This window comes from Schistocerca americana, chromosome 1 (assembly GCF_021461395.2).
Source record: "Schistocerca americana isolate TAMUIC-IGC-003095 chromosome 1, iqSchAmer2.1, whole genome shotgun sequence".
NCBI lineage: Eukaryota > Metazoa > Arthropoda > Insecta > Orthoptera > Acrididae > Schistocerca > Schistocerca americana.
Genome location: NC_060119.1, coordinates 1040716567 through 1041004924, shown reverse-complemented (window position 1 = coordinate 1041004924; position 288358 = coordinate 1040716567). Strand labels below are relative to the sequence as shown.

General features: G+C 42.1%; 2 protein-coding genes across 2 annotated transcripts; both read right to left on the bottom strand.

The window, feature by feature from the left end:
• Window positions 1-33261: 33261 nt before the first annotated feature.
• Window positions 33262-99098, bottom strand: LOC124596161 (phospholipase B1, membrane-associated-like). The gene is made up of 7 exons (XM_047135199.1): window positions 98793-99098; window positions 93894-94122; window positions 80649-80875; window positions 60338-60500; window positions 43903-44057; window positions 38858-39023; window positions 33262-33881 (listed from the first exon to the last, which is right to left on the bottom strand). Exons 1-7 carry the CDS (start codon window positions 99096-99098, stop codon window positions 33724-33726), a joined length of 1404 nt encoding a protein of 467 aa, XP_046991155.1. The 3' UTR covers window positions 33262-33723.
• Window positions 99099-160800: 61702 nt separating this feature from the next.
• On the bottom strand, window positions 160801-287541 carry LOC124549418 (phospholipase B1, membrane-associated-like). The gene is made up of 8 exons (XM_047125243.1): window positions 287507-287541; window positions 239851-240073; window positions 220638-220851; window positions 204796-205022; window positions 197023-197185; window positions 192239-192393; window positions 176422-176587; window positions 160801-161773 (listed from the first exon to the last, which is right to left on the bottom strand). Exons 2-8 carry the CDS (start codon window positions 240070-240072, stop codon window positions 161637-161639), a joined length of 1284 nt encoding a protein of 427 aa, XP_046981199.1. The 5' UTR covers window position 240073; window positions 287507-287541; the 3' UTR covers window positions 160801-161636.
• Window positions 287542-288358: the final 817 nt, after the last annotated feature.

Here is a 288358-nt window from a genome sequence, read left to right as displayed (position 1 = left end):
GTCCTGTTCACCGGTTCCTACCCCAAACTCTGGAAAATCTCCCATTTCCTCATGTTCCTTAAACCTGGCAAACCGCCGTCTGCCGTCTCCTCCTACCGTCCCATCAGCCTTACCTCAGTCTTTAGCAAGGTCCTGGAATCTATCCTCACCCGACGCATCCACCAGCATCTCCGCCAGCACCGCCTCCTTCCCGTTACCCAGTGTGGCTTTCGGCCGTCTTTCTCTTCCGACGACTTTCTCCTTCACCTCACTAATCTCCTTTCCGAACAGCTTAATTCCCGTCGCTCCGCAATCTTCCTCTCCCTGGACCTCGAACGTGCATATGACCGCGTATGGCATTCCGGTCTCCTCTTCAAGCTCCAAACCTTCGCCCTTCCCATTAACTACGTCCGTCTGATCGGCTCCTTTCTCTCCCGCCGTCCTTCCTATGTCACCATCCATAACACCGATTCCTACACCTTTTTCCCCTCTGCCAGTGTGCCCCAAGGCTCCGTCCTCTCCCCCCTTCTGTACCTTTTATACACGGCGGACATGCCGCTGCCGTCAGCCCCCGTCCACCTTCTCCAGTTTGCCGATGACACCGCCTTCCTTGCCCTTGCCCCCACCCTACAGGGCTCCCAACACCTTCTCCAATCCCATCTTGACCGGCTCACCACTTGGTGCAACCAGTGGTTGCTCAAGGTCAATCCCTCCAAAACCCAGGCGATCATTGTAGGCAAAACCACCCCTTCCTTCGGCCTCCTTGATTTATACCTCACCATCTATGGCCGTCCTGTCACCCTCACTCCCACCCTTTCGTACCTTGGCGTCACCCTCGACCGTCGCCTCTCCTGGACTCTCCACCTCTGGACAATCCAAGGCAAGGCACGCTCCCGACTGTCTCCTCAAGCTCCTCTCCGGCCGTACGTGGGGTCTGGACCCCTCCACCATCCTCCACATCTATAAGTCCCTCATCCACCCTATCCTTTGTTATGCCCATCCGGCTTGGATCTCCGCCCCCCCTACCTTTTATAAATCCCTCCAAATCCTTGAACGTCATGCTCTCCACCTCGCCTATCGCATCCTTCTCCCCTCCCCCACGTGGCTCTTGTACGATCTCATCCCCTTCCCCCATCTCCTCCTGTTCCTTGAAAGGATACGGCTCCTGTACACCTCCCGCAAACTCGATCCTCCTCACCCGCTCGTCTCCCCGATTCTCTCCCACCCCCGCCCGCTGCTGCACCTGTATTTGCACGTCCCACCTGGTCTCCATCTCTCCACCCTCCTTACCCTCTCCCATGGTGGCTTCTGCCAGCTACCCCTCCCTGATGATGCCCTCCTCCCCTCCATCTACCCCTCCTACCAACTTTGATCCTCCCGCCCTCCTCCTGTGCTTGCTCCTCTGGGCACCCTCCCTCCCTTCTCTCCCTTTTCCCTCCCTCCTCCTTTTCTCCCCCCTCCTCCCCCGGGCCTCCCCTCCCCTGTCCCTCTCCTCCTGCTCCCGTCTCCTCAGCCATTGCATCCTTTTTCTCCCCTCTCCCCCACCTCACCCCTGTTCCCCTCTTGGCAGGTCCCCGGACTCGCATACGCTAAGTGGACATTCGCCCGCCGTAGATCACCGCCATCAGTGTTTCGTGTGTGCCGCCGTGTTTAGTGTTCAGTGTTCACCGTCACACTCCATCGTTCACCAGTGCCATCGTCATCTTCAGTGTTTGTGCGTCGTCTCATCAGTTAGCAATGTGGATTATCGACGAGTGTGAACGGCTCCGTGTTTGTCTCTCTGCGTCTCCTGTTTTATTGCCCACCGTTCTGTAACTTATGTGTCTTCTCACTGTTTTTGCTCCTTGTATATTCTATGGCTGAAGAGCAGCGTAGTGTGCTGCTGACAGCCTGCTGTTGTACAGGTTTTAAAATAACAATAAAGTAAAAAAAAACGATGATCCAACCTCCTTTCGCCCTCTTCCTCTCTTCCCCAATTAGCATTTGCGTTTCAGTATTTGGAGGTTCTTCATCACAGTGTCACCTTTTACAGTTTTCGTTCATGTCAGCTGTCAACTTAATACCTCAAGTATTGGGCCTCTTATGCATTGATAACATTTCCTTGCAGCATTATCGTTCCGACACTCAGCCTTGTTACAGTTGTGCATCTACGTACAAGTGCATCTCATGCATTTTTATGATACTCTAAAGAATTCGTTGTTTACCTTAACCTGTGGTCTCTTTATGAGCCATATGACTTTAATGACACACTTTTGTACCACCCCCCTCCCCCTCCCGGCTGACCCTTTCAACTTTTTAGTTTATATATTAATTATAAGGACGCACAGGAGGCCACCTGCCAGAGGCGACCCAGACGGTCGCCGCGCGGGATAGCCTTGCGGTCTCAGGCGCCTTGCCTCGGTTCGCGCGGCTCCCCCTGTCGGAGGTTCGAGTCCTCCCTCGGGCATGGGTCTTTCTGTGTTGTCCTTAGTGTAAGTTAGTTTAAGTTAGATTATGTAGTGTGTTGGCCAAGGGACCGATGACCTTAGCAGTTTGGTCCCATAGGAACTTACCACAAATTTCCAATTTCAGACAGTCGGAGCGTGTCACTGGCTCTGTAAGTTGCATATTTACGCTCTGTAGGATCCGATGCCTGTTTCATATTTGAATGTCATCAGACAGTTCAGTGACTTGGTGATGTGGCCTTTTGAGCCGGCGTGCAACGTAGGATCCCTGCAGGTCCTTCCATTTCTACGGATCTTCAACTTTCGGTTACCAGTTTAGTCCGGCTGTCTTTTTAAGTCTCTGTCCAAAATGTCCGGTGATCTTCCCCTTGATTTTTCTGGTTCGCTCCAGTCTAGTACATGTTTTGACCACTTGCCATCTTTCCTTCAAGTGACATGATCAGACCACTGCCATTTCAAGGTACTGTCTCTTTCCATTACGTCACTGATCTTTGTTGTCTGGCTGATATCGATTGCTTTATTTCTGTCTCTCTTTGTGTAGCCCACTATTGATCTTTACATTCCTCTTTGGGCTATTACTAGTTTTATGACAGTGAATTCATTTGAGGTCCATGTCTCACAGTCATAACTTATTACTGGCAGTACACATTGCTCGAAAACGGCTTACTGCAGCTCGGCCGACATTTTAGATTTGAAAACTGAGGAGTCACCTTCTTTCATATCACTTTCTATAGTAAGTTCATTGGTTTCTTCAACTACATTCACAAACGCTGTGGAGTTCTTGTGTGTGCAGAATAAAACTTTAATATAGGCCTGTTCAATGTCTTTCTGTTAGAAACTGTGACTGATCGAATCAAATGCCTTTTAAAAAACAATGAACGCGTGATAAAGAGGTAGGCCATACACATTTGTTCTGTTAATTGTGTCGCGTAGAGTAAGGATATGATCGTTTGTACTAAACCCAGCACGAAACACAGGTTGCTCAATGTTCTGGGCCAATCCATGTGCAATGCTCAAAATAGTAGTCAAAACGCTAGTAAATACTTTGTGCAGTGTGGACGGGAGGCTGAATGGGCGGTAATTCTTCATGTTTAGTACTACATTTCTCATGTATTAGGATTATTTTCGCTTTATTCTAATTTCTTGGTAATTTTTCACTGTGCAAACAATACTAAATTATTTTAGCCGAATACTATATAGATTCGTAGTCCATTAGCTTCAAACTTTCGACTGAAAGATCATTACAACCTGCAAAGGTTCCTTTTTCGTCTTGTCGATTGCATATTTGAGTTATGAGGGGAAAACTTCTGTAATTAGGCAAACAGAGGCATCGAATTCGCACGGAATTAAGGTATCCCCATTGACTTTATTGTACAGGTTACTATAAAAATTCTCAGTATATTCGAATATATCTTTCTTGTCTGTAGCGTAGCCTTAGTTTGTATATAACGCTATTAGCTGATTCTTTCCAATCGTAAGCTTCCGCTAGGCTATCTTTAAACTAGATTTATTTTCAAGGCTGGCTTTTAGCGTACACCTTGATGTCATCTAACAGGCTCTTTCTCAAAGACTTGTACAGTTCTGTATATTCTATATTAGCTTTCCCTCTTTCTACTTTTATTTTTTTGCTCTTGTCCATCAAACTTATCTGTTTGCCAGTTTCTGTGGTTGATTTTGAGCTTTGCAAAGAACACCAACTTATTCAGCTGTTGTGATACTCTATACGTATACTATTGGCCATTAAAATTGCTACACCAAGAAGAAATGCAGATGATAAATGGGTATTCATTGGATAAATATGTTATGCTAGAACTGACATGTGATTACATTTTCACTCAATTTGGGTGCATAGATCCTGAGAAATCAGTACCCAGAACGAACACCTCTGGCCGTAAAAACGGCCTTGATACGCCTGGGCTTGCATGGAGTGTACAGGTACAGCTGCCCATGCAGCTTCAACACGATACCAGTGTTCACCAAGAGTAGTGACTGGCTTACTGTGACGAGCCAGTTGCTCGGCCACCATTGACCAAATTTCAATTGGTGAGAGATCTGGAGAATCTACTGGCCAGGGCAGCAGTCGAACATCTTCTGTATCCAGAAAGACCAGTACAGGACCTACAACATGCGGTCGTGCCTTATCCTGCTGAAATGTAGGGTTTCGCAGGGATAGAATGAATAATAGTGCCACAGGTCGTAACACATCTGAAATGTAACGTCCACTGTTCAAAGTGCCGTCAATGCGAACAAGAGGTGACCGAGACGTGTAACCAATGGCACCCCTACCATCACACCGGGTGATACGCCAGTATGGCGATGGCGAATACACGCTTAAAATGTGCGCTCGCTGCGATGTCGCCAAACACGGATGTGACCATCATGATGCTGTAAACACAACCTGGATTCATCCGAAAAAATGACGTTTTACCATTCGTGCACCCAGGTTCGTCGGTGAGTACACCATCGCAGGCGCTCCTGTATGTGATGCATCGTCAAGAGTAACCGCAGCCATGGTCTCCGAGCTGATAGTCCATGCTGCTGCAAACGTCGTCGGACTGTTCGTTCAGGTGGTTGTTGTCTTGCAAACGTCCCCATCTGTTGACTCAGGGATCGAAACGTGGCTGCACGATCAGTTACAGTCATGCGGAAAAGATTCCTGTCATCTCGACTGCTAGTGATACGAGGCCGTTGGGATACAGCACGGCGTTCCGTATTACCCTCCTGAACCCACCGATTCCATATTCTGCTAACAGTCATTGGATCTCGATCAACGCGAGCAGCAATGTCGCGATACGATTAACCGCAATCGCGATAGGCTAAAATCCGATCTTTATCAAAGTCGGAAACGTAATGGTACGAATTTCTCCTCCTTACACGAGGCATCACAACAACGTTTCACCAGGCAACGCCGGTCAACTGCTGTTTGTGTATGAGAAATCGGTTGTAAACTTTCCTCGTGTCAGCAAGTTGTAGTTGTTGCCACCGGCGCCAACCTTGTGTGAATGCTCTGAAAAGCTAATCATTTGCATATCACAGTATCTTCTTCCTGTCGGTTACATTCCGTGTCTGTAGTACGTCATCTTCGTGGTGTAGCAATTTTAGTGGCCAGTAGTATATATAGGGTGGTCCATTGATACTGACCGGGCCAAATATCTCACGAAATAAGCATCAAACGGAAAAACTACAAAGAACGGAACTTGTCGAGCCTGAAGGAGGAAACCAGATTGTTGGCCTGCTAGATGTCGCTGCCACAGGTAAAACGGATATCAACTGCGTTTTTTTTTTAAATAGGAACCCTCATGTTTATTACATATTCGTGTAGTACGTAAGGAAATATGAATGTTTTAATTGGACCACTTTTTTCGCTTTGTGATAGATGGCGCTGTAATAGTCACAAACGTTTAAGTACGCGGTATCACGTAACATTCCGCCAGTGCGGACGCTATTTGCTTCGTGATACATTACCCGTGTTAAAATGGACCGTTTACCAATTGCGGAAAAGGTCATATCGTGTTGATGTATGGCTATTGTGATCAAAATGCCCAACGGGCGTGTGCTATGTATGCTGCTCAGCATACTGGACGACATCACCCAAGTGTCCGGACCGTTCGCCGGATAGTTACATTATTTAAGTATCCACGAAGTGTTCAGCCACATGTGAAACGTCAACAACCACCTGCAACAAATTATGGTGCCCAAGTAGGTGTTTTAGCTGCTTTCTGGGCTAATCCGCACATTAGTAGCACACATATTGCGCGAGAATCGGGAATCTCGAAAACGTCGGTGTTGAGAATGCTACATCAACATCGATTGCACCCATACCATATTTCTATGCACCAGGAATTGCATGGCGACGACTCTGAACGTCGTGTACAGTTCTGCCCCTGAGCACAGGAGAAATTACGGGACGATAACAGATTTTTTGCATACGTTCTATTTAGCGACGAAGCGTCATTCACCAACAGGGGTAACGTAAACCGGCATAATATGCACTATTAGGCAACGGAAAATCTACAATGGCTGCGACAAGTGTAACATCAGCGACCTTGGCGGGATAATATATGGTGCGGCATTATGGGAAGAAGGATAATTGGCCCCCATTTTATCGATGGCAGTGTAAATGGTGCAATGTATGCTGATTTCCTATGTAACGTTCTACCGATGTTGCTACAAGATGTTTCACTGCATGACAGAATGGTGATGTACTTCCAACATGATGGATGTCCGGCGCATAGCTCGCGTGGGGTTGATGCGGTATTGAATAGCATATTTCATGGTCCGCACGTTCACCGGATCTGACGTCCCCGGATATCTTTCTGTTGAGAAAGTTGAAGGGTATTTGCTATCGTGATCCACCGACAACGCCTGACAACATGCGTTTGACCTATCGCAGCGCCATCTAGCGGGCCAACCATAGCGCTATTTGGTTTCTCCCTTCAGGCTAGAGAAGTTTCGTTCTTTGTACTTTTTTCTTTTTTCGTGTGATATTTATTCCGGTCACGATCTATGGACCACCCTGTATAACGTTCAGTCCACATTTTGTATAAATGTGGAGTAGGTAGTGCTGTCCTTCATGCGGCAGAAGTGATAGGTTATGATGGTGAATATTATCTTGGCCAGGGGCAGTATTTTTACTAGAGAAGTTAGCTCTCTGCATTTCGACGACAGTGAACTGCTGTAGGTGTGGGTGAATGTAATCGGGATTTGGATCCTCTGTGTTTTTCGGGTGTTTCACGAAGGCAGTTATTCAGTCTCGTAACATCTGATCCAATCACAAATCGGGGGTAGCGAATTGTAGTGGATAAATATCAAGTGCTTCTTTAAGATTTCGCCTTCTTACGCACATTGTAATCTCCTTCACTATGCAGTTTAAAATTTTGAACTGTGCTGATAAGGACGGTGGATAAGCATTTAATACTCACTAGATGTAAGGCAACTGCTTTAATGACGCGTTTCGAGCACACTCTCATCTTCAGAATATATGGACAACGTTACAAAATCAAGAGTAGTGCAGTGATGGTAGCTAAAGGACAAAGAAGAAAGTACAGTGAAAAACACCTACCAATTTACTGATAAGAACTTCATACGTATAGAATAGGGTGAAGTGAATACGACGCATTCCAAAAAGTAGCTGAGCCCACAAGCCATGACATATCTCCTAAGATAAAAAAGTGGCCAACAGGTGGCGTTAGTGATACCATTCGTAGAGTTGAACGTATGAGAAAAAAATAATTTAAAATACAGGAAAAAATGGAAGTGGTCGTATATATGATAACCCACAGCAACTCAAATACAGTGTAGAAATACAAGAAAAATACCGTTACTAATATAATATTGTAAAGTAACAAATTATATTTAACTAAATGTAGGGACAGGCACTAAAAATAATGTCACATAATTTTGTTTTTTAAACAGATATTCCGAAGGTGAGTGTGTTTTAAATGCGTTAGTAAAGTAGTTGACAGTCATCTAGTGACTACTACATATTTATTGAGCGTCCGTTTCAGCACTGTTCATCATTTTAAGTTTTGTAAAATGGGCGCCTGCCTGTTGCGTGACTACATGTCACATCTAGATTTCTTGCAGATGGAGTTTCAGAGCTTTCTCCATCTCGTGCTCTTCTTATTTTGCAAAACTCTGTTGGTTTGTGCTTGTAGTTTTTACAGGATTGTGCAGTTTTGCTGCACACTATCTCTGTTATGTTTTCTCAGTGCTTCCTCGCGTTCTTTGATGGCTCTCTGGAATTTGTTGTCTCATTACAAAGGACCACATAATGAATGGGTCCCATAGAGAAACTGCGTCTACGGCATCTGCATTAATGCACTTCGTTAGCGTGGGATAGTTGAAAACTACAGTTTCGGATGTATCTAATGTTGGAGGCTCACATTTAAACTGTCAGCATACTTATGCCAATCATCTTTCTCCTATTTTCCATCTCTGCGCAGGATAGATAGAGTATGGTTCTTCCTGAATAGCAAGGAATTTCGGAACAATTGTCAGGTTATCGGTACACAAAGGATCTATTTGTGTCGCCCAGTTGGTTACTAGTGCCGCAAGTGGCTATGCAAAGCTGAGGCCTATCGCTCATCTTGTCTTTAACGGTTGGGCTGCTATTGTGACTGTTCCACCATTCAGCAGCACTTGGTCCTCGTCTTCCCGGATTGTCATTAATAGATCGCCATCGCCTTCGTCGTACTCAGATCCAAATAATTTTTATTGTGTGTCAAATTCCCCCACCAAAAGCAACTTGCTGTAAAAACAGTGTAATACCGGCGCTTGAAAGAAGTGTGTTAGTTAGCCGGGATGTAGCCTATATATTCAGGTCTTATTCTGAGGTACGTGTGGATATTGCTACAGCTTGTATGTCTGGGTTGTCGCAGTTCAGGAACATCCAAAGAAGTATTTTTCTCCCGAGTTAAACTGCCCTTCCGTATTCGTCATTTCTGTCTCTAAGGGAAGTGAAAAATCGTCCATCAGCCCTAACCATGTTACAGAAATGGCACAGACTAAGTATTTGTATATTCTGTTGTAGTGGGTGAGACTCTCTATGAGTGGAGTACCTTGTTATAGAGCAAAATATAATTTTTTTCCTCCTAAACATTCCTTGGAGTGTATTTTACTAGAGAAATATGCTTTCTAGGGCATTTTAGCCATTACAGGCTTTAAATATTCGTTTACTTTAAGGGCAACACATGTTCCCATGCCCCCACCCCCTTTTTGCCTTCTGTCAACTTCTTGAATTTTGGAAACCTAATTTGCTGATTTGTGAAAATATTTCGTGCTCACAGTTGGCTGCCCTGTTCGCGCTACATTCACTTGTTCCTCGTCCTTCCAGAACCCAAATGAATCATTTAACAGTGTCATATGGTCTTGCATTCCTCAAACAGTATTTGTAGGTAAAGATACCTTGAATTTGGGTGTTTATGATGCAGTTCTTAAATTTAATGATGGCAGTGTGGGGAGAGACAGGCTGCTCAGAAAGTTAAGCATGCAACCTGGGGAAAATATGGTGATGGCATGTTCCGAATTGGTTGCCATCTGTGTGACGAAAGCAGATTATGAAGTGACTATCATATCTAGGAAGGCAAGGATTGCTTAGAGAGCCAGGGAGGATGAAGAAAATGCAGATGACCTAGGATATGGTGCTGGGGTGTTCTAATGTCATTAACAAACTGTGTTCATCTTTAAAGCCGGATTCCTGAGATTTTATTTTTTTAATGATTAGGTACATTTTTTCAGGAACTTCTCATCTTAGAACAGTGACACTTACTTTACAGAAACTGGGCTGTACACCAATGATGCATTTTTAGTAGAAGTACATTTATAAATTAATAAAGCTTAAGGATGTGGAAAAATTTTACAATTTGCAAAAAAGTCTACAAACAATTAATTATGCAAGTGACTTATCTACAGAAATAAGTCAATGGAGAGAGACTCTTCTTCCACCATCCATTAAAATTTTATAACATTATCATGAAGCGTTCACGAGATAAATGTACCTATTATTGATAAATTTAACGTTGTATGTTGTTGTTGTTGTGGTCTTCAGTCCTGAGACTGGTTTGATGCAGCTCTCCATGCTACTCTATCCTGTACAAGCTTCTTCATCTCCCAGTACCTACTGCAACCTACATCCTTTCGAATCTGCTCAGTGTATTCATCTCATGGTCTCCCTCTACGATTCTTACCTTCCACGCTGCCCTGCAATACTAAATTGGTGATCCCTTGATGCCTCAGAACATGTCCTACCAACCGGTCCCTTCTTCCAGTCAAGTTGTGCCACAAACTTCTCTTCTCCCCAATCCTATTCAATACTTCCTCATTACTTATGTGATCTACCCATCTAATCTTCAGCATTCTTCTGTAGCACCACATTTCGAAAGCTTCTATTCTCTTCTTGTCCAAACTATTTATCAACCATGTTTCACTTCCATACATGGCCACACTCCATACAAATACTTTCACAAATGACTTCCTGACACTTAAATCTATATTCGATGTTAACAAGTTTCTCTTCTTCAGAAACGCTTTCCTTTCCATTGCCAGTCTACATTTTATATCCTCTCTACTTCGACCATCATCAGTTATTTTGCTCCCCAAATAGCTAAACTCCTTTACTACTTTAAGTGTCTCATTTCCTAATCTAATTCCCTCAGCATCACCCGACTTAATTCGACTACATTCCATTATCCTCGTTTTGCTTCTGTTGATGTTCATCTTATATCCTCCTTTCAAAACACTGTCCAATCCGTTCAACTGCTCTTCCAAGTCCTTTGCTGTCTCTGACAGAATTTCAGTGTCATCGGCAAACCTCAGAGTTTTTGTTACTTCTCCATGGATTTTAATACCTACTCCGAACTTTTCATTTGTTTCCTTCACTGCTTGCTCAATACAAAGATTGAATAACATCGGGGATAGGCTAAAACCCTGTCTCACTCCCTTCCCAACCACTGCTTCCCTTTCATGTCCCTCGACTCTTATAACTGCCATCTGGTTTCTGTACAAATTGTAAATAGCCTTTCGCTCCCTGTATTTTACCCCTGCCACCTTCAGAATTTGAAAGAGACTATTCCAGTCAACATTGTCAAAAGCTTTCTCTAAGTCTACAAATGCTAGAAACGTAGGTTTGCCTTTCCTTAATCTAGTTTCTAAGATAAGTCGTAGGGTCAAAATAGCCTCACGTGTTCCAATATTTCTACGGAATCCAAACTGATTTTCCCCGAGGTCGGCTTCTACTAGTTTTTCCATTCGCCTGTAAAGAATTCGTGTTAGTATTTTGCAGCTGTGCCTTATTAAAATGAGTTGCAGATCTTCAAACATTTTTCCCTGAAGGATGGCCTCATATCAAATTAACAGTCACATAATATAAAATACTTCAGTGGCTAAAAGCCGCTACTAAATGATGTTTGACAGCTAAAGTTGCTTATCCGTTTCCTTGTAAGATCTTAAATACTGGCCGGCCGAAGTGGCCGTGCGGTTAAAGGCGCTGCAGTCTGGAACCGCAAGACCGCTACGGTCGCAGGTTCGAATCCTGCCTCGGGCATGGATGTTTGTGATGTCCTTAGGTTAGTTAGGTTTAACTAGTTCTAAGTTCTAGGGGACTAATGACCTCAGTAGTTGAGTCCCATAGTGCTCAGAGCCATTTTTTCTTAAATACTGTTTTCCTCTCCCTTGCTTGTATAATTCACATCTTATTAATCTGTTAATCACTATTATATTAATTTCGTGTAGATGTTGTTAAGCTCTTATAAATTCTTCTACCAGATGGCGCGATCTGTATCATATTCACGTCGTTATTTGGCACGGCCTGCTCGCACAATTGCTGTTACTTACTCGTGGCCAACAGCACTGTAGTGCCATTAGAGGCATGTTTACACATTGCTTCTAAATTTTGACTATATCTGTTATGAATCCAGATGGAAAATGTTTTAGTGGTGGTTTTAACGCCTTGACTAAAGCGATGTCGCTCATATTTTCCTTTTAACCGCATGTGAGATTTTTTTATATTTTTTTCTTTTTTTTTGCAATTTAACTTGTAAAAATTAAGTATTTGTTCTGTGCCTACCTGCTATTAATGTACATTCCTGTGATATTGTTAGGTAAGGTAACAGTTTCTTCTGAAGAAGGTGCCCCTAGCTGGCGTTGAAAACTAGTTAAAGAATTTTAAATTCTGTTTGTAACCGGTTGGCTGGAAGTTTGTAACATTGTAATTAATTGCGGTTGCTGAGCACAGGCATGTTCAAAACATACATGTAGAATTTACATAAGTAGTTATGCCAGCACCCCGTCTTGTCTATTCAGAACGTCATATTAGAGTACTGTTTTGCAATGTGCTCAGTGTTTTAAATTAATGTCTGTTGGAGGATGGGGAATAGGGGAGGGGGGGGGGGGGGGAGGGGGGACGGGGAAGTGGTAAATGGAGTCATTGGGGATGAGGAAGGAAAAAGGGATGGGGTGATGGGATGTTATGAGTTTAACAAGAGGGATCTTGCTTAAATTAAAAGACAAATAATCATTTAAAAGTTCTCATGAAAATACATGTGGTGTAGAACAATGAATGTGTAACATGTAAATCGCATAAAGTGGTAAAATTACCATAAAATAGACCGAGGGGGATTGAGAGTGGTGAAATACGGCAAGGTCGGGTGAGGGAGGGTAAATGGCAGGGATGGTAAGAGTTTATAAAGAGTCTTTACTAAAATTTCAAAAAGACAGTTACTAAAATTCCAAAAAGGCAGTTCTACATCTACATTTACATCTTCATTTATACTCCGCAAGCCACCCAACGGTGTGTGGCGGAGGGCACTTTACGTGTCACTCTCATTACCTCCCTTTCCTGTTCCAGTCGCGTATGGTTCGCGGGAAGAACGACTGTCTGAAAGCCTCCGTGCGCGCTCGAATCTCTCTCATTTTACATTCGTGAACTCCTCGGGAGGTATAAGTAGGGGGAAGCAATATATTCGATACCTCATCCAGAAACGCACCCTCTCGAAACCTGGCGAGCAAGCTACACCGCGATGCAGAGCGCCACTCTTGCAGAGTCTGCCACTTGAGTTTATTAAACATCTCCGTAACGCTATCACGGTTACCAAATAACCCTGTGACGAAACGCGCCGCTCTTCTTTGGATCTTCTCTATCTCCTCCGTCAAACCGATCTGGTACGGATCCCACACTGATGAGCAATACTCAAGTATAGGTCGAACGAGTGTTTTGTAAGCCACCTCCTTTGTTGATGGACTACATTTTCTAAGCACTCTCCCAATGAATCTCAACCTGGTACCCGCCTTACCAACAATTAATTTTATATGATCATTCCACTTCAAATCGTTCCGCACGCATACTCCCAGATATTTTACAGAAGTAACTGCTACCAGTGTTTGCTCCGCTATCATATAATCATACGATAAAGGATCCTTCTTTCTATGTATTCGCAATACATTACATTTGTCTATGTTAAGGGACAGTTGCCACTCCCTGCACCAAGTGCCTATCCGCTGCAGATCTTCCTGCATTTCGCTGCAATTTTCTAATGCTGCAACTTCTCTGTATACTACAGCATCATCCCCGAAAAGCGGCATGGAACTTCCGACACCATCTACTAGGTCATTTGTATATATTGTGAAAAGCAATGGTCCCATAACACTCCCCTGTGGCACGCCAGAGGTTACTTTAACGTCTGTAGACGTCTCTCCATTGATAACAACATGCTGTGTTCTGTTTGCTAAAAACTCTTCAATCCAGCCACACAGCTGGTCTGATATTCCGTAGGCTCTTACTTTATCAGGCGACAGTGCGGAACTGTATCGAAAGCCTTCCGGAAGTCAAGAAAAATAGCATCTACCTGGGAGCCTGTATCTAATATTTTCTGTGTCTCATGAACAAATAAAGCGAGTTGGGTCTCACACGATCGCTGTTTCCGGAATCCATGTTGATTCCTACATAGTAGATTCTGGGTTTCCAAAAACGACATGATACTAGAGCAAAAAACATGTTCTAAAATTCTACAACAGATCGACGTCAGAGATATAGGTCTATAGTTTTGCGCATCTGCTCGACGACCCTTCTTGAAGACTGGGACTACCTGTGCTCTTTTCCAATCATTTGGAACCCTCCGTTCCTCTAGAGACTTGCGGTACACGGCTGTTAGAAGGGGGGCAAGTTCTTTCGCGTACTCTGTGTAGAATCGAATTGGTATCCCGTCAGGTCCAGTGGACTTTCCTCTATTGAGTGATTCCAGTTGCTTTTCTATTCCTTGGACACTTATTTCGATGTCAGCCATTTTTTCGTTTGTGCGAGGATTTAGAGAAGGAACTGCAGTGCGGTCTTCCTCTGTGAAACAGCTTTGGAAAAAGGTGTTTAGTATTTCAGCTTTACGCGTGTCATCCTCTGTTTCAATGCCATCTTCATCCCGGAGTGTCTGGATATGCTGTTTCGAGCCACTTACTGATTTAACGTAAGACCAGAACTTCCTAGGATTTTCTGTCAAGTCGGTACACAGAATTTTACTTTCGAATTCACTGAACGCTTCACGCATAGCCCTCCTTACGCTAACTTTGACATCGTTTAGCTTCTGTTTGTCTGAGAGGTTTTGGCTGCGTTTAAACTTGGAGTGAAGCTCTCTTTGCTTTCGCAGTAGTTTCCTAACTTTGTTGTTGTACCACGGTGGGTTTTTCCCGTCCCTCACAGTTTTACTCGGCACGTACCTGTCTAAAACGCATTTTACGATTGCCTTGAACTTTTTCCATAAACACTCAACATTGTCAGTGTCGGAACAGAAATTTTCGTTTAGATCTGTTAGGTAGTCTGAAATCTGTCTTCTATTACTCTTGCTAAACAGATAAACCTTCCTCCCTTTTTTTATATTCCTATTAACTTCCATATTCAGGGATGCTGCAACGGCCTTATGATCACTGATTCCCTGTTCTGCACTTACAGAGTCGAAAAGTTCGGGCCTGTTTGTTATCAGTAGGTCCAAGATGTTATCTCCACGAGTCGGTTCTCTGTTTAATTGCTCGAGGTAATTTTCGGATAGTGCACTCAGTATAATGTCACTCGATGCTCTGTCCCTACCACCCGTCCTAAACATCTGAGTGTCCCAGTCTGTATCTGGTAAATTGAAATCTCCGCCTAAGACTATAACATGCTGAGAAAATTTATGTGAAATGTATTCCAAATTTTCTCTCAGTTGTTCTGCCACTAATGCTGCTGAGTCGGGAGGTCGGTAAAAGGAGCCAATTATTAACCTAGCTCGGTTGTTGAGTGTAACCTCCACCCATGATAATTCACAGGAACTATCCACTTCTACTTCACTACAGGATAAACTACTACTAACAGCGACGAACACTCCACCACCGGTTGCATGCAATCTATCCTTTCTAAACACCGTCTGTACCTTTGTAAAAATTTCGGCAGAATTTATCTCTGGCCTAAGCCAGCTTTCTGTACCTATAACGATTTCAGCTTCGGTGCTTTCTATCAGCGCTTGAAGTTCTGGTACTTTACCAACGCAGCTTCGACAGTTGACAATTACAATACCGATTGCTGCTTGGTCCCCGCATGTCCTGACTTTGCCCCGCACCCGTTGAGGCTGTTGAGGCAGTTATGTAAAAGCCTTCTGTTTCAACACCAGAAGACTAATGAATGTGTAAAGTGTAAAAGGGGAGAAAATGGTAGATTACAAAAGTGGAAATAAAGTAACTAAAACCGAAGTGGAGTCTTAAGGCATTAAAACAGAAGGCTTTTTCATAACTGACTTGCTGCAATTTTAATATAAGACCCTCTCTTTTTAAACCCTTGGTATCTTTGCCACTACGTCACCCGCACCCTCACTCTACTTTGCCTCATTTCCCTGTTATGTCTCCTTCTCTCCATTTTGTAATTTTACTATTTTCTGCCGTTTACATTTTCATACTTATTGTTCTAAACTGTTGCTACTCGCACGAGAATTTTTACAGAATTATATTTCTTTTAATTTAAGCAAGACCCCTCTTATTAAACTCATAATACATCCATCACCCCATCGCTGCTTCACTTCCGTTCCTCATTCACTACATTTTCCATTTCCTACTCTCCCTCCCACTCTCCACAACCTCCAACAGATACCAAATTAAAACAAAGGCTCCAGCTGCAAAACACAGTACTCTGAATAGACAAGAGGGGTTGCTGATACAACGGCTTAGGTAAATTCTACATTTATGTACCTTTTTCTTCTTCTGCCAACTTATTGTAAAATATTAGACGGCACAAATTTAGTTCTACGTTTTGTTAGATGTGAGTATTATGCTGAGTAATTGAAACATGTCATTTAATTGAAAATGTGCAACTGAGATTGAACAATAAATTAAAATTATCTTAAATAACAATATAATTGCTGATTCTCAAGAGGCGAGTAAGTTGGTTGTACCACTCTCATAATTAGTGTGCCATAAAGTCTAAATCTCAGCGAGTAAGACATTATCATTCTCCTACCCTTTCTATGCGCAACGGATAGACGCTGGTAGATAATCCTTATTATTCTTTCTACGGCAGTAACCCATTAGACAGAAGTGGGGAATGAAACAAAAATAAGTGGCGTCCGTAATTATTAGTTATGTACACAACAGTTCGAAGTAAAGGAAGGAACAAAGATTAGGCTTTAACGCTCAGTCGACGTCGAGGTCATTAGAGACATAGCACAAGCCCCGAATGTTTCAAGGACGGAGAAGGATTCTGCTGTGTCCTTTCAAAGGAATCCTTTCTTGCATCTGCCTTTAACCATTTATGGAAATCGCGAAAAACCTAAATCAGAATTGTCGAACGCGGGTTTGAAGCTTTATCCTCCAGAATGCGAGTCCAGCTTGCTAAGGACTGCGCCACCTCGCTCGGTCTAAGGCAAGGTAACATAACATCTTTTAAAAGAAGTGGTCGAAGTGCTTCATTATACCTACGCTGCAATATGATAATTTCCTGGTAGGATAGATGATATCGACTAGACATTTTGGCTTTTGGATTGTTAGCATGGTGGTGTTACTAATGATTCTCTTGGTTAACGAATGGTAAGGCTGCCTTTTCCTAATTCAGTCTAACATCTCCCAGAAATTTTCTTACCTTTCGCTTCACAACACGTTTATATCACTAGAATGGTACATTCACCTTTCCTACGACTGGAGCCACACAGTTTTATTTATTTCACAGCTTTGAGTATAACCTTATTAGTAATATAAAAAACGGTTCAGATGGCTCTGAGCACTATGGGACTTAACTTCTGAGGTCATCAGTCCCCTAGAACGTAGAACTACTTAAACCTAACTAACCTAAGTACATCACACACATGCAAGCCCGAGGCAGGATTCGAACAAGCGCCCGTAGCAGTCGCGCGGTTCGGGAGTGAAGCACCGAGAGCCGCTCGGCCACCGGGTCGGCCATTAATAATATAAGAGACACCTTTCGACAGTACGTTAAGAACAGAAAAGGGCAATCTTTAGTCCAGTTTTGGTTCTTAGTTACTGGCAGCAGTGCTTTCCATAAGGCGGATATCAGGCGATCAGCCAGTGGCAAAAATCGGTCATGAATGCAGAAGGGAAAACGGCAGCCGGTCCCCAAAAGCTGTGAGGCTGAATGCGATTGGACAGGGCAGAGCGGACTCGTTATGCGACAGTGAAACCAAAGCAGATACGTATACTCAGGCCATTGGACTGAGCCACCCATCTAGCACTTTTCATCGGAAGCTATTGCCTTTCCAAGCTTGCCAATGTTAAACAAGCAAAATAACTATAACATAAATGTCACATCTGCATCAGAGTATAAATTCTGCAATCCACTCTTCAGTTCATGGCGCAGTGTCCTTCGCACGGGCATAAGCAATTTTCTGCCCTATTCCCTTCGCATAAGGAGCGAGGGAAAAATGACTGTATGCCTCCGTACGCGGCGTCGACTCTCTTACCTTATTCTTGCGTTCCTTATCCGAGATACACGATAGTGGCATCAAAATAGTGGCGCTGTTCTTCGAATAGAAGTCCTCTAAATTTACCCAACAGTTTTTCACGAGAAATACGTTACCCTTCCTCCAAGGATTACCACTTAAGTCCCGAGGATTTCTGTTACACTTTCTTAAGAACAATAACGTCCTGCTACGGTCAGAGTGCCTTTGAACTCGTTCGTTATATGTTATGACACCTACTTAATAAAGATAGCAAACCCTGGAACAATAAAATTGGTCACACTGTTTTGTATGCGATTTCCCTTACAAATGCACCGAGTTTTACAAGTAGCCTTCTTACAAATATACGCTCATGTCCAGAATTAAAGCAACACACGGAAATTTTGCAAGGTTGCGTTTATTTTTCCACAGAACAGAGTTAATGGGTAGTGAAGTAGGAACAATGTAGAGAGTCCAGAACGTAAACAACTACAAATGCATAAAGGTAGCCAAAAATATTCCTTGCTTTGTCCAACGACAGATGTGGTCGCACGCCATAATGAGCACATAACCAGTTGTCGAAAAGTGTGTGTACATCTGTTAGAGAACTGGGTCTGTTGAAGATTTACACACACTTTTCGCCAACCGGTTATGTTGTTTTTTAGGGCGGGCAACCACAACCAAACTTCGACATTTTTTCAAAGAAAATTCCGCACAGGCTGTAGGAATGATTTTTATTAAATCTGCGACCGGTTTCACACCACCTATCGGTGCATCCTCAGGCAATCTGTTCAAAAAATGGTATAATAAGAGCTCATATAAAATATTCGATCCCCCAATTCTGAGGTGTAAATTAAACTTTTAAATAGCCCGTTTTTTGAATGAAACAAGAAAGTGCAATTTTGTCATATGATGACATGGTTGGAGACCGTGGCTGTTATTTGAGGACAGCCGGCCGCGGTGGTCTAGCGGTTCTAGGCGCGCAGTCCGGAACCGCGCGACTGCTACGGTCGCAGGTTCGAATCCTGCCTCGGGCATGGATGTGTGTGATGTCCTTAGGTTAGTTAGGTTTAAGTAGTTCTAAGTTCTAGGGGACTGCTGACCACAGATGTTAAGTCCCATAGCGCTCAGAGCCATTTGAACCATTTATTTGAGGACAAATGTTGATTGTGTGGTAGGACAGCAACCAGCCACAAATTTACTTTCAGTTCCTTTATTCAAAGGGTACCGTTATCGGTTTCGAATCGTTGTGATTCATCTTCAGACGGTTTAGCACAGCAAAACTAGACACATGTGAGAAAAATGCACTTGCATACAAGAAAAATAAACTGATAATGAAACAACTACAAAAAAATAATACCCACAAAACACTGAACTGAACGATTTGAAAAACATTAACAGCAAACTGTCTGAAAGCAAAGCACTCATAGTAAAAGCTGACAAAGGAAATTCTGTAATCGTAGTGCATGAAAGAAGACACGTAGAGAAAACCTTGCAATTTTTCCATAGCAACAATATTACTGAAATAAAGTCAGATCCTACAATAAAATTCCAAACTAAACTCCGAAAGCTACTACAAAACTGCAACTTTTTACTGAACAAATATGAAATACGTAACTGCATAGCAGTGAATCCGTCAGCACCAAAACTCGGTGCACAGCCAAAGGTTCATAAAGAAAATTGTTAACTCAAGAAACACCCCTGCATACTTCATAAGCCGTAAACTAAAAGACCTCATTAGCAAATACTACACATTTGAAAATAGCTACACCATGCATAACACACATGAACTCATAAGCTTAATTAAAGACATCCACATCCCACCAACAACTAAATTAGCATCACTAGACATAGTGAACCTATACACGAACATCCCTGTCAAAGAGACTGTTAACATTATAAGAAACAATCTGCTTAAATATAAAAAAATTAGTATTGCAGAGATCTGTGAACTCACAGAAATACTTTCACTCATTCTAGAGCATAATTACTTTAGCTGCAACAGCAAACTGCACCAACAACATGATGGTTTGGCAATGGGAAGCAGCTCAGCTGGAATATTGGCTGATGTTTACATCAATCAAATAGAACAAAAATTCTCCTAAACCAACCAGCACATCTCAAACAAAATAATCTACTGCAGAAGATATGTTGGTGATACAATCTTGCTTTTTGTTGGTACAAGCAATGAAATGGATACATTAGCAGCAGATCTAAGCAAAATGGACAAAAATATTAAATTCACAGTTGAACATGAAACTAATACACTACTGGCCATTAAAATTGCTGCACTACGAAGATGACGTGCTACAGACGCGAAATTTAACAGAGAGGAGAAAGATACTGTGATATGCAAATGATTAGCTTTTCAGAGCATTCACACAAAGTTGACGCTGCTGGTGACACCTGCAACGTGCTGACATGAGGAAAGTTTCCAACCGATTTCTCATACACAGACAGCAGTTGACCGGCGTTGCCTGGTGAAACGTTGTTCTGATGCCTCGTGTAAGGAGGAGAAATGCGTGCCATCACGTTTCCGACTTTGATAAAGGTCGGATTTTAGCCTATCGCGATTGCGGTTTATCGTATCGCGACATTGCGGCTTGCGTTGGTCGAGATCCAATGACTGTTAGCAGAATATGGAATCGGTAGGTTCAGGAGGGTAATACGGAACGCCGTGCTGGATCCGAACGGCCTCGCATCACTAGCAGTCGAGATGACACGCATCTTGTCAGCAAGCCTGTAACGGATCGTGCAGCCACGTCTCAATCCCTGAGTCAACAGATGGGGACGTTTGCAAGACAACAACCATCTGCACGAACAGTTCGACGATGTTTGGAGCAGCATGGACTATCAGCTCGGAGACCATGGCTTCGGTTACCCTTGACGCTGCATCACAGACAGGGGCGCCTGCGATGGTGTTGTCAACGACGAACCTGGGTGCACGAATGGCAAAACGTCATTTTTCGGATGAATCCAGGTTCTGTTTACAGCATCATGATGGTCGCATCCGTGTTTGGTGACATCGTGGTGAACGCACATTGGAAGCGTGTATTCGTCATCGCCATACTGGCGTATCACCCGGCGTGATGGTATGGGATGCCATTGGTTACACGTCTCGGTCACCTCTTGTTCGCATTGACGGCACTTTGAACTGTGGACGTTACATTTCAGATATGCTACGACCCGTGGCTCTACCCTTCATTCTATCGCTGCGAAGCCCCACATTTCAGCAGGATAATGCACGACCGCATGTTGCAGTTCCTGGACGGACCTTCCTGGATACAGAAAATGTTCGACTGCTGCCCTGGCCAGTACATTCTCCAAATCTCTCACCAATTGAAAACGTCTGGTCAATGGTGGCCGAGCAACTTTCTCGTCACAATACGCCAGTCACTACTCTAGATGAACTGTGGTATCGTGCTGAAGCGGCATGGGCAGCTGTACCTGTACACGCCATTCAAGCTCTGTTTGCCTCGATGCCCAGGCGTATCAAGGCCGTTATTACGGTCAGAGGTGGTTGTTCTGGGTACTGATTTCTCAGGGTCTATGCACCCAAACTGCGTGAAAATGTAATCATATGTCAGTTCTAGTATAATATATTTTTCCATTTATCATCTGGATTTCTTCTTGGTGTAGCAATTTTAATGGCCAGTAGTGTAAAAGCATTAACTTTCTTGACCTGAAGATTTGCAATAGTAACAATAAATCTCAATTTAGTATTTACAGAAAACCTACCAGCACACATGTCAGTATTGACAACTCATCTTGCCAACCCCCGCAAAAAAAGGCGTATTTTAGAACAATGCTACACCGAATTAAAAAAAGTACCAATGAGTGACAGTGACCAACAAAATGAAATCAATATAATTAAAACAGTTGCTCATAATAATGTATATAAACCCATAATAATAGAGAACCTCCGCAACAAAATGCAGACAAAACCACAGATCCAATTTACAGCAGTCACTTCAAGCCAAATCAGTGTGCCACCGAAGCCAAACCTAAATATTCTACTCTGCCATACATAGGCCCACTATCATACCAAACAGCAAACTTATTTAAAAAGAAAAATATCAAAATCAGATTTTCCACAAATAATAAATTACAACAAAAAATAATCCATTATGTAAATACCTCCAAGAGTCCCACCATAAGTCAGGAATAACAGACTCAAATGCGACACATGCCCAAAATTCGACATTGGACAGACAGGCACAAGTTTTGAAATTAGGCACAAAGAACACATTGATGCCTTAGGACTTGCTTACTTGAACAAATCTGCATTTGCAGCCAATATTGCCGAAGAAAACGATTCAGTGTGAAACATTGAGAACAACTTAAAAATTTTACACCTAGCATAAAAAGGAGCCACTATGAATATATTAGAAGAAATAGAAATACACACACAGAAAAACAGCAACCATATCCTTAATAAACAAACAGAGTTACTCAAAACCCCTTTCGTGAAAAATTTCCAAAAATTATTTTCCAACGTCCAAAGAAAATAATATTACTACACCTATCTGCAGATCAAGTAGCAAATTTATATGTTACTATAATTCTCAATGATGGTAAATTTAATTAAATAATGTACTATTTTACCTAAAAAAGGAACAAGTTTGTAATTAATGAACAGTATCAAGTCAAATAATAAATGTCTCTGTACTAGTGTAAAAGGCATTTAAGTTGCATAAGTGAATATATGATTCTTTCCAAGCATAGGACATCTTCAAATGTTAACGATATATCATAGCATCTTTGATACTCACATGTTTGTAAGCTCTTTGTATGTATCAAAACATGTGCTGCATGGTAGAAATCTTCTAAGTGACAAATATAAAGTGTTCAGTGGGAAAAATTTACATGAGCAACAATAAGAATGCAGTGGGAATGTATTCACATCTGTTGGACGAATGTTATGAAAACAAACACTCCAAACCGACATTTCACATAAGTCACATGCAACGAAAATCTGTAACGCAACCATCTGTGTGTGGCGTGTTTGTAATTATGCATTACCTATATTTTAGAAAAATTAATCTGTAAAAATCACACCACATGTCATAAGGAAAGCGTGTAAACCGTATGGAGATAAATCACAACGATTCGAAACCGGCAACGGTACCCTTTGAATAAAGGAACTGAAAGTAAATTTGTGGCTGGTTGCTGTCCTAACACAATCAAACAAGGAAATACTCACACACGTTATTTATAACATAGTAACGTTGAACATTGTCCTGTAGCGACTCCCCACCATTCACGTCCACTATACCATCATCTGGTAAGAGCGGCAGTTAAAATTTAAAATCTTTTTTAAAAGTTTTTTAAATGATGGGAGCGGCAGTGACCTAGAAAATAAAAATAAAATACGATGCTGATAAAACTCCCCTAAACAGGAACGACGAAGAGCGGAACATTAGCATGAACAATCTTCATTACTTAAACAGGTAGCCTGACCCCTATAGCTTATTTGTAAGTAGGTTCTGTCCAATATATTCTTATGCGTACTCCGATCCTTATGCATTCAGAACCACCACATTTATTATTGTGAGGTTTTTAACTAACTGCCCATTTTTTATATCGGCAACCTAGTATGGTATTAGACTTTTTTAAAAAAATAGACTTGGGAAATTGTTTATCAAACGTTCAGCACCCTCCACTCTTCACACCTTGTACACGTCATCCGGTCTCTGGCGATTCTCGCGCCACTGCGGGAGCGCTTTCCGGGTTTCGCCCAGTCAGTGAGGCCGTGCCCGCTGCCACGCGGCTCCTCTTCACTTGCACGGTATGTTTCTGATATGTTTACATGGCCCTAATTCCGCTGGCTGTTTGTTCATGCTAATGTGCCGCTCTTCGTCGTTCGTGTTTAGGGGAGTTTTATCAGCATCGTATTTTATTTTTGTATTCTGGGTCATTGCCGATCCCATCATTTAAAAATTTTTAAAAAAGATTTTAAATTTTAACTACCGCTTTCACCAGATGAAGGTGTATTAGACGTGAATGTTGGAGAGTGGTTACAGGGCAATGTTCAACGTTACTATGTTATAAATAGCGTATGTGAGTACTTCCTTGTTTCATTCAAAAAACTGGTTACGTGCTCAGTATGGCGTGCGACCACCTCTGCCAGCAGTTCAGGTCTGACAACGACGGGCCATGCTGTGAACATTGTCATCACTCTCATTTTCAGGTAATAACGACCATTCTTCGTGCACAACCGCTCGGAAGTCTTGGAGAACGGTTTGTGAACGCTGACGGGATATAACCCGTCTGCCTAATGCTTCCCGGACATGCTCAGTGGGATTCAAATCGGGAGGACGAACAGGCCACACCATACGTGCAATATCTTCCGTTTCCAAGAAAACTTCAACCGCCTGTGCTGTATGAGGTCGAGCATTATCGTCCATCAGCACGAACTCTGCGTCCACAGCATCTCGCAACCACCACACATGAGGTCCCAAGATCTCGTCACGACACCTGACACAATTAAACCATGCCAATTAATCATTACAATTTAATGAAAAGGTGTTAGTGTTCAACATAATCCCCGCCCAAACATTAGGGATGATCCTCGATACAGGTCTCTTTCCAGAGTGTTTGGGTCCCGAAATCGTGTTCCATGTTCCTTCCAGACGCGAATCCTTCGAGAATCACTCTCCAGACCAAATCAGGACTCATCTGTGAAAACAACATTGGCTCCCAGTTTTGTTTGTTTGCTAATGACCGGTTTTAGTCTAAATTTTGTTGTCTCGGTAACTGTTCATTCTTGTATTGCTTAACGGAGGATTAACTAATTTGCAATTTTGAGTATTAACTTCACTCAAGGCGAGTGGCTTCTGGTGGATTGATACTTGTTTTATTGTTCTTATGCTAAAAGTAAATTATTTGCTCATTTGCGACAGTAAATTCAATTCAATCTTTCAATAATTAAAAGTAAATTGCTTTGATGTCTCTAAATTTTACATCACATTACGTTGAGGTTACTGAAAGTTCATTTTTACGTAACGAAGCTTCAGTTACAGTCAGTCATTTATGTAACCAGCAACTTCATTTAACTTTGCTTTAAAAATTTAGTATTTCAGAATAAGTAACTGCGAGTTCAGTACTCTCATTAATTTTCTCGTGAACTGTTGTGCTGTGGAAAAGCATGACAACTTTCTGTCGCCATGACAGTGATTACTTGCTTGATTATCTTCGCCATTACCTTTCTTAGGATTTTGGATATTCATTGCCCTAGTGGTCTGGTGACCATTTAATTATCCCTTTCGGGGTAGTCATTACTTTTTGTATTAAATATTACGTGTTATCCTTTTTCCCCCCTGTACGATTCACGACCGATGCACTATATTCCACCCATTTCAAAATTATTATCAGTATTTAGATTATATTTAGACTAGATTTTTCCTTCAGAAGGGTCCGTTGTGTACTTTCCTCCTACTATATTCCTTCGGTAACGATAGCCTCATTTATTGTAAAATTTCATTAGGCATACGTGACAACGGTCATTTGTATCGCAACCCAATAGGCCGATTGCGAAGGGGAAGGTTATAATCTGAATGGGCTCCTTTTAAACTGTGTTCTAAGCCTGTGCTTATATTTCTTTCAAGTGTCCAAGTAGCTTAATAACTGTACTCGTAAGTACTAGAGTATGTACTGATGGGTGACGAGCGTTATGTATGTCATGGCTTGTGATAGCTTGTTACTGCTACGTGTAATTATTCCATCAACTGATGCCAGTAGCTACGCCTGCTGGTTCTGGGAGTGACGTATAAGTTCGTTATTACTGTTAAACTGTGCAGTCTTACTGATGCGTGACATTTCTTTAAGTGGTTCAGAAAGTAATTTTCTTATTAGAATTCTGTGTAAGCTTTTAACTGATATTAAACTCTATTAGTGTCTTTCACTTTTACCTCGGTCAGTAGAAAATTTTGTCACTGTTAGGTGTCTTTGGTTTTTAGCCGTAGCAATATTGTGGAGTTTACTGTTACCTGAACTTTTCAGGGTTAAATCAGAAGTTACGATTGAGTTTTCTTCTTTAATGATAGCTTGTTTAAGTCCATTGTGGAAGTGGTCAGTTAAAGGTGTCGTTAAGATTCTACTTACCTTTTGGGAAATTTCATCTGTAACAAATGTGTTTTGCAGTATTATGTGTTTATTAGCTGATTCGGCCCCTCAGTATTCTACCACCAAGTTCCTGACTACCGATCCATTACAAGGATATTGTACAAGTGCTGTTCGTGGTCACATACAACAATGCAACTTGCAGGCTTGACTGGCATCTAGATTTAAAACCAAGCACGTGTTTCTTGCAGTGTCTCCATACTACTGCCCAACCTATCTAGATGGTAATTGGTTCAGTAATACCTTTATATATACTGTATTAAGTTTAGTTTTTAGTCGAGGTTTTGTGGACCACAAAAGGGAGTTCAATTTTGATATTTCTCTCCTTCCTGAGCTGAAACTATTTCTCATCTTGTAACACCAAAATTAATACTGCTAATGATTTTGTACTGATTAATTCTGCTCAATGTTAAGTATGTATTTTTCACTATATGATGTCTTTGACCTGTTGTAAGGAAGTGTAAAGTTGTGTAAATTGTTTTCTCTTTACTATTTAAATTCTTTGTATTAATTGGAGGAAAATGATAATCATTTATGTGACTTTTGTGTTGACGTGTTAATATATTCAAATATTAAGATTTGTTAAAAGATTTTTGTTTACAACTATGTATATACTGGTACATACCTAGACACTTGCATTGTATAAAGTGAAAAGCAATACTACTTCCCACCAGCAACAGAAGTGAGTTGGCGTGCTAGGAAAAGGTGGATATGGCGCTCAATCTGGGCGCCAAGTGAAAGAGCACAGTCAGTCGGCAGTTAGCTACTGAACAGTCTGGTCTGAGCAGCAAGTGAGGGAACAGCGTAAGTGCCAAGGGTGGCATTCAGTACCTGGATTAATATGGAAGGGCTTCGGCTGTGTGTACGGCCCTAAAATGGTGCTCTATTAATTAAAAAGGCTTTAAAGTCGGTAGTATCGCCACTAAGAAGAAAGTAATAGAGCAAATTACGTCCACAGGAAAGACCAGGTAGCCACTATGTACTCGCCACCAATATTGCGCCATCACTTCAACTAATCTAAGAGGTCAGATATATGTCAAAGTATGGACCAGTACTTTTAAGTGTTGATTAATTTGCAATAATAAGGCAAAATAAGTTAAACTGTGTGTCTGACCCTTGAATTGTTTCCTCTCACCATACCTCTTAGGATACATTCCACTTAATTACTAACATCCGAGTATCTGTTATGTGAAAAACGATTGAAAATAAGTGATAATTGGTGTTGCTTAATACTGAATGCAACAAGATATATAGAAATACTGTGGGTTTCACTGAAATCAAGGAAGGTAGTTAGTATTGCATTTATGAAAACCTCCATAGTGTTTGATTTGTTTTAATTCAAAGTATTTGTGCTTCAAAGATTAACTGCATTTAATTCTGTCAGTGAAGATTACTGGTTGTGCTAATGACAAAAGGATGCACATTGTTTTGAGGTTAGTTAGAGTAAAATGCATTTAAAGTCATACTTAAGAACCTGTATCAAAGATCATCGGCATTAACTGTTTTAAAAGTCCTGCAAGGTGAGTAAAATTAATGAAAGAATAATACCAAAATTTGCACCTCACAATTTGTCTCAGAAAGTGTATTTAGTTTGCTTTATGGTAATGTGTTGCTTAATATGAAGAAATATTCTTGAACAATGAGTTTACTAATTGCATTTTGAAGAAATTCTATAATTTTGGGTGCTTTGTATAGCAAAAATTGGGAAGACAGTTTGAGGGACTCATCTAAGGCTTTGCCTATGAAAGATAAAGTTATTGTTATTGCTTTTATTCATAGAACAGAAACTACCTTACTTACTTGTGAGTGTAAAAATCCAATTGCAAGTGACTTTTAATTACATTTGTACTACATGACAAGTAACTAACTAGTGAAACATGACTATTTCCACGTCCATTTTGGGTTTAGTAGTGTATTTCATACCACTTGACAATAAAATAATTTACATATGACAAAATGTTTACTGTTGAGAAGAGATAAAGTGTTAATTGTTCCTGTGACAGCTGGCTCATACTGTTTATAACTGCCAGCATTGACTGCATCTCTCGTCTAGTTATGGTAGACTTCATGGCACTTCTCTGAGAAAGAAGTAATGAAAGCTTTCCCTTACTAAATTTCTGTACAGATTTTTTTAATGTAATGTTTCACATTACTAATTAGGCTTGCGACCGTATTTTATTTCAGTGTAAGTAAACTTGATTATTTAAAACACTTTCCAAATTTTAATCTTTAGCTTTCTGGTTTCTTCTGTTATATTAAATACAGGTTCGATAATCCAAATCCGTTAGGTAACTCATGGTCAGTTTACTTAAATCCTTCCAGAGGATAACATTTACTGCAACGTAATGCCATATTTGGTAATACACGTTGTGCCAGTGTAACAAACGTTGTAGGAGTGTTATAAAGTCATATTCACATTTTCCATATTTATTAATTATATTACTTAGGTATTCACAACTTTGACAATTAGCATTGGTTACACTGTCTGATATTCTAACATCTACCGACTGCGTTTCCGTGTTTAACTTTTGTAACTTCTTGAGCAGTATCAGTTCCCGTTTGCTATATTGTGCTATTAATTTTGTCACTGTATAGGAGATATTTAGTATTGCTCTTAATACTGATGGTGTGTGGCGTCCTTAACACATTCATCGCTTATCTTGTAATCGAATGCTATCCGATTCCTTGTCTCTGATGCAGACATTGTGTTGCGTTTATTTGCATTTAAAGGGAACTTCCTTTCATTAGATCATGTGTAAATTTGATAAAATCTTTCAACCTTTCTTTACGATCGCCAACGACAATACTTTCCAATAAACATTCCATTCGTCAGCGAACAGTCTTATTGTGCTCTGATAAAAGTAGTAACGTATTAAACAAAATATATTAGATTTTATTTCCAGTAGCATCGTGCATGCTGATGAAAAGAGAGGAAGCATCATTTGGGTGCTGTCTTCTAATTAATAAAGGCATAGCAAGTACTTGTGACTGTTATTGCAACGGACGTTTTGTAGAAAGTACAATTAGTGCAAGGTGTCATGCTGCTGACGACAGTAGATTCGTTTGCCGACAACAACAGCAGACTTATCAGTGTTCCTGTCACCCAGTTTTAAGTAGAAATACGTCAGTGCAGTAGAAATTGTCCATGAGAATTGAATTTAAGCTAGATTTTCAACTTGATTTACTACCTGTCAGAAATTTACGTTACTGGCCAGACTGTCAAAGAATTTTGTTTACTGCATATTGATCTCGTTTCTGAGCGACTGACGGCTTCAATAATGGGTAATAAAAGTCAATTTTCCTTCTAGTGTTTTAGGTGTAGTCTTCACAGTTATTCTCAATTCGTCATGGATTTATGACAAATTTCATTAGCGAATATGTATATATATTCTGTTGACGCAGTTGAAATTCCTAGATCCATTGAAGAAGTACCTACATGTCGTCCGTGGTTTAACACTACATGTCATTTCTGCTGATCGCTTTCGTACTATCAGCACTTCCTTTCTAAGTGATGCGTTATTCCAGAAAATCATTCCGTAACACATTACTGAGTGAAAATATGCAAAACATGTTAAGAGTTTTATTCGCTTGTTTCCAAGATAAGCAATTTTACGAATAGCAGAAGTTGCTGAACTTAACTGTTTGAGAAGCTGTTTCCTGTTCAGGTTTTCATTAATATGTACACCCAAAAATTTGGAACACTCTACTCTGTTTACTGAATTCTGGTCATGCGCTACGTCAGTTGCTGGTGCGACTCTATTTCTTGTACAGAATTGAATATAGTGTGTTTTTCAAAATTTAGGACTCGTCCATTTTCTCAGAAACTCTTCATTATTATTTGGAAAATACCATTTACCATTTCGTCTGCTACCTTCTCTCTAGTTGGATTTAATATAACCCCACTATTTCCTGCAAAAGGTACTAATTCTGCTTATTGAATGTTAAGTGGAAAGTCATTGACGTTTATAGGGAATAGGAGTAGACCAGAAATTTGACCCTCTGGGACTCCCTATGTGATTTCTCAGCAGTTACAATAATTTTCTAACCTTCCGACATTATTTGCATTCTGTTTGTAAGGTATGATTCAAATAAGGTGTGTGTAAAGCTATCTATTCAATAGAACTTGATTTTTCTAAGAGAGTAACATGATATACACAATCAAACACCTTGGAAAGATTACAGAAAATGCAAACTGGCGACATTTTATTATGTGAGGCTTGTGCTGTTTGATGAGTGAACGTTTTAAGAGCATTGCCTGTAGAGCAACCCTTCTGGAATTCAAACTGTGATATACTCAGTAAATTGTTTCCACTTCAGTTTAGACTACCCGTGAGCATATTACTTTTTCGAATATTACAGGAAAATATGTCAGTAAGATTTTCGGTAACAGTACTCTTAAGTCTTTTTCGCTACCTTTCTTTTGAAGAGGTTTAACAGTTGCTTATTTTAAACTAACTGGAAAATTCCCTGTGCTCTTGACGCATTGCATACATCACTGAGGGCACTAATTATGAAAGTAGAAGTACTTTTCATCATTCTATCTGAAATTTCATCAACACCAGATGAGGTTTCGTTTTTTAGAATTTTTATGACTCTGTTAATTTCAGTAAAGGGTGTTGGCGTTGCTTATAGCTGCTTAAAGTTTTATGGAATGACGTTTTTAATATGTGTCTTGCTTCTTCATCTGAATTCTACTTATATTACTGCATGCACTGTGTGGAAAGATGCCAATGGTACGAAGGAAGAAAGCACTTTACGATTAGGCCAGCTACGTCACACGACTCTTTACTGTACTGCCTATACGTCGCCCTGATAGGTGCGAGGTGCAGCATCGTCTAGTGTGGCTTTCGATATACTCTTAGCCCACTATTCGGCGAGTACCTGTACGTACCATGAGGTACATCTCGAGCTTCCAATGACGTTTTTCCATCAGTAATACTGATATTTACGTTCTCTGAGGTGAGATGAAATGTGTGTGCTTGTGGGGAGACCCTTGGTCTAGAGATAACGTCTTTGACTACTAATCTCAACGTCGTGAGTACTGGGTTGGATCCCAGCAATTACTTTAATATTGAATAAGACTTATCATCAGCGAAAGTCGAAGATTTACGGCATCAGCATTCACCCTCACTCTGCATGTCAAAGAGGCTAGAGAAGTCGACAGAGGTTCAGCCTACCCTCGTACATTTGGGATGAGAAACTGCCGTTAAGAAAGAAGAATCAGCATTGCGACGACATGAACATGCAGAAGGCAATGAATTAAAACAACATATGTATTCATGTAAAAGCACTGTATCATTTTGAAGCGTAGAAGGTCTTGAGTATAAATGCGATTGAACATCCTCAAATTTGAAAAATATATATATATACAAAGGTTCTGTATAGTCATAGTGAGTATCAGTGAAGTGACTTTGAAGATTTCTGGTCAGATGAAAATAGGGTAATATCAACAACAGTAGAAAATTTATGACTAATAAGATGTCAGCCCACAAAGTGAGTTACTCTTCAGTGACGGTATAAGCTCATTAGAATCTATCCCAAACCAGCACAAACATCAATCGAGTACACAAGAGTTCTATTGTATATGTCGGCGTCACAAGCCCAATATCAAGAGATAGAAGAAATATATGAGGCTGTAATTCAGTATGTAAAGGAAGATGAAGAGCTAATGATCGTGGGACACTGGAACGCCATACTAGGGGTAGGAACGGACGACAAAATTACGGGCGAATAGAAAACAGGTAGAAGGAATGATAGAGGAGAGAAACCCTTTGCGTTCTGCAATAAATTTCACCCATTAACAGTGAACATGATTTTCAATATAGAAAATAGGAGGAGGCATCCTTACAAAAGCTCTAGAGAGAAGGAAAAATACCAGCTGGATTACACCAAGGTGAAACAGAGATTTTGAAATAACACCGGATTGTAATGCGTTAACAACAGCAGATAGATCATAATTTAGTGGTGATGAAAAGTAAGTGGTGCTTTAAGAGAATCATTAGGAAGAATCAATGTGTAAAGAAGCGAGGTACTTAGTCATTTGGAATGGTTATGTAGATAGACATAGCAAGTAAGTAACTCTGCAGATTACAGCTCTTAGCTGGGCTACTGGCCTGAATAAATAAGCCTTTATTCACCGTAGCACTCGGAGAAGAGATTGGTGGGCCCATCGATTACGCCTCCTTTTACTCCAATGAAGGGTGATCAGTACTCAATTTGATAGAAGGATTTGTCAATCTTCGGCCATCTCGGACGGACTGGAAAGTGGAAAAATTCCTGCCCCTATCCGGGAGTGAACCCGGTATATCGAAGGCCGTAGCCTAATGCTGTACACGCTTTTTTTTTATTAATCTCATTTTGTCCGTTTTTGTTCGTTGTATCTGCTCGGGGCGGACGTCGCAAGACACCTGTTTCAGTTTGTCGTTGATCCAATAACTCAGTTTTTTTCAATTACAGAGGGCAGCTAACCCTCTGACCGAACACGCTGAGTTACCGTGCCGGCAGATTCATCTCACGACAAATGGACATCTAAAAAAATGGCAGTCACATTAGATGGACAGTCAAGGAATGTAGCTGCCAAGAAACAGTGGGTAACAGAAGAAATGTTTCTACTGTTCGACGAAGGACGAAAGTAAAAAAATTTTCTAGAAAGGACATTAACACAGCGGTACAGGTCACATATAAATGAAAAAAAGTAATAGCGGGTAAGATAAAACCAAATCCGAGAAGAAAAGTGTAGAGAAATCCATAATAATATGAACCGTAAAATAAGACTGTGCCGTAAAATATGTCATGTGCTTTAAGATAGGTAAAACAACTAACAACTAACGTCATCCACTCTGGACGTGGGTGAAGAACGTTATTTCTTAAGGCACATGAAATATTTCCCGTGTCAGTTTCATTTTTCCCGTTCTATATAAAATGTTACTACATAGTTCTATTATTTAATGATGTGATAAATAAAATGAAGAGGTCAGTTCATTAAGACATAGAAGCCTATTTATAAACATAACCGTAAATAATTATATTAAAAACCAATATGTTCATCTACACGCAAAAATCAAAATTTCAGTTACAAAAATTACATTCTGCACTCATATATATATATATATTCGTGAGGTATAGTTATTACAACCAAAACAACAATCTTAATAAAAATTCTTTCGTATTTTTTAACAAAAAACGCGTTTGTTTTAACTCAATCTCATTTGGCATGCGAAATGAATCAATCCGTGTAACAGATCTCATTAACTTCCGAGCTTGATCTTCCGGCAACAATGAATCTGATAGAATCAGGTTTCGATAAAGAGGAATAGAAAAGAACAGATAGTTAATTGTGGTTCAAATGGAGTGCCTTACAACAAGTTTTAAGAGTGAAGGTTGTGAAAATGGTATTAAGAAATACAGAGTAAAATAACGATCCTTTTTTAAATGAGCTGACGCCTGCACGGACTGCCCAATAAAAATCAGAAACTGGTAGCCTTTGTGTCGTTACATACATAGTGGATAATATGTCTGCAATGATCATCTGTTGGTTTACCATTCTTTACCTGCAGCCTTGATTGCAGAATAAATTATGCTGGTTTCCCCCTGTTGTGTCAGCCACAATTACGTCCTTTGTTCGCTAGAAGAATGTTGTGGTTAGCATCAACAGGTGAAAGTGATTTCCACTAGATGTCTGCAGCTGGCAGTAGTAAGAGAGGCAGCCCTATAAATCTCAGTTAAACCTCTAAGTGCTTGACCTTTTCCCTCCCTAAGTGATATATGGCATTTACAAGGTGCTACTGCCGCCCGGTATCAAAGAACTTGTTGGAGTTGTTGCGGGTGAAGAAATAGGGCGCCTCCGCAGAGGGGCACAGGAAGCGCTGCATCAGAGGCCGCCATCCCTCTGTCTTGTTGCCTACGGGCTCCAGCACGTTGTTCCACAGCGCGTTGGCGACTGCAAACAAAGGATAAACACATCACTACCGGCAGTCCACCTCCAGACAGTGTGAACAATTGAAAGGCACCAATACGTATCATGGTCTGCCAAAAATAGGCGGCATGGCCACCATGCACGAAGCACTGGAAAACTAGCTGACATCACACACACACACGTAGGCATTTTGGTAGTAGCTAAACACCAACAAATGTTAAAAACCAAATTGTTATCCATAACTAGTCATAAATGATTTTCTTCATTCTGTCGACTGTATTCAATTTTTTAAAGAGGATAACATCTTTTCTTATCTTGAATTACTATTCGCATTCGCTTGAAAGTGTGGAAAACATTAAATTGAAATTTGGTGCAAAAATAAAAAACATCAAAACGAAAGTACAAATTTTTATACATATTTCGATAGACAGAACAGTATTTATTCGTGTACATAGATGTATTTAACAAGAACGCTCTTCGCACGCCCGTTGAAATTTTAATTTATTTTCGTGTGTCCTGTAATGAAAAATAATCTGACTTTTATTAAAAACTAAAATTCTGTGTTTGTCAATTAATATTTCCCATTTTTGATAAATGTAGAATTTACATAAAACTAAAGTAAATATTTCTGCTAGAGACATTGACATCAGTGATTTCACCATCAGAAAACCTATTATAACACGTACTGGGTTACTGACATATACGCTAATAAGCTAGAAATCTTCCGCACATAAGAGCGCTCGGAAATCTTCTAATCTTCAAAGGTGATTTTTTGTTTTTAGTTTTGTTGTGAATTGTATAGTACTGGCTTTAATATCAGTGCAAATGCAGTGTGTGAAGACATTCACATCATCCCAAACATTTTTGATCGAGTGCGGCAGTCCACTGGATGCAGTTGATAGGTATTCTGTAATGCTGGAGGCAGTCGTTTGGAATATACGATTAGTTTTGTTCGTTTACGTTTAGCGTTAGATTCGGTAATAGTGTCAATTTTTGAAACTTATTTTCCAGGCTTTACGGAATGTAGTAGATATCTTTTAGTTCCTTTTATTTGATGTTCATTTTTATGATTCATGCCCTATATATTCAGGACAATTTTAAATGTGAACATTTTTAGCTAAGTTTTGCGATGACTGCTAGGGATATCAGCCACATGTTTCGGAGGTTTCGCCCTCCATCATCAGGTGAATATACGACAATTAATAGGACAAATACGTGTTGGTTTTATAAATACAAAAATACATAACATAAAACTCTATTACCCAATAGAAGTTAAAGACAACTGCTGGACCTAGAAACATGTATCAGCTGACTTGATATATGAGTGACTAACAGAACGCAGTAAGTTTATGCTTGTCGGGGAACTTTCAACATAAATCAAAGAAACAACATGGTTGTCCCAATGAGCATGATAGGATTTCTAATGTTCTCACTGAACATGCAGATAAGATCAACAATGTTATCCGATTGTTCGTTAACCACGCTGCTTTCTGCAGGACATTATCGACATTGGACGGTCCCAGTGAAATGCAGAAAGATCTGGACAAAATTTCCACTTGATTTAATGAATGGCTGTGCTTCGCGACCTTATCAAATAGACATGACAGTACAACAGCAGACTTGGAAGGATTTAAGAGATGCACTGATGGTGTAGCCAATATGAAAATAAACTGCAATGACTGGAAAAAACTGCATTGTACTCGAGACACCTTGTATTAGAGAAAGAATGTGCGACATTTTTTGCCACTGTGGTCGTATATTTCACAGTGACCTTGAGAATAATATAAGAGAGACTACGGAGCGTACAGTAATGTAGACATTTGTCAGTATACGAATGAAATACAACAGCAAACTACTAACACTGAAACTAATTGAGTACGTTGAGGTAGATTCAAAAAACTCAAGTATTAACTATATAACATCAGCAACAGAGCATAGAGCTCCAGTGCTCAAGCAATGTATGCTCAATGAAACTGGGTGCACTACCGAAGCGCCTGCGTGCTTTTGCATAGGGGAGCTCAGAGCACTGTTGCCGGAATACACCTGAAGATGGCAGAAGACTGCGCCGAAATGCCGTGGCATCAAGTTGCTTGACATCTGGCAGTTCACCAGGAATTTCAAGGAAAGATCTAACATCAGTTACTCTCCAACACGACTTACGCCATCAGATCAAAAGTGTCTGGACACGCTTATGTACGGAAGAACTGGCCATTAGATGACACGAGAAGCGGGCCAGTCAGTATAAAAGGGGGCAATAGCAGCAAAACGGATCGGGCAGTCGGGCTCGGTGTCTTCAAACGCGCACAAGTCACTGGCTGTCACTTAAGTAACAAATTCGCCAAGGACATTTCAACCCTTCTGAAGCAGCCCAAGTCGACTGTTGTAATTGTGAAAGTGGAACGTGTAGGAACAACCAAAAGTAAATCAAGACCAGGCGTACCTAATGAGCTAATGATCAGGGATCGTCGAGCATTGTGGAGGGTCGTTGTAAAAAAGCGTATGAAATCAGGGGAAAGAATTACCATTGAGCTCCAAAGTGCTACGAACAGTCCAGCTAGCACAGTGGCTGTGTGTATCGAGTTAAAAGAATGGGTTACAATACTCCTGCAGCTTCTTACAAACCACACATTTCTGGTGTCACTGCGAAGCGATGCTCGAGGTGGTCTAAAGAGCGATGGCACTGGACAGAGGATGACTGGAAACGGGTGATCTGGAGTGATGAATCACGCTGTACCTTGTGGCAATCCGATGGAAGGGTCTGGGTTTGGCGTAGGCCTGGAGAACTTTACCTGACATCAGGTGGAAGGGCGAAAGTGAAGTGCGGACGAGGTGGTGTTGCCTAATGGGGTGTTTTGCTTGGTTAGGGTGTACTCCCCTTATTGTGATAACAAAATGCTCTGTACAGGATATGAACACATTTGTTTACCGTACAGCAGTGGTTCCCAGCCTGTGTATCATTACACCCTAAGGGGTAAAACGAAAATTTCTGAGGGATAAAAACAGAATTGTTCATTTTAGTTTCGGTAAAGCTATTTCTGTTATCGCTAATTCCTGAGGCTGTAATACTTATTACATAAGTCGACAAAAGTACATCTTTAAATATTAGCATTAACGTGTGACACAATGTGGTGAAACGAACTTATCAACGAAAATCTCCTCACATAGTCCACCGACTACATACATACTTCTTACTATGCATCTACAACAGCAAAATGGAGACTTATACATCATATATACTTAAATATCTCATTGAAATGCCTTTTCTGAGTTGTTGATAGGTCCCGCAATAGACCAGAAATTGCTTCATTGTTCACTTCGAAGCAATAAACGAACTGACTGACAGTGCGACAACAATAATTACGTAATGGCTACTCCACTACTGCAAGGCCTACACTTTATTATTACTATATTATTATTAGCGGCAGTCTTCAGACACAAAGCATTCACAATCTGAAGTTGTCCGATATTTGCCAATTCAGAAGTAAGGAGTTCAGCAATCAAGTGATTTTCAAGCATTATTTTCGTGCACGTATTTTAATTTGGTTTATTTTGAACGAGGGTGCATGATGTGGGTGAAGCAAGTGCACAGCAAGCATGTTTTGTAACAATTATCTACTGCCAATGAGGATAGTTAGCTTTCTTTTCCGAGATGGAATTTTAGGTAGCAATCGCGACGCACTGAAAATTGTTTCATTGTTCTATAAAAAAGCGGTGTTAGAAATAACAGTACCAATTGCCTAAAAATGTTAAAATGTGGGTTAATTCCTAAGGGACCAAACTGCCGAAGTCATCGGTCCCTAGACTTAGACACTACTTAAACTAACTTATGGTAAGAACAACACACACACCAATGCCCGAGGGAGGACTCGAACCTCCGGCGGGAGGGGCAACCCAGTCCGTGTCATGGCGCCTCGGACTGCGCGGCCATTCCGCGCGGCAGCAGTTGTCTCATTGACTCATTAGTTCATGTTTTAATGCAACTACAAGCATTAAATAACGTTTATCTTTCGTCATTTCGAAATGGAATTGCTCAAAGGAAGATATGTTACGCGCTTATGTTGGTGGTTGATAGTGGTGGTGGTATGGGGGCAGGGGTAGGGTGATGAGGATACTAGCTAATATCTGATTGCATTAAGGTTGGGGACCACGCCTTAGAGTAACAGTATGTCAAGAACACCGTAACGTAAAGCATCATTTGTCAGCCAGTTCCTTGGGGAAAATAGCATTCCTGTAATGGACTGGTCTGGCCAGAGCCCTGAGTTGAAGAACCCAATGGAACTCTTTTTGGATCGATTAGAACGTCACCTGCCCTCCAAACCACAGTGTTCAACACCACTACCTTCTCTGGTTCCGGATGTTGAGGAAGAATGGACTGCCAATCCTTCCACAGGCATATAGATCCACCATTGAAAGCGTCTGCAGCAGAGTTCAAGCCGCCATGAAGGTGAAGCGTGGTCGCACATCATATTAATATTCCCTAACACGTGTTCGAATACTTTGATCAGATAATGTATGTCTAACTACTAACGTCCAGTAGTGTCCAATGCAGAAAATCAGATTGGAAGTGTCGCTCGAGTAGGAACCAGCAGAAGTTAGATACCTCATTTTCGTTCCACTCCATTTGTTGCGCTATTCGGACGTGAGTCCTTATTCTTGATGTTTACCTACAGACACCCTTAAGAAATACCTCCAAGTTTTATGGCACCTGTTTGAAATACCGCGTATGTGAGGTAATAGAGAAGGTGCACTTCAGAGACAAGATTCCATTGCATACCAAACCATCGTGCAAAGACGACGTGCATCAGGAAAGGAACACTGCCTTTCTACGATAGCTTTTTGTTACCACTGATATGGTTCCTGAATTAATACATCACAAAATACTTTGGAGACAAGATTAACCCGTGAGTACTAAGAGGTAAGATCCCATGTTAGTTCGAGAGTATTCAAGTGTACAGATGAAAGGACTTAACTCCTTAAGACTAGTACTCTTAAGTACTCACTGAGGGCGTGAGCTTTCTGGCTAAAGTGGAAGCAGTCAGGCGCGAAGTAGCTGAGGTCTGGCGCCGCGCCGAACCACGTGTTCACGTCAGCGGGACTCTCCACGCCCAGGAAGAACGGCTGCAGCACCACCGCGAACTCTTCGTTCTCGAAGCGATCATCCAGCGCCTGTTGAGAACGACGCAATTGCTGAGTCTCGTGTGCCCGCTTCAACGCTCTCTCTCTCTCTCTCTCTCTCTCTCTCTCTCTCTCTCACACACACACACACACACACACACACACACACACACAGTACCAGTACATATTATATTAAATATGGTACAACACTGAATAAATCCTATTACATGATTCGCAAGTGGTATATAAATTTAACGGAAATGGATATTGTTATAAACCTTACATTCAATACAGTTTTCGTAGTCGTAAGTCGATAAATTTGTGTGATTATCATACAAAGAGGTAAGCAGTCGTTGTCTATGGAAAATTTGCGGAAGAGGTGCATTATAAATACATCAAAATACAAATAAAATATGTTAGTTTTTGTCGTGATTCTATCATTCAGCTGCCAAGTCGAAATAATGCTTATTACACAACCACTGTGTGTTTGAATCGACTATCACAAAATAAACAAACGCGCACAATGATATTAAAACAGCTTACATGAAACAGAATACCGAAACATTGGCACAAATATCGTTACATACACATTCGACATACTTAAACAAATTCTGCAATTTGTATGAGTTGACATGTCCAAATGATAGTTTCATAAAATCTACGTCTAATAAATTCAACATTGGTGTGTCATAACTAGACCAAAGAAAGGTTTTCTTGGGAAGACACATTCGGAATTATCAATGAATAGTCAGTTTGGTAGTGGTACGAGTAAAGATATTAAGGAAGATTATAGCTTAACGTCCCGTCGACAGTGAGGTTATTAGAGAGAGAGCACAAGCAAGGAGTAAGGATATATGGGGAAGGAAGTCTTCCACTCCCTTTTAAAGGAGCCGTCACGATATTTGCCTTAAGCGATTTAGGGAAATGACGGAATGTCTAAATGTGGGTGGCCGGATGGGGAACTGAACCACCGTCTTTGAAAATTGAAGTCCAGTGTGCCAACCACTGCACCACCTCGTTCGGTTTGATAGTGGGAGGGAAGTTTGGGGGGAGAGGTTAAAATTGTTAAGAAAGCGTCCAAAGCTCGACTGTAGTCAGCAGCTTAAAGTGGACGCAGGTTGCAGTAGCTGTGCAGAGATGACGAGGTTTGCGCAGGACATGTAAGAACGGAGTGTCGCACCAGAGCAGTCGCCCGACTGAAGACCACAACAAAAACAAAAACGACATTAAACAGGTATGTGCAGGTGGCAAGCCTACAATTTATTGTTTTCAACGTCATAGCTCTGGCCATATATTTGAGGCTGTTGTTGACACTCAGCTGCACGGATACAGTTACAATTGCAGGCTTGTTATCACACTGAGAATACAATGACGTTAAATTCAAAACATATAGCTTTTATTTGTCAATTCTTGGGACTTTTCGGCTTATATTAAGAGTAATATTAAACCGGTAGAACTAAATTAAGTTTGTTGGATCTTCATGTAAGGACACAAGCATGTATTTGTTGTCCATTAATTACGTGTCTCCTTTCCTTTATTTTATTTTGTAAAATTGTACCGGTAATCTGATGATCTGCAATATTGCCAGTGCTTTCAACAGGTGCGGTGTACTCAGTATCTCTTGTACTTCTATAGTCTTGGACTGGAACCGGATTATAATTGAGTTCAGTTACTTTCACGACGTTCGTGTGATCATTCACTGTTTGTTATGACGACATGGGGCATGTGCTGCCACACATCTATGCCTGTTTGTGGTAAATGTCTTATAGACAGTTCACGTGACATAACGACACATGCCAGTGTCGTGCTGAAGATGGAATTTGGCTCCATACATGCCCGGAATTAAAAAAAAAAAAAAAAAAGAAATTCAAGCAGCCGATTTTTGCACTTAGACAACAACAGTGAAGCCCTTGAATTTCATGCGAGCTGCAGAGCACCATGTGTGTAAAACCAAGAAGTAATCGAGTAACGCTGGCCGTAGTGGCCGAGCGGTTCTAGGTGCTACAGTCTGGAACCGCGCGACTGCTACGGTCGCAGGTTCGAATCCTGCCTCGGACATGGATGTGTGTGATGTCCTTAGGTTAGTTAGGTATAAGTAGTTCAAAGTTCTAGATGACTGATGACCTCAGAAGTTAAGTCCTATAGTGCTCAGAGTCATTTGAACCATTTTTTAAATCGTGTACCTCCAGGACGTCTGCCAGAAACTTCTGACGGATTACCGTTGACGAACGTTTTATCTAAAGGTGAACATTAAATATGATCGAAACTACACTTCCGTCACATTTGTCTCACAATTTAAAACCCTCAGCTGCTACAGTCTGACTGAATGACTGCTTTCATGAGGCTCCTGCTGATGCCCTGCCTCGTCCTGGTCGTATCGAAGTTTGCATCTCTCTCTAATGGATTTGTCTTTAATAGGACGTAACATGCTATTCCTCCTTCGATGACGTTCATGACGATTCGACGGAAACAATATGTCTTACTTCAGTTTCTTTTTTGGCATAAAAGACAAGACATAATCTTTTATTTGTACATTTTCATCATTAGCTGGCCATTAGGTCTTAGGTGTCCGCAGCTCGTGGTCATGAGGTAGCATCTCGCTTCCAGCGTACGTTTGTCTCAGGTTCGATACCTGACGGGGTCAGGGGTTTTCTCTGCCTTGTGATGACTGGGTGCTGTGTGTCTTTCATGATCATTTCATCATCATTGACTCGCAAGTCGCAGAAGTGGCGTCAACTGAATACTTGCAATACGGCGGCCGAACTTCCCCGCATGGGGCCTCCCGGCCAGCAATGCCATTAGATTATTTCATTTCAGGTCTTAGGTCTTATGCTGTTCATTTGCACCGTTTCTCCTGAGATGTAAAGCGTTGTCGAACTGGAAAAACACTACTAACCGTCGGAAATATCTATCTTATGTAAGTGAACTACCATGCCCGCACTGAAACGTCACAGTGACCTATTAACTTCAGATGGTACATCCGTAGAATGCTATGATCTGCATGATTTTGGCCACTGAATACGTATGGCATTTTCGGAGTTGCATATAAATTGAATTAGAGAACGAAATGAATAGACTGTGCGAACAATTCGTATTTCAGCATGAGCACCACGTCATACGAATATCCTGTGGACCACAATCGTAAGGGACGGCCAGTAAGTTTCATTTAGGAGAAGATAGCCGTGTACTATAGTGTGATTGGTTTAATAATCATTTTACTTAAGTTTATCAATTTCATCAGATGAGTCAAAATTTTGTGTTTGGTTTTCTTTCCAGTATTTATACTTAACATAGGTTTCACTGTATGTCCAGTGCACTCCTTAATCATAGTAGCATAATAAGTATCGCAGGTGGTAGCTTCCTTGAACTAGTGTCATCAAACATGATACTAGAAGGATGTTCAGGTTTTTTTATATTTTTCTTCAAACAAGAAGCCTTATGACATAAATGAGATTTCTGTGTAGAAGCAGAAGGTCGAATTACGCCAATTCTGATTAGTAGTTTAAACGATTTTAATTAGTTAAATATGGATAAAAATACATCGATAACTTCCGAAATATTTTGCCTTCACACTATTCGATTTCAGAGCTGTAATCAAACTTAGTTATTGACACGTATACCGATAACACTCTATTTTTATTTTGGAATTTTTATAGTGATATACTTTTTGTACATTTTAGCTATACCACCATCACGCCCATCCGGTTCAGTCAACGTAGTATAAACTCTATTTACATATGAACAGAACCGGCAATCTGTCTCGAACGTTCATTTTTATTATGCTCTACTGAATACTGCTTGAAATTAGCGTTCATCTCAATTTAAAATTATGTGAATGTTATGAACTTTTGCGGCAAGTTAAAAGTGTGGGCCAGAGCAAGCTTCGAACCTGGGACTTCGTATTTTTCGAGCAGTTGCTCTATCCCATTTTTTTTTAAATCTCGTTCTGTCCGTTACTGTTCGTTCCATTTGTTCGGGGAGGACGTCCAATGTCACCACTTGAAGTTCATTGTTTATCCATTTACTCAGTCTTTTTGTTACAAAGGACGACTAACCCTTTGACCGAACACGCTGGCGTCCCACTGAGTTAGGCAAGCATGAGACAGGAGTGGCCCTCAGAGGTTCATTTGCAGCATCACCTACGTAGCTGCCTGGTTAGCGAGGTCGAAAGTTCAGCATGGTTGGCAGTCATATGAAGTCCCCATGCTCGTTTCCCAATACTACCAGGCATTTTTCCTCGGTGGAAAATGGATACATTCAATCTTGTGATGACAATTGAGGCTCTGCTTGATCGAGTACTAGCGGTTTCATGTCTGCTAACGCGATAACAGTCCAGGGAGCAGTGTGTTTGTCCCACGCCTTTCCACACCTCATCTCGATGAGACAATTGGTTGAGGATTAAGCGGCTGTCGGTCGTAACCGAATAGGGGATTCTATGGCCGGAACAGCAACTTGCCTTTCCTTCTGTTTTCTAGTATCTTTAAAACTTCACAGAAATCCTGCTGCATATGCGGAAGAAAGAGTATTGTAAAGAAATGACTTAGCTACAGGCTAGGATAAGCTGTGATGGGAAGTCGTGACTCGTGCTTGGATAGCTCAGTCCATTGAACACTTTCCCGCTTGACATAAGGGCCCGAAGACTGAATGCTAGTTCAGCACGCAATATGCCAGGATGTTCCAAATCAGTGAAAATAAAGGATAATTTTAATTAAAGTAAAATTAAAAAGATGATAATTTAAATTCGGATGTAAAAGCTATAATTAGGACGTGTGGCTTGGTTGTTGTCAAAACAAGTCACAAGCCAAAAGTACAACATCCTCAGCTGAAGGTAGGCAGTGACAAGCGGTGAGTGATCTGACAGCAGCAGGTGATCCAGCACATGCAGTACGACGGAGACAGGAGAGGAACCTTGTGGGCTAGCGGGACGGACCAGTTGTCGCTCGGCGTCCCAGTAGCCCTGCAGCAGCGCCGCGACGGACGTCGCCTTGACGCGCTCGGCGCCACCGAACAGGCAGGAGCACAGCACCAGCTGCTTCACGTGGCACACGACCGGCACGTTCTGCATGTCGCGCAGCTGCAGCAGGTCTGCGGGCACCAGAGTGACGTACAGGCGTGAAAGCGGACCGGCCACACCACAGCGCGTAGGCTGTCAACAGTCGCAGTGAATCACACCTCTACTACCGCTTTGTACTAGCACTAAACATGAAAGCCTTAGATACACTGGTAAAATGAAACATTATGACAACTTGCTTAACGTTGAATTCATCAAATGAACTCGCAATTGCGACTAAGGACTACCAGTCAGCTGTTGAATGGAATGACGATAGTGCAAATTTGTGTCGGACCGGGACTCGAACCCGGATTTACCGCTTATCGCGAGTGGTCGCCTTACCATGCATGCATGACCGCTGCATCGTAATCAGATTAACATAGGCACTGCAATATCGTATTTATCTACTGATACCCGGCAAGCGACTTTGAAGTACAAAGTCGGACTTGTACGGGAACGTGCATAATGTATGTACGAGTACAGGTCGTAGACGCATGGTTGACGCCTTATGGGACTTTGAGTCCGGTCGCGAGTCTTGCACGGATAGCCAAAATGGTAAGGCGACTGCTCGCGATAAGCGGGAAATCCGGCTTCGAGTCCCGGTCCGGCACAAATTTTCATTGTCGTCATTTCATTTTACAGCTGATGGTACTTCGTATTCGCCATTGAGAATTCATTTGATGTCTTTCGAAACGGCTGTGACTCTTCCTTTGGGCGCGCAAGCATGTCCAAAGGAACTTTGCGTCGTAATCAGAGTAGCACAGGCAGTGCAATACGGTGGTCTAGCGGTTCTGACGCTGCAGTCCGGCACAGCGGGACTGCTACGGTCGCAGGTTCGAATCCTGCCTCGGGCATGGGTGTGTGTGATGTCCTTAGGTTAGTTAGGTTTAAGTAGTTCTAAGCCCTAGGGGACTTATGACCTAAGATGTTGAGTCCCATAGTGCTCAGAGCCATTTTTTTGCAGTGCAATATCGTGCTTAACAGTGTGTTGTTCCGCATTTGGAGAGCGATACAGCAGAGATTCTGCATTGTACAGATTCGACAAGATCTTCGTGGTCTTCTAGAGATGTATGGTACCAGAATTCGTTACAAGTGCCAAGCAATTCCGGCAAAATACTGGCCGGAGGTTTATGACCGCCGAGCCGGAGCCTGATAGCGTCCGAGACGTGTTCTGTTGTTCAGATCAGGCTATTTTCGTGGCCAGGAGACATGAGACTTCATCATGTGTGAGTTCACTACCCTCCCTTTCAAACCACAGTAGCAAAGGTATGGCACTGTGAAATGGACTGTTGTCCTACTGGAAGATGCTACCGCCAACGGGGTAGATGACGAGCATGAAGGGACGGAGGTAGCCTACAGCTATCATCATGGTGACTCAGATTAGTACCAGAGGTCTCATGGAAGCCTTGGTGAATGTTCTCCATAACACAATATAGCCCTCCCCCTCCCCCCTCTCCACCCCACACACCAACCTATCACCATCCCACCTTCTCCTTGACTAAGTGCGGCTCGTGTTTCGAGCAGCGGTTTGCTCGGATTATAGCGTATCCAGAGACTATAATCGCCCTGATGTAACAAGAAATGGAACTCATCCGACCAAGCAACACTTTCCATTAAACCATGGCCCAGACGCCATGATTCCGAGTGCACTGCAGTTGGGAATGACGATGTCGTTCAGTCAAAACGGGACACTTAGGGACCGTATGCTGCACTGCTTTAAATAACTTGAACTGAATGGTACCGTCGGAAACACTCGTGCTTGAAACAGCTTTGCATGCTGGCGTCCGATCTGCCAATAATCGCCACCTACTCCGCTTTACAGATGGGACAAGCCTCCGACCTCTAAGTTTTGTAATGAGACGTGGATATCCAACAACTTGTCACCTACTCGTGGTTTCATCGTTCTTCAGCTACCCTGGATATACACTCCTGGAAATGGAAAAAAGAACACGTTGACACCGGTGTGTCAGACCCACCATACTTGCTCCGGACACTGCGAGAGGGCTGTACAAGCAATGATCACACGCACGGGACAGCGGACACACCAGGAACTGCGGTGTTGGCCGTCGAATGGCGCTAGCTGCGCAGCATTTGTGCACCGCCGCCGTCAGTGTCAGCCAGTTTGCCGTGGCATACGGAGCTCCATCGCAGTCTTTAACACTGGTAGCATGCCGCGACAGCGTGGACGTGAACCGTATGTGCAGTTGACGGACTTTGAGCGAGGGCGTATAGTGGGCATGCGGGAGGCCGGGTGGAAGTACCGCCGAATTGCTCAACACGTGGGGCGTGAGGTCTCCACAGTACATCGATGTTGTCGCCAGTGGTCGGCGGAAGGTGCACGTGCCCGTCGACCTGGGACCGGACCGCAGCGACGCACGGATGCACGCCAAGACCGTAGGATCCTACGCAGTGCCGTAGGGAACCGCACCGCCACTTCCCAGCAAATTAGGGACACTGTTGCTCCTGGGGTATCGGCGAGGACCATTCGCAACCGTCTCCATGAAGCTGGGCTACGGTCCCGCACACCGTTAGGCCGTCTTCCGCTCACGCCCCAACATCGTGCAGCCCGCCTCCAGTGGTGTCGCGACAGGCGTGAATGGAGGGACGAATGGAGACGTGTCGTCTTCAGCGATGAGAGTCGCTTCTGCCTTGGTGCCAATGATGGTCGTATGCGTGTTTGGCGCCGTGCAGGTGAGCGCCACAATCAGGACTGCATACAACCGAGGCACACAGGGCCAACACCCGGCATCATGGTGTGGGGAGCGATCTCCTACACTGGCCGTACACCACTGGTGATCGTCGAGGGGACACTGAATAGTGCACGGTACATCCAAACCGTCATCGAACCCATCGTTCTATCATTCCTAGACCGGCAAGGGAACTTGCTGTTCCAACAGGACAATGTACGTCCGCATGTATCCCGTGCCACCCAACGTGCTCTAGAAGGTGTAAGTCAACTACCCCGGCCAGCAAGATCTCCGGATCTGTCCCCCATTGAGCATGTTTGGGACTGGATGAAGCGTCGTCTCACGCGGTCTGCACGTCCAGCACGAACGCTGGTCCAACTGAGGCGCCAGGTGGAAATGGCATGGCAAGCCGTTCCACAGGACTACATCCAGCATCTCTACGATCGTCTCCATGGGAGAATAGCAGCCTGCATTGCTGCGAAAGGTGGATATACGCTGTACTAGTGCCGACATTGTGCATGCTCTGTTGCCTGTGTCTATGTGCCTGTGGTTCTGTCAGTGTGATCATGTGATGTATCTGACCCCAGGAATGTGTCAATAAAGTTTCCCCTTCCTGGGACAATGAATTCACGGTGTTCTTATTTCAATTTCCAGGAGTGTATTTTCTCGATAGTAGCACACGGATAGCCAGACAGCTTTGCCGTGTCCCACATGCTTGTTTCCAGGCCCTGAGCTATAAAAATTTGGACTCTTATATCAGTGGGTTTTCCATTTTACGGCTTGTATTGCTACAACGATTCCCCATTCGTCTCGGCTTTGCTTGTATACCGGGTTAACCACAAGTACCTCCGGTGACACAAGTACCTCCGTAGTTTCAGAGGACGACTGCGTGAAAACTACTATGAGGCACATAGGAAATAGACGCTTATAAGTGGGTATAGTATCTCTGCATGTTTTAACTCACTATCGTCAAAAACAATAGAATCGATTGTGAAAGACGGATTAATGAATTACCTGAATAAAAACACCCTTTCAAGTGAATCACAGCTTTGTTTCCGAAATGGTAGCCATAGTGGAGTTAAAAAAAGTGGTACTTGATGCTCTTGACAAAGATGAGTGTATCACAGGCATACCTTGAACACTAAGGCTTTTGGTATTGTTGTCCAGAAAATTCTATTACATAACCTAGAAATATTAGGAATAAAAGGGAAGCTAATGACTGGTTCCTATCGTACCTAGCAAACAGGGTACAAAGAGCAGAGATAGCAACTACCTCAAGGTAGCACATTAGGAACAGTACTGTTCCTAATACTATGACTTTCCCAGTAGTGTCAGTCAGGGAGGAAAATTATCTCCACTGATAACGGCAAATCATAGTCACTGATAAAACAACATAACCACTTTCAGAAAAAGCATATGAAATCCTGAAAGAAGTTTACAACTGGTCTATAAGCAGTAAAATGACACTGAACATTAGGAACACTAATATGATGAATTTGAAGAGGGAAAATTTCACTTTTACATAGTACATGATACATCTCTAGTCTGTGTAAGAAATGCAAAATTTCTGAGAACGAATGTTGATTCTTAGTTTAAACGGTGTGAACACACAAAGACACCTGTAGACAGAATGTCATCAGGATGTTATGCACTTAGAGTCACCAGTGCGTAACGGCCACTGTCTTTTAGTTACAATTCATATGTACTCTCAGTGCTTAGCTGTGGCACTCTCATCCGGGGAGCAAATGCACAAAACATGACTTTTTCAAATTCCAGAAAGCGGCCTTACGAACATTAACCGAAAATAGTACTGGAGCTCACTGTAAGGATCGATTCACAGCACTGGGGATTTTAACTGCACCGTGTGAGAATATTTACCAGTTAGCTGTACACATGAAAAATAGCATTAATAACTACTACAGAAAGAACTATGTACATGACTATGAAACAAGATCTGGTATGAATTTAATTTTATCCTGAAAGAACAAGACATAAAACAAAATTTTAAATCAAGAATAAAACTGTACAATTATTGCCAAAAGGAGATTAAAGAAATTCCTAAAGCAATCTTAGTTAAAAATTCCGTTAAAAAGTAGCTGTTAAGCAATAACTTCTATAAATTGAAGGATTACTTAGATAACACAGAGTATGGGTTTGGGAAAAAATGTAACACAAATAAATAATAATAACGTTATGATACTTATTGCCAGATAAAGTATTTCATTTATTCTACATAATGCATGGATTATGTGCTAGCAAATGATGCATTTCAGCTGTTACCTTTTTGAAATTAAAAAAACTGAAGAGAAATATTTTCGGACAAAATGTTTTATTGTTTTTAAAAGTCATTTCTTCTTTTGCTTGGGCATTTATTCCGCAGTGGTAGCATGGTCACAATCGGATTTGGCATGGTTAGTTTGCAGTGGTGCCGCCACCCCCCCAACCGCCCCCCCCCCCCACCCCCAGGACAGAAACAGTTCACCCCAGCTGAAGTCATTTCTTTTTTTGCTTAGGCATTTATTCCGCAGTGTTAGCATGGTCACAATCGGATTTGGCATGGTTAGTTTGCAGTGGTGCCGTCACCCCCCCCCCCCCCCCCCCCCAGGACAGAAACAGTTCACCCCAGCTGTCTGCTTCTAGTGTAGTGTAAATCATGAAATAGTGCGAACGTGTTTCAAAAGTCTGCGAGTAGCGTAACTGAGACGAGACATGCGGACGTGCCCGGTAATCACCTAGTAGGATCTGGAAAACAGCCCAAAAACCGCATCCAGGCCGGCCAGCACACCGGCCCTCGTCGTTAATCCGCCGGACGCGCCTATTCATATCCAGGAAGCAGAGCATTAGCGCTCTCGGCTAACCTGGCGAGTTTTATTGTTTTAAAAAATATTCGACATTTAAATTTCACTCTCTCAACAGTTAAAACCAATTCCAGAAACATTACATGGGTTTTTAACGATTCAGCAGCTCCTTGAGATGATTCAAATCGGTGTATACACGTTTTATGGTTGACATGAGGAAACAAAGATAAATCCTTAGGTAATAAATCAGATATTTATGGGCAATGAGAAATAAATTCCTTGGTTTTTTTTCGTCAATTAATATTTGGCGTGTCATGTGACAGCTGGCAAAAACAGGCTAGCGGTAAACCAACTCTGGAGATCTGCCTGCCGGAGACTGATCTCTGATCATTCTTCCGCCGCAAAGTTTTCGCGGTCTGTGATAAAGAATGGCGCACCCTCAGTACCCAAAACGAACTCCGTGTTATCTAAGAGAGAAGGAATGTGTGTCTGTCATCCATGCAAGCCACTCACAACGACTCTATTCTCCTTTGCCGGCTCCGCATCGGCCATACTTTGCTAACACATGGTCACCTCCTCCGTCGCGAGGACCCACCTCGGTGTCGCTGTGGCTCCCGTATTACTGCCGTCCGCCTGTTGTTGGACCGCCCAATTTTAGCCGCTCTGCGGAGGACTTCTAACCTTCCTAGCCCTCTACCTACGGCGTTGGGTGACAATGCCTCAATGGCCGATTTGGTTTTACTTTTTATTCGTGAGGAGTGTTTTTATCGGACCATGCGCGTCTGGCCTTTTCTCCCAGGCCTCCACTCTCCCTCCCTTTTATCTCTTCATCACTCTTTCTTTGTTTTTTGTTTGCCTTGGTGTTCGTCATTCCCTGTGTGTGTTCTTCTCGCCTTGTCATTTAGGATGACGATTTTAGTATGTTGCAGAGTGGCTGGCTCATCCTTTTTTATCCTTGTGATCAGCCAGCCCAAGCCATCTGCTATATGATTTTAATACCTTCCTCTACCTTTCCTTTTAGTGTACGTTTCCCCCTTTGGTTCCCTCCTCTCGTCGCATCAAGAATGATGCGACATTTTCCGCTTTTATCCTAGTTTAATCGGTGACTTGCGGCAAAGAAATAGCTATATACAATTTGAGCCGTAGTAAAGTTAGCTTTGAAAAGCGCACCGCAGCGCGTAGCGTGAAGCAGTCGCCCTCCGTTTTCTGGCGGTGGCGCCGTTGTCGCAATTGAAGGCTTCCCCTCTAGCGGGAAAGGGGAAACGTTCGGTTCGCATGGGTTTAAGAAGTGTCTGTATGGGCTCTCATGGAGAGCTGGCAGTCGGCGCATCAGGAAGCGACTTCTCTGCCGGTGCTGGACGGCAGCACGCAGACCGCAGCATCAGCGTAAGCGACGCGAGCAGCGGCTTCGTGGTGTGGGGCGTTATCTGCTCGTCGCGAAAGGAATCTTCCTGAGCGTGGGTCCGCAGTGGGCCCAATCTGCAGTTCGGCCATATGCGGTAGACCGGCAAGGAGGTTCTGAAAATCGGCGCGCCTTCCTGCGTCCGTTGAAACGGCTGGCAGCGGGCGGCTCGGCAGAGCATTTGGAGGTGCTGTGTTGGTTCAGTCCTGGGACTCTTAACACACCAGAAGTTGAGTATTGATTGTTAACAGGTTTTATGAAGTTTAATTGAATTCAATTTAATTATTCTTGTTAATTATACCAGCGGTTCTTTTTGCGGGGGGGGGGGGGGGGGGGGGTTCCCGCCATTCTTCTCGTCTGCCCACCCGCAGGAAGGTGGTAATATTAGAAAGGGTGGTCCGTTTGTCCCCTTTTGAGGACGAAAGGGAGTCAGAGTAAATCTGTGGTTCGGATTGCTTCTTTCCCCTCCCAGGTTACCTACGGGTTTATTCGACCGTTAGCCTCTGCCATGTCTGTGAAAGTCTAAGGCACCAATGACTGTACTGTTTAAAATGCAAGGCACTAAGACCTGATCCATTCTCTCGCCTGACATAACTAGTATTACTGGACTCACGTGTAAAAGGTACTCTAAGAAAGAAGAAAAATTCCTTTTGCCTCGTGGTAAGAACTAGTCAATTGCATAACAATTCCTGCTCATCTGGAAGCTGTAACTTAAGTAAATTGGTGTTTATGTATATTTGGCTATAATCAAGCAAGGTTAATGTACGACGTAGTAGATTTTTTATATTGTTTCTAGTCAGCAAAAACCGTTGTGTGTTTTTCCAATTCAATACCTTTTAAGGCCTCAACGTGCTTATGTGTTTTCAAAATGGTTCAAGTAGCTCTGAGCACTATGCGACTTAACTTCTCCGCTCATCAGTCGCCTAGAACTTAGAACTAATTAAACCTAACCAACCTAAGGACATCACACACATCCATGCCTGAGGCAGGCTTCGAACCTGCGACCGTAGCGGTCGCTCGGTTCCAGACTGTAGCGCCTACAACCGCGCGGCCACTTCGGCCGGCCTTATGTGTTTTATACAGGTAGTTGGTTATTAGTGTGTTTTCTTGCTATTCAAAAGTTTGCCATTTCATTAAGGGTAGAAATTGTTGCCTTGAAAGGAGAATGTTGTAAAAGTTCGCAAGGCCCACCTGGCGAGCGTGTGTGTTTGCCGTAAGTTAACTGGCAGAAATTTGTCAAATTTGTTTTTTTTATATATTTTGGAAATGTTAACGTTATTAACTGTGAATGTCCCCCCCGTGGCCGGCCAGAGTGGCCGAGCGGTTCTAGACGCTACAGTCTGGAGCTGCGCGTCCGCTACGGTCGCACGTTCGAATCCTGCCTCGGGCATGGTTGTGTGTGATGTCCTTAGGTTAGTTAGGTTTAAGTAGTTCTAAGTTCTAGGGGACTGATGACCTCTGAAGTTAAGTCCCATAGTGCTCAGAGCCATTTGAACCATTTGTTTTGTCCCCCGTGTCCATGACCCATGCGTTTTGGTTTTTCTGTTTTGAGAACTTTTGTAAACAGGATTGTCTTTATATGTTGCACACAAGTTAGATTCAGCGCCATTTAATGAATGGAGTGAAATTCACATGTAATTTAGCTGATCTTGAAAATATTATACAGCGTATCGTTATATACGTTAAATTGCTTTCCTGTACTTGCCTTTTACTGGCGTGAAATTTTTTGTAATGATTTAATAATTTAAAAGTCCTTTCCTAACTTAAATTGTGACTTATTTGTTAAATGATTGTTGCTTTTTTTAAAAAAAATATCGTAAAGTTTTGCACCAAATTTGAATAAAGAGTGTTACTGGAAATTGTGTGTAATTTCTCCAGTTATTCCTTAATACCTACTTCCAGTTTACATTTTGTGTGCTGATTGAGATTAATAACATTTGGTGAACCAGTAGTAATTTTACGCTTCATGATTCAGTAATAATTGCCCTTCGATCCTCGAAAGTGCGCTGATCCTACTCGCGTGTCTGGCAACGGACAGCCTTGCGTCCACGGGCTCTGATGGGTAGGGATGAGGAAACACGAAACACGAGCAGTGTGTCAGGTGGCACTAGCCAACGGCATCCTACTGCACAGAGCCAGAGCACGCTGGCAGGGGCAGCCAGTTACCCCGTGCGTGCGCATAGGCCGTGCAACTGAGCTGCTTGGCAGGTAGCGTCTACTAGCGGCGCCTGCCTGTGGAGGAGCTGATGGTCGCCCAGGACTGCCTGTGCCCTGTGAGGCAACGTTGGAGCAGCTTGCAGTAAAGCAGTGGTTGCGATATGCACACTGAAACTAAGCAAACAAGCAATCATTTTCGTGGATTGCTTCTCAGATTACTTTACTAGGTTTCAGTTCGTAAGAATATATCAAAGTTTATCAGCCTTCTACCACGTTGTATACACATTTCCTATTTTCTCGGTCGAATTTTTTGAGCATTTCCTTACACCAGTCGAAACAAACTCTATTTTGAGCTTCAGACAAATTGTACAGAGCCTGTCACGAATATACAGAGTCTAACTGGTATAAGGTCAGATATTTTTGTATGTGGCACCTTAACATGTACATACACCAGTGCGTTGGTTGTTTCTTCTCTGCGTCGTACAGTGTTCCCACAATCTTTACAAACTGATGTTTTCTGCACGGTCGTAACTGCACCTTTAAGTAAACTCCGCCTGCCAATGTAGATTAACCGTATTGCGTCCATGTGTTTACACGTCAACACCTGACTTGCCGGCCAGGGGAAAGTAAGTATTAATGGCTTGCTCTTGCCATATACAGGGTGGTCCATTGATCGTGACCGGGCCAAATATCTCACGAAAAAGGCGTCAAACGAAAAAACTACAAAGAACGAAACTCGTCTAGCTTGAAGGGGGAAACCAGATGGCGCGCTATGGTTGGCCTACTAGATAGCGCTGCCATTGGTCAATCGGATGTCGACTGCGTTTTTTTAAATGGGAACCCCCATTTTTAATTACATATTCGTGTAATACGCTAAGAAATATTAACGTTTTAGTTGGACCACTTTTTTCGCTTTGTGATAGATGGCGCTCTAATAGTCACAAACATACGGCTCACAATTTTAGACGAACAGTTGGTAACAGGTAGGTTTTTTAAATTAAGATACAGAACGTAGGTACGTTTGAACAATTTATTTCGGTTGTTCCAATGTGATACATGTACTTTTGTGAACTTATCATTTCTGAGAACGCATGCTGTTATAGCGTGATTACCTGTAAATACATTAATGCAATAAATGCTCAAAATGAAGTCCGTCAACCTCAATGCATTTGGCAATACGTGTAACGACATTCCTCTCAACAGCGAGTAGTTCGCCTTCCGTAAAGTTCGCACATGCATTGACAATGCGTTGTCAGGCGTTGTCGGTCGATCACGATAGCAAATATCCTTCAACTTTCCCCACAGAAAGAAATCCGGGGACGTCAGATCCGGTGAAAGTGTGGGCCATCGTATGGTGCTTCGACGACCAGTCCACCTGTCATGAAATATGCTATTCAATACCGCTTCAACCGCACGCGAGTTATGTGCCGGACACCCATCATGTTGGATGTACATCGCCATTCTGTCACGAAGTGAAACATCTTGTTGTAACATCGGTAGAAAATTACGTAGGGAATCAGCATACATTGCACCATTTATTTTGCCATCGATAAAGTGGGGGCCAGTTGTCCTTCCTCCCATAATATCGCACAGTACATTAACCCGCCGAGGTCGCTGATGTTCCACTTGTCGCAGCCATCGTGGATTTTCCGTTGCCCAATAGCACATATTATGCCGATTTATGTTACCGCTGTTGGTGAATGACGCTTCGTCGCTAAATAGAACGCGTGCAAAAAATCTGTCATCGTCCTGTAATATCTGTTGTGTCTAATGACAGAACTGTGCACGACGTTCAAAGTCGTCGTCATTCAGTTCCTGGTGAGTAGAAATATGGTACGGGTGTAATCGATGTTGATGCAACATTCACAACACCGACGCTTTAGAGATTCCCGATTCTCGCGCAGTTTGTCTGCTACTGATGTGCGGAAATTATTGGTATATCTGAACACTTCTTAAATAAGGAGATAATTCAGAGGCTTCCTTCACCAGGATACAGGTTGGCTGGCAGCTTTTCGAGGAGCTCTTTGCGGTGTGGGGGAGTAGCCATGTATGTGAAAGACGGCATCCCAGAGTCAATTGGTGTTTCAAAGTACTGCACTGAAAAGGTGTTTGAATGTTGTGCAGGTGTGGTTAAATTTAACGGAGCTAAACTTCTAACTGTTGTTATTTATAGATCCCCAGACTCGGATTTCACAACATTTTTGCTAAAGCTAGAGGAGGTTCTTGGTTCACTTTACAGGAAATACAAAAAGTTAGTTATATGTGGTGACTTCAATATTAATTAATTGTATAAGTGATTGTGCAAGGAAGAGGATGCTGGTGGACCTCTTTAATTCATATAATCTTATGCAAACCGTATTCTTTCCCACGAGAGTGCAAGGGAACAGTAGAACAACCTTGACAACATTTTTGTTCATTCCTCATTACTAGAAGGGCATTCTGTTAGCAAAAAGGTGAATGGCCTTTCAGATCATGATGCACAAATTTTAAGTCTAAAAGATTTTTGTGCTGCAACACATGTTAAATATAGTTACAAACTTTTTAGGAAAGCTGATCCAGTTGCTGTAGAGACTTTTGTAAACCTTATCAAGGAACAAGAGTGGCAAGATGTTTATAGTGCTGATACAGTAGACGATAAATATAATGCTTTCCTCAAGACTTTTCTCGTGCTCTTTGAAAGTTGCTTTCCGTTAGAACGTTCAAAACAGGGTACTAGCACAAACAGGCAGCCTGGGTGGCTGACTAAAGGGATAAGAATATCTTGTAGAACAAAGTGGCAATTATATCAAAACGTTAGAAACAGTCAAAATCTAAATGCAGCAGCCCATTACAAACAGTATTGTAAGGTGCTTAAAAATGTTATTAGGAAGGCAAAAGTATGTGGCATGCAGATAGAATAGCAAGTCTCAGGATAAAATTAAAACCATATGGTCAGTCGTAAAGGAAGTTGCTGGTCTGCAGAGACAGGTCGAGGATATAGAATCAGTGCGCAGTGGGAATGTCCGTGTTACTGATAAGTCGCATATATGTACAGTATTTAATAATCACTTTCTGAATATAGCAGGTGAACTAAATAGAAACCTAGTCCCAACAGGGAATCATATAGCGCTCTTAGAAAAAAGTGTTCCGAGACTGTTACCTGAAATGCTCCTCCATGATACTGACAAGAGGGAGATTGAGTTAATAATTAAATCACTAAAGACCAAGAACTCTCATGGATTTGACGTGGTATCTAGCAGAATACTGAAGTATTGTTCTATGTATGTTAGACCAGTTCTTAGCCATATCTGTAACTTTTCCTTTAGGAGTTGTCGGTTTCCTGACCGATTGAAGTACTCGGTAGTGAAGCCACTTTATAAAAAGGGAGACATTGATAATGTTGACAATTATAGACCTATTTCTATGCCATCTGTGTTTGCTAAAGTTATCGAGTAGGTTGTATATACAAGGTTACTGGAGCATTTAAATTCACATAATTTGCTGTCAAATGTTCAGTTTGGTTTTAGAAATGGTTTGACAACTGAAAATGCTATATTCTCTTTTCTCTGTGAGGTTTTGGACGGATTAAATAGAAGGTTGCGAACGCTAGGTGTTTTCTTTGATTTAACGAAGGCTTTTGACTGTGTTGACCACAAAATATTACTGCAGAAGTTGGACCATTATGGAGTAAGGGAAGTAGCTTATAATTTGTTCGCCTCTTACTTTAAGAACAGAAAGCAGAGGGTAATTCTCCGCAATATTGAGAGTGGTAGTGATGTTCAGTCCCAATGGGGCACTGTTAAGTGGGGCGTTCCCCAAGGGTCGGTGCTGGGGCCACTACTGTTTCTTATTTATATAAATGATATGCCTTCTAGTATTACAGGTGATTCAAAAATATTTCTGTTTGCTGATGACACCAGCTTGATAGTGAAGGATCTTGTGTGTAATATTGAAACAGTAACAAATAATGTAGTTCATGAAATAAGTTCGTGGCTTGTGGAAAATAATTTGATGCTAAGTCACAGTAAGACTCAGTTTTACAGTTTCTAACTCACAATTCAATAAGAACCGATATTTTGATCAAACAGAATAGGCATATTATAAGCGAGACGGAACAGTTCAAGTTCCTAGGCGTTCGGATAGATGGTAAGCTGTTGCAGAAAGCCCATGTCCAGGATCTTGTTCAGAAGCTAAATGCTGCTTTATTTACCATTAGAACAGTATATGAAATAAGTGACACTTCAACACGAAAAGTAGTCTACTTCGCATATTTTCATACGCTTATGTCGTATGGTATTATTTTTTGGGGTAATTCTTCTGATTCAAAAAGGGTATTTTTGGCTCAAAAACGGGCTGTTCGAGCTATATGTGGTGTAAGTTCGAGAACTTCTTGTCGACCCCTATTCAAAAATCTGGAAATTCTGACATTGCCCTCACAGTATATATTTTCTTTAATGTCGTTTGTTGTTAGCAATATTAGCCTATTCCCAAGAGTTAGCAGCCTTCACTCAGTTAATACTAGGCAGAAATCAAATCTGCGTGTAGAATGCACTTCCTTGACTCTTGTGCAGAAAGGAGTGCAGTGTTCTGCTGCATCCATTTTCAATAAGCAACCACAAGAACTCAAAAATCTTAGCAGTAGCCCAAACTCTTTTAAGTCTAAACTGAAGAGTTTCCTCATGGCTCACTCCTTCTATTCTGTCGAGGAGCTCCTGGAAGAGCTAAAGAATTAAGCAAATTCCAGTGTTACATTGTTGATTTTCTTCATTTAAACTCACGCCTTGTCACCTGAATATGGTTTTTTATATTTCATTTTATCTGTTTCTAATATCGTGTTATAATTTCATGTATTGACTCGTTCCATGACCATGGAGACTTCTCCTTAATTTGGTCCCACGGAACAATAAATAAATAAATAAATAGATAAATAAAATTAGTCGCGACAGCAGCTGAAACACCTACTTGGGCATCGTCATTTGTTGCAGGTCGTGGTTGACGCTTCACATGTGGCTGAACATATCCTGTTTCCTTAAATGACGTAACTATCTGGCGAACGGTCCGGACACTTGCATGATGTCGTCCAGGATACCGAGCAGCATAGATAGTACACGCCCGTTGGGCATTTTGATCACAATAGCCATACATCAACACAATTCGAGCTTTTCCGCAATTAGGAAATAGTCCATTTTAACACGGGTAATGTATCACGAAGCAAATACCGTCCGTACTGGCGGAATGTTACGTGATACCACGTACTTATTCGTTTGTGACTATTACAGCGCCATCTATCACAAAGCGAAAAAAGTGGTCCAACTAAAACATTCATATTTCTTTACGTACTACACGAATATGTAATAAAAAATGGGGGTTCCTATTTAAAAAAACGCAGTTGATATTCCGTTTGACCTATGGCAGCGCTATCTAGTAGGCCAATCATAGCGCCATCTGGTTTTCCCCTTCAAGCTAGACAAGTTTCGTTCTTTGTAGTTTTTTCGATTGATGCTTATCCCGTGAGATATTTGGCCCGGTCACTATCAATTGACCACTCTGTACACTTGGAGGCATTACCCAACCTAAGAACATGGGAATTGTAATATTTATATTTATGAATCTGAAAATGAAGTAAACACTGCTGTAATGTTGTTTAGTACACTCTGCTCAATCAACAATAAAATGTCTGCACTTATACCCAGTGCTCCTAGTATCTTTCACGTAGATAAATGGCCATGCATAATCGCCTCTACTGAAGTTTTCCTCCTCAAGTCACGTTGGGCATAGTACTGACAGTTTTTATTCTTTTTGTTACAAATACACACTACCGGCCATTACAATTGCTACAAGAAGAAATGGAGATGATAAATGGGTATTCATTGGACAAATATATTATACTAAAACTGACATGTGATTACATTTTCACACAATTTGGGTGCATAGATCCTGAAAAATCAGTATCCGGAAAAACCGCCTCTGGCCGTAATAACGGCCTTGATACGCATGGGGGTTGAGTCAAACAGAGCTTGGATGGCGTGTACAGGTACAGCTGCCCATGCAGCTTCAAAACGACACTGCAGTTCATCAAGAGTAGTGACTGGCGTATTGTGACGAGCCAGTTGCTCGAGCCACCATTGACCAGACGTTTCCAATTGGTGAGAGATCTGGAGAATGTGGTGGCCAGGGCAACAGTCCAACATTTTCTGTATCCTGAAAGGCCCGTACAGGGCCTGCAACATGCAGTCGTGCATTATCCTGCTCAAACGTAGGGTTTCGCAGGAATCGAATGAAAGGTAGAGCCACGGGTCGTAACACATCTGAAATGTAACGTCCTCTGTTCAAAGTGCCGTCAATGCGAACAAGAGGTGACCGAGACGTGTAACCAATGGCACCCCATAACATCACGCCGGGTGATACGCCAGTATGGCGATTACGAATGCACGTTTCCAATGTGCGTTCACCATGATGTTGCCAAACACGGATGCGACCATCATGATGCTGTAAACAGAACCTGGATTCATCCGAAAAAATGACGTTTTGCCATTCGTGCACCCAGTTTCATCGTTGAGAACACCATCGCAGGCGCTCCTGTCTGTGATGCAGCGTCAAGGGTAACCGCAGCCATGGTCTCCGGCCAGATAGTCCATACTGCTGCAAAAGTCGTCGAACTGTTCGTGCAGATGGTTGTTGTCTTGCAAACGTCCCCATGTGTTGACTCAGGGATCGAGACGTGGCTGCACGATCCGTTACAGCCATGCGGATAAGATGCCTGTCATCTCGACTGATAGTGATACGAGGCCGTTGGGATCCAGCACGGCGTTCCGTATTACGCTCCTGAACCCACCGATTCCATATTCTGCTAACAGTCATTGGATCTCGGCCAACGCGATAAACCGAAATCGCGATACGCTACAATCCGACCTTTATCAAAGTCGGAAACGTGATGGTACACATTTCTTCTTCTTTCACAAGGCATCACAACAACGTTTCACCAGGCAACGCCCGTCACCTGCTGTTTATGTATGAGAAATCGGTTGGAAACTTTCCTCGTGCCAGCACGTTGTAGGAGTCGCCACCGGCGCCAACCTTGTGTGAATGCTCTGAAGAGCTAATCATTTGCATAACACAGTATCTTCTTCCTGTCGGTTAAATTTCGGTCTGTAGCAAGTCATCTTCGTGGTGTAGCAATTTTAATGGCCAGTAGTGTATAAATATAGTTTTTCTACCTTCTGTAAATTTATTCAGTTGCAAACCATCAAACAGGCTAACAAGTTGTGGAATGCAGTGACTGAGACGCTTACTGGGGATGTGTATGATGTTGACGAGGGTGCGCGGCAGGTGGCGCTTGAGGTAGAGCAGGGCCGCCTCCAGCTGCTGCCGGTGCCCGTCGGCCGAGTCCTTGCCGTCGTCCACGTGGCAGTACTCGTTGCACAGGTCGTTGCCGCCGATCAGGATGTTCACAAGCTGCCAAAGAGCGAAACATATCTTCCAAACCAAGACAGCGACAGTTTACAAGTAACAACAATAGTTTAACACAAAATATGTTCCAGCAGTTCAGGCCTCATGACCTGATTTTGTGACCGAGCGAGATGGCACAGAGGTTAGCACATCAGGCTCGCATTGTGAAGGACAACAGTTCAAATCCCCTTACGACCATCGAGATTGTGATTTTCCTAAATCGCTCCAGGTAAACGATAGTTCCTTTCAAAAGGGCACTGTCGATTTCCTTTGCCATCGTATCATAATCCGACCATGTACACCTTCTTTAACGACTACACCGTCTACAGGGTGTTAAATTCTAATCTTCCTTCCGTCTAATATGGTGGTGCAGAAAGACGTCTAGGGAACTTCTTTAATTAATATACATGGTACGATATTGCATGATATGAAAATAAAAAAAGACCAAGTCAAATTTCTTTTTCGAAGTCTCCTCACTGGATTGATGGAGGTCACCACGAATTCCTCTCCTGAGCCATCCCCTTAATCTCCGAGAAGCATCTGCACCCAACACGCTGAACTACTCCAGTCTTTGTCTGCCACTGCAGTCTTTTATCCATACAACTCCCACAAGTATCATGTAATCACTCTTTCATGTCTCAACACCTGACCTATCAACCTGCCCTATAAAAGCTTTGAACACACTCTCCTCGACGATTCTATGAACAACCTCCTTATTTATTATCTTACCAACCCATCAAATTTTCAAGAATGTTCTACAGCACTCCATCTCAAACGGATCGGTTTTCCTCTTTTTCAGTTATCTAACAACTCTTGAATCGCTTGGATGCAATGCTGTGCTCCAAATGTACCTTCTCAGAAATTTCTTGTTCAGATTAAGTCCTATGTTTAGTACCAGTCGACTTATTTTGACCAGGAACTTCCTGTTTATTTCATTCGTGACTTACATCACTGTAATTCCATCTTTGCCCGAAAATTTTTACTTCCTTGCTTCATCGATTTGTTGAAATACATTTTCTCGCACCAAAAACTTCTTTATAGTTAACCTTATCTGTCCAACTTCGGTAACTTTCCTCTTTAGAGATGTCAATTTGTCTTCAACTGAACCGACTGTCATGGTATTCATTATCGCATTAACTATAACCTTAGAAAACTTCAAACGATTGTCTTCATTCCTCAGTATTTCATTACTTCACTCCTTTCAACATACAATCTCCCAGGCGATTCTCTTGGACTTCAGTCTACTCTTCATTAGGACTAAATTCTGATATGAGCCTATATCTGCTCTTCGGTCAGGGTTATTACCATGTATCTGACTTCGCAATCTCTGTCTCACAATGGTGTCACCCAGTAGTAATATTCCGAACAATAACTCCTCCTCTGGTGATTTTTGAAAAATGTGGAAGTTGGCTGTCCATTCATCACTTCACATTACATTTTGATATTAGTAAATCACATCATTTATCTTCGCAATAATTTATGTGAGTCTTCTATGATCAGTTTCGATTAATCGATACAAGAACTACATCAAAATTACTGCATGGTCACTGAAGAAATTATGTATATTTTGTTTTCGACCAAAGTAACTCGTGCCTAGACTGCAGGCCACTAGGTCTTTGTTTGAAAGAGTGTTCGCCACTCTACTTTCTATCTCTCGTTGGGTACTAGTTTCTGGTGCTGTGGCTGGAGGATGTCTGTGCTGTTGTAGGGAGATCCGAGTTTTGTTTGATTGAGGTCCATGATGTTATGAAGATTCTTCATTGAATAAAGAACTAGATGGTACCATTTCAGTTTGCTTGCTGTGGGGGAGCTTAGTTAAGATGCTGAGGTTGTATTACCATTGCTTGGTTGTCATTATTCCGTGAGCGGGAATGGGACTACGTGCTTGCGTGTAGTAAAATGGAAGCTCATAGGTCGCTGTAACTTCGTTGAATGGAATCCTTCATTTCACTGTACTGTAAATTCAAAGTTTTTACCCTCTCCTGAAGCATAAAGTAGTTTTGCTGTAATCAGAACCGTAAGTTGAGACCGTATCCTCCGGCGGTCGGATGGTCCCGGTAGACCGCTCGTGGCCTGAAGACGGTGCTTTATATATATATGCAATGTTATCGATCCTAACTGTCTTATATGATCTTAAGTCTTTTAAAGCCGGTCTCTAATACTGGACCACCTGTCTCTTTCCTGTTAACTCCGGTTTATTCTTTTATCACTTCATCAGACGAATCCTCCCCCTCAGCGAGTCCTTCACTGTACTATTTCCACCTATCCGCTCTGTTTTCTGCGTTCAACAATGGAATTCCCATTGCACTCTTAGTTTCACCGCCCTTGCTTTTAATTTTACAGAAGGTTGTTTTGACTGTTATGTATGATAAGTCAGTCCTTTGGACACTCATCTCTTTTTTGATTTCTATATATATATATATATATATATATATATATATATATATATATATAAGTATAAGCTATCATATGGTAAATGAACACATGGACCCACGTGGTTATTCAAACCTACAAGTATTAGATTCATATTAACGACAAGCAATCGAAACATCACGTTCTCAACTTACGGTTCTGATTAAAGCAAAACTACTTTATGCTTATATATATATATATATATATATATATATATATATATATATATATAATTCTTGGTTATTAAGATACAAGATCATGGCACATTGCAAGGTAGACATCTTATTACATGTTGTGGGCTAGCCTCAAGACCCATGAATATTCTGATGTATCGACAGTCACATACTGACTTGTGGTCGTGTGACATTAGTAATATGTAGTTCTTCTTTCCATGCTGTCAAGTTAAAGGTGCTGATAACGTAGGTCAACTGGTGCTGTTCAGCGATTGCTGTTTATCAGATCTAGTGCAAAGTAATCTCTCACACGGTCTTGATCTTATGTGTAAATGATATTTATGAATTAAATTTTCAGATGGTGTACTTCAAGTCAACAGTTATAAAACTGGGGAGATATCCTCATTGCACAGTTAGATGCTACAATCAAGAAGCTAAAACATGTACAGTTTCGGAGCAATCTTTAAGGAATCACTGTTCAGGTACTCAGATACTAACTATGGAAGCACGTTTCTCTCAGTCATGCTGTATTATGAAACGGCGTGTGTATGTGATTATTTCTACTAAATTTTAAGAGTCTTACAGCGTATCCAAATTATGATCTGGGTGTAAGATTTATACGCTTTGAATCACGTGGTAACAGGACTTAATTATTACTACTTATGAATCTAGTCATTGCTTTTTATCATAACACCCTGCCAGAATTTTTCGTTCCTATGAATTTGCTGGTCATTTACTAGCTACAGTTTTTTTCATTTAATGTGTTTCTTACCATATCTGCCCATATTTTTCAATACCGGGTATCCTGCCAGCATCTTTTGCCAGTATGAATTTTTTCTGATTAGTTACACGGTACACATCTTAACTGTGATGTTTATTACTGCTTTAAGTCTTTCACTGCATGGTTGTGTTACTTGTGATGACAACGTACAACTTCACATTTACATTCATGTTTTGAAATCAAATTACTGAGTATTTCCATTTTATCTGTTCTTTTGGGTATGAGATTTATGTGGTTAAATGTTTTGTGTTGACGAAGTAGAAGTGAAGAGGAAAAATAGCTGTAAGTTGTTTAGAAAAAGAGTGAAGACCATATCAAATTATTTATTGCTGTTACACTGATGATAAAGCAACACAAGGTGGTGATTTTGTGGAATGTGGTGGACTTGGGTTGTAATTAAAATTTTGTTGAATTTTATGCTCTGAAGACTTGTCATTTATTTTTAAAATACAGGGAAGTTCACTTTGTAATGAGTATGAGATTTCTGTTTGTTTCTCCTTCAACTACCTAGCTGTTTGTGAGGTCTCCTTTCGCAGATTGATGTTGACTAATTACAACGATATTTTTTACCTGAGGAAAATGTTGGAATTTATTTATTCATGATTCAGGTATTAGTAAGAGGATCCACGTGTCGAACTGTATGGGCGTCATGCAGAATTTAATAGTACTGTGAGTCAGTGTTGGAATCTTTCTTTAAGAATCAGTTTCTATGACTTGAGGTGTTGGTTTGAGAAATTCATCTTCCCCCTCCCCACCCCATGAATTTTCTTTTAAAGGAATTGACATACAGACTCCATTGAGGAGGCATTTCTAGTTGATTAAGAGATGTTAAAGACATTGAACTTACTGTAGTTTACCTGTATTTATTTACTTGTCTGCTAGATAAGTTTTCGGGACTTTAAAATTTTTTGTACGTGAATCAGGATCTGCTTTTATGTGGAGGAGATAGGTAGAGGCTTAAGACTATTTGGGGCTCTTGTGGATGTTCAGGTAACACTCTTGTGGAATAAATTGCAAAGTTTTTTTGATATTTCATTGCTACAGTAGTATTTTGTTGAGTATTAAGTCATTTTCATATTATGAATCCCTAAATGAATTTCTGATGTTGATTCTGGTCTATGGTACTGAGGAGAAATTTTGAGCAGTTATATTCCTTGTCTTAATAATTAGGCACTTTGTGAAGAATTGTTTGAGGCTTCCTGGATGATTTGTTTTCTGAGAATTTTTTATGGAATATACCCCGTTTGATGTGTCAAACTTTGATGTGTGTCTTTGAAGATGTTGGTTGCTCCTTGGTGGTGACATTATTCAGTGCATAATGGAGATGCCTACATTTAGCCAGAGTGAGGCAACAAGGGTGCATTTTGGGAAACATCAACAAAGATGTGATGAATCTTAGTTGATGGAAATTTCTGATTGAGTTATTTTCCATACTGGTGCTATACCAGAATGTGCCAGTTGTTCTCACAGTGGCTCAGTTAAGATGTCAGTTAATCAAGAAGGAAGTTTTTGTACCCAAAAAGTTAGTTTTGTGAATCAAGGGGTTAATATCATAATCTTGGATTGATGGAACACTTGAATCTGTTGTGGTTCTGTCAACTGAATCTACTAGTTATGGTACATCAGTAGGAGCCTATGGAACCTCTGCAGCTTATCCTGTTCAGACTGAACAGCAGAGTAACACTTCAGTTCCTACACTTACGATTCATCAGTCTGTTCCCATAATTTTTTGCTGCCATCCTTAAGGAAGTTAGAGACCAATACAAAAAGACTTGATGAAAAACTAGATGCAAGCAAACAAATGAATTCAGAGCTGATGTGAAGTGACTTAATTAGAGAGTGGAGATTAGTCTGAAGATAAGCAAGGATAATAATAAGGAATTGGGTGAGAAAGCAGGAGAAAAAGTACAAATTAATACAAGGGAATTAACAGAAAAAATAGAAGCTAATGTCATTACATTGCAGAGACAGGTGCATACTTCAGACAAAATATGTAAACCTTGCAGTGAAGATGGTGCAAGGAAATGTAATGCGTTTAGCGCACAGTTACAGGTATGGAGCCATTCTTACGTTGATGAGATAATTTCTAACGTTGAAAGTAAACCTGCCACTGTTGATTATGGTGAGAATATATTTCAGGAGATTATTAATGAACAGACTAAATAGCTGCAAGCAGAATTACAAAATTGAAGGAAGGAATGTGTAAAGAATATAACAGGCATGTCAGAGTTTTGAAATGATATCTACCCAGGAAGTTGTTACTCAAATTCAAGAACAAATTTTATGTCATGCTGTATTACAGCTGGGTTTATAAATGAATTTTCAGAAGTTGAAGGTGGTCTCTGAAAGTCATACATCAGAGAGTAGAGGAGGGATTAAACAAACAGTTATGAAAATCGTTGATTTAGTACTACTGTTGCACAAATAGTCGTTAATCCTGAGTGTCTTTCCAGGGGTGCTATACGAGTAGATGTCTGTGAGTCTGAAGAGGCAATGTCCTTGTTAGGGTTTAAAGAATGTCAGATGGGAATTAGCATGAGAAGAGGGGAATCAGGGTGAGTAATAGAGAGTGTCTAAGACTGACGAAAAGTTAAGTGAAGTTTGTGTTTAAAGTCGCTGTTGTGAAATAGGTCATGTACCTGCCGATGATTTGGATTCAGGTCATGAAGATGCCTCAGACACTGCATCTCATTATCAGACGAGAAGTGCTCATTTCGATCATGAAAATACACACCGTGAAGCCATTACAAGGGATTACGATGGTTTGTTATCTATTAAAGGGTTTTAGGTTCCAGAAATACATCAATGAATAATCATACTCCTGCTTCGTTTCAGTATTTTGATTTTTCACTGCCTTCAACATGGCCACTGGTCATAACATTGAATTTGTGTGTTGTTATTTGGAACGTGAGTCTGTTGTGCACGTACATATGTTAATTATTATGAGTTGTGAATCGTATGATTAGTTTAGGCACATCTTTTTGTCTGCATATTGGTCTGAGGTACCCCAAGACAGAGTCAAACTGCACTGCTGAGTACATTCACATTGATCTTAATTCTTTCACATTTATATCAAAATAAACTTGTAGGTCACGTTAAGGGTGATTTATCAGTGTCCAAAGGTTACAAATAGAGTTGGAATGTGATAGTAGTGGTGTAAAGAGTCATGGTAGGAACGACAATTAGTTTTATTACCCTGATCTGAGGCCACAAAGAAGCTGGAATTATGATCCTGGATGATTTGATTCATGTCGACTGGTATGGGCATGTTATATGGAGGAATCCGGAAGAGGAATGCGAATGCAGTGAAACTATTTTTTTATATGAGGCAGATATGTTGGAATAGCAGACGTTTTAGTCATAATTGACGAAATGGGAGAAAAGATCGAGATGGTCATTGAGAAAACAGAGGTTCTGAAGCTCACATTGTGGAGGTGCAATCCGCTGATCCATGGAACAGTGTGTGTAAGTGTGTGTGAAGCCCACAGCCACGTGATAAACAGTTGCTGTCAGCAGCCAATTCAGGTGGTCCAGGGGTGACGTCTTTGACAATTGATCAGAATGTTCTGGGTCCTGAATTCGAACTTCAGCTTAAATTTTGCATAAAAATCACTAGCAATGGCGGCTGAAGACTTCTGGCATGAGAAGACTCCCTTGTTCTGCCAAAGGCCTTGTCAAAGAGGACGGAGAAGTGGACAGATGTTCAGGCCACACTCTTTCCTTTGGAACTGCAAACCGCCCCTAAAAGGTGGAAGAACCACCTACGATTAACGGCATGAGCATGCAGAAGGCAGTGGAAGCCATTGCATTAAAGACATGTAATGTACATCCAGAGGGCATCTGGCTTGCTGTCGAGAAGCATTGTGATGGTTTCTCCATTGGCAAAAGCTTCTGGACTAGTCTTCTATTCCAATCTTCGTGAGGATACCGCTAAGGGACGGGTAGGGTACTGACCATGAGAAAAAGATTGACGAAACAACGAAAGGGTAGGATTCTACGAGTCGAGGCGTGGAATGAAAGAAGTTTGAGCGTGGCAAGGAAGCCAGAAAATCTGACAAGGAAATGCTAATTCTCAGTCTAGATATAGTAAGGGTCACTGACGTGAAATGGAAAGAAGACAAGAATTTATGGTAAGAAGAGTATAGGGCAGAAAATGATGTAACCGTAGTAGAAAGCGTTATGAATAGGAATGTAGGATACAGAGTGAATTACTGTGAACAGTTCGGCGGTAAGTGTGTTCTCATCGGAATCGACAGCAAACCAATGATGACAACGACAGTTCAGGTGACTGCCGATGTCAAGCACAATATGAAGGGACAGGAGTAGTGTATCAGGATACTGAAAGTCAGTAAATAAAAGGAAATGAAAATCTAATAGTCGTGGGCGATTGCAGTGCGGTTGTAGGCGGAGGAGTAGAATAAAGGGTTACGGCAGACCATGAGCTTGGCTATAGGAATGAGAGAGGAGAAAGACTGACTGAGTTTCGCAGTAAATTTCAGATAATAACAGCAAATACTCCGTTCAAGAAACACAAGAGGAGGAGGTGTAATTGGAAAAGGTCGGGAGTATGGTTCGGCAAAGATTCTGAAGTCAGATGGCAGATTGTAAGGCGCACTCAGTTACGACTGATGAAGAGTAGGCTGAAGTTTAAGAGACTAGTCACGAAGAATCAGTGCGCAAAGAAGTGGGATATCGAAGTACTAACGAATGAAGAGATATAGTTGAAGCTCTATAGGGCTATAGATACGGCATTAATGTATAGCTCAGCTGGAAATTCAGTCGAAAGTGGATGAAGATCTCTAAAAAGGGCAGTTACAGAAGTTGGAAAGTAGGTACTAGGACAGTAACTGCGAAGAAACAATGGGTAACACAAGAAGTACTTTAGCTGATCGACGAAAGGAGGAAGTACAAAAATGTTCAGGGAGATTCAAGAACACAGAAATGCAAGTCACCTAGGAATGAAATAAATAATAAATGTAGAGGAGATAAGACGAAATGCCTACATGAAAAATGTGTAGAAATCGAAAAAGAGATGAGTGTCCGAAGGACTGACCTATCATACATAATAGTCAAAACAACCTTCTGTAAAATTAAAAGCAAGGGCGGTGAAACTAAGAGTGCAATGGGAATTCCATTGTTGAACGCAGAAAACAGAGCGGATAGGTGGAAATAGTACAGTGAAGGACTCGCTGAGGGGGAGGATTCGTCTGATGAAGTGATAAAAGAATAAACAAGAGTTGACAGGAAAGAGGCAGGTGGTCCAGTATTAGAGCCAGACTTTAAAAAACTTAAGATCAGATAAGAGAGTTGGGATCGATAACATTGCATCACAATTTCTGAAATAAAGGGGAAAGTGGCACCAGAACTATTATTCACGTTGGTGCGAGAATCTGTCAGACAGGCGATATACCATCAAATTTTTGCAAAAAATCATCAACACAATGCAGATGATATCAAGAGCCGACAAATACGATAATTATTACGCAATCAGCTTGATAAGTCACGCATCCAATTTGCTGACAAGAATAAAATATAGAAGAACGGAAAAGAAATCTGGGAATTGTTTGATGACGACCATTTTGGCTGTAGGTAAGGTAAAGAGAAGAAATTACGACATTGAAGTTGATAACGGAATCAAGAGTAAGAAAAAGCAAGACACGTTCATAGGATTTATCGATCTGGAAAAAGCGTTCGACTATGTAAACTAATACAAGATGTTCAAAATTCTGACAAAAATAGGTGTAAGTTATGGGGAAAGAAGGATAATATACAATATGCACAAGAAGCAAGAGGGAATAATAAGACTGAAAGACCAAGAATGAAGTGATCCTATTAAAAAGGGTGGAAGATATGGATGTAGTCTTTCGCCCCTATTCTTCAGTCCACACATAGAAGAAACAATGACGGCAGTAAAGAAAAGATTAAAGAATGGAATTAAAATTTAGGGCGAAAAGATTTCAACGATAAGTTTCGCTGATGACATTGCTAACCCCAGTGAAAGTGAATAAAAATTACCGGAATGGAATGAAAAGCTTAATCATTAGACTTCAGTGAGTATAGAATGTGTATTGAGAGTAAATCGAAGAAAGACGAAAGCAATGAGAATAGCGAGAAACTTAACATCAGTACTGGCGATCATGAAGCAGACGAATTTAAGAAATTCTGCTACCCAGGCAGCAAAATAACCCACGACGGACAGAGAAAGAAGGACATAAAAAGCGGACTAGACTGGCAAAAAGTGCTTTTCTGGCTAAGAGAAGCCTGATAGTACCAGACACTGGCCTTAATTTGACGAAGAAATTTCTGAGAATGTACGTTTGGAGAACAGTATTGTATGTTACCGAAACATGAACTGTGCGAGAATCGGAGAGGAAGAGAATGGTGCTACAGAAGAATGTTGAGCACCTGGTGGCCTGATACGGTAAGAAATGAAGAGGTTCTCGGCAGACATTGCGAGGAAAGGAATCTGTAGGAAACACTGACAAGAAGAAGGGACAAGAATAAGACATCTTTTAAGATATCAGGGAGTAACTTCTATTGTACAATAGGGATCTGTAGAACGTAAAAGCTGTAGAAGAAAACAGAGACCAGATTACGTCCAGTAAATAATTGAATGTGTAGGTTGCAAGTGATATTCTGGGATGAAAAGGACAGCGCAGATGAGGAATTCTTGGCGGACCGCATCAAACCAGTCAAAAGATAGATAACTCAAAAAAAAAAATCAATAGCTATGAAGAAGTGAATATGAGAGAGAACTTTTGCTTAGTGAGAGATATGTATTGAATGATCAGGTATTTTAAAAGTGTAAAGTTGTGGGTTTATGGCCTATTCTTCAATTACAATGGACTATGGTGAAAGGGACAATTGATGGAAAAAGTAAAGTGGTGAAGAGACAACAGGGTGCTGAATTTCTTCACCTAGTTAATAGGTTTTCCTGCAAGTTTTGTGAGTGTTAAGCTACGATTCGGGTTGAATGTCAGTTCAATTGCTTTTATCAGAGGCTTTAATAGAACGTTTCAGCAAATTTGAGAAAGAAAGTGACCATCTACGTTGACGAGGTATTGATTGCAGTGATCAGTAGGGTTGCACATAAGTGGAATAAACAAAACGAGGTTCTGGGTGGATTGTTGAGTATTTTAAGAGAGATGGTGCCATTATGACTCTGGGAAAATAAGAGTCAGTTAGGAGTCAGGAAGGAGTCAGGTGAGATTTCTTGGACACAGTGTGACTGCATTAGGAATTTTATCTGATCCAAAGAAAATTGTGGTGATTGGACTTCGTGTTCCTAAGAAAAAGGAAACTGATATACGCATTCTTGGGATTAACTAACTTTTATAAAAAATTTATGAAATAGAATATTTTGGCTATGCCATGACTATGTCAATTGACAGATAAGGAAACTACACGTAACTGGGATTCCCAAGCACAGCCAGGATCTGAGGGTGCGAAACAGGCTGTTTTGTAGAGCCCCTCTCCTGTAACATTCTAATTTCAGTAAAGATTTTAGTTTAAGATGAAACTGTTTTAAGATGTAGACATGTTCTGACCTCTTCTACGCGTTTAGTATTGATGACGTGATGGAGCGTCATACCATTATTTTTGTGAAGCGAGTGTTAACTATTTGGTTTTTAAACTTGAAGCTCTATCTGTCGTTTGAAATTTTGTGAAATTCAGACACTTTTTGCTTGGACGGGTAACAAAATACTATACAGATTATCGAGCATTGCAATTTTTGATGAGGGCAGGGTTGACTCATGGTCGTTTAGCCAGATGGTCGTTTTATCTCCAACAGTCAAATTTGAGGATTCTGTATATTCCTGGTGAAGATAACGTCTTCGCTCATGCTCTTTCAAGATATCATCCAGGGTTGAATCATGTGACTGAGGATTGTTTTGGGGAAAATAATTTCAGTGTCATGTATTTCATCATTTCATTTGATGATATTGTTAAGGAGCAGAGTAAAGATCCATCATGGTATGAGGCAGAGGAGAAGAGGATAAATCAAAACAACGTTGACGTTATGTAGTTTTATTTGTAAAAGATGATATTTTGTTTGGAAAAAGAGGTGGAGATACTTTGCACTGGGACGTTTGCATTCCTGACGAACTAGTCAACAAATTGGCTTGGCCCACTCTCTTGAATTATGCGCACTCTGAGGCAAGGAAATGTTTTCACAATCTTTATGAGATGTGCTGTTTCCTGAATATGGAGAAATGCATCTACAAGGTTTTGGCTGTATGCAAGCGTTGTCAAAAGCTAAAACTACAGACACTGTCGAATCATGCGCCTTCATTTTCGATCATTCCATCGGCACTGAGAGAAGCTGCGGCAGATGATTTATTTGGTCCTCTTCCGAGAACTTTGTTGCTGTTTAGTTGACTTTCAAATTTGTATCACTCACACTAGTAGGAAGAGCTACTGGTCAGGCTATCGTACACACATTTCTAAATCAGTTTCTAAATATGGTTGGTCATGTTGACAAATTAATATCGGATAATTGTCCACAGGCCACGTCAGTAGTTTGGACATGCGCTTTATATAATGGAAGGATAAAGACAATTTACATGTCATCATACCATGCAGCATCCAGTACCTCTGACAATGAGTGAGTCGTGAAAGTGCTTGTTCAGCTGTGTAGACCATAGTTCCAACTTTGTTATAGATCTTGACATTAATATATGTATTTGTTTGAAAAAGTCATGAATAAACTGCCAAACGATTTGAAATCTTTGCTACCAGTTTTAGTATTAAACAATCAGCTTCAACGAGCAACTTACAGGAAAATCCATCACCGCCAGCTTCCAAGGAAGTGAGGCATGGTAATGTAGTGAGGTTAGCATTGGGAAATATCAGCAAGACATCAGGAGACATGCAAAAAAGTCGTAAGAAAAAAGTTCTAGTGAAATCTTTCAGAGTGAGAGAGAGTGTGTTACTGAGATCAAACAAAGAATTGGGCAAAGGGCACTCATTCATGTACAAGTGTTATTGCTGCATACCTTGGACCATATGGAGTGAAGTGAAACGTGTTGTGCACCTAAACGCAATGGAGGTCTAAAACCTTTGGTATAAGAATTGTCAAGGAATAAGTAAAACACACACACACACACACACACACACACACACACACACACATACATACATACATACATACAAACAGAATGATAATTTTTCTGAAAAGAAATGGTTTTGGAATCACAGTTATTGTTATATGAACTGTTGATTAATGCATCTTGATATTTGCAGATCAGTAAATCTACGTTCATGTTTTAAACTCCATATCTGAATAAGTGAAGGAGAAATTGTGGAAAACTTGCGGGAGATGGAATTAGGAGGAAGGAAAGGATGAAAAAGAGGTAGAGTAGGATGTTAAGAGGAGGAACTTGGACAAGACTGTGAGGAAATTAAATGGTCATATAAGCTAAAAAAAAATCACAAATCAGTGAGAAAGAACACTAACGAATCTGACCATTATTAAAATGCTAACTTGTGTAACTTTTTTCATATGTTGTTTGGAACATATGTATGTATGTGGCATTTTAAGTGATATTGTATGTAAAGTTTAGGTTGTTTCAGTATCAAATGTATCACGAGTTCTGTATTTTTCAGTATATTGCAGATAATATGCTTGATCCTCTTATTAAAGGTTCCAGAAGCAGAGGAAAGTTTCAGGATAGAAAGAATGATGAACCTAAAAATGTGTTTCAACTCAATTTTTGTTGCAGAGAGAGTTCTGCTGAGAAGAATTTTCTACCTTAACAATAAGCGAAGAGTCTGTGCTATTCTTGCTAGAAACTTAAACATTTCGTGATTATGTATTGTTTTATTAATACTGTCCAATGTTTCTACAGGCAATAACTGATGCAAGGCACCCAGCAAAGTGGCTTAGTTAAAGAGGGGAGGCTATATCGGCAATGATTGGTCACGTTTAATCCGCGAGCAGAGGTGATGACCCGTGCTTGCAGACAGTAAAGTCGAAGCTCATAGGATGCTCATACTACGTTGAGTGGAAGCTGATTATAGCGCTGTACATTATCTTTCCGCTTCGTCATGCTGTAAATCAAAGTTGTCACCCTTCCCTGTAGTATCAAATAGTTCTTGCTTTATTCAAAAATGGGAGATGAGACCTTATGTTGCGACTGATTGTCATGAATCTGAATCTTGTAGGTTTGTGCAGCCGTGAAAACTTGTAAAATCATGTCCTTATATTCATTTACAATATAATTGTTTATCAATACACTTGTTTCGTACCTATCTCGATATACACCTCATCATTCTCTGATTTTAAGACACTGTATCGTGCCACGCTGCACAGCTGCACGGCAAGCATCTGTTATATGTTGTGAGTTATCCTCACGATCCATAAAAACTGTGATGCATTGACAGTCACACACATACTGGGTTGCAGCCACGAGACATTAGTAATAAGTAGTTCCTGTTTGCATACTATCAGGTTATAGGTGCTGATTCGGTAGGTGGACACGTTCTGTTTCACCGTTGCTGTTATCGGATAACATTCAGCATAATCTCGCACACTACTGTAGTCTTATGTAAAAATGATTTTCATGAATTACATTTTGGTTGAGGTAGTTCAAATAGCCTTTAGTATTCAAAAAGCACCAAGGAAGTCCATCTTTCTCAGTTCTGCTGTATTATGAATGTGTGTGTGTGTGTGTGTGTGTGTGTGTGTGTGTGTGTGTGTGTGAGTGAGTGACTATTTGTATTAAATTTTATGTGTCAGGCAGCGTTTTCAGGTCATTTTCTGACATGAGAGTTCTACTTTTTGTGTAGCTTGGAGGTTGCAGGTCTCAATTATTACTACGTATGGGGTAGTCATACACGTCTTTCGAATGTATTAACTTACAAATGCTGAAATTTTGAGAGAATTCCATTAACCTTTCTTACTACTGTTGTTGAGCCCATATACTCCCGTAACTCTCTCTTAATTCATTTTCCAATTACAGCGATTCTTTCACATGATTATTACATTTTAATTTCCCTTTGCATCCTAAATTATTCCCACACCTGCAATCTCTCAGTCTTTTGCTTCTCACGTTGGCAATTATACGTGACGTATTGTTGTGGCGATGGTTAGCTGTCGATTTCAATGAGAATAATCCTATTCCTATTACTGAACCATACACACTACCCCCCCCCCCTCCTATTCGTTACGTACCATACTTTGTGGTAAAGACATGAAAATTTGGAATTTGAAAAGATAAATGCAAAAACTCGGACTGGATATAGTGGGGGTTAGTGAAATGAAATGGAAAGAAGGCAAGGATTCCTGATCAGACAAATATGGGGTAACATCAACAGCTACAGAAAATGATGTAACGGAGTAGGATTCGCCATGAATAGCGACTTAGGGCAAAGAGTGAGTTCCTATAAATAGTTCAATTATAGGATTGTTCTCATCAGAATCGACATCAAAGCAACACTGAAAAAATAGTTTGGGTCACAACTATAATGAGGAAAGGAAAATAAATTATTTGAGAATATTGATTGTGTAGCAGTATGTAAGAGGAGATGAAAACATTCTTATGGGTGAATGGAATCCATTACTAGGAGTTGAAACGGAAGATAGCGCCAAGAGTAATATGCGTTAGAAAGCAGGAATAAGCAGCTAATTGAACTCAGCAAGCATTTTAGCGACTAATAGTAAATACATTATTCAGAAGTTACAAGAAGAGGAGGAATACTTGGAAAAAGTCTGGCGACAAGAGAACATTCCAGCTGGATTACGGCACTATGACACAGGGACATTCTGGATTGCAGTGTACCCAGAAACAGGTATTGACTCTGATTACAATTTGATAATCGTATGAGAATAAATAGGAAGTATCAATGTGGAAGGAAGTGGGATACTGTATTACTGATATATGATCGGATTCTGAAGGTTTGTTTGGCTGTAGAGATTGCGTTAGTGAATACTCTGTAGGCAGTTCAGTTGATGAGAAATCGATATCTCTATAAAGGACAATAGGTCAAATTGAGCAGACTTAATAGGTACAAGAAAGATAATGCGAAGAAAGGTTGAATAAAAGAATACATACTTCACTTATCTAAGAAAGAAGGAAGTACAAAATCGTTTAGGAAAAAAAAGGAGTGAAAAAATGTAAGCCAATTGCGTATGAAATAAAAAGGAAGCACAGCGAAGCTAAGGTAAAATGACTGCAATAAAAATGTGAAGATGTCGAAAAGGAAACTTTCATCGGAAGAACTAAGCCATCATGCAGAACAGTCAAAACAACGTTCGGTGAAACTGAAACCGAAGCCGTCCACATTAAGACTACGTGAACAATTCCACTGTTAAAGGCATAGGAGAGAGCGAGTAGGTGGAAAGAATACATGGAAGACCCTTGGGAGTGAGAGGCACTGTCTGTTGACATGACAGAAGAATAGATGATACTTGATTTGGAAGATATAGGTAAGCTAGTACAGGCGATAAAACACGGCAGAATGCATTGACACCTTCAGAATTTCTAAAATCAATGACGAAAGTGTCAACGAAACGACTATTTAAGTCGGTATGTAAACAGGCTGGAAACATAGCGCCAGATGATCTAAATGATATCATCCACAAGATGGAAAGGGAAGGTAAAAGTTTGAGAGATTTTGTACAATCAGTTTATGTGAGTCAGATTTGTGGCAAAATAATATACAGAAAAATTGAAAAGGTAATATGCCACACTAATCGCTTACCTACCTGTTGGTGCTTTTATACCCGCATTGGAGCCTCACTATGTTGCAAATACTCTGCAGCAACGCCTTCAAACGGAATCTTATAAGAGAGAAGAGGAGCCTCCACACAGAATAGCCGAGGAGAAGAGCTTGTAGAAAACTTTGACAAGAAAATGGAACAGGCTGATTGATGTTTTGAGACACCAGTGAGTAACTTCCCTGTTACGTAAGAGAGTTGTAGCGGATAAAATCTGTAGGGGAGGACAGATATTGTAAGATACCGTCGGAAAAAAGCAACATCCTCAAGGACAGTGTACAGCTTCATCAGAGTGTTATACGCACTGTAGAGTTGTAGTGTTAGTTATTTATCTTTCATGGTCATTGGCAATGAGGCGAAACTGATAGGAATGTCTATGCATCCTCTGTTTTAACTCTACAGGCAGTAACTGTGCTGAGCTTACAAGTGAACTGTGTTTACAACGTTCATTTTATCGTACAACCATGCCACAACGACGAGTACATATTACTACTGAATAGCTTCAGGCATTTGAAAGAGGTCGTGCTGTGGGCCTGTGAAAAGCTGAATGGTCGTATCGACGGATTGCTGTACATGTTGGGCACAGTGTATCGGTGGTGTGTCACTGCTTTCAACAGTGGTCCGTTGAACAGTCCCATATCTGTAGAACAGGTTCTGCAGTCCGTGTCGTGCAGACACACGCCAAGATCGGTGCAATGTACGAACAGCGTTAGTCGATAGAACAACATCCAGGGATGAAATCTGGTCACATGTCGCGCCTCCTGTGTCATCATGGACCACTGGGAACTGTTTGCATTAGGACGAGGAACACACGTGAGTCTGGCCAGGCTATCACAGAAACAATGAAAAAGTTGAATGGAGAGTGAAATGGCGCCCTGTGGCCTTCAGTGATAAGAATATTTTCTGTGGCCGAGCGGTTCTAGGCGCTACAGTCTGCAACCGCGCGACTGCTACGGTCGCAGGTTCGAATCCTTCCTCGGGGATGGATGTGTGTGATGTCCTTTGGTTAGTTAGGTTTAAGTAGTTCTAAGTTCTAGGGGACTGATGACCTCAGAAGTTAAGTCCCATAGGCTCAGAGCCATTTGAACCAATACGTTCCGTTTGTAAGCGTGTGATGAATACATAACGGCGTGGACGTAACGAGCTGCCTATTCCAGAGTACATTGGACACGACACAGAGGTGTCATGCAGAGTCTTCATGGCTGATGGTGGGAGAGGATCACCAGTTACGTCTCGCGGTCACTGTTGGTGTTTCTTCGGAGTGAAGTAACCAGTGCCCGGTAGAATGCAAGGCGCCACTATTACTTTTTCGACAGGAAGGTGATATGCTTTTCAAGCAAGACAATGCACGTCAAAATAGCGCTACTATGACGCAATTTGCTTTTCGTGGTGCACAACATCCGCCCTGGCCACCAGGGTTAACAGCTCTCTCCTCAATTGAACAGGTATGGGACATTACTTATCTAGGCCTTGGAAGAGCCAATGCCAAACTGCAACAAAAGGCGGAAGATGCGTGGGAAGATCTATCGCAGGGTACCGTTCGGCACTTTTATGATCGTTTGCGTGGGTTGCTGCCAGAGGGGGATACACTGTGTAATGATGACACGGTTTGGTAACCCTTTACGGTGACTTGTGTTTCTCATTTTGTCTGAATTTATTACCAATACCCCTACAATGATGAGGCAACGGCCTTGCCGCAGTGGATACACGGGTTCCCGTGAGATCACCAAAGTTAAGCGCTGTGGGGAGTGGCCGGCACTGGATGGGTGACCATCCAGCCGCCATGCGCTGTTGCCATTTTTCGGCGTGCACTCAGCCTCCTGATGCCAATTGAGGAGCTACTCGACCGAATAGTAGCGGCTCCAGTCAAAGAAAACCATCATAACGACCGGGAGAGCGGTGTGCTGACCACACGCACCTCCCATCCGCATCCTCAACTGAGGATGACATGGCGGTCGAATGGTACCGATGGGCCATTTGTGGTCTGAAGACGGAGTGCTACGATGATGAACTACCTGTCACTTCACTTGCCAATGAAATGACCTTGGCCTTGAGGCTGCTGCATTTTCTTTTTTCGCTGGCAGTTTATATGAAACAAATACAGGGTGACACACGGGAGACGGACGGTTTTGAACTGCGTAGTACTGAGGGTGCGGTGATGGGAGGTGGTCGTGGTGGGTATAGTTCTGATCCACACAAGACACCATTTCAATTACTCAGTCACTATGGAGCAGTGGTACTTGTGACGTCGAGTGTTTGTCTATGACAGTTTCGTGAAAAGTGGTGAGTCTATTATTGCTACGCAGCGATTGTTTCGTGTGCGGTTTAATGGCGGTCAACATGGAGCTGTTCCGAGCAATAACACAATCCTCAGATGGTTGGAAAACTTCAGATCAACTGGAAACATACTGCATAAGAAGCACCCTGGCCCAAGACGCAGAGTAACGACACCAGAAAATGTTGAAAGGGTAAGGCAAGCGGCAGTCAGAAGCCCAGGCCGGTCAGCTAGACGTCATGCTAATGAGTTACGAATTAATCGTGAATCGGTTAGACGAATTTTGCATAAAGAATTAAAATTCCGTCCCTACAAAATGCTCATTGTCCAACAACTTACGGAAACTGATTTTGCTGTACGAGAAGACTTCGCTTACAGAATGCAAGTGATTTTGGTATCGAATGAAAGTGAAATTTTATTGATGAGCGATGAAGCTCATTTTCATTTAAACGGGGCCGTGAATAAGCAAAAACTACGTTACTGGGCTCCAGAGTATCCACACCTTATCCACCAGCGTCCTCTACACTCAGAAAAAGTAACAGTCTGGTGTGCTCTTGGCTCTGTTGGCATTATTTGACCTTATTTTTTTATTTTTTTTAAGAGAACGGAGCCAAAGTTACTGTTAATTCGGTTCGTTACGTTCGTATGCTTGAAACATTCTTGAAACCAGAACTAAGAAGACGACGAATCCCTTTAAAACGCGTTTGGTTCCAGCAGGATGGGGCAACATCGCACACCGCAAACACCTCAATACAGTTCTTAGACGCATGTTTTCTGGCCGGATTATCTCACGTTTTGCTAATGTTCCTCGGCCTCCCATGTCTCCCGACTTGTCAGTATGTGACATTTCTCTGTGGAGGTATCTTAAGAACTGTCTATAACCACAAACCACTAAATTTGGACGAGCTTAAGAATGCAATCATTCAAGAAATTGCTGCCATCCCCGCAGAGATTTTAGTCCGTGTGATGGAGGATTTTGAGAAGAGACTTCAGTCCTGCATTCTAAATGATGGACATCACCTTGACGACATTATTTTTCACAAATAATTTTGTTAGCTAAAATGGCAAATAATGAGCTTTGATTTTGTGTAAATAAACATGCATTAATTTTAAAGTTGTCTGAGTATTATCTCATTAAAAACCGTCCATCTCCCGTGTGTCACCCTGTAATTGTGAAGATTTAGTGAAGCTGATAATTCAGGTGGATAGGCTGACACAGGACCCTACCCGAAGACTGGCAGGTTAAAAAAATTAATTGTGTGGCCTCTGACTGATTTGGTTTAAAAAACTGAAAGCATAAAGTGCCTTAATGCACTTACGCACGTAATTTATCAGTGCTAAAACGATGTGACCAATTTTTCTCGTAACACGAATTGAAACTGGTCTGGCAACAATAACTCTCAACCTCTGATTCAGTGAGCAGAATCACTTATCGAAGCTTGACACCGACCAGTTGAACAGAAAGAGGAGCAGCTGTTGCATTCGCTCTACCTTATTAAAAGCCTCCACTCGTATACATTCTTATCAAAAAGACAGCAAATATGAGTATTCAGGACAGTAAAAGATTCTCATATCAGTCCAACTAAAGACATTGGTCGCCAGAAAATATACTAAAGAGCCCATTCTACGTAGTAGTATGAGGTCACCATGCAAACCGCCACTGTAGACATAGACCCTAAATCAGTTTCGTGTAGAGAAAAACATTGTGTCTACTAGTATTTATAAAGGGCTGCAGAGATACTCAGTCGTTTCGCTGCGGCGCGCAGCAAGTGCCTCACTGCGGTGTTGGAGGTACCTTCCAGTGCTTGCCCACATCGACGAAGGGGTCCCTGCGCAGCATGAGCACGAGCCGGCGCGCCTGGTGGATCAGCGAGTCGTCCAGAGCGCCGTTCTCGGCCAGGTTGAGCCCCGCCAGCAGGGTGCCCGTCTCGGCCGGCCGCAGCGCGAAGCCCCTCAGTCGCGGATTGAACTCGCGCAGGATGTTGGCCAGCGTCAGGTAGCGCCTCCAAGTGCCGCGACCTCCTGAACACGACAGCAGCAGGTGTCAAAAAACCGAGCAGAAATCTTCTCCCACAAGTATTTACAGATAGAGGCGTATTAAGAATTTTTATCAGCTTGTTGTTGCTTGAGTTATTGAAATAAAAATAGCACAAATCGCAATTTATTTACGTTTCTACTGAAGGGTAGAAAGTTTCCGCTGTTCGTGACGGAAACGTTATGTCATTACGAAGTAGCTCCATTCACTGGTTCCTCATATGCTCTGTTATCTCGACCTGGCTTTAATATTATTTTACTTTTTAGCGGTTGTTACCTCTAGCAGAACAAAAATTAACTGTAACTCGGACTGTTACGTACTATTTATAAAGGAAAATTGACACGAGAGTTACAATGGGCAGCTAAATGAGTAAGCTATCTAGTATTTCAAAAGTAATTAGTCCATTGAGAGACAAGACAGTCCATCCCTTCATGTAAAAATGTTTACGGTAGCCTGCGGAACAGTGAGTGGACCCAGGCATCCATCTCTTCGAAGTAAATCGACAGCCACGAATGTCTTTATTCATGGCTCCAGTAATATGATAATCGTGTAGGGAGAAATCGCGACTGTATTAAGATATGTAAGAGCTTCCATTGAATATTAAGGAGAGCAGTCGAAAAAACCTTGGTAACTTAATACTCCATCCACATTTTGCTCAGGTTCTTTCGACCCATGAAGAAAGACATTCATGACCGTCTGGTTGCTTTTCTCCATCCATCTCGTTTTCATTTCACTGCCCCGTACATTATCCTTAAGTGCTAAGAGACGTTTGTAACCACATACGGAAAGAAATTATATTGGCCCGTCCGCATAGCCGAGCGGCTTACCACGCCGCTTCCGAGATGCCATCCTCAGATCGAATTCGCTCAGCAGAGCCGGTGTTGCGACCAGACTGGATGTGGTTTTTAGGCGAACAACACGTTGGTCACCACGTCTCCCCATAGCTGTACTGCTTAAACGTTCATACTATTTTTCATGGGATGACTCTAGAGCACACATGTGGGTACACAAGTTCCGGTCCGTTGCACGACTGGGAGGAAGAGTAGGAAAGGATAGTGACAAGAAAGGCCAAAAATGAAGATGCGCCGAATCCAAATACACATGCCATAGTGGCTGTCCACTCATATCGGCTCTCCGTGCTACTATTTTATTTCCTCTGTGTTATAAGGCCAAGGCGGTTTGGAGAAATGTTGCCGAATAACAGAATCAGGCTACAGACGGTGGGTAAAACATGTATTAATACACCGAGCAAAAAAAGTATCACCCTTTCAAAACCACGTGATTGTCTCCCATTATGACGCAAAACTTTGCAATTTGGGTCGAAGTTGCTTACAACCTCACTCTACAATGGTGCAAAAGCGTGGCGCCCTGTGACGTCACCCTCGATTTCGGCGATGCTTCAGTCAGCAAGATGCAGAAGAAAGGCCCGAGCACAGGAGGTCATGTGAGTTGTAATGTACGTTAATGATGTGTCATTGGCACTAAAGTTCCCCACAACTCTGCCCAACGCCATGGTGGACAAGTCGTACGATGGAAAGGTCGCCACACCTTCTCATACGCACATTTCACCCTTTCGTTTGACGCCTCTGCGATAGAGGCCAGAACCATGTTGTCATTGAAACTGCTCCTTTCCTTTGGGCGTTGATTTCCACATATTTCGCGCTCCAAAACGACAGTTCGCAGTGCGGTGAGCAACGCGCCGACGTTCGTGCCAACGTTCGACACTGCTGACAGCCATCCGGACGATTCAGCCCCACTCAAAGGACATCGTGGGACTGCAACCCCCATTTAACGCGATCTGTCTCCTTTGGAGCGTAGTGCGAATGCAGTTTTTCTCTGGTATTCAGGGTGGAACCGAAAGGGTTCGTTCAAAATCATTCGACGAAATTTGGATGTGATCCGAAACAGTAAAGGGACTTTATGTTCTTTAATCCCTCCCGTTTCGCTTCCCCCTGTGGCGTGATCACAGTGGGATGCAACATCGACATTTGCTTGAATAAAACGCAAAGGGTACCCAGCAGTTCGGCAGCACCCTCGGCCCACCCACGTATGTTTCTTGAACACATTAAAAATTTTCTTGTCAGAGACGTCGACTTGCATACAGCCTAGTGGTGCGTCGCTGCCGCTCTAGCGACGGAGAGCAGGTAACCACTCCGACATCCCTTATGTGATGTTGAAATGTGGGTAAGAGGGGGTGTGACGATCTTCCCGTCGCGTAACACATCCACAATAATGTGTGCAGAATTGTGGATATTTGTTGCCAATAGCCGGCCGGGGTGGCCGAGCGGTTCTAGACGCTACAGTCTGGAACCGCGTTACCGCTACGGTCGCAGGTAAATTCTGCCTCGGGCATGGATGTATCTGATGTCCTTAGGTTAGTTAGGTTTAAGTAGTTCTACGTTCTAGGGGACTGATGGCCTTAGAAGTTAAGTCCCATAGAGCTCAGAGCCATTTGAACCATTTTTTTTTTCATTTGTTGCCAATACGACATCCCCAACACACCTTAAATATCTCGTGAACATCTGCGCTATGGGCGTTTTTGCACATGTGTCGACGCCTTGCTGTTTTAAACGACGCCGAGCCCGAAGGTGACGTCACAGCACGTTACACCTATGCACCATTGCATAGGACAGTTGTAGGAGTGTTCGAGTCAAATCTCAAACTTGTACGTCCTAATGGGAGATAACGACGGGGTTTCGAAAAAGGGATACTTTTTTTGAGAACTGTATTTTTGCAAACCTATTTCAGTAAATTAACGCGTCTCCACGCAGTAATTCGACTCGCTGAGGAAAAAAGTTCCTAGCTGCGGCAGCGTTCGCGGAGACAGCAGCACGACAATGGGTCTAATGGTATGGAGCGTCCGTTAAAAGATTTGAGTTAAACTCTGTAAAACGCAGTCACTGCTTCATATACTCAACGGACTGACGTAATGATATTCCGTAATGATATTAATTGAGCCAGACTAGTTTGTTTGAATGTGCTTCATTTTAATATTCACGAAAATTTTTGAAGCATAGCTATCGAAATAATGTAGAATCAAAACGGAAGAAGCGAGATTTCGAAGAGGAGTTAAGATCTGTACGAAGTTAGGTTGACTAAGAAATGAAAACGTAAGAGTAGGGTATGGGATATGTGTTATAAACGAGAAGATGAAGTGTAGTCGACAAACCTAGCTAGGGCATCTACAAAGGTGCCATATTCAAAACTATCAAAACAAGCCTTAAATTTTAGACCTACAGGTACAAGATCAGTTCAAAAAAATGGTTTAAATGGCTTTAAGCACTATGGGACTTAACAGCTGAGGTCATCAGTCCCCTAGACTTACTACTTAAACCTAACTAACCTAAGGACATCACACACATCCATGCCGCAGGCAAGATTTGAACCTGTGACCGTTGCAACAGCGTGGTTCCGGACTGAAGCGCCTAGAACCGCTCGGCCACAACAGCCGGCCAAGATCAGTAGCAAGACCAAAAAAGATGGCTGGATACTTAGAAGACGGAACAGGCCCATGTCCAAGATCATGATGAGAGGAGAAAAAGAAGGAGACAGTGTCTGAAATGTGGAATTTAAGAATATATGTTCAAGTTTGTTCCATGGAAAGATTTATTTAATGAGTGTATTTGAGTGAAAATGTGGAAGTGTGATGATTAATTTAATCATAACTATATTATTATTCAGGTGCTCTGGGGGGCGGAGAGGGGGGGGGGATGCAGCAGGCACACGCAAGTTTCCAGCTAATTTGGGCAAATAAAACAAACGATACGCCATCAAGATTTTGGGCTAAGACCTCTAAAAGGGAGAAGACTGAAAGAAATTATAATGACAAAAAATATAAATTCTGCGTTTAAATGAATAAAAACAAATAAATAAACAGAAAACACCCTCTACAAGGTGTGTTCCGAAAACAGAACAAAAGTGCACTAATATGCATGGTGTTGAAGGTGTAAGTGCAGATATGTTTGGATGGTACACAAATCACTGTGCTGTTTGTATTTTCTCTGCATCGAACAGTCTTCCCACAAACACGTCACTCAATTTACTGCCTGATGTTTCCTGCACAGTCGTAACAGCACCACTAAGTAGACTACACCTGTCAGTATAGACTACCAGTTTTGTGACTTCATGTTCACACTTCAGAATCTCCAGTTACACGTGGCAGGGGCATGTTATTAATGTTCATCTTACCGTGGGCAGCTGGTCAGATGTTGAGGTGTCTATACTGACAGGCGTAATCCACTTACTGGTGTTGTTACTACTGTGCAGGAAACTGTGTGACGTGTTTGTGAGAAGACTGTTAGATGCAGAGAAAAAACAACCAGCACGGAAACGTTATTTACTATCCTTCCTGGCGATGTGAATAGTTTGTTCCAAAGTCTTTGCCACAAACGCCTGGGGGTGTTAGATAATGTCATGGGGAACAATTTTTATCAAAGACAAATTGTTCTGTGACACTTGCCGGCAACGGTAGGTGACCCTGTGTAATGTAATGCCCCTGAGAAGCGGCAGGGCGTAGGCACTCTGCGCTGTGCGTATACCTCGTGTGTTGCCTTTTTTCCAGTATTCTGCTCATTACGAAAGGGAGCAGGCTTAATGAAAGTATAAGGTTCCTGATTCGCTACTAAAATATCTTTTTCTTCTTAGACACAATTATTCTTAAGGTTTCCTTGTTGAAAATCACTCTATGAGTTTACAGAGGTAGATATTACGTAGCACACCTAAACATTAAACCCTGCTAGTTCGGCGAATCTCGTCGTCCCAGGCCGATGAATACCGAAGGACGCCTAGCGTTGCGGGCAGGTGTCAGCTAACATGTTTTTCTCTAACAAAAGTTGTTGCCCATGTTGAAATCCATCACTCCTAGACGTTTCATTCAAAACTTCGAAACACCCAGTATACAGGGTGGTCAGAAAAAGCCTGGAAAGTTTGTAAGGGTGCTGTAGGGTAGGTCGTGCTGAGAAATAACTGTTAAGAAAAAATATTGGTACCTTCGCCGTTTCCGAATTAATTAGCATTAAAAATCACCCACTAAGGACGCTGCGCGCTCAAGTTCAAGCGGCCCACCAGAGACGGTGTCTTCAAACGTTCCCTTCGTGTGGTTTCCGAAAACCGAGGAGGAGGAGGAGGAGGAGGAGGAGGAGGAGATTAGTGTTTAACGTCCCGTCGACAACGAGGTCATTAGAGACGGAGCGCAAGCCCGGCTGAGGGAAGGATGGGGAAGGAAATCGGCAGTGCCCTTTCAAAGGAACCATCCTGGCATTTGCCTGAAGCGATTTAGGGAAATCACGGAAAATCTAAATCAGGATGGCCGGAGACGGGATTGAACCGTCGTCCTCCTGAATGCGAGTCCAGTGTGCTAACCACTACGCCACCTCGCTCGGTCGGAAAACCGAACAAGAAAGCAATACGAAATTAGACATGGGACGGTAGTACTGACTGACCCAGAATCAAAGGCTTAACAGTCTCGTCCGTTGCCTTCTATGCTATGAGAACGACTCACACTGTATTTGGAGGGGCACTTGAATTTGTTAACTTCAGTGCTAATTAGCTCGGAAACGAATCGATGTTTTGTCTTAACAACTGTTTTTCAGTGCAACATATCCTGCATTTTCTTTACAAGCGCCGAGCGAGGTGGCGCAGTGGTTAGCCGACTGGCCTCCCATTCGGGAGGACGATGGTTCAGACCCGCGTCCGGCCATCCTGACTTAGGTTTTCCGTGATTTCCCAAAATCGCTTCAGACAAATGCCTTGGTGGTTGCTTTGTAAGGGCACGGCCGACTTCCTTCCCCATCCCTCCCTAATCCGATGGGACCGATGGCCTTGCTGTTTCGTCCCGTCCCGCAAGTCAACCAACCAACCAATCAACCTTTACAACCTTTTGAGATTTTTCTAAAATCCCTGTATGTTGGGGTTTTCCAAGCTCACTACTCGCACTTATGTCTGGGTTTCTCAGTAACGAAATACTTTAAAATATGGCCTCTGCTGAAAATGGTTCGAATGGCTCTGAGCACTATGGGACTTAACTCCTGAGGTCATCAGCCCCTAGAACTTAGAACTACTTAAACCTACCTAACCTGAGGACAACACATACATCCATGCCAGAGGCAGGATTCGAACCTGCGACCGTAGCGGTCGCGCGGGCCTCTGCTGAAGAAATTATTTTTAAATAGGTCGCATCTTTTACAGGTGTACTGATGACCATTAAAACCCCATCACTACGAAGGATAAAAATAACTTTTTTCTTGTTCTGTACACAGTATAGCAGGAAGAATCCATCACTTAATTTTGAGGTGATTTTTGGGCAAATTGACCGAAATTTAGTAGAGAGAGCAAAATGGCGGCAACCGGACTGAGCATCACGTGAAATTGAGATCGGATACTACTTTCAGCGCTGTTTCAGATCTATGAAAAAGTTTATAAGTCATACTAGCTGGTGAATGATGGCGTCTCTAAGTGTTTATAATTGCTGGGAGATCTGCGGTACAGCTGCCCACGACAGTAGTGGAACACACTCTGTATCCGTTAGTCAGGGCAGCACGGGCAACATGTGCTCTCGTGTTGCCTTGCTGAAACACGTCATCATGGAGACCCCATAGGCAACGCACAGCCTCCGTCCTTGACAAGTGAGAAACGTAACGGCTGCTGTCCACATTACCGGCTACACAAGCTCCAGTGGCACCTCTTTCATTGCGTGAAATACTGGGCTCGTATGATGAAAATTTAAACTGGAAAAATCACTTAGAAGACCTGCCAAAGTGTTTAGATTCGGATACTTCTGCCACAAGAAGAACAATTGCCAACTTTGTGGATGTAGAAGTCAGTTAACATATTTCCCATACCTTCATTCATGATGTCTTACGGAATAATATTCTGGGATAACGTTTTATTTAAGGAAAGTGTAACCATCGAACAAAAGAAAGTGATTAGAGTGTGTTACTATGGTTTTAAATAATCATTATCTTGCAGGCTCCTCCTTAAGTAGCTAGAAGAAACAGGCACAGTATTTCAGTGCATTCGTTTATGAAGTTTGCTGTCAATGATCCAGGTGAGTTAGAGGATAATACAGATATTCAAAAATACAACACCAGAAGGAAAATGATCACTTGGTCAAGTTGGTGTAAGGTGATCCCTCACAACGACAACTTCGAAGTGTAAATGGCTGGTTGAGATAGACGATCAAACCTGCTGCGTCCTACCCACTACAACTATCAGCGATCTTTTAACGCACCAGCATTAGTAGGAGAAGACGTAATACACCCACTGGCTGCTGTGCAATCTTTCTCACACAGCTGTAAAGAATTTATTCGGTAAAAAAATGATTTTTTCACACTTTATAGAGTAATTTGTCAACTTCATAGTGAACTGCCTATCTTTCCGCTAAAGGCTGTATTTATAATGATATTACGAAATTAAGTAAGTCACCGCACGAAATTCAAATAGTTTGCAATAAATAATAGGAGTCGCTCTGAGTTTATATTTCTCGCATGTTAGATTATGCACTGCTGGATATGAAATGTATCTAACATACTGATTTTTTCTTTAAACTTAGGAGACATTTCTATATACCTCCAGTCGCGAGAAAATGAATGTGGTGCTTCTGCCTCCAGGGGCATCCTATTCTGACTCAAAGAACTATTCATAACATCCACAGTATCTTATAAAGGCTCAAGATACCGAAACCAGCTGTAATGGTATATTTTATTACACGTAGCCAATTTATATCTATGATCAGACCATCATCCGATCTAAAAACCATCTCAGCTATGCATCTACGTAATTATAATACCATTATCAGACGTACAGGGTTCAATCATTACTATTAGCTGTATGACATTGTGTTCATTTTCCCTCATAGCCGTTAACTGTGAGATTAACGGCTGTGTGCGTATATGTTATACCTAATGGGGCTAACGGTAATGAAGGAATATTGTACGTCTGGTAATGCTACTATAATCACGCAGATGCATTAGTTCAGATAAGTTTTGGACTCGAAGACGCTGATCTCAGACTGAAGTCGATCGTCCGTAATAAAATATACCGTAACAGCTGTATACTGCACAGACTCTAGCGCCTAGAACCACTCGGCCACTCCGGCCGGCGGAGACTATTCAGTCACATGGTTAACTTGCGAAACTTTCGTATCTACTGCAGTATACAAGTACCTGCAGGCTTTTTCCACAGAATTCTGCAACTGTTTCTCGGTCATCGATAGCTGGTGAAATGAGAATTCGTGTTGGTTTACAATAGCAGAAGTGAAGAAATTACACATATGTTTTGTCATCAGCTGGTTTCAATAATCCACTGTTTCACGGTTGTGTCAAATTTCTAACTGTGTCAGCATGATAGTGAAGTAATAAATGGTAGCGATAAATATATCCGCGGTCTTGTACGCATCAGCGTTTGAGAGCTCAAACACCCTCCTCCTCCATCACAATGTTCCACTAAACACATCTGGTCCGCACTGGCTGGCAGAGAGATAGCCATATCGAATATCCAGATATGCTCAATAATGTTCATGTCTGGGGAATTTGGTGGCCAGCGGAAGTCTTTAAACTCAGAAGAGTGTTCCTGAGACCACTCTGTAGCAATTCTGGATGTGTGGGGTGTCGCATCGTCCTGCTGGAATCGTTCAAGTCTGTCGAAACGCACATTGGACATGAATGGATGCATGTGATCAGACAGGATGCTTACGTACGTGTCGCCTGTCAGAGTAGTATCTAGACGAATTAGGGGTCCCTTATCACTCCAACTACACACGCCTCACGCCATTGCAGAGCCTCTATCAGCTTGAACAGATCTCTGCTGACATGCAGGGTCCATGGATTCATGAGGTTGTCTCCATACCTGTACACGTCCATCCGCTCAATACAATTTGAAACTAGACTCGTACGACCAGGCAACTTCTTTCAGTCATCAACAGTCCAATGTCGTTGTTGACGGGCCTTGGCGCGGCGTAAAGCTTTGTGTCGTGCAGTCATCAAGGGTACACGAGTGGGCCTTCGGTTCCGAAAGCCCATATCGATGATGTTTGTTGAACAGTTCGCACGCTGACACTTGTATATGGCCCAACATTGAAATCTGCAGCAATTTTCGGAAGGGTTCCTCTTCTATCACGTTGAACGAATCTCTTCAGTCGTCGTTGGCCCCGTTCTTGCAGGATTTGTTTCCGGCCGCAGCGATGTCAGAGATTTGATGTTTTATCGGATTCCTGATATTCAAGGTAAACTTCTGAAATCGTCGTACGGGAAAATCCCCACTTCATCGCTACCTCGGATACGCTATTTCCCGTCGCTTGTGTTCCGACTATAAAACCACGTTCAAACTCTCTTAAATCTTGATAACCTGCCATTGTAGCAGCAGTAACCGATCTAACAACTGCTCCAGACACTTTTCGTCTTAGATAGGCGTTGCTGACCGCAGCGCCGTATTCAGCCTGTTTACATACACTATGTGATCAAAAGTATCCGTACACCTGGCTGAAAATGACTTACAAGTTCGTGGTGGCCTCCAAGGGTAATCCTCGCCCACTCTCAACCCCGATGACAGCTTCCACGCTCGCAGGCATACGTTCAATCGGGTGCTGGAAGGCTTCTTGGCGAATGGCAGCCCATTCTGCTGCACTGAGGAGAGGTATCGATGTCAGTCGGTGAGCCCTGGCACGAAGTCGGCGTTCAAAAACATCCGAAAGACATTCAATAGGATTCAGGTCAGGATTCCGTGCAGGCCAGTTCATTACAGGGATGTTATTGTCGTGTAACCACTCCGCCACAGGCCGTGCATTATGAACAGGTGCTCGATCGTGTTGAAAGATGCAATCGCCATCCCCGAACTGCATTTCAATAGTGGGATGCACGAAGGTACTTAAAACATCAATGTAGGCCTGTGCTGTGATAATGCCACGCAAAACAACAATGGGTGGAAGCCCCCTGGATGGTAAACACGACCACACCATAACACCACCACATCCGAATTTTATTGTTGGCACTACACACACTGGCAAATGACAAATGGCTCTGAGCACTATGGGACTTAACATCATAGGTCATCAGTCCCCTAGAACTTAGAACTACTTAAACCTAACTAACCTAAGGACATCACACACATCCATGCCCGAGGCAGGATTCGAACCTGCGACCGTAGGAGTCACGCGGTTCCTGGGTGAAGCGCCTAGAACCGCTCGGCCATCGTGGCTGGCCTGGCAGATGACATTCACCGGGCATTCGCCATACCCACACCTTGCCATCGGATCGCCACATTGTGTACCGTGATTCGCCACTCCACACAACGTTTTTCCACTGTTCAGTCGTCCAATGTTTACGCTTCTTACACCAAGCGAGGCGTCGTTTGGCATTTACCGACGTGATGTGTGGCTTATGAGCAGCCGCTCGGCCATGAAATCCAAGTTTTCTCACCTCCCACCTATCATAGTACTTGCAGTGGATCCTGGTGCAGTTTGGAATTCCTGTGTGATGGTCTGGATAGATTTCTGCCTATTACACATGACGACCCTTCTTCAACTGTTGGCATTCTCTGTCAGTCAACAGAAGAGGTCGGCCTGTACGCTTTTGTACTTTACGTGTCCCTTCACGTTTCCACTTCACTATTACATCGGAAAAAGTGGACCTAGGGATGTTTAGGAGTGTGGAAATCTCGCGTACAGACGTCTGACACAAGTGACACCCAATCACCTGACCACAGTCGAAGTCCTTGAGTACCGCAGAGCACCCCATTCTGCTCTCTCACAATGTCTAATGACCACTGAGGTCTGGAGTACCTGGCAGAAGGTGGCAGCACAATGCACCTAATATGAAAAACGTATGTTTTTGGGGTTGTTGGATGCTTTTGACCACATTGTGTATTTCTGAATGCGCATGCCTATACCAATTTTTTTTTTTTTTTTTTTTTTTGAAGCTTCAGTTTATGTGCCTATGGATCACTTTGATAATCTACTAATGGAAATAAAATTCCTGACAGGATAAGCGTTTCCAAATGTTGGTTAAAGATGTTTCTTCCCAACAACTTCTGTACCATTGATTCCTCAAACAGAAATAATTAGTCACTTATACTGAAAAAATCTCTAAATGGCTAGCGCTGTTTTTAATGTGTGTCCCACGTTTGTTCTGTTCATACTTCCCACTTCATGACTTGCTGTCAATACGATATGTTGAGTATGTAACTAACAAACCATTTGGAACGTTACGACCCGATCTCTCCTCCGCTTTTTTGGGCAAATACTAGTGATGAAGTCTTCCCCCACGAATATTCGAAGCGGCTACCTCAGAGCTGACTGCCACTGCAAAGATATGCATTAGCATTTTTTGGACCTCACTTTAACTGTGGTTAACAACCTCATTGAATTTAATATTTTTCGGAAAAATACATTTTCCGATAATATTATACCTGCAGACTCGGCCCATCCGTACGCCCATAAGATGGCCTTTTTTCATTCAAATATTCATCGAGTTATAGCTATCCCTCTTGCACCAGATGCGGTAGAAACTGAACTGGTTACACTTGAGAATATTGCTATAGGCCTCAGTTGGTAAGACAGATTCATAACAAGAAAATAAATAAAAATAATATTACGTCTTCCACCCTAGGGGATGCATTAGATGACAAACAGGTGGCAAAGATATCTATCCCTTACATAGGCTATATAAGCTAAAAATTTGGGCGTTCACTCAGAACCCATAATTTCAGAGTCGCCTATTCTAGTAATAATAGTTTACATAGGAATTTAATTCACAGAGTAAGAGCGATAAACTTTCCCAATCAGGAGTATATAAAATTACATGTGGGGATTGTCCAAAATTTTACATCGGGCAAACGGGGCGGGCTCAGGGTCTCAGGTATAAAGGGCATATTCCTACTAGAAGCGGTGACGGTACTAAGGGCTCTACTTATGCGGAACACCTTGTGCAAACGGCTCATGTGCCGAGCCCTCCAGTTAATATCGAGTTACTTCATGCCGAGGTTAAGGGCTTAAAATTGGATGTTTTGGAAGAAATGCAGATCTTTAAGCATCTGCAACATGTTAAAGACAATATCCTTAACGACCAACTCCTAATAAGAAATAGAAAATTTTTTGAAGGTTTCGCGCCTTTACTTTGTTCTTCATACATGTAAATCTGATGATCTGGGGATTATCATATCCGCGCGCTGATTGGCGAGCGCGGTTGGTGTAGCTGTTCATCTTCTTTCTTTTTATCCTCATTTTCCTTTTACGATGAATGTGATTTTAGCCCGTTGAACATCTCTCGTTTTATCCTTATATCTTTATTATCACGACGTCTTTAGATTACGTCCCCTCAGCCCCCCCCCCCCCCCCCCAGGCTAAATACTGGCCTTAGGTATAGTTTTTAAGAGCTCCTCCTGTTGTCATAGGTAGCTTCATATATAAGTTACTTTACTAGCATAAGCAAGCGTGTACGTTTATTTTTAGGTTTCATCTCCTGTATAGTTCGCCTCTTGTTCTATCCATTCCATTTCTTGATGCATGTTGATATACGGTTGGGGATATATGGGCTATTTAGCCCCGACCCATGTATAAACTTCCTCGTATTCGTATGCGCATACGTATTCAAGTAACTTCCCTTGTCTTGCCTATGTGCATAGGTAGTGGGTCAGGCTTGTAAATGAGCGATCATTTGTAGCTGCACTTTATGGCGGGTCACGGCCCATCTACCATAGGCCGGTGTGAGGTGGAGCGTACACCATTAAGTTAAGTAGTGGTTTTGACTTTGCACATATGGACTGTTTGTGTTTTTCTTTTCTTTTTCGTTTATAAATGTATAGCTATGGTGTTCTATTAATCATTGACAAAGGTCTTCTTAGGCACTTGTGGGTTTTATTGTTGTTCTGAAGAAGGTGTAGTTATGTACGCCGAAACCTGGGTTAACACTTAACACTAGGTGCTGTTTTTGCAATCGAGGCGGGTTTTTAGTTTTTTAGTATATGCATTAGCGGTCCCTGCTACGGAGGAGGTCCTTCCTCACTTTACAGTACCTCCCATGGCGGAGACGCCCCTGTAGTTGAGGCGCGTCTCGTCCTCGGTGTAGGCCATGGCGCCGTTGGCGGCGGTGATGCTGTCCCCCAGCGCGGCGATGACGGCGATGTCCTGCGGCCGCAGCCGGTGCACGCTGCCCGGCACGTCTCCGCCGGAGGAGTTTCTCGCCGCCGCCACCTCCCGCCAGCAGGGGAAGCGCACCAGCTCCGGAATCTCGTCCTGCTCCCTCTGCAAAAGCGCACGCTGCTGTTAAACTGAGTGGCCGGAAGTCACGTCAAGGGTCGTCCCATACGAAGATGTGCCTTGTATGACCAACGAACGAACGTTACAGCTAGATGTGGCTTTTGTGGCGGCTGGGCGGTTTGTTAGAGACAGTCGAAAGCACGACAAGAGTTAAGCGACTCTGAATGTCGTATGATACTCGGCGCAAGACGGGTCGGAGATCACAAAAAATTTCGAGTTTGCGAGAGCAACAGCTGTCCGGAAATTAAATGACGAGGAGTTGTACTCGGAGAAGACGAGGTAAATTGTAAATCTGTGGTAAGATCTTATGGGTCCGAACTGCTTAGGTCATCAGTCCTTAAGCTTACACTCTTCTTAATCTAACTTAAACTAACTTACGCTATGGACAACACACGTACCCATGCCCGAGGGAGGACTCGAACCTCCGACGGGGGGAGCCGCGTGAACCGCAACAAGATGCCCCAGACGGCGAGGCAAAAGACGGCAGATACCAACTGGATTACACGACGGTCATAGATAGAGTCCGTAATTAAAATATTGGATTGTAAAGTGCAATTGCTGTTATAAGAGGCGCGTATTGAATTTGAGCTTCGATTTCCTCGGAAACTAGGGAGCGTCGTCTGAAAAGCCGTTATCCAGGTATTCGGGACAGATCCCTCCACAACAGGGCCACACAGGACACGCCAATTCACACTCGAGCCGGCTGTATGGGCCGCGTTCGGGTGGAGGCTCGGCCTGTTTCGGCTTTGCTTGGAAGTGCACGGCATAAGATGGTAGTGCTACATTTTTCAGTCGGCACAACTCTCTTCAGTTAGGCAGAATCGTGGGTCAGCGCTGTCAAACCTTTGCTACTCGTTCGTGGGATGAAAACTGTTCACAGACCCAGTGGCTGTTTGCACAAAAAGAGGCAGTCTAACAATCCATGGTCATAAGCCTTTCAAAAGTAATGGGAATGACAGAAGGGAATGATTATAATTCTCAATACCCTCTAGGCAGTCGCATAATCGACAGGAATTGGAAGTTTTCTATTTCTGTACCATGTAAAAAGAATTTAAAGGTTTAGTTGACAATGAAAGAGCAAAATATTACAACGATCGACAGTTGGAATCCATTGTTTTGCACATCAAAAAGCACTTTGTGTTAGATTTACAGTCATGGTGCACGTGACGAAATTGGTGGTATGAATAATAAAATTTGTGAATTTGCACCCAATTTTACACTGTCACTTACAATACTTTTCGATGGAACTGAACGAAGAGCATAGAGATTATATTACTGCAAACAACGTTGGTTAAGTCAAGCGACATGTATGGAATGATTTTACGATTTAAAATTCTCGATTTTTGAATTTATGAACTAAAAAGTTGTGCAGGAACGGAAATTAGAACATCCAGGATGGACTGCAGAACTAGCATTATAAGTGGACTTGACTGCGCACTGCCCATAGTAAGGCACTGCAAGGAGAGACACAACTTACTTCTTATTTGACAGGGAAGCGTTTAAAAATAAAAAATGCATTGTTGAGGGGATGAATTATGACGAACACAGTCCATTTCCTTCAGCTCACTGTCTTAAAAAAAAGCCACGAAGTTTAAAAACAGCATAATGACCTTGAAAGAAGTACAAGAATAGATTTGTAAACATTCTGAAGACACGGTCAATCTTACACATATTTTCGAGGCTGTTCGTTATTTCAGTTGAAAACGCCCCTGCGCATCTGCAGATGTAACTGATTGATCCGCAATGTAATATCCATTTTAAAGACAAATCCGTTTACGTGAAAATGGACCAGGATCTCTTGATTCTTTTCGTCAGGGAGAGTTTCCACGTCTCCATAATGAGGTTGCAAAACTGCTGCATTATTCCGATCAATGTACATCTCTTAAAGACATTTTTTTTCCACTATGTAATTGAATAAGTTATTACATGGCAACCTGAGTGCAAAAGTCTGTGAATTTGTGTATCTCCACATGCTGACATTTTCTACCAGATAAGAATTGCATTTTGTCTTCAGCGTACAAAATGTAATTAAATAAAGCTTAAAATTTGCTTTTTGTGATTTATATTCTTGATAAAGATTAAATACGAAACCAAGTGGAATGAATTGCAATTGCATTGCCATGTAGCTACTGCATGTTCGCAATTTCTCCTTTGCCCCCCTCCTTTCACTCAGACAGCGTGGTTTGGTCCTGGGAGAACTGTGCAGCCAGGCGGAGAACTATGGTTCGCGAACCAGAGCATGGCTCGCGAGCCGCGTTCCCCTGGTCTACAACATAACAAAGAGTGAAACTTCCTGACAGATTAAAACTGTGCGCCGGACAGAGACTCGAACTCGTAACCGTTGCTTTTCCCAGGCAAGTGCTTTACCATTTGAGCTACGCAAGCACGACCCACGCCCCGTCCTCATATCTGTACTTCTGCCAATATTTCGTCTCCTAACCCCAAAATTTTACAGAAGCACTCCTGTGAACCTTCCAGAACTAGCACTCCTGAAAAAAGGACATAGCGGAGACATGACTTAGCCACCAGCCTGGAGGATGTTTCCAGAATGAAAATTTCACTCTGCAGCGCAGTGTGCGTTGATATGAAACTTCCTGGCAGATTAAAACTGTGTGCCCGACCAAGACTCGAACTCGGGACCTTTGCCTTTCGCGAGCAAGTGCTCTGCCATCTGAGCTATCCAAGAACGACTCACGCCCCGTCCTCGCAGCGTTACTTCTGCCAGGATCTCGTGAGCTTCTGTAAAGCTAGGAAGGTAGGAGACAAGACAATGGCAGAAGTAAAGCCGTGAGGACGGGGCGTGAGTCGTGCTTCGGTAGCTCAGATGGTAGAGCACTTTCCTGCGAGAGGCCAAGGTCCCGAGTTCGAGTGTCGGTCCGGCAAGCAGTTCTAATCTGCCAGGAAGTTGTAACGCCGGAAGTGCATATCCTTCTATTTCCATCTATTGTACTATAAATTTGTTTCCTTATTTTGTTACCTGAAGATATGACGTTTCTGTGTCTTTGTATATTGTAATTGTTTTACTATTTGTATATATATGCATTTATGTCGATGAATAATTGGTTTGTTTTGTGAATATTATTTGTATTTATACGCTGGGTCTGGCCTAGGGAAAACTATGCTATCGAACGAATACATCGATAGGTCGTGTGGAGAACCAAAGTGTTTAGGATCTTTGGTAGTGTTAACTCTGCCGCGTGGAGCGGCGGGCAGAGGGGGGTCTGGCTGGAGTAGGGCGGTGGAGCAGGTGTGTTGTGTGACGCTCCCGCGAGTTGCCGCGCTTTCGGGATTTGGCAGCATGTAATTGCGATCGACTTGCTATGTTAGTTTCTGACACGGTGTCACGGACAGGAAGCGATAGCTGGCACACATCAAGAGCCAGTTTCGGCTGGAGACAGTGTCAAGAAGAAGGAGCGCCAACATCCAGCTTCTGCAACAGCGACGGCCGACAATGAGTGACTGTCGCCACCTCCTCGGTCGACGACTTCAAACCTCCAATCAACCAACAAGGAAGACTGGTAGCACGTAAAGTTTTAGAACTGTATGGCAGACTTCAGCTTTTCAAACTGTTAAATTTTTCTCACTAAATTACAGCAACGTAGCATGAACCTTTGTTGCTCATTGTCCCAATTGCATTACCAAGCAGGGTCCCTTCCTTTTCCGAAATGAATCCGAGTGACGTTGAAATTCAACCGCCAGCATTAAAGTAATATCATTCGATTTCACTGCTTTAATTTCAAAGTTCAGTTAAGGTATTCATAGCTGGCTACAATACTTAGATTACACAAGCACAAATTAAGAGTGCGAGTTTTGTTACCATATTTTAGCTTACCTGTGAATGCAGCTCAGCTTGGTACGTACTAAATTTTACTATTGTTGATTGTTCAGAATCATTTAATTCAAGATCAAAGTTAAATCTCTTATTTCTAAATTGCGTAGATTCAAGTAGCTTTTGAAATGATTGTTGAGGTAGTCCAAGACTAACCGTATTTTACTGAATTTCGATGTGCTTCAGAAAGAAAGCTCATTATTAACTTCAGTCACTAAATTAACTTTCAATTTTCCGCTTTTATTAATTCTTTTGCTAAATTAAGTCAGAGTGTAGCGAAATGTATTACTTCTGACAAACATTCAGTTTTCACACAACACGTGTCAACCTTCAGTTGCCACGCTTTTAGTGCTAATTGCATGTGCAAAAACCTTTCTTTTCCAGTTACTATAGTAATTGTCCTTAGGACTGGCGACCGTAATTTTCCCAAAATCTCAAATATCTAATTACCGCTAGTTAATTGTTAACGTAACGGCCGCACATTTCCTTTCTTTTTTTAACTTGACCCCTTTTCAAAATTAATTTCCACCAGTTTCATTTGCATTATTCCTTTCATTTAGATGTAAACCTTTCGTCCCTCTTTACCGACAGATTAACTTCAGTGACGATTGCTTTTCCCAAATTTCCATTAGGTACACGCGGTTTAATTTTTCACTGTCATTTAGGTCGATAAGTGAGGGGGAGGTTACGAAGTTTCATATCAGCGGAGACTCCGCTGCAGAGTGAAAATCCCATACCAAAGACTCAATAAAGTCCGTGGTTAGGAGGTCTGATGACCCCCTTGTCAGCTTCGCCACGCGGGTGCGGTGCACCGGCGTTTACGCACCTTGAGGCCGGGGTAGTAGCCGAGCCGGATGGGCAGCAGCAGCAGCTGCCGCGGCAGTTCCAGCACGGCGTCGGCCGCGTCCTGCGCGGCGTCCGCCAGCCACGAGAGGCGCGCCGTCGCCCACTGTGCGGCGGACGCCAGCGGCGTCGGCTGGCCGCCGGGCCGGGGCGTCGCCTCTCCTGCTGGCGCGCTGGCCGGGCTGCGGGCAGGCGTCGCGGCTTCTGAGCTAGCGGCCACTGGCGAAGCTGCTGACGTCAGGATTAACACAGACGCTGCGAGGCACCTCCAGTCTGCTCGTACTGCCATCGTGGCGAACCTACGTAGGTTACAAAATTCCATAAGAGACTAAAATTTGTTAATTCGTCTGGCTATAAGGGATGTTCTACCTTGTACAGTGGTGTGGAGAACTTAAATATGAAAGTGGCCTTCGTGTGATGTCTCAATGCCAAGTAACGTAACTCGATGAAACTTGGACCATACATACACTCCTGGAAATTGAAATAAGAACACCGTGAATTCATTGTCCCAGGAAGGGGAAACTTTATTGACACATTCCTGGGGTCAGATACATCACATGATCACACTGACAGAACCGCAGGCACATAGACACAGGCAACAGAGCATGCACAATGTCGGCACTAGTACAGTGTATATTCACCTTTCGCAGCAATGCAGGCTGCTATTCTCCCATGGAGACGATCGTAGAGATGCTGGATGTAGTCCTGTGGAGCGGCTTGCCATGCCATTTCCACCTGGCGCCTCAGTTGGACCAGCGTTCGTGCTGGACGTGCAGACCGCGTGAGACGACGCTTCATCCAGTCCCAAACATGCTCAATGGGGGACAGATCCGGAGATCTTGCTGGCCAAGGTAGTTGACTTACACCTTCTAGAGCACGTTGGGTGGCACGGGATACATGCGGACGTGCATTGTCCTGTTGGAACAGCAAGTTCCCTTGCCGGTCTAGGAATGGTAGAACGATGGGTTCGATGACGGTTTGGATGTACCGTGCACTATTCAGTGTCCCCTCGACGATCACCAGTGGTGTGCGGCCAGTGTAGGAGATCGCTCCCCACACCATGATGCCGGGTGTCGGCCCTGTGTGCCTCGGTCGTATGCAGTCCTGATTGTGGCGCTCACCTGCACGGCGCCAAACACGCATACGACCATCATTGGCACCATGGCAGAAGCGATTCTCATCGCTGAAGACGACACGTCTCCACTCGTCCCTCCATTCACGTCTGTCGCGACACCACTGGAGGCGGGCTGCACGATGTTGGAGCGTGAGCGGAAGACGGCCTAACGGTGTGCGGGACCGTAGCCCAGCTTCATGGAGACGGTTGCGAATGGTCCTCGCCGACACCCCAGGAGCAACAGTGTCCCTAATTTGCTGGGAAGTGGCGGTGCGGTCCCCTACGGCACTGCGTAGGATCCTACGGTCTTGGCGTGCATCCGTGCGTCGCTGCGGTCCGGTCCCAGGTCGACGGGCACGTGCACCTTCCGCCGACCACTGGCGACAACATCGATGTGCTGTGGAGACCTCACGCCCCACGTGTTGAGCAATTCGGCGGTACGTCCACCCGGCCTCCCGCATGCCCACTATACGCCCTCGCTCAAAGTCCGTCAACTGCACATACGGTTCACGTCCACGCTGTCGCCGCATGCTACCAGTGCTAAAGACTGCGATGGAGCTCCGTATGCCACGGCAAACTGGCTGACACTGACGGCGGCGGTGCACAAATGCTGCGCAGCTAGCGCCATTCGACGGCCAACACCGCGGTTCCTGGTGTGTCCGCTGTGCCGTGCGTGTGATCATTGCTTGTACAGCCCTCTCGCAGTGTCCGGAGCAAGTATGGTGGGTCTGACACACCGGTGTCAATGTGTTCTTTTTTCCATTTCCAGGAGTGTACATCCACATTTACACTCCGCAAGCCACCCAATGTGGCGGAGGGCACTTTACGTGCCACCGTCATTACCTCCCTTTCCTGTTCCAGTCGCGTATGGTTCGCGGGAAGAATGACTGCCGGAAAGCCTCCGTGCGCACTCGAATCTCTCTCATTTTTCTTTCGTGATCTCCTCGGGAGGTATAAGTAGGCGGAAGCAATATATTCGATACTATAAATAAGCGAACTATGGTTAGTTACAGACCTTTTTCACCCCTTGCAGTATATTCAATCTTTTTTGGGAAACTTCTTTGTGATAGAATAATGACTCCTTTTTCTGTGGATGACTTTCTGTCTGCCTCCGAGTTTATATTTCGTAAGAGCTTCTGCTCCACTAAAAGTTTACAGGACTACAGAAATGAAGCCTGGTCATAACTGAATAAGTAAAATTATCCTGTTGATATGTTATGTATTCTTGACAAAGCCTTAGACAGTCGGCATCAGAACACAATTATTTCAGTTTGAAGTGTTATAACTTAATGTAGTTCTTCTTGTACAGCTGGAGTCAATCACAATATAAAGCAGTGGCCCAAATTTACTGATTGCTTCCCGTGAAAAAAACCAAATTCAGAATGAGACGTGTGGGGTTCTTCACGGTTCGATACTGCGTTCAAACGTATTCTTATCCTGCACGAACGATCTTCCTTTGACTACTTGGCAAACAGCAATGTTCGTTGAAAAATACCAAGGTATTAATATAAATAATAAACTAACAGCTGCATATAAACAACAGCTATTTAATATTATTTGTGGTGGTACACCTTGCCTGTTTACCATTTCCCTATCAATAGCAGCCTCAAGAAGATTATGCAGTACCATATAGCCTTGGAAGTTTCTGACCCTATACTGCTTATAAGCATGAAAACCGACTAATTAGACCTTAGCGTGAGGATGTGGGTCAAGAGAAAGGGCCGTACGACAGTCGTAGCAATCAGAGGAGTCCATGTTTGATAGATTAATTCAAATGAATTCTGCAATTAACGTTGACACATAAGAAAGGAAACTAAAATAGGTTTATGGAAAATAAGTTCAAAACTTTGAATATTCGTACAAATTTATTCATTCGACTTGCAGAATTGGTCTTAGTGTCATCTTGAAAGAAAACAGATCGGTATATGTATGAGGATGGTATCTGTTCTTTCGGACCGAACAGATACCATCTTCATATAGATGTATAGTTAAGGCTCACCGGCCATTTGACTATCTCCTTCTATGCGGATGCACAAACAGTGCCCGAACTCTTACGGGTATCGGCAAAAAGCCGTGAGTAATGAGTATAATGGGCAGGGGCACTATGAATATAGTGTGGGATAATAAGTTGAGAAACTGGGTCTCACGGGAGGCGTGCCAGAGTCCCAGCAGTCTCACTATCCTCTGTTTCATCGGTGGCTCGGATAGAGCGTCTGCTACGTAAGCAGGAGATCCCGGGTTCGTGGCCTGGTCGGACCACACGTTTTCAGTTGTCCCCGTTGACTTATATCAACGCCTGTATGCAGCTGTGGGTATTCATTCCATTGTAAAACAGATCGATTTTGACTGGTTGGTAAGACATGTGGGATATTCTAAATGTCCGTTTTCTCTGGCCCCGACGTGACACCTCCTGATTTTTTCTTCTTATGGGGAATCAAGGCTACCTCGTTCGTTCCGCTCTCACCAGCATCCAGAAGAAAGCTCAGATCTAGAGTCTACCTCGCAAATGAGCACATCAAACATGCTGCAACGAGTTTGGCAAGAAATCGATTTCGCATCAAGTGTGCGTCACATAACCAACGTGTATAGATATATGGTAAAAAACTTTATGTATTTTCCTACAAAAAGGCACCAAAACCATGTCCGTAGTTTAAAAGATTAAATCAACATGCTTTTTCAAAGCTGTAAAGTCCTTTTGGCTACACCCTACATTAAGCAATGAAATAAGGAGCAAGGAGAGCACTAATATTCGATATCGGGTTTCACGTACGTTAGCACCAATTAAAAATAGAAGAAAGTTATATCAAGGACGGCTGAGACGAACGTGACACAGAGGTAGTATGGTACAAGACTAGAAAATTTGTCCACTAAACATAGGCTCTAAAGTGTGTGCCTTAAAAGCTATGAACATTTGATCATCTTCACTACTGTGAAACATGTCTCTTCTAGTAAACAAGTACCAACAGCATTTTAAGGTATGTATTTTAGAACCCATATTTACTGGCTTTTTTCTTGTTTTGGACCATACCATCTCCTCCAAAAATATAGAAACCAAAGAGTTTGCGGTAGAAGATGTGTGTTTAACCTCTGCCACCTCTGAAAGTTTCCTACCATAAAATCTTAGCCGCGACAGTAGTGGTACACGTACAATTATTTCACTGTTAGAGGCGTCAGGACGATTTTTGCTTATAACATTCGACTCGGTCGTTCCTAGACCATGGTCTCATACGTCAAATTGATACATTTAACCTTCTCCATCATCCCCGAAAGCTTGTAACATCATCACGGAGTCACCTTGACTCGTTCGTCATTCCTTTGGTTCAACAAACAAAGAAGAGAGAATGATTGAATGAATGACGTCGCCAGTACTGAAGACCGTCCTTACAATCTGTTCCGCTTCATTGTCTCCAGCTCTGAAATCTTCTGTATAAAATAATGACTAAAACTCGTTATAGGCAACATGAGGTGCAGTCACTTATTTAATGTATGCCCTGGCCATCAGTAGCAGCTTGATTTTTATAATAAAACAAGATTTCTGTTTACATATAAGTAAATTTCCCGGTAAGCACAAATGAATTATTCCTTTCGCCTGCAGTTTCAAGAGACTTCTGGTCGTAGAATTTCCATCTCGTCGAAAGATATTGGGTCCGTACCTCATGAATATGACCATTTAGTCTTAGGTACCTTGTTCACAAATTTACCTACATATTTTAATATGTAAGTAATCATTCGCATGAAGTATGTTTTCTCCTTTTTGATTCCATAAAATTATCCTTCTCTAAAATTGGTCTTGTAATTCTGGGATATACTTCTTCTGTAGCTTTTTTGGATTATATCACACGTCTTAATGGTGTACTTTCAGGTGTTTAGCTGAACTGTTTCCATTTTATGTGTAACTAGAATAGCGTCCGCTGTTTCACTCCCGTCGACTGTATGGTCTAGTAAGATTTATTTTGTTTTCCGTTAATCGAATCTTTGTTGTTCAAAAATGGTTCAAATGGCTCTGAGCACTATGGGACTTAACTTCTAAGGTCATGAGTCCCCTAGAACTTAGAACTACTTAAACCTAACTAACCTAATGACATCACACACATCCATGGCCGAGGCAGGATTCGAACCTGCAACCGTAGCGGCCGCGCGGTTCCAGACTGTAGCGCCTAGAACCGCTTGGCCACCCCGACCGCCTTTATGTTGTTCACAAACGTCTTGTAAGCCTTGCGCGCTAATTAACGCCATATAAGCATTGTCTTTCCCGAATGTACACTCCTGGAAATTGAAATAAGAACACCGTGAATTCATTGTCCCAGGAAGGGGAAACTTTATTGACACATTCCTGGGGTCAGATACATCACATGATCACACTGACAGAACCACAGGCACAATGTCGGCACTAGTACAGTGTATATCCACCTTTCGCAGCAATGCAGGCTGCTATTCTCCCATGGAGACGATCGTAGAGATGCTGGATGTAGTCCTGTGGAGCGGCTTGCCATGCCATTTCCACCTGGCGCCTCAGTTGGACCAGCGTTCGTGCTGGACGTGCAGACTGCGTGAGACGACGCTTCATCCAGTCCCAAACATGCTCAATGGGGGACAGATCCGGAGATCTTGCTGGCCAGGGTAGTTGACTTACACCTTCTAGAGCACGTTGGGTGGCACGGGAAACATGCGGACGTGCATTGTCCTGTTGGAACAGCAAGTTCCCTTGCCGGTCTAGGAATGGTAGAACGATGGGTTCGATGACGGTTTGGATGTACCGTGCACTATTCAGTGTCCCCTCGACGATCACCAGTGGTGTACGGCCAGTGTAGGAGATCGCTCCCCACACCATGATGCCGGGTGTTGGCCCTGTGTGCCTCGGTCGTATGCAGTCCTGATTGTGGCTCTCACCTGCACGGCACCAAACACGCATACGACCATCATTGGCACCAAGGCAGAAGCGACTCTCATCGCTGAAGACGACACGTCTCCATTCGTCCCTACATTCACGCCTGTCGCGACACCACTGGAGGCGGGCTGCACGATGTTGGGGAGTGAGCGGAAGACGGCCTAACGGTGTGCGGGACCGTAGCCCAGCTTCATGGAGACGGTTGCGAATGGTCCTCGCCGATACCCCAGGAGCAACAGTGTCCCTAATTTGCTGGGAAGTGGCGGTGCGGTCCCCTACGGCACTGCGTAGGATCCTACGGTCTTGGCGTGCATCCGTGCGTCGCTGCGGTCCGGTCCCAGGTCGACGGGCACGTGCACCTTCCGCCGACCACTGGCGACAACATCGATGTACTGTGGAGACCTCACGCCCCACGTGTTGAGCAATTCGGCGGTACGTCCACCCGGCCTCCCGCATGCCCACTATACGCCCAGGGGCGGGGGGAGGCCAAACCGCATAACGACTGTGAACTACTGAGGGCTACGGCGGGACGAAGCCTCTACGTCGATTCTAGGTCCTTGGTTCAATACACAAAACACACCCCATTAGGGGGATGAATTTACATAAAATACTGTCACACGTATGTTTTTATTGATAATCTAGAAGCCATATAAAATTTAGTTTCAAAAATGTTTTCGTAATGAATTATTTCTATAAAACTTTCATTTCCCATTTTACCCCTCACGGTCTGAATTTCCAAAACCACTGAAATTCGTAAATCTTTTACTTTCTAACTGAGAAGCGAAATACAAATTTTCTTAGATTTAACTAGAAATATTTTCATAGCGAAAGATATTCATAGAAATTTTCATGCCCTGTTTAATCCCCTCACGGGCTGAATTTTCAAAAACATTGAAATATGTATTTCTTTATTTCTAATTGAGAAGTCAAATAATAGTTTTCATAGATTTTGCTTTAAAATTGCATTATAGGACTTAAATAATGATTTATTTTCCTAAAAAGCTTTCACGTACTACTTTACACCCTTACTGGTCGAATTTCCGACAGAAAAACCAAATACCATTTTTTCTGGTTCTAGCTTCAAAACTGCCTTAATAGCTACATATTTTCAAAAACCATTTCATCCTCTACTCCCCCGCCCCTTAGGCGTGGAATTTCGAGCAGTCCCTTACTAAACGTTGCGTACAATACAAGATCAAAGCCCTCTCCAAGTTTCATATTTCTATTCTTGGTGGTTTTGACTGGGCGATGATGAGTCACAGGATCAGTCAAGCTCTAATTCACCTCCTTAGAGGTTCAATTCATTCTTCACGAACCACTGACCTTGCCCTTGATGGGGAGACTTGCGTGCCTCAGCGATGCAGATAGCTGTAACGTAGGTGCAACCACAACAGAGGGTATCTGTTGAGAGGTCGGACAAGCATATGATTCCTGAAGAGGGGTAGCAGCCTTTTCAGTAGGTGTAGGGGTAGCAGTCTGATTAATTAACTGATGTTGCCTTGTAACATCATCCAAAACAACCTTGCTGAGTTGGTATTTCGAACGACTGAAAGCAAGGGGAAACTACAGCCATAATTTCTCCCGGGGTTAAATGACGATGCCAACGTCTTGGATAAAATATTGCGCAGGTAAAAAAGTCCCACATTTAAAACTCCGAGAGGGGACTATCCACGAGGATGTCGTCATCAGGAGAAACAAAATTGGCGTTCTACGGATCGAAGTGTGGAATGTTAGCTCCCTTAATGGCACAGGTCGGTTAGAAAATTTGAGAAGGGAAATGAATAGGTTGGAGTTACATACAGTGGGAATTAGTGAGGTTCGGTGGCAGGAGGAATAGGACTTCTGGTCAGGTGAATGCAGGACTATTAAATCCAAAATCAAACAGTAGTATTGCAGTAGTACGTTCAATAATGAGTAAAAAGAATAGGAATGCGGGTAAGGTACTATGAGCAGCATAGTGAACGCACTGTTGTACTCAAGATACACACATAGCCAGCACCTACCACAGCAGTACAAGTTTATATGCCAACTAGCTCCGCAAATGATGAAGAGATTGAAGAAATGTATGATGAGACAAAAGAAATTATTCAGATTATTAAGGGAGACGAAAATTTGACTGTGATGGAGGACTGTAATCCGATAGTAGGAAAAGGAAGAGAAGGAAAAACTGTAAGTTAAGATGGACAGGGGAAAATAAATGATAGAGGAAGCCACCTGACACAATTGTTCACAGAACGTAATTTAATCACAACTAACACTTGAATTAAGAATCATGAAAACGTTATATACTTACGAGAGACATGGAGACACCAGAAGGCTTCAGATTGATTATGTAAAGGTAAGAGAGAGATTTCAGAACCAGATTTTAAATTTTAAGACATTTTTTGAGGAAGATGTGGATTCTGACCGCAGTTTATTGGTTATGAACTGTAGATTAAAACTAAAGAAATTGCAAAAATGTAGAAAATTAAGAGGATGGGATAGGTGTAGGTTGAAAGAATCAGAGGTAGGAGAGTTTCAGGGGGAGCATTAGGCAACGATTGACTAGAACAGTTGAAAGGAGTACAATAGAAGACTAATGGATACCTTTGAGAGATAAAATATTGAAGGCCACAGAAGATCAAATTGGTAAAAAGACAAGTCCTAATAGATATCGTTGGATATCAAAGGGATATTGAATTTAATTGATAATAGGAGAAAACACAAAAATTCAGCAGATGAAGCAGGCGAAAGGAAATGCAAATGTCTAAAAATGGGATTGACAGAAAGTGCAAAATGGCTAAGTGGGAATGGCTACAGAACAACCATAAGGATTTAGAACCATGTTTCATTATGGGAAACATAAATGCCACCTACAGAAAAATTAAAGAGATTTCTGTAGAAAAGATAACCACCTGTACGAATATCAAGGGTTCATATGGAAAACCACAACTAAACAAAGAATGGAAAGCAGAAAGGTGGAAAGAGGATATAGAGGGTCTACTCAAGGGAGATGAAGGTAATATTACAGAAATGGAAGAGGACGTAAATGAAGATGACATGGGATATATAGCGAGAAGAATTTGACAAAGCACTGAAAGTTCTAAGTCAAAATAAGGGAGTAGTCGACATTCCGTTAGAACTACTGACAGCCCTGGGAAAACCAGACATGACATAAGTCTTCCATTTTGTGCAAGACGTACGAGACAGGCGAAATACCCTCAGACTTCAAGAATAATGTAGAAAATCCAATCCCAAAGTAAGCAGCTGATGACACGTGTGAAAATTACCGAAATATTAGTTTAATAAGTCATGATTCCAAATACTAACATGAAATCTTTACAGAAGAAGTGTAGGAACACGCGAGGACTGACCCTACGACTTACCTTAGAAGATAGGTTACGGAAAAGCAAACCCACTTTTATAGTATTTGTAGATTTAGAGAAAACTTCAGAGAATGTTGACTGGAATACTCTATTTGAAATTCTGATTGTAACATGGGTAAAACAAAGGGCGTGAAAGGCTATTTACGACTTGTACTGTGACCAGACGGCTGTTCAAGGAGTCGAAAGCAAAACAGTCATTGAGAAGGCCGTGAGACAAGGTTTTATCGTGTCGCTAAAGTTATACTATCTGTACATTGAGCAAGAAGTAACGGAAAAAGATGAAAAGTTTGGATTAGGAATTAAAGTTCAAGAGAAGAAATAAAACTCTGAGGTTTGTCAACGACATTGTAATTCGGACAGAGACAGCAAAAGAATTAGAGGTGCAATTGAATGAAATGTACACTGCCTTTAAAGGATGATGTGAACATCTACAAAAGCAGAACAAGGGTAACGTACACAACGGTGTGGGGAGGTGTGACAACTGCCGTCGTAAGAAAGCTGGCAGGAGCAGAAATGATTAGTGAATAAGTTAACACAACAAATGGAAGATTTACTAAACTTGTGTTACTCCAAACGTACGAAGACTCATTACAAATAAGTCTCTCTGTCCTAAAGTACAAATGATGAAAATGGAGCCGCGGCCAGGAGGCGTCTGCGTAGCATCACAATGCGAAGTGTTTCCGAGGGCGAGTGGGCGTCATACATCGCGGTGGCAGAGGGTGCTTGAAGTACAGCGTTGCTGGAGGGTAGCTCAGCGTGTGTGCCCTATTTGGTCCATCCGATCCCGCACAAGCGCTATCGGCGTTGGACAGAAGTACGAAATTCCGTTTCCAACGCTGATAGGCCATTAGGGTGATATCGGCACGTGATACCACAGAATGTCGAATTAAATCAGATGAGGCTGAGGAAATCAGATTAGGAAAATAGTAGTTGAGTTTTTTTATTTGGGCAACAGAATAACTGACAACGGCTGAAATAGCCTAGCTTGAAGGGGGAAGCCAGATGGCGCTATGGTTGGCCCGCTAGATGGCGCTGCCATAGGTCAAACGGATATAAACTGCGTTTTTTTTTTTTAAATAGGAATCCCAATTTTTATTACATATTCTTGTAGTACGTAAAGAAATATGAATGTTTTAGTTGGACCACTTTTTTCGCTTTGTGATAGATGGCGTTCCAATAGTCACAAACATATGGCTCACAATTTTAGACAAACATTTGGTAACAGGTAGGTTTTTTAAATTCAAATACAGAACGTAGGTACGTTTGAACATTTTATTTCGGTTGTTCCAGTGTGATTCATGTACCTTTGTGAACTTATCATTTATGAGAACGCATGCTGTTACAGCGTGATTAGCTGCAAATACCACATTAATGCAAAAAGTGCTCAAAATGATGCCCGTCAACCTCAATGCATTTGGCAATACGTGTAACGACATTCCTCTCAACAGCGAGTAGTTCACCGTCCGTAATGTTGGCACATGCATTGACAATGCGCTGACGCATGTTGTCAGGCGTTGTCGGTGGATCACGGTAGCAAATATCCTTCAACATTCACCACCAAATAGAAATCCAGGGACGTCAGATCCGGTGAACGTGTGGGCCATGGTATGATGCTTCGACAACCAATCCACCTGTCATGAAATACGCTATTCAATACCGCTTCAACGGCACGCGAGCTATGTGCCGGACATCCATCATGTTGGAAGTACATCGCCATTCTGTCATGCAGTGAAGCATCTTGTAGTAACATCAGTAGAACATTACGTAGGAAATCAGCATACGTTGCACCATTTAGATTGCCATCGGTAAAATGGGGGCCAATTGTCCTTCCTCCCATAAGGCCGCACCATACATTAACCCGCCAAGGTCGCTGATGTTCCACTTGTCGCAGACATTGTGGATTTTCCGTTGCCCAAGATGGATTATTATGACGGTTTACGTTACGGCTGTTGGTGAATGACGCTTCGTCACTAAATAGAACGCGTGCAAAATATCTGTCATCGTCCCGAAATTTCTCTTGTGCCCAGTGGCAGCACTGTACACGACGTTCAAAGTCATTTCCATGCAATTCCTGGTACATAGAAATATGGTACGGGTGCAATCGATGTTGATGTAGCATTCTCAACACCGACGTTTTTGAGATTCCCGATTCTCGAGCAATTAGTCTGCTACTCATCTGCGGAATTGCCGCGACAGCAGCTAAAACACCTACTTGAGCATCATCATTTGTTGCAGATCGTGGTTGACGTTTCACATGGAGCCAACACTTCCTGTTTCCTTAAAAAACCTAATTATCCGGCGAACGGTCCGGACACTTGGATGATGTAGTCCAGGATACCGAGCAACATACATAGCACGCGCCCGTTGGGCATTTTGAGCATAACAGCCATACATCAACACGATATCGACCTTTTCCGCAATTGGTAAACGGTCCATTTTAAAAAAATGGTTCAAATGGCTCTGAGCACTATGGGACTTAACATCTGAGGTCATCAGTCCCCTAGAACTTAGAACTACTTAAACCTAACTAACCTAAGGACATCACACACATCCATGCCCGAGGCAGGATTCGAACCTGCGACCGTAGCAGTCGCGCGGTTCCGGACTACAGCGCCTAGAACCGCATGGTCACCACGGACGGCGGTCCATTTTAACACGGGTAATGCATCACGAAGCAAATACCGTCCGCACTGGCGAAATGGTACGTAATACCACGTACTTATACGTTTGTTGCTGTTACAGTGGCAGCTATCACAAAGCGAAAAAAGTGGTTCAAGCTAAAACATTCATATTTCTTTACGTATTACGCGAATAGGCAATAAAAATGGGGGTTCCTACTTTAAAAAACTCACTTGATATCTGTTTGACCTATGGCAGCGCCATCTAGCGGCCCAAACATAGTTCTATCTGGTTTCCCCCTTCAAGCTAGACGAGTTTCGTTCTTTGTAGTTTTTTTCGTTTGATGCTTATTTCGTGAGATATTTGTCTCGGTCACTATCAATGGACCACCCTGTATAGAGATATTTGGAAGTGCGACCCACTCATCTTCTTCTTTAGGTGCTGCGATTTGTGCGGAAGGAAAACCTCAACAGGTAGCAAGATAACGGGTGCATTTTTAGTTAGTCTGCACTTTTAAACTGTTTTATAGCTGCTTATATTAACATGAATTTTATATTTTAGGCTTTTCTAGAGTTTAGTTGTGATGGCCACTCATTAGAGCCGAATCTGGTTAGTTGACTGCATATGCCGAATGCAATGAAGACATTGGTGAGTAAAGGAAAATATTTTAAACAGGTCGCTTGCTATTGTTAATTAATATCAAATTTCATTGATTAGAAAGTAATGGAGTTAGCCTTAGGAAGAATATACCTGAAGCAGAGGCGCTAATAATCTCGTTACATTAAATTCTTAGACTCAATTTACTCTCACCTCGATAGTGAATTACTAGACACGGAGCACCGGCTCAGCTGCGTACTGGCAGGGGAAGAAATAGACCACATTAATCCAAAGAACCACTCACGCGTTCGCCATCTGCTGTTTAAAAGAACCATGAAAAAACTGAATTAGAATATTTCCACTGATGGAAACCGCAACAGCTGCGTCGAAATTAATCAGGACTAGTTTCACGACATCATAGCTACACCTCTAGGTGCCATGTTGATTTTCCAATACATGATGCTCTTACCCGAGGATATAGCTGCAATGTCATGAAACTAGTATTGATTAATAAATCATTTTGACGCAGCTGTTGCGGTTTGTATCACAGAAAACATATCACCACAGCTGTAGTTGCCCCTCATACGGAATGATTTGTGAACAAGAATAGTTGGTTGGTTTATTTGGGGGAGTGGACCCAACAGCGAGGTCATAGGGCCCATCGGATTAGGGAAGAATGGGGAAGAAAGTCGGGCGTAGCCTTTCAAAGGAACTATCCCGCCTCGCGGAGTGGCGGCGCATTGAACGGCCCCTCGGAGTCCTCCGTCGGGCATTGGTGTGTGTGTTGTTCTTAGCATAAGTTAGTTTAAGTAATGTGTATGTGTAGGGACCGATGAACTCAGCAGGAATTCACACACGTTTTAACATTTTTGGAACCATCCAGGCATTTATCTGAAGCAATATAGGGAAATCATAGCAGAATAGTACGACCAAGATTACAAACTCGCTTCTCCTGACCGCGAGCCCAGTGTTTCGGCCACTATGATACTGTGCTAACCTCCACCTGCCCTGTCTTATAACGGGTACTGATCTACTGCCTGCGTACGTTGGACGTGGCGGGCAGCCTTTTGTTTTAACGTATATCTGTAAAGCAAACTGTGAATCGCGGAGGAAGCTTTATACTGTTTACAGCCTTGCAGGAGGAAACAAGGGTGTGTACTGGAAGAGGATCATTGTCGCTGTAGTAGGTCTGTAAGTTGCCGCGCAGTTCTGCGTTACGAAAGGTTCTCCTGGCGACGTGCCAGCTGTGATCTGTTCTGACCGCGAATGTAAGTTGTTGACATGAAGGACGCGGAAATACAGGGTGTTTCGAAAATGACCGGTATATTTGAAACGGCAATAAAAACTAAACGAGCAGCGATAGAAATACACCGTTTGTTGCAATATGCTTGGGACAACAGTACATTTTCAGGCGGACAAACTTTCGAAATTACAGTAGTTACAATTTTCAACAACAGATGGCGCTGCAAGTGATGTGAACGATATAGAAGACAACGCAGTCTGTGGGTGCGCCATTCTGTACGTCGTCTTTCTGCTGTAAGCGTGTGCTGTTCACAACGTGCAAGTGTGCTGTAGACAACATGGTTTATTCCTTAGAACAGAGGATTTTTCTGGTGTTGGAATTCCACCGCCTAGAACACAGTGTTGTTGCAACACGACGAAGTTTTCAACGGAGGTTTAATGTAACCAAAGGACCGAAAAGCGATACAATAAAGGATCTGTTTGAAAAATTTCAACGGACTGGGAACGTGACGGATGAACGTGCTGGAAAGGTAGGGCGACCGCGTACGGCAACCACAGAGGGCAACGTGCAGCTAGTGCAGCAGGTGATCCAACAGTGGCCTCGGGTTTCCGTTCGCCGTGTTGTAGCTGCGGTCCAAATGACGCCAACGTCCACGTATCGTCTCATGCGCCAGAGTTTACACCTCTGTCCATACAAAATTCAAACGCGGGAACCCCTCAGCGCCGCTACCATTGCTGCACGAGAGACATTCGCTAACGATATAGTGCACAAGATTGATGACGGCGATATGCATGTGGGCAGCATTTGGTTTACTGACGAAGCTTATTTTTACCTGGACGGCTTCGTCAATAAACAGAACTGGCGCATATGGGGAACCGAAAAGCCCCATGTTGCAGTCCCATCGTCCCTGAATCCTCAAAAAGTACTGGTCTGGGCCGCCATTTCTTCCAAAGGAATCATTGGCCCATTTTTCAGATCCGAAACGATTACTGCATCACGCTATCTGGACATTCTTCGTGAATTTGTGGCGGTACAAACTGCCTTAGACGACACTGCGAACACCTCGTGGTTTATGCAAGATGGTGCCCGGCCACATCGCACGGCCGACGTCTTTAATTTCTTGAATGAATATTTCGATGATCGTGTGATTGCTTTGGGCTATCTGAAACATACAGGAGGCGGCGTGGATTGGCCTCCCTATTCGCCAGACATGAACCCCTGTGACATCTTTCTGTGGGGACACTTGAAAGACCAGGTGTACCGCCAGAATCCAGAAACAATTGAACAGCTGAAGCAGTACATCTCATCTGCATGTGAAGCCATTCCGCCAGACACGTTGTCAAAGGTTTCGGGTAATTTCATTCAGAGAATACGCCATATTATTGCTACGCATGGTGGATATGTGGAAAATATCGTACTATAGACTTTCCCAGACCGCAGCGCCATCTGTCGTTGAAAATTGTAACTACTGTAATTTCGAAAGTTTGTCTGCCTGAAAATGTACTGTTGTCCCAAGCATATTGCAACAAACGGTGTATTTCTATCGCTGCTCGTTTAGTTTTTATTGCCGTTTCAAATATACCGGTCATTTTTGAAACACCCTGTAGATGCAAACAGTCTGGGAAAGCTGAATGAACACTTCGTTTCAGAAGAGAGCGTTAGTATAAGTATAGTGTGGGAGTTTTGAGACTTTCAGTATTCCATATCAAACAACCCCCTCAACCACACAAAATGTATTAAACACAGACCCCGTTTCAGTCAAAATATCCATCTTGAGTTGTACAGATTCTTGTAGTTACTATTTCATCACTTTATACACAATGGTGTGTAGCGTTGCTGTAAACTTTGTTCTGGGGCAGCATTGGTGTAGATTAAACGGTCGCCAATAACATTGTGCATTAGATTGGCTGTCAAATAAGACGTGAGACGTGTTGTTTCGCCAAAACTCCTTCTGTTGCTTGACTAAGACAGAGGGCACTTAAAAGACGCAAATACTGTTACTTTCACCGTTGATCGTAGACGGGGACTCCAGGATCACAAAAAGTTCTGTCCGATGTGAGGGAAAACTTCAACTGCAATACTTAAATTCTAGCAGAAGACATGGGTGTGTGTGTTGTTCTTAGCATAGTTAGTTTAAGTAATGTGTAAGTGTAGGGACCGCTGACCTCAGCAGGAATTCACATACGTTTTAAGATTTTTGGAACCATCCAGGCATTTACCTGAAGCAATATAGGGAAATCATAGCAGAATAGTACGACCAAGATTACAAACTTGCTTCTCCTGACCGCGAGCCCAGGACGTGGCAGTAGGTGGCAGCAGGTGGCAGCACAGCGCACCTAATATGAAAAACCTATGTTTTTGGGGAGTGTCTGGATACTTCCGCTCACATAGTGTATACTGACGACATTTAAAAGAAATGGAAATTGTTAGTAGATCCATGAATTAAATTATCAGACTAAGTCTATTTGCAGAAGATCGAATAATGATTCAAATAAATTAGACACGGCTACAGAAATTCATCTGTATTTTAAATAATTTATGTAAAGCTTATAACTTTAAAAGATCAGTTAATAAAAAGAAAATTAAGGCATTTAAAGGGAAGGGTACACTCACATCAAAAATTGTGCTAAAAATAGCATTTTAGTATAAGCATAGAATTTTAAATACCTCGGCTGTTTTCGTAATTCGGAGGCACTGACTAAATTTCAAGATGTATGAGACCATTCTCTGAATGGGACTTAATTTTAAAAGTTAGGGAAGAAAACGAAAATTGTTGATTTTATGTTCGTTACCTTACAGCGACGAAGCCTTTGTGGCGACCCAGTAGCATGCGAGTAAAATACAATCGCCAGTTTCTTGTCACCATGTGTGCTGTGTAGTTGCGTTTGGTGAGTTATTGTTTATGTAGCAGCTTGAACTTTTCGTTTCATAACTTTAAGTATTAATATAGCCTTCAGCGCCGTTTAAGAGACACTAGAGCTAGCCTTTATCCTCTTGCAAATATTTTCTATGTATTGTAGTTTTATTAGTGTAGATTTACGCCTGCAGCGCCGCAGTCGAGAAGTTTGAACTTTTCGAGCGCTAATTTGTGCACTCGACATGTTTGGCGGGGGTTTTCGTTGTCTTCCTGAATGCCATGCTGTTGTGTGCAGTGAGTTAGTGTTTATATGGCAGTTTAAGCTTTTCGTCTCAGAAATGCCACAATGAAATGCTAATTTCCTCTTTTTCGGACATCTGTCTGTACACTGGTGTCCAAAATTAAAGCAACAAACAAAAAAGAACGTAAACAACTGCAACATGAATTACGGTAGACAAAAATGTTCTTCGTTTTTTCCAGCTTAAGAATTTGCACACACATTGCCCCATTCTTTGACCATCCAGGTACCATGTTGACGACTCCATTCTAGACGTTCCCTTCTGAGAAGACGCGGCAGGGGTACACATAAAGCATGTCTCCGACAATATAGGCCACTCTACTGAAACATTCTGTACACCATTTGGCTCGATATAACATGTCCTGTGGATGCTGTGAGGTCAGATACCAGTTTTTGTGCAGTACTGAGACGGTACCATAGTGCCCTTACAACCAAACAAGGGTCATCTCTTTCTGATGCCACATGTTGCCGCCCTGCCCTGATCTTTGGGCGGTCTCTGTTAACTGTCACCGCATCCAAGAAACAACAGAACGATTCACATTAAGCCATAAGGCTACATCGGTTTGCGACTGGTCTGCTTCCATTCTCCCTATGGTCTTCTACCGCAGGCAGTCAGATGGGCGTCTCCTCTGTGCCATAATGCACCGTCTGTGACTGTGTACGCGGTTATCGTGAATGTAGGACTATCGGGCAAACACTACCCCATTGATTGGATGCCCTGACTTCATTGTTGACGTAGTTGTCTGTTGTTCGGAATGCCGTCTTCTGTGCAAAACACGATCGTACTGGGATCTGTTGACAGTGTGTATCTTTATTTCGTGAACTAGACACAGGACGGAGAAATAGATTTCTTTGGCTTTCCTTTTGGACACCAGTATATTTTTCCAGTTACTACTCACTGCTTTGTTTATGTTTTTTAGACATTATTCAGTTTTACACACGGTTTTTTATGTAGTTCATTACGGTCAGGGACGGTATTTGTTGTGAGCACATACAAGGAGATCTGGGCCGGCCGGCGTGGCTGTGCGATTCTAGGCGCTTCAGTCTGGAACCGCGTGACCGCTACGTCGCAGGTTCGAATCCTGCCTCGGGCATGGATGTGTGTGATGTCCTTAGGTTAGTTATGTTTAACTAGCTCTAAGTTCTAGGGGACTGATGACCACAGTCCTATAGTGCACAGAGCCATTTGAAGGAGATCTGGCTCATGTCAGCAAGCAGCTGGAGGCACTGTTGGCCACGGTCCTCTTATTTCTGTCAGCTACTCATAGCTGTGACGAGGCCTGCAACATCCTTGGTGCCGTTTAAGTCATCTGGTGACCCGACTGTCGCTGCGTCTTCTGATATTCGACATGTGACGAGTTTGTCTTCACCTGAGAGCGAGTGGCTGACAGTGGTGGATTGGCGAATCACCGGCCAGAAAACGAAAGAGGGAACGGAGTGCACGGCTGGCTCCTTACATGCACTATGTTATCAAAAGTATCCAGACAACCCCAAAACATATGTTTCTCACCTTAGGTGCATTTTGGTGCCACCTACTGCCAGGTACTCCATATCAGTGACCTCGGTAATCATTAGACGTCTTGAGAGAGCAGAATTGGGCGATTCGAGGAACTCACGGAGTTCGAACGGGGTCAGGTAATTGGGTGTCACTTGTGTCATACGCCTGTATGCGAGATTTCCACGTTCCTAAACATCCTTCGGTCCACTGTTTCCGATGTGATAGTGAAGTGGAAACGTGAAGGGACATCTACAGCACAAAATCGAACAGGCTGACCTCGTCTGTTGACTGACAGAGACCACCGACCGTTGAAGAGGGTCGTAATGTATAATAGGTAGACATCTATCCAGACTATCACACAGGAATTCCAAGCTGCATCAGGATCCACTGCAAGTATTATGGCAGTTAGGAGGGAGGTGAGAAAACTCGGATTTCATGGCCGAGCAGCTGCTCATAAGCCACACATCACGCCGGTAAATTCCGAACAACGCCTCGCCTGGTATAAGGATCATAAACACTGAACGATTGAACAGTGGAAAAACGTTGTGTGGAGTGACGAATCACGGTGCACAGTGTGGCGACCCGATAGCACGGGGTGGATATGGGGAAAATTCGGAGGAGTTGGTGTTATGGTGTGGTCGTGATTATCACGGAGTGTGCTTGCACCCCTTGTTGTTTTGAGTGGCACTATCACAACATAGGCCTACATTGATGTTTTAGCACCTTCTTGCTTCCCTCTGTTGAAGAGCAATTCGGGGATGGCGATGGCATTTTTCAACACGGTCGAACACCCGTTCATAATGCGCAGCCTGTGGCGGAGTGGTTACACGACAAGAACATCCCTATAATTGGCTGGCCTGCACAGAGTCCTGACCTGAATCCTGTAGAACACCTTTGGGATGTTTTGGAACGCCGACTTTGTGCCAGGCCTCACCGACCGATATCGATACCTCTCCTCGGTGCAGCACTCCGTGGAGAATGGGCTGCCATTCCCCAAGAAACCTTCCAGCAGCTGATTGAACGTATGCCGGCGAGTGTGTTAGCTGTCATAAAGGCTAAGAGTGGGCTAACACCTTACTGATTTCAAACATTACCGATGGAGGGCGCCACGAATTTGTAAGTCTCTTTCAGCCAGGTGTCCGGATACTTTTGATCACAAAGTGTATTAGCAACAGTTACTAGGTGGTACCTAGTGTTAATAATACTTCTGAGATAGCGGCCTATTTTCCTTCCTAGTCCGGACAAGTGCAGAGAGCACGTATGCTAGTCATCGGGAGCTCCAACGTTAGGCGGATAGCGGACACCTTCAGGGAAATAAATAGCATGCAGGACGGGAAATAATGCCAGCTTGCACTCGGTATGTTTGGCGGGGCGTTTCATCCCTGATATGGAGGAGGTTCTGCTGGTGGCTATCGAACGTACTGGGTGCTACCAGCTACAAATAGTGGCACATGTCAGCACTAACGACGCCTGCCACCGGAGTTCTGAGGCCATCCTCGGTTCCTTTCGGCGAAAGGCTGATTGGGTGAAGGCAACTAGCATCGCATTTGGGATGCAGGCTAAGCTGGCTATTTGTAGCTTTGTACCCAGTGTCAATCGTGCCCCTCTGGCTTCTAGCAGAGTGCAGTGTCTAACCCAGAGGGTCGCACGACTTTCAGACGCTATTTCTCAACCTTCGCAAGCTTGTGGAGAGCTGTAGGGCTCCTCTTAATAGGTCAGGCGTGCATTACCCGCAACGAGCAGTTTATAGGGTAGCAGAGTACGTGCAGCGTGCGCACGGGGTAAGAAGAACAATGAGAGAAGCGTTCAATGACTCTGAAGGTAAATTTTTGTCAGCCGATCCTAGAAAAAACCCTCGGAAGCTTTTGCCTTATATAAAATCAGTAAGCGCCTCATAACCATGCCGACCCCGAAACGGAAGATAACAGAAGGCCGAAATACTCAATTAGGTCTTTCGAAATTATCACACCGCGGAATGTCGAAACACAGTCCCTCCTTTCAATCACCGTACGAACGTCGAAATGGCAGGTATTGAGATAACCTACAGCGGAACAGAAAAGCAACTAATGTCGCTAAGTAGTGGAAAGGCACCGGACCAGATGAGATACCTATAAAATCCTACCAAGGTTATGCGAAAGAACTTGCTCATCTTTCAGGAGCTCTTTATCGTAGATCGCTGGAGCAACGAACTGGCCGTGGCGACTGGAGAAAAGGGTAGGTGGATCCTGTTTTCAAGAATGGCCGCAGGACAGTTGCACATAATTGTAGCCCTATATCGTTGACGTTAGTCTGTTGTAGAATTCTGGAGCATGTTTTATGCCCAAGAATTATGACGTTGTGGAGAACGAAACTTTCCGTTATAAAAATCAACATGGAGATCTTGCGAAACTCAGCTCGCTCTGTTACTCCAGGAATTCCATATTGCTTTAGACAACGGCATGCACGCTGATGCCTTGATACTGTACTTGAGGATGAAATTTAACACCATCCCGTAATGCCGTTTAGTGGGGAAAAAGATCTTATCAAGCGTTGTTCTAGATTTTCGACTGTATTCAAGACTTTCTTGCAGATAGAACTCAAGGGAGCAGAATCGACTGATGTAGAGGTAATTTCCGGGTTAGCCCAAGTAAGTGTGACAGCGCCGTTACTGTTTACAATGTATATAAATGATCTATTAGAAAGTGTCGAAAGCACCCGTGGACTGTTCGCTGATGATTTAGTTGTCTAAAAGAAAATGGAAACACCAAAAGACAGCATTGATTTGCAGAACGACTTGCAGAGGACTGATGAATGGTGCCGGCTCTGGCACTTGACTCTAAACTTGAATCAGTGTAATATATTGTGCTTACATAGGATGGGATAGCCACTGCTGTGCAACTATACTATTGAGGGCAAACTGCTGGAAACCTACGGTAAAATATCCAGGAGTAACTATCCAGAGCTACATTAAGTGGAAGAACCATGTAAAATAAATAGTAGCAATAGCAGGTGCCGGTGTGAGATTCGTAGGAAGAATCTTAAGGAAACACAATTCATCCACGAAGGAAGTCGCTCGTTCGTCCGATTTGTGAGTATTGTTCATCAGTCTGTGATATACTGGGTGATCAAAAACGCAGTATAAATTTGAAAACTGAATAACTCACGGAATAATGTAGATAGAGAGGTACAAATTGACACACATGCTTGGAATGATATGGGGTTTTATTAAAACCAAAAAAATACAAAAGTTCAAAAAATTTCCGACACATGGCCCTTCATCTGATCAGAATAGCAATAATTAGCATAACAAAGTAAGACAAAGCAGGGATGATGTTCTTTACAGGAAATGCTCAATATGTCTACCATCATTCCTCATCAATAGCTGTAGTCGAGGAATAATGTTGTGAACAGCACTGTAAAGCATGTCCGGAGTTATGGTGAGGCATTGGCGTCGGATGTTGTCTTTCAGCATTCCCTAGAGATGTCGGTCGATCACGATACACTTGCGACTTCAGGTAACCCCAAAGGCAATAATCGCACGGACTGATGTCTGGGGACCTGGGAGGCCAAGTATGACGAAAGTGGCGGCTGAGCAAACGATGATCACCAAACGACGCCCGCAAGAGATCTTTCACGCGTCTAGCAATATGGGGTGGAGCGCCATCCTGCATAAACATCGTACGTTCCAGCAGGTGTTTATCAGCCAGGCTGGGGATGATGCGATTATGTAACATATCGGCGTACCTCTCACCCGTCACGGTAGGTTACAAAACCAGAATCACGCATTTCCTCGAAGAAAAAAGGCCGACAACGGTAGATGTCGCACATCCAACCCATACCGTGACTTTCTCGTCGTGCAATGGAGTTTCCACGACAGTTCTAGGATTTTTGGTAGCCCAAATTCTGCAGTTGTAGGCGTTGACAGACCCTCGGAGCGTGAAATGAGCTTCGTCGGTCCACAACACGTTACTCAACCAATCGTCATCTTCCGCCATCTTTTGAAACGCCCACGCCGCAAATGCCCTCCGCTTCACTAAATCGCCAGGTAACAGTTCATGATGCCGATGGATTTTGTACGGATAGCATCGGAGGGTACGCCTAAGTGACAACCAAACAGTAATGTATGAAATGCCGGTGCGACGTACGACTGCATGAGCGCTGACTTCTCCGTGCGTAGACGAACCCGCTACAGTCTCTTCCTGAACTGTCTCAGCAGCATTACGCCTTGTGCTCGCTCGGCCACTACACATTCCCCATTCTGATAATACAGCTTCACTAAAACCGCGTTTTCAGGTACCGTCAATATGCTGCGACTGCTGGCGCATCTGGTTCTCTCTCTTATTACAGCTCCTTTTATACACGATTGTCAAGCGCAGTCACTGACGTTTTGCTGTCCAGCGCCATCTGTCGGACATTTTGTGAACCTTTTTTTGTTATAATAAAACCCCATGTCATTCCCAGCATGTATGTCAATTTTTATCTATCTACATGATTCCGTGGTTTATTAAGTTTTCAAATTTATACCGACTTTTTGATCACCGGTATATCAAGTAGAACTGATAAAACACATAGAGAAGATCCAAAGAAGAGCGGCGCGTTTCGTCACGGGATGGTTTGGTGGGCGCGACAGCGTTACAGAGATGCTCAACAAACTTCAGCGGTAGACGCTGCAAGAGTTACAAGAGAGACATTGTGCTTCACAGAGAGGTTTACTATCGAAATTTCGAAACAGCATTTTCCGGAAAGATTAGGACTACATATTAGTTCCTCCTACATAAATCTCGCGAAATGATCAAGACAAGAAAATTTGAGAATTTACAGCTGCCGACAACCATTCTTCCCTTGCACCATTCGCTTGTGGAACAGTGAAGGGGACATCAGTTAGTGGTAGCAAACACCGATAGATGGCATGTGGAATATGATGTAGATGTAGGTGCAGAAATGAAATGTTAATGTTAAAGCATGGACGAGGGTGGGTAGGATACGAAATGAAGAGATCAGGAAGAACTAAACATGGAATCAGTACACAAAAAACATTAAATAATCGACAAAGATGGACCGATCACTTACAAAGAAATGAAAATATCAGAATTGCCAAAGAAGGGCTGGGTTACATGTCGCGGGGAAGAAGAGACCGAGAACGACACAGGACACGCTGGAAACAACTGTGAACCTGATACAGGGAAGGATACCTAATCCATGAAGTGCTAAAGAAGAAGAAGAAGATGATGATGATAAAATGTTCACATCAGAGTTAGCTACTAGCACGAGAACATCACGGAAGTGCCGAAAAAGCTTGAGTGAGAGGTGAAACAAGCAATCTCACATCTCTCACGGAAATGTCTGCTGTTGAACTTCCAAGAGCTCGCGTTCCGAGACGACTCGGGAAACGTACTACTTTCTCTCACATAGGACTTGTGTAATGACTGCGACGATAAAATCAGAGAAACCTGGGCTGTAATTATAAGTTCTTCTCTTCGCACTTTCCGCAAAAGTTGTGTACCCTCTGATAAACACGTAATGCCTTGCAGAGTGAAAATAGATTTTTTAAAGCTATTGGATCAGTTTTTAACGTCCCTTCGACAACAAGGCTGTCAGAGATGGAACTCAACTTAGAAGTGAGGGAGAGGATGGGTGATCAGACTTGCCGTTCTCAAAGGAATCATTCCAGCGTGTGTGTTCAGTGATTTAGGGATATCAAACTAAATCTAAACCTTCGACGTCCTTGGTGCGAAAAGTGGCTAAACAAAGAAAAGTGCGAGGTAATCCACATGGGTACTAAAAGAAATCCGATAAATTTTGGGCTTACGATAAATCGCACAAATCTAAGGGCTGTCAATTCGACTAAATACCTAGGAATTACAATTACGAGCAACTTAAATTGGAAAGACCACATAGATAATATTGTGGGGAAGGCGAAACAAAGACTGCGCTTTGTTGGCGTAACACTTAGAAGATGCGACAAACCCACTAAAGAGACAGCCTACATTACGATTGTCCGTCCTCTGCAGCAATATTTGTGCGCGGTGTGGGATCCTTACCAGGTAGGATTGACGAAGGACATCGAAAAAGTGCAAAGAAAGGCAGCTCGTTTCGTGTTACCGCGCAATAGGGGTGAGAGTGTCATTGATATGATACTAGAGTTGGGGTGGCAGTCACTGAAACAAAGGCGGTTTTCTTTGCGGCGATATCTGTTTACGAAATTTCAATCACTAACTTTCTCTTCCGAATGCGAAAATATTTTGTTGACACCTACCTATGTGGGGAGGAATGATCATCATAATAACATAAGTGAAATCAGAGCTCAAACGGAAAGATTTAGGTATTCCTTTTTCCCACGCGCCATTCAAGAGTGGAATGGTAGAGAAGTAGTATGAAAATGGTTTGATGAACCCTTTGCCAGGCACGTAAGTGTTAATTGCAGAGTAACCATGTAGATGTAGATGAAGAATGGGGATTCAAGCCGCCTGCTTTCCTCCTGCCGATATCTTAATCTTCCTAATTAATTTTCAACCAGTTTAAGGCGAAACTTCGGCTTTTCCAAATATAAAATGATTTACCAGTTAAACTCGATCTATGTCCACACAAATTATTGAAATCAGTGTACGTATTTATGTGTGTATGTATCTTCCGCACCTCCTCTTAAAACATTGGACCAGTTTTAACCAAACTTGATACACATATCCTTTGTTGTCTCTAAAAGATTGCTGTGATGGTAAGAACCACCCATCCATCAAAGGAGTGGGCGTTAAAAACCAGTATAGCCCAAGACGAGAGAATATCCATGCGTTAGTTTTGAAATATTTGAGAATGAGAACACTCGCAACAAACTTTACACGTAACGTCAGACCTTTACGAAACTTTTTCTCGCTGACGACTATGACGTCCATAAAACGATGAAAGGGAAAAGGCTGTCGCTTAGTACGTTTTATCTGTTCATGCAGTACAAGTGTCACATTACATTTTAATTTATTACTGATTTACTACTGACTGCATTGGTGACACATTTTCCAGACAGTATTCGCATATACCACTGAATATCCTAGAGAAATCACGTCACTGCACGACATGTAGTTCGGGTGATACGTCGTGATAAGCACTGAATGCCTGAAAAACTACCGCGTCTCGCAAGTTGTTTACACTTATTACATCGTTGCTAGTAACGCTATTCACGACAATTTTCGCAGACAGAATCTGAATTTGCTGTTGAATGTAATCTCTCAGGAGATATGACGTCATGAACATTGAGCTCCATGAAAACCAACCTGCAGAGTGAAATTCGCTAGACATACTGGTGAAATTTGTGTGTTCGTGAAGTATGTTAAATATGTGTGAAACATATTTCACATGTGGGTAGCGAGGGAAGCCAAGGATAAAAAGCTCATTCGAAAAGCCTGGAACGTTCTCAATTTTTTTTTTTTTTACATATGAAATACAGTCTGGAAAGAAATACTGTAGGGGTGAGAACCACCAGCCTCCTGTTGGTGAGTAGACTGACGAGGAGAGAGAAGATAGCTTTAGGTGATGGATAGAGATAGGGGAGGCAGTAATGGACAGAGAGAGAGGGGAGAAGAGAAAGGAACGAGGAGACGATGGACAGCGTGAGAAGGGGAGGGAGAGACAGGCAGAGAGATGGGGAAAGGAGCAGATGAGTAGAGAGTGGGGGAGGAGGGAATGGACGGAGAAAGGGAAGAGCAGAGCAGGGAGAGGGGATAGTAGGAGGTCGACACAGAAAGGAAAGGCGAGGAGATGAACAGGGAGGGCGAGGTTCCAATGTGATGGACAAAGAGGGGGGAGGAGGAGATTGATAAAGGGACGAGCAGATGGACACAGAGGTAGGAGGGGAAGATTGACAGAAATAGGAGGAAATACACAGAGAGAGGAGCAGGAGAAGATTGTCTGAGGGTGGGGGGGAAGGTTTGAAGAGGAGGACAGAGAGAGGGGGTTAGATAAAGAAAGAAGGGAGGAGAATTTGGTGAATAGAAAGAGGATGGGTAGATGAAGGCGGAGGAGGACCTATATAGAGAGAGAGAGAGAGGGGGGGGGGGAAGAGGAGATTGACAGAGAGAGTGGACAAGATGGACAGAGAGAGGTTGAAGGAGAAGATGAACAGAGAGAAGAAAAGGGGAGGAGATTGACTAATTAGTAGACTGGAATAAATAAATATCAGGCCAACCTGGGTTTCTTAGCTAGCCTTTTATATTATGATGGCTACTACTGTGGGGTTTGTCTATAGGTTGCGTTTCTGACTTGTAATTAAAACATCTCTGTACCAGGTTCGAACCCAGCCACAAACTGATTGTTCAATAAAAATCATCAGCTATGACTTCCAAAGACTTTCAGCATAAGAAGTCACCATCGTTGTGGCAACAGTCTTGACAAAGAAGGCGGAGGAGCTGGCAGAGGAACAGGGCACTCTGTTACCCTCGGTGTGGGAAACTGCTCCTAAAAGTTGAAAGAATCGGCAGTAATCAACGGCATGAGGATGCAGAAGGAAATGGAAACCACTGAACTGAAGACTCATAATGCGTGTACAGAGGAAATTCGGCTTACAGTTGAAAAGTGTCGTGGTGATCTCTCCATTAGCAAAAGATTTCAGGTTAGATTCACATTCCGATCTCCAGGATGGAACTGCAAAGGATGAAGTGACTATGAGAAAAACATTGAATAACGAACGAAGAGATAACATTGTCGGAGCTTGGAATGTCAGAAGTCTGAACGTAGTAGGAAATCTGGTTTTGTCCATTATGAATGATTCTGGGAAAGCTTGCGACAGTGAAAATAATGGGTTTGTTCGTAAATAACTGCATGCTAGCCGTCAAAATTTTCTTTTATTCATGTATTGTGTAATGTGCTTCGGGAGATAATTCCTATTTTCAAGCGTATTTTCTCTTTCTACTACGCCACTTTTACTTAAAGTTTTCGATGTGTGATGTCCTGCTTTGTTTTTTGACTTTACTGTAATATACAAAAACGCATAAACTAACCAAAGTCAACAAAACGATGCAGAACCTCACACATCGAAAATATTACGTAACAATGGTATAGTACAAGGAGAAAACATACTTGAAAATAGGAATTATTTCACTGAGTGCGTCGTGTAAAATAAAAACAAAAGAAAATCGTGACTGGTAGCAGAAAACTTATTTACGAACCTACCGCCACGCCACGTACTTCTCTTCTGCGCCAACCTTTTCATCTCAGTGTAGCAATTGCACCCTACGTCCTCAATTATTTGCTGGATGTATTCCAGTCTCTGTCTATTTCTACAGCTTTTACCCTCTACAGCTCCTTCTAGAACCATGGAAATTATCCTCCGATGACATAACAGATGTCCCATCATCTTGTACCTTCTTCTTGACATTGTTTTTCATATGTTACTTTCCTCGACGATTCTGCGGAGAGCCTTCTCATACCTTACCTTACCAGTCCACCTAATTTTCAACATTCGTCTGAAGCACCACATCTCAAAGGCTTCGATTGTCTTCTGTTCTAGTTTTCCAGCAGTCCATGTCTCACTGCTATACAGTAAACTCCAAATGTAAATAGAATCTTAGAGTTTTCTTTCTCACGCTAACACCCTTGGTTGATACTAGCAGACTTCTCTTGGCCAGCAATGCTTTTTCGCCAGTGCTAGTCTGCTTTGATGTCCTTCTTTCTCCATCCATAGTAGGTTATTTTGATACCTTGGTAGCAGATTCCTTATCTTTGTCTACTTCCTGATCTCCAACTGTAATGTTAAGTTTTTCGCTGTACTCATTCCTCATTTCTGCAACTTCTCGTTGTCATGGTCTTTATTCGATTTACTGTCAATCCATAGTTTGTCGTTATTAGATCATTCATTTCGTTCAGCACATCCTGCAGTTGTTCTTCACTTTCAGTGAAGATACCAACGTTGTCAGCGAATATTACCATAGATATCTTTTCAAAATTAATTTTAATCTCTTTCTTGAACCCTTCTTTTATTTCTCTGATTGTTTCTTCGACGCATAGATTGAACAGTAGGGGCGAAAGACTGCACCTTTTTTAATCAGAGCACTTCTTTCCTGGTCTTCCAGACTTATTGTCCCCTCTTGGTTCTCGCACATATTGCATATTACCCACCTTCCCTAAAGCTTACCCCTGTCTTTCTCAGTATTTCGAATATCTTGCATCATTTTATAATGTCAAATGCTTTTTCCAGATCGACAAATCCAATGAATATGTCTTGATTTTTCTTCATTCTTGTTTCCATTGTCAACTGCAACCTCAGAATCGCCTCTCTGGTGCATTTACCTTTCCTAAAGCCAAACTGATCGTCATCTAACACTTCCTCGATTTTCTTTGGCGTTCTTCTGTATATTATTCTTGACAGCAACTTGGACGGACGAGCTGTTAAGCTGATTGTGCGATAATTCTCGCACTTGTCGGCTCTTGATATCTTCGGAATTGTGTGGATGATGTTTTTTCCGGAATTCTGATAGTATACCGCCAATCTCATACATTCGACACACCGACTTAAATAGTCGTTTTGTTGCAACTTCCTCCAACGACTTTAGAAATTGCGATGAAATGTTATCTATCCCTTCTGCCTCATTTAATCTGAAGTTCTCCAAAGTTCTTCTAAATTCTGACTCTAACAGTGGAACCCCTAACTCTTCCCTGTCTGCTCGTGTTTCTTCTTGTATCAAAGCATCAGATAGGTGCTCCCCCTCAAAGAGGTATTCTGTGTTCCCTTTCTACCTACCTGCTCTCTCCTCTGCATTTAACAGTGGAATTCCCACTGAACCCTTAAAGTTACCACTCTTGCGTTTAAGTTCACCGCAGGCTATTTAAACTTTATTATATGATGAATTCGTCCTTGCGGCAATCATTTCCTTTAGGATGTCTTCACATTTTGCCTTAGCTTCCTTGCACTTTTATTTCATTTCTAAGTGATTTGTATTTCTGTATTCCTGAATTTCATTGAAAATTTTCGTACTTCCCTCTTTCGGTAGTCACCTGAAGTACTTCATCTCTTATCCGAGGTTTCTTCGCATTTATCTTTCTTGTACCTACTGTCTTCGTTCCAAATTCTGTGGTTGTCCATTCCTCTTCAACTATTGAGCTATTGATCATCACAGTGTCTATAGCCTCAGAGAACTTCTAATGTACCTCTTCATTTGTGAGTCTATAATTGCTCCTGGCGGTGCCTAATAATCCAGTACCTGATTTCGGAATCTCTACCGGACCACGATGTAATCTAACTGAAATCTTCCCGAATCTCTTGGCCGTTTCCAAGTATATTTACTCCTCCTGTGATTCGTGAACAGATTATTGCTATTACTGATATTTTTTGGAGAACTCAATTAGTCTTTCTCCTCTCTCGTTTTTACTATCAAGCCCACATTGCCCTGTGACACTTTCTTCAACTCCATACCCTACAACCGCATTCCAATCCCCATAACTACAAGAGTTTCAACTCTGTTTAAGTACTGAATTAACCATTCAGTATCTTCATATACTTTCTCTATTTCTTCATCCTCTGCTTGCGACGAAATCTAGAAAGTATGTAAACGCAGATGCATAGGGTTATTCTATATATAAATGGGACAGAAAATATGGATTACAGGTCAGATGAATAGAGGGTAATATTAACAGGAGCAGAAAATGGTAGAACGGGAGTAGGATTCGTTATGAATATGAAGGTAGGACATAGAGTGAGTTACCGTGAAAGGTCAGTGATAGTTCTCATCAGTTGCGAAAGCAAACCAATACTGCCAAAAGTAATCCAAGAATAAACGCCATCTTCTTCAGCAGGAGATGAAGAGATAGGGAAAGATGTTGAGGATAGTCAACGGGTAATTCAGTATGCAAAGGTAAACTAAAACCTAATATTCCTGGGTGATTGGTATTCGGTTGTAGAGGAAGGAGTAGTAGAAAGTGTTGCGGGATAATACGGCCTTGGCAGTAGCAACGAGAGAGGAGAAAGAGTAATTGAGTTTTGTTGTAAATTTCAGTTGGTAACAGTGAATATTCTGTTCAAGAACCAAAAGAGAAGAGGTGTGGTTGCAATAGACCCGGAAATACAGGAAAAATCTAGCTGAATTACATCATGGTCAGACAGATATCCCGAAATCAGATACTAGATTTTAAGGCGTACAACTGGTAGAATCAGGGCAAAAGGATGTGGGATACTGTACTGAGAATTGTGAGTCGGATTTGAAGTTCGCTAAGGATGTGGGTACTGCGATAAGGAATATCAGAGTAGGTAGTTCAGTTGAAGATGGGTTGGCATCTCAATAGATGGCGATCACAGATGTTGCACAGATGAACATAGATAAAACAAAGGGAGCTGTGAATAATCCTTCGGTAACAGGAGAAATAAATCAGTTGATCGAAGAAAGACGTAAGTCCAAAAGTGTTCAGTAAATGACAGGAATACAGCAATTTAAAAAACCTAAGAATTAAATGAACAGGAAGTGAAGGGAGCCAAGGCGAATGTCTGCGGGAGAAATGTGAAGAAATCGAAAAATAAATTATCATCGTGAGGACTCACTCAGCATATACAAAGTCAAACAACCTTCGGTGAAATTAAAAACGACGATTGTAACATTAAGAGTGCAATGGGCATTTTACTGCTAAATGCAGAGGAGAAAGTGGATTGTTGGAAAGGATACACTGAATACCTCTATCAGAGGGAGTAATTGTGTGATAGAAGAAGAAGTTGGAGTCGATATGGAGGATAGAGGAGACCGAATAATAGATTCTTTGAAACATCTCTGGAAGACTTGAGATCAAATTAAGCAGAAGGGATAGATAACATTTTATTGGAATTACTAAAGTCATTAGGAGAAGTGGCAGCCAAATATCCGTTCAGGTTGGTCTGTATAATCTATGAGACTCTCAATGTATCGTCAGACTTCCGGGAAAATATCGCCCACACGATTCCGAAGACAGCAAGGGCAGATAAGTGCAATAATTATCTTAGAATCAGCTTAACAGCTCACACATGTGAGCGGTTGACAAAAATAGTGTACAGACGAATGGAAAAGAAAACTGAGAATCTGTTAGATGACTATCAGTTTGCCTTTTCAAAAACTTAGGACTTTCCCATTAGTAATCGAAGCAATACTAATGAACAATCGAGTAACGTTCAAAACACTTGTCCACCTACAAAAAGCTTTCGACAGTTTGCAATGGAGCAAGGTGTTATAAATTCTGAGATAAATAGGGGCAAGCTATAGGGAAAGACGGATAAGATACAATATGTACCAGAAAGAAGAGGGAACATAAGAATGAAAAATTAAGAACTAAGTGCTCGAATTAAGAAAGCTGTAGGAGATAGATGTAGTCTTGCACCCCTACTGCTCAGTCCAAACGCAGAATAAGTAATGGCGGGAAAGAACGTTGAAAAGTGGGATTGAAATTCAGGGTGAAAGGCTATCAAAGATAAATTGCGCTGATAACAAGGCTAATCTAAGTGAAACTGAAGAAGAATTTCAGGGCCTGTTAAATTTAATGAATAGGTTAGTGAGTACAGAATTGATCGAGAGTAAACCTTTTCTGTCCTGTTCTGAGTATACACAACACTGTTTTCGATTACTTGCCACGCGGTAACGCAGAGACCGGCTGATAAAAAAGGGTTCCTGAGGTCAATAACCGATGAGTTCACAAAGTGAACGAGTGGCCGAAAACAAGTACAGAACGTAACAAAGTCATCTCTAGCGTATACAAAATGTCCAGGGAGCTGCCAGAATCAGGAACGTAATACAAACAAGGTCAAAACACTACCGATTAATGGGGCTTACTTCATGCTACAGTGAACTAGAGAGAATGGCAAGTATTAGGCCGCGATATTTGAAGGCAGTCCCGCATGAGTGGACGGCTCCAAGTACATGCTTGCTGCAGCGCAGTCTCTCGCTGGAGCAAGCAGTGGCTGGAACATGTACAGCTCGCGCGGGATACGACGGCCGATGCTCAGTGTCCAGTTTTCGTCCAAAGCGCTGGACGAGTTCATTCTTTTGTTCGGTAGGAGAGCCCGATAAGTGTTTTCCACCTTACGGTCGTTCAGCGATGACATAATGGAGGTGCGCACTCTGCAGTCCTTCTCAAAAGATTATACAGAAACTATTCGGTAAAAAAATTCACTTTTGCTTTACTTATAGGTTTATATATTATTTTCATGATGATGTTCCCATCATTTCGTTAATGATCATAATTGTTGTGTTATCCACGTGAAAGTAGGGCACTGCGCGAGATCAGGAAAAGTGCGCAATGAAAAATAGAGGTCGCTATGATTTTGCGTTTGCTGCATATTACACAATATCTTGTTGCGTATGAAATTTAGCTAAAATATTGAATTTTTCTGTAGACCTGAGGTCGAGGTATCCAATCTCGAGAAAATTGATGTGATGTAGGACACTCATTTGCGATCGCGCCACGCCAGCAATAAAGCCAGAGTGAAATATTCACAACGTTCTTCGTATTTCCTAAACAGTTTCAGATATCGAAATGAGATTTTGGCAACTAATAGCATGTGAAGAGAAGAATATTTTACCATAACGGTACTATGTAAAAGTTCATTATCTACCGTTTTATTCCAAAAACTACAGACTTTTCCGGTGAAAGAATTTAATTTTTAAGGGCCTCGATAGCTAGTGAAACGAGAAATGCTATGGGTTTTGGAACAATATATGTAAAGACATTACAAGTTCTTTCTACCAAGGATGAGCTTTTTCATAAGCTTCTGACTTTACTTCTCCTCAGTTCCTCACTTAACAAACCTAATAAACCACTGTTTCAGAATTCTCTTACAATTGTGGCTTCACAATATGTTAGTGAACTGAGGCAGTGTAAGCTCCGCTGTGTTTTGGCAAAAGAAGCAACCAGAGAAATGCGTAGGTTTTACTCAGAATTCACCACTCATGACGCTTCTCTGAAATTTACAAATGGTTAACAAATCAGGCGAAAATAAATCGATTTATTTTCGGCGGAATTCTGTTTAGATACTAACGAGAGCAGAAGTGACAGTAGAGCGTTTTGAATGCTCACCATGCAAGTGTGAGCATAGGCTTCAGTTTAGAGCGGAACATCCCATATAGCGCTCTGAGCGATCCCCCACCACTGCCGCTGTCCCCTCGCTTCCCCTGCCTACTGCGCATCTAGCGGCCACGGTATTTTGCATACACTATAGCCTGAGTATGGTCGACATCTTCTCCATATCGAAACTCAAGCCTGGCGTGGAGTCCAAATCACTGTCGAGTGCTAAAAAATCGAAAAAGGCGAAAGTAATTATGAGCAGAAGAAATGATATTGGCAATAAGCCAATATCGAAAATGAGGGCCACGATGTAGGCAAAGATAAGCAATTCCCCTATCTTGGAAACCAAATAACACATAATAGCCTAAGAAAGAAGAACAGAAAAAGCAGAGCAGCTTAGTCAAAGAGGGCATTAATAGCTAAATCCATCAGCATCAGCCATCAGTCTTAACCTGTGGAAGACGTTTCTGAGAATGTAAGACAAATGCACAATTTGGATGGTAGTGAATCATGGACCGTATGAAAATTGTAAAAGAAGAGAATCGAAGCATTTGACATGTGATGCTGTGGAAGGATGTGTTGAAAACTCAGTGGACTGATACGATAGAGAATGAGGAGACTGTCCGATAAATCGGCCAAGAAAGGAATTTACGGAAAACAGCGACGAGAAAAATGACAGGAGATAGAACAAGTGTTAGGACATCAGGGAATAACGGCTATAGTACTAAAGGGAGCAGAAGGTACAAAATTTAGGGGAAGACAGATTGGAATTAATTCAAGAAATAATGGACGAGGTAGACACCTGAGAGGAATACGTGGATGCCCGCTTCAAACTAGTCAGAGGACTAATAACTCCAAAGAAAATGGATGTGAAAGATGGACAACATTAAAGACAAACAGAAAACGTCTGAAAGCGAGGTGTAATTGAACAAAACGAAAATCCCCTGAAGACTTTCAGAGATAGGTAAGTGAGCAGAGAAATCTCATAGCAAGTATCCAAGACAGGAAAACAAAAGTTTTTGGGCATTTACTTAGACACAGTAACTTTTTAACATATTAGGAACAAGGTGATACCAGGGAAAAAAATCGAAGATCTATTGATGGTATCAAAACGACAAAACTATAAAAAAAATTAAGAGGTCTGCATAAAATAGAGAAGAGAGGTTTCAGAGATGGGTCTTAGCCTTTAGAAGTTGATTATCAACTGATTTTCTTTCATAAAGCCGCGGTTATAGACGATAGGACATATTTTACACATTGATTGTTCTGTTTTTACTGTGTCGGCGCTTCATAACCATTTGAACGCCAACCAGAGTTAAAACAGTCACAAGTGTGATGAACACATCGAAGAAGTGATAAAAAAACACAACCTTTCATTCGTAACTATATAGGCACTTCTCAAGGGATGGCGTACTTTAACTGAGAACTAAGGACACTGTATAGAGTCTGCAAACAATTGTATTATTTTATAGAAAAGGAATCAAGAAAAATATGTTTCCGTGTTTTTGCAGAGAGAAAGAGATTGATTGGAAATAGATACTGAAGTGAGTGATTTACTTGTCAACAAAATTTTACCATCAGAAATGGAGAGCTTGTCATAGAGGAATCACTATGGTATTCCCTCTTGAAGGACAACATTTTTCTCGTTACTACGCCAAAACCGCAATAACAGCCTTAGCGTCATTTTCAAGTGACCAATTTCATGTCTGCGTAAGTGAAAAAGTTTATCACTCTCTCATATATACATAATCATTTAATACCACTGTGTCATTGAAATCTGCGCTCTGAGATAGCATCAGATGAGTTATTCCGTAACTTTTCGTAACTGTGAAAGTGTTACCTGGACAGAAATTCCTTTCACAGTATCAAAAAAATTGGATCTAGTGGCCGCAGGATCAACACTACAGGAATGAAGGCACAGAGAAACGTCTGCAGAAAAAGTGTTGTATGTGTGCTGAGCCAAACGTGATCCGAGCGAGCGTTCTTCTAGATCGGCTCTACGCCAGCTTTGCAGATACCGCACCTCTCGTCCCGGGAGGTCTGTCACTGCTTTCAGAATGTGAATATCTGTGGGAGAAGGCTGCCCAGTTTCCCAGTGGCAAGGCGCCGTATCTTCCTAGTAGAGTAAACTCTTAGAAATTGTACCGCTTTTTAAACTGTACTAGTAACATATCTAGCAAACTATCTGCTTGGTGGCCAAAATGAGTGTTAGGTTGTACCTATCTGTTGTCGAGGACACAATTTTCGCCTAAAGTTGTTCAAATTTATTTTTTGCTTTGGAGGAAGCAAATATTTGCTTGTGAAGCAAGCATGTAACTATAATTACTCAGTGATAATTTAGGCTAAAAATTTAAAAGCACTCTAGCATCAGTTCAGAAAATAGTTTAATAAATAGGGCGTCGTCTTATAAATTGTACCGCCCCCTTTCACATATATTGTACCAGTACAGTGAGACATAATCTTCATTATACATATTTTAATGTCTGATTTGCTGTAATAATTGATCTAATAGTTTTACTGCTGTATGTGTTGCCTGCTATAACTTAAGCTAGAGATAATGCTGTAATCATACTTTGCCGGCCTCCACACACTACTCATAAACTACAGCCACAAGACGTCCCATTTTTTTAAGTCACTTGCAGCTTATTACAACCAACTAGCTGGCAAATGCCTTCTCTGGAACGCCGATAGCAATATCAGCCACACAAGGATTATTTAGCTGTTAGGAGTGTCATTGGCAGGGCTGTGCCTGTATGAATGCTATCAGTGACTTCTACAAAACTGGAATCTGTCCACTGGGTCCACACGTTTTTCAGCATTCAGACTTCGTGGTGACTAAATTCAAATCATAATCAGAAGGTAGAAATGAGGAAGAGTAAACAGACAAGTCGAAAACTCCCAGGAAAATCAAGACACACTCCACAAAACAAACCTTTAGTATGAGTGAGTCAATAGGAACACAAGGAACCTCTCGTATTGCAGCTCTGCATATAAGAATAAGAAGCAGGGCAACGTCATCTGCTTTTGGGATCACCGGTAATCCTTACAACAGGCTCCTCCTTCACAAATAATTTGAGAAAAACTGAAGTACGCCTAACAAAACTAAAACTGGCAACGCGTCTTCAAGCTGGTCCTGCAAGACATGCGAAGTTGAGCAGGATGAAGAAATGACTGACATCCTCACAAGTTGTGTGTTGTTCCCTACCCGGCGTAAGAAACTTGAGTGCGAAGAAAAAAATATTCTATTGTGATATCTGCAAATCTGAATGAGTAGCTAATGTTGAAACCGTTCAGAGTAAGCCCAGAAATATCCAATATTTTATAGAGTAAACATGTATTGAGGATCCAAATTTGTTTGCTAATGTCTTAAAAATTAAAATAAATATTGGTAATACCAAATTTCTGTGTTTCTTGCTATAGTTGGGAATACTTTAGTGGTACGATTTATAACGCCAATAGTGCAATTTGGAAGAACTGCTTGTAGATACCATCACTTTACACCTCTCCACATCTTGCGTTGCTTCTTTTACTCTCTTAATCCCAAGCGTAGGTAATTCGCATCATACGAAAGCGACCTTTGAGCACCTCTGACAATAGGTGCAGACCCTACACGAAACTGCCAACGTCTCTGACATGTGCTTCTGGCTCCTGAGTGGTTTGGATATTTCTGTAACGACTTTCTGTTTGCGCCTTTGTTCACAACACACGCACCAAAAGTTATCGTCATTATTTGGACAATTACAGCTAGATATAGAGGTAAGTTCAGTTCTGAAAATTATTTGCTTCTTCTATACTATCTGTGAGGTGATGAAAATCACATTTTGACGTAACAAACTAGTTACCGTACAAGTTTCCAATAGTTCTTATGAACGTCTACATCTACATTTATACTCCGTAAGCCACCCAACGGTGAGTGGCGAAGGGCACTTTACGTGCCACTGTCATTACCTCCCTTTCCTGTTCAAGTCGCATATGGTTCGCGGGAAAATCGACTGCCGGAAAGCCTGCGTGCGCGCGCGAATCTCTCTAGTTTTACATTCGTGATCTCCTCGGGAGGTATAAGAAGCGGGAAGCAATATATTAGATATCTCATCCAGAAATGCACCATCTCGAAATCTGGACACAAGGCTACACCGCGATGCAGAGCGTCTCTCTTGCAGAGTCTGCCACTTGAGTTTGCTAAACATATCCGTAACGCTATCACGCTTACCAAATAACCCTGTGATGAAACGCGCCGCTCTTCTTTGGATCTTCTCTATCTCCTCTGTCAACCCGACCTGGTACGGATCCCACACTCATGAGCAGTACTCAAGTATAGGTCGAACGAGTAAGCCACCTCCTGTGTTGGTGGACTACATTTTCTAAGGACTCTCCCAATGAATCTCAACCTGGTACCCGCCTTACCAACAATTAATTTTATATGATAATTCCACTTCAAATTGTTCCGTACGCATACTCCAAGATATTTTACAGAAGTAACTGATACAATTGTTTGTTCCGTTATCATATAATCATACAATAAAGGATCCTTCTTTCTATGTATTCGCAATACATTACATTTGTCTATGTGAAGGGTCAGTTGCCACTCCCTGCACCAAGTGCCTATCCGCTGCAGATCTTCCTGCATTTCGCTGCAACTTTCTAATGCTGCAACTTCTCTGTATACTACAGCATCATCCGCGAAAAGCCAAAAGGAACTTCCGATACTATCTACTAGGTCATTTATATATATATTGTGAAAAGCAATGATCCCATAACACTCCCCTGTGGCACGCCAGAGATTACTTTAACGTCTGTAGACGTCTCTCCATTGAGAACAACATGCTGCGTTCTGTTCCGTAGGCTCTTACTTTGTTTATCAGGCGACAGTGCGGAACTGTATCGAACGCCTTCCGGAAGTCAAGGTTCAAATGGTTCAAATAGCTCTGAGCACTATGGGACTTAACATCTGAGGTTATCAGTCCCCTAGAACCTGGAACTACTTAAACCAACTAACCTAAGGACATCACACACATCCATGCCCGAGGCAGGATTCGAACCTGCGATCGTAGCGGTCGCGCGGTTGGAAGTCACGGAAAATGGCATCTTTCTGGGAGTCTGTATCTAATATTTTCTGGGTCTCATGAAAAAATAAAGCGAGTTGGGTCTCACACGATCGCTGTTTCCGGAATCCATGTTGATTCCTTCAGAGTAGATTCTGGGTTTCCAGAAATGACATGTTACGCGAGCAAAAAACATCTTCTAAAATTCTACAACAGATCGATGTCAGAATACAGGTCTATAGTTTTGCGCATCTGCTCGACGACCCTTCTTGAAGACTGGGACTACCTGTGCTCAGTTCCAATCATTTTGAACCTTCCGTTCCTCTAAAGACTTGCGGTACACGGTTGTTAAAAGGGGGGCAAGTTTTTTCGCGTATTCTGTGTAGAATCGAATTGATATCCCGTCAGGTCCAGTGGACTTTCCTCTGTTGAGTGATTTCAGTCGCTTTTCTATACCTTGGACATTTATTTCGATGTCAGCTATTTTTTCGTTTGTGCGAGGATGTAGAAAAGGAATTACAGCGCGGTCTTCCTCTGTGAAACAGCTTTGGGAAAAGGTGTTCAGTATTTCAGCTTTGCGCGTGTTATCCTCTGTTTCAATGTCGTTTTCATCACAGAGTGTCTGGGTATGCTGTTTCGAGCCACTTACTGATTTAACGTAAGACCAGAACTTCCAAGGATTTCCTGTCAAGTCGGTACACAGAATTTTACTTTCAAATTCATTGAACGCTTCACGCATAGCCCTCCTTACGCTAACTTTGATATCGTTTAGCTTTTGTTTGTCCATGAGGTTTTGGCTGCGTTTAAACTTGCAGTGAAGCTCTCTCTGCTTTCGACCTCAACACTGTTTTTGGAGATTACAGTTCACTTATATTGCGATGTAGAGATTCTTCTGAATTACTAATACTCCGAAGCTTTTATTTCATTAGCGATGTATCCCTGCAGTTTTACGCTCTACAAAATGCAAATGGAGCAGTCAAAGCTCGCATACGAACTCATTACAAAGTACGCCATAATAAACAAAATGATCTACTAGAATTGAAACCCGGAATAGCAGAACACTCTGCAAGCAAAAAAAGACATGACGAACAATGAGACAGATAGACCAGAACAGAGGCAGAACTAGTATGCAAGAAGCATCAGGGTCTAACAAAAGCCGGCTCCAGAGAAACCTACCAGTACTGTTGCCGTACATCATTGACCTCAGGTTAGAGACACAAGGCAAAGATGTAAAAGACTAAATTGTACGGACAGTATTCATATGCAGTAAGTGTAACGTACTTGAACAAGAGAATAAACTGTTTCCTAGAATTTCACGAATAAGGCTATGTTACGTTATACATACGAGGGGTGTTTGAAAGGTCCGTGCAAAGTCCGAGAGATGGCACCACCAGCGCGTATCGATGTCGTGTTTAGTTAGTAGCATCTTTGAAAAGAACGCGCACCAAGTTTCAGCCATATTGGCCTAATTCTTTGTGTTTGGCATTCGTGGGAACCAAGTAAGTCGAGTGATTGTCACAAAATGGAAGAAAAATAATTTCGTGTGGTGATTAAACATTACTTTATGAATGGCAAAACGTCTCAGGAGACTAAAGAGAAGCGTCATAAACATTACGGTGACTCTGCACCTTCGATTAGAACAGTTTATAAATGGTTTCAAAATTTTCCGAGTGGCCATATGGGCACAAGTGATGCTGAACGTTCTGGACGCCCTTTGGAGGTTACGACTCCAGAAATCATTGGTAGAAAACCACGATATGGTGATGGATGACAAAAGAGTTAAGGTGCGTGAGATTGCTAGTGCTGTGGGTATCTCGAATGAACGGGTACATAATATTTTGCATAAACATTTGGACATGAGAAAGCTATTCGCAAGATGGGTTCCGTGATTTCTCACGCTTGAGCGAAAACGGAATCGTGTGAAGTGTTGCAAGGATGATTTGCAGCTGTTCAGGAAGAATCTGCAGGACTTTAAGCGTCGTTTCGTCGCTGTGGATGAAACACGGATACATTACTATAGTCCTGAAACCAATCAACAATCTAAACATTGGGTTACCAAGGGACAATCAACACCAAAAAAGGCGAAGATCATTCTTTTGACCGGAAAGGTTATGGCGACTGCCTTTTGGGATTAGCAAGGGATAATCCTCATTAACTATCTGGAAATTGGTAATACAATTACAGGTGAATATTATTCGTGGTTATTGGACCGTTTGAAAACCGAGCTGCAAGAAAAACACCGGCTACTGGACCGCAAAAAAAGTCCATCACGAGAATGCACTAGCATAGACCTCAGCAGTTGTGGTTGCAAAATTAATGGAAATCGGATTCCAACACGTTTCACATCCCCCTTACTCTCCAGACTTGATTCCCTCGGACTATTATTTGTTCCCCAAGCTGAAGAAATGGCTGGCGGGACTAATATTTTAGTCAAACGACGAGGTGATTGCAGCAACTAATAGCTATTTTGCAGACTTGGACAATTCCTATTATTCTGAAGGGATCAACAAATTAGAACAGCGTTGGACGAAGGGTGTAAGTCTAAAAGGAGACTATGTTGAAAAATAAAAAAGGTTTACCCCAAACACGTAAGTAGTTTTTATTTTTGCACGGACTTTTCAAACGCCACTTGCAAATATTCGTAATACATGTCAACATGTACTTCTCATTTTTAATCAACTAAGTTCAATAAATATACCATAAAAATGTCAAATAAACATTTTTACTTAATCAAGTGTTGTAAGTGCTCAACTTCTCAAACGCCTGTTATCGCAGATATATGATATACTTAACCGTACCTCATTGGTGTAACGTATCTTAGTTTTGACATCATGTACTCTATAACACTTCATTATTGGTTACAAATGTAGCTTTTTGTTACTTTTTCCTTTCAAGCAGAAATTTATTCATGTTTCAAACGAGGAAATTTAGTAAATTTATTTTCGAAACTTTCGGCATATGTTTCTGATAGAGTGGGCTACGCGTTATTACAGTATCCAGTCATATTAATGTGATCACCTGTTAGAAGCCCGAAGAACCACGTTAAGCAGCGCGAGACGTGCAGAAAACAATGACCTTCTGGAAGCTACTGACATGGTTGGGAAGCCATGCCGAATCCAATGTCTAGACCAGCTGTGCTAGGTTTCTCGGTTGACGGTCCTTGGCGCAAGCAACCCGATCAACCAACCGTCGACTGGGTTTATATCCGGTGATGTTGGTGGCCAGGAGAATACGGTAAGATCATCCTGGTGCTCTTCGTAGCGCGCAAGAACACTAGGAGCGTCACCCATGTCATCTATGGCCCGTGGTGCACCACAGTTGCTCCGGCTCAGGGTTCAGCTACCGCCATTTTGCCATGTTTGGTATTCTCTAGCCGCGGCGCCAGCGAGTAATACCAGTCTGTGGCTGGATGGCTGGAAAGGTGGCGGTGTGTATGCCTGTAATTCAGTGGTATGCAAACATGTTACGTGGAAGAAAAGCATTGCTTTTCGTAATTGCAGTGATGATATATTGAGGAGACAAGGAGTGATTAGTCGCCCTCTTCGACGAGATGTATAAGACATTCACGGAGGTGTCACAAAATTCGCTACGTCTGTCAACAGTGCATCGGACTGATAATTTACGAAGAAGTTTGTTGCAAAGTGCAGTGCACCTATGATTTTGTATCATATCTTGACTTTAAAAGTAATTTCAATGAAAATGGAGTTCCTCTTCTAACATTTCTTCTCAGAACCTGTTGTGAGAAAAAAAAGTAACTGTTCCGAGGTGCTGTTTAACATGGATGTCCATTAGTTAGTCCACATAGTGTATTTTTTTCTGGCAATATCAGTAAAAGCTACTGCAATGAAACAGAAATCCTTTGCCCACTGCACAGTACCTTCCTCCGTAGCAGTAGTGTTGTGTTATACAAGATTAGTAGTGTAAAGTGAATGCTTGCGTGCATGAATTTGCTATTATTGTTATTATTATTATTATTATTTCCCATGTAATTATATTTGTCCATGTTGTTATGTTTTGTAGTACAAGATCCATTTATCACGTCAGCAAGAATCAATTTTTCTTTTTCTTTAAAAAATTCATATTTCAGAATTCTGCACACACATAAAAGTATGAGTCTACGGTCGTATATTCTTGCGGCATTTTCATTTTAATATAGCATTAGGTAGTACGGCTCTCTCGGGGCTCCAACATTGAGCTAATCAGAATTATTAAATAGTGAATTACAATGGTTGCGTTATACGTTATTCGAGAGTGGAGCGAAAGAGACATATACGTAGAGGCGGACCGAAATATTCATGGATATACAGCAAAAATCCTGAATTACTCGACACAGAAGGCGGAATTATTTATTATTTCGTGATTCCATTGACGCGTTATCTTATCTTTCAGAAACAGTGATAGTACGTAAATTATAAAGGTACTTGCGTACTGTTCAGTTTCCTGCAACAACGTTATTTTTTCTGATAGGCCCAACTATTCACACGCACTCAATGATGCAGCACTAAACGCAGTAAACGGTGGAAATGTTGACGTTTGTACCTTCAGAACTCCTCATTCATGTGTGCTGTCATTCAGTACACAAGGAACTTCAGCTACAAGTGGCCATACTCCACAGGACGGAGAGGAAAGGAGAACACCCTAGGGGAGATAACAATCATCATGCACATGCATGAACGAAATAAGACACGTCGAGGCACTGGAGAAGCTGTTCACAGAAATCCGTCCACTGTGTAGGGTTCATATAACACTATAAAACGAAGAATACCTTAGTGAATCACCGTACGACAAGTGCTCCGCCAAAATTTACTTTGAAGGACGATAGACAAATGCTGAGAATGGTGCAACACAGCCCCTGAATAAACAGTTACAGAAATTCGAGCACTTCTGGAGGAACAAAATGGTTCAAATGGCTCTGAGCACTACGGGACTCAACTGCTGGGGTCATAAGTTCCCTAGAACTTAGAACTACTTAAACCTAACTAACCTAAGGACATCACACACATCCATGCCCGAGGCAGGATTCGAACCTGCGACCGTAGCAGTATCACGGATCCGGACTGCAGCGCCTAGAACCGCACGGCCACCGCGGCCGACAGCATTATGGAGGAACATCTTGGGAAGGTCGTTAATGAAAGAATACTACTCGGTACAATTCCGAAAGACAGGGAAGAAAACCGTATGTACATAAAGTAAAGGAGGACAAGTGTTTAGTATTTTCCCGTGAGTAAATAAGAAAGAATATTGAGTTTTGGGATCGTGTATCATGGTCATATGAAAGCAAGGGCAACATACGCCGAAGTGATGGCCGATTAAAGGTGTGGAACCAGAAGAAGACTGTGTGGGATCCAGAAAATATGGAAGTTAAGGTCAAACATGGGGGCGGCAGCGTAGTGGTATGCTAGTTTATGGAGTCAACACGTGCGGGTGAGCTAGCTATTTTTGATGGCAATATGTAAAAGAATATAGTACAAGAACATTTCAACAGAAGCGCTCAAAAAACTAAATTTTGAAAATAAGTACAATTTCCAACAAGACAACGATCCTAAGCATACCTTAGAAGCTGCTGGGTTATGGATGGCCTAAACGCACTGCGTTCTGTCAAAACGCCACCTCATTCATCCGACCTGAACCCGATCGAGAACATCTGGTATGAAACGGATCAGGAAACATGACAACACAAGTAAAACATGATTGCTAAATATTATTCCGCAGGAATGCAGTAATACCGACTCGGACGTAACCAGCAGGCACGCATATTCTGTGCCAAGGCGTCTGGCCGCAATTATTCGTAGGAAAGGCTTGATATACAAATACTAGAACGTTTTTTTTTTGTTTGAATACTCACGTCCAACTGTTGGGACCACTTTTTTTTTGGTTTTCATTACGAAATTGTAGTTATGTATCATTTAAGTAAATAGAAACTAAATACAGGTGTTTTAGAAGCAGAGAAGAATTTTATTTATTTTACTGTGTATGTTTTGGTAGTTAAATATTCTATTCTAGTAGCCTACAGGTGACATTTGAGTACTTCCGTCAGCCTCTGTAGTCTGAAAGGGTCAGTGACTTACCTGTGATTACTTTTGAATACATTGTTATAAAGGGATGTGAATTAGCAATATGCAGTCTTAAAGCACTACAGATGAAAATGAAACACACAATTGGGGAATCAAATATATACCAAAAGTCTGGCGTTTACAAAATACTATGTAATGACTGTGAGAAACAGCATATTGGCCAAACTGGCCGTAACTTCCTGACACGTTTTAAGGAACATACTACTGTTACTGCAAGTACCAAATCAATATTTGGTCAACATCTTGATGGATACAAGCATTCTGACGGCTGCATTTCTCACAATTTAAAAATATTACGTACCGTGCCAAAAGGATTACTGCTAAATACTTTAGAAGAAATTGAAATCTATTCATTTCACGAAAGTAATCCATTATCTGTTTTAAACGAACAACTTGAATTCAAAGAAAAACATTTCTTTGAGCCTTTCGACGATATGTTCACTCTTCAGTCCTGCGTTTTTAAAACTATTAAGACCTTTAGGAAATTTTTATCTTTACTTTGTAATTTTATTTCGCCAAACATTATTTTATGACTGACTATCTGTTTTTAGAATGTTTGCTTATATGCTTTAATACTGCATATTGCTAATTCACATCCCTTTATTTTTGACACTACGGTTCATAGTATTATAATTTTAAATTCCTTCCATTTCCATTATTTTTGTTTGTTTATAAGACTGGCATGCCACATAAGACATAACAATGCCTTTTAAAAATTGTCACATGTAAAAAAAAAAGGAATCTGCATATGAACTTCATAGACAATATTTCATAAATATGCACAACTACTGTGCACTCTCCATTTTTTCCCTTAGTATTGATCTGTAAGAGTTATTACGTAATCTATGTACATGGAAGTCTCTTATTACACCAGTAAATCGTATCTGTGTAGCATGTACTATACGTGTCAGTTAACGATTATTGCAGCCTACTCATTGAAAATCCTTTCAATAGAGACATGTTGCTGCTCAATAGTACATCGTCTGACGTGACAGTCTTTGCCATTCCACTTTCGCAACAACTTCGTTAGAAAGAAGCCTGCTGCCACAGGTTGCACTGGCGTTTATCCACATCATGGCAACCACTAGTCTGACTGTCGACTTTACAAAAACTTCAGTGGAAAGAAGCCTGCTGCCACATCTTTGGAAAGGCGTCCAACGTCACCATGGCAACCGGTGGTTCCAAATGTTTCACTAATAGCCCTTGAGAGGGCAACCCATATATTGTCAAAACGAAGTTCATTATTCTACATGCATAAATATTTTTAACGCTTCTTAATTGACAATAGCTGTTAAATAAAAGAAGTTTAGTGTGTGTTTATTTTCCTTTCTTGACACTGTTCTTTTAACTAAGAAATTTTACATTGTTATTCGACCTATAACCCATTGGTTAGTAATGACATCATTCCGTCAGAAGTGGGCGGAGCCTCCATTATATATATTGTAAGACGTGCACTGGTTTCTCCAGTAGTGATTCTCCAGCAGAAGGAGGTCCTTACTCATTGGTAATTCATCGTTTTATAACTTTATAACTTTATGTATTTTCTTGAATGTATGTAGCCCTCTAATTAAAGCTTTGTATACGACTTGTAGGTCTGAAGATGACCACCGTAGTGGTCGAAACCGGTCACCGTAATAAATAAATTGTGATCAAGACTTAACTGTGAGCCGCGGAGTAATCACGCAGATGCAGATGTGAGCCCGCTAGGTCGTTTACAAGTTGACGCTCGCCCTATAACAGAGGTGTACCATCAGACGAAGGGCGACCGGCGGTCCTCACGAGTACAGCAGTGGTGCAGACACTCACCTGGTGGTCTGGCAGCGCTCTCGCCGGCTCCCGCGGATGCTCTGCGCCGACCGGCCGCTCCTGGCGTGCAACTGCGTCCTACTTCTCGCGCCCGGTCCCGTGTTTTCACCTTTCTCCTTCGCCGGCGAATGTGCTGTTTTTCTTGCCACTCTCTTATCCTCTGTTACTGCATCTTCGGCGTTCAAACGAGAGCCGCCTACTAATCGCAGTAGCGCCGTACACAAGAGAGCTTTTCCTTTCTGACACAAATGTTGCAGATTTCAAACTTAAGACCGCCGTCAAACACATGCGACATTCTATAACAACACTCATTAATGATGTTTCATACATGCAACCTAACTACGACGTATATGCTGAGAATAACCAGACGTTTCTAAGAACCAGCAACAGCCCGAAGTACATTCATGCTCATAAATTAAGGATAATTGCAGAATGTGGTGCCCCACAATGTGGCACTACACAAAACTAGCGCTAATAGCATAGGCACATAGGGAACACACATGACACAGATCTGAAAGTCGACGGTATTGGTGATAAGTTGAGAAAACCGTCCCTAAACACATGTGCTACAAAACGCCACTGTTTCCTGCGCATGTACCCCGACATCAATATGGGATATGATCACCATGCACACAGGCCGCACAAAGGGGTGGCATACTCTGGATCAGGTGGCCGAGCAGCTGCTGGGGTATAGCCTCCCATTCTTGCACCAGTGCCTGTCGGAGTTCCTGAAGTGTCCTAGGAGTTTGAAGACGTGCAGCGATACGTCGACCGAGAGCATCCCAGACGTGCTCGATGGGGTTTAGGTCTGTAGAACAGGCAGGCCACTCCATTCGCCTGATATCTTCTATTTTGAGGTACTCCTCAACGATGGCAGCTCGGTGGTGCAGTGCGTTATCATCCATCAAGAGGAAGGTGGGATCCACTGCACCTCTGAAAAGGCGGACATACCGGTGCAAAATGACGTCCCAATACACCTGACCTGTTACAGTTCCTCTGTCAAACACATACAGGGATGTACGTGCACCAATCATAATGCCACCCCACACCATCAAACCACGACCTCCACACAGGTCCCTTTCAAGGACATTAAGGGGTTGGTATCTGGTTCCTGGTTCCCGCCAGATAAAAACCCGGCGAGAATCACTGTTCAGACTATACCTGGACGCGACCGTGAACATAACCTGGGACCACTGTTCCAACGACCATGTACTATGTTCTTGACACCAGGGTTTACTGACTCTCCTGTCTCTAGGTGTCAGTGGAATGCACCTTGCAGGTCTCTGGGCGAAAATACCATGTCTGTTCAGTCGTCTGTAGACTGTGTGTCTGGAGCCAACTGTTCAAGTGGCTGCGGTAAGTTTCCGAGCAAGGCTACCTGCAGTACTCCGTGGCCGTCTGCGGGCACTGATTGTGAGATATCGGTCTTCTTGTGGTGTTGTACACTCTGGACGTCCCGTACTGTAGCGCCTGGACACGTTTTCTGTCTGCTGGAATCGTTGCCAAAATGTTGAGATCACACTTCGTGGGACACGGAGGGCCCGTGCTATGTATGACCCGATGTGTTTGACCAGCTTCCAGTCGCTCTAGTATTCTATCCCTCTTAACGTCATCAGTGTGTGTTCTTTGAGCCATTTTCAACACACAGTCACCATTAGCACGTCTGAAAACGTCTGCACACTTACTCGCTGCACCTTACTCTGACATGCACCACACACCTCTGCGTATGTGGACTGCTGCCAGCACCACCGTGCTACGAACGCAGGTCAAATGCACCACATGGACATACCCTGAGGTGATTTCAACCAGGAAACCGCCCTGCAGGGCATTTGTTTCACTATGTATCAGCATTATCCTTAATTTATGAACATGAGTGTATATTACTGCTGCTGTATCAGGAAAGAGCGACGACGTTTGCCCTGTATCCTGATGGACTCAAAACTAGGTATTAACCTAAACGCTAAGAAGTTACATGCCATTCTCCTGTCATACCGAAAGTTGACCAAGAGATATTTTCGTGATATGCAGGTGCCCTATCAAAAAGAGTAAAAAAATTCGGACTCTAAATTGAGAAAAAGAAATGGTTACTGCAGGCAGAAAATCTTTCTCTTGCCTACATGCAACTCAAAATTTGAGGCAAACATTTTCTCCTACTACTACACTTTGTGGATTAGCCTGTGAGCGTTTCCCGTCTTCACAAACTGTCTGTTCATCTCTCCTCAGGTCATTCAACACCTCCTCTTTCTGTTGGTTTTTAAGCTAACGTCGCTTTGAGAATCCGTTTACGGTCCAGTATTTGTGCGTGTTCGTACCGGATATTGCTGTATTTCGTTAAACTGCTTTCAACCAGATCAACTTTCAGTTCTTACAGCGTTTACTTATAGTGTGTTCGTCTGTAGCTATTTTTCTTTTTAGAAATTTCACTTATGCACTTTGTTTTATACCTGATGTTCTTATCGTAGCTACCCTGCATTCACTCCCATCACGAAGAGCTGAAAGAGACATACAGTTTTGTATAATTTTACTCTAGTTTCTTGTCAGGTTTCCTTCGTGAATAAATTTTGAATGATTTCACGTACGTTTCCAAATTTAGGCAGTTTTAAATCTAGAGGTTTGTTACTGTCTTGGGCAATCAGAAACGTCGAATTAGTGAAAGATGTCACGTTTTCTACAGTCCAGTTATCCACAACTATTTTGAAACGTACCTCACCTTTGCCCCAGAAAGTCATCATTTTAGTCTTAGTTTTAAAATCTCAACATCGTATTCTTTAGAAACGGAATTTAAGTGGTTTAATGCACGTTGAAACTAGTCTTCCTTTTCTTGCATCTGCATAAATTAAAACATTTAACGTGTTATTTTTTTATGTTTTAATGCCTTTTTGTATGTGTTCTGTCCAGTTTAGGATAATGTCATTCATATGGATATAAAAAACACTATGTGTTATTAGGAACCCTTGTCGTACTCCTTCATTTACTAAAATTTCTTTTGTTTCGCCCACATTTGTTATAATTTTTCATTTATGTGTAATCTTCTTACGACCTTTAGCAGTCTGATTTCCATTACAGTTCTGATTTTGTTTCTGTTCACATTGTCAATTGTATTAACCAAACCTATAAATGCTGCATACCTTTGTACGCTCTCGTCTTTTCTCTATTACTTGTTAGAGAGTAAGTACATTGTCTGCATTTGATCAATCTTTTCTAAATCCTGTCTGTTCTTCAGCAATGAAAATTTTTGAAATTGTTGTTAAGTCAGTTGTTCATTATTTTGCAATGAAACTGACATTTTTTGCACATAGGTATTACTTCTGCTGGTTTTCACGACTGAGGTATTTCACTTTTCTGCCAGCAGTGGTTGAATATGTTTATGAACCTTTTCTTTAGCATCATACTTCCATATTTTTATAATTCTGCTCTTATTTTATCGGTCCCAGTTGTTTTTCCATTTACAATTTCTTTTACGGACAAAAATAGTTCAACTTCAAACTAAAATTAGGCCTGTCTTCAGTTCTGCCAAATCATTCCTATTGTGATGAAGTTCAGCACGGTATAAAAAATGAAAATTGTATATGATTTGACCTAGCTATGAATAATGGGCATAGGTAAGCGTGTGGTAACATTCGCTTGTTTCACTACGTCAGTTTTCCTGTATTCAGTTAAGCTTATCTTCTGTTTACTTTATTAGGTTCTCAGTTGTTAGTGCAGTCGTTGCCTCACACCACACTTTAAATGCCTGTCATTATTCTATAATTGAAGTACTAGATATACGCAAGCCCTTTGGCCGTATCTTTGCATAACACTTTCTCCACCTCCTTTTCCATTTCATACATACGACTGTGTGGCACTTATTGCACAGGCTACGTTTTTCTTAGATCAATCATCCTACACATCTATTCTTTTCGGCACTAGGGAATAGCAAACGAATCACTTGGAACCATGTCTGATGAAATTGATGCTTGAGGAGTTTTTTTTAGAAAGGTAACTCGTGAATTTTCACCACACTATCTGATAAGAAGTATCCGGACACCTACTATTGGACATTAATAAGTGATGGGTAACATAGTGATGCTGGACGGTGTGGTCTCAATGTCGACGTTCCAACCCATCCCAAAGGTGTACCATTGGGTTCTGGTCGGGACTATGGGCGGAACCGTCCACGAACCATCGTCTTACATATGGTGCTTTGTGACACGGGCCATTCTCATGTTGATACAAATATCCGTTTTCACCGAACTGATCTTCTAATATATACCTACACAATGGCATAAAATTTGTTCATATCCTTCCTTTATTAAGCGAAATAACGGGACCACAACCTAACCATGAAAAAAAAAATCCATCCGTAACATCATCTCCTCCATACTCCACCGCTGGCATTACACCTGATAGCAGGTAACATCCTCCAGGCACTCACCAATCCGAGACACTTCCTTCGGATTCCCACAGGTGTAGTGTGAACATCCAGATCACTCGTTTTCAGTAGTCCACTGGCAAGAGATGTCACTTTCTGCACCACCTAAAGCATCTCTTGGAACTGACCACAGAAATACGTATTGTATGAGGAGTTACTTAACAATTACACCCCATTCTTTATAACTCCCTACGCACAGTCATTGTGCTACCTGTGTCGCTGGTAGAACTTTGACTTAGAAGTAATTTCTCCCACTGATTTCATTCGAATTTTTAGAGCGATCCTCCGCTATGCTAGACAGTCCCTGTCCATCAGTACACGAGGTCTGCTTGATCCTGGTTTAGATGTGGTTCCTGCTTTCGATTTCCACTTTACAGTCTTATCCCCAATATCAACTTTGGTAGCTCTAGAAAGATTGAAATCTCCGTGATGAATTTGTTGTGCATGTAACATCCAGTGTCTGGTGATAGTTCAGAGTGACTCAGCTCTCCCGAGCAACCCATTCTGCTGTTACGACTTCCCTAGTGACAACACAATACTCCCCACCAGCTTTTATATTGGCGGGCCTGCCTATCATTACCTTTAGAGGTCAGTTCCAACACTAGTTTTATTTATTTATTATTTATTTATTTATTGTTCCGTGGGACCACATTTAGGAGAAGTCTCCATGGTCATGGAACGAGTCAATACATGAAATTATAACACGATTGTAGAAACAGATAAAATGAAATATAAGAAACATATTCAGGCGACAAGTCGTTAGTTTAAATAAAGAAAATCAAAAATGTACACTGGAATTTGCTTAATTTTGTATCTCTTCCAGGAGCTCCTCGACAGAATAGAAGGAGTGAACCATGAGGAAACTCTTCAGTTTAGACTTAAAAGTGTTTGGGCTACTGCTAAGATTTTTGAGTTCTTGTGGTAGCTTATTGAAAATGGATGCAGCAGAATACTGCACTCCTTTCTGCACAAGAGTCAAGGAAGTGCATTCCACATGCAGATTTGATTTCTGCCGAGTATTAACTGAGTGAAAGCTGCTAACTCTTGGGAATAAGCTAATATTGCTAACAACAAACGACATTAAAGAAAATACATACTGTGAGGGCAATGTCAAAATTCCCAGACTATTGAATAGGGGTCGACAAGAGGTTTTCGAACTTACACCATACATAGCTCGAACAGCCCGTTTTTGAGCCAAAAATACCCTTTTTGAATCAGAAGAATTACCCCAAAAAATAATACCATATGACATAAGCGTATGAAAATATGCGAAGTATACTACTTTTCGTGTTGAAATGTCACTTATTTCAGATACTGTTCTAATGGTAAATAAAGCGGCATTTAGTTTCTGAACAAGATCCTGAACATGGGCTTTCCACAACAGCTTACTATCTATCTGTACGCCTAGGAACTTGAACTGTTCCGTCTCGCTTATAACATGCCCATCCTGTCTGATTAAAATGTCAGTTCTTGTTGAATTGTGGGTTAGAAACTGTAAAAACTGAGTCTTACTGTGATTTAGCATCAAATTATTTTCCACAAGCCACGAACTTATATCATGAACTACATTATTTGATAATGTTTCAATATTACACACAAGATCCTTCACTACCAAGGTGGTGTCATCAGCAAACAGAAATATTTTTGAATCACCTGTAATACTAGAAGGCATATCATTTACATAAATAAGGAACAGCAGTGGCCCCAGCACCGACCCTTGGGGAACGCCCCATTTAACAGTGCCCCATTGGGACTGAACATCATTACCACTCTCAATATTGCGGAGGATTACCTTCTGCTTTCTGTTCTTAAAGTAGGAGGCGAACCAATTGTAAGCTACTCCCCTTACTCCATAATGTTCCAACTTCTGCAGTAATATTTTGTGGTCAACACAGTCAAAAGCCTTCGTTAAATCAAAGAAAACACCTAACGTTCGCAACCTTTTATTTAATCCGTCCAAAACCTCACAGAGAAAAGAGACTATAGCATTTTCAGTTGTTAAACCGTTTCTAAAACCAAACTGTACATTTGACAGCAAATTATGTGAATTTAAATGCTGCAGTAACCTTGTATATACAACCCTCTCAATAACTTTAGCAAACACTGATGGCATAGAAATAGGTCTATAATTGTCAACATTATCCCTGTCTCCCTTTTTATAAAGTGGCTTCACTACCGAGTACTTTAATCGGTCAGGAAACCGACCACTCCTAAAGGAAAAGTTACAGATATGGCTAAGTACTGAGCTAACATACGTGGAACAATACTTCAGTATTCTGCTAGATACCCCGTCATATCCATGAGAGTTCTTGGTCTTTAGTGATTTAATTATTAACTCAATCTCCCTCTTGTCAGTATCATGGAGGAGCATTTCAGGTAACAGTCTCGGAACACTTTTTTCTAAGAGCGCTATATGATTCCCTGTTGGGACTAGGTTTCTATTTAGTTCACCTGCTATATTCAGAAAGTGATTATTAAGTACTGTACATATATGCGACTTATCAGTAACACGGACATCCCCACTACACACTGATTCTATATTCTCGACCTGTCTCTGCAGACCAGCCACTTCCTTTACGACTGACCATATGGTTTTAATTTTATCCTGAGACTTAGCTATTCTATCTGCATACCACATACTTTTTGCCTTCCTAATAACTTTTTTAAGCACCTTACAATACTGTTTGTAATGGGCTGCTGCATTTAGATTTTGACTGATTCTAACGTTTTGATATAATTGCCACTTTGTTCTACAAGATATTCTTATCCCTTTAGTCAGCCACCCAGGCTGCCTGTTTGTGCTAGTACCCTGTTTTGAACGTTCTAACGGAAAGCAACTTTCAAAGAGCACGAGAAAAGTCTTGAGGAAAGCATTATATTTATCGTCTACTGTATCAGCACTATAAACATCTTGCCACTCTTGTTCCTTGATAAGGTTTACAAAAGTCTGTACAGCAACTGGATCAGCTTTCCTAAAACGTTGGTAACTATATTTAACGTGTGTTGCAGCACAAAAAACTTTTAGACTTAAAATTTGTGCATCATGATCTGAAAGGCCATTCACCTTTTTGCTAACAGAATGCCCTTCTAATAATGACGAATGAACAAAAATATTGTCTATGGTTGTTCTACTGTTCCCTTGCACTCTCGTTGGAAAGAATACGGTTTGCATAAGATTATATGAATTAAGGAGGTCTACCAGCATCCTTTTCCTTGCACAATCACTTATACAATTAATATTGAAGTCACCACATATAACTAACTTTTTGTATTTCCTATAAAGTGAACCAAGAACCTCCTCTAGCTTTAGCAAAAATGTTGTGAAATCGGAGTCTGGGGATCTATAAATAACAACAGTAAGAAGTTTAGCTCCACTAAATTTAACCACACCTGCACAACATTCAAACACCTTTTCAGTGCAGTACTTTGAAACATCAATTGACTCAAATGGGATACCGTTTTTCACATACATGGCTACTCCCCCACACCGCAAAGAGCTCCTAGAAAAGCTGCCAGCCAACCTGTATCCTGGTAAAGGAAGCCTCTGAATTATCTCCTTATTTAAGAAATGTTCAGATATACCAATAATTTCAGAGTCAACATCTATAAGCAGTTCACTAACTTTATCTCTAATACCTTGTATATTTTGATGAAATATACTAATTCCCTCATTAATCGGATACCCAAGCTTTGTAGAGAGTGGTTTCTTTGTTAGAGAGACTTCCCTTAAGCAGGAATACCTATCAGCTGACTTCAATCTAAAAAAGGTACAGCTCTAACACCCACAACTACCGGAATTTTCCCATGAGTGATCCCACCACCCCCACCTATGCTGTCACCTATAAGTTTAGCCAACCTCCCCTTCCCATACCTGTTGAGGTGCAGGCCATGTCTAGTGAAACCCGTCCTACTGATAGACTCCACCGACACCACTGAAATGTGACTCATGCCTTCTGTCATCAGCGCACCCCCAAGTCTCATGTTATTACGCCTGACGGCTGTATTAAGATGAGGCCGATCGTGACGCTGAAACAGTTCCACGAAATGCACATTCGTGTTGCCAGTCTGAGTGGCTATCTTTTCCAGGTCACCATCTATGTCATACTCCCCATCCCTATCAATACTATTACCAGCCCCACCCACAATGACTACCTGATCCTCTTTAGTAAAATCCCTACATAACCCCCCTATGTTAAAAGTCACCTGAGCCAATCCTGCATTAGGCTTCACAATGCTGGTGACCTGGTACTCACTCCCCAAAACTTCCTGCAACTGCTGGCCTACACCTCTACCATGAGAACTACCTAACAGCAGAACCTTCTTCTTTCTCTTAGACTTTGCAACTGTCCTAGCCACCGTAACTGCTGAGGTCTGCTGCATACTTCCTACATCTACAGCTACTAGAGATTCCTCTCCACTAGACTCTGACAGTTGGTCATATCTATTACAAACACCAATAGTAAAACTATCTGAAAATCTCCTTCTCCTAGCAGATCTCTTGCCAACAGCCAGCTCCCATTCCCCAACCCCCTTCTCCCTCCTCATCCTATCTAGCTCCTCCTGTGCGTTTTTCAACTGCACCTGAAGGGCACAGATCTTACGCTCCTGCTCCTCTATCAACTTACTCTTGCTACATAACCTGCAGTTCCAGGAGAGGATCTCACCAGAATGCCCACTGGCTTCCCCACTGCATTCCCCCCAGTGAAAATACTTCGAACAAGTCTCACACCGCAATCCACTACTCACGAACCTACGGCAAAGCCCACACTTCTCACTCATGGTAAAATTTTACAATTATTGAAACAAGAAAACAACTTTATGTAAGTTCCGCTACTACAATAAGAAGATGTTAAAAACTGACTACAATAATGACAAACTTGCTCTACAAGGGAAGTAACTACTATTATTGACAGTATTAATCAACAACAAATGAGAATATAACAAAATACTAACACAGAAAGAAAATCAAACGTCTAATGACAGTAACGAAACTGAAAGCAGTTCGCAAAAATTTCTTCTGAAGTTATTTCACCGGAAAACACCAAGAACACCGGTTGAAGACTACTAAAGTTCCTAAATAAACTACTATACACAAACAATTAATTAGTACTTAGCTTTCGATGCGCCGCTACAGCTGCAACTGGTCAGCGCGGAATGTAAACACGGGTAAGAGGTTAAGTTGCTCGATACGAAACACTCACAAATATCAGGCCACAACACAAGAAATGCAGAGGTGAATGAAGAAACCACTAATAAGTCACTTATATAGTAAATATTATCACAAAAACAGTTAAAATATATATCTGAAACCTAAAAATAGATGAAAACTTAGAGAGCGATCTCACACGCAGTCACGCGCTTATGACGTCACACCAAAGATCCAAATAAACACCACGCTAAGATTTACTGGAAGGATACTTTTAATATACATTTTCAGGGAAAAAAAAGATGCGCCACGAAGGTATTATTAGAATCGGACGGGAATCAGTAGATGCGATGTACCTCTACAGACAGGCAAATGATTACAATTTCAGAAAAATTGGATAATTTGTTTTCTTCAAGAGAAAGACTTTCACAAACTGAGCAAATCACTAACGTGTTCGTCCAGCTCTGGCCCTTTAAAACCAGTTATTCGGTTTGACATTGATTGATAAAGTTGTTCGATGCTCTCCTGATGGATGTAGTACCAAATTCTGTCCAACTGGCGCATTAGATATTCAAAATCCCGAGAGCACTGCCCATAATGCTCACAACATTCCCAGTTGGGGGAGATGCCGAGGCCGCGCTGGCCAATGTAGAGTTTTGTAAGCACGAAGACAAGCTTTTGGAAAAAAAAAACAAAAATGGCATTTTATTTGCAGACACTGTGACTGACATATGGACAGGTGTGTATATATATATAAATACAGGGTGGTTCATTGATAGTGACTGGGCCAAATATCTCACGAAATAAGCATCAAACGAAAAAACTACTAAGAACAAAACTCGTCTAGCTTGAAAGGGGAAACCAGATGGCGCTATGGTTGGCCCGCTAGATGGCGCTGCCATAGGTCAAAGGGATATCAACTGCGTTTTTTAAAATAGGAACTCCCATTTTTATTACATATTCGTGTAGTACGTAAAGAAATATGAATGTTTTAGTTGGACCACTTTTTTCGCTTTGTGATAGACGGCGCTGTAATAGTCACAAACGTATAAGTACGTCGTATCACGTAACATTCCGCCAGTGTCGACGGCATTTGCTTCGTGATACATTACCCGTGTTAAAATGGACTATTTCCTAATTGCGGAAAAGCTCGAATTGTGTTGATGTATGGTTATTGCGATCAAAACGCCCAACGGGCGAGTGCTATGTATGCTGCCCGGTATTCTGGACGACATCAACCAAGTGTCCGGACCGTTCGCCGGATAGTTACGTTATTTAAGGAAACCGGAAGTGTTCAGCCACATGTGAAACGTCAACCACGACCTGCAACAAATGATGATGCCCAAGTAGGTGTTTTGGCTGCTGTCGCGGCTAATACACACATCAGTAGCAGACAAACTCCGTGAGAATCGGGAATCTCAAAAACGTCGGTGTTCAGAATTCCACATCAACATAGATTGCACCCGTACCATGTTTCTATGCACCAGGATATGCATGGCAACTACTTTGAACGTCGTGTACAGCTCTTCCACTGGGCACAACAGAAATTACGGGATGATGACAGATTTCTTGCACGCGTTCTATTTAGCGACGAAGCGTCATTCACCAACAGCGGTAACGTAAACCAGCATAATATGCACTATTGGGCAACGGAAAATCCACGATGGCTGCGACAAGTGGAACATCAGCGACCTTGGCGGCTTAATGTATGGTTCGGCATTATTGGGAGGAAGGTTAATTCCCCCCCCCCCCCCCCCCCCCATTTTATTGATGGCAATCTAAGTGGTGATTTCCTACGTAATGTTCTACCGGTGTTACTACAAGATGATTTACTGCATGACAGAATGGCTATATACTTCCAACATGATGGATGTCCGGCACATAACTAGCGTGCGGTTGAAGCGGTATTGAATAGCATATTTCATGACAGGTGGATTGGTCGTCGAAGCACCATACCATGGCCCGCACTTTCACCGGATCTGACATCCCCGGATTTCTTTCTGTGAGGAAAGTTGAAGGATATTTGCTATCGTGATCCACTGACAACGCCTGACAACATGCGTCAGCGCATTGCCAATGCATTGGCGAACATTACGGAAGGTGAACTACTCGCTGTTGAGAGGAATGTCGTTACACGTATTGCCAAATGCATTGAGGTCGACAGACAACATTTTGAGCATTTATTGCAGTAATGTGGTATTTACAGGTAATCACGCTGTAACAACATGTGTTCTCAGGCATAATAAGTTCACAAAGGTACATATATCACATTGGAACAACCGAAATAAAATGTTCAAACGTACCTACGTTCTGTATTTTAATTTAAAATACCTACCTGTTACCAACTGTTGGTCTAAAATTGTGAGCCATATGTTTGTGACTATTACAGCGGCATCCACCACAAAGCGAAAAAAGCGGCCCAACTAAAACATTCATATTTCTTTACGTACTAATCGAATATATAATAAAAAACGCCTTGGTACTGCGACAGTGTCTACTGCTTATCTTCGCGCTTGCCGAACCTTATCTTGTCCAGCAAGGTCGTCGAATCTCTCACCAACAGGGAAGTTTTGAAGCATTATGGGCTGCGGCCTCCAATCAGCTGCTCGAGAGTGTAACGATAAAATGCGCCAATTGGGCAGAATTTGCACTATAGATATAATGCAATGTAATATAGTCCAAATATATAGATATATTTGCACTATAGGACCTCCTACAACGCCATCATTCAGTGCCATGCGAAACAATTGCTTGCATAGGACCAGGGATGGACCAACGCGTGACTGACTTGCTCAATTTGTGAAACACTTCCTCTTGAATAAATCGTCCAATATTCCTGAAAATGTAATCATTTGATTATCTGTAAATGTACATCACATTCACGGATTTCCGTCCCATTCCAATAATTCCTGCCTGGTCTGTTCTCTAATTAATTTATTTGATTAAGTGTATAAATGCGTTACGAAAGATATTTGTTATACAGGTTGGTCAGAAACAATCTGAAAAGTTTGTAAGGCTGTTGCATGGTAGGTCGCGCTGAGAAATAACTGTTACCAAAGAAACTGATACGTTGCTCTGTTTCAGAATTAATTAGGACTCAAATTAGCTGTGAAGCCGTTGCGCCTGCAAATTCAGGCGGCCCGCCAGAGTCGGTGTCGTCAGTCTAAAACCTAACCAGAGTGCGATACAACGATTCGACATGGGGCAGTAAAAAGGATCGAACCTGAGCTAAAGGCTGAGCAGTCCCTTGTGCTAACAGGTACGCTAAAAGACCATCTGACTCTAACTGGATCTGGTGGGCCACTTGAATTTGCGTGCGCAATGGACTGATCAGCCAAATTCAATGTTAACTAACACGAAAACGGCGCAACATATCGAACTTTTTTCTCAGTTATTTCTCAGCACAGGCTTGCTTGCAACGCTCTCACAAGCTTTTCAGACTGTTTCTGACCATCCTGAATACGACTATCAAATATATTTTTCAGTATTGTTCTTCTGTCAGCGATTATTTCCAACTAAGCTTAGCAGAGGAAGATACAGGTGTTTGAAGAAACAGCAGCACTTTACGACACGTGCTTGTTTTGCTAAATTGTTGCTGTCAAAGTTATGATTATTATCAATTACGCTGAGTGAGCGGGTATGTGGAAAGAATACATTGAAAGCCACTATGAGGGGGAAGATTTGTCTGATGGGACAGAAGAAGAAACAGGAGTCGATTTAGAAGAGATAGGGATTCAGTATTAGAATCACAATTTAAAAGAGTTTTGGATAAAATAAGGCAAAAGGGATAGCTAACATTTCAACAGAATTTCTTAAATCATTGGGGGAAGTGGCAACAAAACGACTATTCACGTTGGTGTGTAGAATGTATGAGTCTGGCGACATACTATCTGACTTTCGGAAAAGCATCACCCATACAATTCCGAAGACGGCAAGAGCTGACAAGTGGGAGAATTATTGCAGAATCAGCTTAACAGCTCATGCATCCGTGTTGCTGATAATAATATACAGAAGAATGCAAAAGAAAATTGAGGATGCGTTAGATAACGACCAGTTTGGCTTTAGGAAAGGTGAAGGTACGAGAAAGGCAATTCTGACGTTGCGGTTAATAAGCGAAGCAAGACTAAAGACAAATCAAGACACGTTCATAGGATTTTTCGACCTGGAAAAACGGTCTACAACGTAAAATGGTGCTAGATGTTTGAAATTCTGAAAAAAGTAGGGGTAAGCTATAGAGAGAGATGGGTAATGTACGCCCGCATCTCGTGGTCGTGCGGTAGCGTTCTCGCTTCCCACGCCCGGGTCCCCGGGTTCGATTCCCGGCGGGGTCAGGGATTTTCTCTGCCTCGTGATGGCTGGGTGTTGTGTGCTGTCCTTAGGTTAGTTAGGTTTAAGTAGTTCTAAGTTCTAGAGGACTGATGACCATAGCTGTTAAGTCCCATAGTGCTCAGAGCCATTTGAACCATTTTGATGGGTAATGTACAAGAGTCAGGAGGGAATAATAATAGTGTACGGCCAAGAACAAAGTGCACGTACGAAAAAGGGTGTAAGACAAGGATGTAGTCTTTCACCCCTACTTTTCAATCTGTATATCGAGGAAGCAATGATGGAAATAAAAGAAAGCTTCGAGAGTGGAATTAAAATTCAAAGTGAAAGGATATCAATGAAACGATTCGCTGATGACGTTGCTATCCTCAGTGAAAGTGAGGAAGAATTACTTGATCTGCTGAACGGAATGAATAGTCTGATGAGTACGGAGTATGGATTGAGGGTAAATCGAAGAAAGATGAAGGTAATGAGAAGTCTACTAATATCAAATATCGTCCTTAATTTGAGGAAGAAATTTCTGAGACTGTACGTTTGGAGTACAGCATTGTATGGTAGGGAAACATGGACTGTTGGGAAAACCGGAACAGAAGAGAATCGAAGGATTTGAGATGTGGTGCTATAGACGAATGTTGAAAATTAGGTGGTCTGATAAGGTAAGGAATGAGGAAGTTCTGCGTAGAATCGTAGAGGAAAGGAACATGTGGAAAACACTGATAAGGAGAAGGGACAGGATGATAGGACAGCTGTTTAGACATGAGAGATTGACTTCCAGGTACTAGAGGGCGCTGTAGAGGGCAAAAACTGTAGAGGAGGACAGAGATTGTAATACATACAGCAAATAATTGAGGACGTAGGTTGCAAGTGCTACTCTGAGATGAAGAGCTTGGAACAGGAGAGGAATTCGTGGCAGGCCGCATCAGACCAGTCAGAAGACTGATGCAAAAAAAAAAAATAAAAAATAAAAAAAAAATAAAAAAATAAATAAAAAAGAAAAACGCTGTAACAATTATATTTCGCAACCAGAATTTAGAGCTTACCTCTTAGCAGAAGTCAAGGAATATTAGATCCCACAAAAGTTATTTAAATTCTAGCTTATACAGCAACCTACACACACCCCAACTCTCGCCGTTTGTAACTGTGGTTTAGTCAGTGCGAAAGCTTCGGGTGACGGTTCTATACTCCCAGTTCGAGCATAACTAGACAAAACTTTGACATTCCTTTCAAGTCAGTTCGTCATTCGCCTCCGGGTATTTCTTTCTATAAACGTTGCTCGCATTCGTATTCTGCTGATTTTCGGTGAGGCACTGAGTATCATTCTAACGTACTAATGCAGAAGCAGATTTATTAATAGTTAATCCGTGAAGATGCAAGCCGTGTTATAGCTTCACTAAATACAAAAACAAATACATATTCTTTCACAACCATGCGAAGCAGCTTTTACCTCTTATGCCAAAGATAGTCTTACTTGAGGAGTACCACTACAACCATTTCAAAATACAAACTACTAAATCGGTCATGGATGTAGAGAAAATATGATTAACACCACTATGAGCAAATAGTGAGGTACAAAGACTTTAAATTCGGGACAGCAAGGAAGTTACAAATGGGGAGGATTCAAAGCTTATCTTCATCTGTAGAAATCTGTACATAAATTGCGAAACAATATTATTAATCTAGGAAAGCAAAACAACAATGAACAGACACAATTCTGTAATCATACCAGCAACGTAATTTAAAGACAACAGTGGTCAACTTATATTTAGAGAAATTTTACAAACAACAAATTCGATCGTCGGATAGATACATTAATGTTACATTATTTTCTATTACTTCTCAAAAGCGTAAAGAGCAGATAAGTACAAAAATAACTGATTTCAGTAGACTCATATGACTAGAATGAAGTAGTTAAAAATTCACAAAAAGTGCTTATGTACATTGACCAGTACAACCAGTAGAATGAAGTTCTGGGCAAATTTTTGACGCTGCAAGAACTGCTATCTGGAAACTGATGAACAAATTTTAATCTTTGTGGACACATAATCCATTGAAACATCAACAGTTTGATTATGCTGCTAAATGTTAAACTTTTCGCTTGAAAATATTAGCTGTTTCTATGACATAGAGCTTATTAGAAATTATCGTAATTAAATTTGCGCTCATTATTTAAGTGCAACAGATAAAACCTGCACTGTTTCTAATATTGCACGTTTCGGCGTAGTAAAACGTGCCATTGTGTAGTGCTGACATTGGAAATCTCGCGCAAACGCAATGCCACTAAAGTAATAAATAATGATTTCATCGGAGATGGAAGACTACAACGCTTCCAGCGATGTGATGTAATGGTGATTTTGTTTGGAAGCCTGGTGAGAGAACATCTGTTGAGCGGTAGACACATTTACATCCGATAATACTGTTTCAAGTTGAATACATAGGTAATCTTGGGTATCTTGACTTTGTACTCGTACTTGTGGCTCCATCCTTATACAAACTAAGCAGGTAGCCGTGTGCTGTTTGTTAAACTGTCTTGAACATTTGTAGCTGTTGCACCACTGGTGAAATATTCAGACGCCGCTGTTCCCAGAGGTGTAAATATACGGCCGTTCCTCAGTGGGACACAGAAAGCGGGAGAATGTATCATCCCAGTCCTCGGATTTACGGCCAACCGGCTCCATCATGTTGTTCCACAGTGCATTGGCAGCTATTGACACAGAGAAATTACAGGAATTAATCTTCAGACTGTTACGAAATTCCAATCATAGGCTGACTTTCATTCATAAATGATCAAGTTTCTATACCAGGTAGATAACGACTAACTCCTAAGCATTGGAAAGTCGTTGGCTCATAATGTAAACTTAAAGATTATTTCAGGTACTTGTCGGCTGTACATAAGATATAGTTGAGACTTTCATGTTCATTTCTACGGTGTTTCTACCAGACAAACCAACTACATTTAGGCGTGAGGATGTCTGTGAGTGAATCCATCTCAGATATTCCGTTCTGCGTTTTGTGTACTCAGCAAATTACCCCAATACAGAGTTGTCATAACCTCTCGATCAATTTCTACGAAATAACTGATGTATTTACTTGATACACATTTATGTTTAACGCAATCCAATACAAATTTAATCGCACTTCAACATGGTGTCCATTTTAAGGCGTTGCTGTCGCCGTTGTAGAGCTGACCTGAATACATTCTGAAGCATATCTTGTTAAATGGACGGCGCTGCGTCCAGGATCAAGCTGTTAGATCCTGGAGTTCCCTTTCCTTTGTTTTGCGAACCCTTGACTCAGAGTACCGCGAAGGGAAGAAATTCTAGGGTGTCGAATGAGCTAAACATGATGGCCACAGACCTGCGTAACGTCTGCCTATCCATTTGTGCGCTAATTTTTGGTTCAGGTATCCTCTTACTGTGAGTCAAAAGTGAGGGGGTTCTGAGTGCTGTTGGAACGCGTGTCAACAATGCCTTCTTGCTCCAAAACTATGGTTCCAGGAATTGTTCCAGCGTATCAAGGTACAGGTTGCCTGCAGTTTTCGCTTTTGCAAATAAATAAAGTCTCATAAAGTGTAAACTTTGTGAATCCAACACATTTTCTTTTGGTGTGTCTCTTTGCCATTTAGTGGTAGCTTGAGGAGGCTCGTTAAGTAGCAGTAATGATCGTAAATGTGGAATGTGGCCTCATTAGTTAAAAAATGTGATTCATCAGTTGTTCGTTGTTTGCAGCGGTCTATCAAATAGTAACACGGAGACTGGCAAGTTGAGTAACCTTCGTGGTCTAATTTGTGAAGTAACTGAATGTGATACGTTCTTTTCTTGAGCACAATATCGTTGACTTTGGCACGTCTAACTCGTTGCTTAAACGACGAATTGATGTATTCGAAATTCTTTCGATTGCTTCTCTGATTCGCTGAACAGTCTCTTATGGTACAGATCTCCCGGAGCGTGATTCACGGGCAACGTTCCAGTTCTTTGGAACTTACTGACAAGGAATGCTTTTTCTTACTGGTGCTGGCTTGTGAAACTGCCTTGTGAAGTCCACTTGCACCTCTAGGTAACATCAACTGTGCGGTCGCGGGCTAACATCAGCCAAGTTGTAACAGAAATGGATTATAATTATGTATTATGTAAGTTCTTTCATTATTTCTTGGAAATGGATCGAGACTTTTTGATCATCCTGTATTTGTTGAAAGGCAGGACTACATATTGTTCAGTGCGACATAACAGGCTTCGTAGGGGACTATTCCGTTAAAGTGATCCATCGCATCTGGTATGTAGTGATTTGCTCGGGTCTTATTGCATCATGGGGTTTACACCACACATCAGAGTGACTACACTAGTGTAGACGATACAGCGTATCAGTTGATGTCAGTACAGGATATATACTTTAATTGGTACGGAATTAATCCATATAGTAACATTCAAACATCAGTTACATCATGGCCATTCACCACATAATGCAGCAGAAGACATACACCAAGAAATATTTTGATAATTTTAATCTTAATTTTCAGATGAAAAATAGTGAAAATAGTAATTCCAAACTAAAAAAAAACTGGCGTTCTGCAGTTGAAATTATTAAATACTGTAATATGTTTATTTACGTCTTATGATGACCTTCAGTTGATGCTAATTTTATTTTTAAAATGCTCTTTGATTCTTAAATGACAACACTGTTATTTGCAGAATTAATTTTAATTCTGCAGTGAAGTATGCTCAGATTTGAAGATTCCTGGTGAACTGATGCTGTGTGCCAGACCGAGACTAGAACCCAGAATGTATGTCTCTTGGGGGCAAGTGCCCTACCGGCTGAGCTACCTTTTATTCCATTTTGCCTTTCGCTCTCTAGTTATGCCTTCATCGACGAGTTTCTTCGTTATAATTTTAAAAATACTTTCACTATGTGTTATCAATTCATTTCCTTTCAGTTGTCTGTGCTCTTTTCGACACGGGAATAATAAAGACAAGGGGTACTTCGGCATTAAGTAAATAAAATGCAATATATTCTGATAAAATTGTGATCTTTCTTCTTGTTTAATTTACAAGTTTGTCCTTAGAGGGAAAAAATTAAAAATTGAAACCCAATAATTTGAGAACGAAATGAGATATCATTCTGCTCTCAGTTTTAAGTAAAATTTCGATATCTTACCTACGTTTCATTGAAAGCAATGTACAAGATAAAATCAACCATACGTAAAGTTTACGCAATGCGTTTTTACCTCTGGAAAATCCTTATAATTTCGCGCTATGTTTAACTTATTGTAAATATGACAGATAACCAAAAGAAATTCCGTTCTTTATCGAGTGAAGATATCAGACTGTAATGTGCAAAAATCAAAGTCTTTCATCTGATTATTTTCTTAAAATTAGATGACAAGTATTTCAGCGTTCTCAACCCAGGCACCAGAATTTGGCGAGCAGTGCAGCCTTAGCAAAAGTCGCCCGCAACACTGGATGCTGAAAGAACGTCTGTAGCGATTTAAAGGTTAAGACAGATACACCTTCTAAAGCGATAATAATTTAAAAGGACAGAAAATGTATAATTAACTTCCTCTTTGTTGGCTGAGCCTTGTATCTCACCTTTTTATAGATACTTCATACAATTGGTTAAAACATATGAATCATATTAATTTTATCCATATTTTGCAGCTTAAAACGTGACTGTATTCAAAACATTGCAGGTATGAATTAAACAACGGCTTCAGTCACAACTTTCTCGTCTTTTATTAATTACACGATGCATTTCGGACCCTTTGGGTCCATCGTCAGGTGCAATTTGTCTTAATACATGTTTTACTTCTTCTCGTGAATGAGGTCAAATGCTTATTCCTGCCCACGAAAAGGTTTAATGTTAGGTTATGAATTTCGTAAGTTGAACGCGGAAAATATGTGGAAAATACTGGAAAATGACCAGTATAAACTTACCACATAATCCAAGGAAAGCGTTTTCAATGTTTTAGCTCCAGCAAACATTCTTTTCTTCGTCGTTTTAGTGCATGTCACTTCATTCAGGATGTACATTTGCACAGACATGTTTATAAAAATTTCACAGATGTTTGTGTACATGGTGTTGTCAAAGATGAATAAATTCATCTTTGACAACATCATCCGTTTAGCCCCATGAAATATGCACTCCTTGGGAGGCAGTACGTTGATGATAAGGTCATTGATGTAAAAAGAAGTAGCCACTACGTCGATCAGTAAGTCAGCGCCGGACTTTGTGTCCGAGCGGTTCTAGGCGCTTCCGTCTGGAACCGCGCTGCTGCTACGGTTGCAAGTTCGAACCCTGCCTCTCGCATGGATGTGTGTGATGTCCTTAGGTTAGTTAGGTTTAAGTAGTTCTAAGTTCTAGGGGACTGATGACCTCAGATGTTAAGTCCCATAGTGCTCAGAGCCATTTGAACCATTTGAAAGTAAGGCAGCACCATGCACGCTTAGAATCCTCTCTCCTGCAGCCCCCAGTAAGCTAGCATACGTCCGTCGTACTGAACGGAGGTTACGTTCAAAATAGGGTTTTCTAGCCAAAAGAGTGGAGAGTAATATGGTGTATTAGAATCTTGAATAAAACCGAACTGCTTTTAGAAAAAAATGTTGTACTACTTATTGAACGGACTTCATACTTTGGCTATTCGACTGCAATTAAATTTGCTTTTCCGAAAGGTTTCAGACCACACTTCTTTGCTGATACCATAAACAGCGCATCTCTGATCATTTCGAGCAGCACTTTGAACGGTAAATTACAGATTTTCACTGATCGAAAGCCAAAACGTGAGTATGTTATTAACAATGTGCTAACAGACTTTCACTGATCGAAAGCCAAAACGTGAGTATGTTATTAACACTGTGCTAACAGAACCATCATTACGATTAAATTTTTTGCTACAATGAAGTGGAAAGAATGTATAGAAGGTCTATAGAAGGGAGATGAACTTACAGCCAATATTATAGAATAAAACAGGACGTGGATGAAGAGGAGATGGGAGACATAATACTGCGAGAAAAATTTGGCAGAGAACTGAAAGACCTAAGACGAAACAAGGCCCCGGAGAAGAAGACATTCCAACAGACATCTGGTAGCCTTGTGAGAGTCACCCATGACCAAACAAGATCTATGACACAGGAGAAATATCCTCAGATTTCGAGAAGAATGTAGTAACTCCAATTCCAAAGAAAGCTGGTGTTGACAGGTGTGAATATTACCGACCTAACATTTAAGAAGTCATGGGTGCAAACTATTAACACGAATTCTTCCAGAAAAATAGAAAAACTGATAGAAGTCGCCCTTCGGGAAGATTAGTTTGGATTCCGGAGAAATGCTGGTACACGCTAGGCAATACTGACCCAACGAGTTATCTTACAGGGTAGGTTTAGGAAAGGCAAACCTACGTTAGTAGCATTTGTAGACTTATGAGAAGCTTTTGACAATGTTGACTGGAATACTCTCTCTGAAATCTGAAGTTAGCAGGGATAATTACAGAAAGCGAAAGGCTGTTTACAACTTGTACAGAAAGCAGACGGCAGTTATAAGAGTAGAGAGGTATGAAAACGAGGTAGTGAGTGAGAAGTGGGTGAGGCAGTATTTTAACCTGTCCCAGACGTTTTTCAACCTGTACAATGAGCAAGCGGTAAAGAAAACCAAAGGAAAATCTGAGGAAGGAATTAGAGACACTTAAAGTAGTAATTGAGATTTTTATTTGCCCAAGCAAAACAACTGGTGATGGCTGAAGTAGAAAGAATATAAAATACAGACAGGCAATTTTAATGTTAGAAAGTATTTTCTGAATGTATTCGTATGGAATGTAGCCATGTATAGAAGTGCAACATGGACGATAAACAGTTTAGACAAGAAGAGAATAGGAGCTTTTGAAATGTTGTGTTACAGAAGAATGCTGAAGATTAGGTGGGTAGATCGCTTAATTAATGAGGAAGTACGGAAAAGAACTGTGGAGAAAAGGAATTTGTTCCACAACCTGATTAAAAGAAAGGATCGGTTGATAGGACACATTCTGAATCAAGGGATCTCCATTTTAGTATTGGAGGGAAGTGTGGTAGGTAAAAATCGTAGAGGGAGACCGAGAGATGATTATAGTAAGCAGACTCAGAAGGATGTAATTTGCTGTAGTTATTCAGAGATGAAGAGGCTTGTACAAGATAGAGTAGCATGGAGACTACATCAAAACAGTCTTCGGACTGAAGACCACAACAAAAACAAAATCCAACTAGTGTTCCCGACTATTCTCTCACAAAGAGCGCTATTTGTGGGTTTATCATGTACACAATTTGTAGCGTTGTTAATTTCAGTACCTAACACTTCCTTATCAAGCAACTTGACATCATTAATTAGCCATTTCCAAATACCGATGGGGGTAAAGCTTTCTGTATTTCTCTCAGAATCAAATTTCAGGATATCTCTCGTTGAAAGATACATGTTACTTGCAGTTCAACAAATATTTTTCTTGGGCACAAATGGGCGCTCCACTGTAAACAAGCGCATCAATGCACGCAGCCGCAGCGTAACACTTGCGCACGCCAAGGCACCAGTCATGGCCTGCTCTTAAACCTTCACTTCCGGCAGTAGACTTTTTCCTTAACTTCTAAATACTGTTTTTAGTAGGATCACTGCAAACCGAGCGACAATTAGGGCTGAACTCTCTTACGGGCAAGACTTACATCTGTTATCCCTGGATTACCTCACTTTTTTTAAATTTGGAACATGTAAATCAAGTTGTCTCCTACGCAAGCGTGATATTTGTTTCTTTCTCTGTTTAGAAAATTAACACGCTGACTATTTCTTCGAACTAATGAGTTGTCATCAAAACAGATCAATTTTTCAAAATGTGAATCTGAATACATACAGCCCCAGACTACTTAATAGAGTCCGAAGATACTTTCAGCTTTTGTGCAGTTGGAGATTCCTGCACTTCTGGAGTTTACCAGGTGTATTTAGGCTTGAACCTGAATACATGGTTGAACTGGTAAAAAAACCCTAGAGCTTATTTTCAAGTATAATTAATAACCAATCACTCATTTAGTAGGCTATTTCCCAGATATAGTCCTTATGCATAATTCTGTTCGTATTGGAACATCTCAAATTGGTGAATCGATTTCTGAACGAGAAGACAGCAAAATTCCGTAACAGGGGGTAGATGGGCGAATAACCCGAAAAGGTACTTATTCACTAACTGATCCTGAAGGTGAATGTAAATACTTTAATGTTTAGGATGCATGAAATTATTTCCACTGAATAGTTTCATTTCTTGACGTCGTTTCGTACCTAATCTTTTGGTAATTCTGTTCAAGCACAAGGAATGTTTTGAACACAAAGGCGAGCAATCTGGACTTTCGTGATGCTAATTCACGGAGTTACTTCCAAGCATGTGCTCAACAAGCTTGGGATTAGGGCTTCATGCATTGAAATAATAATAAACATAGTGTTGAGAATAAAATTTTCACTCTGCGTTGGACTGTACGCTCATTTGAAACTTCCTGCAAGATTAAAACTGTGTGCCGGACCTTTACTTCTGCCGGAAAATGCTCTACATGATTTTGAGATTTGCGGTTGAGATCATGACCTTGTCTGAGAGGAACAGCGGTATCTAATTGCGGAAATAGAGCAGTCAAGAGTGTAAATCCTACATCATAGGAGATGAAACTTTTAGCAGCGTATCGGTGTTTTTCAAACCCACGTTGAAGATTATGAAAACATAATTAATTCTTGTTTATTTTTCATTTCGAGTAACCCTTTTTGAGGATACGTTGAAACAACATTGTTTTTGCGTCTTTGTTTTCAACTATGGTCCGCCCTCGTTGTCTCGCGGTAGCGTTCTCGCTTCCCGAGCACGGGGTCCCGGGTTCGATTTCCGGCGGGGTCAGGGATTTTTCCTGCCTCGAGATGACTGGGTGTTGTTGTGTCGTCTTCATCATCATCATTCATCCCCCTTACGGTCGGAGGAAGGCAAAGGCAAACCACCTCCATTAGGACCTTGCCTAGTAAGGCAGTGCGGGTCTCCCGCATCGTTCCCCTACGCTCTGTAAAGAAGCATGGGACTTCATTTTCATTTTTCCATTTTCAACTATAGTTTCCTTTGAATCATACTTCTTCCACTCTTCGAGAATGTTGTTTCTTCTATTCTTGTGATCACTTCCTTTCAGTTCTTAATGTTTTTCTGTCGTGAAAGGCTACCTCTTCTATTGCTGCCTTTTTTTTATTGTGTCCATGTTGACTCCTCCATCTTCCATATCTCTTCCTGCTTCTCTGAGCCATATCATTTAGGATTTGTAATTGTTCAGTAGGTCCAAGATTTGTTTACTTTTTCTGTCATTATTCATGCTGCTTATGTAACCATAGAATTTTAATCTCCTCTTTCTCATTAAATCTGTTACCTTTCCAACTTTTAGATATAATTCTCTATTAGATATTAATGTGTATTCTGATTCACTGATGCTTCTAGGTCGTAGTATTTTTCTTCGAATTCTTCTTTCAGTTTTTGCTCATTTTTGAAACTCTCCCTTCCTAGCTATTTTAAGAATTTCAGCTATATAGACTACTTGTGGTCTTAGATATATTCCACAGTCTTTCAGTTTTGTGTTTCAGCATAAAGATTTTTTGGTATAGATGTTTCTTATTATTTGAAAGGCTCTCTCCATTTTAAGTATTCTAGTCTCTATTGCTGTATTTTCCTTCATGACGTCTGAAAAATATCCTCCTAGATATTTAAAATAGTCTACTTTAGATATTGTTTTGTTATTTATTTTAGGTTTTTGAGGTTCCTTACTGACATTTGTCACGAACAGTGTTTTTTTAACATATATGTACTCTTACTTTTCCTGCTTGATTATACTGTTCTGTTACTTGTTCATGTGAATTTTCAAGTGAGTCTGTTATAAGTGTCATGTAATCAGCAATTTCCAGGTAATTTTTTACTCATTATATGAGAGTTTGTTGACTCTGATCAACTTAATGAATGATACTGACTATAATCTCACGCACTTATAAAATGTTGGGGGAAAATCGCTGGTAGACTGAAGCTTTTGAGAGTGTTTAGGCGTCCACATATGGCTCAGACTTGCCCGAATATGAGAAATATGCACTATCTGTGTATTCTACCCGGCTGCAGCATTTTCAGTATGTTAGCTAAGACTGACTATAATAGAAATTAAGACACCTGATTTGAGAAATATCCATTGCCTCTCGCTGATATTACCTGGTATCAGCTAACTTATAAATATGCGAATCACGTCATATGTCTCTGTTGCTACCATATTTATGAGGCTTGTAGTACAATGGTGTGATACTTCAACGTAAAAATAAAATTTAAAGAGCACGGAAGTTTCGAACTGTGCTTACTAAATTAATATTATTGGGAGACAGCTAGCAAACAAGAGAAAATTCTAATTTTTGACATAACATACCAGGATATATAATTTACAGTGAGAAGGTCGACGAATCTAGTAAACAAAAGTGAAAAACGTACACGAATATGTGCTAATGATGATAGATTCAGTTGACCACAAATGTATGAGACTTTTCAGTGTCACCTGATTTACATCTTAAGTTCTATATTGGTACACACTACTGGCCATTAAAATTGCAATAATTGTCGAATTTGCATGAACTCAACTTCATACTTGGATATGTGCTTTATCAGTGAGTAGGAGCAACGCCATTCACAATGTATACATAAGAAGATATTATGTAGAGGGTTTCTCGTTCAGAAATCGCATCTGAATATTGATTGTGAGAAGGTCGTGGTATACCTTGTGTAACAAGGAAAACGTATACCAGCACGTGTTGGAATTCGACAAGGGCAGTATTTCGTCTTATCAAGACTGCAACTTATTGTTCCAGCATGTTGCTACTCACGTTGGTTGATATATCGCGAATGTAATGCAGGTGCGGAATCTTTGATTGCAGCAGTGCCTTATTCGAGACCACGCAGGATCTAGCGGCCTCTAATGACTACTGCCCGAGAGGACATTGTGCGTTCGGCAGTACAGCCACACCCGTAGCTTCACTCAGGAAATTATCCTGTTTGCGGAAAGACACATGCTCACAGAGGTACTTGGACGAATACGACCGCTGTTGCGGTGTCCTTTGAGGCGACGGGGGAGAGGCATCTTGACAGTGGTGCGACCAACGAGACTATGAATCTACTCTGTAGGAATCAGCATGGGTTTCGAAAAAGACGATCGTGTGAAACCCAGCTCGCGCTATTCGTCCACGAGACTCAGAGGGCCATAGACACGGGTTCCCAGGTAGATGCCGTGTTTCTTGACTTCCGCAAGGCTTTCGATACAGTTCCCCACAGTCGTTTAATGATCAAAGTAAGAGCATATGGACAATCAGACCAACTGTGTGATTGAATTGGTTCATAGATGACAGAACGCAGCATGTCATTCTCAATGGAGAGAAGTCTTCCGAAGTAAGAGTGACTTCAGGTGTGCCGCAGGGGAGTGTCGTAGGACCGTTGCTATTCACAGTATACATAAATGACCTTGTGGATAACATCTGAAGTTCACTGAGGGCTTTTTGCAGATGATGCTGTGGTGTATCGAGAGGTTGTAACAATGGAAAATTGTACTGAAATGCAGGAGGATCTGCAGCGAATTGAAGCATGGTGCAGGGAATGGCAATTGAATCTCAATGTAGACAAGTGTAATGTGCTGCGAATACATAGAAAGGTAGATCCCTTATCATTTACCTGCAATATAGCAGGTCAGCAACTGGAAGCAGTTAATTCCATAAATTGTCTGGGAGTACGCATTAGGAGTGATTTAAAATGAAATGATCATATAAAGTTGATCGTCGGTAAATCAGATGCCAGACTGAGATTCATTGGAAGAATCCTAAGGAAATGCAATCCGAAAACAAAGGAAGTAGGTTACAGTTCACTTGTTCGCCCACTGCTTGAATAATGCTCACCAGTGTGGGATCCGTACCAGATAGGGTTGATAGAAGAGATAGAGGAGATCCATCGGAGAGCAGCGCACTTCGTTACAGGATAATTAAGTAATCTACTCACTGATAAAGCACATATCCAAGTATGAAGTTGAGTTCATGCAAATTCGACAATTATTGCAATTTTAATGGCCAGTAGTGTATACCAATATAGAACTTAAGATGTAAATCAGGTGACACTGAAAAGTCTCACACATTTGTGGTCAACTGAATCTATCATCATTAGCACATATTCGTGTACGTTTTTCACTTTTGTTTACTAGATTACTTAATTTCGGAGATGATAGGTAAACTCCAGTGGAACACTCTGCAGGAGATACGCTCAGTAGCTCGGTACGGGCTTTTGTTGAAGTTTCGAGAATATACCTTCACCGAGGAGTCTAGTAGTATATTGCTCCCTCCTACGTATATCTCGCGAAGATACCATGAGGATAAAATCAGAGAGATTAGAGCCCACACAATCTTTCTTTCCACGAACAATTCGAGACTGGAATAGAAGGGAGAACCGATAGAGGTCCTCAACGTACCCTAGAGCCACACACTGTCAGGTGGCTTGCGGAGTATGGATGTAGATATAGATGTAGAATACTGAGCTAGGGAATGGCACCACTTCGCCGTTTCAACCGAATCTCTTTTCCACCTGTATTAGCGCAGTGTAAATATCCATACATGGAGGACCCGAGAACAACAAACATTGCCAGACTGCATTATTCATCATCATAGAGGACCAGCACCCGGCGTGATGGTATGGGGACTCATGAGTACGCAATACAATCAGCTCTGGTTCGCACTGTTGCTAATTTGTACAGGAGCCATTACAATTACGGCGTGGGTGTGCCCATCTTAGGTGCCTCGCATCTTAAAAGCCTGATGTTATCGTTCAAGCAAATAAAAACGCAGGTTGCCTTTGTTGTCCTGACCTGTCTTGATACAGACGCACTTCGACTGCTGCCATGGACCATACCTTCTCAAGATCTGTTATTAATTCGGTCGTGGCTTGTCGCCACTACTCGCCAGCAACTACGATTGATGAACTTTGGCAAAGGTTTGAAGTAACATGGAATGGCGTACTAGTATCTGTGACCCAATCTCAGTGTGATTCGATGCTCATCTGAGTTGAGCCTAAATTCCGCACCCTCTACACAACTCACCTATAAATTCAGTCATGTATTATTTCTGTGGTAGTGTACACACACAAAAAAGTAAAACTTCGTCAAATGATATCAGTCCTTGTGGTGCAGTTTAATGAACAGATGAATATACATCTGCACAGAAAAGAAGAGCCTGTAGAAAAAAATTAGAACTGTTTGGAAAGATTGTTTCGGACAGACCCATTTAAAGCACTACTGCCCATTAAAATTGCTACACCACGAAGATGACGTGCTACAGACACGGAATTTAACCGACAGGAAGGAGATGCTGTGATACGCAAATGATTAGCTTTTCAGAGCATTCACACAAGGTTGGCGCCGGTGGCGACACCTACAACGTGCTGAGATGGCAAAAGTTTCCAACCGATATCTGAACACAAACAGAAGTTGACCGGCGTTGCCTGGTGAAACGTTGTTGTGTTGCCTCGTGTAAGGAGGAGAAATGCGTACGATCACGTTTCCGACTTTGATAAAGGTGGGATTGTAGCACATCGCGATTGCGGTTTATCGTATCACGACACTGCTGCTTGCGTTGGTCGAGATCCAATGACTGTTAGCAGAATATGGAATCGGTGGGTTCAGGAGGGTAATACGGAACGCCGTGCTGGATCCCAACGGCGTCGTATCACTAGCAGTCGAAATGACAGGCATCTTATCCGCATGGCTGTAACGGATCGTGCAGCCACGTCTCGATCCCTGAGTCAACAGATGGGGACGTTTGCAAGACAACAACCATCTGAACTAACAGTTCGACGACATTTGCAGCAGCATGGACTATCAGCTCGGAGACCATGGCTGCGGTTACCCATGACGCTGCATCACAGACAGGAGCGCCTCCGATGGCGTACTCAACGACGAACCTGGGTGCATGAATGGCAAAACGTCATTTTTTCGGATGAATCCAGGTTCTGTTTACAGCATCATGATGGTCGCAATCGTGTTTGGCGACATCGCGGTGAACGCATATTGGAAGCGTGTATTCGTCATCGCCATACTGCCGCATCACCCGGCGTGATGTTATGGGGTGCCATTGGTTACACGTCTCGGTCACCTCTCGTTCGCATTGACGGCACTTTGAACAGTGGTCGTTACATTTCAGATGTATTACGACCCGTGGCTCTACCCTTCATTCGATCCCTGTGAAACCCTACATTTCAGCAGGATAATGCACGACCGCATATTGCAGGTCGTGTACGGGCCTTTCTGGATACAGAAAATGTTCAACTGCTGCCCTGGCCAGCACATTCTCCAGATCTCTCATCAATTGAAAACGTCTGGTCAATGATGGCCGAGCAACTGGCTCGTCACAATATGCCAGTCACTACTCTTGATGAACTGTGGTATCGTGTTGAAGCTGCATGGGCGGCTATACCTGTACACGCTATCCAAGCTCGGCCGTTATTACGGCCAGAGTTGGTTGTTCTGGGTACTGATTTCTCAGGATCTATGCACCCAAATTGCGTGAAAATGTAATCACATGTCAGTTCTAGTATAATATATTTGTCCGATCAATAACTGTTATATCATCTACATTTCTTCTTGGTGTAGGAATTTTAACGGCCAGTAGTGTAATACACTGCCAGGAAAAAAAATTCAACGCCTTCAACGGTTGTGTTTGGTGGTACCAGCGAATAATATGAAAATACTGAGGGGTTCTAGTGTTGGTGATTCATTTGGAACTGTCGCAGGCGATCTGATGGCTCTCTGGTAGCCTGGCCTCTGTACGCACTCTCTGTTTCGACTCCGCAGCCAGTAACTGTGCTAAGTTTAGAGGTGAAAACTGTGGACAACATTCGCTCTAGGGTAACAACTGTGCCCCACCGCCGAGTACATAATGCTGTCGAACATTTTCGGTAAATGTATCAGTAGCGTTTCGCTGCTCTCAGCAATGGTCTGCGGAACATTCCCACACTCGCAGATCAGGTACTGGACTTCCGTGTAATACAGGCCCACATCAAGATCCACGTATTGTGACAGCAGCGGTGGCCGCGTGAACATCATCCAAGGAAGATATCTGGTACGTGTTGCACCTGATGTGTCACCAACAATCACTGGGAACAGTCAACCTGAAGCAGGACTAAGACCACGTGTGCCTCTGGCAAGGTTGTCACTGACGCCACGACCGTGGCTGCTCTGGTGTCGTGGAAGAGTCGACTGGAGAGTGAAATAACACTGTTGTCTTCAGTGAGGAGAGCAATTTCTGTCTGTATGCGAGTGATAGACGTGCACGTGTAGGGGTGGATCTGGTAAGCGGCCTATTACAGGTGTGTTCGTCCACGACACACAGGTACCAGCCCAGCCACCATGGTGTGGGGGGCCATCAATTACAGCTTGCGCTATACGTTTGCTGTTTGTGCAGGGGTTAAGTAACCAGAGCAACTTCAGTGTACAAGTTTTTGTCCCCGTGCTACTGCCATTTTCTTCGGCAGCAAAACAATGCACGTCCACGAACGGCTGGTGCCACAAAAAGTGCTTTTCGTGCTGTACAACAACTGCTGTTACCACTAGGATCACCAGACATCTCGCCAATTAAACACCTATTGGATTTGGCGAAGCGAAAACTTATCCATTCTCCAGAGCTTACAAGAACCACTGCCTAAGTGCAAGAAAAGTGCTTGGGACAGACTGTCGCAGGATGCAATTCGGCACCTTGACGATCGTTTGCTTGAGAAAATACACTTCTGCGTTCCCGCCAGAGGAAGGTACATTGTGTATTGATGTGACTGTTTGGGTGCCCTTTACCGTGACATGTGTGTTTCCTTTTGGCCTGGATTTGTTGTCGTATACTCCAATAATGACAAACTTATCACATCATTTATCAATACCACACGGAGTAGCCGCGCGGTCTGCGCTATGTTACAGACTGCGCGGCCCCTCCCGTGGGAGGCTCGAGTCCTCCCTTGAACATGGATGTCTGTGATGTTCTTGGAATAAGTTAGTTTAAGTAGTGTGTAATTCTAGGGAGCGATGATCTCAGCAGTTTGGTCCTTTACGAATTCACCCACATTTCAACATCACGTATCAATAAAATGGCCATGTCCTTGGGGGCGTTGCATCCTTTCTGCCAGCGTTGAAAGGAAAAAAGATTTTATGGTCCCTTTTGTGTGTGTGTGTGTGTGTGTTTGTGTGTGTGTGTGTGTGTGTGTGTGTGTGTCACTATGCAGATATAAACATGGGATAGTGGAAACAGAGATCTAGACAGATATGTTAGTATCAATGAGTTTGTTTATCTTAACCTTACCTCTCGCCATACCCTTCTGACTGAAGTGGAAGCAGTCCTGCGAGAGAAAGGAGTAATCTGTACGATGGCCGGCTTCCGTCGTAATGTTAGGAAAGATGAGCGACTTGGTGAACGGCTGCGTCACCACAGCAAAATCTTTCAGACCCGCATAGCGGCTATCGGCAGACTGTGGACGAAATAAAAATCACAATTTTTAAATCAAACTATGGCAACTCCAGATATGAATATCAACAATGTACGAAAAAACACGTTGCTACTTACACGTAAAGAAGACGCGTCAAGTTGCAGATAGGCACAAATAAGAGACCCTCACATATAGTTTTCGGCCACAGCCTTCGTCAGTAAGACACACACTCACACAAAACAGGTGCGCGCGCGCACACCATTCACATACACAAGCTAGCACACCTCAGGCACACGCGACCGCCAGCTCCAGCATTTAGGGCCCGAGATGCTGGGGTTTGCGGTCGTCTTTTACTGACGAAGGCAGTGGGTGAAAGCTTTTGCCGGCCATTGAAGCCGAGCAGTTCTAGGCGCTTCAGTCTGGAACCACGCGACGCGACCGCTACGGTCACAGGTTCGAATCCTGCCTCGGGCATGGATGTGTGTGATGTCCTTAGGTTAGTTAGGTTTAAGTAGTTCTAAGTTCTAGGGGACTGATGACCTCAGATGTTAAGTCCCATAGTGCTCAGAGCCATTTGAACCATTTGGTGAAAGCTTTATTGAGTGTCTTTTAATTGAGCCTGTCTGCAAATTGACGTGTCTTTTTTATGGTAAGTAGCAGTCAGTCTTTTCCTGCAATTTTTAGTGAATTGTAGTAGTTAATTTAAACCAATTTCCTAAAAATTTCAGTTTCAGAGGATGCTATACCGATACATGTCTATTCCAATGAAATAACAAAATATCATGTGAAATTAAAGTTAGTCTCTTCGAAATACTATTGACGTTGTCAGTTAGGATAGTCGTAACGTTTCTTTTCATCCGTGCCTCGCAGCTGGCGTAACGTCGCACCAAGTCGAACTCGCACCGAGGTCAGAACCCATGCACTCTTAGCGATGTGCGGTGCTCGAAACAAATTAACGCGACGTACTGCTAAGCGGATTTTATCGGAAACGTTTACTGGCGAGCTCTGATTACTTTTTTGCACTGCTCTATCACCAATTTCCGTACGTATTATAAGAGTATCTGCATGTAGATATGCATATACCGGGTGATCAAAAAGTCAGTATAGATTTGAAAACTTAATAAACCACGGAATAATTTAGATAGAGTGGTAAAAATTGACACACATGCTTGGAATGACACGGGGTGTTATTAGAACCGAAAAAAAAGTATTGCTAGACGTGTGAAATATCTCTTGCGCGCGTCGTTTGGTGATCATCGTGTGCTCAGCCACCACTTTCGTCATGCTTGGCCTCCCAGGTCTCCAGACCTCAGTCCGTGCGATTATTGGCTTTGGGGTTACCTGAAGTCGCAAGTGTATCGTGATCGACCGACATCTCTAGGGATGCTGAAAGACAACATCCGACGCCAATCCCTCACCATAACTCCGGACATGCTTTACAGTGCTATTCACAACATTATTCCTCGACTACAGCTATTGTTGAGAAATGACGGTGGACATATTGAGCATTTCCTGTGAAGAACATCATCTTTGCTCTGTCTTACTTTGTTATGCTAATTATTGCTATTCTGATCAGATGAAGCGCCATTTGGTGCACATTTTTTGAACTTTTGTATTTTTTTGGTTCTAATAAAACCCAATGTCATTCCAAGCATGTGTGTCAATTTGTACCTCTCTGTCTACATTATTCCGTGATTTAGCAGTTTTCAAATTTGTACTGACTTTTTGATCACCCGGTATATTTGTATGTATCCATGTTCCACATCTCTCTCTAAACCACTGGACCAATTTCAACAAAACTTGCTATACATTTCACTTACTGTCTGGGAAGATTCGCTGTGGTGGTAGGAACCACCTATCGACCACAGGAATAGGAGCGGGGATGCAAATGGAGCGTAGCTCGAGACGCTCAATAGACCTTAAAGGTCGCATAGATTTGCAAGCGGCGTTGAGTTTGATTTTTAGCAGGTTGAAAAGTCGCTGTAAGTAAGAGATGTAGAGATATTACTGGAAACTGTCAAGCTTATTTGAGGAATCATGCAGCTGAAGCACTTACAAACAGTAACAGAGGCAGAGAACTGTGCATCAAAGGTCCTGGCCATTGCATGGGCACCAAACAACAGCAAATTTGCTTGTTGTATGTCAGATCGCCTCATCCATGTATTTGATGAGGGGGTGTGAAACGTGACAGGTTTTCAACAAAACTAGTTGACTCAAAGTATGAGAAAAAAAGCTATGTTGTAAAGGGCATAGCATTTTCTCCTGATTCCCAGAAGATTGCTGTTGGTCAAACTGATGACATAGTTTTTGTTTACAAGATTGGCAAAGACCGGGCAGAAAAGAAATTAATCTGTAACAAATTCCCTCAGCAATCAGCTGTAACACGTTTCATCTGGCTCACCAGTGGTCCCATCATTTATGGTCTAGGCGATGGAAAAGTACGAATAGCTAAAGCCAAAACCAATAAATCACATCCTTTGCATTCATCCAGTATTTAAAAATGAGAGCAGTTGGTAACTTTAAACCAGTTTTATACATAATTTCAAACCTTTACGAGACATGTCGCTGACAAAATGCACTGTACATACCGTAAAACTGTCGCATCAAACATTAACTTTTACTTTATTACTTCCTTACTGCTAACACTGTCTACATTTTTCGTACCGCATTTAGATAGGTCACTGAATGTACTTGTAAATATATGACATTGTAGGACGCAGGGTTCAGGAGACATGACGTCATAAACACTGAGATACGTGAAAAACTGCCGAATCAGAGATGACGTTTTAATTTATTATTTCTCTCTACCATCTCTATTCGCAACACATTTCGCAGACGCTATCCATGTATAGGGTGAGTCACTAACTATTGCCGCCAAGAATAACTCCGAAAGTGTATAGGAGTTCAAAAGTTTGTGGGACCAAAGTTGCATGGGACAACGAGGGCCATAATACAATGTTGGTTTTTTTGTTGCTAGGTGGGGTCGCTTCAGAGATATGAAGGTCAACTTTGTTTTTTTAAATGGGATGCTATAGTTTAGTACTTAATTTCTGACAGCGGCTATCGATAGGAGCCCAATGATATGCAACAGTAAGGTCTTTGAAGGTCAACGAAGATCAGAAAGGTGGCATCAACGTCCATTTACAGAAGGTGTTCCAAGTGATGACCAGTGGTATCAATGCAGTGCTGCAATCTTCTTATCATGGATTGAGTGCAATTCTCATCACATCGATACTTATGGAAGCACATGCTCTGACAATTCTCTCTCGCATATCTTCAGGTGTAGTTGGAACGTCCATGTGAACTATGTCTTTTACGAATCCCCACAAGAAAAAATCCAGAGGCGTCAAGTCTGGCTAACGAACCGGCCACGACACATCTCCTCTGCGCCCAACCCAACGATTTGGGAATTGTCTCTGCAACTCATTTCTAGCCATCAGCGAAAAATGTGCAGGACACCCACCGTGTTGATAGCACATTCTGTTCCTTGTTCTTGAGGGTATTTCTGGCAATAACAGAATTAATGTTTCTTGCAGGAATGTGGTGTACTTCCTACCATTAAAATTTCCTTCGATGAAATAGGGGCTATAATTCTGTCCTCCAGAATCCTAAACCATACATTGACCGACTACGTTTCGTGAATGTAGCCTCGTCAGAAAACAAAATCAAATTCATAAATGTGTCATCCCTCTGAATCTGAAGTTGAACCCATGGGCAGAATTCTATGCGACCTTACAACCAGTACCAGTTAATTCTTGGTGGAGACTGATATAATAAGGATGATATTTATGGCGGTACAGTACATAAACAACACTACCCTGGCTCATGTCAGATTTCCCTGCAATTTGACGCGAGCTAACAAAAGGCAAGAGTATCAATTTCCGTTTCCTCGTTAGTGACTTTCCTTTGCCGGATATGTTTCCGATGCGTTAAAGATTCAGATGTTATCAATTTATCATACACATATTTAAATGTACGACGTGTAGAATAAGTACAATGAGGATATCTTTCAGCCTGCAAGTCTCTAGCTCTCACTGTGTTTCGATGGCATCCTCCGTAAACGAGAAGCATATCGACTTGTTCTTCGAAGGAATACATCATTCACATTTGCTTGATTCGACGACACTAGTCTTACCGTTCCTATTAATGTTGTATTGCGAAACCGTCGAATGGTGCTTACATGTCAATGGCACGTTACATGGATACGCCGTATTCGGCAAATATTTACTATTTGCACGATATACGAGAGAGAATTGTCAGAGCATATGCTTCGATAAGTGCCGAAGTGATAGTAATACCACTCAATCCATGATAAGAAGATTTCAGCACTCCATTGATACCAATGGTCACCACTTGGAACATCTTCTCTAAATGGACGTTCATGGCACCTTTGTGACCTTCGTTGACCATCAAAGATCTTACTGTTACACATCAATGGATTCGTCTCGATAGCCGCTATCAGAAAATAAGTACCAAAGTATAGTATCCAATTAAAAAAAGTTGACCTTCATATCTCTGACGTGACCCCAGATATCAACAAAAAACCAACGTCATATTATGGATCCCGTTGTCCCACGCAGCATTTGCCCCACAAACTTTTCAGCTACTATCATACTTTCGAAGTTATTCTAGGTTACAATAGTTAGTCACTCACCCTGTATACTACTGGTGTAAAACGCACCATTCGAATAGTCCTTCGAAAACGCCGTGTCATCCTCAGCCGATAAGCGTCAGTGGATGTGGAGGGGAATGTGGTCAGTATACCGCTCTTCCGACCACTACATCTCAATCAAGTAGCTCCCCAATTGGCCTTACAAGGGCTAAATGCACACCACTTGCCAATAGCACTAGGCAGATCCGGCTGGTCACCCATTCAAGTGTCAGCCAAGATCGACAGCGCTTAACAGCGGTGATCTGTCGACGATCGATGTGAACACAGCGTCAAGTCTGTTGTCATTAGTGAACGTAGCTGCAAAATTACATCATTATACGACACATATTTGAGGAGATACATCATGAACAATGGGCTGCGTGAAAACAGAACTATACGGCGAAATTTCCTAGGAATGCAGTTGAAGTAGGTTACAAATATGTATGAAATATGTTCAATGTATATGACATGTACCACAATTAAAAACCTTCAAGAACCCTGGATCGTTCTTAACCAAACCTGGTAGACGTATTATTTACTATCTGGTAAGAAATACTGTGGATAAGAACCAGCAACATCCTATTGGGTTGGGGATTATAACGTGGAGAGGGAAGAATGGAGGAGGAGATGAACGGATGGAGAGGGGAAGACGAAGATGGACACAGATGGGTAGCAGTTAACCTCAGTCAAGTACATCAGTTTTATTCAGCCTATCTCCCTAAAGCTAAAAGTCGCACGCCGACATCTGAGGCTTCCGTTACCGACGACGTGTCCGCTCACTGATTCACAACACTCCCTCAGAAAAGCAGGAGGGAGCTGAAGCACATTTCGATGCCTGGATAGCCGCGAGGAGTGGCCGAGCGGTTCTAGGCGCAACAGTCTGGAACCGAGCGACCACTACGGTCGCAGGTTCGAATCCTGCCTCGGGCATGGATGTGTGTGATGTCTTTAGGTTAGTTATGTTTAAGTAGTTCTAAGTTCTAGGGGCCTGATGACCTCAGAAGTTAAGTCCCATAGTGCTCAGAGCCATTTGATGCCTGGATACAGGAACTCAATTCGAATATTTTGCACGCTTTCCGTAATGAAAATGGAAATTCATTAATCGTAGAGGATTACTAACTCCAGAACTACGTTAAAATACAAATCTCGCCCCAGAGGGCCACTGGTTGCCACTCCAAACCGCTCCACGAAATTATCTAACATTCAGACCCTTCAGTCAATCAGACTCACAGGCAGTTTCATTGGCGTTTTTCCGTTCGCGGTAATAACGCTTCTGTCAGGTTCTGCTTCCCGCGAGTATTTTTGGAGCTTCCATCTTAGTACCGGAAAACATAGGCAATCACGTGAGCTGCTGCCCTTGAGATGAGTCTAGTTGTTCCACTAGCCATTTAAGAGGATAGGGAAAAGAATCTTCCCCCAACACCCGGAAACTACCCGAGGCGACAGCAAAAGCGAACATGGCTAGCACACTTAGGCTCCAAGTAAATATGAAATAATTATTACTTATCTGCTGTAATAAGATGTATGACAAGGGTAAGGTTCTAATTTATCAGAAAATAGTAATGTGTGTCTTTGGATAATATCTTCTCGGTTTTTGTGGGATCAATGGAGCTACTACACTTAAGTTTCAAAAGTTACCAAGACGACTGACATCAAGGGCGTTTGGTAAGACGTCCCCATTTTACAATCGAAGTACGAGTGCATTTGAACTAAAAACATATGCGCGTTTTAGTGATTCAAGCAACGAGGAGCAGTCCGAATCCCCTACAGGGTAGTGTCTCCCGTTAAGATTCCATCACTCTTCGATACTACTCAGTGTCCAACTTGTGCCACTTTGTCCCGCATACTAGCTATACTCATTGTGTATTACAATAATTCAGAAATGTTAAAAGGTCGCTGTGTAAATCCAGGCAGTTTGTATTTGCCATTTGCGGCAGGTATTCCAATTATCGTGCTAATATGAAATGTATAAGTGTTTGATCCAAGAAGATTTTTTTCGTACCGTTTTATATAAAGCTGTATGCATGCACACATAGGACTCATATCGTTGTCACAAACCATCTATAACATGTCATTTTACTGTGAATCATTTTTACTGTTGGTCGAATTAGGTTCCAGGGATGTCTCTGTGCGTAATTCAGACATCGCTGTTGCAATTTCGTTCTACTCATTGACTGTTAGAAAATATAAAAGACATAGCCGCCCTTTTATATATCACTTCTGCTTTAGAGTAAACTCCTGTGAAACCTCACTTCTGCAATAGATTTCACTTAGGGCCTACTTCAGCACTGGAGCTTATTGTAACGCTCACGTAACATATATCTTGTTCTGTAAATCTGTTTGAAGTCATAGCTTAATTTATCTCTACGATGTAGCTATGCAAAATGCATCCTAAGATGGCGTAAGTTCGCTGTGAAGAAAACCATAGATAATTGTTATAAACTATATGTGTTAATCAGATACTTACGCAATCACTGACTTATTTAATAGAGAAAATTGATAATTTTTAAAAGCTATCTAATTTCCTGTACAGTTTAATGGTCTTATTTGGGAGGACAGAATTTCATAGTCGCTATTCAGATTAAATTTTATTACAATGGTGCGTGAAATCACTACACGCGTCAAATATAATCGTTCAGATTATTCGAATTAAAGACTACAATAAAGAAAATCTTATCCAAATGCCAATATTGTAGCCACATAAGACTGGTGTTACTGTAGTAGAACTCGGAAACAAAACACAGTTCTCACAATTCCCATGATAGTCGAAATTTTATGACAATGCCTGGCTAGCACTATTACAGACCACATCCGCGGTATATTATTGATAATAATGACGCGATTTACGGCACTCTATTCACTGTCTTTGGAGTCCATATTCGCCGAATGTGACCTCCAGATATCGTTTTAGTTTCCAAATAGGAACAAATGGTTGAAGAAGTGTTGTTTACATGTATATTTTTGTTACATCGGTGATAATTGTATTAAAATTAATATGTTGTTTCTTAATGCTACTTTGGATACTCATGTGGATTTTAGACGTATTCCATTAGCAACGGGCTGCAAAAAAGTATTGCTACATGTTGTATTAACTGCGCGTACTTTGCTTTTTGTCCCGCGACGTCGTTTCCTCTGTGGGAGATGATACTTTTTATTACGATGGTAGTTATCAGCTAAGTAGCGTTTTTGTCAAATACCCTTCCTGCTAACGAACATACTTTCTTTAAGTGTGTTTTGGCAGTTGGAGACTCGGATTGACAACTAGCACGTGTAAAACAAGCGAGGTATACTTGATAGCATATCGAAGAGGAAGTTACCTATCAGTGGATGACGAACGGATAATAATATTTGCTAACTTGAACATTTCCAATGCGATCATTTATGCTCCTGATTTCCCTTCCATAAGCTTGATTAAAGAAACCGCCTTCTTACAATAAGATTCCCCCTGTTTAGTGAAACTTCACTTCTCTGCAGAAGAATCCAACACAATGGCGCCAGCAGCATAATCCATTCTAGGACAAACGAAAACAGCTCATCACGAAGGAATTACCCGAATGGAGCTGAAATTGGTAGATGTGATGTAGTTAAGCAGACAAACATGTGATTACGGTACCAGAAAAATTGGACGATTTATTCAAGAGAAAGAACTACACGAATTGAGCAAGTCAATAACACGCTGTTCCACCTCTGGTCCATATGCAAGCAGTTTCTCGGCCTTGCATTGATTTACTGAGTTTATTGCATCCTCAAAATCCTGAACAGATTGGGGCCATGCCCATAATGCTCCAAATGTTCTGAACTGGGGAGAAATCCAGCGATATTGCTGGCAAATGTAGATTTTGGCAAGCATAAAGGCAAGCAGTAGGAACTCTCGCCGTGTGTGGCCGGGGATTATCCTGCTGCAATGTAAGCTCAGGCTAGCTGGCCATGAGGGGAACCAAACCGCTGTCCTGAGCGTCTCCACATACTTCTCCGCTCATCATCAGGAATCAGTTCGAAGCGACACTCGTCACAAAAGACAGTTCTACACCTCTCAAGGAGATTTCAGGGCGAAGACGTGCCTGGAGAAGTCCTGGATACGGTAGGGTACCAACTTAACTGTCGCCCCCAATACGGGCCGACAAACAAGAGTTGGTTGTCAACGGCGGTACCCTTGTAGCACAGTAGTAACTCGATATTATACGCCGCGTTTTGTTGCCCATCATGAAAAGCCATCCTAGATTTACGTTTCACAAGATAATGCACGCCCGCACACGGGAGAGTTTCTACCGCTTGTCTTTGTACTTGCCAAAATGCATCTTTACCAGCAATGTCGCCGGATCTCTCTCCAGTTGAGAACTCTGGGAGCATTATGGGCATAACACCAATCAGCTTGGGATTTTGAGGATCTAACGCTCCTGTAGGACAGAATTACGCACGATATCCATCAGGAGAACATACAGCAACTCTATCAGTCAGTGCCAAGCCGAACAACTGCTTGCATATATGCCAGAGGTGAAAGAGCGCATTATTGACTTGCTCAATTTGTGAAGCCCTTTGACTTGAATAAATCACCCATTTTTTTCTGATATTGTAATCATTTGTTTGTCTGTATACGTACATCACATCTCCGATTTCCGTCTCATTCGGCTAATTTCTTTGTGGTGTGCTGTTTTTGTTTGTCTTGGACTGAATTATACTCCTGACGCTGTTGTGTTGAATTCTTCTGCAATAAAATGAACCTTCACAAGTCAGGGGAAATCCTATCGTAAGAAGGCGTTTTTAAAACAAAAAAAATAGGCGTAAGGAAGATAAACCAGAAACATACATGACTGCATTGGGAATGTTCACCATAAACAATATTATTAACCGCCCACCATCCACTGACGGGTAAATGCCAAAACGAATAACTGCTTACGTAAGGGTCAGAGGGGAACCAACGTGTTACTGATTTGCTCAGTTTGTGAGGCCGATGTTTTCTCAAGCTGTAATCACTTTTTTAAAGAATGCACAACTATTTGACTGTGTATTACTGTATTTTCCTCCTGTAAACTCTAGAGTTTGGCTTTCACGCCATTATCGAGTACAGTGTGAAACTTTCTTTTGTATGTAAAAAATGACAGAGCTGGAAAAATTCTTACGTTATTTGATTTTCAAATAGCTGAGCAAAACTGAACGTACTAAGACAGTTCTCTCTTTACTTATTCTGGTCATCACTAAACTGACACACAACGTTTTTAGCGCAACGCAATCTGGCTTTCAATAATGCCTACAAAATAATGGGCCTGACTAACAATAACCTATTCCTTTCATGAATAACTTACCTCAAAAATCTTCTTTACTTGAACTACCGCAAATACAGCGAGTGCCAATACTGCCAGCTAAATAAAAGATTCTGACTACTGAAGGCACTAACTACTGATAGGCATAGTTAGGCATAGTTAGCAAATGAAATATTTTGATAGAGAACAAACAATGTATTTACCTTAATAGTGTTCAAAAGTCATACATATATCATTCGATGATATCCAACCTTACAAGTTTACTTTTTCTGACGGACACATGTCCAGATCGTCCGCTCATAGTAACCTCTCAAAACTCTGACATCTCTCTCCCCAAATCCACCACTGCTGGCGGCTCACCTCCAACTGCCCAACGCTTCACCAGCGAATATTCCAACAATCAGTCCAACCAGACACAGACTGCACACAGCGCAGTCCGTGATTTTCGTACAGAGCACTACGTGGCGTAACCAACACAAAAACCTGTTGTTGTTGTTATGGTCTTGAGTCCTGAGACTGGTTTGATGCAGTTCTCCATGCTACTCTATCCTGTGCAAACTTCTTCATCTCCCAGCACCTACTGCAGCCTACATCCTTCTGAATCTGCTTAGTGTATTCATCTCTTGGTCTCCCTCTACGGTTTTTACCCTCCACGCATCCCTCCAGTACTAAATTGGTGATCCCTTGATGCCTCAGAACATGTCCTACGAACTGATACCTTCTTCTAGTCAAGTTGTGCCACAAGCTTCTCTTCTCCTCAATCCTATTCAATACCTCCTCATTAGTTATGTGATCTACCCATCTAATCTTCAGCATTCTTCTGTAGCACCACATTTCGAAAGCTTCTATTCTCTTCTTATCTAAACTATTTATCGTCCATGTTTCACTTCCATACATGGCTACACTCCATACATATACTTTCAGAAACGACTTCCGGACAGTTAAATCAATTCTCGATGTTAACAAATTTCTCTTCTTCAGAAACGCTTTCCTTGCCATTGCCAGTCTACATTTTATATCCTCTCTACTTCGACCATCATCAGTTATTTTGCTCCCCAAATAGCAAAACTCCTTTACTACTATAAGTGTCTCATTTGCTAATCTAATTCCCTCAGCATAAAAACCTAAACAGCCTAATTACAAGTGTTCTTAGTTAATATCATTTTTCTGTGTACTGTGCAAGATGACAAGTACACAGTTCAACACATTTGCTTACAATCGACATCAATCAAATGTGTAGAACTGAGTGTTTTTCATCATGCACAGTACACAACAAAATGATGTCAATGGTCTAGGAACATTGTACTCGATAATGGCGTGAAAGCCGAAGTCTAGATTGTGCAGAAGAAAAATGCAGTAATACACAGTCAAATGGGGGTATATTATTTCAAAAATGCTGTATGACTGTGACTCAGCACGAAAGAAAACCTCGTAATAATTTGTCTGTCTGTAGACGTAAATCACATCTACCGATTTCCGTCCCATTTGGATAATTCCTTCGTGGTGCTTCGTTTTGTCTTAGAGTGTATGTTATACCCCCATGTTTCCTCTAGAAATGTGATATTGTTGCAAACAGGAAAAGAAATAGATGGAGAAAACTGAAGTTGCGCCAGAATCCGGAGAATATTGGAAAGTACACTACTGGCCATTAAAATTGCTACACCACGAAGATGTGCTACAGATGCGAAATTTAACCGACAGAAAGAAGATGCTGTGATATGCAAATGATTAGCTTTTCAGAGCATTCACACAAGGTTGGCGCCCGTGGCGACACCTACAACGTGCTGACATGGGGAAAGTTTCCAACCGATTAATCATACACGAACGGCAATTGACCGGTGTTGCCTGGTGAAACGTTGTTGTGATGCCTCATGTAAGGAGGAGAAATGCTTACCATCACGTTTCCGACTTTGGTAAAGGTCGGATTGTAGCCTATCGTGATTGCGGTTTATCGTATCGCGACATTGCTGCTCGCGTTGGTCGAGATCCAATGACTGTTAGCAGAATATGGAATCGGTGGGTTCAGGAGGGTAATACGGAACGCCTTGCTGGATCCCAACGGCCTCGTATCACTAGCAGTCGAGATGACAGGCATCTTATCCGCACGGCTGTAACGGATCGTGCAGCCACGTCTCTATCCCTGAGTCAACAGATGGGGTCGTTTGCAAGACAACAACCATCTGCACGAACAGTTCGACGACGTTTGCAGCAGCATGGACTATTAGCTCGGAGACTATGGCTGCGATTACCTCAGACAGGAATGCCTGCGATGGTGTACTCAACGAGAAATATGGGTGCACGAATGGCAAAACGTCATTTTTCGGATGAATCCAGGTTCTGTTTACAGCATCATGATGGTCGCATCCGTGTTTGGTGACATCGCAGTGAACGCACATTGGAAGCGTGTATTCGTCATCGCCACACTGGCGTATCACCCGGCGTGATGGTATGGGGTGCCATTTGTTGCACGTTTGTCACCTCTTGTTAGCATTGACGGCACTTTGAACAGTGGACGTTACATTTCAGATGTGTTACGACCCGTGGCTCTATCCTTCATTCGATCCCTGCGAAACCCTACATTTCAGCAGGGTAATGCACGACCGCATGTTGCAGGTCGTGTACGGGCCTTTCCGAATACAGAAAATGTTCGACTGCTGCCCTGGCCAACACATTCTCCAGATCTCTCACCAATTGAAAACGTCTGGTCAATGGTGGTCGAGCAACTGGCTCGTCACAATACGCCAGTCACTACTCTTGATGAACTGTGGTATTGTGTTGAAGCTGCATGGGCAGCTGTGCCTGTAAACGCCATCCAAGCTCTGTTTGACTCAATGCCCAGGCGTATCAAGGCCGTTATTACGGGGAGAGGTGGTTGTTCCGAGTACTGATTTCTCACGATCTACGCACCCAAATTGCGTGAAAATGAAATCACATGTCAGTTGTAGTATAATATATTTGTCCAATGAATATCCGTTTATCATCTGCATTTCTTCTTGGTGTAGCAATTTTAATGGCCAGCAGTGTAAGTTTTAACGCTGAAGATACACTGATAACCCAAAACATTACGACCATTGCCCACCGTGATGCAGAGAGCCGTCTGGTGGCGATGCGGGCACGTGACGCGGTAACAAATTACGTAAGCGGAGCAGACAAGGAAGGGGAATCACACTAGCAAAAATATGGGCTGCAAATGGGGAAATCCCTTGAGATAAGCGAGTTTGAGAAAGGGTTGTTACGCAGAGCCTGTGAACGTGTATCTCGAGAACGGCGAAGCCGGTCGAATGTTCACGTGCTACTGTCGTGAACCTCTACGGAAAGAGCTATAAGGACACTGAAACCACCACTAGGCCATAAATGGTTGGAAGTCAACGATTCTTCACAGAACGTGGGGTTTGGTGGCTTGCCTGCTCTTTAAAGTAGGATAGGTGGTGATCTGTACCATCTCTGCCGAAAGAGCACAATGCTGGTGCATGCACAAGTGTTTCCGACCTCACCGTTCATCGTACATTGTTGAACATGGAGCTCCTCAGCAGACTATCCTTCCGGATCACATGTTGACACAATGACATCATCAGTTACGATTGCAGTGGTCATAGTACCATCGTGATTCGACCGTCGGTCAATGGAATCGTGTCGGCTCTTCGGATGCTTCACATTATTGCTACACTAGGTTGATGGTCATCTCCACAAACGCTGTCATCGAGATGAATGGCGGCTCGGAACGTGAAGCGCGCCATGGATGCAAGGCTGTGGGAGCAGTATTACGCTATGAGAGACATTTTCCTGCACCTTCATGGGACCTGTGGTAGTAATCCAAGACATGCTGACAGTTGTGAACCACTTGCATCTCTTCGTTCTTGATGTGTTCCCCGACGGCGATGTCACCTTTCAGCCATATAATTGTCCATGTGTGGGGCGGCGGGTGTAAGAGTTTGAATTATATTGTTGCCGTTCTCAACACAAGCTCTCTAACTACAATGCTGGCAACCAGAAAGTGATTAGCAAAAACGTGATGCCTGTAATTAGAGTTCACAGTGACCACTCTGATGGAGAATAAAAGAAGTTATAGATTATTGATGTTCATTACTCTGAAGATTTAGGATGATGTCTTGGATTCATAGGAAATGCAGTTTACTATAACAATTTTCACTATATTCAGGAAACGATAAAGCGTGAAATTCCAAACAAATGATTATCCATATCAGCTATTGTACTATCAGAGCTGGACAGAGTCTACTGCACGATCCTATTATCTCTAGATAACGAAACTGTTCAATAACCGTTATCGACGTAAATGTTCAAAGTGAATGATCGCCAAAATTTGATGTTAGTACTCGTCAAACGCCACGCTAGTAATGGTAGAAGGTCTGTCCTGCGGTGACACGTGAAAATACGACATACGCAAACTGAGACTAAATCGATGGAGTCGTTCCATAACTCTTAATCCCAATGCGAACTCATTGTTACATGCATGCTGAGTTACGGCATCCAAGGCTGTTCCTGGCAACTGCACAAACACGACGCGGCTTCCGACACGGAGTGCGCGCTCATATGATTCTAGAAGAGAACTGGAGTCCGACTCTAGCTCGCAGCGCTCTTATTTGTATATCCGCGGTGCGGACCGACGAAGGCGCAGCCGCCAACATTTGTTACTGATTAGCCGCTGGGCTAGCAAAACACCATTTCAGTTTACTAAATAATTAATTGCTTCATTCGCTGGAGACCGATGAAGCTCTCGATTTAATTGTGCAATCAGCACACAGGTAAGTATCTATAATAAAATTCTAATGTGGGTAGGTTAAATACTTTTGGCGGGCGAATTATTTTAGTTGTACTGCACGCAATAGATGAGCTCCGAACTTGCCCTTTGGAGAGACGCTACAGCTATAGTTTTATAGCTACCTTTTTGAAACTTCTCATATCTATGGTATTATAGCGTATCTCCATTCTACCTACATGTAAACATCCTAGCTTGATCTGATCACTTACTTAATCTATCTTGCTTCCGAACTTTTAGGACACAAAAACAGAAAATCATGAATTTCAATCAAAATATTACTTTGTGAGATCCAGCCTGCTGTTTCCATTCAATTACAATGAAAAGGGAATCTGAATATAAATTTTGAAGTTTCTAGCTCCTTTCTGTTGTGCCAATGATTTTTACGTAAAACGTCCAAATTTCGATAACTGTTTAAACTGTTTAAGTTACCAAACTGAAACTTAACCCATTATTATTTTAGCATCATTCCTGACATGCTATTAACTTTTCAGATAATTTATTTTATTTTTAAGGTATTGCGCAACATTCGTGACGTCATAGCTAGTTACAGCGGACAAGGCTGGCACACAATGGAAAGCATATGAATTTTGTATGGCGTGAGTAGGATGCTTCCCTAAATGTGATACAGTGGTTTGAGAATAGTGAACTCACGTTCATGTCACGGCGACCAAATTCGCCCGATGTTCGTCCTATGAAACCCATCTGGGTCGCTATTAGGCACCGTTACTGCATACGCAAATCAGCAACCCATCACCTACGCGAATTACCTGACCTGTGCGTAGACGTCTAATGTCATATACCTCGACAAACCTACCAACAACTGTCGGATCTCTGATACGCAGAATCAGTGATGTATTCGTTCCAAAGAGGGAAAAACAAGCTATTAAACAGGCGCTCATAATTTTTTGGCTCATCTTCGTCTTTCCCTTGATCAGTGTGTATCAGACAGCAACAGGTAGGGTACGTGAACCACTGTGTGACTATATGCAAAATTCACTTACCACCTGCTCATCCACCTTCTGCCAGTCGTCCATGACGCGACTTAATTCCTGGCGTCTGTTATCGAAGCGCAGGCCGAACATACAGGGGCACTCTAAGTCATTAACCAGCTCACACAACAAAGACCGCGCCGTGAAGTTCCTGATGATGTCCATGTCTGCAAAAGAATGAAACGCTGTAGAGCGTCGTATATCATCATAGTATCTTAACTCTACATCAGCTCCATGTAAATACACTCCTGGAAATGGAAAAAAGAACACATTGACACCGGTGTGTCAGACCCACCATACTTGCTCCGGACACTGCGAGAGGGCTGTACAAGCAATGATCACACGCACGGCACAGCGGACACAGCAGGAACCGCGCTGTTGGCCGTCGAATGGCGCTAGCTGCGCAGCATTTGTGCACCGCCGCCGTCAGTGTCAGCCAGTTTGCCGTGGCATACGGAGCTCCATCGCAGTCTTTAACACTGGTAGCATGCCGCGACAGCGTGGACGTGAACCGTATGTGCAGTTGACGGACTTTGAGCGAGGGCGTATAGTGGGCATGCGGGAGGCCGGGTGGACGTACCGCCGAATTGCTCAACACGTGGGGCGTGAGGTCTCCACAGTACATCGATGTTGTCGCCAGTGGTCGGCGGAAGGTGCACGTGCCCGTCGACCTGGGACCGGACCGCAGCGACGCACGGATGCACGCCAAGACCGTAGGATCCTACGCAGTGCCGTAGGGGACCGCACCGCCACTTCCCAGCAAATTAGGGACGCTGTTGCTCCTGGGGTATCGGCGAGGACCATTCGCAACCGTCTCCATGAAGCTGGGCTACGGTCCCGCACACCGTTAGGCCGTCCTCCGCTCACGCCCCAACATCGTGGTGTCGCGACAGGCGTGAATGGAGGGACGAATGGAGACGTGTCGTCTTCAGCGATGAGAGTCGCTTCTGCCTTGGTGCCAATGATGGTCGTATGCGTGTTTGGCGCCGTGCAGGTGAGCGCCACAATCAGGACTGCATACGACCGAGGCACACAGGGCCAACACCCGGCATCATGGTGTGGGGAGCGATCTCCTACACTGGCCGTACACCACTGATGATCGTCGAGGGGACACTGAATAGTGCACGGTACATCCAAACCGTCATCGAACCCATCGTTCTACCATTCCTAGACCGGCAAGGGAACTTGCTGTTCCAACAGGACAATGCACGTCCGCATGTATCCCGTGCCACCCAACGTGCTCTAGAAGGTGTAAGTCAACTACCCTGGCCAGCAAGATCTCCGGATCTGTCCCCCATTGAGCATGTTTGGGACTGGATGAAGCGTCGTCTCACGCGGTCTGCACGTCCAGCACGAACGCTGGTCCAACTGAGGCGCCAGGTGGAAATGGCATGGCAAGCCGTTCCACAGGACTACATCCAGCATCTCTACGATCGTCTCCATGGGAGAATAGCAGCCTGCATTGATGCGAAAGGTGGATATACACTGTACTAGTGCCGACATTGTGCATGCTCTGTTGCCTGTGTCTATGTGCCTGTGGTTCTGTCAGTGTGATCATGTGATGTATCTGACCCCAGGAATGTGTCAATAAAGTTTCCCCTTCCTGGGACAATGAATTCACTGTGTTCTTATTTCAATTTCCAGGAGTGTATTTATGATAAGAATTTTCGTAAGACTGGACTACTGGAGTCACAGAATGACTTTGGTATTATTTCAGCTCGTTTAATGCCCTTACGAAGGACATTACAATGCAGTACTAAGGCAGTGATATCGAATACGTAATGAGTACTCACATATTTATCGTAAGCATCGATGGACGATTTGCAATGAAACACTGTTTTACACATAGTAACTCTCAAATGAATCATTACAGTATTTATGTTATGCAATTTATACGTTCTCCAGAATGCTCCCAATACCTTAAGCTTCGCTCCATCACTCTCAGAGAGGGATTTAAGAAACTCTAGCTTCTCCCTGTTGTTTTTAATGGCATCTCATCTGAATTTGGATTTTTTTGTTGAGAAGAACCGATTTTGAAAGTCGCCAAATCTTTGAGTTATCTCCTTGTGGCACCATAGGAGCGTCTTTGCATCTTTGACCGGTGCACAGGACCTCAGGAAATGGGAGTCTCTGGCACTTGTATGGGCCACGAGGTCGTGAATATTTGAATTAGGCTTTCCATTCGACTGTCATCTTGGGTATTAATAACCGCTTCAGCTGTATTTAGTCCGTCATTATTGGATCACTACTGATTTAGTGGCACTAAGGGCCACATCTTCAGGTGACCATATGACTAAAACATTAGAATGGAAATGCTCGGAACCTTTTTACCCAACATTCGTTGTCCGTCAGAACAAAACACCGCTAGAAGATGGTATGCCTTAGAATAAAACAGCCAGATTCCAATGTTGTGAATGGGTTCACTGTGCTGTGTGTTAGGAGCGGACGCGAAACGGTTCGGAGGTCTGCAATGTTTAAGATTTTGGGTGATCTTTCCAGTTACTTCGCCAAGGTGGTTAATAGGCAACATGAAAGTCATGTGACTTAAATAGTCCAACGGTTATTTATTCCAAGTGCAGAACTTGTATTGGGTTGTAATGCAAACTGGTATTCATGCACGTGTGTTCATGAAGATTCAGTTCGCTCGTCTTCATAAACTAGGTATTAATTTGCGACACCGAGTAATATCTATTCAACCCGCTGTGTTCGGCCTTATCATACTCCCCTACATTATGAATACTTTATTGTCTTTCTGCAATACTCATTAAGAGAACCTGTAATTTCATGCTATTTACTGGAACTTATGTTACATGTACTGAGAATCTAGATGGTTTTTTTATCGGTTTGCACAGCATGAGTACAGTGCAGTAACTATATTCCTATTAGTTATATGTAGTAACAATATTCCTATTAGTTACTTGCTCTATCTAAGTCACTCATTTATTCTTGAATATAAGATAGTATGTGATTTTTGGGTAAGGTTCTTTGAGTATTTACCTACTATTGGTGTTCAAGTACATGGCTAAGCTAATTCATTTACCGTTTCACATACTTACGAAAGTGTGTATGTTGCTGTGACGATATCTTTAATTACTTGCGGTCACATCGCGTTTCCAATTGAATACGAAGTCATTAACATTCATATTTTAAGCATAGCTTCATACATTAGGGCTCTACCCACCCACTCGTGATAGGACGTCAGTTTCGTATCACACCTTAGAAGTTCTCAGTTTCTGTTTGTACAGAAAATAAATATCCCTTTCATGTAATAATTATTTGTTCCTTCACTAGTGAAGCTGAAAGACAAGTGTAGGCCCTACAGCTGCCCTTTTCTCTTCTGTTCGTTTTTAGTTTCGGAATAAACTTCATGGAATTCTAAAAGACATGTTTTGAAAGATGTATTCGTTTTTATGAACGATAGTCATATTCACAATATAATACTAAAAGTTGAAATGATTCGAAGTACTCTCCAGCGTATTTACTTTCCCCTTAACGAATCTAACTTTTGAACAAAAATGAACGTACTACTTGTCTTTAAAAACTTTTTATAATCTATGAGCGAAAATATGTTGTCTAAGAGATAATACTGTGAAATGCCTAATACAAGGGTTTCTTCTTAACTGTACCTACTGTAATGTACAGTTATTTTTCAACGGAAATAAGTAGTTAATTGCAGGTCCATAAATGATTTACTAGAGACATTACAACCTTGTAACCATTCAAAGGTATTTTTGTAAGAAATAGCTGCAACTGGCATTCAGTTCACATCTTTTTCATAATATTCATAATAAACATAGCTAACGGAATACATAACAAACTACATCATTCTGTTTCGTTCAATAGAAATAACGGAAATTTAATTGTAACGACCATTCACTGAAAAACGACAAGGAAAGCAGAACGAGAAAGTGATAGACTCCTACTGACACTTCTGTTCTTTTCGCCTGATGTAGGAAAAACTTGTCGCAGACTCTGACATTTGGGAAAGTACGCTCGGTCAACGTGGTCAGATTTAGTTTGTAAAATTAGTTGGAGATCTTTTTAACATTTAATATTTACATTACCGTTACTGATACCGAAACGTGCTACGGAACGAGTGATATTGTGGTGAGTTGTGAGTATTTTGCTGAATGCTCGATGTTTCTAAGTTTTTCATTTACCGAGGTACCGAAACAACTACAGTTAATATAACTGCAATTATGTACCGTTAATAGATCTTAATAATCCCTTTTTCTCCACGCATAGGCGTCAAAGCTGGTTAAACAGCACTGTACCGTTAGAAAGGTGAAAAATAAAACCGAAACAGTAGACGGGACATGCAACAGACACAGGTAGAGTTAGGTCTAGTCGTTTGATTTCGCCAAGACGGCTGTTCAATAGAGGGTCCACGCAGATTGACCTGGTCTTTAATGTAGTTATCATAAAGCCATTGTATAAATAACCCAAAGAAGCAAGTCAGACACTTGTACGTATCAGTTGCTTCAGCAAAATTTCAGCGATCCGGGAGGTGAGTGCAGGTGTATCCAATAGGGATATCGAGTCCTGATATTTGCCTCATGACCAAGTGAAACATTAGTCGAAACTGGTAGACCTCAGATTTTTTTAATATATTCGGAACTGGTGGTTTATTTTTTCAGCAAAGTAGTTGTAGCACAGAAAAATAAGTGTTCAACAGTTACGGTACTATTTGAAATTAACTTCCAGTGCTACTCACCCGGTAGGAGTGACAAGTTTCTACCAGGAAAGAGGATTCATTATCAGTCCTAACAAGGAGGGCAGACGGATGTTATACTTGCGTGGAGTGACGACGACGCTGACGAGGGTGCGTGGCAGGTTCTGACGCAAGTAGTCCAGTGTGTCTATCAGATCCTTCCGATGGTTCTCCGCAGCTTTCTTCGCAGTGTCTCCGTAGCAGACGTCCAGGCAGAAGTCGTTATCCCCCACCATCACTGTCACTAGCTGTGAAAGATAAAAAATGGCGTCATATTCATAAGATCATTTAAGAAAATTGCAGTAAAGATATCGTTTCCTGAGACTGTCATTGTAAAATTAACTGGAATTTCCGTCGGTGCTTGACACAACACATCAATATTGGAACCCACTTGTCACCTGTTTGACATTAACTGGAGTACATAGCTAGTATAACCTAAGTATTTATTCATGAAATTATTCCACTTATTATACAAGATTTTGTCCCTTGATTGAACTACGGCGATATCTGACCGATATTAATGTAATATTCGGTAGAAGTTAAAATTTCGATAGCGCAATGGAAAATATGAAAGGGTCTTTAACATGTGTTTATGTAATGCAATATTACGCCAGAGACCTTCAATCACTCTAACACAATCTGAGAGCATGTGTGTTTTCTCTTATAAACGAAACGCATGCGATACAGATGTAGGTCGCACTTCGTATTCCCTAACACCTGTTTGCAAGAAACGTGAATCAGAAATGCTACTCTCAGCACGTGTCTCAAATTCCTTTGCACTGCAAACCTTTCTAATGCTAGTTGTAATACACATACTAAGAAAGGAAACTTTCGTCTGCTAATGGCCGTTTATAGTGACAGTATTTTTTGCTGAAGGCAGAACGTATTCGGTGAATTGAGCTCGCGTCAGCTACGAACGTAGACAACTGATAGTTGTGCTCGTGGCGTAAGCAGGCTGTTTAGGTTTTTATGTTGGTAACGCCACGTAGCGCGCTGTATAAAAATTATTGACTGCGCTGTGTGCAGTCTGTGGCTGGTTGGACACACTGTTGAAATATTCACTTGTGTAGTGTTGGGCAGTTGGATGTGAACAGCGAGTAGCGTTGGGCTGTTGGAGGTGAGCCGCCAGCAGTGGAGGATGTGGAGAGAGAGATGCCAGAGTTTAGAGAGGTTGCACTTGTGTCCGACAAAAAAAGGAAATTTATAAAGATGGATGTCATGAATTGATAGATATATATACATGATGACTTTTGAACACTATTAAGGTAAATAAATTGTTTGTTCTCTACCAAAATCTTTCATTTGCTAACTATGCCTATCCGTAGTTAGTGCCTTCAGTAGTTAGAATCTTTTATTTAGCTGGCAGTAGTGGCGCTCGCTGTATTACAGTAATTCGAGTAACGAAGATTTTTGTGCGGTAAGTGATTCATAAAGGTATAGGTTATTGTTAGTCAGGGCCATTCTTTTGTAGGGATTTTTGAAAGTCAGACTGCGTTGCGCTAAAAATGTTGTGTGTCAGTTTAGTGATTATCAAAATAAGTAAAGAGAAAACTGTTATTTACAAGGACTTTTGCTCAGCTGTTTGAAAATCAAATAACGCAGAAGTTTACCTGCACAGTCTTTCATAATTTTTCAAAGGGTAAGTTACAGTGGTAATTGAGCGTGACAAACACAAAATTTTATAAATCACTTTAGGATGAAATAATTAAGGAGAAGATAGAAATAAATTCATGTTATTTTTTCAAGGAATAAATATGAAAATTCAATGAGAGTGTTACACATGTCCTCTAAGCAGAGACCACTTAAGAATACAATTCCTCGCATTATCAAAAACATAACAAAATAATCCCACATATTATCAGATCCCCTTGATGTTATTAAATGAATGGGAAAATAACGTGAACCATGACCATACACAAGCATGATTTAATGAAAAACCAATATTCATTCATGAACAATAAACAAAGAACAAATCTAACCTTGGTCACAAAGTAACACACCTTCAGAACTGAAAAATCGTGTAACACTGTATTACGCCAAAGCAAGCTAGCAAGCAATGCGCTCCACATTCATTTCTAGAATGTTCCTGCTTCTAAGCTAACATCTAGGCAAAAGACAAGACACAAGCGTCTGAAAGTAACAAATAGAACTATGTTGACTGTTGGTGGCCGCTACGCGTGATTGATCAGTACGGCTCCATGTTCAAAGTACACGGTGCAGATATGATTTCATTATGCAGCCTAAGATATGACTTATCGTACGAGAGAAGTGCGTAGAATATTTGCACCATGCTAGTGATTAATAGCTCACGTAGTGACATGTAAATTGAAATACGTTTCTAACTGCTAGCTTTCATTATTATATAGGAACTGCTTTACTGATGCTCTACAAAATACTATTTGTTAAAACATCATTTACTAAATATTGCAGTTGTCTTGTATCGATAACCCCTCCCCAGTGAGCCGATAGGTCTCAATGCAAGTAGCTTTGGTATGTGGATCGAGTCAAGCAAGTAGTAGCTGGTGCCTTTATGAAGTAACCCTGTACATCGACCGTCAACGTATAACGCTTAAATGGTCATTATTTGAGTCTGTTTTGTACCAATTGATACTTAAAACCGTAGAAACAGGAATTGGTGTTTCATTTATGTTTGTGCCTGTGAGGCGTTATCTAACTAATGTTTACCAGGTGGAGTTTAATCAGTGTATATTATAAAAAAAGGATGAATGTATCTTTGTATGTTCCACATCTCCTCCTAAACCAAATGACCGATTTCAACCAAAGTTGGTACTCATGTCGTATTTATCCACCAACACCGGACAAGCGCCTTTCAGTTAAACTATTTTCCCTGTGCGGTATATACATAATGGGTTTAAGAGTTCAGGTTGTAGACACATGGTTGACGACATCTTGCTTCTGTCCGTGAGTCGTGCTCGGATAACCGAATGGTAATGCGACCGCTCGCGGTAGGCGGGAAATCCGGGTTCAAGTCTCAGTCTGGCACAAGCTTTCATGATGCAGCTGATGGTTGTCCATATTCGCAAATGTGAAAATGTTTCATGTACATCTTAGAAATCCTTGGGTAACAGAAGAAATATTGAATTTAACTGAAGAAAGGAGGAAATATAAAAATGCAGTAAATGAAGCAGGCAGAAAGAATACACACGCCTCAAAAATGAGATCGACAGGCAGTGCAAAATGGCTAAGCAGGGATGGATAGAGGACAATTGTAAGGATGTAGAGGCTTATCTCACTAGGAGTAAGATATATACTGCCTACAGGAAAATTAAAGAGACCTTTGGAGAAAAGAGAACCACTTGTATGAGTATCAAGAGCTCAGATGGAAACCCTCTCCTAAGCAAAGAAGGGAAAGCAGAAAGGTGGAAGGAGTATATAGAAGGTCTATACAAGGGCGATGTACTTGAGAACGATATTATGGAAATGGAAGAGGACGTAGATGAAGATGAAATGGGAGATAAGATACTGCGTGAAGAGTTTGACAGAGCACTGAAAGACCTAAGTCGAAACAAGGCCCCGGGAGTAGACAACATACCATTAGAACTACTGACAGCCTTGGGAGAGCCAGTCCTGACAAAACTCTAACATCCGGGTGAGCAAGATGTATGAGACAGGCGAAATACCCTCAGACTTCAAGAAGAATATAACAATTCCAATCCCAAAGAAAGCAGGTGTTGACAGATGTGAATATTACCGAACTATCAGTTTAATAAGTCACGGCAGCAAAATACTAACGCGAATTCTTTACAGACTAATGGAAAAGCTAGTAGAAGCCGACCTCGGGGAAGATCAGTTTGGATTCCGTAGAAATGTTGGAACACGTGAGGCAATACTGACCTTACGACTTATCTTAGAAGAAAGATTAAGAAAAGGCAAACCTACATTTCTAGCATTTGTAGACTTAGAGAAAGCTTTTGATAATGTTAACTGGAATACTCTCTTTCAAATTCTGAAGGTGGCAGGGGTAAAATACAGGGAGCGAAAGGCTATTTACAATTTGTACAGAAACCAGATGGCAGTTATAAGAGTCGAGGGGCATGAAAGGGAAGCAGTAGTTGCGAAAGGAGTGAGACAGGGTTGTAGCCTCTCCCCGATGTTATTCAATCAGTATATTGAGCAAGCAGTAAAGGAAACAAAAGAAAAATTCGGAGTAGGTATTAAAATCCATGGAGAAGAAATAAAAACTTTGTGGTTCGCCGATGACATTGCAATTCTGTCACAGACAGCAAAGGACTTGGAAGAGAAGTTGAACGATATGGACAGTGTCTTGAAAGCAGGATGTAAGATGAATATCAACAAAAGCAAAACGAGGATAATGGAATGTAGTCGAGTTAACTCGGGTGATGCTGAGGGAATTAGATTAGGAAATGAGACACTTAAAGCAGTAAAGGAGTTTTGCTATTTAGGGAGCAAAATAACTGATGATGGTCGAAGTAGAGAGGACATAAAATGTAGACTGGCAACGGCAAGGAAAGCGTTTCTGAAGAAGAGAAATTTGTTAACATCGAGCATAGATTCAAGTGTCAGGAAGTCGTTTCTGAAAGTATTTGTATGGAGTGTAGCCACGTATGGAAGTGAAACGTGGACGATAAATAGTTTAGAGAAATAGAGAATAGAAGCTTTCGAAATGTGGTGCTACAGAAGAATGCTGAAGATTAGATGGGTAGATCACATAACTAATGAGGAGGTATTGAATAGGATTGAGGAGAAGAGAAGCTTGTGGCACAACTTGACTAGAAGAAGGTATCAGTTCGTAGGACATGTTCTGAGGCATCAAGGGATCATCAACTTAGAATTGGACGGCAGCGTGGAGGGTAAAAATCGTAGAGGGAGACCAAGAGAGGAGTACACTAAACGGACTCAGAAGGATGTAGGTTGCAGTAGGTACCGGGAGATGAAGAACCTTGCACAGGATAGAGTAGCATGGAGAACTGCATCAAAGCAGTGTCAGGACTGAAGACCACAACAACAACATCGTCGGAAGGGTCTAGGCGGGAGGTGGGAGCGTTGGTGTGTAATATTTTATTGGCATTCCCTTAGCGATCCCACCTTACTGGAAAGCACAGTGGATGAAACCAGCTGAGCAGTAAGTTTGAAGCGCGAGCCGCACATCGCTAATAGGGTATGAATTCTGGCTGCGACATGGGATGTGACTTCACGCGATGCCACGGAAACTCCGAGGGCGGACGGAAAGGGGCGTTTCAGAGCACACGGAGTTAGCCCAAAATATAATATGTTGTGCATAGCTGCTAGCTGACGACACATATACAAGGAAAAGCCCTGACTGACTGAGTCATCATCACCCAGCCCAAACCTTAAAGACAGAAACCTGAAATTTGTAGCGGCTGTTGATCTTACACTGTAGGGATCGTGAAATAAGGAGCTGATCGATATTACAATCCTAAGGGAGTGAAGTAGGGCATGAAAGGCTGTCTGAATATATGTATTGCTTTAATCTATGCTTCAACATTTTTGGAAATTGAAACACTACGGGGGTAAAATAGTGGATGAAAGTTTTTCTTAATGAATCATTATTAAAGCACTAAGGTGGAAATCGGTATTTCACTTCTCGGTTAGAAATTAAAACAAATACTTGTTTCATTTTTTTCGGAAATTTAACCTCTAAGAGAGTGAATTAGATGACGAAAATTTGTAGGCAAATATTTCTTTATGAAAGCATTTTTCAAATAAATATAAGAAAATTTGTTTTCGGCTACTCGGTTAGAAATACAAAAACCACATGTTTCATTGGTTTTGGAAATTCTATCACTTAAGGGGGGAAAATAGAAGACGAAAATTTTTATCGAAATATTTAATTACATAATTATTTTTAAACTAAATCTCAGAATATTTGTATTTGGCTTCTCGGTTATAAATGACAGAAATGCGCGTTTCATTGCCTTTTGGACATTCATCCTGTAATAGGATGAAACAGGGAATGCAATTTTTACGAAAACATTCCTTTATATTGAAGCGTTTTTAAAGTTAAATCTAGTAAAATTGGTATTTGACTTTTAAAAAATTTGTTTTATGGGATGGAAGTTTCTAGAAAAATATCACTACAAGAGATCAAAACGCAGAATTAACAAAGACCTCCGACTCCAGTTAACAGATTCGCTTTTTGGTCAGAAATATATTCGGAAAAGAGATTGCTTCTATGACCTTAATTAGCGTGGAAGTTTAAAAGATATCGCCATTTGTGAATAAAAGGCAATTTCGATTAAATAAAATAAAGATAAAAACTGTGCAGAACATACGGTCTACGTCATCTATAAGAACTAAGTTTTCCGCATCGGCACTACCATATAAAAATTTCTTGGACTTATTTCCATTTACTTCTGGGTAAAATCTCAAGCTTTCGACCATTACCACAATCAACTTCGTCAGGAGTAACCATTCCTGACGAATATGACGGTGGTAATCGTCTAAAGCTTGATGTTTTACCTAGTTTTGATAAAGGATATCATGTAACTTGCCAAGTACACTTCTCATCATTAAAATTGCTACACCACGAAGATGACGTGCTACAGAAATTTAACCGACAGGAAGAAGATGCTTTGATATGCAAATGATTAGCTTTTCAGAGCATTCACACAAGGTTGGCGCCGGTGGCGACGCCTACAACGTGCTGACATGAGGAAAGTTTCCAACCGATTTCTCATACACAAACAGCAGTTGACCGGCGATGCCTGGTGAAACGTTGTTGTGATGCCTCGTGTAAGGAGGAGAAATGCGTACCATCACGTTTCCGACTTTGATAACGGTGGGGTTGTAGCCTATCGCGATTGCGATTTAGCGGATCGCGACATTGCTGCTCGCGTTGGTGGAGATCCAATGACTGTTAGCAGAATATGGAATCGGTGGGTTCAGGAGGGTAATACAGAACGCCGTGCTGGATCCCAACGGCCTCGTATCACTAGCAGTCGAGATGACAGGTATCTTCTCCGCATGGCTGTAACGGATCGTGTAGCTACGTCTCGATCCCCGAGTCAACAGATGGGGACGTTTGCAAGACAACAACCATCTGCACGAACAGTTCGACGACGTTTGCAGCAGCATGGACTATCAGCTCGGAGACCATGGCTGCGGTTATCCTTCACGCTGCATCACAGAAAGGAGCGCCTGCGATCATAATGGTATGGGATACCATTGGTTACACGTCTCGGTCACCTCTTGTTCGCATTGACGGCACTTTGAACAGTGGACGTTACATTTCAGATGTGTTACGACCCGTGGCTCTACCCTTCATTCGATCCCTGCGAAACACTACATTTCAGCAGGATAATCCACGATCGCATGTTGCAGGTCCTGTACGGGCTTTTCTGGATACAGAAAATGATCGACTGCTGCCCTGGCCAGCACATTCTCCAGATCTCTCACCAACTGAAAAGGTCTAGTCAATGTCGGCCGAGCAACTGGCTCGTCACAATACGCCAGTCACTACTCTTGATGAACTGTGGTATCGTGTTGAAGCTGCATGGGCAGCTGTACCTGTACACGCCATCCAAGCTCTGTTTGACTCAATGCTCAGGCGTATCAAGGCCGTTATTACGGCCAGAGGTGGTTGTTCTGGGTACTGATTTCTCAGAATCTGTTCACCCAAATTGCGTGAAAATGTAATCACATGTCAGTTTTAGTATAATATATTTGTCCAATGAATACCCGTTATCATCTACATTTCTTCTTGGTGTAGCAATTTTAATGGGCAGTAGTGTATTTGTGGAGTTAAATGAAGGGGTACGTTCGTGACACACAGACTACGTTTAATGTATCGTAATGAAGCTGCTCGACTTGTGCAGTCACAGACGCTTGCGGAGTGGGCCAGTGCCAGTGTACGCGCCTTCCAGTGCCTGTCGAAGTCGACGGCAGGGTGCGCGCGCATGCGCCGGACGAGCAGCCTGGCCTGGAAGGGCACGTCGCGGCTCATGGCGCCGCCCTCGGCCACGTTGAACTGCGACGCCTTCTGGTGCGAGAGCGCATCGTGCAGCGAGAAACCCACCAGCCGCGGGTTGAACTCCTTCAGGATGTTGGGCAGCGTCAGGAAGCGGCGCCAGCTGCCCTCGCCTCCTGCAACATCCCCGTTCTGCTCTAGAACCCTATTTGCGGAACTACAATGGTATACAAAACTGAAGGACAAAAGTAATTTTCTCATGATGTCTGTCAAGTAACGTAACTCAATGAAACGTGGACAATACATACAAATATCTGCAACAGTATAGTATCTGAAAGACGCAGTAAATACATAGAAACCAGCGTGCTTTATGATAGCTCCATGGAGACTAGAAGAGTCGGGGTGTTGTTATTATCTGGGTGTGTGACCACCACGGAGGGAAATACATGATTTGCAATGAGCAACCGACCGCGGTGGCCACGCGGTTCTAGGCGCTGCAGCCCGGAACTGTGCGATTGCTACGGTCGCAGGTTCGAATCCTGCCTCGGGCATGGATGTGTGTGATGTCCTTAGGTTAGTTAGGTTTAAGTAGTTCTAAGTTCTAGGGGACTGATGACCTCACATATTAAGTCCCATAGTGCTCAGAGCCATTTGAACCATTTTGCAGTGAGCATCCACGCTGGCCACAAAGATGGTAACGATTTCTTGTACTAGGGCTTTCCATTCCTCCGCCAGCACGGCTGATAGGTTCTGGACGGTCGTTGGTACATGTCGACGTGCTGCAGTGCATCTTTAACAATGCATCCCATACTTGCACGATGGTATTTAAGTCGGGCAGCAGGCAGACCAGTCCATTCCCCGAATACCCTCTCGTCCACAGAGCTCCTTCACTGTTGAGTGCCATCGCACATGCTTATCAATAGAAATGAAGGCAGCGCCGAATGCATCCCTGATAAAACGCACTTGGGGAAGGAACAAAGTATCATAATAACATTGACCAGTAAATGCACAGGGTTCTAGTATTCGGAGATCAGAACGCCCATGCTGCATTATACACACCTGAACACCTGGACCACCTAAGCGATCATGTTCCTGGGTGCATTACACGCTCACCATTCGCCATGTGTCGATACGTCCAGAATCTCTACCCAGACTGAATTTGCTCTAATGTGAGAAGAGCACGTGGCTTCACTCTTTGTTGGTCCGGTTCCTGTACTCTGGCAACATAGCAGCGTCGCCGATGTGCAGGCATGAATAGACCACACCGCACTGGTCGTCAGGCAAGAGCTCACCTCAAAGTAATCACTGTGCTACTGCGGAGCGTGAGATTGCATACCTTGCAGATCTGTTAAATGTGGTTGCAGCTTCACCCATTTGGTGTGAGACCCTTATTCCCTGTTGTAAAATGTAGCGATCATCTGTAGCTATACTTGATCATTATCGACGTCCTCCTCTCCTCTGGGCAGCTCGCCAACCACGTGAATCAATCCTCTGAGCAGTACCACACTCATGGGCTACAGTCCTCACACTTCGACCTTCTAGTATTCCCATTGCGAAGTCATCCAAATGTTGTCTGTGCGCCATGTTCTTGAACACAACCACCACAGGGCTCTGTAGCCGCTCGCTGATTGACAAACACTGTTTTTTCCCGTTCCTCCGACTGCCTCATGTTGTTGGGACATCCCCTTTGGGGTCTGTAGTCATACTGACCTCTCATCATGTGATGTCCAGTTTTCTTTGCATTACTGGGAGATCTGTGGCAACAACCCCCGCAGTTTCAGTTATTGCCACGGACATTGTATATCTCGTCTTTAATTTTCGCAGAGCAGTGTTCATTTGTACTCTGAGAGGCAATACCAGTGTTTTGCAGAACTTCTTGTCCTTTATGATTTATTCAGGCTACGTTCACAGAATCGTAGAGAGAAACCATAGAGTAGGAATGACGGTGCGATGACGATAATGATGACGATGGATGAGGAACACTCAACAGTATGGGCATCAGCGCTCTCACAAAGTGTAAGCATGCCAGGATGCGGAAGGCCGTCCACAAAGGCGGAATTCTTTGTAATTCATTAAATTCAAACTATCAGTTGTAAAAATCCACTACCATGATACTGTAAACTATGACACTGAATATCGATTAATAAAAATGCTTAAATGTCAGGGAAAGCTATCCAAGCAGGGTACACTCACCTCGCCCTCCCAGCAGCTTAGGGATGAGATCCAGCAGTTCATAAGATTTCAAAATCTGTGGTACACTTGTGTCGGCGTCAGTGGGAGTGGTGGGCTAATCTCCAACCAAACCGCTGGCAGTTCCACTATGTCAGGATATAAAATACTCGCAGCCAATCTATGTTGAACCAAAAGTAGCCCCCACAATCTTCAGAGAGCGGTGGACACTCCTACCAGTGAAGCAAACCGTGCGTTAATGGAAAACGTCCTATTTGCAGGCTATTGGACAGCACTTCCTTCCATCTGTTTGGTTGGTATAAAGTCCATCATTACTGCGTGGTGGATTGAGTGAACACAGCGCACTACATGTGCGCTCACTATCAAACAGAAACAGAAAAACTTGAGAGGCACCCCACCTTATGGAAGACATGTTATAGAGCTTTGTTATAAACCAGAGAGATTTCAGCACACGATAAACAGAAAACTAGAAAAAAGTTTCATTGTTTGCAGATGACAAGTTCTAGAATGTATGGTATATACGAAACTACTGCCATATACAACTAAAAGCTTCATGTGAGGTGTAACAGGTGTAAGTGCAGATATCTGCTGGTGAGTGAGGGTAGTGTACTGAACAATTTTAGATCAGGATTTACGACAGTTGCAGACTAATCATTATAGCTACTGCAATTATATTTTTGGGTTGGGAGATACCTCCAAGTACATGTGGCAAAAGCAAACCATTAAGGGTTATTTTCTCCTGGGCAGTAGGTCAGATGCTGAAGTTTGGGTATGAACGTCATATGGTTAGTCTATACTGACACGTGAAGTCCACTCACTGGTGCAATTACGACCATGCAGAAGCCATCAAGTCGTAAAGTTTGTGACGTATCTGTGTGATGGCTGACACAGGGAAATAGCAACCAGTGCACTGCAGTGTGTAGTTGTTTAGGTATCACACATAAAAATATCTGCACATTTACCTGTTACATCCTGTATAATGTCTCAACTCAGCGATTTATCTCTCAACTATATACCAAATGTAAAGCTAGTGTAAAATTTTGGCGCCTACTAACCGCTTCTTTTTCAGATGTACATACTTTTGAGATAAAAATTAATGTACTCTACACAAGTGGTTGACACATAACAGCATTTTTTCAAAAAGAAAACAAACAAAATTCTCACTGAAGATAGCACATAAAGTGCTGAAAAATGTATGGTTTATAACAGAACTACGAAACGGTATTTCACATCAAGTAAAAGTCCTCTAAAGTTTCTTTTCAAGGTTGTTTAGTAACATGAAGTCCATGAACGTCTGCAGATGGTCTCCCAGCAGCCGAACGTAACCATTTACAGTCAATGATCGCTTCAGTTGGACCAGAGGTCCTAGACCATTCCATGTGCAAACACAGCCCCCACCATTATAGAGCCACCACCAGCTTCCACAGTGCCATGTTGACGACCTGGGTCCATGGCTTCGTGAGATCTACGCCAAACTGCAACACTACTATCAGCTGTTACAAACTGACATCTGAGCTCAACAGACCAGGACACGGTTTTCCAATCGTCTTTGGTCCAACCGATATGGTCACGAGCCCAGGAGAGGCGCTGCAGGTGATGTCGTGCCGTTAGCAAAGGCACTCGCGTCGGTCGTGTGCCGCCGTAACCCATTAACGCCAACTTTCTCCGCACTGTCCTAACGGATACTACGTCCCACATTGACTTCTGTGGTTATTTCATGTAATGTTGCCTGTTTATTAGTACTGACAACTCTACGAAAACACCGCTGCTGTTGGTCGTTAAGTGAAGACTGTCGGCCACTACGTGAGCTGTTATGTCTGAAACTTGATATTCTTGGCACATCCTTGTCACGGTCTGTCTCGGAATCTTGAGTTCCGTGAAGATCTAGAAGTGGAATGTCCCATGCAGATAACTCCAACAAACATTCCGCTTTCAAAGTCTTTTAATTCCCGCTGTGCGGCAATAATCACATTGGAAACCTTGTCACATGAATCAGCTCAGTACAAATGCCAGCTCCGCCAATACACTGCCATCATTTTATGTTCATATCGCTATCCCGTTTATTTTCTCACCTCAGCGTACAATGTCGTAAGCGAGAAATGGAGGAAGGAAGAGAGCCCGAAAGAGTGGAAGAGAGCTACTATTTTTCCAATTCACAAACAGAACAACAAAAGGAACGGTATTATAGTTATATAGGTATTTCACCACTAAGTGTTTTCGTTAATAACTCTTTAAGAGCTGAAGCCATTTGCTAATTGTATTGTTGGAGAGGTTCAGGTAGGTTTTCGGGCAAGATGATCAGCCGTAGAACAAATTTTTACCAAGAAACAAATCTGGGAGATGTGCTGGGAATTCAGCCATCGATTCCTAGTAACATCTGTAGCTTTCTCAATGGCAAATGATAGTTTACACGGATGAATTAAGTACAGAATCCTGAGGCTGCTTGACATACCAAGGAAGTTAATTAATCTGGTGAACGTGTGTACAGCAGAGACAAAAGCCAAAGTAGTGTACTGGAGGAAGCTATCTACGGAATTCAACATCGGAACTGGTATGATATGAGGTGATGCCATTTCAACATTGTTTTTTAGTGTGGTCCTGGAGCGTGCAATTCGAGAAATGGAAAGTGACGGCAAAGGAGTGACGCTGAATGGAAGAACACAGCTATTGGGATATGATGACGACATTGCAGCCATAGTGGAGTCAGAGGAGAGACTGCAGGAACCGTAGAGGACTTAGCACAGAAATCCAGTAAAATTGGACTGAGGATTAATATGGTGATCACTGAAATGTTAATGTATCCAGAGAAGTCCCTAATAATGCCACGTTACAGGCTATAATATGAAATATAACGAGAGCGAAAGTTTTTAAATACCTTGGAAGGTGGTTTCAACAGGCATAATAACCTAAAAGAAGAAATTTGTCAACGTATTGTCAATGGGTCTAAAACTTATCTTGCTCTGAAGCAGATAATGGCATCAAAAAACCTGTCAGTTAAGACCAAATTTATAAGGAATAGGAACCTTAAGCATCACATAGAACGATGAAGAGAAACTGCTGATTTTTGAAAGGAAAATCATGAGAAAGATCTTTCGACCAAACCGTGAAAACAGATGGAGACGTAGAAAGAACCAGGAACTGCACGACCGAATGAATCACTCGAACACTGCGCAGAAAATGAAAGCGCAGAGAATAAATCTGGCTGCGCACCTTTCTAGGGAGCCAGAAAAATCCCGGGCCAAGGCTGTGCTTACGGCAAAGCCTGATGGAACTCGTCCAAACGGACGATCAAGGAGATGGTGGGACGCTCTTCAGCAGCTGGGCGTCCGTGACAACTGGATCTGGATCTAAAGTGAATAACATCGCCATCTATGGAGGAACATTGTAAAGTCACCCATGGTCTTCAAAGTCCGTGATCGCCGATATATATGTGAGGATAGACATGAAACTACGTTCCACGACAGACGTACAAGTGGATACAGGGTGATACCAACCTTTATCGATGAAAATCAGAAACGCAGATGGTAGACTGAATGTGTGTAGCGTGTTCTGCAAGATTAGATGCTACACCTCCACTGGCAATGCAACTACAGGTTTTTCGTCATGAGCTCACTTCTGCAGGTGGTTCTTGCACCGACTTACCTCGGCAAATCCCTTTTACGCGTGAAATTCGCCGAGGAAGGTATTCTCGATTTCTACAACAGTCATGTGTGGGCTGGTAAAAAACCCACATGCTGCAAACCCCTCCCACCCCCCAACTCCGCCCCCCCCCCCCCCCCCTCCCGGGTTTCAGGAACGATACGGTTTGCACATCTGGGCAGAGTTTCTGGATGACCGTGTCATTGGGCAATACCTTCCTCCACCGCATCTTACAAGCGGTGCGTACCTGCAATTCCTTGATGACGTCCTGTATGGCCTCTGGGAGATGTTCACTGCACATTCGTCAAAATATGTGGATCCAGGACGATGGCACACCAACTCATTTTTCATGCGCGGTCCGAGACCATCTGGACCAGTGATTTGGGCAACAGTGGGTAGGTCGTAGTGAGCCCGTTGCTTCACCTCCATATTCTCCCGACGGGTCACATGGAATCCTTGATTTACGAGACCCCTCTGGTATCCCAGGAAGATCTACTGCCACGAGTTATGGCTGTGGAGGATGCTGAATGATCAGATATTGGTGATCGTGTGTGCCGGAACGTGGTACGAAGGCACCCTAGCTGCGGTAACGTCGGTGGTCGTCACATCGACCCCTGCTTCTAAGTGGACCAAGACGAGAAGTAGCAGGAGGCAGAGAGCAATTTGTGTTGTATTTTGCGTGAAGCTGGAAACCGGTACATTTCCGATGCATAACCATCTTGGTCCCCACCACAACTCCTGAAAGTCGGTAAAGGGAATTTAGTTACATGCTGTATGTCCACTATCCCTGCAGATGACGAACAGACTGAAAAGAATGAGAAGATGAAATAAATTATTCAGCTGTTAAAGGGAAAAGAGAATTTAATTGTTGTGTAGGACTGAAATTCAATAGTAGGAAAATAAAGAGAAGGGAAAATAGTGGGACGAATTAGAGGAAAAAATGTTAGGGACAATCGCTTGGTAGAATTATGCACAGAGTACAGTATAATCACTTTCACACTTTGTTTAAGAAACGTGAAAGAAATCTGTGTACCAGGAAGGGACCTGAGCAATTGAAATGCTCCAAATAGATTTTATAATGGTATGACAAAGATACAGAAACGGAGTTTAAGTTTCAAACAACTTCCGGAAGCAGATGAGGACTCGTAATATAATTTGTTAGTCATGACATTCACCAATGGCAGATAGACTGGAAGCAATGGCAGATAGACTGGAAATTAAGCAGGTAGGGCCTGGGTAAGTTGCAATAACCAGACCTTATGAGGTTCAAAAAAAAAAAAAAAAATTGTACAAATGGCTCTAAGCACTATGGGACTTAACATCTGAGGTCATCAGTCCCCTAGACTTAGAACTACTTAAACCTAACTTAGCCTAAGGACATCACACACATCCATGCCCGAGGCAGAATTCGAACCTGCGACCGTAGCAGCAGTGCGGTTCCGGACTGAAGCGCCTAGAACCACTCGGCCACAACAGCAAGCTGTCTGAGTTTCGAAAGGAACTTTAGGTAATGACGGAAACAGATGAAAGAATTCCAAGAGGAGATGAATGGTCAACTTTGAGGATTCTTGTTCAATCTGTACGGATCAGTAAGTAAGATCACAGCAAAATTTGATTAAAAATTAAAATTCTAAGATAAGGAACACAAAGTACGAGGTTTAGCGATGACACTGTAACTTTGTTACTTCGAAGATCAACTGAACAGAGTGGATAGTCCTTAGCACAAATATTATATGATGAACAGTAACAAAAGTATAATTAAGACATGGTAATCTATTCATATCGTATCAGGGGGTACTGAGGGAAGTATATTAGAAAATGAGCAGTAGATGTGGTTTGCTGTTTGGGCGGCGACTAAACAACAGACAATAGCCGAAATAAAGAGGATAAAATGCTAGTTGACAGTAGAAAGAAAATCATTTCCGAAAAAAAACAGAAGTATGAAGTAAATACGCAGGCTTACGTGGTCGGAGTCAGTCTCATTGAATTCTTTCTTGGAGTACGGCTATGTTATTTTATAAAACGCTAAAATAACCGACGTTTCACCCTTGTTGCAGCCACCTTCCTCAGGGCAAAGACCAATTAACTGAGAAATGGTTGCTTCATTATATCGTTTTTCTAACCGCGTCACTAGCCCATCTACTTATACAAGGAGTACACTGAAGCAACCATTCCCCAAGAGATATACTGAACGACGAGTGCCCTGATGGAGCCAGCTGAGCCGTGGCGGTTTGTCATACCGTATCGATATGGGTAAGCTCTTATCTTTGGGTCTAAGATGTCCCCCAGCGAGCTCAGCTCCCTCTGGCGTAGCTGTAGTGCCGGCTTGCTGAGCCCGCAAGAGCAGTCTCACAGTTAGCATCATGAGGGGAGTATCAGAGGAGCAACAAAGGGGACAGGAGGCCTTTTTTCGCCCTCACCTATCTCTGTGTTGAGGTTTACTGGGAGGGATATGCGGGGTTTCTGTTCAGCTGTGTTTGGCTTGCAGTGCCGAGGTACCTCAGGAGTTGGTTATTAAAAACCCGCCGAACTGCTCCGGTTCTCTTTATTGGTACTGTAGCCAGTACCTCCATGGAATTTGCAGGTTGAATTGTATGAGTAAAAATTTGTGTGTTAAAAAGGTCTGTTAAATACTTTAATTAGATCTTTGTACATTGCAACTTATTGGAAATTTGATATGTGAATTTAAAGTGTCTCTGGCGCCTTTAATTTCGATTAATGTCCAACTCTACAAGGAAGCTTGTGAAGTTCGTTGGCAGTAGCATTTATGCGTAAGTACTTTTACCTGCCTCTTATTAATTCTCGCCTTCCTTGAGGCAAACAACTCTCCGCTGATATTAGTTCCGGCGTACGGTATATGTCGATGCTTAATATTATGACAGATTGTTTCATAAAATTTTGGGTGAACTCCCGGATGTCTACAACTTGCTGTCACGATATTTCGGCGCAGTGTCTTCTGGCTATCTTCAGGTTGTGTATTGCTGGTGTGAGAGTGGACTTTCGTGCTGCGCGAATGTTATCAGTGTTAAGAACAGTGTGACTTATGTTGAATTTGAACATTGTGAATAAATGCTGTGCTCAGTTTGTACATTAATCGTATTTCTAGACTCGACTTCACTATGTCTTATTCATTGAATCTAATGTACTACTTATTTTGCTTCAGGTCGCGTATATCGAGTGTTGGTTTTATTTAAGTGGGTTATATGGAAATTTTAGTTTGTTTTAGGACACATTGTCCGTTATGTGCTTGCCTGGACTGTGTTCATCCCCAGGAGTCGTAGAATCTGAGGCAATTGGCTCTCAGTTTGTTCCAGCAGGGTTTGGTATAACTACTGAATTGCGAAATTTCCGTAAGGAGGGTAGGACGTCAAACGGACCGACTTGGAGGAGGAGAGTCACCACAGGACATTTTAATTTCTACTGTCTACACTTTTACAAATAAATTCATAAAACCTTGGGCACCATGACCAGGAAGGATTGAGGACTCACACTCATCGCAGTAGAAGTTCAAAAACGTAGCAAAATACCTTTTTTTACATGTGAAATTAGATCATTTTTTCACTTATTACTGGCTGCATTTGTTACTGTAGGTACACTTTTCTTCCTAAGTAAGAGAGATTCTTCCATGAATTTTTCATAGCATACAAACAGTAGTTATAGGTGTATGAAACTCTAGAATTTTCCAAATCTATTAAAAACTGTGGAAAAAATTGAGATAAATAACTATAAAACTTGAATTTTTTCTAAACATGAAGTTTAAAATGTAACAGTTCATTCATTTTTTCATAAATTAAATAACTTCTAGAGTTTCATACACCTGTAACTATGGTTTGTATGCTGTGCAAAAGCCATCGAAGAATGATGAAATTTCACATGTAAAAAAATGTGTTTTGTTACGTTTTTGAGCTTCCACTGCTATGAGTATGAATCCTAAATCCTTCCCGGTCATGCTGTTAAAGTTTTATGAATTTATTTGTAAAAGTATAGACAGTGGAAATTAAAATGTCCTTTGGTGCCCCTCTTGCTCCAAGTCGGCCCGTTTGACGTCCTACCCCCCTTAAGCCAACTGCAAGTGGTGTCTTCAGTTTTCCGCTGACTTCTTAGAACACCGTTAAATTTCGAGTATCGCTGAGTAAGAAATTGGATTAACAACTGAGAGCGTAATCATTATTTCATGTAAGCTTGGCTGTGACTTGAGCTTGCGCTTACTGAAATTTATTTGTGCTTCAGGGAATTTTTTTCTACATCTACATCTACATTTATACTCCACAGGCCACCCAACGGTGTGTGGCGGAGGGCACTTTACGTGCCACGGTCATTACCTCCATTTTCTGTTCCAGTCGCGTATGGTTCGCGGGAAGAACGACTGTCTGAAAGCCTCCGTACGCGCTCGAATCTCTCTAATTTTACATTCGTGATCTCCTCGTGAGACATAAGTAGGGGGAAGCAATATATTCGATACCTCAACCAGAAACGCATCCTCTCGAAACCTGGCGAGCAAGCTACACCGCGATGCAGAGCGCCTCTCTTGCAGAGTCTGCCACTTGAGTTTGCTAAACATCTTCGTAACGCTATCACGGTTACCAAATAACCCTGTGACGAAACGCGCCGCTCTTCTTTGGATCTTCTCTATCTCCTCCGTCAACCCGATCTGGTACGGATCCCACACTGATGAGCAATACTCAAGTATAGGTCGAACGGGTGATTTGCAAGCCACCTCCTTTGTTGGTGGACTACATTTTCTAAGGACTCTCCAAATGAATCTCAACCTGGCACCAGCCTTACCAACAATTAATTTTATATGATCATTCGACTTCGAATCGTTCCGCACGCATACTCCCAGATATTTTACAGAAGTAATTGCTACCAGTTTTTGTTCCGCTATCATATAATCATACAATAAAGGATCCTTCTTTCTACGTATTCGCAATACATTACATTTGTCTATGTTAAGGGCCAGTTGCCACTCCCTGCAACAAGTGCATATCCGCTGCAGATCTTCCTGCATTTCGCTACAATTTTCTAATGCTGCAACTTCTCTGTATACTACAGCATCATCCGCGAAAAGCCGAATGGAACTTCCGACACTATCTACTAGGTCATTTATATATATTGTGAAAAGCAATGGTCACATAACACTCCCCTGTGGCACGCCAGAGGTTACTTTAACGTCTGTTGACGTCTCCCCATTGATAACAACATGCTGTGTTCTGTTTGCTAAAAACTCTTCAAGCCAGCCACACAGCTGGTCTGATATTCCGTAGGCTCTTACTTTGTTTATCAGGCGACAGTGCGGAACTGTATCGAACGCCTTCCGGAAGTCAAGGAAAATAGCATCTACCTGGGAGCCTGTATCTAATATTTTATGGATCTCATGAACAAATAATGCGAGTTGGGTCTCACACGATTGCTGTTTCCGGAATCCATGTTGATTCCTACAGAGTAGGTTCTGGGTTTCCAAAAACGACATGATACGCGAGCAAAAAACATGTTCTAAAATTCTACAACAGATCGACGTCAGAGATATAGGTCTATAGTTTTGTGCATCTGCTCAACGACCCTTCTTGAAGACTGGGACTACCTGTGCTCTTTTCCAATCATTTGGAACCTTCCGTTCCTCTAGAGACTTGCGGTACACGGCTGTTAGCAGGGGGCAAGTTCTTTCGCGTACTCTGTGTAGAATCGAATTGGTATCCCGTCAGGTCCAGTGGACTTTCCTCTGTTGAGTGATTCCAGTTGCTTTTCTATTCCTTGGACACTTATTTCAATGTCAGCCATTTTTTCGTTTGTGCGAGGATTTAGAGAAGGAACTGCAGTGCGGTCTTCCTCTGTGAAACAGCTTTGGAAAAAGGTGTTTAATATTTCAGCTTTACGCGCGTCATCCTCTGTTTCAATGCCATCGTCATCCCGGAGTGTCTGGATATGCTGTTTCGAGCCACTTACTGATTTAACGTAAGACCAGAACTTCCTAGGATATTCTGTCAAGTCGGTACATAGAATTTTACTATCGAATTCACTGAACGCTTCACGCATAGCCCTCCTTACGCTAACTTTGACATCGTTTAGCTTCTGTTTGTCTGAGAGGTTTTGGCTGCGTTTATACTTGGAGTGAAGCTCTCTTTGCTTTCGCAGTCGTTTCCTAACTTTGTTGTTGAACCACGGTGGGTTTTTCCCGTCCCTCACAGTTTTACTCGGCACGTACCTGTCTAAAACGCATTTTACGATTGCCTTGAACTTTTTCCATGAACACTCAACATTATCAGTGTCGGAACAGAAATTTTCGTTTTGATCTGTTAGGTCGTCTGAAATCTACCTTCTATTACTCTTGTTAAACAGATAAACCTTCCTCCCCTTTTTTATATTCCTATTAACGTCCATATTCAGGGATGCTGCAACGGCCTTATGATCACTGATTCCCTGTTCTGCACTTAAAGAGTCGAAAAGTTCGGGTCTGTTTGTTATCAGTAGGTCCAAGATGTTATCTCCACGAGTCGGTTCTCTGTTTAATTGCTCGAGGTAATTTTCGGATAGTGCACTCAGTATAACGTCACTCGATGCTCTGTCCCTACCACCCGTCCTAAACATTTGAGTGTCCCAGTCTATATCTGGTGAATTTAAATCTCCACCTAGGACTATAACATGCTGAGAAAATTTATGTGAAATGTATTCCAAATTTTCTCTCAGTTGTTCTGCCACTAATGCTGCTGAGTCGGGAGGTCGGTAAAAGGAGCCAACTATTAACCTAGCTCGGTTATTGAGCGTAACCTCCACCCATAATAATTCACAGGAACTATCCACTTCTACTTCACTGCAGGATAAACTACTACTAACAGCGACAAACACGCCACCACCAGTTGCATGCAATCTATCCTTTCTAAACACCGTCTGTGCCTTTGTAAAAATTTCGGCAGAATTTATTTCTGGTTTCAGCCAGCTTTCTGTACCGATAACAATTTCAGCTTCGGTGCTTTCTATCAGCGCTTGAGGTTCCGGTACTTTACCAATGCAGCTTCGACAGTTTACAATTACAATACCGATTGCTGCTTGGCCCCCGCATGTCCTGACTTTGCCCCGCACCCTTTGAGGCTGCTGCCCTTTCTGTACTTGCCCGAGGCCATCTAACCTAAATAACCGCCCAGTCCACGGCACACAACCCCTACTACCCGTGTAGCCGCTTGCTGCGTGTAGTGGACTCCTGACCTATACAGCGGAACTCGAAACCCTACCACCCTATGGCGCAAGTCGAGGAATATGCAGCCCACACGGTCGCAGAACCGTCTCAGCCTCTGATTCAGACCCTCCACTCGGCTCTGTACCAAAGGTCCGCAGTCAGTCCTGTCGACGATGCTGCAGATGGTGAGCTCTGCTTTCATCCAGCTAGCGAGACTGGCAGTCTTCACCAAATCAGATAGCCGCCGGAAGCCATAGCGACACTCATCTTTGGTGCCGACATGAGCGACCACCTGCAGATGGGTGCACCCTGTACCCTTCATGGCATCCGGAAGGACCCTTTCCACATCTGGAATGACTCCCCCCGGTATGCACACGGAGTGCACATTGGTTTTCTTCCCCTCTCTTGCTGCCATACCCCTAACGGGCCCCATTACGCGCCTGACGTTGGAGCTCCCAACTACCAGTAAGCCCACCCTCTGCGACCGCCCGGATCTTGCAGACTGAGGGGCAACCTCTGGAACAGGACAAGCAGCCATGTCCGGCTGAAGATCAGTATCAGAAGTTTAAGACGGCATGTGCTCTAGCATCGTAGCTGTTTACCGATCCTCGCCAGACTCACTCATTCTGGGTCCAGTCGGCTTACACAGACGCCTATTTATGCGATTCTGTGCACCAACCTTGGGCAGCGAAAGCTTGCGCTGTCCGTCTTCTGCAGTGCCATTTTTTTACAAGCGCAGCGCAAATGTTAAGTATTAAGAATTTTCTGAAAGTGGTTTCATTTCAGCGTTGACTTGAGCGTCACTGAATGCAACAGGGGGACTCTATTCTGTCGTGTTAAGAGAAATGTGAACTGCAAATGTTCATCAGAAATGTTTTTGACCTCGAAGAAGTACTGCCTCTGCTTCAGACATATCAACTTCCCATATTTTTCAGCAGCAATACCTGAACGTATTTGACGAGTAGCTAATTTTGCAAGCTATATTTAATGAGGACCGGTAGTACGACTTGTCAAGCTTGCCTACTCATCTGCATGTCAAGAATCGAACAAGCGCGCAATGAGTCTGTCAGGCACTGTTACGCGTGGGAGACTCGCATTAAACAGACGTGCGGGCAGTTACCAAAGAACACCTTGAATCCATACCCCAACGTTTAAATTAGGACTGTTGAAATTTTTAAAAACATCGAAATCTCGTGTATCGATATTTTAAAAATATCGTTGTCGGCTACGATATAGCGAGGAGAAGGTATCGATGTATCGACGGAAAAATCGTAGGCGTACCTCGCTATATAAATATCGGCTGCACATTGTAAACATCCTGTAGGCTTTACAGTTGTATGTTTAAATATTGATTTATTATTAAATATTCCGTGCATTAGCAAGCTAGCAGCCTGCCTACTACTTTTAGAGTAAGAACTGAAAGGAAAACGATGTACGTTCACGCTAAGCGATAACCAATTTGCTAACAACGGATCTACATGTAAGTGGCTCAAAAAAAGGTGTCTGATAGATCCGTAGTTTAGATTCGTCACATATCGGATTTGATCGGAACACTTCACGTCGGCTTCCCTGTTTTTCCATTTCTGCCAATGCCAGGGAATTAGGAGACTGCAAGGTGAAACTGAAAACTGCCGTTTCTATTGGAAGCACCGATTTCGTCAGCATTTCCCCTCATACGTCTCCGTCCACAGTAAGGACCAATAACGTCATTTAGATTTCTTTTTCATCATCTTCATCAGCTGTTTTCGAAGAATGCCGATGTGAATAAATAGACTACTAGTAGCGTTAAGGTTGTTTTTTTAACGCAGCTGGTGTGCTATTTCTTCACTTTTGAAATCTTGTTATTCCATTCACACCCTCCCCCCGCCGGCCGCTGTGACAGAGCGGTTCTAGGCGCTTCAGTCCGGAACCGCGCTGCTGCTACGGTCGCAGGTTCGAATTCTGCCTCGGGCATGGATGTGTGTGACGTCCTAAGGTTAGTTAGGTTTAAGTAGTTATAAGTCTAGGGGACTGATGACATCAGATGTTAAATCGCATAGTACTTACAGCCATTTGAACCATGTTGAACCCCCCCCCCCCAAAAAAAAAAAAAAAACAGCGCAAACGGACTTCTTTTGTGGCACATATACTTTAGTAAGACTCCTTCTCACGGTGAAAGTAACATTATGTTCATCTAGAATTTCACAAGTAAAACTTCAAATATATTTACTGAATATTGTGAAAAATGTAATACGAAATAAAAATGGGTCTGAGCACTATGGCACTTAACTTCTGAGATCATCAGTCACGTAGAACTACCTAAACCTAACTAACCTAAGGACATCACACACATCCATGCCCGAGGCAAGATTCGAACCTGCGACCGTAGCGGTCGCACGGTTCCAGACCGTAGTGCCTAGAACCACTCGGCCACACCGGCTGGCAGTTGTGTAACACTAGTCACTTGTGAATTTTCATGCACCTGACTGCATTCTCATTTACCGTTCTTGGTCTTGCAATTTTCACACCCAACGAAGTTGTGAACCCAACTCGCTACTGCAAGAACTGGGCCGGCCAGTGTGGCCGAGCGGTTCTAGGCGCTTCAGTCTGGAACCGCGCGACCGCAACGGTAGCAGGTTCGAATCCTGCCTCGGGCATGGATGTGTGTGATGTCCTTACGTTAGTGAGGATTAAGTTAGTTCTTAGTTCTAGGGGAGTGATGACCTCAGATGTTGAGTCCCTTAGTGCTCAGAGCCATTTGAACCTTTTTTTTTTTTTTTTTTTTTTTTTTTTGCAAGAACTGGTCCGTTACCTATGGTCCAGGAGAGTCCTTTGTTCTCCACAGCTACGTGCAGCAGGTTGGAGGCGGCGTTGCCGTTGCCGGCGGTGAGGCTGTCGCCCAGTGCGGCGATGACGTCGATGTCTCCGGGCCGCAGGCGGTGCACAGAGTCCGGCGGGGAGGGCGAGCGGCCGAGGCGGGTGTCGCACGGGAAGGGCCGGTCCGAGGGGACCTCCGGCTGCATCGCCTGCGCAATCAGCACCATACTGTCATGTGGCAGATGCTTACAGGTCTTCAAGACCCAGCAGAAACAACATTTATACAGGGTGTTACAAAAAGGTACGGCCAAACTTTCAGGAAACATTCCTCACACGCAAAGAAAGAAAATATGTTATGTGGACATGTGTCCGGAAACGCATACTTTCCATGTTAGAGCTTATTTCATTACTTCTCTTCAAATCACATTAATCACGGGATGGAAACACACAGCAACAGAACGTGAGGATTGGCATATTGTTGGATGAACCATTCGCAGAAGTGTACCTGTGGAGGCCAATCAGCTGCTAATAGTGCCTGCACACGCTGTACATGGTACGGAAACAACTGGTTCTCCCGTAGCACTCTCTATACAGTGACGTGGTCAACGTTACCTTGTACAGCAGCAACTTCTCTGACGCTGACTGCACGAAGAGTTGCTTCGTCCATTGCAGGTGTCCTCGTCGTTCTATGTCTTCCCCAGTCGCGAGTCATAGGCTGGAATGTTCCGTGCTCCCTAAGACGCCGATCAATTCCTTCGAACGTCTTGCTGTTGGGACACCTTCGTTCTGGAAATCTGTCTCGATACAAACGTACCGCGCCACGGCTATTGCCCCGTGCTAATCCATACATCAAATGGGCATCTGCCAACTCCGCATTTGTAAACATTGCACTGACTGCAAAACCACGTTCGTGATGAACACTAACCTGTTGATGCTACGTACTGATGTGCTTGATGCTAGTACTGTAGAGCAGTGAGTCGCATGTCAACACAAGCACCGAAGTCAACATTACCTTCCTTCAATTGGGCCAACTGGCGGTGAATCGAGGAAGTACAGTACATACTGACGAAACTAAAATGAGCTCTAACATGAAAATTAAGCGTTTCCGGACACATGTCCACATAACATCTTTTCTTTATTTCTGTGTGAGGAATGTTTCCTGAAAGTTTGGCCGTACCTTTTGTAACACCATGTATTTATACTCTGAGCTGACGGAGGATACTTCTGTCTGAGATTGACCCTTCAGTAGCTAACCTACCACGCAGGTTGTAACATTTATGCCTAATTGGCCATTGCAAAAGAAGGAATGTGGCTCCAGATGGCTTAAACCCAACTGGGTAATACATATTGCGTGGTGCTGCGTCGTGATCAGGCGCTGATTGTGTGGGTGATCACGTGAAACGACTGGAGATGCGTGAGTTATCTCATAAAAGAACAGGGAAAAACGTGTGACTTCTGAAGACATGTGACATGAAGACATGTGACGTGTGACATGAAGAAATTTGGCCGCCCGGTTGCAAATATTTTCAGTCGACGCCACAATGAGCAACTTTGGTGTCGAAATTTACGATCCGGTTGGGAACCGAACCCGAGTCCGCTGTAAGGTAGTCAGATACACTGATCACTCAGCTAAGGGAGCGGAAACTTTTTAGATACGAGGTAGCGTTGTTATACTTTATCGCAAATAATTATTAACATTCAACCACTTCAGTAGCACTTGATACATATCAACTACTCCTTTCAAGAGACATGGCTCCATCAAGTTGTTGATATTCCCTTTATGGCGTTCATCTAACGAAAGAAAATAATGGAATACAAAACAAAACAAAAGGACTCTAGAAAGGGTAGCTGAAGAACAGGACACTGCGTGCTGTGCATTGACGCTGTGCGAAGTGGAAGATTTTATCTAAGACGAGGATCCATATTCCAATGCGCTTTTTTTGTTATTTTATTTGATGAACTCCACAAACTGAGTTTCAACATCCTGATGATGAGAACATTGTCTCTTGAAACACATGAATTGCATCAAGTGTTATTAAATTGGTTCAATGTAAATTTCAAGTATTTAGGATGCAATGTATCATATGAAACTGATATTCAACGTAAATTTAGCATAACGAATGGTACCATTTGACTAACTTTGTAAAGTAAGGAAAGAAACACCACTGAAACCTGTCATTGCCAGCTGTGACGTATAGAACGGAAACGTTGTTAACACAGAGAACCTAGAGAGCGAAACTGAAATACCTCAGGCCTGTAGCAGAGTACACAGGATAGAAAGGGAAATAACGTCGCTATATTAAAAATGGAATATAGAAGAAAACGGAAACATTGCATCATAATTAGGACAGATGACGACAAACTACCACAAACTCTAAAAAAATGCGAATTTTGAGGACGGAGAACCACAGGGAGACCAAAGCAGATGGAAGAACTTGGCATAGTTTGTATAATTAGATGCGAGGGACAAAACCTAATGGAGCAGATTCATGTATTATGGAATGCCATTTACATTTATAAGCGTAGTTTACTACCGGAATGATGCCCAAAATCAAAACGAATAGAGTGGAATTTATTTTGGTAAGTTACGGCATATGAAAAAATAATTTGCATACAGTCTTATTATTAAAGAGACCTAAAATAAAAAGTGTGCCAGATGGATGGTCACATGAAATGTTCGGATAATACCGAATAGAGGGTTGAAAATATAGGCAACAAACTGCATTTGGCATAAAACAATATGTAATTAATTTACGTAATACAACTCACTGGACTGTTTTAAAGTTTAGTAAGGCAGCTTAGCTTATTTATTTGAGAAAATTACAAACGTCATCTTCCTTTTCTGCGCCAGCACAGCTGAGTTGGACCCACACACAGCGAGGCAAACGATGCATGGTCGCGAAGTCTTGTGTCGCTGAAGAGACTTTCAGCGTAGCTGTCTTCCGCTTCAGTGGATAGATTAACAATCAAGTAAATTGTATTTCATTCAAGAGTTTGTTGCTTTTGTTGGTCGGTCTCTTGTTCTCGTTCTCGGTACGCAAGGTTTCGCCCTCAGAAACTTTGTTGCCTTTGGGCCGTTGCCTAGCTCTTGGTTAGATGTCTAATAGATGTTTGTGTGGTGTATAGTTCAGTACAGGTGATGTCTCAGCTTTTGTCCATATTGGACGTCTTCCTTTCTGGTGTGGTGACATCTTCAGGAGAAGAACCACAGTTTTTGGTGAACAATGAGATGGTGCATAAGAACATTCAGAACAACAAAGAGCAGTAACGTTAGAACTCTTAGATACCCCATACAACCCGACAGGTCATGCAAGAAAAGTATCCAATTGCTCATTGAAGAAAAAGTCGCCAACCAGTCGGTGTATAATAAACTAATAATGTTTGAATGTATATTACACTTAATCTCAATGTCAAAGGCACACATCTAATAACTGATGCAATTTGTTTTGACCATGTCCTTAGAAACTTCACAAAACTGAAACAAATTCTTGAATAGCGAAGAAAATACTGCTGACAACCGGCCGATACTCACTACAGAGCATCGTATGTGACCACAGAAGTAGTCTACGATATTACCACAAGTCTGTAGTGCCTAACAAGAAGAAACGTCGCTAGCCCTTATTACTCGGCTATTCCATAATACCTGAATGTCCCCTTGATGCAAAAGAATTATTAATACCCATTTATCATTGTTATTAGATTTTTTTACTTTAGGTGGACGTTAGTTTTATTGGATGATCCCAGGCATCACCGCTGTCGTTAAATTAATGTATAGATAAACTGACAATAGGTCACGTATTGGTTTCTTTACTTTTTTGCGGATTTCATTCATCAGATGACGGAACAGAGTTGTGTTTTAAACATCAGACGTGTTGCCACCTAAACAATGAATACCTGAAGATCAAAATTACTCAATGAAATGAAACAATGCACGATATGTGGAGGTTTATACGATTATAAATTAGTGGTAGGTAACTCGTAGTGGTTAATTCTTGAAATAAACAAGTGTACAGTAATGCACACTGCCGAAACGGTTTTTAGTTGTCAGGGAACAAGTTCACTACTAGATAATAGGTTGGTGCATATGTTGGTAGCATTTTGGTTTCACACGTTGGTATTATGGTTGTTATGGGTTTATTTATCGATTTTTATTTTTTGTAGTTCACTGTTACTACACTCCTGGAAATGAAAAAAAGAACACATTGACACCGGTGTGTCAGACCCACCATACTTGCTCCGGACACTGCGAGAGGGCTGTACAAGCAATGATCACACGCACGGCACAGCGGACACACCAGGAACCGCGGTGTTGGCCGTCGAATGGCGCTAGCTGCGCAGCATTTGTGCACCGCCGCCGTCAGTGTCAGCCAGTTTGCCGTGGCATAGGGAGCTCCATCGCAGTCTTTAACACTGGTAGCATGCCGCGACAGCGTGGACGTGAACCGTATGTGCAGTTGACGGATTTTGAGCGAGGACGTATAGTGGGCATGCGGGAGGCCGGGTGGACGTACCACCGAATTGCTCAACACGTGGGGCGTGAGGTCTCCACAGTACATCGATGTTGTCGCCAGTGGTCGGCGGAAGGTGCACGTGCCCGTCGACCTGGGACCGGACCGCAGCGATGCACGGATGCACGCCAAGACCGTAGGATCCTACGCAGTGCCGTAGGGGACCGCACCGCCACTTCCCAGAAAATTAGGGACACTGTTGCTCCTGGGGTATCGGCGAGGACCATTCGCAACCGTCTCCATGAAGCTGGGCTACGGTCCCGCACACCGTTAGGCCGTCTTCCGCTCACGCCCCAACATCGTGCAGCCCGCCTCCAGTGGTGTCGCGACAGGCGTGAATGGAGGGACGAATGGAGACGTGTCGTCTTCAGCGATGAGAGTCGCTTCTGCCTTGGTGCCAATGATGGTCGTATGCGTGTTTGGCGCCGTGCAGGTGAGCGCCACAATCAGGACTGCATACGACCGAGGCACACAGGGCCAACACCCGGCATCATGGTGTGGGGAGCGATCTCCTACACTGGCCGTACACCACTGGTGATCGTCGAGGGGACACTGAATAGTGCACGGTACATCCAAACCGTCATCGAACCCATCGTTCTACCATTCCTAGACCGGCAAGGGAACTTGCTGTTCCAACAGGACAATGCACGTCCGCATGTATCCCGTGCCACCCAACGTGCTCTAGAAGGTGTAAGTCAACTACCCTGGCCAGCAAGATCTCCGGATCTGTCCCCCATTGAGCATGTTTGGGACTGGATGAAGCATCGTCTCACGCGGTCTGCACGTCCAGCACGAACACTGGTCCAACTGAGGCGCCAGGTGGAAATGGCATGGCAAGCCGTTCCACAGGACTACATCCGGCATCTCTACGATCGTCTCCATGGGAGAATAGCAGCCTGCATTGCTGCGAAAGGTGGATATACACTGTACTAGTGCCGACATTGTGCATGCTCTGTTGCCTGTGTCTATGTGCCTGTGGTTCTGTCAGTGTGATCATGTGATGTATCTGACCCCAGGAATGTGTCAATAAAGTTTCCCCTTCCTGGGACAATGAATTCACGGTGTTCTTATTTCAATTTCCATTAGTGTATTTGAGTTTACATATTGTCATTTCGTCATTTGGAGAGAGTGGGTAGTGATTGGACGCTAGAATATGGAGTACAAAGTGGAGAAATCAGAACATTTGTGACATATTCTTGTCTTGGAGTTCAATAGAGGGGTGACAGGAGCGGAGGCAACCATAAATATTTGCGCCGTGTATGAGGCTAACGCCACTGGACAAAGCACAGAAAGAAAATGGTTGTCTCGTTTTAAGAAGAATTGTTTTGACATTAGTGTCTCTTCACCTTCCGAGTTTGATGAGGATCGTTTAAGTACATTAATCCACAATGATCCATGTCTGTGTAGTCGAGAACTGGCAAATGTGATGGACTTTCATCGTTCCAGCTTCGTCCAACATTTGCACGCAATGGGAAAGGTTAAAAAATCAGGTTTACGGGTGGCGCATGCTCTAAGTCAAACGGCGGGGTAAGGAGGTTTCCCCCTGCTGGGTGCCTGGTCATGTAGGAATGGGGCAATGAACAGGCCGATCGGGCTGCCAAAGAAGCCTGCAGAGAGCAGGGTGTGGTCCAGGGTCCTATTCCCTTGCAATCTGTCATTTCTGCACTCCACAAGAAGTGCATGGAGTTGTGGGAGGAAGAATGGGTGGCGGTGACGGCCAATACACTGCGGTTGGTGAAGTCAACAACTCGGCCGTGGCGTTCCTCCTGCCGGTTGCTCAGGCGGGAAGAAGTGACCCTCACGCGTCTTCGGCTTGGGCAGTGTCCTCTCACACATAGCTTTCTGTTGCGGTGGGAGGATTCCCCGTTTTGTGATGCTTGTGGCGTGCACATCTCTGTCTGCCACATTTTAACAGACTGCATTTTATACCGTGATGCAAGGGCAGAACCACAAGTTGATGGGGATCTGCCCTGTGTTTTAGCTAATGATGAGATGTGTGTGTCTAGGGTTTTAAAGTTTTGTGATGAGTCTGGACTCTGGCCGAAACTTTTAGGCTGGAGGTTTTAGTGTATTGCACAGTGGCTGGCTCCTCCCTTTTTCCTTGCAGTCATCCAGCCACTTCCATCTGCTATATTGCTTTAGCTCCCTCTACCACTTTCTTCCTGTGTTGTCCATGTTTTACTGCTGGCGACATGCTGCTTCGTCCCACGCTTCGGTGTGCGTGGCCCATATTTTTCCAAGCTTGTTACCTGTGTTTTACTTTCTGTTTAATCTTACTGTTCTGAGTCTTTCCTTGACATCCGTCTCAATCTGAGCGGGCGCTGAAGACCTTTCCACCCATCCATCCATCTAAGCAAAATCACAAAAATCAGTGGGTGGCCGTATGTCCATCTCTGCTTGCTCATTATCAATTGGATCGTGAACAACATCAACCATTCCTATCCTGTATCATTACAAGCGACGCAAAATGGTATCATTAAGCTAACATAGGGCAAGCGAGGAGTTGTTGAGCTCAAATAAAGCAGCAACTCCCCGCACAAACATCTGAGCGCATCCACAAAGAATAATGTTATGCATCTGATGGAACAGCGACGATGTGGTGTACCACGAATTCCTTCTCCGAGGTGTAACCTCCACTGCTGACATTTATTGTCAACAGCTGCGACGTCTTGCTTACGCAATCCAAGAACAACGCCCAAGAAAACTGCGTAAAATGATGCTACTCCACGATAATGACCACTGCCATTCTGCTAGAGTGACAAGAAACATTAAAGAGAATTTGGGTAGGGAACTCAATCCGCATCCAGCTTATTCGCCTGATCTTGTGTTCTAAGATATTTCACCTTTTCCGCTCTCTATCGAGCGATCTGCAAGTAACAAGGAGGATTAAGGGAAGACGTAGTACCCTCAATTGGCTACACTATGAAGTGCAAGTCAATAAGAATTGTTGGGAATTCTTTATTTAGATCCTATATCCAATTAATTAGGTAGATGGCGGAGAGCTGTTTGTATTATCCCGCTCTTTCCATACCTAAAAATAAAGGGCAACGACGGCTCCATCACGAGGAATGTATGTTTTGTCCTTAAGGTGTTACTGGTATTTTTGCGATTAAAGTGTAGATATACTGAGCAGACAGGGAGAAGTTCCCCACCTAGATTCAGACATGGTGCCACTCGCAATCCTCAGTCAGAGTTAGCGGTATATTTGGTACGCAACAAACTCAGCCTGTGTAGCATTAAAGAAGATGTAGAAATTTTTCATGCAACTTTCTGGTTCAAATGGCTCTGAGCACTAAGGGACTTAACAGCTGAGGTCATCAGTTCCCTAGAACTTAGAACTACTTAAACCTAACTAACCATAGGACATCACACACATCCATGCATTCACACAGTAATCTCAATAAGCAAACCGAACTTAAGCACAAAGGGATGCTCAACAATAACCTACAGTGTTTACAGCGGGCTCCAGTAAAAAAAAAAAAGACTGTTCAGAACAACACTGCATGCGCGAATGTGTGTTCTTTCGAGTCATCCCCTTTGGAACGTTTGCTTAATTACAGAGTCTAAGGCAGGGACGTTAACCCGCGGGAGAGAGGCGAGGACAGCGCCTCGGTTCAACGGAGGGAGAGCTAGCGGCCGCAAGTGACCGTCGGTAGCACGAGATAAGAGTGCCTGTAGCAAGTGAAATAACGACGGAAAAGTTTTATCTGACAAAGTGTTGAACACCGTCAAAAAATGTGGTGCAATCGCTGATAACCATGTATTTTAACAGTTGGTCAAGAAATAAGTTGTAAATTAACAGATAATACTTGTAGGTCTCTTCGTTGATTAAATTATTTTCCTACGAATCAGTACCCAGAAAGATCGACGAACTCAACCTGAGCTCACCACTGGCTTGTTGGTAATGAGTTTTATACTAATATCAAGGAGACTACTTCTTTAAACGTATAAGACGCATCGCAGCACACTTTCTAGATGAAAACTATGATATTCATAGATCAAAATTAAATAACATTTCATTTCAGTCAGATTACATCATATGAACAGATATAAATTCCATTGCGTAAATAAACAGTCAAATTTACTCTTAGACAGATAATTTTAACAGTAATCGAAGTACATCAGTGTTACATCATCACTAACGATAAATAAATATAAAACAAATATAAATGGACATCAGATGTCACAATCAAAAATTATACTGTCACAAAGGCACAGGAGAGAAGTACACCTGGTGTTGTTGCAGCGGATCCCTATATTCAGTTGAAGTGATTTGAGCAAAAGGCGGACAAACTAAACACCAATGGTTGGACATGCATTTGAATTCCGCTCCTCCTTTATACATCCCCGCTTGGTGGACGTGTAGCTCTAGTGGAAAGCACATGCAGAACCAAATTATCTTCCCGATCAGAATAATTCAGAAAATTCGTGAGTAGTCCCCAAATTATATCGCTATATCCTATACGTCACTCTGGTCGATGGCCAAACTACACACCCTTTATCTCAAAAACTTCATTGTTTTTGTTTCATGTTTTACATGAAGTAGGAATCATGAATAGGTTTTTAAAAAATAAAAGTGAAAGAAAGACAACTCTAGAGTGGACTAACTATCTCAATCACATCTTGGTGAAATTTTCGCAACTGGTTTCTAGTATGAAATGAAATAACATGATGCAAACCAACTAGTATAATTTCAAGCAACGAGAGACTGGTAAGATAAGTTATTGTTCTTAGAGGCACAAGTCAAATGGTCTGTAAAATAAAACTGGTTTTCTAGTTGCTTTTCTAGTTACATATTTAAATACGAGTGGAAATCTATGTTTTCACCGTACCTGGAATTAGGACCAACTCGAATATGATGGAATCACGCCACAAATCTAGCACAAGAGTTAACGTTCGCGTCTTAACTAAAAACAGCACGCAGACTGCATACTATGTTAGCATGACGGTATAACGTAGCTGTAATTTAGAGATTAGCGTTGACGTGTCGCTTTTTTACGTGCAATTTTCACATAGGGAACATAAGGATCTACCTTATAGCCTTTGACTTCCGTAGCTGACAACTGTAAACTAAGTAAAAAGGAGTAATAATGACCTCAAAGAGTAAACTGAATAATTTTCTAAAAATTAGGCGACTGTTAATTTCCATAGTGAGAAAGTGCTCCGAAAGAATATATCTCCATTTTGTTGCAACAGATTTCCAGAAAGCTTTTTAGACCGTACCTCACAAGCGGCTTGTAACCAAATTGCGTTCTTATGGAATATTGTCCCAGTTATGCGGCTAGCTTTGTGATTTCCTGAAAGAGAGCTCACGGTTCGTAGTAGCTGACGGGAAGTCATCAAACAAAATAGAAGTGATTTCTGGCGCTCCCCTCTGCTGTTCCTTATCTATAAAAACGATTTAGGAAGCAACCCGAGTCGCCGTCTTAGAATGTTTGCTTATGATGCTGTCGTTTATCGACTAGGAAAGTCGTCAGAAGATTAAAATAAATAGCAAAACTATTTAGAAAAGATATCCATAAGGTTCGAAAATTGGCAGTTCACCCTAGATAATGAAAAGTGTGGATTCATCTACATGAGTACCAAAAGGAAACTATTAAACTACGATTACAATATAAATAAATCAAATGTAAAGGCCGTAAATTCAACTAAATACCTGGAAATTACAATTACGACTAACTTAAATTGAGAATAACACATAGAAATTGATGTGGGGAAGCCGAACCAAATACTGCAATGTATTGGCAGAACACTTAGAAGATGCAGCAGATCTACTAGACTGCCTAGAATACACTTATCCGTCCTCTTTTTGAGTACTGCTGCGCGGTATGGAATCCTTACCAGATAGGATTAACGGAGTACATCGAGAAAGTTCTAAGAAGGGCACCACGTTTTCTTTATTGAGAGATAGGGGGGAGAGTGTCATGGACATGATACAGGATTTGGGGTAGACATAATTAAAACAGACGTTTCTCGATGCGGCGACCTACTTAGGAAGAAACGATCATCATAATAAAATATGGAAAATCAGAGCTCGCACGGAAAGATATACGTGTTCATTTTCTCTGTGCGCTGTTCGAGAGTGAAATAATACAGAATTACTGCGAAGGTGGTTCGATGAACCCTCTGCCAGGCACTCAAGTGTGATCTGCAGAGTAGCCTTGTAGATGTAGATGCAGATGGTAGAAATTGTCTCTTGTAGAACTGTACCGTCAGTTTAAGTACGATGCGTTTACGAAAATGCACTTGTGCGGAATATTGGATCCGTACCTATAAAATAAAATTTATCATAATGGCCCACTCGAATGAAACCCATACATCAGATTGTCTGAGTATGCAATCGGAATTCTGCTGTAGATTGCTGAAAAGGACTTAGTTAGTCACTAAACTAAAAAGTACAGGTAGAGATTTAATAACACAAAATTTCTTAAAAAGATATGTAAAATTGATTTTCAAGTAGCTTTAATATACGAAAAAACATTCTTACGCCACCGCCGTCTGTAGTAAGTAAAATTCAAGCATCTGCGCTTCCATTTAGTCGTACAGGAAATCTTGACACAATGAGCGTTTCTTGCTTCGCCTACACTCTCTGCTACTTGCACAGCTGCAAGCGCGTTTCAGTTACATAAACACTAGGCGCGTCGGCTGCTACAGAAACATTTCTCTCGAAATCAAACGGTATGTTTCCTGTCGCGTAGGTTCTGTACGCTAATTTTGAACAATCGCTAGATTTAAAGATACATGTACATCAGAGCTCCGCAAGATGCCTGACGGTGTGTGACGAAGCGTACTTTTAGTATCACTAACTGATCTTCCTTCCCTGTCCCATTCGCGCATGGCGTCTGGGAAGACTGACTGTTGGTAAACTTACGTATTAGCTCAAGTTCCTCCATTTCCCTCGTTACGATCATTTCGCGAGACGTATGTTGGAAGAATTAATACCTTGTCTGACTCTTACCGGAAAGTATTCCCTCTAAATTTCAGTACTAAACCTCGGTGTGATGAACAATAGTCTATTTTCCTGTGTTAAAAATGGGATTCGGATTGTTGGTCTTCTGAGTGATTATAACATTCAGATCGCATTTACGAGCAATATTCTCACTAAATGTATGTTACTTTATATAATTAAAGCTTAAAAATCATTAAATATCAAGACTTGGTCGCGTGATAGAAAACGTTCTATTATTGGCTGAAGCTCTGATGACGTCGCAGACTAGAAGTAAGACGAAGCTATACGTATGTTATAGGAATGTTAGCCGAAGTTACTAAGTTTTTACGTACTTTTTCTGCAAATAGTTTACCAATTTGGTGATGGAAAACGCATTTACAAATTTTAAGTAACAATAGAAAGGAATTTTGTGAGCGCTGATAGTAGAAACCTTACGAAAGTACGCGTTTATGCTCCCTCATTTCGAGCGGCGATATGTGCAAGGACAGACATTCTTTTCCGTACTCCCTGCAGCATTATTAAACTCATTCAAAACTAAGGAATTGTAGAACTATTGCAAATAGAATCGTATCTTATATCTAGATTGTCGACTATCAGTCATGAACTACGACCGAAAGCGCAATTAAATTATTCTTGTCAAATCTTAGAACTGATGTCAGCTATAAAAGGTACTTAGCCGATGTACCGCCTATACCACGGACTCCGTGGCGCAACGGACAGAATATGTAACTTCGGATGAACAGGAAACAGGTTCCAATCGTGGAAGGGATATACTCATATATTTTGTAAAAATTTTACACGAAATACGAAAATAGCGTTAGCAAGAACTCATTTAGCTGTAGTTTCAGTGGTGGAATGTATTATACATAGCTTCAAAATTATCTTACTCTGAGAAATGGACACCTCGGTTTAAGTGCATTTACTTAGCTTACTTGCTTGGAAAGTATTGCTAGTAGTGAAGATATCATACTCCCACAGTACAGCGAGGTGTAGAACAATGAGGGTTTGTATGCGGAGAGATACAAGGCATGTACGACATGCAGGTAACACAAACGTTAAGGCCTCCGATGTTTGTGCGTGTAGACTAAAATCAGGGTCTGAAGCAGACTTAACATCATCTTATGTAAGATGATGAAATATCAAAAGCTTCAACAATAAGGATTCTAACTGGATAGTACGAAGATAAAATTGTTTCTCATAAAGTAAAATGCGGGTGGCCGTATTAACTAGAAAATATCTTTCTGAACATGACGTGTGTGTACAGTTACTGCAAACGTAAGCGCATGTAAACGCCAAGGAAAACACAATAATACTCTGTTTCTAATCACTCTGGTGAAGTTTTGTAATTGTAATTTGGTTTCCATACAAAAGGACTGTTGATTTTTATAACAAATAAGTTAAAATATTGTTGCAAGCTGGATTAGAACCAGCTATCTATGGATAGCATCTTAAAATATTCGATTGTCCATCACTCTAGCAACCGAGATTCGCAACGATGCGCCTGTAACGATAATTTTTACGAAGAGTTTAAGTTCGTTGATTGACACTATCCTTCTTTATAATGGTGGGAAGGCGTATCTCGGAGGTAAATTAATGTCAGCTTCAGCTTGCAAGACATTTTTAATCAAGTAAGGGAACTTGGGCATCGACGTGGTGCTATTTTGTCGGTACAGTGCAACCTCTTTTAGCGCACCTTCTCGTTCTTTGGAACATTCAAAAACAATTTTCAAGAGTTTTTGTGGATATATTTGTACAATGTAGTACTACACAAAATTTGTAATCCATTTTCCGAAATGTTAACTCCAAAACAAGACATCACTGTTAATTGTATCATTAGTCCATCTTTCTAGTGATGGTTGCGGGAGTCGGCTGCTCTATACAGGATGTCACACCTTTCAAAAAGGATGTCACACCTTTCAACCATCAAATTTCCAATCTTATTTTATTTAGCAACCAGTTTCAGCATTTTACTATGGCATTTTCAGGGCCCTGACCGACGTGTGTGATCAGTCGGCAGGTGATGATTGAAGTGATCACTGTACCAAATATCTACTAATACCAGTATTGCTGGCCGCTGTTCTGATCACAACCGAGGTAGATTCTTCTTACACGTCGGTCAGGGGCCTGAAGATGGCGTAGTAAAACGCTGAAACTGGTTGCCAAAGAAAATAAGGTTGGAAATTTGACGGCTGGAAGGTGTTTAATTTGCCATCCTCACTGTTAATTAGCTTTATAACAGCAGGAGCAGCAAGCAACGTTATAGACATCACATGGGTCGAATGGAGCGTTTTAGTGGGCTTTCAAATTATTTCAATTTCATTTTCGTTTTTATAAAGGAATAATGGAATTCGAGAGGGAAAAAAGAATATTATGAGCATAAAATGATATAATTAACCACGTAAGACGATTTCCATGAAACATTCAAATACATTATACCTCTCTTGTGGTGTCTGCCTTTTGAAATTGTTGACCATCGCCGTAACACTCTCGTGCTGACTAACCGATCCCGTGACTAAACACCCCGGTCTTAGTTGGATCATCTCTGTGTCTCTTCTATAAATTCCACATGATAACGGTCCCCGACTAAAAGGCAATATACAAGAATCGGTTGAGCAATTGTAAGTTACTTCTTTCATAGATAAGTTATATTTCCTTAAGATTTTTCTATGAGTCTCAGTTTGGCATCTACTTTTCTCACCATATGTTTCATGTGGTCATTCCACATAAAGTCGCTTAGCTCCCCTCACTGCTCTATAGGCATAGTAGAGACTACTTCTAGAAGGGCAGCAATTTCTTTCGGATAATCTGGTACATATGCCTCTCCACTATTAAGCGACTGTACATGCTTTTCTATTCCGGGACCAAATCTGCCATTTCCGCATTCGTACGATGATTGTAAAGAGTGACAGTACTACGATCTTCAGCGCTGAAACAATTTCGGAACCCCCAATCCAGTATTTCGGCCTTCCTTCTGTCGCTTTCTGTTTCAGCGTAAGTATGGTCACTATGTGAGTAAATAATTTCGAACCGCTTACTAAATTTACGTAAGATCAAAACCTCTCAGGATCTTTAGTCAGATCCGTTGTCACAATTTTACTTTCAAAGTCATTGAACGCGTCTCACATTGAATCTCCTTACGCTCATTTTCTCTTCGTTCAGCTTTTACTTGTCACCTACGTTTTGAGTTCTCTTAAATGTGTTATGAATTTCTCTTTGTTTACGGAGCAGTTTTCTAATACGACTGTTAAACCACTGTGGGTCTTTCCCATTCCTTGCACGCAACATAATTTTCTAACGAACTTCCAGCATGCTGGAGTAGCTGTGGATCGGCAGTTTCTGTTAGTCAGTGAAATGAAAAACCAGTCCGTAGTGGCGATTTTCACTTTTTTTATTCGCTCGATTACTAGTTTCGGGCCGAGATCCGCTTTCAAATCAAATCACCATACACATAGTCAAAATGGTATTTCCGAAAATGTGAAAACATGTCAAGAATATACTGTTATCTGTATGCGCTGTAATTGTTCGTTGCACATTTTTGATCCGGTTTTCACGTTTTCGGAAACACTATTTTTGACGATGGTACGATGTTCTAAAACTGGGTCTCGGCTAGAAACTAGTCAACGAATGAATAAAAAAAAGTGAAAATTGCAACTTTGTATTGGTTTTTCGTTGTACTGATACTTTTCTAAGGCATATTGATGGTTGCTTTTGATATTTTTTCCAGTTGTGCTCCACAGTTTCGTCCCTTGTACTGAATATTTCATGTTGACTACACAATTCCTCAGCAATATGTATACTGTCACTCTCCTAAGCACCAATATTCAGACCCGTATTCAGACTCGTATTCAGACACATATTCATTGACGCTATCATAACATTATGGTCACTGATACCTCCTCTACATTAACTGATTCTGTTACGCCAGAGATATGGTAGCCCCTGAGGGCCGGCAACCCATACTACAGCACAGAGGAGAGGGTTGTCTATGTCTAATTCGTACCAAAAGTACCAGGGTAAAAACCGGCAATAAAAGATAATGGAAGCAGACATTCAGAGCACTACTTCCTGCACGGAATGATCAGAAAACTAATACAGGTAATTCGGTAAGTCCCCTCAGAAGTACCATAGCACTGCAGCTCCTGATGCGGACGATCAGTAAAAGGATTCGATTACCATCCTTCATCCAGCTGTCATGCTTAACTTCACCCACATTAATTCGCAATCAGAATCCGTAAAACCTTACGAGATACGATAATAACTTCTTGCTCCAATAAATACGCCGTCACCGTTGGCATCTAACCTACCTTTACAGTAAGTACTCCAGACTGAATTTAGGATTCAGTTGATGTTCATTTCCGGATTCAACCAACTTCCTCTTCCTATTATTACCTAGGCACTAGAACATTTGATAAATTATGCTAACTGTTGGATCTTATCATACTTTTCAAGTTTACTGATATATTAACCTTTTCTAATTATGTTCTGCGAGGAGGAGCATTCTCTCATTTTTAAAACTTTCGAAGGAATGTTTTACAAATTTCGAAGGAATGTTTTCTGTACCTTCTGGCTAGTTTAAATACAAACTCTTTTTGTGCCCCGACTGTAATACTGGATACCCTATGCCGTTTTCCCGTAACATCAACAGATGGTTCCTCCGTCTTGTAGAAAGCTTTGATGTACTCGTCATTTCTCTCCCCTGAAATCGTCATCATTTATTATTGACGGGTTTGCTTTAATTTCAGCGAAAGACATTTTGACTTTCATATATCTTGAATCTGTCGTTCTGACGAAAATGTTGTTTTCGGACGGCTACTCAGATTGTCCCCTATGCCGTTAATATAGATCAGGAACAATAGAGGGTCTATAACACTTCCTTGGGGAACGCCAGATATTACTTCTGTTTTACTCGATGACTTTCCGTCTATTACTGCGAACTGCGACCTTTCTGACAGGAAATCACGGATCCAGTCGCACAACTGAGGCGATACTCCGTAGGCACGCAGAGCGGTTAGAAGACGCTAGTGAGGAACGGTGTCGAAAGCCTTCTGGAAATCTAAAAATATCGAATCAATTTGACATTCCCTGTCGATAGCACCTATTACTTCATGAGTATAAAGAGCTAGTTGTGTTTCACAAGAACGATATTTTCTGAATCCGTGCTGACTATATGTCAATGAATCGTTTTCTTCGAGGTGCTTCATAATGTTCGAATACAGTATATGTTGTAAAGCCCTACTGCAATCTAGGGAGCAAAATAATGCATGAAGAAAGAAACAAGGCGATTATAAGAACCGTAGTAACACAAATAGGGCATAGAATTGTGTTACGGGAAGCAGTAGAGGACAAAAATTCTAGGGGAATGTAGAGAAAGGAATATACCTTCCACCGTGCCACAGGGAGTAGTAGAGGGCAAAACTCTTGGGAATGGCAGAGGAGGGGAACGTTGGAGGGCAAAAAGTCTAGGAGGAGGCAGAAAATGGAGTATATCATCCACTGTGTTACGGAGAGCAGTAGAGGGCAAAAATTTTAAGAGAAGACAGAGAATGGAATATATACTTCTCAGTCAAGTAGCTCCTCAATTGCTCTTACAAGGACTGAGTGGACCCCGCTTGCGAACACCGCACGGCAGACCCAGACAGTCAGCCATCTACGTGCCAGCCAAGTTCGACAATGCTTAACTTCGGTCATACAACGGGAATCGGCGTTACAACTACGGCGATGCTGCCGACTGGTCAACTTAGTCAAATTTAACAAATACATTTCTAGCACCAAAGGCTTTTTGATAGTTATTCTCATTCTGACCTGGCGATTACCTCGAAGAAGACGGCCTATTGACACACAGTCAACATGAGTTTAGAAAACATCGTTCCTGTGAAACACAACTATCTCTTTATTCACATGAAGTGTGGAGTTCCATTGACTAGGGATTTCAGATCGATTCCGTATTTCTGGATTTCCGGAACGCTTTGGACACTGTACCACACAAGCGGCTCGTAGTGAAATTGCGTGCTTATGGAATATCGTCTCAGTTATGCTACTGGATTTGTGATTTCCTGTCAGAGAGGTCGCAGTCCGTAGTAATTGACGAAAGGTCAGCGAGTAAAACAGAAATGATTTCTGGCGTTCTCCAAGGTAGTGTTATAGGCGCTTTGCTGTTCCTTATCTATATAAACAATTTTGGAGACAATCTGAGCAGCCGTCTTCGGTTTTTTGCAGATGACGCTGTCGTTTGCCGACTAATAAGTCATCAGAAGATCAAAACAAACTGCAAAACGATTTAGAAAAGATATCTGAATTTTGCGAAAAGTGACAATTGACCCAAAATAACGAAAAGTGGTAGGTCATCCACATGAGTGCTAAAAGAAACTCGTTAAACGTCGGTTACACGATAAATCAGTCTAATCTATAAGCCGTAAATTCAGCTAAATACCTAGGTATTACAATTACGAACAACTTAAATTGGAAAGATCCCATAGAAAATATTGCGGGGAAGGGTAACCAAAGACTGCGTTTTATTGGCAGGACACTTAGGAAATGTAATAGACCTACTAATTAGACTGCCTACACTACGCTTGTCCGTCCTCTTTTAGAATACTGCTGCTCGGTGTGGGACCCTTAACAGATAGGACTGACGGAGTACATCGAGAAGCTTCAAAGAAAGGCAGCACGTTTTGTATTATCGCGAAATGTGGGAGAGAGTATCACAGAAATAATACAGGATTTAGCCTGGAAATTATTTAAAGAAAGGCTGTTTTCCTTGCGGCGGAATCTTATCACGAAATTCCAATCACCAGCTTTCTCCTCCGAATGCGAAAATATTTTGTTGACACCGACCTACGTAGGGAGGAGCGATCACCATGATAACATAAGGGAAATCAGAGCTCGTACGGAAAGATATAGGTGTTTATTCTCTCCGCGCGCTATACGAGATTGGAATAATAGAGGATTGTGAAGGTGGTTCGATGAACCCTCTGCTAGACACTTGAATGTGATTTGCAGAGTACCCATGTAGATGTAGATGATAATTCGTCGTCTATGGAGGGTGCGGCATCACAAGAGGAGAGCATTTCTTTACGAGCTGTTTGTAACCAGTAACGAATCAGAGGTGTGAGCCGAAAAACAGACAAAAGGAAAAATTACCTCCCCACATATTTATTTGTAATACATTGCATGTTTTGAAACTAATGGTCAACTGACAGTTCCTGTAACAATCGTCGATCCTCTTTAGGCTTTCGCAATCTCTTTTTTTTTTCGATTTGTTGCTTTCCCGGTATCATTGCATTATCAAGAGATAATGCAAAATAATATACAGTAAATTACTTGTTTTGAAATGGTACCAGTCTCATTATTTATTTTGCCTTAATTTAATCGACTGCGATATGTTACGGGCATGTTTAACTGCAAAACCAAACCACTGTGGGCGTGCTCCTTCCCGTTTTCCACTAAAATGCGACAACGTCAAGATTACACACACATTGAAAATTATCAAATAGTTAATGTGAGATTGTTTTAGTGAATGTGGTTTCACTTGTCGGCTGCATAGAACGTCCGATGATGAGCAAAACACGGTCGAAGAGTACAGAAACGGATTCAATTAAACGAAATAATTCGTATGTCCGGTAGCAGCACAAAACAAATAATTCGTGTGTAACTGTCAACAGTACTTACACTTAGCAGCCCTGTGAGCAGGCTTAAATAAATACGATATTTAGCGTGCAGACAGAGGAACCACGCAGCTGCGCCATGCTTACGTTGAGCCGCCGGACGCGCTCGAAGTTCCTGGCTCGGTTGCTAGGCGCCAGCAGCAGAGTGCTGATCTCGCGGAAGCGCTCGTACAGCCAGACTTCCGCGAGGGCGCGCTGCCTCGCCGCGCTGCTCTGTTGCCCCTGCTGTTGCTGTTGCTTCTGTTGTTGTTGTCCTACGGCGGTCGCCGTGCAGCACAGGAGCACCACCAGCGGCGTTGCCAGTCGCATCCTGTGGAGGACACACTAGCTTCACCTGCTGCAGCGACACCTCACCCACCCACCTGCCCCGTTTGTGTGTGTGTGAATTTCTGAGGGACCAAACTGCTGAGGTCATCGGTCCCTAGACTTACACACTACTTAAACTAACTTATGCTAAGGACAACACACACACCCATGCCCGATGGAGGACTCGAACCTCCGGTGGGACCAGCCGCGCAGTCCGTGACATGGCGCCTCTGACCGCTCGGCCACAAGGCGCGGCTGCCCGGTTTACATTCTCGACTGAAACATGGTCGCGACATGGAAACTACACACACTAATATTTAGGATAACTTAAACATTCTGAAGAGATACTGAAATACGCCCTTGTCAAGTGATCTGTAAGAAAAGTTATGCGGGAAACGTCCATATGTACCGACCCAGTTCACAGTTATCACATTTTCCACTATTTTTGATAACGTGGTATAGTGTAGAATCCTCCCAGAGTTTCTTATCGAGTCTGGCAAATATACCAAAATATGGTTAGCAAAGTTCTTCACATCACTATTGCAGGCAGGAAACATACCCCAAGAACTTAAACGTGCCAAGATAATTGCCCTCCTAAAGCCAGGTAAACCGGGAAACCTTCCGCAAAACTACCGGCCCATTGCACTGTTTAGCATGGTGTACAAACTTCTGGAACGAGTACTACTTAACAGAATCGGTCAGACAATACTCACGGCCATCCCAGTAGAACAAGCTGGCTTTCGAGCCCAGCCGAAGCTGTGCAGGCCAAGTCCTGGCCCTTACAACACATATTGAAGCAGGATTCCAAAAGAAATTAAAAACATCTGTGGCCTTCATTGACTTGTCAGCAGCCTATGATACCGTCTGGAGACAAGGCCTACTCTATAAACTGATGAAACTAATTCCCTGTCAAAAAGTGACAAAGCTTATTGGTAACATGAGTGGTAACAGAGGATTCCAGGTCCTCATGGGAAACAGTCAGTAGCCAGAAATTCCTTCAAAATGGCTTACCTCAAGGCTAAGTACTAGCACCACTGCTTTTGAGCCTATACATTGCTGACATGCCAGAAACAGCCTCTATGAAATTTGGCTACGCTGATGACTGGGCTATTGCAACAAGGCACACCGATTTTGGTACAATGGAAGAAACCGAGTCATCCCATCTGTCTGCCCTGGCAGCATACTTCCGTAAATGGAGGCTTAGGCTTAACGCCACGAAGTCAGAAGTAACTTGTTTCCACCTCAATAACAGAGAAGCCGACAGAGCTCTGGAAGTATACCTTGACCTCACGCACCTCAACCACAACAAGGAGCCAAGGTACCTAGGCGTCACGTCAGACAGAAACTTGTCATTTAAATCACACCTTACAAAAGCAGCTGTCAAGGTTATAACAAGAAACAACCTCATCCATAAACTCTGCGGAACCACCTGGGGATCAACTGCAACAACTCTGAGGACATCTGCACTGAGCCTGGTATACTCGGCGGCGGAGTACTGTGCACCAGTATGGCTAAACAGTAGTCATGTGAAAAAAATCGATGTCGAACTGAACAATACGATGCGCATAATTTCAGGAACCGTTAGGTCTACCCCTGACATACCTGTTTTGAGTCATATACCACCCCCAAAAATACGACGAGAAGCAGCCTTGGTCAGGGAATACAACAAGATCGAAGCAAACCCTGAACTACCGGTACACATCGATATACCTGATCTGAGTACCAAAAGGCTTCGTTCAAGACATCCTCCTCTTGCTCTCGACAGCCTCACTGGGTCTGACATCAACTCTTGGAGAAGAGAATGGCTCCAGAATGCCCCAACAACTTGCCACCTAACGCCTTGTATTACCGAGGCAGTTCCTGGGTTTGATCAGCCGCGCAAGGACTGGGCATGGAAGATGTGCTGCCTCACTCTTCAAATGGGGACTGCTGTCTTCGCCAGCATGTGACTGCGGCGCGCCTAAACAGACCACCTAACACATCACAGAAGAATGCAGTGCTAGAGCGTTCAATGGGGGCTTTGAAGAATTCCTCGTGGCATCCCAAAAATCCATCGAATATATACAAGGACTAGATGTTTGTCTGTGAATATATGTAATTTTATGTAACGTAGAATAACATGATCCAATACTGAAATGCACTTAAATGCCATACGCCAAATAAATAAATAAGTGTAGAATAATATCTTACCTGAGCAACAATAGTATCTTCAGTAAATCACAGGATTTAACAATACCTGAACAACTAAGAATGCCATTCATACATACATTCACCAAATTTTGCAAGCCATAAATAACAACATAGTATTTCTGTGATCTACACGAGACATTTGACTGTGTGATTCAGATAGCCTCCTAGATAAAGGAAGGAAACAAACATTGGAAAATGTCATATCTAACCAAATGAATGCAGAAAGTTGAACTTAAAAATTCAACCAATGTAAGCAGGAGAGATTCTTCTGACTAAGGAGAGAAGACGAAGGGTTCCACAAGGTTCAACCTCAGGCCCACAGTATCTCATATATCTGAACTATCTTTCATCCAACATGTGGCAGGTAGAATTAGTTCTTGTTACAGATTATGTAACTATATATCACCTAACATACAGCAGGCAGGATGAGTTCTTCTTAAAGATTGTGTTGTAATCAATCAAAACATACCTACAGTAACAGAAGAAATGGTAACTAGCATGCTTAAAAGTGTTATTGAGTGGTGTTCTGCAAATGATCTCAATTTCAAATTTAAAAAGGCACAACATATTGAATCTTGTACATCTAAAGGTACTACGCCAGTGACAAATGTAACACACTGTGACGACATAACAACTAGAGTGTATACTTGAAAAATTGTTATCCACATACAGCAGAATTTAAACTGAAAATCATATTTTTGAACTCCTAAAACAACACAGTTGAGCCACATTTGTGCATAAGATAATAACAAATCCTGAGGAGAGGTAAATCATTTGTACATAAGATAATAATGAATCTTGAGGAGAGATAAATCATTAAGTTAACATATTTTTCGTATAATCATTTAATAATGTCTCATGCAATAATGCTCTAGGTTAAATCCATCTTTAGGGTAAACATTTTTCATTTCTCAAAAACGTGCTGCATGAATAATATGCGATTCCCAACCAGGTTCGTCATGTAGGCACATACATATTTAAGGACTTTGACATTCTGACCACCTTTGCACAATATATGTATTCTTTCATGACATATATTGTAGATAATATACTCAAAAAAAGAATTATGTACAATATCAAAAGGTAAAAAACAAAGTTCATTATTCCACACTGAGGTGGACTTTAGCATAAAAATGGCTGTAAAATGCTGCCACCAAAATTTTAGATTATTTACCAAATGATATAAAATCAGTAAAGTTAAATTTGAAAACAAATTGCAAAATTTCTCCATGAAAGCGCCTTCTGTGCCGTAGGAGTACTTTTATGTATGTAATATGTAATACATTGGTAGGAACTATAGTGGTATTTAAAAGATTGGTAGGAACTACTAAAACGCATTTGTAAAAAGGAGAAAGAGACAGAGAGAGAGAGAGAGAAAGAGAGAGACTTGTAAATGGTCAGCATTTAGCCATATTTACATGAAAGTGCAATATTGATGTAAAATAACTCGTTCCACATCAATGAGAGTAGTCTAACAAACGATATATTCTTCAACCCATAGGTCATCAGTGCCTAAAATACATGGTAACTAAACTTCCCTTACCACAGTTATAATGCATACAACCTTTTAACCGGTGTTGATTATCAAGCAGCTGTATATATGTTGCAGACTGTGATGTCTCTGTAGTATGCCGACATAACATAGACTACTTGAAGCAGATAGTGATGTCTCTGTGACGATCTTTGACGATCATTTTGCTTCTGTTTATGTTGACTGCTACTTAGACACAGTGAAACGAAGTGTTAACCTGTGGTTCGGTCATCCGGTTTATTTCACAGCCTTGTCCTATTAACAATTCATGCTAGCCGACAGCCAGTTGGTACATCACGATAACATTCTCACTTTCATCTACATCTACATTGATACTCCGCAAGCCACCCAACGGTGTGTGGCGGAGGGCACTTTGAGTTACGAAATATCAAGCTTATATAAACGACCAAAGTCAGATGATTTCTGACTTTGTAACATTTGAAATTGGCCGAAGGCTGAAACCTAGGTCGTGTAATGAAGCACATCATACAGTAAATCACGCTTTTATCTGTCCGTGATTCCCGGTACTTTTTATGATCTCTAAGGATGCAGTATAGTGTGGAGTGCCACATTTTAATACGTTTCGTCTCTGTTATTCGTATTATAATTTGAAGTTGGTACCCTCGAGGAGAGAACAATTTTACAGAACGTTCAGTGACTATTTCTATAGAGTAGACAGTGATACTACCAATATGACGTGTCAGCCCGAACACACAAGAGACCAACATAGCGACTTTGGAGTCCTGGAGCCTCTTCCCGATGATCTCGCTCTGAGCGATACCATTAGGGAGCAAGCTACTGCATAGCATCTCTGCCATAACAATCCCTGGAATGGGTGAGGTCACCTTGTGTCTCGAAGTTGTGCCGTGTACTTCTTGTAACTACAAATGTGTCCGTTATAGAAATCGAAATGTTACTTGAGCTGCAAAGGATCCCCTCCACTAAACGAAACACTGGTGCACATTTTTTAATTTCAATTTTTATATTTATTTACTGACTTTTTCTTCAATTTTCTAATTGGCTAATGCGGTCCGCCACTAATTCCTCTCCTGCTCGTATCCCTTCATCACAGAGTAGCACTGGTAACCTACATTCTCAATTATTTGTTGGGTGTATTCTTATCTCTGTCTTCTCCTACAGTTTTTACTCTCTGTAGCATTTTTACGTTTAATATCATGGAGGTTGGTCCCTGACCATCCTGTCACTTCTTCTTGTCAGTGCTTTCCATGTGTTCCTTTCTCCGCCGATTATGCGGAGAACTTAATCACTCCTCATCTTAACACTCCACCTAATTTGTAACATTCTTTTGTAGCACCACATCTCAAATGCTTCGGTTCTCTTCTGTTCTAGTTTCCCCACTGTCCTTGTTTCACCACCACACAAATGGTTCAAATGGCTCTGAGCACTGTGGGACTTAACTTCTGAGGTCATCAGTCCCCTAGAACTTAGAACTCCTTATACCTAACTAACCTAAAGACAACACATACATCCATGCCCGAGTCAGGATTCGAACCTGCGACCGTAGCGGTCATGCAGCTCCAGACTGTAGCGCCTAGAACCGCTCGGCCTCTCCGGCCGGCCACCACCATACAATTCTGATCTCCGAATGCACATTTGCAGAAGCTTTTTCCTCAAATTAAGGCCAATGTTTGATACCAGTAGATTTCTCTTGGCTAGGAATGTCCTTTTTTGCCAGTGTTAGTCTGTTTTTATGTCCTCCTTGCTCCCTCCGTCAAGGGTTACTTTGCTTCCAAGGTAGCAGAATTCCTTAGTTTCTCTACTTCGTTATCACCAATTTTAATCTTAAGTTTCTCGCAATCCTCATATCTGCTACTTCTTTTTAGTTTTATCTTTTTATGGTTTACATTCGATCCACATTCTGTACTCATTAGACTGTTCATACTATTCAACAGATCCTGCGATTCTTCATTTCCACTGTGGATAACAATGTCGTCAGCGAATCGTTCCATTATTGTCCTTTCTGGGTGAATTTTAATCCCACTCTTGAACCTTCCTTTTATTCCTGTCTTTGCTCTTTCTATGTAAAGACTGAACAGTAAAGGCGAAAGACTACATCTCCACCTCACACCTTTCTTAATCCTAGCGCTTTGGTATTGTTCCCTCTTGGATTTCGAAGTCGACAGATCCAATGAACGTGTCTTCACCCATTGTCAAGTGCAACGTAAGAACGGCCTCTTTGGTGCTTTACTAAAGCCAAACTGCTCATCATTTGACAGATGCTCAATTTTCTTTTCCATTCTTCTGTACATTACTCTTATCAGCTGCTTGTATGCACGAGGATTGTGCCTTAGTTCTCGCTCGTATCTGCGCTTCCCCAGTGTCATAGATTCTACTCACTAACGCGAATAGTCGTTTGGTTGTCGCTTCCCCTTAACGATTTTAGAAATTCCGATGGAATGTTATCTATCCCTTCTGCCCTATTTCATGACAAGTCTTCCTGAACTCTTTTAATTCTGATTACTAGATCCCCTGTATCTTCCACATCGGCTCCAATTTCATCTCTCGTGTCATCAGATCAATCCTCCCCTCATAGAGGCCTTCAATCTACTCCTTCCATTTGTACGGTCTATCCTCTGTGTTTAACAGTGGAATTCGTACTCCTTATAATTTCACCCGAGGTTGTTTTGACTCTTCTATATGCTGCTTCAGTCCTCCAACGACCATTTTTTTTCGATTCCTCACATCGTTCCTGCAGCCTATTCGCTTTGCCTGCCCCGCACTCCTTATGTATTTAATTCATAAGTGATTTATATTGCAGTATTCCTGTCTTTCTTCCGAACACTTTTGTACTTCCTTCTATCGTTGATCAACTGAAGTATTTCTTCTGTTACGCAACGTTTCTTCGCAGCCACCCTCCTTGTTACTTACGTTTCCTTGTCTAACATCCGTGCTTACATTTTGTAGAGATGCTCACTATATAACTAAACTGCCTACTGTGGTATTCCTTATCGCAATATCCAAATCCTTAGCGATATTCAAATGTGTCTCAAATTCCCTCAGTTCTTCAGTATCCCAATTCCTTCCATACTGATGCATCTGTCGTTCTACTCTTCATCATTACTAAATTGTGATCTGAGTGCATATCTGCTCCTGGGTACGCTTTTCAACTCACTTTCAGATTTTGGAATCTCCGTCTGATCATGATGTAATTCGGCTGCGGTCTGTTTCTAGTATATGTCCTCCTCATACGATTCTTGCAGGCAGTATTCGCTATCACCATCAGATATTTAGTGCTGAACTCAATTAGATTTTCTTCTATCTCTTTGCAAATACCTGGCCCATATTCCCCGGTAACTCTTTCTTCTATTCCTTTTCTAAGAACGGCGTTCCAGTCTCCCATGATTATTAGATCTTCATCTCCCTAAATTAATCTTTCAATATCCTCATACATTTTCTCACTCTCTTCAGCTTCTGCTTGAGACATTGCCATTTATACGTGGACTATCGTCGTCGGCTTTTGTTTGCTGTCGAATCTGAGGAGAACAAACTATCACTGAACTGTTTCATTGTCTGACTTTCTTTCCTATTTGTAACGAACGGTACTCCCGGTTTGCCATTTTCTGCTGCTGTTGGTACTACCCTATATTCATGATTATTAGGAAAATGCACCAGAATAGATGATAATAGCAACTGATCTTTATTCACGGAAGAGTATTTCAGCATTTATCCCCATTGTCAGGTTCTGCGAATACAATTTTGGTGATACCGTATATAAATGTCAATGCCATTTATATTAAAGTACCTATGTTATACTCGCGCTTAGAATGATGTGGTGTTCATATTACGTCATTAGTTGATATGTCACTGTTTCGATAAGATGCTAAATGCCTGGTTCATCGTATTCGGATCTTTTAATAGTGGCGAACGTAATTTTATTGAAAGGTTGTTATTGGCTCTAAAGACTTGTTGAATATTTGTGGCTTTAAAAGTGCTTTAAATTTGTTGGTACGTACCTTATTTTTTGTTTAGGTGATGTTTCTCGAGTTAGGCATATCTCGCTGTGTACTGTGCTGAGCTTTACTGTTCTACACTTGTTATGTAATTTTCTGATTATGTTCGGGTTAAAGTCATTTGTACAGGTTATATAACGAAGTGTGTTAAGTTCTTTTTGACTTGCTGGTTTTTCTAGTGGTAGATTATCTAATCTATTAATCACTGAATGTATAAATGCCAGTTCATGCGAGACACTGAACGACTGGAATTGGCATTTATAATTTTATTAGAACATCCGAATACGGTAACCTAGGTATACATAAACTCACACATAGCAACTGTAATAGCTTTTACATTGGCCAAACAGAAATTTTAACGTCAGATATAAGGAAAACATTTAGAGACAGCGAGAACAATCAGTCGAGCTTCTTCATTTGAAAAATCAAAATCACATTGCTAATGGAATCGAAAATACACTCCAGATTCTGCACAGAATATCAAATGCTTTTGCAGTGTACCTTCTTGAAGAATTGGAAATCTATATAAACACGAGAAAATACTCACAAGGAACAGTAAACGGCCATACAGAGTTTAGACTTTATAACACGATAATGGATAAACCAGAAGCAATATACACAGCAACCAAAGAGAACGTGAAGTAATTTGATTAATAAAATAATATCGCTGTTCATCTGCATAATCTTTGTAAACATCTAACGTCGTAAGAGTTGAACTGTCAGACTACTTTCAAACCATAATTAACGCATTTTCAATACATTTACCTCATTTACTATCTCATCAAAACTGTGGCAGTTACTAGACATTTCACTAACGACGTAATATGGACGCCACATGAATCTAGACGTGATGACATTCACATTTGCATACGTTCCCACCAAGATTGCATTCTCAGGTAATTGACAATGGCGATATATGCCGAAACAGCGCGTCATGAATAAAGATTATTTGTTATAAGTAGCTATTCTGGTGCATCTTTCATCGTATCATTATGTGACATGTATAATGTTGCTGGCCCTAAAGAAGAAAGATCACCCTATATTCGTCGGACCACAAATCCTTATCTTCTTCACATTTCACTTTCCTGATACCCAATGTAATCAGACAAGTATCTGCATTTTCCTTTTCAGATTTTCTATATCTCCTATTACGTTAAAACTTCTGACATTCCATGCTACGACTCGTAGAGTGTTATCCCGTAGTTCATTATTCCATCTTTCTCTCATGGTCACATACCTCTTGGCAGCCCCTGCTACTGATGCGAATGGGGGTCTAGTGCAGAATCTATTGCCAGTTTTGCAACTGCTGCAGCCCCGACAGTGCCTTCGGCATGTCCCATATTTGGCCCGGTACTTGGCGATGACTTTTCAGCCCTTGGTATTACGGTTACTGGCGGAGACCCACCTTCTTGTCGCCGCATCCCGTGCTTTCCTGTCCGCTGTCCGTACCTCCAAGTACACTTCACCACTTCAGAAATCTCGGCCGCCGCCTCTAACTCGGACAACGCCCTGCGTTGACCACCTGCTGCGCCGGAGGTTTCGTGACTGCTGTCCCGTGGTCAGGGCTCCCGTTATTGGTTAGCGTTTAGCCCACTGACTTCCTTGCGTCCGGCGCCGCCCCAGGTCAACTCTGAGGGGTGCTACCTGTTGCACACGCGCCGTCAAAAGCGCCCTCTTTAAGCATTCGAGCCAGAGCAGCACCTTCGACGTCTTCTGGGCGGGACAGTAAGAAAGACGCGCCTCAAATTTCAAATTCATAGCACACACACTTAAACCTAGTTTTTGAAACGTTGTAAGCCCTCTTTCCTGGGTTGCTTTTCGTCTATCTTCTGCCTAATTCGGTTTTATCTCGACCGAGGACAGCGCCGTTTACGTAGATATATCAGTGCTAACAGACAAGAAAACTGCTTGAAATAACCGTAGAAATCACTAGGGTACGTACGACAAACGTATCCGTAAGGCCAGTGCTCCTAAATTTGGCGTTAATAGGATATGGCAGAAGACAACCAACGCTAAAGTCTTTGCTAACAGCACAACGCCACCTGCAGAGTCTCTCCTGGAGATGTGGCCATATCGAATGCGCCGTAGACGACTTAAAAACCGTGGCCTGGACAGATAAGTCCAGATTTCTGTTGGTAAGAACTGATGGTAGGTATAATTGCGTAGGCTTCCGCGGCCAGAGTCAGTCGACATAAAAGTCTTCTGCGTTTGGTACCGTGTCATAATGTAAAAACTACTGCTGCTGGAGAAAAACCAACGTTTCGGCCACGATTGCAGCGGCCTTCTTCTGGGTCTAATGGTGCGTTCTAGCTATGCAGTGTCCTTTATATTTTGTTGTTAGTGTTCACTGCGCATGCCATTACGTCAGAATTTTAAAAAGGTAGTTAGTTTCATTGGTCACTTAAGGAAGGAGGAGAGGGAACTTTGTTTGAATAGGTTATTGCGGTTGTGGGAGAACGTGACCTCTGTTGTCTATTGGCTCTTGTGTTATGTGCCACGATTGGTGGTCACCGTCGAATGAGAAGTTTGCTGCTGTTTACCAACTGCTGGACGTCGGCCGCTCGGCGGGAGTTACTCGCCGATAGTGCTCGTGCCTGGTGTTGACAGTGCGGTCTGTTGGGCTTTGATTTCTGGCAGCCAAGATGGGGCAAGCCTGAGTCCATCCTCCCTGTTCATGTTGTTAGGGTGTTTCAGTATGGCCTCTCTGATTTTGCGTTTCGTCATAATTGGCTGCTTGGCCAACACGCAGGCTTCGCTGAATTTTATTTGTTTTCCGCAGTCTTGGTGATGTTCTGCGACTGCGGATTTGTTGTGTTGCCCTAGACGAATATAACGCTCGTGTTCCAGAATGCGCGTTGGCCTACCAGTCTCGCCGATGTATGCCTCTCTACATTAGCATTTCACCTTGTAAACGCCTGCAGTGTGTAATGCATCCACCTTGACCTTAGTGGAGCCTAGCACGTCCTGGATCCTACGACCACTATAGAAGACAGGCTGCACCCCAGCGCGGCGAAGGTGTTTGCCTATTCGGTCAGTGACGTTTTTCACATAGGGTAAGCACACTGTTGGCTGCAGTTTGTCTATTTCCTGCTTATCTTTCTTGCTTGTGTTCGTCGACAAGGCTGTGTTTATCGACTTATGGTTGTAGCCATTGGCTAGAAACGTTGTGCGTAACCTTTTAAGCTCAGGTGTGATGTTTTGAGCATCACTTAGGCGCTACGCACGGATTGCCAAAGAGCGGATGACAGAGTTATTCTGCGCTGGGTGGTGGTAGGATTGGGCGTGCAGATACCTGTCTGTATGTGTAGGCTTGCGATATACTCTGTGCCCCAGTGTGCCCTCCGTTCTCGTGTACACTTCGACGTCTAGAAATGGTATAGCATCATTCTTTTCTACTTCCAGCGTGAACTGTATCTTTCCGTGCATATTGTTCAAATATTCGTGAAACTCGTGTAGCTCCGTTTCACCATGAGGCCATATAGCGAACGTGTCGTCCACGTATCTGAACCAGCAACGTGGGCGTAAAGGAGCTGAACCGAGGGCCGTTGCTTCAAAGGCTTCCATGAATATGTAGGCTGCCAGCGGAGATAGGGGAAACGGCATTGCTACGCCGTCTGTCTGCTCGTAGTATTTTCCTTGCCATTTGAAGTACGTTGAAGTCAGGCACAACTCAACCAGGTCGCATATGTCTGGCGGGACGTGCTCCTGAAGGATGCGGAGAGTTTCATCTACTGGCACGTTCGTAAATAGTGATTTCACGTCAAAGCTGACCATGATTCCGTAGGTAAAATTGTTCCTCCCTTTAGGCGTTCTATAAAGTGTGTCGAGTTCTTCACGTAAGAGTTCGTCTTGCCAACTAGACGTCTTAGTTTGCAGGCTAGGTACTTTGTCAAATTGTAAGCAGGCGAATTGATCCCATTCCCTATTGGCCTCAAAGGACAACTTTCCTTATGTATGTTTGGAACACCGTAAATTCTAGGAGAGACTGGTACTCTGGGAATAAGACCCTTGGCTGTGTCAGCGTCAATTCTCGAGTCCTTAATCGCGGCCTGCGTCTTTCGAAATATCTTCGCCGTACGGTCCGCCCTTAGTTCTTTGTAGATGAGATCATTTATTAATTCTTTCATCTTGTCTTTGTACTGCAAGGTGCCTAAGATGACAGTAGCATTGCCTTTGTCTGCTGTTAATATCACAATTTCGTCGTTGTTCTTCAGTTCCCTAATAGCTCAATATTTCGGCACGGAACTTACAATGACTTGAGTCCAAGCCACGTCGAGATCGCTGCGCTACGCCGTACAAGAGGAGGTCTGGCATGATATTAGGAGGTATTCTTTGACTTTTGTCACTTCACTGTACATGTATATAAAATATACGGATTTTCTATCACTAGCTTAGATGTATTTTCTATCAGCAGCTTGGAAACATCGCAAGAAGAGTTTTCGAGATCCTGTAGGATAGTCGTCCGACCAGCGACGGGGCCTATCTGCAAGAAGCTGCAGTTCGTCACCACGAACCTTCGCAAGATGCGACCCAGCCGTAAGATCCTACCAAGAGTCAAGTTATGATATCATAAAAGCCCGATTTCTCAACTTTAATTACAACTGAAAGAAAATAAGAACTGGTTTGGCGACAGACTTGCAAGTGGCAACCGCTATTCGGGTATGGGAATTTGCTGTGTGCAAACAGTGTCAAGAATCTGAACCAGTTACGATGAAATTTTCTCGGATGGCGCTCTCATAGTAGGGCGCTACCAGACATCTGCGTGCACAACCGAATAAAGTGGTACACATGATTCAAAATGGTCGCAGTAGAGGACGAAGGTCGACCGTAAGTGACTTAAAAAGCATTACAAAGCGTTACGGTGAAACGTAGCACTTTCTTTCGGCAGTTGGCAGCTGCCAATTGGCAGTGTCCCCAACGGCAGTACAAATATGTCGGCACTCCGAGAACCAGTGCTCGCCTGTAGGCACGCGGGCCACCGTCAGTAATTAATAACTATCCAGTGAGTTCGACGTGCCATTTAAAATATTTTTGTAGCTTAGACCATCGTCTGCTACATATTCAACGGTTACGTACAGGAAGGACCAGTGTGAGAAACAAGTGTATCATAACGTTGAGTACATATTACTATCTGTGTTAACGTCTGCAGTTACGTAGCGCTAGCGAACAAAGAAACAATCATGTCATTTTCGGAGAAAGATATGATGATGGATGGATTTACTCACGCGGTATTAGAACTACTCAGGTTTACGCAACTTGACCACAAAATACATGAACGTTTTATACTATATGAAAACAAACACACACACACATACATGGATAAGTCACGAACATGAAGGTCGAATAAAAGATAGATTTTTAACCATGGAAGGGAAATGCTCGAATTTAAATCGCAAATAAATGGGAGGAATGATCGTTTAAAACGAAAGTAGATGTGGGTTTTAATCACGTACCAGAGGTAGATGAACGGCTGAAGATAGTACAAGATACATTTGGCAGGAAACTGAGCTATATACATGCAACGAACGCCACACAGGATGATCTGCTTAAGAGGAAAAATAGCTTGGAGTAAGAAGATAGAAAAAATAAGTTACAGAAAGTAACAAATTAACACACAAATACAACCCAGAATACAGAAGTTAGAATTTAAAATTGCGATTAAAAGCACGCGTACTAATCCTAATGGCAGTACAAAAGCTTCAGCAGATCCACCTTTTAATATGTTACTTACGGGAATTCAAGCGATCTCGCCCAACTCGGAAGAGACAAATAGTAACATAGAAATAACGCAAGTATCGGCAAACTGAATTCTAATTATGTACATCAAGAGTAAAGAAAAAACAGCGTTGTTGATTTAAATAAAGCTGTCTCAGTTTAACATACATGAAGGTTTTTTCGCTGTGTTGAGTAGGGGATTAATCCATGTTTCCGATGTTTTCCCCATCTGGTGATATATACTTGGTGATTTTTTTTAAAAAAGCATCCAAATGAATATTACCCGAAACGAGGAAATACAATTTATCGTCGGTCATTTAGTTAGAAACGCGGCACAATCGGATATGCTCAAATTAGATGAGTTGAGAACCTAGGGCGTCATTCAAAGCGAATTTAAATCGAAGTATTGGAGCGACAGAGCTCAGAAGAAATTACGTTTAGCGTTATTAGGGTTCAGGCAGTATAAGAGTAGTAACTGTAAAGGCTGCTGAGACTCTTGTCGAGCACCAGTTAAATAAAGGTAAGTATCTAGACGACCCTGTTACGGAAGAATATTTGCTGTAGGTAATTATAAGTCGCTTACCCTGGCGATTAAGGGAGCTCCTTGGCAGAGATTGGGGAAAAGTTAATAGACTTTTAGACAACCTTGAACAATTAGAAACTATAGAAACTCAATCTGAGCCGTGGCATACTAATAGTAATGTACCCAAATCTAGTAATGGTAATCAAAATTATAACAGTAACTGAAGACCAACAAATGTAAGAGATGAAAATAACGAACAGAGAAATACGTGATGCAGACAGTAGTGGAGAGGTAATGCCTTGAATCATAATGACACCAACAATAAGAGAGAATTCCAACTTACATCATCCAGCAGTACTAGCTATAATAATACGGAAGGGGGGAACTAGAGAGCTTGCGGGGAGGGGCTCAGCTCTCAGAAGCTGTTGAAAACGAGCCGTAGCTCTTGCATCCTAATTTGGTATCAGGAAGGGTATACCAGAAGAATTATTACAAGGTAAGGAGCAAGATACGAGAAGAAATTTACAACCGAAATTGGATGGAATGGTTGATACGATTCCAGTGACCACTACTGCGAATTTTAGTAGTATAAGTTGTGTTAAGGATCAATACTTACTAGAACAGTACAGTACGTTGTACACGTTCTCTAAACTACTCAAAAAAGGGTATATATAGTGAGACTTACAGGATCAACAGGTAAAGAAATGTCTACAGATGTACTGATGAAATTTGCTCTCCAAGATAATGCCTGTGAATAACTAGTGCTTTTAGTATCGAGATAAAATGTATCGATACTTATAGGAACAATCTGGTTATCGGAACAAAGAGTGATGATATATTTTATTGAGAGTGTTTACTAACGTTTCCTTATGGGACAGATAAGACAAGAGTAACATTACATTTTGGTGCAATAGCTCTGCAGTTATGCTCAGTAATACAGAGAACTGAAATAATTGTTATAACAGACCACTAGTTGCTGTCCGAAAACCAGATGAGTCGGTATGGTTAGTACTAATGCAAGGACAGTTAACAAAAGCATAGAATGAGAATGCGATACGCCTCCCATCAATGAAGCTTTACAGCAGAAAAGTATGTAAGCAAGCTGGATGTAACTTGTGCCTACTGGTACATGAAGTTACCCTCCAAAATCCAGAAAATACTCAGAGTTTCTTCTCGGAGATAGAACCTATCACTTCAAAATACTACCATTAGGGCTCAATATCTCACTATTCATATTTAATTGAGGTTTGGATAAAACAACAGGTGAGGAATTGTGTGAAGAGTTCTATGTGGACGAAATTGTAGTCATTTTCAGAAACTGGATTGAACACCCTCAAATGGCTGTGGTTCAAATGGCTCTGAGCACTATGGGACTCAACTGCTGAGGTCATTAGTCCCCTAGAACTTAGAACTAGTTAAACCTAACTAACCTAAGGACCTCACAAACATCCATGCCCGAGGCAGGATTCGAACCTGCGACCGTAGCGGTCTTGCGGTTCCAGACTGCAGCGCCTTTAACCGCACGGCCACTTCGGCCGGCCTTCAAATGTTAAACCTACATTTTATAAACTGTATTTACAAGAAAAAACTATTAATCTTTCAAAATCGCATTTCTGTCGTAGTGAAGTTAAATTCTTGGGTCATATTGTAAATACTGAAGGTATAAAACCAGACCAACATACATTAGATGCTACACTGAAGAGCCAAAGAAACTGGTACACCTGCCTTTTATAGTGTAGGGCCGCCAGAGCACACGGAAGTGCCATAGCACGAAATGGCATGGACTCGCCTAATGTCTCAAGTAGTGCTGGCGAGAACTGACATCATGAATCCTGCAGGGTGGTCCATAAATCAGTAAGAGTACGAGGGGGTGGAGATCTCTTCTGAACAGCACGTTGCAAGGCATAAGATATGTTCAATACCGTTCATGTCTGTGAAGTTTGGTGGTCATCAGAAGTGTTTAAACACAGAAGAGTGTTCCTTAGAGGTACTCTGCAGCAATTCTGGACGTGTAGTGCGTCGCATTGTCCTGCTGAAATTGCCCTAGTCCGTCGGAGTGCACAATGGACATATGCGGTTGATCAGACAGGATGACAAAGTGCGTGTCACCTGTCAGAGTCGTATCTAGACGTGTCAGGGTCCCATATCACTCCAAATGCACACGCCCCACACCATTATAGAGCCTCTACCAGCTTGAACAGTCCCCAGGTGACATGCAGGATCCATGAATTCATGAGGTTGTTTCCATACCCGTACACTTCCATCCGCTTGATATAATTTGAAACGAAACTCGTCCTAGAAGGCAACATGTTTCCAGTCATCAACGGTCCAGCGTTGGCGTTGGAGGGCCCACGCGAGGCGTAAACCTTTGTTTCGTGCAGTCATCAAGGGTACATAAGTGGGACTTCGACTATGAAAGCCCACATTGATTATGTTTCGTTGAATGGTTCACACGCTGACACTTATTGATGGCCAATCACTGAAATCTGAAGCAATTTTCGGAAAGGTTGCAATTCTGTCACGTTGAACGGATCTCGTCAGTCGTCGATGGTCCCGTTCTTGCACGATCTTTCTCCAGCCGCAGCGATGTCGGAGATTTAATGTTTTACCGGATTCCTGATATTCATGGTACACTTGTGAAATGGTCGTAAGGGGAAAACTCCCACATCATCGCTACCTGGGAAGTGCTGTGTTCTATCGCTCGTGCCCCGACTATAACACTACGTTCAGACTCACTTAAATCTTGATAACCTACCATTGTAAAATCAATAACCGATCTAACAAGTGCGCCAGACACTTGTTGTCTTACACAGGCGTTGCCGACCGCAGCGCCGTATTGTGCCTCCTTATATATCTCTGTCTTTGAAACACATGACTATACCAGTTTCTTTGGTGCGTCAGTGTATAAGAAAATGTCCATAACCATCCAATAAGAAATAAGTTGTATTACAGGAAGTTTCTACCGTGGGGGGTATTGAATGCACCTCATTAAGTAATGTTATAAAGCAGAACACCCCTTGGCTGTGGACAAAAGAATGTAGGTCAGAGTTTAACAGAATGAAAACTAGTTTAGTATAAGCACCACTACTGGAACATTCCAACTTTAAAGAACCTTTTCATCTGGCTACCAATGCCATGGAATACGGCACTGGATCCCACCTGCATCAATAAATATGTACTACTACTGGAACGAAAAATTGCTCAACTGTGGTCGCTAATAGGAGGTTAACATCTCATGAGAGTAATTATCGTATTACGGAAGAGGAGACCATGGCAGTGGTTTGATAATTGACAAAGTTTAAATACTTATTAGTGGGACAGTAGTGCACACCGACCATAGCACATTGAGCTTTCTACTAAAAAGTATGCTTTTGCATAAACTTGTTACCATGTTGGGCGTTATTCCTTCAAGAATTTAATTTTTCGATGCACTGTGTAAATGGTGCAGACAAAAAAATTGTGCCAGGTGCACTGTCAAAATTTATGGTAGGATTAAAACCTACAAAAGACGTAAAGGAGAAAGGTAATTTTGCGATTTACTTCCTAAAAGCAAATACATACAAACAAGACATTGAATTTTAGCAATGGAACAATGAAATGATGATGTGTTGTGTAACTACATTCATTACTTAGAACAAAATCCAAATGACCACAGTAGGGACTGGAAGCTCCACAAAGGAATACTTTTCCATAAAAATAAAAATATTAACCATTGGTTACTATGTATGTCTACGAATAGAATAGATTTAACAACCTGGTATATTCATTTAGAGTACGCTTATTTCAGACTGAAGAAGTGCGTGATGCACTTGAGTAAGTGTTATTATTTTAGAAATATGTCTAGGCATGTTAGAAGGATGCTGAAGACATGCAGTACATGTCAGAAAGTCAAAACACAAACTTCTAGGATGTACACCTTGCTCTACACCATAACACCACAAGCATTGTGGAATTTAGTGGCCCTGGACTTCCGTGGTCCACTGCCTTCACTGTGGGTAGGAACGGTGTACATCTTGGTTGTGGTTGGATGTGGATCAAAGTATCCATTGTGAAGAGCGACAACCAACTGTAGTGTGTTGAAGCTGCGATCTAAAGAATGTCTGGCTGAGGAGGTGGTAAATTATATATTAATTTCCAGGTATCACCCACAAGGAAATATGGCTGATAGAACTACATGTGAACTAACTAGGTCCAATAGAAGTAGTGGGGGACGAATACGAAGAGGATCTACGTTGAAATATATAGAATGATCCAAAGTAAATGAAGCCTCAGAGAGTGTGACGTGAGATGATATGAAGGCCTTATTAATTAAAGAAAAAGAAAAGAGGAAGAAGAGGAGGGAAAAAGGGACTCTCACATTCTAAAGGAGAAGGGACTTGGTTTTTGTGGGAATCCAAATACATAGTTCTAAGAGTGAGAAGCTGATTGTATGAAGGACTTTTTTAATTACAAAAATGCAACACGCTAAAGCAACAACACTGACCGACTCAGCTACAAAACCGGAGAAAGGTATGTATAATACTCATGGCTCATGACCTTTCATAACAAATTATAACTGTGTACTTATATTGTCAGTATTCAAAGTGAACCACATTGGTCCACGGCTTGTGGTTGGGAGACTGGAAGGCACTCCCACCGACAAATGCACACACGCAGGCACATATGCACACAAATGTACACAAAAACACACTCAAACAAAGACATCCAAATGAATTGAAAATTCTGATAACTTTCATATATCTTATAGGTAAGCAATGGTGATTGGACGGTAGTGACAGTATATAATGGGTTTTAGTGTCTGAGGACTCAGGTGCGTAAGCTGAAGGACAGCAGGCAAAATAAGACCCAGTAAGAAAGGAGGTCATGAGGACAAAGTGTGAGGTTGATGCAGGAGGCGGTCTCTGTAGGAATTCATGGGATACGATAAAGTAATTGATAAAGTAATTGAATACGGTTATAGCAGTGCAGCCTGGTAGAATTTTGCACAGAGCATAACTTAATCATAGCTCACACTTGGTTCAAGAATCATGAAAGAAGGTTGTATACATGGAAGAGGCCTGTAGGACTGGAATGTTTCACATAGGTTATATAATGGTAAGACAGAGATTTAGGGACCAGGTTTTAAATTGTAAGGCATTTCCAGGAGAAGATGTGGACTCTGACCACAATCTATTGGTTATGAACTCTAGATTAAAACTGAAGAAACTGCAAAAAGGTGGGAATTTGAGGAGATGGGACCTGGATAAACTGTCAGAAACAGAGGTTGTAGAGAGTTTCAGGGAGAGCATTAGGGAACGATTGACAAGAATGGGGGAAAGCAATACAGTAGCAGAAGAATGGGTATCTTTGAGAGATGAAATAGTGAAGGCAGCAGAGGCTCAAGTAGGTAAAAAGACGAGGGCTAGTAGAAATCCTTGGGTCACAGAAGATATATTGGCTTTAACTGTTGAAAGGAGAAAATATAAAAATGCAGTAAATGAAGCAGGCAAAAAGGAATACAAACGTCTCAAAAATGAGATCGACAGGAAGTGCAAAAGTAGCTCAGCAGGGATGGCTAGAGGACAAATGTAAGGCTGTAGAGACATATATCACTAGACAGATACTGCCTACAGGGAAATTAAGGAGACCTTTGGAGAAAAGAGACCCACTTGTATGAATATCAAGAGCTCACATGGAAACCCAGTTCTAAGCAAAGAAGGGAAGGTGGAAGGAGTATACAGAGGGTATATACAAGGGCGATGTTCTTGAGCACAATATTATAGAAATGGAAGAGGAGGTAGATGAAGATGAAATGGGAGATATGATACTGCGTGAGCACTGAAAGACCTAAGTCGAAACAAGGCCCCCAGAGTAGACAACATTCCATTTGAACTAATGATGGCCATGGGAGAACCAGCCGTGACAGAACTCTACCATCTGGTGAGCAATATGTATGAGATCGGCTAAATACCCTCAGACTTCAAGAAGAATATAATAATTCCAATCCCAAAAAAGCAGGTGTTGACAGATGTGAAAATTACCGAACTATCAGTTTAATAAGCTACGGCTGCAAAATACTAACACGAATTCTTTACAGACGAATGGAAAGACTCGTAGACGCCGACCTCGGGGAAGATGAGTTTGGATTGCGTAGAAATTTTCGAACATTTGAGGCAATACTGACCCTACGACTTATCTTAGAAAATGGATTAAAGAAAGGCAAACCTACGTTTCTAGCATTTATAGACTTAGAAAACGCTTTTGACAGTGTTGACTGGAATACTCTCTTTCAAATTCTAAAGGTGGCAGGGGTAAAATACAGGGAACGGAAGGCTATTTACGATTTGTACAGAAACCAGATGGCATTATAAGAGTCACGTTGGGAAGGGAGTGAGACATTGTTGTAGCCTATCCCCGATGTTATTCAATCTGTATGTTGAACAAGCAGTGAAAGAAACAAAACAAAAAATCGTAGTAGGAATAAAAATCGATGGAGAAGAAATAAAAAACTTAGAGGTTCGCCGATGACATTGTAATTCTGTCAGAGACAGCAAAGGGCCTGGAAGAGCAGCTGAACGGAATGGACAGTGTCTTGAAAGGAGGATGTAAGAAGAACATGAACAAAAGCAAAACGAGAATAATGTAATGTAGTCGAATTAAGTCGGGTGATGCTGAGGGTATTAGATTAGGAAATGATACGCTTAAAGTAGTAAACGAGTTTTGCTATTTGGGGAACAAAATAACTCATGATGGTCTAATTAGAGAGGATATAAAATGTAGACTGGCAATGGCAAGGAAAGCGCTTCTGAAGAAGAGAAATTTGTTAACATCGAGAATAGATTTAAGTGTCAGGGAGTCGTTTCTGAAAGTATTTGTATGGAGTGTAGCCATGTATGGAAGTGAAACATGGACGATAAATAGTTTGGACAAGAAGAGAATAGAGTCTTTCGAAATGTGGTGCTACAGAAGAATGCTAAAGACTAGATGGGTAAATCACATAACTAATGAGAAGGTATTGAACCTAATTGGGGAGAAGAGAAATTTGTGGCACAACTTGACTCTAAGAAGGGATCGGATGGTAGGACATGTTCTGAGGCGTCAAGGGATCACCAATTTAGTTTTGGAGGGCAGCTTGGACGGTAAAAATCGTAGAGGGAGCCCAAGAGACGAATACACTTAGCAGATTCAGAAGGATGTGGGTTGTAGTAGGTACTGGGAGATGAAGAAGCTTGCAAGGGATAGAGTAGTATGAATAGCTGCATCAAACCACTCTCCGGACTGAAGACCACAACAACAACAACAACAACAACAAAAACAGTGCATAATAAGTACTATTTGTGCAATGACTGTTGTATAAGAGAATTATTTTATTTTTGTCTTAAATTATGAGCACAAAACTACTCAGTAAAATAAAAATTTTCTCTTCCATATTTAGTGTTCTTCTATGGAATTATTGAGCTTATTAATAGTTACAATTCTGAGTTTCTAACTTCGGTTGGACTGTAAGGGATATCCGTGAATGACATGTTTGCCCTCTAACTACCAAGCAGCTTTCAAAACTGTGCCGCACTTTGAAACAAAACTGTAATAATGACACATAGATAAATAATCTATGATCGTTATTTATTTAGTAATAAGTAATCCTTTTTATGAGGTAAGAAGTTCCTATCTTTCTTGCGGGTATAATTTTTGAGTGTGGATTTGTATTGTTTTCTAGGGAGAAATTATTATAAGTATACTATTTGGTTCTTGATTGCCAATTTTGATCAGTAATTAAGAATAATTTATGGATATTTACAAGACACCAGTAAGATGAAATGGTTTTCACTCAAATAATGCTACTGCAAGAGGCAGTGGGAGCCTTATGATACTCCTGATCAGTTTAATATAAGTTAGATCTTGGGATGTAATTCATGGTAAAACGAGATAGTCCCTCCTACAAAGGGAAGAAACCAATCTCTGGTATTGACAATTGAAGCGTAATTTTAGAGTACAAGACACTTTCCTATATGGGAAAACACATGTAAGTATTTCGTTATGGTCAGATACCATAACAAAAGGGAGTAATTAGACACTTAGAAACATAGTTGAAGTTGACATTGTGCACTGCAGTGAACTGACGTAATGTAGTGGTTCTTAAAGGATGTGAAACAGTGTTTCAAGAAAGATAATGAAGATGCTAATTTACACACAATAAGTTAAAATCACAAAAAAAGGAAAGTCATAATATTTAACAATTGAACTCTGATGTATTACTAAAACTCGAATGTTACAAAAATCACTATTTGATGGATTTTCCATAATTACGACATACGAGCTTAACCATACTGCTTTAAAAAAAAAGCCGTTGTATTTGTGATGTAAATTCCACAATTAGCGTAAATGATTAGCTGAAACGAAATATATGCATACAAAAGAGACCAATAGGAGACGTTAGTTTAGTCTTACCCATGGTTACTCAGTCATACTTAATCATAGGGGGCGGCATATGTGAGGGAACAGGTGGATTTTTTTAAAAAACATGCACCAACCTCCGGATAGCATGTGTACCCGCAGCACGCATTATAACTGAGAACGCGCGGATATTTTGAACTATATTCGGTCAACATATAATTATCGTTTGTTGGGCGACATATTAGCGTGAATTTTTTTTTTCGTTTTGTGGGAATTTCTGTGTATGGGGCACTCGTGGAGCATCGTCCGGCGACAGGAGATCTCCCTACGACGTGGTTGGGTTATATACAGTGCTTCCTCGGAGTTTGTAACGCCTTGCGCCGCGCCATGGAACCCTCCTGGAGGAGTTCCTTGCCGAACGCCTTCTCAACAATCAAAGAACAAATGGAAGATTCAGTGCAAAACGCTTCATTTAGCTCACAATTTATGTTGTTTTCCAACTTGAGAGCATCTCGCTTTTGTTAATGGAATAATTTATTGTTCAAAGATTGATATAAGCATAATAAGAAAGTCGTATAGTATACGGATTTTTATCAGTAGCTTGAGAATATAGCAAGATGTGTTTTTTTTCAGATTTTGCAAGTTAGTCGTCCGACCAGCGCCGGTGCCTAACTGCACGGAGTTGCATTTAGTCGGCCCGAACCTCCCACTTTACTACGGTGGATTTTAACCTGAAGTAAGTCCAGTGCCTCCAATAGTGCGCAACCTTGACTAGTCACAGAAACAAATGTCTCACTGTATGGTACATTTATATCTTATTTGATGTCATTTAGGTCAACAGCGAAGCAATTGTTGCTGCTTCCAATAGGTTTCCAGTTATCCTGATGGGACTGCATGAGGCCAATGAGCTGCCAATTTCTTTTAAATTATAGGGCTAGGAAATAGGAGAATCCACTTGACCCGCCAACGAAATGATCATCAGACTGACCCAGTCTGAGCATACAACAGGACCCCCTGTTGCTGTAAGACAAAACCAGATGAGACAATGAAGGATTGTTGGTAAGAATGAAGTGTTTTTGAGCCAAAGCAGCATTTTCGGCTGTTTTTATTTTGCAGAAGAGTGGGTACCTGTGGCAGCCGAGCATGTCTGGTTGAATTGTGTGGCTTATCCATTCCCCCCCCCCCCCCCCCCCTGTGTGGCTTATCCATCCTCCCCCCCCCCTTCCCCTCGCCACCTGTTAACTGTGTGGTGTACAGCAGATGTTTGCGGACGGTTCCCGCGAGCTGAATGGCATCGAACATCACACACGGCAGTGGTTGGCACCCTGTACTCGCATTCGAGAGGACAATAGTTGGAATCCCCAACCTGGCACCCACATTTAGGTTTTCGGCAATTTCCCTAAATCGCTTAAGGAGATCCTTCCCCATCCTTCCCTAACCAGAGGACCAGAGCTTGGTCTCCGTCCGTAATGGTATCATTGTCGATGGGACATTAAATTCTAACTTTCCTTCCTTTCTTTCCTTCGAATAACGTTCTCCAGCATTTCAGGGATTCTCCGCGAGGCAATCTGATGTCGCGAGGCTCCGCAACCGGGGCACCTTGACCTACTGCAGTTAGCCGCACAACCGGCCAGAAACCTGTTCTGCTTGACGCAACAGGAAAATTAGCCGATTATTCTTCCGTGAGGTAAATTGCTGCTGTACGTACGTGCATTTCATATACTATGTAACAGGCATTCTGCGCTATTGCACTGTATTCTTGAGGCAACGCAACTGATATTCGAATCAATACGAATCTGCAATTTTCTGTTTTTGATAGAACTTTTTCTAATAACTTTATAACACTGTACTGAAAATAGAGTAACACAGAATATTCCATAATGTGAGAAAAGCACGTGCTGGCAATAAGCATTTATTTCGCCCTATTTGTCTTAAAAAGCCTCGTTGTCTGCAATCAAATGATAGCATCTGTCGCACTTATATTTTTACTTTTGGTTATCACGACCAGTTCCAGCCACCAAGGTCATTTTCCAGTTGTTATATGTTTATCGTCGTGGGAAACAGTCTGTGTACTCTCACGACGACAGACGGCTATATAGACATGTAACAACTGCAAAATGGCCTTCGTCGTCGAAAGTGGTCGTGTCTGCTAAGAAGGTTTTCAGGCTTTTTTTTATTTTTAAGGCAAATGCTGAAAGTTGAAGTCTCCTGACACTCCAAATACACTGTGCAATGTGAGTCAGAAAGTCAATTTATAAATCAAATCCTCCAACCAACCTCTTCCAACTAAATATCTTTCTTCAAAAGGCATGAACTTATTTCCTTTCTGACTTTTGTCATGACTGATACATACCTCTGTTAGAGCAGCACAACATTTACAGTTTCTAAATTTTACTTTGGATCCGTTCAGTCACAACTGAATAAAACAAATTTTTCCTCCAATAGTCGTCTCGCCTTTACTATTCGCATGGAATCCTAAGTGGCTTAGTATATCTACATATATGGGCTTAAACTGTTTTGTTTTATTTCTTGGACTTTATACATTATGAACATCTCTGACACTTTCTACTTATCTAAGATGAAGTGATAATAAAAATTTCTGTTTACAGTTGTGTAAATGCTTGCCTACATCTGCACTTCTTCTGCTTATTACCATACGAAATTTCGTTTTCACATTGCAAAAACTTTATCTTACTGTTATGTTTTGCATAGCGTTGTTAACTGTTGAATATTATTGCCAAGTGTAGAATGTGTGTTTCTGATATTAGTCACCTCTTCCTGTGTATGTGTGTATGTGCTTGTGAGTGAGTGAATGAGTGAGTGAGAAGAGAAAGAGAGACAGAAAGAATGAATGATTCACTCTTTCTTTCACTTTCAAACACACATGCACGCACGCGCGCGCGTGAACGCACACACACACACACACACACACACACACACACACACACACACATACACACACATACACACACACACACACACACACACACACACACATACACACACATATCTGCACGTAACTTGCTTTTCCAACAGTCTTCTCACTGGTTTGATTCAGCCGGGCACGAATTCCTTTCGTCTGTCGACCTCTATGGCTCAGAACTGCACATTACTACATTGAAGAGCCAAATAATCTAACACTCTTGCTTAATATCGTGCTTGGGCTCCTGCGAGCAGCACGCAGAAGTGCCGCAACATGACGTGGCCTGGACTCGACTAATGTCTGAAGTAGTGATGGAGGGAACTGACACCATGAATCCTGCAGGTCTGTCCTTTTTTGCTTCCAGAACTTTGTGCTTGATCTTGCAATTTTCTTGTTCCCTCTTGTTTCTTTTACTTACTGTATTACCCGTCTTCCCCTATAAATTACTACCATTTTTCTTAGAATTTCTATCACCTTGCGCCATTTTGCACTATCAAACGTTTTATCGAAGTCGACAAATCTTATGAATATATTTTGATTTTCCTTTAGTCTTGCACTTTTGTCGTGCGAGACGTCAGACTGCCCCTCTGGTGCCTCTTCTTTTACTAAAGCGAAACTGTTCGTCATCTAGCACATCTTCAAGTTCCTTTCGCGTTAGTCGGTGTATTGTTCTTATCAGCAACTAGGCTGCAAGACCTGTTACGCTGACTGTGTGTTAGTTCTCGCAGTTATCTCTTCTTGCTATTTGCGGAATTGCGTGGATGATATTGTTTGGAAAGTGTTTGTATGCCGCCAAGAGCAAACATCCTACATACCAAGTTGCCAGTCCCCATAATGATTTTAGAAATTCGAATGAAATGTTATCTACCCCGTCTGCCTTATTTGATCTCAAGTCCCCCAGAGCACTTTTAATATCTAACTCGTGTACTGGTTCCCCTGTTTCTTCCAAATCGACTCCTGTTTCTTTTTCTAACACGTCATCAGACATGTCCTCCCCCTCATGGACGCCTTTCAACTACCCTTTCCACCTATTCGCTTCCTCCTCTCTATTCAACAGTGGAAATCCCACTGCACTATTCATATTACAACACTTACTTTTAATTTCAACGAAAGTTCTTTTGACTTTTCCATGTGCAAGTCATCATTACCAACGATCATTACTTTTTCGATTTCTTCAAATTTTCCTTACAGCCTTTTCGCCTTGCCTTTCCTGTACTTGCTGTTTATGTCATTCCTAAGTGAGTCATATTTTCGTATTCCTGTCTTTCCCTGAACATTTTTGTACTTCCTTCTTTCGTCGACAAAATAATTCTTCTGTTACCCAAAGTTTCTTCGCAATTACCTTCTTTATTTCTACGTTTATCTGTCCAACATCCATGGATGCAATTTTTGGAGATGTCCATTTTCTTTAACTGAAATGCATACTGTATTATTACTTACCGCAGTATTCATATCATTAGCAAGCTTCAAACGCGTCTCATCACTCCTCAGCAGTGCTCCCTTCCAAAATGGATCTTTCCGGAATATTCTTCTGTGCTTCAATTTACTCTTCATCATTACTAAATAGTGATCCGAGTCTCTATCAGCTCCTGCGTTCCCTTTACGATCCAAAAACAGATTTTGGAATCTCTGTCTGATCATAATGTAATCAAGCTGGAATCTCTCCGTGTCTCCAGGCCTTTTCCAAGTACACCTCTTGTGATTCTTGAACACAGTATTCGCTATTAGTACTTAGAATTTATCGCACAACTGAATTACTCTTTCTCCGATCTCATTTCCAGTAGGCTACCAAGACCATCTTCTCTCGTAGCCCTTTTTCCTGTTCTTTCCCCTAAAGTCGCGTACCATCCTCTATGATCATTAGATTTTCATCTTACTTTACATACTCAATTACCCATTCGGAACCCTCATACATTTTTTCCAGTTTTTCATCTTCTGCTTGCGACGTCAGTTTGTATACCTAAAATATTGTTATCGGCATTGATTTGACGCTAATTCTAATACGAACTACGCTATCAGTAACACTGTCTATTTTAATTTGCTATTCATAACGAATTCTACTCCCTTTATACCATTTTCTGCCGCTGGTTAACTACCATATACTCGTGTAACCAGAAATCCTTATCTTCTTTTCATTTCATCCTCACTACTTCTAGATTCAACCTTTGAATTTCACTTTTTCAGATTTCATATCTTCCATGCTGCGTTCAAATTGCTGACATTTTACATTCCGGTTCGTAGAATGTTACACCTTCGTTCGTTATTCCATCTTTTTCTCATAGTCACCTCCCCGCTGGCAGCCCGTCTTGGAGATATGAAGGACTCATCCGGAATCTTTTGCCAAAGGAGAGATCATCATGACAGTTTTCAGTTACAGGCAATATATCCTGTGGAATTACCTCGACCAGTAAAAAAAGTTCGACAGCGTAAAATGGTACAATATGCTGAAATTCTGAGAAAAATAGAAGAAAGTTACAGGGAAAGACGGCTAATGTATAACATACACAAGTTCCAAAAAGGAACAATAAGACCGGAAAACCAAGAACGAAATTCTCGGATTCTACTGTTCAATTTATACATGGAAGAAGGACTGGCTGAAATAAAAGAAAAGTACAAGTGTCAGGATTGAAATTCAGAGCGGGAAGATGCTAATGTTGAGACTACTATTCTCAGTAAAGTGAAAAAGAATTGCACGATCTGTTCAATGGAATGAACAGTCTAATTAGTAGAAAATAGTGATTGAGAGTATACCGGAGAAAGACAGAAGTAATGAAAAGATAAAGAAATGAGAATATCGAGTAACTTGACATCAAAATTGGTGATCACGCAGTGACGGACGAACCAACAGGAACAGGCCTTCATTTGAGGAAGTTTCCAGGACCGCGTGTTTGGAGCACAGGCTTGTAAGGTAGTGATTCATGCACAGTGGAAAAATCTGAACACAAGAGAGTCAAAGCGATTGGAATGTGCTGCTACATAAGAACGTTGAAAATTTGGTGGACTGACATGGTAAGAAATGAGGAGTTCTCTGCAGAATCAGCGAAGAGAGGAACATATGAAGGGTCAGGAGAAAATACCAGGCAAGCCATTTTTTATGAAACTTACGAGAAATAAATTTTAAAGTTTAACCTGTGATTACGTCAAAATATAAGGATATAAAATACTCTTTATTTCATAAATTAAAGGTCTTGGGAGCATTGAACATGAAACTAGCGCTGTTGGCATCGACAGTGTTACCAGAATGAAGTACGAGTAATTTACTAAAATGCCATGAAACGTGACTTTGTAGGAGCAAGGACGCAAGTAAGTCAAGCGAAACACATGCAATAATTCCACAATAATCACGAATAAATTAATTTCTGGTTGTAATGATAGAGCGATGGCACTCATGTCGCTTGTATTTATCCGTGGGTCAGCTGAATAAAAAGCTTCACACTATCAGGACGGAAAAACTTAATTTGGCTTTGCAATTTGTTATATTGTAGCCGCGAAACTGGTAGCAGACATACAATAAGGAAGGGCATTATACAAGTTAAATTACAGTGAACAGAAGGTAAATGTGAAGCTATTGCGCACTAGACAAGCAAGAAATTCTGAAGTTAATCACACCATTATAAACAGACGTGGGCATTTCAAACGGACCATCCATTGGTTGACAACGTCATGGAGTCCTTATGACGCCAGTTTGCATTCGTCCGTGATAAGTTGTTTGCTATTCCAGCATACAGCAGTGGCTGCATTCAGATACATTACCTTAATAGGCTGAGTTTTGAAATGGTATTTTGCAGTGTAATTTGAGTCCAACAGTGTTTCTCGTTCCTTGATAAACACTCACGACAGTCAAAGGAGATGGCTTACATCCGGATGCTTCGATAACTTCCTTGAAATCTTCCCGTTTCCATAATCCAGCATTTGTATCTCGCTCTAATAACCTTAGCAACGTACAGGGAATTTAATTTTTACCTTTTCCAAGCCACGAATTTGATTGACAGTTACATAATGAATAAAGGGGAATATAGGAAACTTTTTATTTTGACCACCAGCAGAATCACAAAGTATATAGGGTGCCAGGAGGATTATTCAATATTCAGGGATATGACAGGAACGATCATTCAAAGTAAAAAGTAAGTAAATATGGGCTCTAAAGCACATACCTCAAGAGCATCATCCATACTGTGAAACATAATTGCAGGCTTTTTGCTTCTCATATTCTGAGCGGCGAAGTATGGATCAGAAAAAGAGCAAACAGTAAACAAGGGCTGTTAAGAGCTACGGGCACTTGTTCATCTTCGTTATGTGAAACACATTTCTTATAATAAAAAATGCTCATAGTTCTGAATGCGTGTATTTTAAAGCCCAAATTTTGAGACATTTTTGCTTCTAATGATCTTTCCTTTCATACTGGTGAATATTGACCATCCCTCCTGAGACCTCCTGTTTAGAGCTCTTCAGTGTTCTCATCAAAGGATGAGAGACGAAGTGAAAAAGGAATGGTCTCATTTCATTTTCGTCATTTTTCACAATGCATTCAGAAGAAAACAAAACAAAATGATTCACTGGTTGAAGAACATAGACACTGAACGAATACATTGAAAATCGCCGCTTAAAGTTATTATATTCGACACGGATATTTTTTGCGAAGTTTTTGCTTTCCCGTGCCTCCCGTTTACTGATGGGAGCGACTGCTCAAGAATTCCGTTTGCTCTGCCCTCTCGTAGTCGGATGACTGACCTCTGACTTGGCTGCTTCTTTCACCAGAGAAATTGACTTATCTGGTTCTTTTGCGGTACAGCAGAACACAGAATGGTAATATCTCTGGAGCCACTTGGCTTTTTCTTTTCAGTTTTAGCCTCTGAACAGATGCCTAAGATCTGTCTGAATCGAGCTATAGAATAAGCGACTTTTAAAAAAAGTAAATTTCCTGTTTTTTTTTTCACTGACCCGACATGGCGAAACAGAGATAAGAGGAAGGGAAAGGATGATAGGATATGTGTTAAGACCTCAGGGGAAAAACTTTCATGTTTAGAGGGAGATACAGAGTGTAAAAACTGTTGGGAACACAGAGGTTGCAATACATCCAGCAAATACGAGTAATTGAAGACGCAGGGTGTCAGTATGAGGAGAAGAGGTTAGTACAGGAATGGAATGATGATTTTTAAAAAAAATTCGAACCAGAGCGTTCTGACTGCCAGTCAAGTACCGGTTCATACCGTAACAACTCTCCCTCTATCTCTAACACACACACACACACACACACACACACACACACACACACACACACACACACAAAACAATCACTCATATCACAATATATACGCATATCAGTTTGTAATAAAATTCAACAGTTGGCAACTCCTTCCAAAACATAATTCAAATTAACTAATGTTCAATTCTTAGTGCTACTGAAACGAAGTTTGATATGGGAATAAGCCGAAGACCAACAGCTGTAAAGTAGGGCAGAAGTATAAAGTAGGACAAAAGTACACATGTAGATAAGTACTTTCGACATTTCTAAGTAGAAATTTATACTACCACTACACTATTCTGGCAGAAGCGTTAAAATGTTGGCTCGAAACAGGGCACCGAAAAGGAATAAAGGATTAATAATTTGTAGCTTCAGTCAGACAATGTACTTTTTAGACTAATTGTCTCATATAATTGTTCATCTAACCGCATAAACTTGTGTATTTCTAAGACTTTGTGTTCTATATTTTATAATGAAGTAAAATAAATGTCCTTCTTATTTCATTAGGTGAAGTTGTTGTATCTGATGAAAATGGTTTCCCCTGAAAACAACAAAAAAATGAAAACCAAAGTTCAGAGAGACAGTTCGCGAATTATAAATGTATACATGGTACTCGCAGTGCCAAAACACAACAAAAAACATAAAGAACTGCAGAGAATCACTGCTTTGTTGTCGCTTAGTTGACCCTAAATTTAAATAGGTGTAACGTGTCGCTCTTAAATAGACGAAAAGCCAATTTTTTTATCGATAGACGATTGGTGAAAGATCCCTGGAAGATGAAATAATAGTAAAATATCTTGGAGTGTTCGACCAACGCGACCTAAAGTTGAATGACCACATAAAATTCGTTGAAGGAAAAAAATCGTCAGGCTGAATTTCATTGTGAGAAGCTTAAGACAGTGCAGTTCACAAATGAAACATGTAGTTTACAAAACCCACGTTCGACTGGTTTAGGAACGTTCTGCATCAATCTGTGATTCTTAAGAGATAAGATTAACAGAACAGACAGACAAGATGAAAAAAGAACGGCGCTTTTCGTCAGGGTTTCATCTAGGAAGTGCAGTACGTGTATTCTCAACAAACTCCAGTGGCAGACGATACAGCAGAGGCGTTGTGTACCACAGAAAATTTTATTTTGAAATTCCGAAAGCGTACGTTCCAAAGAGAGTCAGGTAACGTACGACGTCACCCACATAAGTCTGGTGAAATGACCACGATGGGAAAAATGAGAGAAATTGAAGCTTATACGGAGCTTTACATGGACTTTTCGTGCATAGAATAGGAGAAGGAGGAAATAAATATGGCAGCGTACCCTTCACTACACACTTAAAGTAAGTTTGGGTAGTACAGATACAAGTGTAGATGTAGTTTTCTTGCAATAGGTGTTAGATTCCTGGACAACATACAGGTATGTCCCCTACTGAATTTAGGTATCTTCAGGTTCTTATGAAACGACTGCATTTGCCCGTGGCTTTGCTAGAAGAGGAGCAATCGTATTCTGTCTCTAAAACTGAAAACTATAATTCCACACTTTTTTAATTACCTATCAATAATTGTTCAATCTTACGTCATAATTAACAATGTGTGTATTCCACGTATTTAAATACGTTTTTTCTTCTCTTCTACGAAATGGGCAAACAATCGTACCTACTTCCAAGTGTATGGCACCAAGGAAACTGTAAGATTTTGTAACCCTGCTTCCAGAGCTACGCTGTTGGATAAATTAATGCGATAAGTATAAACGTTTACCAAATAATGAGCACGTTGGGCTGGGATTTGACGAACCACCGAAAGTCTCACTCTTGAAAGACTAAGTTTCATAGTGAACTTTCCAAAAACATTTCCCCTCCCGTGAGTTTCAGAGGCCGTTGGCAGCTATTTTATTGCCCCTGACGACTTTTCCTGACCTCCAAGCGTGTGTGTAGAAGGGTGCTAATCAGTTGAAGTATTTCCGAGGATAAGACTTACGTCACTGCAAATCACATTACCAGTATGCTGAAATGTTACGCAATCTGCTCACTTGTAAACCTACGAAGCAAAATAAGCCAACAATAATTGAAGGCAAGATCGGAATGTGATTTCGGAAAATTCATCGTTCGTTCACCTAAACAAAATCGATAAATGTAACATAAGTACTGAAGCAGTAAAATAGTTGATGTTGAACTGTTAACTACCTTACACAAATAACCATATCCTGCAGAAACCCACGGGTCGTTAAAAAACTAACATCAAACCAAGGGAATAGCTTTTTTTAAGGAATACATTGCCATTTGATTGTTTGTACATTTCCTGTACACGATCTAGATTTCGGCCTTCACTCCGTTATTAAGTACAATGATCTTAGATCATTAATATATTTTCCTGGGTACTGTGCAGGATGACACACAATTTCGTGCCATTATCGAGTACTATTTTCTTACACCATTAACATCATTTTGCTGTGAACTTCGCAAGATGACTTGTACACAGTACAACACATTTTCTGGTCGTGATGTAAGTGATACAAAATTAACGTCTTGTAGGAATTCAGCACATTACCGTAAAAGCACATCGTATTTCGGAAAATAAGTCCAAAGCCTTGTCTCAGAATATTGTACTCGATAATGGCGTGAAATAACATGTCCTCCTGCACAGTACACAGCGAAATACGTTAATAGTCTAAGATCAATGTAATCGATAATGGCGCGAGAGCTGAAATCTAGATTATACACAGGGAACATGCAGAAATGTACAGTCGAATGGCGGTGTATTATTTCAAAAACTACTGAATGACTGTGGCTCTGCAACACCGAAAACATTTTAGGGAAAAAAAATCATGCACGATTACAGGAAATTAATATTAGAAAGTCATAGTGGATAATAAGAATCACCTTCCGTTATAAGACTAGAGCAACTGTTTTGGCATTGAAGTCCAGCTGCAGACTACATTAAAAAAACGGAGAATCGGTGATTTCCCTTCTGCCAAGTAGCAACAACGTAACTGACATAAGGTTTAAAGTCGTCTGCTATAGACGTCTTTTATACTATGTATGCTAGCACCGATAAGCACTTACATGTCTCAAAGAACATGCAGTCACTCTTCCGTTTGGCAGAGTAGCTTCATCTTTGGTGGGAACTATAAAGTCACATCTTAAGCGAACCACTGAAACTCTGAGACTAGCCGGCGCGACGTAAATGGCAAGACTTACGAACGGATACTAACCAGTCGCTTAAGAACATACATCTAAAACCGAGAACTACTCCCCCTAACGCAGACGGGCTTCAGACACAACCATTCAACAAGTGACCCACTCTTCAAATTGACTGATAGTATAACCATAGGATTCAATCAGGGACAATGCACACTTACAGTGTTCCTGGACATCGTATGAGCGTTCGACAAACATTAGCATTAGGGCTTGTTGCTTAGAGTGGTTAACAAGGATATCCCAGCTAAAATGGTCAGATTGATAAAAGCCTACAACATGGAGCGTAATTGCAGAGAGCATGTAGTTAACCAGTCTTCTGAAGCGTTCACCACACAAGCTGGCTCCCTGAGGATGGCATTTAGGCATTTAGTTCCCCCTCCTGTACATCCTATAAACAGCTGACGTACATATCGTAACGACACAAAACGAAACGGCATGACTGTAAGCAGATGACACAGTCTACTGAGTCACTGAGCTACGAACAACAACCATACAGCGTAAGACACACTCGTACCTCCAACTAAGACTCAGACAGTCCTTTTCAGACATAGACATCTTACACAAACATGACAACAAAACGAGGACGACATCAGACTTACACTATAGGACACCCCCTTAAGACTCGATGACATAGCCAAGTACCTCGGTGTCTTTCTGGACAGACACTTTAAATGGAAGACCTACCTGACGTACTTCCTAAACAAAATCCGAGTGCGACAGAACCTAATCCGCTAGATACAAAGTCGCATCCATGGCTGCAGCACACAAACTGCAGTACACACGTACAAAACCTTAGTACGACCGGAACTGGAGTACTCAGCAGCCCCCACCCCCCCCAGCCCCTCCTGGGAGGCATACGTGCCCAAAAAACTAACAGAATATAAAGTATAGAGAGGAGACTCCCGCGCAGCATTGCTAAACCCCCGTACATCACACCAAGCAATGCCAAGGTACAGCCACTCCAAACCAGAATGGTCAAGCTACGAGCACGACACCGCAGACAAACATTTAGCAAAAGGCCTGATATGGAAGAACTCATCTCCACCAACCTCAGGATCAAATTCAACTACATCACCCCTTCCAGCACAATGGCCCAGAACACTGCCAAATCTTACCCAGGCCTGACCCCATCTTGGAACCACTCATAGCTAACACCACAACCAAATTCACCTAGACGAGAGAACGGATAATGGTGCTCCAACTAGCCTCAAGTAACTGAACATTGTAAATAGTAATTGTAAATAGTAATTAAGACTCTGTCACTCCTCATCCACTAGGCATAAGCTTACCCCACCCTACTCTCCTCCTTTTTTCTCTCATCTCTCCATACTACCATTTAACATATTATTTATAATGTAACATTATTGTATTGGAATCATAATAAATATATATTATGTTAAAAGGAACAATACGTTTAATTAACATTATGGAATTATGATTACGGAAAACTTATATTAGAAGGAACAATATCAGTGTAACCATAAAAGAATGTATAACACAAATCGTAGTATCAAAATGAAAGACACAATTGTAATAGCAAAATGAAATATGGACTGAATTGCTTGAAAAATAAATAAATGTAATAAAAATAAACTGTAAAATCCTACGGCTGGAAAGGGTATACAGCAAGCCCTAGGAAAGCCTGCCCTCCATCAGACGAGGGAGTGAGAAAAAAAAGGAACAAAAAGCCTGCCAATAGTACTGGTTCGAACAAAAAATCGGTTTGCGAGGCCCCACATGGGTGTGAACAAAGAGGAACTCTTCATTTCCACATGCTACCGTGAACACGCTCTGCTTGGGTGAGTCGAACTATTTGGTATATTAATGAGGAGCAGCAGAAATCAGAATAGCGATAAATTTTAAATTTGGGAACGATCTAGCACACGAAGGAATTCCCGTACGTCCTAAGCTGATCAGTGCGTCATGGATGAAGTAAGAGTAATATATGCAATTGCTGTGGCAGAGCAGTAGAACAGAATCGAGGAATGTGTAGGAATGTGTTACAGAAGAATGCTGAAAATTGACTGATAAAAAATAAGGAGGTCCACCGCAGAATCAGTGATACAGGAATATTTGCTAAATACTGATTAAAAGGAGGACAGGATGATAAGACATGTTTTAATACATCAGCGAACAACTTTCGTGACAATGGACTGAAGCTTAGAGGGCAAAAATGTGCGCTGGCAGAGAATTCAGTTGGCAACTGCTGTCTCGGCTCAGCGCAACTACCTCATAAAGGCGAGGTCGCAGGTTTGAGTGTCCCTTCAGGTTTAAGCGTTGGTTTTGTTTGTGATACGTCAGGTGGTATCAGCAACAGCAATAGCAAGTTGCCATTTTATATTTAGCTGTAGAAATGACTCTGGGTTTGGATTACGTGTCATCTAAGATTTTTTTAATGAGTTGACTGTATGGGTATAGAGTGAAAGGGTATTAAAATTGTTTTTCACGCTATGTGTATGTTTTTCATTAATTTTAAGCATCTTCAAAACATCCAGAAAAACGTTACGAAATGTGTTCTCCTCCTTTACAATATATTATCATCTTCAGTTTGACAATGGACCATCCGGAAAGTTTAGTTATTAACTGCATCATAAAGTGTGAAGAATATGGATGTGTATGAAAAATATTTAGGAAAAAACGGAAATCCTTGGAAGAAAACCTGCACTCGAAGAAGACTGAGCTACCGTTATGCTACCAACACCCATGTATCACGTAGGAATCATGGGAATAAGACGAGAGAATCAGGCACGAACAGAAGTAAATATACGGTCATTACATCCTAGCTCAATACGAGGAAAGACATTTATCGTATCAATACAACGTACACTCCGCCAGTGACTTGCGGTATATATATGTAAACCAGTGGAAAACTTCTACCGTCAAAGCACAAAAAAGGTGATTATGTTAGGGTTTCAGTTCCACAGAAGTAATGCAAAACTCATTTTACGCCTCAGACCAAATATTACGTACACAAAAGTTTTGCATGTGCTTCAGTACTACAATGTCGGGTTTCCAGAACCCTTCTAATGATAACAGGGTCACTTTGCAAAATATTCAACATTTTTCTCCACGCTACGTCACTTTATGAACTAGGTTTCCGCCTGACTGTCGACTTTATGTATTTTAAGTGTAAAACCATTGTAGCTCGAAAATGGATAAAGACGTCAAGAAAATTTTCAAGTTCTTTATTGATCGGGATCTTAGGAATGTAACGTTAAGATACTTGCTTTGCATAGCCGTCTTTGAATCCGGGGCTGCATTTTGGTACGCAGATATCCCATTTTTGGAATGTTTCTCAGTAACGGACAAATATTATTGAGAAGTATGACACTTTTAGGTAAATGCCTAGAGGAGATACCGTGAAAATTTGAGAAATTTGCTGCAGTTAGTTGTCTAGATATCCGCTGCTGACGGTGAAATAATAGGGAGGGACTCTTTTTGCAGATTTTCTCAGGAACAGCCAACGAACTAATGGCGCTTCCATAGACCCTTTAAAGCACACCGTAGATCACATCTAACGCAAAAAGAATCAACCGATATGCTCCAGTTTTCTAAACAGGAAGAAGTTTTTAATATTCATACTTTGACCCTGTATTGTAGGATAGTGACACTAAGATGATCCTTCTGTTGGGTATACAAATAGTTGCTAACCCGAGGGCTAACTTGGTCCCACCTTTCTATAACAGATACAAACCGAGGTATGAGTCCCAGATAAATCCCGTTTTGGCGCGCTGCGTTTTGGAATATATTGGTAGCGCATGCTGTCGCATGGGTGTCGATATACTACTGCCCATTAAAATTGCTACACCAAGAAGAAATGCAGATGATAAAAGGGTATTCATTGGACAAATATATTATACTAGAACTGACACGTGATTGCATTTTCACGCAATGTGGGTGCATAGATCCTGAGAAATCAGTACCCAGAACAACCACCTCTGGCCGTAATAACGGCCTTGATACGCCTGGGCAATGAGTCAAACAGAGCTTGGATGGCATGTACAGGTACAGCTGTCCATGCAGCTTCAACACGATACCACAGTTCATCAAAAGTAGTGACTGGTATATTGTGACGAGCCAGTTGCTCGGCCACCATTGACCAGACATTTTGAATTGGTGAGAGATCTGGAGAATGTGCTGGCCAGGGCAGCAGTCGAACATTTCCTGTATCCAGAAAGGCCCGTACAGGACCTGCAAAATGCGGTCGTGCATTAACCTGCTGAAATGTAGGGTTTCGCAGGGATCGAATGAAGGGTAGAGCCACGGGTCGTAACACATCTGAAATGTAACGTTCACTGTTCAAAGTGCCGTCAGTGCGAACAAGAGGTGACCGAGAAGTATAAGCAATGGCATCCCATACCATCACGCCAGGTGATACGCCAGTATGGCGATGACGAATACACGCCTCCAATGTGCGTTCACCACGTTGTCGCCAAACACGGATGCGACCATCATGATGCTGTAAACAGAACCTGTATTCATCCGAAAAAATGACGTTTTGCCATTCGTGCACCCAGGTTCGTCGTTGAGTACACCATCGCAGGCGCTCCTGTCTGTGATGCAGCGTCAAGGGTAACCGCACCCATGGTCTCCGAGCTGATAGTCCATGCTGATGCAAATGTCGTCGAACTGTTCGTGCAGATGGTTGTTGTCTTGCAAACGTCCCCATCTGTTGACTCAGGGATCGAGACGTGGCTGCACGATCCGTTACAGCCATGCGGATAAGATGCCTCTCATCTCGACTGCTAGTGATACGAGGCCGTTGGGATCCAGCACGGCGTTCCGTATTACCCTCCTGAACCCAACGATTCCATATTCCGCTAACAGTCATTGGATCTCGACCAACGCGAGCAGCAATGTCGCGATAAGATAAACCGCAATCGCGATAGGCTACATTCCGACCTTTATCAAAGTCGGAAACGTGATGGTACGCATTTGTCCTCCTTACACGAGGCATCACAACAACGTTTCACCAGGCAATGCCGGTCAACTGCTGTTTGTGTATGAGAAATCGGCTGGAAACTTTCTTCATGTCAGCACGTTGCAGGTGCCGCCATCGGCGCCAACCTTGTGTGAATGCTCTGAAAAGCTAATCATTTGGATATCACAGCATCTTCTTCCTGTCGGTTAAATTTCGCGTCTGTAGCACGTCGTCTTCGTGGTGTAGCAATTTTAGTGGCCAGTAGTGTAGCCGGCCGGAGTAGCCGAGCGGTTCTAGGCGCAACAGTCTGGAACCGCGCGACCGCTACGGTCGCAGGTTCGAATCCGGCCTCGGTCATGGATGTTTGTGATGTTCTTAGGTTAGTTAGGTTTAAGTAGTTCTAAGTTCTAGGGGACTGATGACCTCAGCAGTTAAGTCCCATAGTGCTCAGAGCCATTTGAACCAGTAGTGTAGAATGCGTTTCGTCTCATTTTGCACCTTAACTTCTTATTAATTTCGTTTTCTCTCTTCCTATATTGTATTGGCTCTTAATCTGTACCACTATCATAAAATTCGTACGTCTTGTACTATGCCATGTTTAGTGAAATACTTGCTTCTTACAGCCAAATTGTCTGCTATTAGTTCTGTGCGTCGAGGAACAGACTGAAGACAACGTCGAGTTTCTGTAGTTTTCATCTAAGAAACAAGGAAATTTTAGACACTGGCAGGGAGGAGGCACTGACTGAAATCAACGGGAAAAGTCGAACATTTGTGGGGGACCTGTATTCGAATCCGGGACCCCTGTTCGCTGGTCAGATGCTCAGACCACTAAGCCATAGGGCCACAGTGGTCATTACAGCTACACAGACTACTCTAGCAGGCCTCCGTTCAAATGATTCAAATTGCTCTGAGCACTATGGGACTTAACATCTGAGGTCATCAGTCCCCCTGGCTTAGAACTACTTAAACCTAACCAACCTAAGGACATCACACACGTCCATGCTCGAGGCAGGATTCGAACCTGCAACCGTAGCAGCACCTCGATTCGGGACTGAAGCGCCCAGAACTGCTCGGCCACCGCGGCTGACGCCTCCCGTCAGACCCAAATTCTCAACCTATCCACACAGTACTAACGTAGTGCCTCTCGCCCATTATCCTTATTACTCGCGGAATTGCGCCGATTCCCGTAAGTGTTCGAAACTGGTGCGCATCTACACTGAAGGGATGGTGACCGAAAGAACAAACAGGAATTTGATCCAGCAGCTATTACGAATTAAGAAACAAAGGAATTTCAGACATTGGCTGTTGCTTCTTAAATCACAATGGCTGCTGGATCTAAATGGTGTCCGTTCTTTCGGGCGGACTTTCGGACTTTTCATCTAACTTCTTGCGTGAATGGCGAGGAGAATTACTGTTATGAGATAGGTAGCAAAATAATGTTCTTTTTATGGGTGAATATAAATGAAATAATCTTGGTTTTCAATAATGAATCTGTATTCGATGTGGCTCGTTTCTACAAAACAGGAAAAGAAAGGTTGGCAGCCATGCTCCAGACCAGACGTCTGAGTTTTTGAGCATAATTTATTTAGATTGTAATTAATCATTACATCGTGTGTTATTGAATCTTTAAGCTTTTTTTTTTCGTAATGGTCCACATAACTCGAAAAGATGGTAAGGTCCAGTCGTAGGGTTCCAATCGTTTTTCTTTATGTTTTAGTTTCGAAATTCCAGTTAATTGTTCTGTTTTTCTTTCCAACAATTTAAGTAGATCGTGTCCATTCATTATTAAGCTCATATTTTCACATAGTTATGTAAACCTGAAGTTGTTTGCTGTAGAGACTTTCGCACTAGTAGTTCGTTTACGTACAGTTTTGTGTACATTGAAGTTACATTAAAAGTTACATTCTCGTAAATAACGAGAATTAGTGTAGTGTAAAGTGTATTAAGAGATTTAATTCTATTTTTAAGCGTGTAATCTCTGTTGTAATGCGTGATAAGTGCGGATATTGCCGCGGGGTAGTCAAAGATCGAATGGCCTTTGTAGACTGTGAAGTGGTGAACCTAATGGGGAAATGATCGAGGTTTCCCTTGGAACTGTAGGCTCTATAAAAAGAACAGCTGAGCAGGAGGGGAAGATTTGTGTCCTACAGGCTGATTTAGAAGAAGCCAAATTTCAGACAGCTAGGCTGCAACAAGGGTGGGAGGGGGGGGGGGGGGGAGGTGGGAACTTGGTGAACGTAACAAGCAATGGGCGAAAGGGGAAGAGTTCTTCAACTTCATTTACGTTTGTGCTTACAGTATCGAATATATCTGAGGTGTTACTTGAAGTTGGAGGACAAGAGCCTCACCCAGCTGTAGGTCATATCAGGGTGCAGCAAAGGAAGGAAACAGCCTTGTTCAAATGTGTGTGAATTCCTAGGGACCAAACTGCTGAGGTCATCGGTCCCTAGACTTACACACTCCTTAAACTAACTAACGACAACACACACACACACACACACACACACACACACACACACCCATGCCCGAGGGAGGACTCGAACCTCCGGCGGGACGGGCCATGCAAAGGAAAGAGTCTTGCTGATAGGCAGTAGCCATAGGAGGGGTGTAGTTCAGATGGTACAAGACAAATCAGGAACGGGGTACCAAGTCACAAGTATCATGAAGCCAAGTGCTAGCCCTAGCCACGTGTCAAGGACAAAGGGAATTTGTACAAAGGTTTAGGCAAGAAGGATCAGGTGACTGTAGGTGCTGAACCAGGGAACTGCCTGGCTAAGGATTGTAATCACATCATTAGGGGTGACCTGGATGAAGTAGGAGTAGGAACTACATACACAAACGTAATATTTTGCAGGTCTTGTAGCGCCATGACAAGCCTGAGTTAAAAGTGCTGTGAGCCGTGTGAACACTGAGTTGATCGGGCTACTGCCGATTGAAATGACATCTCAGATCGTTGCACTTACCGTTGCTTCAATTGGCAGATTGTGATATACTAGATGTGGCCTACACCTGAATAGGAGAGGGAGAGAGAGGTTGGCTGAGCTTCTTGCATGTAATACATGGAGCTCCACCAGTACACAAAGCAAGATCCCTGTGTTAGGTTAGAATCAAGTTTCAGGCACTCTGTTTTGAAAGAAGTCAAAATAACAGAAGAGCACCACAAAATGCTTAAGAATGGACGGAAAAGTAAGGTTAGTTTATTGCATCAGAGTATTAGAGGACTGATTAATAAAGCAGGAGAGCTTATTGTCTGTTTGGAAAATTCAGAGAACTTTGAAGAGATAGGCATCCTGTTCCTATCTGAGAACCACGTAACCACAAGGTTAGATAAGTTACTCGTAAAAGATTACACTTCAGCAGCTTACTCGTGCAGATCTAATGTTTGAAAAGGAGGAGATTTTATATACGGGGGGTGTTCAGTAAGTAATGCAACATATATTTTATCTCTCGGTCAATTTCGGTTGAAAAAATGCCGAATCTGCTGTGGGACATCGTGGAATATTCCCGCTTCAGCACTTGTAGTTTCATGAAGCTCCTGTCGACGGTGGCACTACGACACTATACGCAGCTCAAAATGGCGTTCCAAGCACAGAGCTATCGTTGTTTCATTAGGGAAAAAAAAAAAAAAAAAAAAAAAAAAAAGAGAAGAAGCAACTGCAGAATGTCCACGGAGACCTGGCAATGATCAAAAGCTCGGTGGGTCGTTGGGCAAAGCGTCTATCATTAATGCAACAAGGTCGCACAGACCGGTCCGATCTTGCACGTATTGGCGGTCGCACAAGCTGTGACTCATACTACCCGTATGTTGGACTTCAGCGTGTTCGTCGCCACAACGAACTTCTCCAACGCAAGGTCTCGCACAAGTCTGCACACTCAAGAGGAGCTCACAAAACTTCATCCGACTGTTCTTCCTCGTTCACGAAGCGGTACATGGATGATGGGGATGTTACTGAGTCAGCTCCGACGTCCACAAGTAGAGTGGTGCCATGTGGGCACACAGGTGCTCCCAGTAAGATGGCTTAAGGCCGTCGCATTTGATTGGAAATTATGTTTAAAGCACAAAGGGTGCGGGACAGTATGGTGTACTGAATAAAACCAACCCACTTTCAGGGAAAAAAAAGTGTGTTACATTATTTATTGGACGCCCCTGCCGGCCGGTGTGGCCGTGCGGTTCTAGGCGCTTCAGTTTGGAACCGCGTGACCGCTACGGTCGCAGGTTCGAATCCTGCCTCGGGCGTGGATGTGTGTGATGTCCTTAGGTTAGTTAGGTTTAAGTAGTTCTAAGTTCTAGGGGACTGATGACCTCAGATGTTAAGTCCCATAGTGCTCAGAGCCATTTGAACCATTTGGACGCCCCTCGTATATTAAAATAGAACACAAGTTGGAAAACATTGAGACAAGTAGATTTTGTACTAATTAGTACATAGAGGTGTATACTTGTGAATTAATACCAAAAATAATTCTCTGCATACAGATCGCCACTGAGAAATTTTGAACTGTTTTGTGAGAAATATTGTTTCCTTACTGTGCCATCTGTCAGACAGAAGCTAACAGACAATAGTCTGTGGTGACTTCGTGTAGATTTTCTAAGGGATTCTGGTAGGACAAAATGATTTGGAAACCTTATTTGGATCCTTCAACTTGATCTTAGTAATTAATTTTCCAACACAGGTGACTAAAGAGAGTAGGACACCAACTGATGTTTCCTTTGGTGAAGCTCACTGTAAGAAAATAACTGTTTACCCAGTAATAAATGCTCTCTCTGATCATTATGCACTGTTAGTTACAATAAATAACATAGTGCCTTACAATATGAATACCCCACAGCTGCATTCACTCACTATAATTAATGTTTCCAGGATAAATATTTTTAAGAATAGTTTATAAGAGATGACCTGGGATGATGTATATAATGAACCACATGCTAATATAATAAATTCATACTCTTATTTCAAAATAGTTTTCTATCGAAGCTAATCTGAAAGGACATTAAACAGACATATGAAGAAGCATGTAACGCTAGAAGGATAAAAATATCTTGTGAAAGGAAAAGGGAAATGCATCTTTTGGCAAGAACAATAAGAGATCTTGAGGTAGTTACACACTATAAAAACTACTCAAAATTAATAAGAAAGGATATTTAGAAAACAATAACATGCACATAACGTGAGATCAGTAATTCCGACAACAGACTTTAGGCCACAAGGAATGTAGTGAAACGAGAGATGGGACAACCAGCCACATAACAGGTTAACATCACTATTCAACTGAATGGAGGGGCTATAACTGATGAGCCAGAGACAGCAAATGTATTTAATAAACCTTTCTTAAATATGGTACAAAACATGGCGACAAACAGATCAAGAGAAAAATCACAGCAGTAGGTTGAAAATGTAACTCATAAATTTCAGTCATTTGGCTGTATCACCAGCTTCTCCTTCCAAATTTAAGAGAATTATACAATCTCTGAAAAAATAAAAGTTCATCTGATTTTGATGTTGTTTCCAATACACTTCTAAAGATTTGTTCCCATATAATAAGCCCCTGTCTTATCTGACATATGTAATGTATCACTAACTCAAGACATTTTTCCAGAGAGACTGAAATATGCTGTTGTTAAACCCCCTTTTTAATAAATATTATAAGGGAGACGTCAATAACTACCAACTCCGCAAGCCACCCAACGGTGTGTGGCGGAGGGCACTTTACGTGCCACTGTCATTGCCTCCCTTTGCTGTTCCAGTCGCGTATGGTTCACAGGAAGAACGACTGCCGGAAAGCCTCCGTGCGTGCTCGAATCTCTCTAATTTTACAATCGTGGCCTCCTCGGGAGGTTTAAGTAGGGGGAAGCAATATATTCGATACCTCATCCAGAAACGCACCCTCTCGAAACCTGGACTGCAAGCTACACCGCGATGCAGAGCGCCTCTCTTGCAGAGTCTGCCACTTGAGTTTGCTAAACATCTCCGTAACGCTATCACGCTTACCAAATAACCCTGTGACGAAACGCGCCGCTCTTCTTTGGATCTTCTCTATCTCCTCCGTCAACCCGATCTGGTACGGATCCCACACTGATGAGCAGTACTCAAGTATAGGTCGAACGATTGTTTTGTAAGCAACCTCCATTGTTGATGGACTACATTTTCTAAGGACTCTCCCAATTAATCTCAACCTGGCACTCGCCTTACCAACAATTAATTTTATATGATCATTCCACTTCAAATCGTTCCGTACGCATATACCCAGATATTTTACAGAAGTAACTGCTACCATTGTTTGTTCCTCTATCATATAATCATACAATAAAGGATCCTTCTTTCTATGTATTCGCAATACATTACATTTGTAACTTGACCAGTTTACTTCTAATTTTACATTGTATTCTAACAAACAGTACGGGAATGTAGGCTACATATTTTAATACGAGTAAAATAGCACCGGTTGCTATTACCTGTGAGCTATCTAAGGCATCTGACTGTGTGACTCACAGTGTTCAGTTTTATGGGACTGATGGTACAGTCACCCAATGGATAATGTCGTACCTAACCAAAAGAAAACAGAATGCTGTAATTAGTAATTCTAGAAATATAGTCTGTGGACGCAATTCTGACTGGGAAGAAATCACGTATGGGGTTCCGCAATGCTCTATCTTATGTCCACTATTGTTATATATGTAAACGATCTTACATTTAACACATAACAAGACGAATTAGTTCTTTTTGTGGATGAAACTAGTATTGAAATCAATCTAAACATACATACAGAAACAGAAGAAATGGCAAACAATGTTCTTAAAAATATCGTTGATTGTTTTTCTGCGAATGGTTTCACCCTCAATTTCAAAAAGACACAACACATTAAGTTCTGCACATCTATGGGTATTACATCAATGACAAGCGTGACAAATGGTGAGGAAATAAATAGATTGGAAAGTTCATAATTTTTACGTGTCTATATTCATGAGAATCTAAACTGAAAAATGAAAACGTTTTGTAACTCCTAAAACAATTTAATTCAACCACATTTGCGTTGCAAATCTTGCGGAGAGACAAATCAGTAAACTGACATACGCTGCATATTTTCATTCAATAATGTTACATGGAATAATGTTCTGTGGTAATTCATCTTTAAGAAAGAAAGTCTTCGTTGCTCAGAAACGTGCTGGAAAAATAATATATGATGTTCACACACGAACATCTTGCAAACATCTGTTTAAGAAATTGGCCATTCCGACTACTTCTTCGTAGTATATTTAATCCCTCATGACGTTTATAGCAAGTAAGCACTACAGCTCAAAAAAAACAATGATGTATGTAATAATAACACCAGAAAGAAAAATGGCGTTCATTACTCCACATTACGCTCATCATTAGCACAAAGAGGGATGCATAAAGCTGCAACAAAAATTTTTGGTCACCCGGTGATATAAAATGTGTTACAGACAACGAAGTAAAATTTGAAAACAAGCTGAAAAAGTTTCTACTTGAAAATTCTTATTCTGTAGAAGAATTTCTGTTGTTGCAGAGTGTAAAAGATGGTGGGTAGGAATTATTAACTCACATTTGTATATAAAAAAAATTAAAAATAAAAACCCCTTATAAATGTTTAGCATGTAGTCATACATACAAATTAATTTGCGATGTGAATGTAAAATTACTTGCTCCACAGCATTACCATTTATCGTACAAATCGATCCATGGAACATGAAACTAACTGAAATTAAAACTACCCAAAACCTGCAAACAATGATGTAAGAAAGAAACTGTGGTACATTACCTTAAACGTATTTTAGGACGTTCTTTTAACCTCAGAGACATAACTTATAATGGTGGTACAATTTATGCACATAGTGATACATATTATAAAACCAGATTCCTAAATTTCTATCACTTTCAGACGTTTATGTAGTAATTGTAGCTTTGTTTATTTTTCTTATAATTTCCTTTCTTAGAATCAGACACCAAGAACAACACACCGCAGTTGACGATGTCATTGATTAACTAGTTTGGTGACTTACATTCTAGCCTATAATAAATAAAACCTCAAAAGTGGTACAATTTAGGCAACTCTCCCCTAGCTTCCATAATTTCTGCTGTCTTTGGGCAGCGGCGATTGTGCATCTAACATGTTGAGAGAATATGAATGAGACACTGTAATATAAAAGTCATCACACGTTGCAGTTTTTCCGGTGCCTCAACTCGTTGGACATTACCGTGGATCGTCCACAACAGGTGCGCTGAGTAACTGCCCTCTCCAACCGATCCGCACTTACAGCGCTACATATACGCACAAATTAAAGAACGACTTCATTAAACCAGCAGCAGCTGCTTTCATTAACATTTACTCATAGACATTTCGTCAAGCGACATGTTCAGGTCACACATGAATATCACATAACGTTTAAAGAATGTCATTTGGCATCAGATATATTGTTGTATGTCATTGGGGCATCAGTCACATAAGACAGATGCGTCTGTTATTTCATGCATTTTCCAGAGGTCAGTAACCGCTACAATGGACAGTCCACTACAGTGATAAACCAAAATGATGCTATAAACTGACCGACTGACAGTTTATGATACGACTTTGAACAGACAGATTCTACAATTAGAAACAGTAGCGTATTCGACGCCAAGAAGCCTTCCTTAAACTAGATGTAGCATTAATACGTGACCTGAAGAGCGGCTTGACCGAAACTGTCTGCCAGTAAATATTCATTACAGCAGCCTTTTGTGGCTCCGTGATGTTATTCCGTAAAGACACTGAAGGTGTGCGGGCCTATTCACAGAAAATGTTTTCAGCAGCCTACTGTTTGCGCTGTTCTATGGCAGCCATGGTGGCCGGCGACGAGACGTACCTTACGTGTGTCTCGCGGAACCCGCCCGGAGGAACTGTCTGAACACTTGCGGCGGCGGCGATGGCGGCTGCTGCTGCAGTAACACCGACAGCCAAGGCCGACACGGCTGCCGTCCTCGACCTGTGATCGGACCGTCGCGAACTGCCCCACTGCCTCAAGTTCGCCAAACTCGCTACCGCCGTCAACATCCCATGCCCCACCTCCTGTACGATCTCATCTGCTCTGTTCTCCGTACCCAAACCAAGTTCCACAACTGATCCAGCAAGTGGCACGGTGACAATCTGTACTTTCCCTCAACCACTGTAGATAAACTGGGGCTGTGTTTGAACACGACTCGAACTGTTGGAACAGTTTATATCACAGTTCGGGAAATATCGCGTTCTGTTCGATCTTTCCAATGGCCCGTGGTTTAGCAACCGTTGTTGGTGCTTTTTCCACGACCTCTCTTAGCGTTTTTAATGCAATATGGATTTTAATAATAAAAATAACTGAAACACGGACCAAAATATCTTCTAGGGCGTAGGTCACATGCAACAACAACAGCTATTAAATAAAGATGGTATTGCAAGGAAAAAAATGGTTCTGAGCACTACGGGACTTAACATCTGTGGTCATCAGTCCCTTAGAATTTAGAACTACTTAAACCTAACCAACCTAAGGACATCACACACATCCATGCCCGAGGCAGGATTCGAACCTGCGACCGTAGCGGTCACGCGGTTCCAGACTGAAGCGCCTAGAACCGCACGGCCACACCGGCCGGCTTGCAAAGAAAGAAACATTGATTAAACTCTACAAAGTAATATCGTTACCTTCGCTACTGCATAGTCTCGAATGTTGGAGCCTAACATC

What these genes read in the sequence shown, in the direction of transcription:
- LOC124596161 (XM_047135199.1), bottom strand. Translation starts at nt 99,098, where the DNA reads ATGGCAGTACGAGCAGACTGGAGGTGCCTCGCAGCGTCTGTGTTAATC. An exon ending in GCTACTACCCCGGCCTCAAG is followed by an intron (nt 94,123 to 98,792) that starts GTGCGTAAACGC and finishes GCGCTTTTGCAG; the next exon opens with AGGGAGCAGGACGAGATTCC. An exon ending in ATGTGGGCAAGCACTGGAAG is followed by an intron (nt 60,501 to 80,648) that starts GTACCTCCAACA and finishes GCTCTTTGGCAG; the next exon opens with CTTGTGAACATCCTGATCGG.
- LOC124549418 (XM_047125243.1), bottom strand. Translation starts at nt 240,072, where the DNA reads ATGCGACTGGCAACGCCGCTGGTGGTGCTCCTGTGCTGCACGGCGACC. An exon ending in AGCGCGTCCGGCGGCTCAAC is followed by an intron (nt 220,852 to 239,850) that starts GTAAGCATGGCG and finishes CTGATTGCGCAG; the next exon opens with GCGATGCAGCCGGAGGTCCC. An exon ending in AGAAGGTGGATGAGCAGGTG is followed by an intron (nt 176,588 to 192,238) that starts GTAAGTGAATTT and finishes TTTCGTCCACAG; the next exon opens with TCTGCCGATAGCCGCTATGC.